Source organism: Talpa occidentalis, unplaced genomic scaffold (genome assembly GCF_014898055.3).
Source record: "Talpa occidentalis isolate TD23 unplaced genomic scaffold, MPIMG_talOcc4v2.1 talOcc4.10, whole genome shotgun sequence".
NCBI classification, from domain to species: Eukaryota; Metazoa; Chordata; class Mammalia; order Eulipotyphla; family Talpidae; genus Talpa; species Talpa occidentalis.
Window position 1 is genome coordinate 23,778,958 of NW_023600993.1, and position 271,920 is coordinate 24,050,877.

At 42.9% G+C, this 271,920-nt stretch overlaps 4 protein-coding genes across 6 annotated transcripts; 2 read left to right on the forward strand and 2 right to left on the reverse strand.

The window, feature by feature from the left end:
* Nucleotides 1-32,462: 32,462 nt before the first annotated feature.
* Nucleotides 32,463-114,856, forward strand: CMTM8 (CKLF like MARVEL transmembrane domain containing 8). 3 transcript variants are annotated; one of them, XM_054692936.1, is made up of 5 exons: nt 71,655-71,718; nt 72,152-72,216; nt 110,181-110,354; nt 112,800-112,916; nt 114,448-114,856. In XM_054692936.1, the coding sequence occupies exons 2-5, from the start codon at nt 72,166-72,168 to the stop codon at nt 114,529-114,531; spliced, it is 426 nt and encodes a 141-aa protein (XP_054548911.1). In that variant the 5' UTR covers nt 71,655-71,718; nt 72,152-72,165; the 3' UTR covers nt 114,532-114,856. The 3 variants fall into 3 exon arrangements, with proteins under 3 accessions (XP_037381588.1, XP_054548911.1, XP_054548907.1); XM_037525691.1 differs by lacking the exons at nt 71,655-71,718; nt 72,152-72,216 and adding an exon at nt 32,463-32,618; XM_054692932.1 differs by lacking the exon at nt 71,655-71,718 and having other exon boundaries at nt 72,124-72,216.
* A 12,873-nt stretch (nt 114,857-127,729) lies between these two features.
* CMTM7 (CKLF like MARVEL transmembrane domain containing 7) lies at nt 127,730-170,168 on the forward strand. The gene is made up of 5 exons (XM_037525698.2): nt 127,730-127,888; nt 161,177-161,356; nt 163,732-163,830; nt 166,364-166,445; nt 169,612-170,168. Exons 1-5 carry the CDS (start codon nt 127,730-127,732, stop codon nt 169,623-169,625), a joined length of 534 nt encoding a protein of 177 aa, XP_037381595.1. The 3' UTR covers nt 169,626-170,168.
* An 8,389-nt stretch (nt 170,169-178,557) lies between these two features.
* Nucleotides 178,558-194,908, reverse strand: CMTM6 (CKLF like MARVEL transmembrane domain containing 6). Its single transcript, XM_037525705.2, is given in 5 exon segments — nt 178,558-181,131; nt 184,765-184,863; nt 187,016-187,192; nt 194,708-194,793; nt 194,796-194,908. Coding segments are annotated over 5 exon segments (546 nt in total). The 5' UTR covers nt 194,845-194,908; the 3' UTR covers nt 178,558-180,996.
* Nucleotides 194,909-203,535: 8,627 nt separating this feature from the next.
* On the reverse strand, nt 203,536-233,024 carry DYNC1LI1 (dynein cytoplasmic 1 light intermediate chain 1). The gene is made up of 13 exons (XM_037525715.2): nt 232,781-233,024; nt 232,505-232,578; nt 216,511-216,627; nt 215,269-215,499; nt 212,582-212,751; nt 210,996-211,089; nt 210,383-210,518; nt 209,449-209,560; nt 207,552-207,611; nt 207,389-207,433; nt 206,520-206,640; nt 205,549-205,704; nt 203,536-204,453 (listed from the first exon to the last, which is right to left on the reverse strand). Exons 1-13 carry the CDS (start codon nt 232,924-232,926, stop codon nt 204,341-204,343), a joined length of 1,575 nt encoding a protein of 524 aa, XP_037381612.1. The 5' UTR covers nt 232,927-233,024; the 3' UTR covers nt 203,536-204,340.
* Between the last annotated feature and the right edge of the window lie 38,896 nt (nt 233,025-271,920).

Sequence of the window (271,920 nt, forward strand, 5' to 3'; positions counted from 1 at the left end):
TGTGGGGGGTGGAGGGTGAGAGGATTCACCAGAGACAGAGTGGGGAGAAGAACAGGCAGATTGACTGAAATACACTGCTGAGGGGAGCAGCAGGGGAGATAGGAGAGGTCTGCTGTGCCATGTGGGTAGCTCCCTGGCCGGCTGGCAATTAAACTCGGGTTGCAGAGGTTGCAAATAGCTTCAAAGAGCTGTTCTTAACACCTTGCACCACCAGGGAGGCCCTCTTTTTTTCATTTCTAACTACCACATCTACTTGCACACACCTTAGCTGACCTTAATACATAACATCATATAGAATTCCAAATTAATTGATCTTACTAAGTTTTAGTGTTTTCATTTATTAAATGGCAGCAGAATAGAATGATTTCTCTTTTCCTTAAAGAAAAGGGAAGGCTGGTAATTAAAATGCTCTCCCTTCTCAGTTTTTTAAAGCTCTATATATGGTTTTTGTTGTCAAAATTTTGATCACTGTATGGTCCCATTTTTTTTTTACTTTATGTTAAATCAAGAGCATTGCCCCAAAATATTAAATAGTATTAGAAAATGTATTTACCCTTGTGTAAAATGCAACTGGTGGCATTTTAGTATTTGTCTTTACAAGTTTAAGATATACAACATAATTATATTCACTAGAATTATAGGATTTGAAAGTTATGTTTTAAAGGCTCTCAGTAAATATAACCAAGTTGCCTACCAGTCATGTTGGTGGCCCCAACTTACTGCCCATCAAGCTGACACTGAGCATGATCATGGAAAAATTAAAATCCTGCACATTTAGCAGGTGATATGGAACTTGACATTTTAATTTGCATTTCATTAATTACCACTGAATTGAAACCTCAGCGATAATGATATCTAAAAAAGAAGTTTACTTGCAAGAAACACAAGACACTAGAAGGAGCTGCTCATATGAAAAACACAACAGATCATTAAAACCAAGCACTGCAAACTTACCAAGGTGAGGCATTTGTAGTTAGTATGTTCATGACAGAAACTACCAATTTTCTTACAGGGCTATCATTTCTGCAAGAGCTGAGGCCAGTCTTCAGACAGCAGCCTTTGCAAAAGTCAGGAATTAAGTAGTCAGCAGCTTAGGAAATGCTTGGGGTTCCATTATTGGAAGAGGAGTGCAGGGAGGGCTAGACTTACACAGAATTTAAAGTGTTTCTTTTCCCCTAACCATGGGACCAATGGAGGCAAAGTGCTGGTCTATGTGTCTATGCTCATACCAGTAGCACACTGTCTTGATTACTGTAGTTTTTTCTTTTTTGAGTTTTGAAATAGAAAGGTGAGTCCTTTAGCTTAGTTCTTCCTTTTAAAGATTATTTTGATTTTTCTGATTCCCTTCCATATGATTTTTAAGATAAGTTTGTTACTTTCTGTTAAAGGGTCAGCTGGGATTTTGATAGGGAGTGCACTGAATTCACAGATCAATTTGGAGAATGTTGTCATCATAGTGATATTAAATCTTTTAAGCCATAGATATGGGATAGCTTTCCATCTACTTAGATTGTCATTAAATTTTTCCAGCAATGTTTTAAGGTTGAGTGTACTAGACTTGCACTTCTTATGTTGAATTGATTCCTAAATAATTTTTTTGAGATTAAGAAAAAAATTCCACTTAAAATAATTTCATTTTCATATTGTTCATTGCTACTATATAGAAATAGAAGTGGTTTTTATATATTAATTTTCTATCTATAACTTGCTGAACTTATTAGTTCTAAAATTTTTAGTGTATCCTTTATGATCTTATATAAATAAGATCATGTTATTTTCAAATAGACTACATATAGTTTACTTTTTTCCAATCATTTTCTTTGGATTGCAGACTAACTGAATGTTGAATTTAAGTCATGAGGACAAATATTCTTATCTTGTTCCTGATCTTAGGAAAAACATATTCTGTATTCCACCATTAAGAACGAAGTTTGGCTAAGATTTGTTTTTATCAGGCTTTGAAGGGCCCCTTCTAGTTCTACTTTGTTGAGTGTGTTGTTTTTAATCATAAAAGAGTGTTCAGTGCTGTCAAATGTCTTTTCTATATCTGCTGAAATGACTGTTTTTTCCCCTTTATGCTACAAATATTAATTGATTTTTCTATATTGTCAAACCTGCCTTCTTGGGAAAAATCTGACTTGGTCGTGGTATATAATTCTTCTTACCCTTTGACAGATTATGCTTACTAATATTTTGTTGATGATTTTAAGCCCTATATTCATTAAGCCTATATTCATAAGATACTGGTCTATAGTTTTTTGTTATCTCTGGGTTTGGTATGAGGATAATATATGCATCACGGAGGCGTTAGGAAGTATTCCCACCTTGTGTATTTTTGGGAAACATTTGTGAAGAGTTGGTATTCATTCTTCTTCAAATGTTTGGTAGAATTAATCAGTGAAGCCCTCTGAGTCTGGGAATTTCTTATGGGTTTTGTTTATTACTATTAATTCAATCTCTTGTTACAGATCTCTTCATGAGCATTGTTTTTGAATGGTTACACAATACTGTATCAGACAGAGTGCCAGTTCTTTCATTTCTTTTGAGAAGACTGGGAACTTAGAAGAGGGAAAGGGGCTAGATTCACTCACTCAAGCAGGTGTTCTTTCAAAACACTCACTGAGCACCTCTGGTTATGTTCTGTGCTTGGCCCTGAGCTTACTAAGACAAACAGGACAACCACAGGAATGACCCTTAGGAACCTGGAATGGGCAATTTCAGGTCTGAGCCTGGGTTGTCGCCTCCTGGGTGCAAGAGGAGACCCAGCTGTGCTCACTTGGAGGAGCTCCAAATCTGACACACAGAGAGACAAGGAGTCAGAGAAATGTTACAGGTCCTGGTTGGGCATGTCTACAAGGTGACATGGGGGCAGAGTGGAGGGAGGCTCAGAAAATGTGACCCGTGCGCTGGGACTGGGAGCAACCTAGCCATTATACCAGGAAGTCACAAAAGCCCTTCAGAAAAAAGGTGACCACATGTCCTCACTTTCTCAGAATAGTCCCCTGTACTTCCATCATCCAAGTTTAAATGCCAAGGGCACCGCCTTACTCTCAAAACAGCTGTTTGATGTTTACATCATTTCAAAATGTCTCCCTGTAAAATTATTATAATCACAAAGGAAAAATAGTAATTTTACAGTGGAGAAATTCCAGGCATCCAGGCTCCCATCTTCACGAACAGGACGAATGAATGCCTGTGCCTCCTGCATGTGCTGGAAGGACATGCAGTTCTTCATGGCGTTCTTGCCAAAATACATGAACTAAATCTAATTATTCAGAAGCATCAGGCAATCCCAACATCAGGGAAATTCTACAAAATAACTAGTTATATTCTTGAAAAATGTCATGGTCACAAAAGACAAGAAGAGACCTTTTATGCTAGATTAAAGGAGACTAAAAAGAAATGACAACTAAATACAGCACCTGGCATGGGACAAGCTCTTGAGTGTAGGGAAAACACAAGTAGGTCACATGGTGAAATTCAATGAAGTCTACAGATTAGACCACAGCTATTGTTATCAATGTGGAATATCCTGGATATTCAAATGGATGATAAATGACATTGTCTCCTTCCCCAGAACTCAGGGAGAGCCCAGAACTCAGGGAGAGCCCAGCTCTCTCCATTGCCAGCCTGTGGACCTGTTACCATCAACCTTCCCAGCTGGCCACTTAACCTTCCACACTAAGGGGACGTCCAGAACAACAGGGTTGGTGGGCCCCTTGCTAGGACAGTGCCAACCTGGGCATCTCTATACCTATGAGCTGATATTCTGGTTAACTTCATTGCCAGCTGCTCAAGGGCTCAGCCAAGGACACCAAACTCTGTTTTGCCAACAGAGTAAGATTCTCAGGCAAATGAGGGGAAAGGGGAAGGAGAAAAGTCAGCCTTTTTGTGGTCATTGTCATTTCAGCTTCCCTGTTTGGTGGTCTGAGGGGTGCACAGACCCAAGTTTCTGACCAGGTCCTATGTGATATGCAGGCTCTGTGGTGATGGGAGAACATGCTTTTTTTTTTTCTTCCCAATATGTCCTGTTACCTACTTTACCAATCTCCTCTCAGGGCCAGAATAGATTATAGGAACATATTGGGCAAGCTAATAGTTTGGCATCCCCTCAAACTGATATTCTTTAAATATTTGCTTAGTAGGAGAGGGAGGAAATGATTTTTTAATCATACACAAGTACAAACAATTCAACTTACTGAATATATCTCTGCTGGCTGGAACCTTGGGCTGAAAAAATATGGGGGTAAAAAAGATTTCCCTGTATCAGAAGTGTCTCTTCAGTTTTCCTTTGGGATTTTCTAAACTAGACAAATATTTTCAATCTCAGTTACAGCTCAGTTACTCCTGTTACTCAGTTGCTCACTTATCACCACCTCTCCTCTAGGCATGCTTCACTCTTGTCCCATACTTCTCCCATGAACACACTATAATGTGCAGAATTTTCTTGGCCACAGTTTTCATGGCCTTAAAAAAATAGAGAATCATTTAATGGACATAGGCATGTGAAGTACATGTAATTGGCAACCCAACTTCATGTGCATCAGAATCACCTGGAAACATGATTCCAGGGTCCTGATCTGCAGGTCTGACCTGAGACCTACACATCTAACAGGGGCCCTGGGGATATTGAGCAGCTGACCCACGGATCACACTCCTGACAGAACTGTTTCCATCTCCCTGTGTTGTCTGAGCTGTTATTCATCGTAGCGCCAAGATCTTGTTGTTCCCAGGTAGGGTGCTTGCAATGAATGTGTGAATGTTCATACCCATTTGCCTTCAGGGCCTGAGAATGACTTTCTCTGGGGCTCAGACCCAGAAATAGGGAATGCTGGGGTATCAGTACATACCGCACAGCTGATTTCTAGATTTCTGGTATGCTTGCCCTCAAAGGGCATGAAGCCATACCTATCCTCATATACAGAAGTATGTAAGGATACCATAAACTTCTAGGGAGGCATGAAGCTTTTTTAGTTTAGATATTGATAATAAAAGAGACCTATAAATCCCACCAAAGGAGAAGGAGGCTGAAGAGCAAAGAGAGGAGGTGGCCCAAGAGGCTATGGTGGAGGATTATGGGTACTTTGGTGGTGGGGGACATGTGGTAATACACCTCTAAAGAGGTGTGAACCGGGCCTCTCTGGTGGCGTAAGGGGTTAAGCACTGCACTATGAAGCAAACTGCAGCCTCTGCAGGATGAGTTCAATCCCCGGCCAGCCAGGGAGATTCCCACATGGCGAAGCAGACCTCTCCTGTCTCACCTGCTGCTCCCCTCAGCAGTATACTTCACTCAGTCTGCCTGTTCTATTTCCCACTCTGTCTCTTATGAATACTCTCACCCCCGCATCTCTGGCCTGTACTCATTTGTATGCATAAATAAATAAATCTTTTAAAAAAGAGGTATGAACCTAAACTCCTAAATCATATACACTGCTGTAAACCAGTGTCACTTCAATTTAAAAACTAATTTTTAAAAAGGAAATCTGTCAGTTCCTCTAGTGGCAAGCTGAGGTGTAATATTTGGTTTCAGAATTCTACCTGATCAACACGGTATGCTCCAAGATTACTGGGTGGAAATAGATCTGTGAGCACACTTGTACACACACAGTGCCCCAGGGCACTGCCTGCATCAACGCAAACAGAAACTATTTTTATTTCTGCCCCCATCACTCATAAATCAGCTCCTGGCATAAATCAGAGGCTGGTGGAGTACACAGGCCCCTTGTTGTGGCTCTGATGTCTATTCTGTGAAGCACCTGGAACCAGAAGTTGCTCCGGTCTTGCAAGCAGACCCCTCACTCTCTGCAGTTCAGCCAGAAGCCTCAAGGGCAGACAACCATTGTCTGGGACAATCTGATTTCACTCAGTAGAATTGGCTTTCCTGTTGACACCTGATGCTCTCAACAATGAGCATAAAAATAGAATCTTCCTGACTAATCTGGGGCTTTAAAATTACCAACAAAATAGTTTAGCAGATGCCTTTGCTGCCCTTAGACAATTTTTTTTTTAGTTTTATTTTTTGCGCCACTTACAAATGAAGGTAAATGGGATGCTATAGGGTTAAATTTTCCATTCTAGAAGGGATGAGATGGGGGTTAGTGGAGGTGTGGTAATTTGGATAATCCTCCAAGCAGGTATTTGGGTTGATGTACATTCATTATTATAGTTCTTTGAATACATTTATGTCATTATCTTTGAGATGCTACAACCAGTATAGTTACATTGAAGTGCCAGGACCCAGTGGAAAAGGTAATCAACTGATTTAGAAAATAGAAAAATTAAGAGACTTCAGAAAAGTAGATACTTGAAAATGTCTAAAGTACATATTCATTCAATATCTTTTCATATTTTATTGACAGTCTTTAAATTAGTATGGTATTTTATAGCACACTATTGCTTTGTCCATCACATTTTTGCAAAATCAACTATTAATTTCAAAACAAAACCTTAAAAGCCATGCTCATCAGCTCTGTTGCTGACAAATACATGGCATTATCAATACTCAAATGACTTCAGGAGACCAGAATACTGTGCTATAACCCCCCAAAAATGAAAACTGTCACTGCATTTAAGTAAGATATAAATAAGCCCACACAGGTATAGGACAGGTGTCTGTCATACACCTGTCACAAGACAACAGGCTGTGTCCCAGTTGTACAAGCAGGCTGTGTCCCCTGTACAAGCAGGACAAGGGAGGCATGACCTGAAAATTAAAGCAGAACCCACTACTCTGCACGTCTGTCTCTTCTAGGGAAGCAGGGGTTGGGGCTCCATGCAGTGCTAGATCCCAGCGCCTGATGGTGCTGAGTGCTCAAAGTATAGTTGATGAAGGATTGAAGAATAACTGTATTCAATGCAGGTGCAGCCTGCCAGAGGAGCATTTAAAATGATGATCCATCTAGACAGGGTAACTTGAATGGTAGCTCCTGGATATAATTAACTTGGAGACAGAAAGTTTGGGCTAAGTGTGTGGGATGAACGTGATAGTGATCTTGAAATATCCAGAGGGCAGTCGTGGGAAGGAGGAAAATCGTGTGTGTTGGTCCACAGCCCAGAACTGCACTCGTGGGTAAGAAAGAGGCAGGTTCCAGTTTAACGTGACAATGTCTCAGTGATAACTGTATGGCAAAGGAGGACGGACAGCTTTGCAGAACAGCCTGTATTCTCCCACTGAAGAGTTTCAGCAGTGCTTGCCAGCTTTGAGAGGATCCCTCTATTGAGGAAAGAATTTTATTTCCCCCAAAACACCATTTATTATGTTCCCTCAAATACTGAAAAATATGGAGGAAAAAAAAAAAACAAAAACTAGGAAGCTGTCAAAGGTAAAAATTACCACCTTTAAAACTACTAGCACACTGAACCACACCTCCCAAAGTCGGATCCCCTTCCAAGTTTGGCCTTGCCTGGCTCATCAGTCCTAGGGGACAACATCCTTTTACCTTATAGTTACTCTTTTGTCATAGTTCATACTCCTTCATGCCCAACTTCTTTTGTTTAACCCATTGTGTGGTTCTGCCTCCAGACTGAACCCATCCCACTGCACACATGACATTGCAATTCATCCCTGCAATGGGAAAATAGCAAGAAAGAGCAGCTAGGGTATGGACATCTGGTGAAGGACAGAAAAAAGTAACTATCATTTTAAAATAGCTTGAAACGCTCTTGCCAGCCAGTTGTGCTAAGTGCTTGTAACAGCAAGCCATTATTTTTAAAGTAATCTCTTATAGCCTGGATTTAGCCTTAAAGTCATTGGTCTGAAAATGGACAAATCTAAATAACATAAGAAATAGAATGTATCAGGTAGGGATATGTGTGTTTCATATGACAAAATCAAAACCAAGAAAACCAACTTTCTCTCCCAATCCCCAAAACACTCAAACTACTTTAACAATAAATGGACTACATTGACTCATAAACAACACACATTATGAGGTTTTGAAGGAAAGGTCCTCCATCTGTCTTGGCACAGGTGTTGGCACCAATCACGGATTTGGAGTGGATGAGAAGTATTTGTTGACCAAACACAGAAGCTATTGCTGTAGGCAAACCTTATTTCACTGCAGCATTATGTAATCTTCCCTGCTAAAGAGAACGGTGCTCCCTTGGCACCTACATTCAGACGTAGGAAGCTAGGATGAAGGATCTCTTAATGGGCCAGAATATTCATTCTCATGAACAATGTCTATTGGACTAACGTCTTTTCAGGAGTATACCTGGAAAGCCAAGGGAGTTAAATTGTGTTCTGCTCACCTGGAAATGCAATTATTGCTCTGCAAAACACATGGTGGGAGAGTAAAGGGCATTTTATTTTACGTACCGAGGTCACACATTTTCCATTGAATATATTTCCCAAATTATACTAGATGGGCAACTGCATGTTTACAAACTACAAAAAGAGACAACTTTAATCTACGCTGATAGAGGTTTGGACAGTGCTGACCCAGGGGCAGGGGTGACTGGAGGGGGCTTCTGGAGTCCAGAAAGTGCTTTAGCCCTTGATTTTGGTGCTGCCACACAAATGTGTTTGATGTGAACATTCATCAGTGTAAGATGTGCATCTTCTGTGTGTATATTCTTAGCTCAAGAAAAAGTATTTCATTATATTAGAAATGGATGGGAAGGTGGGACAAATATATGCATATTTCATTCAATAGGTCCATTACTAAACTACCCTCAAGACAGAGTGACAGACATGATGGAAGTGAGAGGTGGACACCGGTCTAAAAGTCTCCTCACCCCGCTCCACGTTTAGACTCTACATGTTGCCATAGTGGAATGTGGGCTCCATGTGCCAGCCCTTCCAAATGACCAATGGAAGCAAGAAATCCACATCTTTATAAGGAGTCACCAAAATTTTAAAAAGCAGTAACTCATTTTTTTCAATGTTTAAAATCACCATCCAAATGAAACACATCTGGGAGCCAAAATCCTACCTCCTGACCACGTGTTTTATGCTTTTATGGTTAAACAGGTAAGGCAGCACATCATTTATTGTGAGTTCTGTTTCGCAGTAAACACTGTCATTTCCTCAAAACAGGCCTAATGACTAAATGCCACCTGCTCCCAGTATCCCACAGTGAAGTAGTTAGTCAGGAACAATGGCCATCACCTAACACGGTACGTTAGGACTCGTCCCTCTGATGATCTTCTCACTGTGCACAGCAAAGGTGCAGTGGACACTATTGCTGCCCTTGCCAGGTCTTCTTTACCTGGCTGATGGACCCATTCCCTTGCTGATATTAAATTTGGGAGGCTAAGGTGTACAGCCCCCCACCTTCTCCAGAGAACTGCCCTCAGAGCCACCTACCCCTAGATAGAGCCATTAACAGACTGATGTGGGCGTTTGCCAGTTCAACCTCCCAGCTCCAAACTGGACACTCCCTCTTCAGGAGTCCTGTGAGAGCAGGCTGAGGCTGGGCTTCCACTGACTTCACATCGTCCAAGAGCAACAATCCTTGGCTCTCCCACTTTCCTTCCTCTATGAGTGACATCAAGAATGTTATAATTGGGCCTCCCCTGTGGCACAGCAGTTGAGTGCTGGGTTGCGAAGCTGCCTGCAGCCTCTGCAGTGTGGGTTCGATCCCCGGCCACCGGCAAGGGTCCCACATGGCGCGCAGACCTCTCCTGCCGCCCGCTGCTCCCCTCAGCAGTGTACTTCGTCTGTCTGCCTGTTCTGCTCTCCACTCTGGCTCTGGTGAATTCTCTCACCCTCCCATGTTTCTGACTGTACCCAGTGCTTGTATAAATAAATAAATAAATCTTAAAAAAAAATGTTATAATTTCAGGGCCTGTCAAGATTGTGCTTCATTATTGTCTTCAGGATATTTTCCTCTGACACCTATCAAGTTTTGGCATTTCTAGATATTCCTGGACAGGTGAATGAAAGATTTTCAGAGAATCCGGACTCATACTCCTTCAATTGCTTTTTAAATGACTTTTAGTAAAACGTTGAAGGCTAGCAGTTAACCTGATTTAGCCAGGAATTATAGCTAAACTCACAAGTGTGCTGACCATGATATCTACATCAAATTGCCATATGGCCAACAGTAATTTTAAGACACCTCTAGCTGCCTCTCTATTTTCTGAAATATCAAACTTTAGAAAAAATTGTCTAGCCCAGCATCATATATGTAGTGCTCACATCTGTGGCCACTAGGTCAACTTCAGTATTTCTTGAATAGATTTTTTTATCATAAAGACTCCTTTGACCAGCTTTTTCACTCTGTGGTAGTTCCAGTCTATAAAAATACGTTGTTGTTATGTTTTCCAGACCCAAAACCACCTGCTTAATAGCAGTAAACCGCACTGTGGAAATACCAGCACTACTATATTATTTGTTTTCTTGGGTTTAACTAAATGTAACCTCAAGGGTGAAGAAAATGATGTATCAACTAAAAGTATTTCCAAAAGAAATTAAGACACAGTGCCTTTGAGGAACTAATGTGTGGCCTCGGGGGCAGGCTTTTATATTATAGCTAAAATATGGGGGACATAGGTTCTGTGATTGTTTACAGATGCTGCTAATTGCTGTTTAAGCAATACTCCAAAGTATATATGAGGCATTTAAATAGTGCTTTAAGAAAGAAATAGTTATTACCAGTCTCATTACTACTAAGTATAAATGTGTTTGGTCTAGCACTATCTGTTACTCTAATATCTACTTAAACTAGAACAGCAGAGAATTTAAACCATTACATGATATAGCAAAGACCATTATCTGTTCTGTTGGTCTTCAGATGTGGACATCTAACCAGGTCTGTTACTTGATGTCATGTTACATATAAAAATAAAATTTGTTAATAATGCCTTCTACTAGATAACTTGTAGAATAATTGTGTTTGGATATAAAGAATCCAAGGGTTTTTTTTGTCTACTTATAGCAAGATTTTCTCAAAATTCTTGGTGTTTCAGAAGAAATGACCTTGCCAATTTCCTGTCTTAGAAACTATACAGTATTTATGGCAGATGTTACCATTAGGAGAACTGGGGGAAGGGTACCTAGAAATTGTCTATACTATTTTTTCAATTTCTTTTGAGACTTGTCTTAGTTCAGACTGCTATAACAAAGTACCATCAATTGGGTGGCTTATAAACAACAGAAATTTATTTCACACAATTTAGGAGGCTGAAGTCCAAGATCAGGGTGCTGGCTTCACTGGGTGCTGGTGAGTGCACTCCTCTTGGTTGAATTCTCACATGGCAGACAGAGTGCAAGCTAGCTTTCAGGTCTCTTATGAGGTCACTTATCCCATTCAGGAGGGTTCCACCCTCATGACCTAAACTACCTCCAAATGTCATCATAGAGTATTAGGTTTTAACATGTGAACAAATATTCAGCCCACAGCAAGACTATAATCATTTCAAAACAACAATTAAGAAAGACAAATATGAAGAAAAAATGTAAAAAACACTTCAAGTATTATCTGACTCCATTAGAAAAGGCAATATAATAATAATGGGTATTCCAGAAGGGGAAGAGAGGAGGGACCAGAAATTATTCAAAGAAATAGTAGAGGAAAACTTCCCTTATGCGGAGAAGGAACTAATATACAAGCTCTTGAAGCTAAAAGAACACCTGGTTACTTAAATGTAATGAGACCTATGCCAAGATGCATGCTTCTAAGAGGTCAAGACACTGAAAAACTATTAAGGCTGCCGAAGGGGAAGAAGCAGATAACCTATAAAGATACCTTCATCAAGCTTACATCTGACTCTGAGGAAACCCTACAGGCAAGGAACAAATGGAATGGCATATTCAAAATACTTAGAGACAAAAACTGCCAGCCAAGAATCTGATATCCTTCAAGACTCCAGATTTCAGGCCTTCTCAGACAGACGGAAGCTGAAGGAGTTCACAAACTCTTGACCTCCCCTAAAAGAATGTTGTGAGGACCTCTCATATACAAATCAAAGAAAATAACATTTACGAAAACGGAACAAGGAATCAGGAAAAAAACAGAAACACAAGACAAAATGGCACTAGCAGACCCTCATATCGATAATGACTTTATATGTAAATAGATGGAACTCACTAATCAAAAGGCACAGAGTTACTGGTTGGATCAAAAAACAAAATTCAACTTCCTGTTGTCTTCAGGAAATGCACTGATCTCTGAAAGTAACCCAGGCTCAAAGGGTTGGAAAATAACCCTGCAAACAAACTGAACCCAATGAAAGGCAGGGACAGCCATATTTATATCACGTAAAATAGATGTTCAGCTACAGAAAGTTAATAAGAGACAGTGATGGACACTATGTAATGATTAAGGTACAAAACACTCATCAATATATATTCACTAAATGAAGGAGCATCAAAATATAAGGTAATTATCAAATTTGAAAGCAGATACTGGCAGTAACACAAGTCCTCACAGAGTAAATTTTTCTTGAACAGCTAGAAGACTCAAATCACCCAATGAAAATGTTCCTGAATGTTTTTCATTATCAGAAGAAAATTTATTCCATTTTCAGTGGTTCTGAGATTTATGTTTTGGGAATAACTCCAGCATGGGAATAAATTTATAAATCAAAACTATTCTTTCTATTACTCTGCTAGAAGTAAACTACATGATATTAAAACTGAATATTAGTATACATTTCCCCAAAGGTTCTGATCTTTTCATAAAGGATTAGTGATAATTTCATAAAGTATCATTTTTATGCTTTCAAGATCAAAATATATTATTCTTTAGCCACAGGCAAGTCATATCCTATAAATAATTTTATCTTTCCAACATGTGATATTACTGTAAATATTGAAAGACCTTAATATTTGACTGCAGGGTAAATTGCATGTTTTAAACTTGTTTTGCAGCAGCCCATTCTATTAAATCAAAAGATTCTGGGGTCATTCTCTTCCTCCTTTGTTTTCCCCTACCTAATATTGTTTATAACTCTTATTCACTTTTTCCTCTTCCCATCATATCAACGGCCAATTGCTGATTAATTAGTAAGCTCAAGAACAATTCAGTAAGTACAATGAAATCATTAAGGCTAGGCTTAATCAACATATTTAAATAGGAAATATCAGTGCTTTGATAACTGACTATTAATCCTTCAGTAAACACTCTGAGTATCTACTATATGCCATATGCTGTTCTGGGCATTGAACACAAGGATAAAAAGAAAAAAGGCAGGCCTCCCTTTTGTAGGAAACCCATGACATCTGTAGAGACACAACAGGACTTTGTGCAACCTGCACTTTAATTAGGGTGACAGGTAACTTACAGTTTTGAAAGTCAGAAGGGACACTACTAATATGACACCTTGATAAGACATATAAACCTAAGACTGTTCCTGGTTCTAATGAAAGTTTATACAATGTATTATTGGATCAAAAACATGCTGGGGAAAAAAAAAAGAACTACTGAAATAAAAATTACCTTTCATTTTAGATCCCCTAGCACTTTCAAGCTAAGTTCTAAAAAAGCTTTAGCAATTAAGTTATTTACCTATGAAGAACTTTTATTTAACAACCATTATACAAAAAGTCATCTTCAAAAGCAAGTTTGCCCAGCATAATTTTTGAAAGTTGTGTGGACATTTGGATACATGAAGAAGGTTATATAGATGATTTGTTCCTGAAACAAGTAAGCCATAGTATACTCAGTTAATAACAAAAGTTAATAAACCATCTCTAATGGAGTAATTATTTAAAAGCTCCCATCTAAATCTTTCCTTTTCACCCACTGCTATTCCCAGCACTCTTTAAAACTGCAGTCCCAAGTCTCCCCTCGTGGTGCAGGCAGTTGAGCACCGAGCTGTGAAGCTGTCTGCAGCCTCTGCAGCGCTGGTTCGATCCTGGCCAGCCGGCAAGGGTCCCACATGGCGCGGCAGACCTCTCCTGTACCTACTTGTTGAGATTATTGGGAAAAATTACAAATTCATATAAGTTGTTTAATGCAGTGTCTGACACATGGTATGAATTCATAACTTCTGTTTAGGGGAAAGGGGTCTCTCTGTCCCTTGAGCGCATTGATGAAATTACTCAGTGTCTCTGTAAGAGGAACACAAAGACCTCCCATTTTCTTCCATTAATTTGCAAAAAAGCTGATGTTCTCATACCTCCCCTGGTGGTGCAGCAGTTGAGCGCTCAGTTGCAAAGCTGCCCACAGCCTCTGTAGCACCAGTTCAATCCCCAGCCACCGGTGAGGGTCCCACATGGCACGCAGACTTCTCCTGCCGCCCGCTGCTCCCCCCAGCAGTCTATTTCGTCAATCTGCCTGTTCTGTTCCCCACTCTGTCTCTGGTGAATCCTCTCACCCTCCAGCGCATCTGGCCTATACCCCAGTTCTTGTATAAAATAGATAAATAAATCTTAAAAAAAAAAAACAAAACTGCAGTCCCAACACAGCAGATAATTATATATGCTTGCCTGGCTTAAGGAGTAAATTAATTTTGCATGTAATTCCCCCCCAAAAAATCTATATGATAGCAATTCTATTTTACACATTTTTCCAGAGTGTGAATTTATAGCACAAGATACTGGTATGAGACCACACCTTGCTATGGCTAAAATGTCAAACTATTTAAAACCTTCTTGCTTAGCTATTTCCAGTCCAAAAAGCAAAAGTTTTCCTAGGGGGACTTAGTTTGAACATTGTAAAATAAATATTCTGAACGTGTCTTTAAAGCTGTGCTTATTGACAAATATGTTTGTTTTCCCAAGTCAGCTGCAAGGTGGGCTGCACACACTGTATACAGAAGCATTCAGAGGGGGCAAAGTCTTGTTTGCCATCCAAATAGGCCACTCCATCAGGGCAGGCTGGAAATTATACTTGCATGTGCGTTGCAGATACCTGAGCACTAGGTGCATTGTGAAAAAAACACCTGGATACACATTACATAACATTTTCACAAATATGGATTGCCCTGGTTTGGATGCTAGATCCAGGCTGCCATAGGAAAGAGGACTGAGTTTAGGCCTTACCCTTGGGTGCCCAACCATCCATAGTGCTTTTATACCTGTGAGTTGAGAGTTTGAGGTTCCTTATTCTCTAAATCCCCTCCCACTAAGAGAATCCTAGCCCAGTTCACAGCCCTCAGAAAATGCATCATTGGGAGCAGCAGATACAAGTAATTTTCTTTTTAAATGACCTTTCAGGCTTAACTACGTGATGCAACATGCTAAAGGGGACAGAGGGAGGTAACAAAAGAGGAAATGCCATGTGTGCTATTTGGATACAGAAGGCTCTACCTGTGAGTCTGGGTCTGGCCTTCTCTGGAATACTTAAAAGCATAAAGATTCAGGGCCTCCTTGGTGTTGCAAGGGGTTAAGATGCAACCTATGAAGCGATTCCCAGCCAGGGAGTTACCCACAGGGGGCAGCAGACCTCTCCTGACTTGCCCGCTGTTCCCCTCAGCAGTGTATTTCAGTCAATCCACCTGTTCTGTTTCCCACTTTGTCTCTGGTGAATCCTCTCACCCGCCACAACTTTGGCCTGTATCCCAATTCTGGTATGTATAAATAAATATCTTTAAAAAATAAATAAATAAAACATTTTACTTTTAAAAAAAGTATAAAGATCCAGGGTAACAATCTAAGACCTCAAAGTCATCTACAGTACCACATTTCCCAACAAATAATAATGGTTGGGATAATTACTATCCCAAAGTATAATTATTATCACTAGTAATAAACTTTAAGAAGGCAGACCCAGCTTCTGTGGGGTCAGGAGCTTTTGTAGTTTTCAGGACCCTCTTTAAGAAGAATACACCATCATGAATATAAAATTAGATAATAAATGTAAAGCCACTAGCAGGGGAATTCAGAGCCCTTGAAAGGACCTGTGCCATTGTGGGCTTATAGTTTGAGTCTCTGTGCAATCCCTGATCAGTGCAGCCCTGATGCCCTGAAAAAAATGTTCAGTGTCTTTCCACTCAAAGGATGGTGATTCCAGGGATCAGGGGAAAATTCCTACTTACACTCACACTCCCCTCACTGCCATCACGCCCACCCCCAAGCTTAGTTCAGCCCCAGGCCCAGCTGCTAAGAAGCTACTTGACATAATGTAATTTAAAAGGAGATTTATACAGGGCCTCCCAGGTGGCGCAGCGGTTGAGCGCTGGGTTGAGAAGCTGCCCGCAGCCTCTGTGGCGCCGGTTCGATCCCCTGCTGCTCTCCGGCCACCGGAGGAGGGTCCCACATGGCGCGCAGACCTCTCCTGCCGCCCACTGCTCCCCTCAGCAGTGTACCTTGGTCCTTCTGCCTGCTCTGCTCCCCACTCTGGCTCTGGTGAATTCTCTCACCCTCCTGCGCTTCTGACTGTACCCAGTGCATGTATAAACAAAACAAACAAACAAATAAATAAATGAGTAAAACATACCTCTATTAAAAAAAAAAATTAAAAAAAAAAAGGAGATTTATACATACATATTTTGGTTACTTTGCCCTCCACCACCACAATCAGCCAGTAAATAAACAGATCTTGCTCTGATAATACCAAAGAACTTCATATTCACAATGAGAATTGTTATAGGGCAGAGAGAGGGGCACCCCAGACCCCACAAACCTGCCTGTTCTAAATAGGTTCTACCATTCGCCAAATCAACACAAAACATATGAGACTTTAATAGGAAGGAACTTTAATACAATTAGAAAACAATACAGGAAAGGCAAAGAATATAGTTTCTAAATCAAGTACCCAAAGTTACCATCCCCTTGTGGGTAAAATTCCACCCAAGCAGGATTGGCCCAGAGCAAGGCCCCAAAGCCTGCCACAAGTCTAAAGCATCTTCCAGTGGGGACCCACAGAAAAGGATCAGAAACAACCAGACAAGTCTGGAATTAAAAGAGCAAATCAAAATCAAGACAAAAACCGTCATTGTCACCTTCCCGCGGGTCTCTCACCCACATCTGTGTCACCCAGTCCACAACCAAAAGGCAAGTGTAGATTCTTCACGTGTCTCTCAGCTCCATGTGCCTCCTCCAGGTCTCCTCCTGGCTCGCATCCTGCTTCCCTCCTTCCTCAGTCTCCTCTGCAGCTTCTCCTCCCTGCTTAGCTCCACCCTCCTTTTGGGTGGGGCAGGAAACCTGGAACCTCCCCCTTTCCTGGGGACCACCCTGTTGCAGAATGACTGGGCCATTAATCCAGAGGGTGTAAAACATTTCCTCGCAGCCCCTGTATCCTTAGGAAAGCTACTTAGTCTCTCTTGAGCCTCTGCAGTTTTCCTACTGTCAGTTTCACCAGGATAACGATGCTGGACTTCCAGATTTGTGTTTGCCCCTCTAGGTGTCTCCATCTTGTCTCTTTCCGCTGTAACCTGGCTGCCCTGAGCGGACTGTCCACTAGGGCCCAAGGGGAACCTTAACAGGGGATGCAGGTGGAGGTGGGAATAAGGTCTGGGTATTTATTCTTCCAGCTTCCTCCTCACAATGTTGACTTGGGCTGGCTGCCTCAGCTTTTGTGAGCAAATAGCTCCTCTTACCCCTCCACACCCACACACAAATAGCCTCTCTTATCACCCTTCCTCCAGGTCTAGGAGCATTAACACCCCACTTGTATTAACCCTGAGGTCCATCCCCCTCCTGTGTAGTTTCCAACCCTTCACACAGCTCCCTAAAGTGTTCCTTTACTCAGCCTCTTAAGCGGACCCATGCTGGGAAAGCCATTTGTTTCCAGTGTGGTCCCTGATTAATGACATATCTTACTAACTAGATGAGAATTAGAAAGGGAATTTGGAAGACTTTTTTTCTCCTACTGGAAGCTAAAGTGAGCCAGCTGGGCCTTGGGTGAAGCGGGGAAAGTTGAGGAAGAGAACAGTTACCACAGGCCCCTGCACTTGTGGCGGGTGAAGAGCCAGGCCATTGAGGAATAGGTTTAGAACTAAAACTGCTAACAAGGACCCCAACTGGAAGACAATAATATTGATGATTAAACAACTCTGCAAATAACAATTGCATCATAAGTTGAGCGACCGGTTAATTTCCATTACCAATGGAAAAATTTATCTCCTTTATTAGATTAGCAGCCTATTACCTAAAATTAAAAATAACATTTTGAAGTAGGCATATAGTAGATGCTCAAGAAATACTTCACTGTAGTTCTAAACTACTATTTTATTATGTCAGGGATTCCAAGGATCAGGAATTCAGACAGGCCAACCCAGAGCTGACTTAGTGTCTATGAAGACTCGGTAGAATAATCTGATAGCTTTGTCACCTGACTGGCATTGGGACTGAGATGATTCAAAGACTAGGCTTACATAGACCAGTTGGCTTACATAGACCAGAGTATGCGCACATGGCCTCTTCATGTGTAGCTTGAGTTTCTTTACAGTATGGAGGCCTCAAGATAGTTGAGTCCTATCCTACATGACAGCTCAGGTCTTCAAAAGTGAATATTCAGAGGAATAAGGCACAAATTGCCTAGCCTTTTATGATCTAGCTTTAGAAATCATATACACCATTTCTACCTACACTCAAGGGTGGGACATAGATTAGGGGTTGCAGAACCCAGACTGATGGAAGAGTATTAAAGAATTTACAGTTTTAAAACCATCACCAGTGGAACAAAATTCCATTTTGCTGCAAATGGCAACATTTCATCATTCTTTTTAACTGAACTGTATTCTCTCGTGTATATTTACCATATCTTCTTTATCCAATCATCTATCAGTGGGCATTTTAGTTGCTCAGAGATCATAGCTATATATTGTGAAAATGCTGCCATAAACATGGAGGCAGATACAACTCTATGAGTTGATGATTTCCTATTCTTCAGACAGATACCCAAAGACATATTTTCATAGTTCCAGGTGGTTACTTGTTTGAGCCACATTTGGGGAAATGATCAAGGTCCTGGCTCATGTAGCCTTCTCTCTCTCTCTTTCATATATCACCAGTGACTGATTGATAAAGGCCACTGATTTTCAACAGATTTAAGTTCTCTGGTATTGCATTTCAACATCTGCCTCAACACATTTTAGGAAACATGATTCTTTCCCAAGAAAAAAGGAGGGAGTTGGGGAGATTGAAAGGTGACACTGAAAAGTCCAGGGCCAGGGTGATGATGGACATTAGGGGACAGCACAGGCCCTTTCCTGTGAGGCTAATTTTGAGGATAATAAAGCAAAGGGGCCCCTCCCCCAGCAAAGTTTGCCTTGTATAAAAGGACAATTGTTCCACAGTAGCTTTCAATTATTTCCCTCTGATGCTATCTGGCTGAAAGAAAACAAGCCTGCTCCCTGGGCTCGGGAGTGCTTTTCAGGTTAGCTGCTTAGAGGAGGGGCAAAGCATAAACTCAGCAACCCAGAAGGATGAGATCTTGAGCGTCCTGGTAAATTTCCCTAAGTTGAGACATCAAATCAAGAAGAAAATGGCATTTTACACTGTGGACACCAACATGAGGGATCGGGAAACCTAAACTCTACACCCCTCCCCCTTCCCCTGCCTTCAAAGTATGGCTTGGAGAGAGAACTTCTGATTGGCATCTAAGGGTGTGGTCTGGAATGGATTGAGAATTAGGCAAGTATACAGTTCGTGAATCAATTCATATGAAGACTCAAGTGAAATCTTTAGGGTTATGCTTTTTGCCTGGAGCTATCCATATTTACCATCTTCATTTTTTTTAAGATTTATTTATTTATGCATACAAGAGCTGCGGTACAGGCCAGAGACGTGGGGGTGAGAGGATTCACCAGAGACAGAGTGGGGAACAGAACAGGCAGATTGACCAAAGTACACTGCTGAGGGAAGCAGCAGGTGAGACAGGAGAGGTCTGCTGTGCCATGTGGGTTGCTCCCTGGCTGGCCGGGGATCGAATTTGTGCTGCAGAGGCTGCGAATTGCTTCATAGTGCGGTGCTTAACCCCTTGCGCCACAAGGGAGGTCCCATATTTACCATCTTTAAACCTAAGTCAAATAGCACAAATAGGATAACTGTTTTCTTGGAATTCATTTCCATTGAGGTGAGGTTTTTTGTTTTTTTTAAGATTTATTTATTTATACAAGCACTGGGTATAGTCAGAAGCGCGGGAGGGCGAGAGAATTCACCAGAGTCAGAACGGGGAGCAGAACAGGCAGACTGACGAAGAAGTACACTGCTGAGGGGAGCAGCGGGCGGCAAGAGAGGTCTGCACGCCATGTGGGACCCACACCCGGCGGCCAGGGATCGAACCGGCGCTGCAGAGGCTGTGGGCAGCTTCGCAACCCAGCGCTCAACCGCTGCGCCACTGGGGAGGCCCCCGAGGTGAGATTTTTATGCTCACTCCCTAGGTTTTTTTTGTTTTGGTGGTGAGAGGTGAACAGAGAGAGAAAGTGGAGAGTGTGTAAAGACCCTTAGGGTCATAGTTTCTATTTTTGTTGCCAAGTATTGTCATCTGGGGGGCTCTTTAAAATCCCAATACTCAGGCTATACTTTAGACCAATTAAATCAGAATCACTGGGGATGAGACCTGGTCTCAGTAGTTTTATAAACTCCCCCAGGTGATTCCAATGTGCAACCGAGTTTAAAAACCAAGGACTTCAGGCAGTGCTTCTCACATTCTACCCTACACATGAGGTACCTGGGGGAGCTTGTTAGTTTGCAAATTCTGGTTCAGTGGGTCTGGGGTGGAGACTGAAATTCTGCAATATTAATAAGCCAATATAATAATGCTGATGCTGCTGGTCTGTGGACCATTTTTCAAGTTCCAAGACTTTCAGATGTTACTTTAATGAGAAAAGAATAGAGCCATGGAGCTTTTCAGGACACACAGCTTCCTACCTAAACCTTTTCTAAAAGGGCTCCTCTGCTGTTAGGATACACTGCAAACACCTCACACATTGCAGACTCGTTGCTGTGGCCTAAAAAGAGAGGCCAGAAGAACTTTCCCCAAAACACTGACACTAGGATTTCATCCCATCCAGACCAATTAAATCATAGTCTCTGGGGTGGGGGTAGAGTTTAATCTTTGATATTTTTTCTTAAGCTCCCCAGGTAATACTAGGTTTCAGGACCCTGTACTATGATATCTGACCCCTACTATTACTTTGGCAATGACCCTCTCCCCAAATCCATATGGTTACAGTACACCAGCTATTGCTGACTGAATGAAGGAGCAAGTAGTGGACTTCAGCTACACTATTGAGTCCCTTCCCTGGGAATTTGGGTGGGAGTCACCAATTCTCGTTTGGTCTGACTGTCCTTATTAATCCAGAAAATATGTAGTGGGAAACTTGGCCACTTTTTTCTTCCAAAATAGACTAGAGACAGAGAAAGCTGGTCTCCTGTAAGAAATGAGAAACACCGTGGTACTTAAAACTTGGAGGGCTCCCAGTCTCCGATCTTGAGGTTATCTGTGAGCAGAGTAAGTAAAAATCTAGGTAACCACTGTCTTCATCTCCGAGAGGTCAGCTTCCACCTTTCGGAAATTTAGGCACCCTGGAAGTTCTCAATAATCAAACCGCTCAGGAAAAAACTCAATCAGGTTAAATGCAGCATTTCTGTGTTATCAGGATTGTACCTCCTCGCTTGTCTATCCTCCACCATTAAAATTCATGAAAAATGAGAAGACACTTTGTAATTTCAAGAATAGGAGTTCTGGGTTCTCACACTGGTTCTAATTGTAGAGGAATCATCAGCCTTGAGTTTCTGCAGCTGTGACTTCTAAATCTGTTGACTTTGGGGGTATAATTGCTTATCTTGTCTGTTTTCTCATCTACAAAATGGAACTAAGAGTACCAATCTGATCAGATTGCTTTGAAGAGTAACTAATAAAAGGGTTATGAATCATGATACAGATGCAGAAATGCCTTTTATGAATGAGTCACCTTCTCCCAAGAGACAGCACTGTAAAATGGTGAAAAAGAGGTCTTTGAAGATTTGTTGAAATAACTATCCCTCTGGCTACAAGATTTTAGGCAAGTTACTTAACCATTCTAGTCTCAGATTCTTCATTGCAGAGACTGGCTAGCAATGTCTATTTGCAGAACTTCTGTGGGAAGTGAATGAGATAATGTGACAAGATACCAGATATATAGTTTCCTTATCTTCCATGATCTCACTCTTTACCTAAGGTAGAGTATTTAGGATATATTCTTTGTTACAGTGTTACTAGAACAAAGACTGTTTTCCCTCCCCAAAGAACAACAATTAAAATCAGATTAAGATTTTCTTTTTTCCCTCAAGTAACAACCTGAGCCCCAGGTATCTAGGCTGATAGGATAATTCTATGGTGTTGGACAGCCAAGCTCTTTCTATCTCATTCTACCATCCTCAACATGTGGCTTCCACCTTTTAGTTTCAGATGATGGTTTCCAGAGAGCAAGAGAGGGGTAGAGGAGAAAGAGGCTCTCTTCTTGGAGAGGGGTAATGGAGAAAGAACCATCCCAGGCCAGGCAGATTCCCTGTTGACTCAGACAGACAAAAAGAATTTTGGAGACTTTAGTATCTCTAACATGCCTTTCACTCTGAATCAGAGGACTAGACTCTCAGGCAGACCAGCAGGCTGGGAGGCAGCAACTAAGCCCCCACTAATCTCCTCTTTCACCCCTCCCTTCTTGGCCCAGGTGTCTGTATTTACACATGCACACGCCCCATGCTTGCAGGCTTCTATGCCCAGGTGTCCACAATTATAGATGCATGTGCCCTGTGTTTGAGCTCCCAAGCACCCTCTGCAGCAACACGTTATCATGTGTGGGCAATAAAACCAAAGACCCAAGCACCCCATGTTTCTTACAGAGGGCGTGCCCTGAAAGTTCAACTCACATGCCTTGGGTTGTCTGTGAGCTAGAATTCAAACTCTGGGGTCCCACTCCATGGAATGAAATTCCAACTCTACCACTTATTATCTGAGTGGTCTTGGCCAAGCACATCTTTGCATGTCTGTTACTGAATACTCCGTGAAGTTACAGTGTAAATTAAATGAGTTAATATATCTAAAACAATTAGAATAGTTAACCTGGAACATTTAAGAGTGCAAGCTATTTTATTTATTTAGCTACATAACCACACCTAACTGCAAGAGAGGCAGGGAAATGTCCTTAAGTAGATAGCTGTGTCAGCTAAAACTTTAGAGTTCTGTTATTAAAGGGAGAAGAGGGGCTATTCAAAGGCAATTGGAGTCTCAGAGGAGTTGCTAAAAATAACTAAAAAGGCTGCTGATGGGAAGTGGCATCTCTAATTTGGGTTTTAAAATACCTATGTAAACTCCTCCTTGTGTAATGGGGTAAACGGGTTCTATTCCTAGAGATGGAGATAATAAAAAAATTTTTAAAAATAGTCTGTTGTAGCATAAGGAAAAATGTCAGGCTTTTCTGCCCTCCCGCCATCAGGATAGATGATGGATCCTCGTGGTCCTGAATGCATGCCTGATGGCGGGCACCTGGAGTAGGGTGTGGGCATAGGTAGATGGGATTCACCTGGGCTGAGACTGGGCTTTTATGGGTGGTGTCACGGGGACAACAGCAGAAGCCGAAAGAGAAGCCGAGAAAGAAGTAGCAGAAGCCGAGAGAGAAGCAGAGAAGGCCGGAGAGCCCAGATAGAGCAAAGACTTGCCGGGGGCTGGGAGGCCTGCCAGCTTCCCGGCCCCCCAGCACCCTTGCCTGCTGTGTACCGGGTAAATCCCACTAAAAGACCTGCAAAAACCACTGACGACTCTGACTTCTCCTTTACCCGGTCTGAATGGGATCAGAAAACCTGCTCAATGGTCATTCCTGACTTTACATCTGTACAGCTCTGTGCCAAGCTCTGTCTCAGTTGTCCACATGACCCTTTTTTGTGACCTTTTTTAAAGGTGTCACAATATTCTGGTTTTCTGAAAAGTAGCACATCTTTTACCCCATTCTCTCCCAATCTTTTTTGGGTGCTTATCTTCTACCCACTAGGCCAGGTGTTCATGGTGAATTCCATTCTCACTGACAGTGCTATAATTTTCTTAAATTTATGAAATGTATGAGGCTGTCATAGACAAGGCGGCAGGATCCCCTAGTTTGGAGAGCACAGGCTCCAGGAAAGCAGTCTGCCTGCTCCTTTTCCATGTGCCCCCACCTCTAAGCATGCCAAGAGATCTAACTGGCTTTTCTGGTTAGATTTGCCATACTAAGGCAGGGGAGCAACTGGAGTGCAGTTTGTCATCCAATAATTAGCCTGATGCTAACATGAGTTCAGCTTGTATAACCAAGGCTTTGGGGCAGTCTCCCCAACACTCAACACCAAGCACGTACTATGACCAAAGGAATACTTACGTGTGAGCAAAGCAGATTTGAACATTATAACAAACAAGGGGGGACTCTTGGCATCATAAACAGATAAGCAATAAAATTTCTAGAGTAATCTCCTAATGGAGTTTACCTTTTATTTGCCTGTAACTCTTTAAGAATGTATATTTAAGAATGTATATTTAAGAATATACATTTATATATTTAAGAATATATTAAGAATATATTTAATATATTTAAGAATATATTAAGAATGTATATTTAAGAATCGGTATTTGTTGGTGCTTCTTATGATGACTGATGAAAACCTCTACCACCTTTACATTCCTCAGCACCATCATCTCTCTTCAAATAGTTAATCATCTATAAACAAGGCCTCTAATTAATTCTTTCTAAAGCAGAAACACTTAGCAAGCAAATATCCACTCCCTAAATTGCTTGCTTAATATGCTCCTCTTGGCGAATCTTCTGATGAGACACATTACGGATATAATTACTCTGTTTTTCATCTCTGCTGTCCAATTTTTTGGTGTGCATCCATTTTCATTTTGGAAGATTCCTGGTGCTTCTTCAGGTGTCATTAGCTTTGGGAAGACAGGTATTTTCTCATCTGGAGGTGAGAAATTCACACATGGGCGCTTAATTAATGCTAATGAATAAAAGTTGTTGGCATTAGGGCCTTCAAGTTCACCTGTTTCAAATCATTATGCAAGCCTAGAAGTTCTTTTCAGTCCTACAAGTAAAGCCTGTATAGGTTTTGGCCCACAGATCGTGGAGGAGGTGGTATTAACAAGCACAAGATATTTTCAGCAGCTGCAGTCTTCCGACTTCCCACCACTTTATGGATCATCTAAGGCAGCTCATCCAAACTCAGCAGGAATCCTGTCTGAAACACCAGTGTCCATGTTACTTGGGCCTCATCCTTAGATACAGAGCATTATGGGTTTCCGTCTGCTTATGATTTATGCTGTCTGTTTCCTTGTTTGCATGTGAAATAGGTCCCTGCAACACATATTGCAGGAAAACTTGCCCTTCCCTTAACCTGTTATTTTCCATTCTGCAACCTGGCAGGGGTGTGGGGTGAGGGGTGCAGGGTGCAGTCAATTAAGCTGCTTTATGGGAGAAAATTCATTGGTGGCCCTCCCACTTCCCAGTCCTCTTACTGATCTTTGTTTTTGTGGAGACACCATGTTCACCATCAATTAATTTTTCTATTGGCTAGTAAAAAGAATTGCTGAAAAAAGTAAAGTCTGTAGACCAAGAGTCTCAAGTATCTGACACTAATTTGTTTATCCTTCTAAGAAGACTGTGTATACAGACATTAATACACACACACACACACACACACACACACACACACCTGTACCTCTCTGTCTCAAACAGAAGCTGATATGACTGAAACCATTATAAATACTCACTGATGGAATGTCTCTGTATCTTCCCCTTTGCCAAGCCCAGTTTATGAACTGTTTGCTAACCCAAAGGCGTTAAGAACACATCCATTGTTTCCTTCGCTGGAAGGCCAGGTGGGCTGAACTCCTTCTAGTCACATCTCTCAGCAAACACACTGGTCCAGGGCTTCCGGAGGGGAGGGGTTATGTCCCTCCTTCTCAGAATTTCCTCCTTTGTTCCCTTGTTCTTTGCTTAGTGATCTCTGAATGGTCCTTGACAGCTGTTTAAATGTTTACTTCTTGAGGAAACTGCCCTGGGCCCCAGGCCTTGCCACCCTCCCCTATGCAGGGCTGACCCTGGGCCCACCTCTGGCTGGGCAGGGATCTAACCATCATTGGTGTGCAGGTCTCTCTCCCACCCTCTTGATGACAAATTCATTAAGAGAAAGGAGAGTGTCTTTACAGCTGTGAAGTACAGCAGTGCATGGCACATCATAGGTATTAAATAAATGTTTCTTGGGCCACTGAATGCAGATAAGAAGTTTGGGGACTCCACCCTTCTCACTGTGATTAAGACTCCTAAGAAGACTTAAAAGATCAATAACTTAATGGAATTATTCAAAGGTCAGGCAGTGCTTGACACAAAAACTGACCAATAATACATTAGTTACTATTTACTCACTATCATTATTATTGTTGTTACATCTTCCAAGAACCCCTACTTCTAAATAAGCTGATTCTTATTAATGTCCCTCTATAATTTTGCAATCTTAAACTTCCTTGTTTTCAGAAAACTCTCTTGGACTCTCAACACATTCTGTTTATTTTACCTTTTTCTTTCCACACTCCTCTATATTCCTTCCAGCTACTTTGCTCTTAGTCAGCCTCTCTATCTAAACTCTGAGTCCTCCCAATCTCTAGGGGGCCTCCTAAGGGAAGTCGAGAGACTGAAGGGGCTGGTGAGGGAGAAGAGGGCGTTCTCCCTTTGCCTAAACCAGAGGGTACCAACTGATCATTTTCAGATATGTTTTGTTCAATCCACAAAGGTGACACAAAAATACTGGATTCTTGTTGCCAATACTGAAAAATCAGGATTTCTAGCAATATTAAACCCAAATTCTTACAAGGTAACAATCAGGTAGAACAGAAACTCAGTTGGGCCCTTTAGAGCTTTGTATTCTTTTTTATTTTATTTTTAAATAGAGGCATGTTTTTTATTTATTTATTTGTTTGTTTGTTTGTTTATACAAGCACTGGGTACAGTCAGAAGCGTGGGAGGGTGAAAGAATTCACCAGAGCCAGAGCGGGGAGCAGAGCAGGCAGAAGGACCGAAGTACACTGCTGAGGGGAGCAGCGGGCGGCAGGAGAGGTCTGCACGCCATGTGGGACCCTCCTCCGGTGGCCGGGGAGCAGCCGGGGATCGAACCGGCGCCGCAGAGGCCACGGGCAGCTTCGCAACCCAGCGCTCAACCGCTGCGCCACCGGGGAGGCCCTGTATTCTTATTTATCACAGATCTCACCATTCCCTACAGTCCTCCTCAGCTGAATTTGCATATAGAGTATAGTTTCATTGTATTCACAGATTCCCAAATATTGGGATCCCAGTGTCTCAAAGCAGAAAAAATGAAAATATAACCCAAGAGGTCATCTGTTTCAAGAAGTAATGGAATGAATGTGCTCCTTTGCATGAGTGACAAACTTTCTACAAAGTTAATATTTAGGCCCAACTGTGTATTGTTCAGTAGAATACAATTCAAGGATCGATTCTAAAACAAATCTGAACCAATTCACTAACTTGTCTTACCTTATCTGCCTAACCGCAGAGTACTTAGGACCTCTAGCCAAACTGAAAAGGAGCTTCTTGGAACCCAAATAAATCCCAGACCATGAGGGTCATTGATGAATGGATTTGGGCCCCATTTCTACCTGTTTTCAAATTGAGACAGACCAGACTGATAGCTTTCAGGACTGGAGTGGGAAGAATATTCTTTCTTCTCAGCAAAGCTCCCTTGTTTCCCTAGGAGACACAGTAAATATTAAGAGGAGAGAAGACAGGCAGTTCTGGAGTGGCTAAACTACAAAATCAAATGTGCTGGGAGAATATGAACTACATTTGGAATTATTTTCAATCAGCCACAAGTCATCATATCCATAACTTTTCTTTTTGAAATAATTTCAGATTAACAAAAATGTTGTGCAAAAATTTTCCTTTCAATTTTCACCTGATTCCCCCAATGTTAACATTCTACATAACAATAATACAAGAAACCATAGGACTAACATTGATACAATCTGTTATCTAATATGTAAAATGTATTTAGATCTCAATAAGTACCTCACTAATGTTCTTTGTCTGACCAGGATCCAATCTAGGATTTCACAATGAATTTAACCTTTGTCTCTTTTAATGAGCACAGTTCCTCAGAGTTTCTTTGTCTTTCATGTCCTTGGCACAATAAAATATCTGTCTATTATTTCCGCGCGATTAATTTTAGGTTATGCATTTTGGCATGAACACCACAAACATGAGATAGCAGTCTTCCAATACATCATATCCAGAAGTACATGCTGTTTGGAGATACTAACTTTGCTGTCTAGTGGTCTCAAACAGGGTTCTCTAGCACAGCGTTATCAATTACAAAGGGAAAATAGTATATTCTTGAGGAGATGCTTTGAAATAACATAAATATCCTTTTTCTTATATTTTCTCACCTACTAGCTCTAACATCCATTGGTGTATTTTTCCTGAAACATGATTAATTTTAAACTAGACTAATGAAGAAAAACATGCAGTAGTCATAGTAGTTGAATCTAAAGTGCTTCTTAATACAAATGAGAATGCTCCTCTATCCTCTTTCTCAGCTGGTGGAAGTCACACGTGTACATACACTGTTTCCTTGAATTATTGATGAACCGTGGGCCCCTAATGAATGGCCTAGACTCCATAGACCCTTGACAGCACTATGTCATAACTTTTGCTTATGGGTAACAAGGCCTGTGGAAACCAAATTTCACAGTCTATATAAACCCTCAACCCTACAATCAGTCCATCTCCCATATCCTATATTAACAGAGTTCCTGAGGTCCTTCTGTGTCTATCTGTATCTTGCCTACTTATCTTGCCTCTTGGGGTATCACTTGGGCAGCACCTGTAAGCAGAGGTGATGCCCCACCTATCCACCTTCTCTTCCATTTTTACAAATTATTTCCTCCCCACATGTCTTAGCTCAAACCTCTGTTTTATATGAAGTCTTTCACGGGAGGGTAGGACGTTCTTTTGATATTTTTCTGCACTTAAGAATAAAGTATGGGTCTCAGCATTCATGCAATACCTCCCGAGGCAGGGAGAGACAAAGAAGGGTAATTCTTAGTCTCAAGAAGTGGTAAAAGGAAGTGCATAAAATGTATTAATTCTAAAGCAAAGAACAAGTTTTGTGGAACTCCACAGGAAATCGCAGAAAAGGTGGCACTTGAAATGAGCTTTGAAGAATGTAGATTTTGAGCTGTGGGTGAAGGCAGGATTTCTAAGCTGAGACAAATTAAGGGCATAAAGTGTTCGTACCTACAGGGACACCGAAAAATATATTTGGGGATGGGATAGGAAGCATTCTAGAGCATTTAGGGACAAGAGAAGAAATAATTTTGCACTCCTGTAGAGAGGCTTTCACATTGTACACATGAGATATTAGCCCAGATTTGAGCCTGGGTTTCAGGACAGCAACTCTAGCAAGAAGCTGGCAGGTGGATTGGATAAGGACATCATTGATAACCACTCAGGAGGATTTCAGCAGAAGATGAGCACCTGAACTTAGGCAGCAGTTGGAATGGGGCAGCCAATCTGTCAGAAGCGTTGTTTGTTTTTTCCCTTCACAATTCTAAAATTGAAAAAGCTGAAAACCAAGAGTTTTTTCAAGTTTGCCAAAAAGTTACCCAATAGAAAACCTGATTTAAACAGACATGCTACTACTTATAATAGTTCTTTATCCTGCTCATGGATTAAAAGATGGCCATAGTTCTTTTCTGTTCTTCCCAGCCATGAACCTAGGCTGCCCTCATCCCTGGGCACTGTCGAATGTTCTTATACAGAAACACCTCTGTGTAGTATTCAAGACTAAGCCAAAAGAAACCTGCAGTTTCTGCTTTTGCACCTCCTGCCATGTTCCATCTTGGATGCCAGTTGCTATGGAGAAGCACAATTGAGCCCACCATCCTGTGAGGAAGCCTCAACTTCATGGAAAGAAAGCAGCTTGGTAAAATGGCAATAAAGTGCCAGATTATGAATAAAGTGATGTCCTAGGTCTGCCCAGCCACCACGTAAAAGAGGCTGAGTAAATGATTTCAGCCACATGGGGCAAAAGAACCTGCCAGCAATACCTAACTCAAATTTCTAACCCACAGATTCATTGATGTTAAACTACTAAATGTTTGGGAAGCATTTATTGCACGGCAGTAGGTAATCTAAAATAAACTTAGATCATTTATGTAATTTTATTGCAGAAAACTAGACCTCACTGAGGATGTATATGTATGATATATGTACATTTATTTTTCTGAATTAAAACAAAGTCTGAAGTTTAAAATCCATCTGGCCCCAAGGGGTTTTTGAGAAGGAACTGTCCTTTGTATTACAGAAATAGAGTTGTCTGGACTTCCTTCCTGTCTTCCTGCATTCATGTTATGCATGATACTACAGACTCCTCCAGCCATTCCATCTGTATAGCTCTTACTACCCCAACTGCCCTTGTAGTTCTCTTAACAGGTAGCTCTCAAACTTCAGCAAGTACCATCAGAGAGCTAGTTCAGTTTCCTGGGTTCTGCCCTCTGAGTTTCTGATTCATTGGGCTGGAATGGATCTTGAGAATTGCATTTCTTTCTGAATTTCCCAGGAGCAGCTGATGCCACTGGTGCCAGGACTACGAGTTGAGAACTACTGCTCTAGGGAAAAGTGCTGCCTGTTAATTTTTTGTTATATTTACCCACCACCCCAAGATGCTTAGCAGAGTCTCATGGATGACATTTTTCCAAATAGTCATCTTTAGAATGTGCTGGAAGCTTTGACTTTTACTACCTGAGTTCAGTCTTCCAGAGTAGTCCCTAGGCTGAAACTAATTGCTCTTTTTAGTTTGTTTTATTAGATTGTAGTTTTTGCTTTCTTCTGAGCTCAGTTAAGAAGACATTGGGGACAAAATGTCCCTTCTGATCTTTTCAAAACCAGTCTTGGAAGAGAGGGGCTGCCTTCGCATGACACCAAAGCAACTCTCTATTTATAACCATGAATTATTTTTTCCTTACTATGGTTTCCGAATGAAATAGGGTGTTATATGTCTCCCCATCTGTTATCCGACGCAACAAATGGTGAGAGCAAGATCCTGGCCGTTTTTATTGACAGAATAATCATAGAGCATCACCTATCCTTTCACAAAATTGAAGGAGGGACCATCCAGAAGATTCTTTTTGGTGAGAGGCCCATCGATCAAAGCCTGCATTTATTTTTAAAGATTTATTTATTCATGCATACAAGAGCTGGGGTACAGGCCAGAGATGTGGGGGGTGAGAGGATTCACCAGAGACAGAGTGGGGAACAGAACAGGCAGATCGACTGAAATACACTGCTGAGGGGAGAGCAGGCAAGACAGGAGAGGTCTGCCGCGCCATGTGGGTAGCTCCCTAGCTGGCCGGGGATCGAACTCGTGCTGCAGAGGCTGCAGACAGCTTCCTAGGTTGCGTCTTAACCCCTTGCGCCACCAGGGAGGCCCCAAAGCCTGCATTTTACAGATGACGCCGTTGAAACCCAAAGAGGTGGATCCACTCGCTCACGGTCAGACAATTTAGCCCTGCGAGCGCCCCAGCGGGAGCTTAGGTCCAACCTGACCCTGGAACTGGCTGCCTCACTAAATGGGGCGCCCTTATCCGCTCTCCCACCCGGGGTAAGCGCATGAATTTCACTCTGCACAACTCTCCCTTTTCAGGTTTCCCCCCAAACATTTCCTTCCACGGGTGACGGGACGGTCACCATGATTCATCTTGACCAGGGGCCCTAAGTCGCTCCCCGCGCCCCCATGTCCCGCCGGGCGTCGTCACCGAGGCTCCACAGGTCTCCACAGTGTCCCCGCGAGCGCCTGCAAGCGTCTCGCCCTCCAAGCCCAGCGATTAAGTTGGTTCCTCAAATTGTTCCCTGTAGGAGGGGCAGGAAATAGCGCCGGCCTTTGGTGGCGGCCGCGGCGGGAGGGGGGCCGCTCGCGCCAGCTCCTGGCAGTCCCCGCGGCCGCGTATCGATCTCGGGTCTAAGGTCCTGCAGGGTCATAATTCCAGCCGCTCTTTCTCCGCTCCAGGTCCCCACCCCGCCGCCCGCCACCCCCGCCCCGGCCAGAGGCGCCTCCCTGCAGCGGCGGGGCCCCTGCAGGCCGGAGCTCCCCAGGGGCCGGGCGCTCCCGGGGCCCGGCCGCCGCCAGGTGGAGGCGCAGGTCCGCGGGGGCCGCCCGCCCGCGGGAGGCGGAGCCTGGCGGAGGCCCGGGCGCGAGGGGGCGGCGGGCTCCCCGGCTTCCCGCGCCCGGTCCTCCGAGCGGCCTGCCCCGCGCCCCTCCCGGCCGCGCGCTCCCCGCAACAGGTGGGGAGACCGCGGGACCGCGGCGCCTCCGCAGGGCGGTCTCTCCGGCGCCCGCCCCTCTCCACAGCCCCTCCCCTGCGCCCGGCCTCCGCCGCCTACCTCGCCCGGCCGGCGGCCTCCCCTCGCCGGGTCTCCTCCTGCTGCGCCCCCGGAGCCCGCGCGCAGAGGCGAGGGGGGCGCTGCGCTCTCGCCGGACTCGCGCAGCGGCAGGTCGGGACCTGGCGGGCGCCCCCCACCCCCCGCCCGCCGCCCGCCCCGGCACTCGCTGTGTCCCCCGGGCGCCGCGCCTCGCGTCCAGCCCGGGGCGCGCTGGGGGGCCCCCCGGAGCCGCGACGATGGAGGAGACGCAGCGCACCCGCTCGCACACCGTCACCACCACCGCCAGCTCGTTCGCCGAGAACTTCTCCACCGGCAGCAGCAGCTTCGCCTACGACCGGGAGTTCCTGCGCACCCTGCCCGGGGTCCTCATCGTGGCTGAGATCGTGAGTGCCCAGCGGGTTGGGGGGTCGGGGAGGCGGTAGCGGGGGGAGGGAGAACTGGGGAGCCCAGCTCCCGCGCGCTGCTCTTGCTCCTGGGGATGGAGCCCGCTCAGATCTTCTGGCGCATTTGCTAGCCTAGCCTGCCTGAAGTGCAAAACGCGGAGAACCTGTCTCCAAACTAGGAGCAATTGCTGAGGGCTCTCTGGAGGGGGAGAGGTTCGTGATCCTTAAGATATCGATTGCCTGAAAAACTCAGCTTGTTCGGCACTTCATGCTGAGGGCCGGATGCTCGGGGCCTTGGAGTTTGTGTTACAGAGGGTCAGGAATACCTGGTGCTTCCCTTACCTGGTCTCCACATAGCCTTCCTAAAATCAAGGTTTCCAAAAATAGTCTTCCTTTTATAAATCATCTTCTTGGGTGTTAGCTTGAAGTGAGTCAGGAAAAGCTCACTGAATGAAATAAAAGGGTTTAGATCTCTTTGAGGACCAAAGGAGCTTTTGCCTGGTGCGGTGCACAAGCTGGTTTAGACTCAGGTATGTTCCTGGAGGAGGCGAGACATGTGCTTTCTTCTCTCATTCAGTACATGGAGGCTGAGAAGTCGAGTAATCGCCTCTAAAATCTCAGCCAACCCTTCTTGACTGAGAAGGGACTAGAGCTTTGCTGACAACTAATAGGAGTCATTGTTTATGGAGTCTTCTCTATGTGCCTGGGTCTGATCAAGCCCTTTAGATGCCCTGGTGCCCTCATATAAACCCCACCCTATGAAAGTGGCTTCAATTATTATGTTTTACATGTGAAGAAACTGAGGCATAGAGAAGGGAAGTAAGTCACACCTGTGAGTAATGGCACTGGAATTCAAACCCAAGCCTTTCTTGTCTGGGGCCTTGCTCTTTGCTACTAAGGGGCCTCCCTGCCAACTGCCTTGACAGTGCCCCTTATACCATATCTCACAAACTTCCCTTAAATACAGTGAAACTGAAATCCACCCTACATGAGGGTAGAGAATGGGAGTTGCATGGTGCAAAGGTGACAGAAGTTTTCCTTCCTCTGAGAATCTTCCGCAAAACCTGGGTACTTTTTTTTTTTTTATTAAGATTTTTTAATTTATTTATACAAGCACACTGGGTTCAGTCAGAAGCATGGGAGAGAATTCACCAGACCCAGAGCGGGGAACAGAACAGGCAGATGGACAGAAATACACTGCTGAGGGGAGCAGTGGGTGCGGCAGGTGAGGTCTGCGTGCCATGTGGGACCCTCGCCATGTGGGACCCTCGCCATGTGGGACCCTCGTCATGTGGGACCCTTGTCATGTGGGACCCTCACCAGTGGCCGGGGATCGAACTGGCACTGCAGAGGCTGCGGGCACCTTCGCAGCCCAGTGCTCAACCGCTGCACCACCAGGGGAGGCCCAAAACCTGGGTACTTTCTATAGCTTATTTTCTCCTCCAGAGTCTCAGACCCTATCCCAGACTTGCTGAATTAACCCTGTTTCCAGTGCACAGAAAGTTTGAGAAGCACTGGCTTAGCCGCCCCCGGCCCCCAGATAAGTCATTCAGCTGGTACTGAGAACTTTAGGTGACCCGATGAAAAGGTGAAGGTATTGGAATCACCTTGCAGGGCCTGGCTAATAGGAATTCACCAAATATTTGCTGTGTGAATGAAGGTGTTGGCAGGCTCACCTGCCCAGCAGAGCAAACAGAAGCTAAAGTGTCAGAGATGCATCTCAAGATAGATTTGATCAGGTATAAAGTAAACTAACTCTTGTTTTGTGATTTATGATCATATATGTTCCACACTTTTTCAGAACATAGAAAAGTACAGAAGAAAATATAAATGGCCTGCAGTTCCATCACTAGAAATAAGCAGTTATTTAATTCCATCATGAAATAACTACTGTTAACTAGTGATCGGAGCTATATGTGCACGTTTTAAAGAATCATAGATCTACTGGGAGAAATAAAAATATATCCCACCATCTCTCGAGGTACTCAGATTCCAGTCTCTTAGGGCTTTAAGAAACATAATACTGTTTCTTGATTTCTTTTCTCTCCAACTGTTGACATCATCCACTGACTTCCCACTCCAAAAGTTGAGATTTTAGCTGTCTTGGACTACCTCTTCACTATCCCCATTATATAATGTATATTTCCTGTCTCCCACTATATTTGAGGTTAGAACAATGACCAATATTGACCTTAGGCTACTGTAAACACTATTCACAGCTGAGCCAGAGTAGTCTATGAATGCTTTCCCTTTCCTGCCCAATTTCTTGTTTTGTTTTGTTTTTAAAGATTTATTTATTTATACCAGCACTGGGGTACAGGCCAGAGGTGCAGGAGGGTGAGGGAACTCACCAGAGACAGAGCAGGGAGCAGAACAGGCAGAAGGATCAAAACACACTGCTGAGGGGAGCAATGGGCGGGACAGGAGAGGTCCACCTTTCCATGTGGTAATCTCCCCGGCCGGCCAGGAATCAAACTGGCGCAGCTCAACCCGCTGTGCCATGGGGGAGGCCCCCAATTTCTTGTTTTCCCTGGAGTTAGTAGTTCTCCTTCCATTCCTTGGTGCTCTAGATAGTTACTAATTTTACCTTAGTTATCTAAATCTCTTCTCAGGAAACTGGGAGACATCAGATTTTCTGTGAAGGTCACCCAGGTCATCCTCATTGCAGCCCTATCTGGGAGCCTCTGACTTATTCCCACCTGACCTGCTCACCTGGGTACAGCTATACTGTGGTCTCCTGTATGCCACCCTGGAGAGTCTCTTCCCTTTATTCCTGGCTTGGATCCCCTGCTTCCCATGACCAGTTTCCTCTACCTTGCCTTAATCTCACTGGCGTAGCTCAAATTCTACTGGTTTCCTAAGAAAGGATACATGTGTAAATTGAGTTTTATATTTTTCAAAATGTCTTGATTCAATTGTTGCACATAATTAATAGTTTGACTAGGCAAAGAATGTTAGATTGAAAATTGTTTTTCTGCAAAGTTTGAAACATTTCCTCTGTTGTCCTCTAGCTGTTCAGACATTTAAGAAACATTTATTCTTGATCCTTTTTCCCCCTTCTATAAGCCTATGGAATTTTCTTTCTCCCCAGAGGTCTGTGATAGCACAGCTATGTGCCCTCATATGAGATGTTTTCTTCCCCCAGTTCTTCAGGGGAACTGGTATGTTCTCTCACTCAGGAAAATTCATGTATGTTTAAGATTTTTTAAAAATTTTTAATTTAAATTTTATCTTTCCATTTACTCAGATTTTTCCCTGAAACTCCTTTTATACTATTTGCCCCTATGCATTTGTGTTCTGATACTTTTTCTCATGGGTTTGTGACCTGCTGTGTTCACTCACTATAACGTGAGGATTTCTTAGGATCTACAGTCTCTTACATTGCTACAGTTTTCTGTTGTAATGAAATATCACATCTTATTTCTTTAGTTTCCAATTTTAACATTAAGGTGTTTCTAGCTTTAACTAATACAGCCAGTGCAATGGCAGTCTTCCTTTATCACATTTGCCCAGTGATTATCTTGAGGGAAAGTTTCTTAAAATGCAACTATTCCAGCAAAGGATACACAAATTTTGGGGGTTTGTTACATATTCTCAAGTAATCTTTTCTCTAAATTCTAGTTTAAATGGTCACATAGTGTGAAAAAATTTTTTTTCAAATTAGAAGAACCCTTAAAAATGTTAAGGATCAACTTAAATTATGTATTCTTTTTTCATGTTTTAATGTATGAAACAGGAGTCAGCTTACAATGGATGGTTTCTTGGATGCAATGAAAGATGCCAACACTAATTCATTAATGGGGGTGAGACAGTTCACAGTATGGCTGACCCAGCTCTGAATTAAGATAGATTCATCCCCAGGAAAAAAATGCTACTTTCTGCCTTGAAAAAACAAAATACTGAGACAAAGAATTACTAAGAACCTGGCTTCCTGCCTTGACCTGGGGAAAATGAAATAGTGGAGAACAAAACACATTGTTTCTCCAAATCAATTGTCAACATCCCTTGCCCTGGCTTTCTCTGTGGTGAATGGTAGTAGCTAAGTCTGTCAAACACTCCAGGCTGTGCCAGTATAACATCATGGTGAAACCAAATGTAGTTGTTTCCTTCCTTTTAAACTTTTATAGCAAGCTAGAAGTAATCCGGTACTTGACCTGTGATTTGTAGGATGCTGTGATCTTATAACCATTACAAGATCTTAAAGAATAAAAGCGATTTGTCAGAAGTAGAGTTAATTACACCCTTCCTGATTTTGGTGACTTCAGAATGAATTACAGCACCTATGTAATAATGTTAGGTCACCTTTCATTTACTTATTGTCATGAGCAAACTTGGTTAGGCAAAGATGAATAGGGTTGACTGAGAGCTAGAATCTATATCCTCTCCTGTGATTCTTTTTTATTTTATTTTATTTTTTTTAATTTTATTTTTTTAAAGAGGCATGTATTTTTATTTGTTTGTTTGTTTGTTTGTTTATACATGCACTGGGTACAGTCAGAAGCGCGGGAGGGTGAGAGAATTCACCAGAGCCAGAGCGGGGAGCAGAGCAGGCAGAAGGACCGAAGTACACTGCTGAGGGGAGCAGTGGGCGGCAGGGGAGGTCTGCGCGCCATGTGGGACCCTCCTCTGGTGGCCGAGGAGCAGCCGGGGATCGAACCGGCTCCGCAGAGGCCGCGGGCAGCTTCGCAACCCAGCACTCAACTGCTGTGCCACCGGGGAGGCCCTCCTGTGATTCTTTTTTAAAAATAGTAGTGAACATAGTTTCCATTCATTTCACAACACATTACCTAGTCTTGTAAAAAAGATAGAAAATGCAGGTAAATTGTAGTTGGATAGTGGTGATACTTGTGCAACATAGTGGATATACTATAAACCACTGAATTGTTAAAAAAAAAAAAAGAAGAAGAAAAGAAAGAAAATGCAGACAAGAAAAAGCTGTAATTCTAGATCCCACAGTGGTTCCTAACAGTCACGTGCCTGCCGTGTCTGGGAGTGAGCAGTGTCTTTTATAAAATTGGTTATTACTGTATAATGCCTGGGATTTCTATTGGTATTTAGTGCCCGGGGGTTGGGGGTGCTAAATTTCCTCAAGTGCATGGGCCTACACTCAACCATGAAGAATTGCTTCACCAATTGCCAACAGCACCATTGTTGAGGAGCTATGAATTTTGTTAACACCTTTGAGTAAATCATTCCAGAATTTCATAAGTGGTTATATGTTATTTATGCTTTTTTTAAAATGCAGTCACTTGTAAACAACATTTTGTTTATTTTCATGACCACTTGTGCTGGATCTTCTGTGTTTCCGTTGCACGTACTCTCTACCCATCTCCAGCCTGAACGGTGACTTCATGGATTCTCTCAAGGGCATCTGATGCCCCACTGGATTCATCCAGAGGTGGCACCTGTAAGAGACTGTAGAGTGAGAGGAGAGCAGGTTCTGGGCATGCATTACCTGGGATCCCTCCATGCAGGGTTCACTGTGTCTTCCCAGGGAAGGCAGGTTTCTGACAGTAGTGTCACACAGCTATTTTCTCTGCCTCTAATAACTTTACTGCTGCTTACTCTTGCCAGGTACTGCACTATATACTGCACCTGGTTTATTAAACTCTACTCAGATCACCCAATGTGAATGCTCCTGGTTTCCTTCATTTAATATTTTGAGGCACTACTGGACTATTTCTAAAATGACAGCACTGCTTCACAATTTCACCAGGTACAATGAGTTTCCAATTTTGGTTTGTATTTTCCTAATGACTAATGATGTTGAACATCTCTTTATGTGCTTATTGGTCATTTGTGTCATCTTTGGAGAAATTTCTATTTCTTTCTTTGCCTTTTAAAAAACTGCATTAATTTTCTTTATTGTTGTAAGAGTTCTTTACATATTCTGAATGCAAGTCTCTTATCCAATATATAGTTTGCAAGAATTTTTCTTCCATTCTTGTGGCCTCTCCACTCTTTATTGATGGTGTCCTTTGAAATACAAAGGTTCTTAATTTGTTAAAGTCCAATTTAAATTTTTTTCTTTTGTCACATGTGCTTTTTTTTTTAAAAGATTTCATTCATTCATTCATTCATTTATACATGCACTGGGTACAGTCAGAAGCGCGGGAGGGTGAGAAAATTCACCAGAGCCAGAGCAGGGGGCAGAGCAGGCAGAAGGACTGAAGTACACTGCTGAGGGGAGCAGCGGGCGGCAGGAGAGGTCTGCGCGCCATGTGGGACCCTCCTCCAGTGGCTGGGGAGCAGCTGGGGATCGAACCGGCGCCGCAGAGGCCGCGGGCAGCTTCGCAACCCAGCGCTCAACCACTGCGCCACTGGGGAGGCCCACATTGAGTTAATTTTTACTTGTAGTTTGAAGTAGGGGTGTAAGTTCATAATCTTCCGTATCAATACCTAATTGACCCAGCACCATTTGTTGAAAAGACTATTTTTCTCCCATTGAATTGTCTTGACACCCTTATCAAAATTAATGACCATAAATCTAAGTATTCGTTTCTGGATTCTCAGTTCTATTCCATTGATCAATGTCTTTTCTTAGGCCAATACCATACTATTGATTACTGTAGCTTTGCATAAGGTTTTGAACTTTGTTCTTTTTTTCAGATTGTTTTGGGCCTTTTGTAGGTCCATCTGAATTTTTATATTGACCTGTCAATTTCTGCAAAAAAAATTTTAAAAAATGGGAACTGAGATTTCACTGTCTTAAATCTGTAGATAAAATTGGGGAGTATTGCTAGTTGATGAACATGGAGTGTCTTTACATTTTTTAGATCATCTCTAATTTCTTTCAATAATATTTTGTCATTTCCAGTATATTTGTCTTGCACTGCCTTTGCTAAATATTACCTAAGTATTTTATTCTTTTTGATGTTATTGTTTCATCTTCGGATTGTTCATTGCTAGATCATAGAAATCAACTGAATTCTGTCCTTGACCTTGTAGCCTACAACTTCACAACCTTTATTATTTTCTAATACTATTTTTGTGGCTTGGCATAAGTGTTTTGAAGACTTAATATTACTACCAATTTGTACAGAAAGGTTTATATCATTTTGTATTCCCCCTAGTGGTGTTTCACTGTGTAACAGATTTTGTTTCTGCAAACACTGACACTTTCTTTTTAATATTTACCGATTTTATTGGGGTGGAGGATATTTTCTAACTAGCGGGTTTTTATTATTTTGAATAACAGCTATAAACGATACTTAGGGAATCTCTGGACATGTGAAAAAGGAAATTGTATTTGCGTTTCTGTGATCATTAAAGGTGAACATTTTAAATGTGTTTGTTAACTATTATTTTTGTAGCTGCCTATCCCACCACCCAGTCACTTAAAAATATGGGACTCTTGTTTTAAAGATAGAAAGGGAGCTGAGGTGAGAAAATGTACTCCTGGAACTAGCATAGTGTTGTAACTAATGTTGCCTCAAAAAGAAGAAAAATGAAAAGATAAAAAAGGGAGAGAAGAACCACTCACAGCAGGAATTTAGGAAACCTAAATAAGGAACCAGGAAAAGACTAATTATAATAAAGTAAAAATCAAAATCAACAAGCAACTATAAGCTGGGAGGAAGTGGGGAGTTGGGGGGAAGGGGGGAGTAGGATCAAAACAAGGGGGGTGGGAGTTGTATGGGGACTATAACCAAGATGAAAGTGCATACATTGTACAAAAATGATGTAAAAATACATTTAAAAAAAGAAAAAAAAAGAAAAAAGGAGAGAAGACTTTAATGAAAATTATCTCCAGGATAGAAATAAGCTTGGTTTGGGGAATGTGTTTGAATAAGGATGTTTGTTTTTTTAACTCCTTACTTTTTCATATGATTTAAAAATTTTTATGCATTGATGTAGTTAAAGAACCACACAGCAAAGTAATGATTTTATTGTAAAAGTTTTCAAATCATTTATGTAGAGAATAAAAAGTCTGCTAACCTGCCCTCTTTGCTCCATCCCTCATCTACCCACTTCCCTGACGTGCTCATCATTGGCATTTCTCCCAGACTGTTTTCTCTATATGTACAAATACATAAGATGCACACATATACGAATAAGTGTATAGTATTTATTCTACAACTTTTTCATTCAATAATACTTTAATATTTTTCCATATTCTTTTTTGTTGATTAATAAGTTTCCTCTATATTTTGGGTATTAGTTCTCTCATTTGTCTCTTGTTAATAACATCATTCATGCCATTTTCCATCAAAATAGTGTTCTGATTTGCATGAAATCTTAAATATTCATCTTGCCTTCTGGAGTTTGCTTTGTTTAAACATGACTTCTCTATCCTCAAGACTCTACAGCTATTTGGTGAAAATGTGAATTATTTTTGATGTTATGAATATTGGCATTTTAAGCTATAAGTTCATCTTGTGTATATAAGCTAACATAATTTCACTTTTTTCCCAAAACGGATATCAGGTTGTCTCACCATTAATCATTTTATATTCCCATATATATGAAACTATTTTTAACCCTATTCTGTTTTATTTCTGAGTCAACTCCAGGCCCTTTTGATTACTGTAGCTTTATCATGTATTGAAATATCCAACAGAGTAAGTCATGCAAATTTTTCTATTTCTCTGTTGTTCTTACACACTTATACTAACACAGGTGAATTTCAGAGTCTATTGTATTCCTTAAATCCCATTATAACTTTGAGATTACATTAAATTTATAAACTAATTTGGGAACCTATCATAATATTGACTACCACCTAGGAATATTTAGGTCACTTTATATTTTTGAAGTTCTAGATTTTTTCAAAATAAATCCTATGTGTTTTTTAAATCTAAATACTTGAAATATTTTCCATTTTTCATAAATAGCATTTGTCAAAAATGAACTGGATCTGTGACTTACAAGAAAGCTGTTAATTTTCTATTTGAGCTATCCTATTTGAATTATTCTAAAATTTTTATCAATTATTTTTAGAAATAATGAATAAAGATGGTTTTCCCTTTTTATATTTATATTTTTTAAAAAATGGTTGCCTATGTTTAATGTTTAATTGTTTGGATATCCTTGGCAAGCTTATAACTTAACTGGGATTTTCCAATATTTTAATGACAGTACAGGTTTACTTGTAGATTCTGGTAGATAGTCTTTATTGAGTAAAAAAGAAAAGTCCAACTGTATCCATTTTTTGATGAATGATTGTTGAATTCAGAAGATAGGGCTTGGAGGTAATGACGTTTTTATAGAGATGATCATATGATATATATATCTATTGTACAAAGATCTTTACACTAAGCATATTCTTGTATGAGAACATTTAAGATCTCTTGTCTTAGCAACTTTCAAATGTACATTACAATATTGCTAAATATAGTCACTATGCTGTGTGTTCCATCCCCAGAATTTATTAATCTTACAAAGAGAAGTGTTTACCTTTTGTCTACCATCACTCATTTCCTTTCACCCTCAGCCTCCACCTCTAGCAATCCCCAGTCTGTTCTCTCATAATTTCATGAGTTTAGGAAGTTTCTGGGTCAATCTTTCTGTTTTCTCCTTCAAAAACTACTTTAATCAACCCAGAAGTTTCACAAGACATTAAACTCTCTTCACTATGTTTTAACTCTCATGCTTACTTTTCCTTTTCTTTGTTCTTTTGCAGAATTCCAGGGAAATAACACATCCAGCCCAAATTCAGATTTTCTGTTGCATGTGTTCTGCTCTTTAGCCTTCTCTTGAATTTTCACTTTGGTTTTGATAGTTTAATTTCCCAACAGTGGGTCATTCTTTTACCTTTCTAGTCTGATCGCCTTTTTATTGAATCACTTTATGATCCTTGAATCACTTTATGAATCTTGAGAATAGTTAAGCTTTGTTTACAGAGAGGTCATTTTCTCTGCTTGTTGAGTTCTTTCCTTCTCTTATGGTTGTTTTCCTCAAGCATTTGATTGGGGTCATACGCGATTGTCCATTTGTAATTGTAGATGAGATGGCTGGCAAGTGTTTGCTCAGCTTAAGAAAGAGCTGCTGGCACTGAATACAGGTTTTCATCACATGACCTGCATAGTGGTTTTTTTTTTTTTCCAGGAGGAAAATATTAATGGGATGGGGTCAATGGGGGTAGTGTAATTGCATGCATTTCCTTATGAGGTGTGCAAATAGCTTGTTGACACATATGGCTGTCTTAAAGCTTTATGTTGGGCTCTGTTTACAGAAGTAGCTGCTGGCAGGAATAGGGAGCATATGATTGACTTGGTAGCTTCTAAACTTAAATTTACACAACTTAGCAGAATTCCCTAGGCCCCATCCTATTGCTGCTTTTATTGTTACCTGTAATCTTTGGATATTTCTGAAGATCTGCTCACCTTTATAGATCCTCCATTTTCCTTAGAATTGAAGACTGGAAACCCCATAGCATGCCTCTCGTTGCCCCCATGCTGCTGCTCCTGCTCCTTCCAGCTTGTAAATTATTTGTGGGTTTGTTTGTTTTTTTTTGTCATCAGTGAGATTTTGGGAGTATGAAGAGGTAAAATCAGGTCTAGTTAACTACCTGAAAAAGAAGCTCAGCCATTTTATTATTCATTTAAAGGTATTTTTAATGTCTATATAGACTATTCACCTTTCTGTGTTGCAACCATTTTTTCTAACTTATCGTGCCTTAATTTTATTTATGGTACATAAAGTCTAAAGTTTATCTTCAAATCTATGAGTCTTATTTTTTCCCCTGTGTTTGGTGCCATGCTTAGAAAGTTCTAGCTTACTAACAAAACTAAATTAATTACACATTAATACTTAACCTGTACTTTTAGCACTTTTTAATCTTTAACCTTAACATTGAAATTTATTCTTAGCATAAGGTATAAAGTTGGGTTTTGACTTTGTTTTCAGATGTCTACTTAGTTCTCTCAAGATGATACATTGATAAATCTACTTTTCGTTCCCTAATTGGCTTGTGTCTGTTTACTTAATTCTTGTATCTGCTTGGGTTTAACTCTACTTTCTATCCTGTACTAGTCACTGTTCCCGTGTTTTAGCTTGTATAGTTCTGGGGTACATTTTAACATCTATTAGGATAAGTCTTACTTTTTAGAAATGTTTTGAAGTCATTCACCATGTGTCCCTGTTCACTGTCAACTCTGTTGGGATTTGATTAGACTTTTATATAATACATAGATTAATTTTTAGGAAAGAAATGTTCAATTCTTTAGTTCTTAAGAGGAAAACTCTTCAACTGTTCTTTTGTTACTGTCATGTCTTAGTATTGACTTTCAAGCTCCTCAAGGTCTTTTTCAGTCTAAAATGCTATGCTGGGGCCTCCCCTGGTGGCGCAGCGGTTGAGCGCTGGGTTGCGAAGCTGCCCGCAGCCTCTGCAGCGCTGGTTCGATCCCCGGCTGCTCCCCGGCCACCAGAGGAGGGTCCCACATGGTGCGCAGACCTCTCCTGCTGCCCGCTGCTCCCCTCAGCAGTGTACTTCGGTCCTTCTGCCTGCTCTGCTCCCCGCTCTGGCTCTGGTGAATTCTCTCACCCTCCCGTGCTTCTGACTGTACACAGTGCATGTATAAACAAACAAACAAGCAAATAAATAAATAAATAAAATATGTGCCTCTTTAAAAAAAAAATCCTATGCTGTACAGTGTAAATTAATAATGCATGTCTTATTTATTCAGTTATCAAATATGTGTTGAATAGTTATTGTGTACTAGAATTTGTGTTTAGCATTTGGAATACAGTGATATAGCACCTTTCTGTTATCATTTAAATAAATCATCAGGGATAGGATGTAAAACATGACAAGAAAAATATGCTTAGGAAGGCATTAAAGGATAATTTTTAAAAATCTTAAGTTCTCAAATGAAAGCTGAAATTCGAGACATTTATTCCTTATAGCTTTGGGACTTTATTCAGCTGATTTAAATGTAAAATTTAATTTTACAAAATAATAAATTTGTTTCATATTTTGCCAAGATTTATGACTACAGCTAATCCCTGGAAAGTGGTATTACATGTCCTTAGATGAGCGTTTACCATTAATTTTCATTTTAAATTAAAAGATTTGTTCACACTTACTATCTTACTGATATTAAACCAGCTTCAGGTTGAGGGAATCCCTCCTTTTACTTCCATTTGTCCTGGAGCCATGCTGTGAGGAAACAGTTCCTAAATTATACACAGATGAGTCAACTACACCAGTATGGAGTGCCCTGTGAAACAACCCCATCTGATTGCTTCTCCCTCTTCCATATCCACCCATGAAATTCACAGTATGCAGCCCAGTAGGATCTCCCTTCTAGGGAAAACAGGATAGTCATTGTTTTGGTCAAGGTTCAGTTACAGGTGACAACATCCACACTAGCTAGTTGACGCAGCAGGAGATTTAACATACATCATTTGGTAGCTTCCAAAATTTTGGGTAAGGCTGGAGGAGCAAACTCTAGACTGAACTTCCAGCAGCACCTCCCAAAATCACACCATGCAGCTGAGCCAACAGAAGTAGGAAGACAAAAGAGCAGGAGTTGCTTTCACAACTGCTAGTCCTGGATCTCGGTAGCCTCTGTTGTGACACATGACCCCAAATAGCTGCCCCTACCTTTCCTCTCAACATTATAAAGCTTAGGATTCCAATTACAACTGAAGCCAGAAATCAAATGCTTTCTTAGTTTTGTCTGCTAGTGGGGATGCAGACACAGCCAAAGTATGTCTTCCACCCACGTGAGGTTGTCCTTCTAAGTCCTGGGTGGTGTGTCTGCTGAAGCTATGTCATCAGAAGAACCTGAACTGTGTACTCTGGGCTTTCAACCTTTAATGAGCAGTAGGGCCTACTGCACAGGGAACAGAGGTGAGTGAATCCACTGTAGTACTAGATATAGCTGCTTTTGTGACACTCGACCAGTCACACAGGGAAGCCCCCTGTGTCATACTTACAGACCATTCTAGGACTTGTCCTTTTTCAGTCAAGTTGTGCATTTGATTTCTAGCCTTGAACAGATGACCTAATATCTCCTGTACTTCCATCTATACTAATAAGAAGGGACATCACAGGTTAGCAGAAGATAAATTGAACTAAAATACATGTATATTCTGTCCTAGAGGTAAATATTTATTTCTTGAGCAAATGTAGGTTTATTTTTCTTCCTTGTTCCTCAGTAGCTCGAGACTTAGTAGATAATCCCACTGGATAGGACTGCATTTAGAATGGGTGGCCATATATTAGCTTTAATGACCTTTTCATGTACCCACTGATGAATCTGAACATAGAATTTACCTCTATTGTATGTATTAGGAGTAGGATTAGGATCTTTTAAAAGATTCCCTTGGTTTATGTACTGTGTATACTTCATTCAAAGGAGGCTTAAAAAGCCATAGGGTGCATCAGTTTTCCAGAGACCTGAGTAAATAGTTTATTTTGGCAAACATGCTAAGTTGTGACCTTGCCTGTTATCTTGCCTTGACTTGACTTCAAATCTCCAAAATTTATAAGAGGTTCCTCTTTCTGGGGGGAAAATAATTCAAGGACTAAGACATCGTCACTGTCAATTTATAACCTGCCTTGTTTCCAGAAAGGACTTGAGGCAGGAACAAAATCTTTAAATTGAAGGTTTAAGGGATGCAACAAAAATCTGTATCAATCAAGGATTGACAAGCATCAAAGATCACTTTAGAAAAAGAAAAAGAAATGGAAAGCAGTTGTCTTGCCTGACAGTGTGCATGGCCGTCAAGAGGAGAAAATACTGAGGATTTGTCAACTAATCTCCCTTCAGTTTTTGGCTTATAATTTGGATAGGATTGGCTTATACTTTGGAAGTACAGGAAAACTTAGATGTCTAAGGTTTCTCTAACTGGAACATGAGCTTTAACTTGAGCAGGCTTCCTTTTCATTTACATTTCAAATCATGCGCTTATATTTGCACTGCCCTGGGAACCTATTTGGAATGCTTTTACTTTCCTTTATGTGATTAGGTTGAGTTCGTGGAAGACCAGAGCCCAGTTAACTAGGGCCCTGGCTAACACCAGGCTGACTTGGCTGCTAGCCTGTGGAACAGGAGCACAGATTGGAGCTGATATTTCCTCTCTTTGAGAAACTTGAAAAGGTTGAACTCCCATTGGTCAGTTGCTAATTTGTGTCATCGAAAAGTAGGTCTTCTGCAGACTTGTATCCTGCCCTCAGAACTAAGATTACTTAAAACTCTACTGTGAAATATCATACAGTGCTAACACCTACGTATACTTGAAAGAATAATAAAACAAATAACCGTATACCAATCACTCAGTTTAAAAAATAGAACTCTGCCAGATCTCAGACGCCCAGTGTGTGCCCTGCCTGTGTCCCCAGTGGGAACCACTGTTCTGGCTTTGTATTTTATAAAGTTGAAAATGTTCCTGCCATTGTTTAGCCCTAGCTCATTTTGAACTCTGCAGATTATAGAATCAGTGGTGCTTTCTTCTTGACTTGCTACTTCCATTCGTCTTTGAATGTTTTCCATTGCAATACATGTAACTCTTGATTATTTTAAAGTTGTACTCCATTATAATTTGTGCTTCTCTGTTGATGGCTACCTGCTTGACCGGTTTAGACCGATGAAGTTTTCCATTTTGCATTTCTCATTCTTTTTTCTTCCCCATATTTGTCTGGAAATTATGCCCTGTCTATTCTATTAGTGGAGTCCCTATCTTAACATGCTTACTCTGTTGTGTACATAAAATTAAGCATTATTTTTACTCTGCTGCTAAACAGAAAAAAAACCCTCAGAACTCTTGAGTCTGATGACTTCCCTCACGATTTATAATATTTTCTAGTCACTTAAGTCTATCCTCTTTTCCACCCACAAGTTAGGAATTAGAGCTGTTATGTATAGTCAGCAATGTAGTTTAAACCACAGCCCACATAGTTGCTTGATATCTTTGTTCATTGTTCCTTCTTACATCTCAGACCTCCCATCTGTTTTTGTTTTCCTGAAAGTCTTTTTCGTCCTCATCTTGAAAGATAATTATACAGGTTATAGAATTCTACATTGACAGTTATTTTAGTCTCAGTTCATTGAAGGTATCATTCTTTTTGTCTTATTGGTTTCCATGGTTGCTGTCAAAGTTGACAGTCAAATTGCAAATTGCCGCTCCTTAATTGAGCTGCTTTTGCTTTTAAGATTGTCTTGTCTTTGTATATAGCAATCTTATTATGATCTGTCTACCTGAGGATTTCTTTTTATCCTTGGGTTTAGTTGAGATTCTTATATCCAGGTATTTATCTTTCAACAATATTAGAAACTTCTCAGTCATTATTTCCTGAAATGTTTGAAATATAATCTTTCTCATTTTATTTCTCAGACTCTTCTATGTAATTTAAATTGATAATTTCCAACTTCATGTGCCTGAACTAAACTGATGTCGTTATCATCATCATTATTATTGTTATATCTTCCATTTTCAAATTCTTTTGCTGGTTGTTTAACTCATATATTCAATTCTTAATTTTGATTCTCTTGGATTTCTAGAAATTCTTTCACTTTTTCAGATCTGCTGTGCTCTTTGTGGTCTACATAGACTCAGACCAAACCCAACTGAGAAACTGAATGTAGCTATAAGTTGAAAGACAAACTCTCTCCACTCTTCCTATTGCCAGGATTGAAATAGCTGTTGTCAGAACTATCAGGCAAACTATAAACTGGAGACATTCAGCAGGGGAGGGGGAGGGAGAGGGATCAAAACAGGGGAGGGAAGAGCACGAGAGACTATGGTGCCAGCACATTGGTGCCTTGGGGGTGGAAACTTTATGGGGATGACAGCTGAGAGGAGAAATCAAACACCGTACAAAAATGAAAAACAATATAAAATATATGTGTGTGTGTATATATATATATATATATGTAAGTATATAAATGAAAAAAAGAAATAGCTGTTATGTTGCTGTTCCCTCTGGACAGCAAGTTAGTTTCTTACCTACCCTCACATTAAAGAAATAGCCCCTTTAAGGACCCACTTTACCTGGGAGTTCCCCATTAGAATTTTTACCTTGGTGGGGTTTTTGGCTTTTAATTATCTCCTATCATCTAGCACCAAGATGGGCAGTTGGAAAAGGATCTGAATAGCAGTTTCTCAGAGAAGTTATGCAAATAACTTCAAGGCCAATAAGCACATGAAGAGATACTCTATATCATTAGTCTTTAGGGAAATGCAAATCAAAACCATAATGAGACACCAGTTCACACCCACCTGAGAGTCCATAATTAAAAAACACGACAATAACAAGTATTGGCAAAGATGTGGAGAATTGGAACTGTCGTGTATTGCTGTGAGGATTGTATAATAGTGTAAAATAGTGAGGATTGGAAAACAATTTGTCAGTTCCTCAAAAGAAAAAAGAGAGGTAGCATATGACCTGGCAATTACGCTCCTAGGTATATGCCCAAGAAAATTTAGTGAAACATATGTTCCTGACCAAAACCACCTGCATGGATGTTTATAGCACCATTATTCATATTAGCAAAAGTCAGAAACAATGCAAAGGTCCTTCAACTCATGAATGTGTAGACATACATGGTATGTCTATGCAATAAAATATTATTTAGTAATAATAAGGAATAAACTGCTGATCTATTCAAATAAAGTGTTATAGCACAATGACTGTTGAAAACATGTGCAGTGAAAGAAGCCAGTCATGAACGGCCGCTTATTGTAGGATTCCATTTATATGAAGTGTCTAGAATATAGGTAACTCCATAAAAACAAAGCAGATTAGTGCTAATCAGAGACTAGACTGAGAGAGAGGCATAGGAAGTGACTGCTAATGGGTGTGGGGTTTCTTTTGAGGGATGATGAAAATATTCTGAAATTATATAGTAGTGATGATTGCACAGCTCTGTGAATATACTATAAATCCCGGAACTGTAAACTTCTTGAAGGTGAATCTTAAGGTATTTGAGTTAGATCTCAAAAAAAAAGCTGTTTTGAGAAAAAGATGGAAGTTTCAGGTTCACAGAACTCCCAACATGGAAACTGACTTTGGTTTTCAGCTGCTCCCCAAAATTCCTATTTCATTTTGCTTTTGGTCTCTTAGGATTTCTTCTTTTCATGTCAACTCAGCAGCATGTTTAAAAATGTTTTATATGGGCCTCCCCTGGTGGCACAGCAGTTGAGCGCTGGGCTGCAAAGCTGCCCGCAGCTTCTGCAGCGCCAGTTCGATCCTCAGCCACCGGCGAGGGTCCCACATGGCGCGCAGACCTCTCCTGCCTCACCCGCTGCTCCCTTCAGCAGTGTACTTGTCAGTCTACCTGTTCTGTTCCTTGCTCTGGCTCTGGTAAATTCTCTCACCCTCCCGTGCTTCTGACTGTACCCAGTGCTTGTATAAATAAATAAATAAATCTTTAAAAATTGTTTTATATTTTACCCATACTTGTTTTATATTGGAGGATACCTCACTTGTCATAGCTGCAGAAATTAAAGACAGAATTCTATTAATTTTTCAATTTAAAAAAAGTTCAGGCTGCTAAGGAAAATTGTTAGGTTGGTATAATGAAATTCCTCATCCAGTCAATGTGATTTCTCAAATGTAAACATACTGTTTCATCATTACTTCCTGTCTGTCTACTTAATAGTTTTGTGGAGTCATTTAAGAATAGATCACAAGCATCATGATCCCCAAATATTTTAGAATGAATCTCCAAAGGACAAGAATTTTCTCCTCCATCACCATAGTACAGCTATCAAGTTCAGCAAATTTATTCTGGATACTAACATAGTCCATACTCAGATTTTATGGATTGTCCCAATAATGTCCTATTTGTGACTCTAACTTGAGTCCCTTGTCTGAAAACCGAATAGGTCATGTTTCTGAAGAGAAAAAACACAGAACTGGAACCAAATCTTGCTTTTAGTCTTGGCCCTGCTACTCTGAGCTCTATGATTATAAATGAAATATTTAACATTTTAAAGTCATCTGTGAAATATAACTAATAATACTTGTTGAGATTATTGGGAAAAATTACAAATTCATATAAGTTGTTTAATGCAGTGTCTGACACATGGTATGAATTCATAACTTCTGTTTAGGGGAAAGGGGTCTCTCTGTCCCTTGAGCGCATTGGTGAAATTACTCAGTGTCTCTGTAAGAGGAACACAAAGACCTCCCATTTTCTTCCATTAATTTGCAAAAAAAGCCAATATTCTCGGACCTCCCCTGGTGGTGCAGCGTTGAGCGCTGGGTTGCAAAGCTGGCTGCAGCCTCTGCAGCACCGATTCAATCCCTGGCCACTGGTGAGGGTCCCACATGGCACGCAGACCTCTCCTGCCGCCCGTTGCTCCCCTCAGCAGTGTATTTCGTCAGTCTGCCTGTTCTGCTCCCCGCTCTGGCTCTGGTGAATTCTCTCACCCTCCCGTGCTTCTGACTGTACCCAGTGCTTGTATAAATAAATAAATAAATAAATCTTTAAAAAAAAAAAAAAAAGCCAATGTTCTCATGGTCTTCTCTGCCTTCTCTCCCACCTCCTTTACCTTTCACCCATCTCCGATGTTCATAACCAGTCCACTTGGCCCAAAATTAACTTCCTTTTAGGTATTGGCCAGTAATTGGGGGGAAAAAAGGGAGCAGAGCTTCTAGGCAAATGCAAACTGACCTCCACTCCCTTCTCCTCCCCCTCTTGTTTGTTCTGTCCCCTTCCCTGGTGGAGTACACATCCTTCTCACCTTCAAATCCTTTTCCCTCTCTTATGCAGGGACTCTCCAGCTCCTATTTCCAAATTTGTGTATCTTAACCCAGAGAGAGTACCACAGAACAAAGACTTTGCACCGAACCAGGAACCAGTTCCCTGGAGGGCAGGTGGTGTTATAAATGGGAAATTCTTTTTCTAGAACATGATTGTTTTTATTCTGCTCATAGTGCTACTTGTGCAACAGAAATGCCATGGTATTTCCTTTATCTTTCTATCGGCTTACCAAGATAGCACGTGGTTTCAGCCTGTTTGGGCAATACCCTGATGAAGTCACTGCCCTGCTGGCAATTCAAGTAATTGCTGTGGCTAACCTTGGCCCTTTGCATGGGTGTTTCACCTGAATTCTGGGGAGAAAGACAAGCTCAGCTGAAGTTGTATCACACCAGATTATGCTTTTGAGCAGTGTTAGCTGGGGCCCTGCACAAAGCCAATTCCATGTGGCTTGTTCTCTGGTAACCTGTCTCATAGGTAGGTCCCACTATGTAACACTGGATCCTGCACCTTCAGTGTCTTATGCCGCCTCCGACTCCCCCAAGGGGTTGTTTGTCTGGGTAGACTTGCTTGGTGAGGCCAGCAGATCTTCCACGTGAAACTGAGGGATGCCTTTTGCCTTCAATTTCTTGCATAAATGGATGACATTTCTATGATACTGTTGTCTATCCCTGTGATAAAAATTCTTTCATCTTGAAAAGATGGGGAAGGGGGAGAAAGAGACAGTGTTCATCCTGGGGAAGGCTGCAGGCTGGTCTCTAGCGGTCCCCACACAGTGAGACTGCAGGCGAGTCAGACTTCATGGTGGAGGCTTGGGCAGTCAGGTCTCCAGGGGAACAGAGCTTCCTAGACACTATATTTGAGCGTGAGAGAGTTTTCAGGAAGTCTTGTGCTGTCCAGTCTTGCAGGACTCTGAATATCTTGTCACTGTGATGAGCCTAAATTATATTATTTTTTCTTTTTCTTTTTTTTTAAATATTTATTTATTTATTTATACATGCACTGGGTACAGTTAGAAGCGCGGGAGAGTGAGAGAATTCACCAGAGCCAGAGCGGGGAGCAGAGCAGGCAGAAGGACCGAAATACACTGCTGAGGGGAGCAACGGGCGGCAGGAGAGGTCTGCGCGCCATGTGGGACCCTCCTCCGGTGGCCGGGGAGCAGCCGGGGATCGAACCGGCGCTGCAGAGGCTGCGGGCAGCTTCGCAACCCAGCGCTCAACCGCTGTGCCACCAGGGAGGCCCCTATATTATTTTTTCTTATGGAAAGTCTTCTTTCAGAGAATCCTAAGGAGTAGAAATGCTGCTTCCAGATCAGTCTTGATGAACTATAGAGTATTGAAAATTGGGGAGGAAAGTGATTCTACAACTGTTTGTTTATAGCCATAGCTAAGTGCTGGATGTAGTCGCTCATTGGTCTGGCTTCGGACGTGTAGTCATTCCTGGTCCAGGCAGGGTGGCCAGGGAAATAGAATCCCAGAGCACACTTGGCCATCAGTCTACTCAACTCAAATTACACTGCAGAAAAGGTAGATCCAAGGAGACACTAAAATCAAAAGCTTGGGCTCATTACATTTAGAGCTACAATTGTCCCATTTTCTACATAAGGCAGCTAAAGCCGAAGGAGCCTTGGTTGGCCTGAGATCACCACAGAAGTGGCAGAAGTGGGATTCAAATCTGGTCTTGGTGACTCCAGTGGTAGGCTCTGATTTCACTGCACTCAGCTGTTTCTGGTGTGAATGATACTGGAAAGCCCTTTGTCTGTCTGGAGAACCGCTGGGTATGGTGATTAGAATGCGAACTAGCTCACCACCCACCATGGCAGGACTTTGTTTAGAAATACCAATTTCATTTCAAGTTCTGTTTTCCCTGGAACACCTCTAATGTCTGTCTATACCTGAAAACATGTCCCTTAGCCATCTCATTTCACACTAAAGAGTGTAGGAGGAGTCAGGGGAAGCCAGATTCTTTTCTCTTGGGACATTATATTACTTTACCTCGCAAATTCTCACTAGAGGCAAATATGCCCACAAGGGACCAAAAACTGGTTCTTGAGGGAAGGGTGAAAAAAATACGAGAATATGATATGGTGGATTCCCTCTTGGGAACCATGACAAATTTCCCCTCAAGGTCACATACGCCTCATTTATCATTTATCACCTTCTCTTGAGTCCCCTGTGCAGCAAAACTTCTTAAAAGTCTTCTATTTCCTGATTAAATAAATAAAACATGCCTCTATTAAAAAAAAAGTCTTCTATTTCCTGATTAACAATTCTTATCCCATTCTCCCTTAAATCCACTCTAATCTGTCTATCAATACCCAACCCAGCCAGCTGTGGTCACCAGTGGCATCCACTTTGCCAAACCCAGGGTTCAACTTTCAGTCCTCATCTTACTCAAGGTGGGGACAGCATTGACATGTTGACCCACCTTCCTTTAAATACCTTCTTGTCTGGGGGTTGTGGCTACTATCCTAAATTTGTTCTCCTTACCTTGCTGGATGTGCCCTTCATCTCTTCCTGGTACCTCCTCGTCTCCCAAGCTCTAGACAAGGGATTGTCAGGGTTCATGCCTCAGAATTTCGCTCATCTGTCCACTCTCTTCCCTTCAGTGATGTCCAGAACCATGATTTAAAACTCTAATGAATTTAGGCCTCCCTGGTGGCGCAAGGGGTTGAGACACAACCTAAGAAGCTATCCGCAGCTACTGCAGCACAAGTTCAAACCCTAGCCAGGGAGCTACCCACATGTTGCAGCAGACTTCTCCTGACTCGCCCACTGGTCCCCTCAGCAGTGTATTTCAGTCAATCCGTCTGTTCTATTCCCCACTCTGTCTCTGGTGAATCCTCTCACCCCCCCCCCACACCTCTGGCTTGTACCCCAGCTCTTGTATGCATAAGTAAATACATCTTTAAAAAAAAAAAATCTATGAATTTCACTTTCTGTCTGTAGCCTAGACCTTTCTTCTGAACCTGAGACTATGATGCCAACTCACCTCTCTTATATGTTCCACAGTAACTCAATGCTTACTACCAGTTTTCAGGAAATACTGGGGATAAAGAACCCATGAGAATGTACTCAGCAAAATAAAGACTGTATTGATAGAACAAATAACCCAGTTTCTAAAAAAAAATTTTAGAGAATAGAAGGGGAATAATGGAGGAAAAACCTATGGATTGAGACTTAAGATGTAAGTGTCAGTTGTAATATGGTAATTTTATAGATACCAATATGCAACTTGGTAACCTTACTTATATACTGATTTAAACAAATTAAAGGCAAATTATGAGACAGGAATATTTGAACATTGGCTAAGTATTGATATTAGATAATTATTAATTTTTTTCTAGCTGTAATAATGGTGATTTGCTATGAGGAGATTAGGAGGGGAAAGTTTAAAAAGACTAACCAGAATGGGGCCTCCTTGGTGGCCTTGGGGTTAAGCCTCAGCGCTATCACCCCTATGGCCTGAGTTCAATCCCCGGCCAGGGAGCTGACCCACATATGGTGCAGCAGACCTCTCCTCTCTTAACTGCTGCTCCCCTCAGCAGTGTATTTCAGTAAATCCACCTGTTCTGCTCCCCACTCTGTCACCAGGGAATCCTTTTACTCCCACTCGAACCTCTGACCTAAACCCCAGTTCTTCTATGGAAAAAAAAAAACACAAAAACTGCCCAGAATGTTATCAGTTCTCACCACCTCCAGTATTACCACTCTCAGCCAATATCCTCTCATTTTATTTTGCCTTTTATACACACACACACACACACACACACACACATACATATATATTTTAAAGATTTTATTTATACACAAACTGGGGTACAGGTCAGAGGCCTGGGGTGGGGGGTGAGAGAATTCACTAGAGACAGAGCGGGGAGCAGAACAGGCAGACGGACCAGTGCTGAGGGGAGCAGCAGGTGAGACAGGAGAGGTCTGCCGTGCCATGTGGGTTTCTCCCTGGCCAGCTGGGAATCAAACCCGCACTGCAGAGGCTGCGGACAGCTTCACAGCGTGACACTCAACCCGCTGCGCCACGGGGGAGGCCCACCATTGCCTCTTAACTGATCTTCATGCTTCTACACTGCCAACCGCTGCCCCCAACCCACCCCGCCGCAACCCTTTAGTTGGTTCTCAACACAGCAGTCAGAGAGCTGCTGCTAATGTGTGTCATTACACTACTTCCCATCTTGTTTGGATTAGGAGGTAGACCCCACTTTTACTCCCCTTCTGGGTCAGCCACTGTGGCTTCCTTACCACGGTTAGCCTCCAACTTCAGGCTTTCGCATTCTCTCTCCCCACTGCCTAGACCTCACTTTCCCTAGATAACTGCTGTCTCATTTCATCACCTCCTTAGGGTCTCTGAGGCTTTCCCTGACCACTTTTTGTAATTAGTAAAACCTCACTCTCACCCTGACACTCTTTGTCCCCCTTAGTCGGCCCTATTTTTCTATATAGCGTTTGTCACCGTCTGATAATCTGACATTTGTATTGTTTTGGGTTTTTTTGGCCTGATACTGCCATTAGAATGTGAACTATATCTGTATTGTTCATTACCATATAACCCCCACACAAATATACACTTACATTCAACACAATAGAAATAAGGAAAAAATCTAGCCTGAGAGAGCAGGAGGAAGTAGGTAAGTGAGCCCAAGGGCTGCAGTGGAGGATCATGTGCAGCCCAAGGCTTCCTGCCACCAGGTGCCCAGGGAAATGAGGGGGCAGGTTCTGTCCCTTCATGACTACTGAACCTTACGTAATCAGCCGTAAAATTTTTCCCTTTAGTCATCACATTGTGGTTCTTACTGAAAAATCTAAGTAGCTGATTCTGTCATATCATTTAAAAAGTGGATAGAGGGTTTTAGTAGACATTCTAGATGGTTCGTGTTTGCCGCTGCCTCCAGCCCTTGATCACAGTTCATCGAGGCCATGAGCCATGTCTATTCATCTTTGTGCTCCAGTACCTGGAAGACAGGAGGAACTCAATGAATATTTTATTGAATAACTAAATGGTGTTACAGTTCTCCTTTCTGGAAAAGAAGTCATCAGCACTTGTTTGAGAGAGAACTGTTTTTTCCCCTGGCTCTGTTTTGAGAGTTCTCTCAGGTGGGCAGTTACATCAGGAATGGTGAATGGCGTCCTGAATCTTATTCTCAGGACCCCTGGGGAGAAACTTCAGCGGCAGGATTTATGTAGCTTTGCCTTTTAAAGGGGAACGTTGAAGACCTGACACTGAAGCAGATTCACAGAGGAGGGTCTCAGGGCACAGCTGACACATTGGAGGCAGGTACTTTCAGGTCGTCTGGCCTGATCCAATCATGCAACGGAGAGCCCTCAGGAAAGTGGAGAACAGTCCCTAAATATTAATATTATTGCTTCTGGCAGCAGTGGGCACATGCTGCAGGTGTTTCGGTTTGAGATTATGTAACATAGTAATAAAAAAGCATAAAATTATACACAAATACCCAAAAAAAAAGAAGAGTATTTGCAAAAATGGGTAAGACCCTCATAAGCTCTGCAAACAGTGAATAGACCCATATCAGTACCCTCATTGACTGTGCCTGTATCAGTGTCATGGTTTTAACAAGTGCTGTAATCTTGTAAGATGCCACTGTTGGAAGAAGCTGAGTGATGGGTACAGGAGACCTTTGTATACTATTTTTGCAACTTCTTACAGATCTATGATTAATTCAAAATAAAAAGTTTTGTAAGAAAAGCAGGAACACTGAGCACAGAGCCAGGTTCAGTCCCACACGGTCATTGCTGAGTGGGGACTGTTTTCTCAGAGCTGATCACAATCGGTAATGTTGACCTCCAACAAAAGCAATCAGTTATTCCAACAACAGAATGAGTTTATGTGGAAACAACAGAAAAAAGGCAGATTGGAAAGTGTCCCTGGTGAGACCCACGTGCACTTCTCTGAATCAGAGGCTAACAACTTACCCTTCTGTAACCTCTGCAAGACGTCAGTTTCGTAGGAGGGGGAGACAACATCACTTCAAATAAGAGATGCAAGGCCTGTGGGTCCTGCAGTTTGTGGTTACACATGTGTGGGCGCTCTCTGGCCTCCTGACTTTATTTAAACAGGGTTTTTGTATATTAATATTCATATTTCCCCCTTTTGGTCTAGATCTTTCTCTGAAAGCATTGCTGATCAATGCTCAGGTATATTCTGAGGTATATTCTGCAATAGTGTCTTGTCCTTTGGTGCCAGGAAGGACTTTTCCTGAGTGTCACCGTTCACGTTGGAGGGAGGGTGTGCAGATCAGAGACTCATTGGAGTCCCACTAGAGAAACAAAGAGGGTAGAAGTGAGAGTTCAGATACTGCTTAACTAAAGTCTATCTTAATTGAAGTTGTAGGCTGTGAGTTCCTCTAGAATTGCTGATCCAGCATCATCCCATTAGGCAGTTTCTACAAAGTTATGTAGACAAGTATAGAGCTTAGTAAGTATAGAACAAACAAGATAGAATTGAAACAGTGTTGTAAGTCCAGTTCCAGTGGTGCTAAACTAGAAACCAAAACTGCCAAGGAAATTGGCCAAATGCTCAAAAGACCAAGGACCATTTGGTGTGACTTGCTGTAGCTGATGCACTTGTTTCTGAAGGTTGCTGAGATGAACTGTTTGTGGAGTCTGGTTGCTCTCCTACCATTAAAAATTCAAAGAGTTCCCTCTTTTATAATAGATTGGGAGACGTAGACAAGAGCATTGTCCATCCATGGAAAGGAATGAGAAACTGAGGCAGGAAACAATAGCAGTCAGAGAGAGATACATTTTGGGGAAAGTTATATGTTGCTTACGTTCTTCTCTCCATGCAGTGTTCTGTGAAAGGATTACTCAACCAGAACATGGTTATTTTTAATCAAAGCCACTAGGCCCTTTACTGTATTGAATTATATTTCCTTTAATCAACTGCAGCTCGAAAGAGGCACTGACTGTCCTGTGATTATCTCACATGGTTTTGTGAGTTCCAAAAGACTGGATTCAAGAACTGGAAGGACCAGGGCCTCTCTGGTGGAGCAGCGGTTGAGCTCTGGGTTGCGAGGCTGCCCGCGGCCTCTGCAGTGCCGGTTCAATCCCCGGCTGCTCCCCGGCCACCGGAGGAGGGTCCCACATGGCGCGCAGACCTCTCCTGCCGCCCGCTGCTCCCCTCAGCAGTGTACTTGGGTCCTTCTGCCTGTTCTGCTTCCCGCTCTGGCTCTGGTGGATTCTCTCAGCCTCCGGCGCTTCTGACTGTACCCGGTGCTTGTATAAATAAATTAAATAAATAAATCTTTAAAAAAATATATATATAAAGTATAATAGAACAAAACAATAAAAAGAAGCATTTAAAAAAGAACTAGAAGGACCAAAAGCAATACTGTTAGCCAAGGCATTTGGAGAGTCCCTACAAACTTTGCCAGTTAAGGGTCAACAGTACTACAAATGCATTTAACTAAACCAGGTAACTAAGGTCGGTAGGCATAGTGAAATGGTTGCAAAACTGACAAACAGCATAAACTTGTTGGTGCACCTAGCCAGTAAAATGAGTTTCTCAATCATCATGAAGTTTAAGAGGAATATCCCAGGTAATATTTTCCAAATATTTTCTAATATTTTCCAAAATAATTTTTGCTATTGAAGAGTCAATACCATTTTCACAAAGAAAAAGCTTAGCCTGGTTTTGAAAACATACAGACCATAACTAAAACATGTGTCTATCCATGAGATGGGTGTAACTGGGTGAAATCCAACTGCCAAACTCAGAATGGTCATTAGGAAGTTGAATCACCAGAGCACAAAGCAGTCATACACAATATGTAAGTGAATGAAGGTGATTTGTTCCAATGACATCTTATTGGCAAACGCTGAAACCTGAATTTCATGTAGTTTTTCACAGTACAAAGTCTTTTTCTTTATATTTTTTTCCCAGCAATTAAAAAAATATAAAACTGTCATGGGCAACGGCCAGCTCACTGCAGTAGACACTGCCATTTTTGGCAAGCTCATTTTCCATATTGCTGGCCCTGGTCTTTCAAAGAAGTGGTGAAACTGGATTGGCAAAAATTTAATGTCCCCTCTAAATGGGATCTGTATGATGGTTCTTCTTTGGCCCCGGAGGAAGGCTGCTCCTGTGGCCAAAGCTCACTTGCCTTCAGGACGCTTGGTGGGACTGCCTCCATTTCCCAGTAAAGATTTAACCAGAATACTCTCAGCTCCAAGCCCCTTGCTGCGAGTGTCCTCAAGGTGAAAATGTGTGCAGGAAAAGTTAGATTTATACTCAGACCCTGCCTGAATGGCCCTTCTAGCTCAGATCTTGGGCAGGTCACTCAACCCCTCTAAACTCAATTGGCTCCACTTTAAAATTGGAAAGTAAAGTCATATTTGTGTCTGTGCCACACCTAATTTTGAGCTAGCTAATATAGCCATTAAATGACCCTTTCTGCCTAAAGTAGTTAAACTCACCCACTATATTAACAGGTTGCTCTGAGAACTAATACAAAACAATGTATTAAGATACCTGATACTTAACCACTATTACCTTCTATAATATTTAAGCCTAGATGAGGTAAGAAGGTTCTTGCTGGAATAGAATATGGTTCTAGACACACAAACATAATCAAGTCTGTCAATTTGAATTTTTCTTCTTTTTTTTTGTCTTTAACCGGATTAGCATTACAGTCAAACATTTTTTTCAACATTTCATTTAAACCCCCCAAATATTCTGTTCCTAAATATATGGGGACCAATGTGATATTGTTTCTGCTCGCAAAATAATGAAATACTTCAGCTGTTAACACCATTCAACTATTACAGGGGGAATTATTAGTGTTCAAGATTTAGTGAAAATTAATTGGGTGAAGTCCTTTAGGAAATTTTTATATTTTGTCTTTGTGTATGATAGGAACTGCAGGGAGGTGCCATAATGAGGTTATATTACAATTTTAACTTTAAAGAGATAAAGCTTTAGTGGAATATATAAGTGCCTTTTGGGAGTCTTTTAAAGGTTGATTAGAAATCAGAATAAATATCTTAGAAAATTATTCTTTGAATAAAAGCCACATTACTTCATGTGTTCCTCCGAACTTAATGGAAATGGCCAAATTAGAAAGGATGGCAGAAGAGATGTTAGTTTAGACTATGGTTGTGAGTGAAGGAGCTATGAAATGTATCTAGAGTCTATTGCTAGGATTCTAGAGAAAACCATCGGAGAATCTGGAACCTGGAGAAAAAAAAAACACTCATTCCTACTGACCCTCATAAAGATGTAATATTCTGTGCTTAAAATTGGAAGGGGGTGCTCTACCATGACTTTTGAAGAAAAAAAATTATGAAATATTAACTCACATGGTATATGTTATTTAATTGACATATTTTATTGCCAGTCATAAAACCAAGGTTCCAGAAGACGATTAAGTCACCTGCCAAATATCACATAGCTTGGATCTGAGCCCAACTCTACAACCTAGCTCCTTTTACAATATCAGTTTGTTTCTCTGAGTCCAGGACTCTGCAAACACAGGGCTGCAAATCATGTATCCTTACCCCCAGGGAACTTAGAATTTAATTGAAATGATTTTCATATATGAGGCTAAATAGAAAATATAGTCATCATTTCTAACTCATATTTTGGGTTTCCAATGGGCTATCTCATTTGAATTTCCTGTACCTGTACAGTAGCTGAGCCTTACCTCATTTTCCTAATGAAGAAAACAGAGAGGGAAAATTAGTTTACCTACTGTTATATTAGCAAGTTATAAAGCCAGAGTCCTGATCTTTTGTCTTGCAGTTTCTTTCACACCAGACATCACAAAATCAACAGAGAGGGTCCAGACGGTAGCATATATGAACAAAACAGGTTGCTTGTAAGAGAGCATAGAGCAGTAGGTTTGTGGTGAACCAGAAGTTGCAACTTTCTTCTAAAAGGTACATTGCTATTTTGTTACAGCTGTTTGTTACCATGGAGGAAGACATGATAGCAGTCTTCTGATTTTTTCAAAGAAGTCATAAATCTGAATTTTAATATAAAATTCCTAATTGCCTCTTAAAAGTTTCTTAAAGCACTATATTTGTTGGTGGGAATGTAAAATGGTACAGCCACTGTGGAAAACAGCATGGCAATTCTTCAAAAAAATGAAAATAGAATTACCATATGATACAGCATCTTCACTTCTGGGTGTATACCCCAAAGAATTGAAAGCAGAGTCTTGATATCTGTAAACCCATCTCATAGTAGTGTTAAACATAGTAGCTAAAATGAGGAACCTAAGTGTCCATTGGCAGATGAATAGATAAGCAAATGTGGCATATATGTACAATGGAATATTGTATAATATAAAGAAAGAATATTATATAACATAAAAAAGGAAGGAAAGGCTGCGACATAATACAACATGAGTGAACCTTGAAGACATTATGCTAAATGAAATAATCCAGTCACAAAAAGACAAATACTATATGATTCCACTTATATGAGGTAACTGGAGAGGTCACATTCATAGAGACAAAGTAAAATGGTTGCCAGGAGCTATGGAGTGGGGCACAGGGGGAGTTTTGTATATAGAGTTTCAGTTTTACAAGATGAATGGTGGTCATGGTTGCACAGCAGCTGAATGTATTTTAATACCTAAAGTGCACACTTAGAAGTGGGTAAGATGGTGATTTTCATGTTATGTGTGTTTAGCCACTATAAAAAATGTTGGGAAAACATTATAATGGCTAATATTATGTATGCTAAGCAGAGTTGGCCACAAGTTTAAGAATGAACTCTATTGTACGGTCAGTGGCCTCTAAGACAAACTCTGATGCCTTTCCCCAAATGAGTAGGAAATCAGAAAGCTTTGGAGAACAGTGCAGAGAAGGCTTCCTGGTGAAGGAGGTTTTAGGATGGAGAATAGAAAAGAGGGAAGAAGTCCTTTCAGGCCAGGAGGGGTTATACAAGAGGACAGCAAATGTACAATAAATGCTCAGTGCCGGGCCTCCCCCGTGGCGCAGTGGTTGAGCGCTGGGTTGCGCAGCTGCCTGCTGCCTCTGCGGCACTGGTTCGAGCCCCGGCTGCTCCCCGGCCACCAGAGGAGGGTCCCACATGGCGCGCAGACCTCTCCTGCCGCCCACTGCTCCCCTCAGCAGTGTACTTCGGTCCTTCTGCCTGCTCTGCTCCCCGCTCTGGCTCTGGTGAATTCTCTCACCCTCCCGCGCTTCTGACTGTACCCAGTGCTTGTATAAACAAAACAAACAAACAAACAAATAAATAAAAATGCTCAGTGCCATGACACAAGACATTAGCCAAAGTAGTAGCATCAACACTGATACCAATATTAATAGTGGTATAAGAATAAGGAAGCCAGTCTGAATGCAAAAAATACATAGAGAACCAAACACAAAAATACTCTAGTAAACATTACAAGTAATAATGAAACTTTAGAAGCGTATCTCCTGTAATTATTGCAGCACTATTTACAATAGCTAAGATGTGGAAACAACCTAAATGCTCCAAAACAGAAGACTGTATAAAAAAGATGTAGTATATATACAAGATGGAATACTATTCAGCAGTCAGAAAGATAAACTCATGCCATTTGCAGCAGCATCGATGGAGCTGGAAGGGATTATGCTCAGTGAAATAAGCCAGAAAGAAAAAGAAAAACATTGGAGAACCAAACAAGGGATCAGGTAAGAAACAAAACTAGCAGGCAAAAGATAAATCAGAGACATTCAGCAGGTGAGAGAAGAGAACAAGAGACTATGGTGATGGTTCATAGGTGACATAGTGGGAATTCTATGCGGATTTCACCTGAGAGGAACAACAATGTTAAAAAAATACATATATAAATTTAAAAAAATAAAATAAAGAAGGTGCATAGGATGGTCACTATCACCATTTATATTCATCATAGTACAGGGTGCTGTATAGTAAAAAAAGGAAAAATGCAAAATTTAAGGAATGTAAAGAAAGAAATCACTGTCATTCTTAGTCAATATTATAAGTCTTTGTGAACAACAAAGGAAATTCAAGAAAATCTACAAATGATATGTTCAGCAAGGTTGCCTTGATATGAGATCATAATACAAAATTCAGTTCCATTTCTGCACACGAACAACAGCTTGCAAATGTAATTTTTTAAACTTACAATACATGTAACCTTTATGGAGCAAAAGTATGAAACTTCATGAAAACATAAAAATCTAAATAAATAGAAAGCTATCCCGTGTTTATCAGTGGGAAGCATCAATAATGTAAAGATGTTGGTTCTCTTTCAAATACATTCAATATAATTAAACTACGAATCACAACAGCCTTGTGTGGGTAAGTGTAAAGTGTGTGTAACTTAAGCTGCTACTAAAATGTGAAACAGATAATCTGAGACCAAATCTGGATGATTTTGGTGCCAAAGTACCGAATTTAGACCTGATCTGATATGCTCGTATTTCCTAGGCTGGGGTCCGTGATTTTGCTTTTAGAGATTAAAAAACAATTTGTATGTATGTGTTATTTTAATGTTTAAGCAAATTTTGGACATTCTAACTTTGCCCGAGGGCTGCCAGGTGACTTCAGGGTACACCTTGTGTTTACAATCACCATGGTGCTGGGTTGTAGCGATTCATCATGGGCTAATCACAAAAGAACAGGCAAACTGATTGTATAAGTATCTGGTTAGACCAATGGTAGTCCGAGGAAGTCCAGGAGGAGGCTGGCAGCAGCTAGAGGAGTGGTTGAAGAATTGTATTGTCACAGAGAGTGTTGGGTGACATGAGCATGGAAAACTCAGAAAGTCTGACATGACTGCTGTCAGAACCAGATTTGACTTGCAAATAGTGGTCTAGTTCCTTCCAATCTTGCTCCCTAAGCACAGTGGGCTATGATGTAGGACTGTTGGTGTTTTGTTGGTAGGTGTGGTGTGGTAACAACACCTGAATGGGGAAAGCCTATATAAAACCCAGTGAAGTAGACCAATGTTACCTCAATCATAAAGAAAAAAATTCTTGCGCCCTAGTAATAACTAATGTTGCATTTCATTGGATTTTGGGTTTGGCGTTCCACTTACTTTACAAATTTGGTTTGGCTTTATTAGTGTGGAGGAGCTGTAAGCACATTTAGTTCTAGTTCATACTGATATTACATGACTTAGCCTTCACTGAGGGTTGTTACCAAATTATTCTCACTTTCAAGAGGCCCATATGCTCTTCAGACTGAAATGGGATGAGCAGGACTAGAAAATGATGTAGATTTTATTTTTGAGGTTTCTTTTCCTCACAGTTTGCAGGACTTATGGGAGGCGGAAGATCAAGATGAGTTTAGGAAAAGAATATCGGCAACGATCATCTGTGGACAAGTTTTTAGGCATTTCACTTCATCTCCTCCTAAAGACTTCATGAGCTGATTTATTCATTTAGTGAGGCTGAGAAAGGTTAAGTGACTTGTCCAAAGCCACATTACAAAGTGAAATGGGTAGGATGTCAGTTCAGACTGCATCCCATCCTACCAAACTGTAACTTGAGGGTGGTCAGCTGCATCCTAAGAAAGGAATGAATCCCAAAACCTTCTTTCTTACCTTGTCCTTTTCCCACCTGAGAATTTGAGGTACCCAACACCTGCCTCATGTTAAAGTGAGTCAAACCCATTAGCTCAGCACCGTAAGGCCTGGGTCCCAAACCTTGCCTCCTTAAGAGGAGGAAGGCTTTGTGACACTCTGTGTATGGTAGTAGAGTTAGTTTCCTAGCAATTTATTTTGTATTACATGGTGATTGAACTTAGTTGAAAAAATAGGTTAGGTGAGATTCAGTCTACTCTCTAACAATGTATAGCTCTCGCTAGCTTCTGTCCAGATTTACCTCTATCCAGGTTTTGATTTTTAACTCAATGGTCTGGGATGTTTCATTTCTTTCAAAGGACTAATTGGAGGGGGGGAAATGTGAACATTTTTGAGCTTGAGTTTTCATGTGCTAGGAATTCCTGGCTTCCACCTTCAGCTCCTGTCACCTCGTGGTTGGAGGCAACTAGAAATTAGAGATTTCAAAGAGACCTTGATCTCTTCTTGTGAACATGCCTCATTCTATGGAAGAAAAGACTGAGACTTAGTGACAGGAACATGTTGCAAGTGTCTGGCAGAGTTGAGTGAGTCCAAAACCCAGGCTTCTGAATTGCAGTCTAGAGCCCTTTCTGTTCCCTATGCATCACAACATAGGCTTTCTCTTTGCTTCATTAATTTCCAAACAGGCACACACCAGGCAATATATCTACATGGTTAAAAAGGTAAAATTATAAAAAGGTGCACACAGAAACTTGCCACTCCCCCTCTCTGCCTTATTTCTTATGCAGGACACCTTTGAGCGTCTTGTTACCCTTCTGCACTTTCCTTAGTCCAGTATTTGCCAACTGCAGCACTGTTGGCCTTTGGGTCTGGCTAATCCTTTGCCCTGGGGGCTCTGCATTGTTGTGTGCTTAGAAGCATCCCAGACTTCTGTCCCACCAAATCCAGTGGCATGCTCCCCTGTTAGGACAGACAAAAATGTCTTCAAATATTGCAAGAGGTTCCCAGGGGGGCAAATTTGGCCTTGGTGGAAAACTACTGCTTTTGAGAAATAGAAGCAAACTTGAACATAAATCTTTATTTCCTACCTCTTTTTTACTTCAATTGCAATTTATATATACAACTCCCCTCACTGCTGTGTGTGTGTGTATGTGTGTAAAACTAAATCTGTATGATTTTCATTTTTTTCTTCATGTACGGAGCCCTACAGCCCTCTGGATCATGTATGATACTGTCTGCACTTTGGGAGCTGCCTGGTGCTCCTGGGTCGGGGAGGTGTCCTCACTGACTCAGCCAGGCCCCCCTTGCTGGGCATGTGCTTCCTGTCTGCTGCTGTTAAATCATGCCCTACGGGTCAGCTTATTCATGTGGCCACTTCCTTGTGCAGGTGTATCTGTGGGCTAGAGCCCCACGGGCCGTGGGGTTGCTAGGTCAGGGGAAACACATCTCATTTTGGTGGCTGTGGCCAGGCTTCCCTCCACAAGGACGGTGCCCTTGGCCACTCCCTGCAGCAGTGATTGAGAGGCCTGTTTCCCCACTGCTTTGCTAAGCGTCTTTTGAAGCCTTTGGAGTCTTGCCAGTCCTGTAGGTGAGAAATACCTCGTTTCCTAATTGACCAGCATAGCATTTATTTTAATAGTCTCATTCATCTTGAGCAAGCAGCCTCCTCAGCTCTTCCCTGAGTGGCAAGTGTCCCAGGCTGCTCTGTTTCCCAGTCTTGCCATTGCTGGCATGCTCGTCCTCCTCACTTTCAAAATTTTCACTGTAATTTCTGTCTTCCAAATGTCCTCTCCTCTGAGGAACATTTCCTGATTCCACTGTACCCTCCCACCGTCCAATCCCTCTCCCTTTCCTGTATTCCCATGGACTGACCACAGCCGCTCCCTGCTGCCTGCAGTCACATAGTTGTCATGTGGCCAGAGACTGGTAGGAATTCTTGCTTTTCCACTTACCATCTGCAGGTCATTGGTCAAACTTCTGACCCTATCTAAACCTCAGTTTCCTCACCTAAAATGGTGACAGTACTTCCCTCAAAGCACAGGAGAAAAGAGCAAATGTGATAAACCACACAAAGGATTCTAGAACAGCTAGGCATTCGCAAGCACCAGCTTCCTGAGGACATATCTAGCCATTTGCTTTCTGCGGTGTCTCCCCTATATCCTGACCCATGGTAAATAGACATTGCGTCTATTCCTTAAAAAACAAAATTTCTATCTGGCTTCCATGTCTGAACAGGAATAAATATTTGGTTTAAAAACAAAACAAAACTTTCTATAAAGTGAATGGTAAATTTATTCAACAAATATCCAAATAGCTATTCTGTTCTAGGCATTGAAATTATGATTTAACAGTGAAAAGAGACAAAATTCCTAACTTTTTAGCCTGCAGTCAATTGTGGTGACACACAATGAGCAGAATGAGTGAGCAGAGACAGCGAGTCCTCACTCCACCCATAGGCTCTTGTTGCGAGTTTCAGTGAAAAGACATTTAATTTAATGACAGCAGGTCCTTAAATAACCTTGTTTGTTCGATGTAGGCTGAAATTATGGTTTTTTCATCAATATTTTAACACAACTATTTTAAAAGAGATGGTATTCCTGTTATACATCCACTTTACATGATCTATGAACTCTTATAGCACCATTTCTTTATTTTTAATTCATTGCTTTAAAAAAATTGTTTTCCCCTTGTACGTTGTAAGTTCTTTGGAGGCAGGAGTAGTGACTACTCTTTGTAGAACCTCCTAGGAGCCTAGTATGATAGAGGAAACCCAAACACAAATCTAATAATGCTGCATCTCATGAATGCCATTGTCAGGGTGTGGTCCACACTCCTTCCTTAGCCTGCAAGGTCCTATGTGGCCTGGGGCCCGGCCCCCGGTGCAGCCTCATCTGTCACCTGGTGACTTATCTGTGAACTCTATACCCAGTTCCAAGTTCTAGAATGCACTGAGTTCTCTTGACTTTTTTGCACATGTTGTTTCATCTTCCTGGAATAGTTTACCTGCCTGCCTCACCTGACCAGTATTCTTTTGGTCTCCCTTAGATGTCTCTTCTTTCAGGAAGCCATCCTTGATATCCCCGCTCCTTTCTCTGGGTCACGAACGCCTGCTTTGTTCCTTAGCAATATCAGAACTCCCTTTTCTTCAGACTTCCACAACCTTATATTGTCACTTTCTTGTTGAAATCTCCCTAAGTGTCAAGCCCCTACAAGGAGGGACACCTCTCCTACCTGATAGCATATCTACAGTGTGGGGTGTCAAGCACAAGGAGGGACACCTCTCCTACCTGATAGCATATCTACAGTGTGGGCATGACACAATGAGCGACGAAGGGACAGCTGAAGAGACGAGCATAGAAGGGCCATGGAGACATGTTCTGACTTGCCTTCATTTGTGTGAGTCCATTTGGAGCCTGTTTTCCTTTGTAGGAATCTGGTTTCCTTCGCCACTCCCTCAATATGAGCTGCGTGGTCTGCTTCTGGCCCAGTGACCCTGGAGAGATCACTTACTCTTCTGAGCATTTATTAAGTAACCTACTTGGGCTGCAGGGTTGCTTAACTCTGAGCACTGTCTGGCATTGTCTTCCATGGGAAAGGTGTCCCTAATGTTGCATAATGTGCAGTGTTGCTTCAGAAGTTCCTGTTGGATTTGTGATTCAGTGGGTGGAGCCACCTGCCTTTCTTAAGTTTTCTCAGTAAGAGCAGCACCAGTTCAATCTTAAGGGGCAGGAGGGACCTAAGTACCTGAGGATGCTCAGCCAGTAGAGGACAGCAGAGCAGCCCCCCAGAATGCCCACATTTTCATTTCTTTCACAAGCCATCATGGGGTTACCTTTTCTTTTTTTTTTTTTTTTTTGTGGGACCCTCGCCGGTGGCCGGGGATCAAACTGGTGCTGCAGAGGCTGCGGGCAGCCTCGAAACCCAGCGCTCAACCGCTGCGCCACCAAGGAAGGCCCTGGGGATACCTTTTCAACCACACCCCATGTGTTTGCTCCCAAAAGATAGGGGTTTCCTGGAAGGTTGTGTTCTAGGCACTAAAGAAAGAGAACAAATCCCCCTGTAATGTGATAGTGTTTGAAGATGATTTCAGGAGAGTTGCCATCTACTTTTGAAGAGGGATCTCACCATTATTTTACCTCAAATGGACACAATCTGCACAAAAAAAAAGTTATGTAGACCAGTCCCTTCTTTTTTTTTTCCTTTCCCCTATATCAGTCTCTTCTATGAACCAACTTTTGTGACTAAAACTCACCCTGTGGATTAAATGATGGCCTCACTCAGAGAAAGCCATAGCTGATGTCGGCTCCGTTGACTTCTGGGGTGGATGTTCTGAGCTGCTTGTCTGTCTGAAATCCTGGTGGGGTCCTCACGGCATCTTGTGCAAAAAGATGGTGGTGAAAGATAACAATTTCTTCTATTGTTCACCAACATTATCTGGAGGAACATTTAATTACCACCTTGTGGTAGTTAAGGAAAAATAAAGTTCTTAAATTCAGGGGGATTTGGCAGTTTGAAATAAAGGCCTGCATGCAGCAAAATAAGATCTGTGTGTGGGAAGGATTGGGGGAAAATAGTCTGGATACTAATTTAAGGACTTGAAGTGTTTTTTATGAGGGAGCTCTGAATAGGAATAATATTTAAAGTCTAAGATGATGAGAAACTCAGGTTTGGTTTGTGATCTCCCCTGGATTTCACTGTCATTAGCAATATCCATAACTCCAACAAAATCTCTGCAATCACCTAATCAAACTTTTCTGTGAATATTGGAAGATCTGAAATACAGAAATGTCGTATATGACTTTTTGCTTCTTGAAATCTTTCTCAAGTTTCAGAATAAGAATTCTCAGTCTATTTCCAAGGAGACTTTAGCTAGGATTTCTCCTTACATCCAACTCTGCTTTTTAAAACAATCCTGATCTCATATTTCATTTGCTCATCTATCATTGCATCCTTCATCAAATTGCTAGTTTTTTTTTATATTCAAAATGGCAGATTTATTATGAAAAAGAAAGGGAAGAAGAGGATGCTTGCACAGACAAATGGACAGAAAGAGCTGCCCTGAAAGGGACAGCTTTGTTAAAAGAGACACCTGCATGGTCACAGGCGCGTAGTCTTGGGAGGAGAACCTCCTCTGCTGCTTTGCAAAGGGGGAAGGTTGGTGAACAGAAACACCTGCATGGTCACAGGCAGACAGGAGAGCTGCCCAGAGTGCTAGTTTAAATCCCTCTTGAGTTCATACTTCAGAGTCCTGATATATTTCCACTGAGAACATTTTGGTGTAGCTGATGGATCTGGTGTGAGGTAAGAAAATGTCAGGGCACCATTTTAAAATGTAAATGTGTCTTCCATCTACCACTCCTCTTTGGAGAAGACTTCAAAAGAGAGCATTGGTTTATATCAATGAAAATATTGGCTTAGGATCCCCTATATTTTGCAAACACTGTGATCGGTTTCCCTTACTATGTGAGTCATTGACTCAGTATAATTCTGTGTAAAAGCATAGTAAACTGGAGGAAAGGCATTTTTAAGAAAAATTTATCCAAAACTTAGAAATAAGGCAAACAAATAAGACCCTTTAGATACACTACAAGAACATTGCCTAACTAGCCCAGCAAAGATCATCTGATGGTCTAGGGTAGAAGTCAGCAATTTTTTTTTTTTGAAAAAGGCCTAATAGTAAATATTTTAGGCTTTACAGGCCACATGAGCTCTGTGATAACTTATCAACTCCTCTGCTGTATTCTGAAATCAACCATAGGTAATACATAAGTAAATGCATACAACAGAATTCTAATAAAATTTTATGTATGAGCATTGACATTTGAATTCTGTATGCTTTTCATGTGCCATGAAATTTTATATTCTTCTTATTTCTTTTCAACCATTTAAAAATATAAAAATCATTCTCCACTCTTGGGTCCTATAAAAACAGATGGCTGATACCAGTAAGTTTCAAATGATTTTTGTCCCGTTAAGATGCAAATGATTTCTCCCAGGTAGAAAAGGACCATCAAAGTTACTGCTTCATGTATGAGGGACATTAATTTATCTTGTATCTAAGTTTCCAATCTATTTCAGCATTTCTTTCTCTGTAGATTTTCCCCTCTTTGGTTCTTGTACCGTTCTCTGAGCTTTGTCCCCCTGCTGATTGCCTCAAAAAGTTAAATAAATCTTTGGCATGTGTTTCTGTATATTTATGTGAGAGTTAGGTGTTTAGATTTTCAAAAATTATGCTTTAACAGTCTCAAAAATAACACGGGACATTTTAAATAACAGTCAATTTTATTCACATTTTTTTAGATCTTAGAACGTGGTAATCCAATAAATCATTCAATATAAGAGCAAAAGGTTTACACTTTGTCTTCTGTCCTGCCAGGTGAGAGTAGGAAATGGTCAAGGGAGAGTTAAGGGTGAAGTGGGTGAAGAGGTCTGAGGGGGAGACCTGGGCTCTGTCGTGTTGCTATACCAGGCTAAGTGATGTTATTGCACTGGGGATTCTTGACACCAAATACAGTTTTCCCAGAATGTGCTTTTGATAGTATTTTTTTTAATTTATTCATTTATGCATACAAGAGCTGGGGCACAGGCCAGAGGTGTAGGGGGTGAGAGAATTCACCAGAGATGGAGTGGGGAACAGAACAGGCAGATTGACTGAAGTACATTGCAGAGGGGAGCAGCGGGGTGAGACAGGAGAGGTCTGCTGCACCATGTGGCTTGCTCCCTGGCTAGCCAGGGATCAAACTCAGGCTGCAGAGGCTGCGAATTGCTTCATAGTGCGGTGCTTAACCCCTTGTGCCAACAGGGAAGCCCTGCTTTTGATACTATTTAAAAGAAAAGGATTTTTTCCCCTTTCTTTCTAGCATATCAGAGAATGATGTCCTGAGTGTCAAGAGGTGCATCTGGTTTTGAGTCTGTGATGAAGTAGCTCTGGCATCAGGTAAATAGCTACTTTGGGTTTTGCACGTGTAAAATCAAAAGCTTGGACTCTAAAGTCATTAATATTAACACTCCTTCTGGTGCTGAAAATTTTGTAACAAAAATAGACTCATTCATTCTGGTAGAGTTAAGAATGATCACTGATTCCTACTTTTTCCCCCTAAATAAGAACAACCTTAAAATTTGTGTTAAGAATCTAGATTTCCAGATTTGACTTCTTTATAAGAGATAAACTAATCCTATAATAAAATAATATATAAAAGATAAAAATTAGCACTTTCAAGTTAATTCTCTACATGGTGTAAATGGTAGAAAACTACAAAGTGCAATCATCTCCCTTTGTTTGCACTTCACTTTATGGTGCTAAGTCCTCTAACAGGATCTCTCTGTTCCATGTGCCTTAGAGTCACTTGCCTGTTCTATGTTGGTTTTAGGTCTGAGAGCAAGGATGTCTATAGTTAAGGGAGAGAAAGATGAAACAGAGCTCCAAAAAAGGCAGGTTGGTACCCTCACAAGCCAGAACATTGGTGAGAGAGATGAAAATAGAAGATAAGGAATCACAGCCCTTTTGAATTTAAAAGTATACTTGTGGGTACTTGAAATTCTCTGGGTATTTCAATCCAGAGAAAAGATTATAGCAAATCTCAAATGCCCTTAATCTTCTGGGGGCACTCAAGGATCTGGTGAGAACCAAGGAAAGCTAAGGGCCCTTGCCTCATAAATACATGTGTGAGCGCGCGTGCGCGCGCGCGCACACACACACACACACACACACACGTTTGCTGTAATTTCAGAATCTTGGGTGCCCACAGACAGATTAATTTGCAAAGTTTAAATGAAGGAACAAGGGCATTTGGTGTAGAAATGTGTTGTCTTTAAAGAAGGATCTAGTCTTGGGCCTCCCTGGTGGTGTAGGGGTTGTCTCCATCCAGCCTGATTTCAACCCCGGGCCAGGGAGCTAACTCACCTATGATGCAACAGACCTCTCCTGCCTTGCCCACTGCTCCCCACAGCAGTGTATTTCAGTAAATCCACCTGCTCTGCTGCCCACTCTGTCTCTGGTGAATCCTCTCATCTCCCCCACTGCCCTGGCCTGCTGACCTACATCCCAGCTCTTCTATGCATAAATAAATAAATCTTTTTAAATGAAAAAGGATCTAGTCTCAAGTTGTAACATCCAAGTCATCCCACTAAACTATTAAGCTAATTTTGCCCTTTTAAACTGTTATCTTCCAAACAACCACATGCCAATTGTGCAGCTTTCTCCTTTTTTTTTTTTCCTAGCAAAGTGTTCCTGATTGCTATTAGGTGATCTCAAAGCCAAATGTCCAAATGGCACATGTCCAGAATCCAAAGTAAATAAACTTAGATTGTATATAAGTCAGGTTTTCTAAAGAAAATCTTCTTCTTTTTCTAAATTATTTGTGGACAGCACTTGCTAGGAAGTGGAAGCTTTTCCTGGCAAGATTTCTCTATATTCTCTTGAGAGTAGTTGTGTTAACAACTTACAAAGATTATTTTAATGTTGTGCTTGGAATTCATTTAGTTATGCATAAATCTTTGAGCCCACTATCATATCAATGAGAAATTAACAGGATTTTTGAGGACTCTGATGTATCAAATCTTCTGATTTCTGCTTATTACTGTAATGACAGAGTCAAAACTTGTTGGACTGGAGTCGGATTTATTTTCTCTTGTGCTCCCTAACACTTGCAGTAGTGATTTAGGTGCCTTCTCTTCAGATTTGAGGGAGAAATAATTCAGTTCTTAATTCTTTCTGTGTGATGGATTTCTGAAGCATCTGCCTTAGTTATTTATTGATAGCACGAGATCTCCACCTAGCTTTCTTTTTCCCCCGAATTTAATTTTGAAAAATTTCAAATCCCTAGGAAAGCTAAAAGAATGATTCAGATTCCTTCACTTAAATTTTGCACTTTTTCACTCAAATTTGCCAGTTAACATTTTGTCACATTTACTTTATTTTCCTGTGTGTACATGTGTTAATGTGGCTTATTTTTATTTTTTTTGTTCAGTCTCTAGAGTTGCAGACAAATCCCTCCTTCCCTAATTCAGTATGTATCTACCAAGAACAAAGATACAGTACTGTTACATATTTGCAATCCCTTCATCACCCTGAAGGAATTTAGCATTGATGCAGTATTTTATAATAGAGTCCGAATTCAAATTTCCCAAATGTTCCGTGGTGTCCATTACTTTTGTTTAAGGTTTCAGTTAGGCAGAATCAACAAAGTACATTAGTTGCCTTTCATCTAAAAAGTCCCCAGCCTTTTCTTATCTTACAACATTCACATTTTAGAAGAACCCAGGCTATTCTCTTCTAGAATATTCAGCAGTCTGGTTTGTCTGTTTCCTTAGAATGAAGTTCAGGTTAAGAAGTTTGGGCAAAAATACACTCCAGATGGCCTCAATATTTTGGTCTTATCACATCAGGAGGCAAAGGACATGGGCTTGTTCACATATTGGTGTTGCTAAGTTTGGTCATTTAGTCAGAGAGGTATCTCCTAGATCTTCTGAAAAGAGATTCTTTTCTCTTGCATAAGTCTGTGGGCCTATTTTGGGACCATGCTAATGTACTTTTCCCCAACAGCTGTTCACCCACTAATTGTAGCATCCACAGATGTTCTTTTTAGCATTATTTTGATTTTTTTGTTAGAGATGGTATAGGGGAAGGGAAAAGATAAAGGGTCTCCAGCTGGATCTTGGTAGAACCACTGCTATTTCGCCTTTATTTGTATGACTGGAAGAGATAAATGTTTTGAGTGTTCTGTCTTTCCCAAATTGTTACACCCGATCTCTATGAACAAAAGAAGCTCCGTTTGCATCTGTCTCACCACAGAGAGACCTCCAGGGCAAATATTTATCTGGAGTCAGTAGCCTCCAATGATTACTGTGGATCTCAGCGAGGTTATTAAAATGCCTGATGTTTGCCCTGGTGGCACACACAAGACAAATGAGGCAGAATTCTTTTAGCTTGGTTACACATTGGTTTTTCATGTTTTAGTTAATAGTATAGAGCAGGAACGTCTGTTTCAACAGTCCCAGCCAGATAAACAACTTCTGCAGTGTAATAGAGAAAAATCAGCAGCTTGTACTGTTTACTTAAAGAGACAGATTTAAACTTTGTAAATATAAGGTTTGACTGCAGCTTATGAGGAGAAATATTTCTGCATGGACGTGAAAACTCAAGTGAATTTTGTATTCCATCATTCCAATGGGGTAATGAACTAAACCATTATTCTTGGGCTAGTGGGTAAGAACCATCTACGAAGGAAAAATGTTAGCAATCTAAATCCTCCTTGAGAAGTATTATATAGAGAATGATATGACTTAGTAATCTCAACTATTATTTGTTTCAAACATGTTAAATGTTTCTACAGTAACTTCTTAAAATTAGAGCTGTGTGTAGTCCAATACTTGACAGAAATGGTTTTCAAACAGGGAGTGATTGTGGCCCATGGAAAACACAAGGTAGTTTTGATGCACAGCTGGGAGGGTGCTGTTGGCATCCACTGAGTCCCGACCAGACCAGGCATGCTACCACCCTACAGTGCACAGGGCAGCACATATATGTACACACATGCATGTATACAAAAACACATGCAGACGCATGCATGCATGTACACACACACACACACCACACAACCAACAACAAATACCAGGTCCAAAATGTCAGTACTATCTAGTTTGAAGAGCTCTCTTTTAAGGAATGGTAGAGTTCTATTATTGACAAATGTTTGCAGTATATGAGGCAGTGGGTGTTCCAAGAAAATTCACATTCTCTACTCACAGCACATCTCACTAGGAAAACAGGCTGGCAGGCAATTGCAAAACTGTGGTAAATGCCCTTTCTTATTTTACAATCCACCTTACCTGTCTGAGAGAAGATGGGGCAGCTCACAGGGCTGGAGTTTATGTGATGAGTCGACTTTACTAAGCATTGGATGGGAGAAGTCACACTCTGCCTTCAGAAAGTTTTATCCTTGACCATTATGATGTCTTTCATGATGTCCCATATGCCTCTTTCACTCTCTATCTTTGACAACCGTGTTTATTGGTTAAATTTATGGGTAAAACCTTGATTTCTCACATTTTTAAAATAAAATGTGTGTTATCTGCTTGTGGCTATCTGAACACAGTTGCATGTGTGATAGTCATAAGCACTATTGCTTATCTCTACACAGATACCTTTACCCCACCACTAGCTAACAGAAATGCCCTGCAAAGCATAGTGTTGCCATCCCTGGCTTCTGGTGCCACAGCAGGCCCCACCAACTTGAGTTTACACTTAGAAGTGCTCAGACATGGCTGAGCTGAAATCCAGGACCTAACTCCTCCATGCTGGACTCAGATGCCCACAAAGTATTCCAAAATTAAGGCAACTTGCCATCTCTCTTTTCCTCAAAGGCCAGCCAGCAAGAGCTCTGTCACGTTTGCAGTCACTCAGCTGTTCTGTCTGAGCCCTTGGTCATCAGAAATGCCAGGGTGGTTGTTCAAAACCTACTCCAGCTTTGTCTGAGTTCTCTGGGCTTTGTGATTCCCCAAGTCACTGCCGGGAGCCTTGGTTGGCGGCACCCACACACTCCGGCCTCTTTGTGTTTGTTCATTCTCTGGGGTATTTGATGGCCGTGTTCAGTCACCCTTGACCACACTCGGGACAGGATCATTTGAGAGTCTCATAGCCAGCCTTTATTTTCCTAGCCCAGTCTTTAGAAAAGAGGAAGCAAGCTAAGGACATTTCAATGTAGCAAAGACAGTAGAAATTTTTACCACTCTAATTTTTGCCATGGTAGTTACATGTGTAGAAAGGAGATATGAATGAGTCTCAAAATTTTATGAGTCTTTTTTCAGTAACTCAAATATCACAATGCTAATACCTGGCTTTGAAGGAGTCCTGTCTGGGCTCATCTGTGAGGGGAAAGTTTGGGAGATGACTTCCTTGGAAGAAAGGCACCTTCAGAACTCCATCCTGGCAGTGGTAAAGCAAAGGCATTTTGCTGGCATTTCAGGCTGCTGCTTGAATTTATAATACAGCTTTGTTTTTACTCCAAGATAAACTGTTCCTGAGCTCTGGACATGCTATCTGGAGGCACTTTCAAATTCTCCTACCTATTAAATAATGTCTTAATAATAAGAGGCCTCGGCCTCCCCGGTGGTACAGCGGGTTGAGCGCAGCGCTGTGAAGCTGCCCACAACCTCTGCAGCGTGGCAGACCAAAGCGTGGCAGACCTCTCCTGCCTTGCCCACTGCTCCGCTCAGCAGTGTCCTCAGTACGTCTGCTTGTTTTGCTCCCCACTCTGTCACTGGTGAATTCTCTCACCCTCCTGCACCTCTGACCTGTACCCCAGTTCTTGTTTAAATAAATAAATCTTAAATAAAAAATAATAGGAGATCTCATCCTTGCCCATCTCAGGTGCCAAGGAAGAATTGAGTTCCATGTAAACAGGCTTGTTACAAGTAGCCCTTCACCGCTTCCTTCTATGGTAGGGTTATTTCCATGCAATGTGAGGAGGAAATCATACTGCTGGTGGTGCAGCAGTGCAAAGTGTGTGTGTGTGTGTGTGTGTGTGTGCATGCATGCACATGTGCTCTCCTAGGGCTGAGAGTATCACCACCAAGATTATTATTATAAAGTTAGTAATTTTTATTTTTGTTTGATCCACAGCATCACCTGTGGGCACAGGCTGCCAGTGATGCCAGGTCCCAGGTGTCCTTCTCAACAAACTATTTAGGAAATACTCTGACTTGTTTCATAGGGTTGCCTTGCATTTTTATGTTATGCAAGTATAAAGAATCACAGAAAGTTAGAAAAAATTATAAACATTTAGAAATTTAAAAAAGAGAAAAAAATTGAAATTCCTTTGCTAAAATAACTATGATTGCTGCTTTGCATTCTGGACATTTTTTAGTGCATATACTTAATATTTGAACAATGAATAAGTTTGTGATAAAATGTAAACGGTTGAGCCTGCTGATCAACAGGTGAACAAAATAACCTGCTGTGCCATAGCCATGCGGTGGGTTGCTGCCCCTCAATATAACTTACTGATAGGCACAGCAGGGTGGAGGAGCTCAACATTCTGTTGAATAACAGAAGCCAGACACAAAAGAATATGTTCTGTGTCAGGGGTCAGCAGCCACCCTGTGAGCCCAGCCTGGTTCACTGCCTGTTTTTGGTTGACCCACAGCTAAGAATGACTTCTACATTTTGTAACGGTTGGAGGAAAATTAACCTACGAAAGCTATTTTGGTGCTATACAAAAGCTACCTGGAAATTCAGAGGTCAGTGTCCATGAAGAGAGATTTATAAGAATGCAGCCAATCATCCATGGCTGCTTTTGTGTTCCTTGAGCAGAACTGAGCAGCTGTGAAAGAGTCCATTTCACCTGCCAAAGACTAAAAGAGTTACCCACTGGCCCCTTAGAGCAAAAGTGTGCTGAACATGAGTGGACTTTGGGGGTGATGGAAACATGCTATTTACATGGGTGGGTACATGTGGCAGGACTCGTACTATTCTCTAAATGCCTGCAACTTATTCCATGTTTATTATACTTCAATGAAGTTGTAAAAAAAAAAAAAAAAGTCCTTCGTCATTCATTCAGTGGGTATTCTCACACTGTGGGGACAAATAAAAGTAGCTGAGCCACTATCCTTATTTTTAAAACTTTACCATTCAGGGAAGACAAGGTGAACTTTGATCCTGAAACCATACAAGGTGAAGAAAGTGCCAGAATAGAGATATCATTGGCCATTATTTGCAGAGGCTGCCCCCCTGTGGAGCCCTGCAAGCTTATGTTTATTTTTTTTAAGATTTATTTATGCATACAAGAGCTGGGGTATAGGCCAGAGGTGGGGGTGGGGGTGAAAGGATTCACCAGAGACAGAGTGAGGAACAGAACAGGCAGATTGACTGAACTACACTGCTGAGGGGAGCACCGGGCGAATCAGGAGAGGTCTGCTGCGAGGTTATGTTTAAAATAAAAGGGGACCTGTGGCAGAATGTCTTTGGAAAAAGTTGGGACAAGCTTCATTTTATTACTGTGAGACCCTTTAGAGACTTTATTGTGCTACATTCCAAGAGAATCTAGCCTTTCCCAGACTAATTAGGCCATAAACACTATTTTTATGGAGTGCTTCTGTGAACATACTTTGAAAAATGTGACTTATGGAGCAGGGCACATTTTTGGTGGGTTATGGTGTCAAAGACTCATTTGTAAACGCTCTGGAGATGACCACCTGTGCATTATTCCTTTTAAGAAAACCAAATGAATTACTTCTATTTTGAGAAACAGTTGGCATCCCTTGAAATAAGTAGATGTCCTCTGGGAATGTTGCAAAGGGAAATCACTGAAAGCTAAATTTTTACTTGATAATTTCTGTGACTCCGCCTTTTTTCTTGCTTGGGTCCATCCACTGGGTTAGCAGATTTGATGAGGTTTCAGCCATTGTATTTCTTTAAAAAATTCCTCCGAGATTAACTCAGACATTTCCAGATGCCCAGTGTTTACACACTGGGTCTCGAGCCTTGACAGATGGGCACCTCTTTCAGAGCTGCTTATGAGAATGTTGACAGGAGGAATGCCAAGAATGAGACCTTTATTGTTAGAGGCGTGTGGCTGAACATGCAGGGCCTTCTGGAGATGCCGAATCATGTGCTGCATGTTACGCCATCTCAGTGAGAAACGAAGGCTGATAAGAGTGCCTGTTTGCTAGTTTGGGGATTGTTTGTTTCCAAGACTGCAGTGATTTTAACTCAGACTCAAATTTTATTTGAGGGGAATGTTTAGGGATGTTCAGTTGAGTTGTTAGCTAAATTTTTCAGTGAAGTTTTTCAAGATCACTTGTTTCTAGGACAAGAGAATGCCTCAGGCCTCAGTTTAAATTCTTTTTTTCTAAGTCATAGAACATATGAACTGTTGTGATCTTTTTAATGTGAAACATTTTCCACTTATAAATATCAGGGTTCCACACGCAGATCAAATCCCTGACCATGAACCTAGATGTGAAAGTCCACTAATATCATAGCTAAGAGAAGTAGCTCTGATAAGAAAATGCTTTTGTGTACAGTTCAGTCCTAAAAATGCAAGAAAAGCCGGTGCTTGAAACACATATTACTACAAGGGAAGTGAATATCAGGAAGTGATGTGGGATCTAAATTTATAGGTTTTCTAACTCTGGAGGGCTATGCACAAGTCTGCACTAGGGGAAGAGGGTAGGGCACCTCCTACATCAGGGGGTCACTCATCAACTGTGACTGGGGTCTGGGCTGCTTTTCTCATACTGAATCAAGATCAATAATAGAATTGACCTCAAAGCCGCCAAGGATTAAATGCATCAAAATACAGAAAGGGCTCACAGCAGCCTTTAGGGGCTGCTCAATAAAATCTTCCCATATTTTCTTAGATAAATGCTTAAAACACAGATTAAACAGTAAACATAGACAATTGTGATTGCTTGTCCCAAGTAAATTCTTCCCATCTGACTTGGCCCATCTTGCTTCAAATGGCATTTAGCAGGAAAAGAAATGTTAATGTGGGAAGAAAGATTTATTGCTAAAGGAAGGAGTTAAGACATGGTCATAATTCTGGGTTTCATTTTAAAATTCAAGTATTGTTGGTGGGAAAGTGAATGCAAAACTAACATTTTTGAAGGGCCGTGTAATAATTGCTACCATAATGACAAATGCAGGTGTTCTCTGACTCAGCAGTTACACTTCTGTATAAATGTGCCCTAAGGCAAACCTGGAGCAAGTACAAAAGTGATTCTTTGCATCATGGTTTACATTACCAGGAGACTGGAAATGAACAAAATTGTCCAGCAAAGAGAGCTAACAACAAACACACTCTATACTCTGGCATTTAAAGAAAAATAAGGATGCTTTCCAAGTTCTTAGAGAAGATCTCCAACATGTGTTAAGTAAGGACAGCAGTCTGTGGGGGAGTTCATAATAATTTGGAAAGATGCATGAGGAACTAATAGCAGTGTTTACTTCTAGGGGGTAGGGAGAGAAAGCTCTTGCAAGGGACCACCCGTAAGGGGGTTCTGATGAGGAAATTTCTCACTGTCCATATTTTTTTGATTTCTGAATCATGTCTCAATATATCACCTATTTGAAGAATTTAAATAATCAGAGGAATTTCAACCCAGCCTTCCTCCTTTGATAAAGATGTCTACAGCAAATGGACACTCTGTTAACAGTGTTGAGACTCTGGGAAATTCTCTCTGCCTTTATTTCTCAAGAATGTGTGATTTTAGTTTTCTTTTGTTATGAAAAATTTCAAACTGTGCAGAATTAAACTCTTGTCGACCCACTGCCTATCCAATTTCAGTAATAATTTCTGGTTCATATTGTTTCATTGGAATTTTTATCCATTCTTCCTTTCTGTGGAATTTGAAAGTATTTGAAACATTAAGATAGATAATCATGCATGTTGTATGATTCCACTTTATGAAATGTCTACCCTATTCAAGGAGAGCATTTTAAGATCCTGTTAGAAAATGTGTCACTGACCATTTGACAGAATCACTAACCATTCAATTTTGAGTTTCTAGCCTAATGGTCTACTTTATAGATCCAGCACACACCTGTATTCCCAGCCTCCAGCCAGCCCTTTGCGCTGGAGACTGGCCAGTCCCCACCATCCAAAATGGCTTTAGCCAAAACTTCATAATTGATTCTTAATTTGGAGGTTTTTCTTCCAGTTTGTGTTTAATATAAATTTATATTAAGTCCCATTGCAGGTACTTATCTCCCTAAATGTAACAGTCCAGAAACAATTATACCACCACCTGGATTCTGCTTAGTATATTCTATAATGTCTACTAGCTCGTGTCAATTTATATTTGTTTCAAAAGTTTGAGTGTATGACCAGCCTGTATTTATTTAATGGTAAAATTATGTAATGGTGCTTAATGGTTAATTTAATGGTATTTAATGATAAAATAGAATATCAAGGAAGATAAAACATGAAACCGAATATTATCTTCTGTCTCCAAGCCAAGTATCTAGAATAGTCAAATCTGTAGGGACAGTAGATTAGTTTTTGCTTTAAGGCTGGGAGGGACAGTGGGGGAGGCAGTAGGGAATGCCTGTGGTAAGATGTTTCTCTAAGGGTCATGAAAACGTTCTAAAATTGATGGTGGTGATGGTTGTGCAATTCCAAAGGCACTAAAATCCGTTGAATTCTATGTTTTAAATGAGTGGATTTTATGGTGTGTAAATTATATCTCAAAAGCTGTTCTTTTTAAAAAGTAGTATTTGATTAACTTAAGATGCCCCAAGCTATAGCTGAATCTCTTTCCTTGGCCTTGGTGGGTTTTTCCCCTGGGAAAGGGTGCAGTACAATTCTGGGGCTGGGGGTGGGGGAAAAGGTAAGATGAGGGAGGATGGAGAGGTGGCTTCCTTACACCTTTGAGTCTCTGTAAACTTGGTTTCTCTCGCCAAATCACCTGGGAAACAGTAGGAACTTTATTTGATCCTATGATGTTATTTTATGCCCAGTTCTTCATTTGGGTTATGACAGTCATTCCTTTTGTAGATAATCGCTTCCTTCCTTCCTTTACCACCCTACCCCCTAAACTTGCAACCATCTGCTTTGCAAACCTAAAATACTTACTATCTGGCCCTTTACAGATAAAGTTTGCTTACTTCAATGCTAAATGAGGACATTCCCTGCCTGTGGGAGCCCTGGGAGAGGTTTTTAACTTAACTCGTGGTCTTGGGAGCTTGAGTCTAATATGTGTTTGGGAGGAAGAACCTCAGGTCACAGCTGTGCAGCCAGGGGCTCTGGACCCCAAGGCAGCACGCGGTCCAGTTCAGATCACTGTGACGTGGCACACTGGCTCTGTATTAATCAGATGGTTTGTTTTTGTTTTCTCCTTGGAACAGTAGAAAGACAATGATTTGGTCATCTTTGAAACATTCTTTAGTGGTAGGTTTGTCACTTAGGCGCATTTGGAGTCAATGAAGAGCTGGCATGAAACTAATTTACATTTTGCTTCTAAAGTAAGTTGCATGATGCCAAGTTTAACATTTTTCCCCATGAGGGCGTTAGCCTTCTCAAGAATAAGTAACCCAAACAGTTTCCAGTCTGGGTCACCTTTCATACTGCCCTGGTGGTGGACAACTGTTGAATTCTTTGCTCATAGAGGTGTCTAGGAATTGTCCTCCTTCTATATCTAGTGCCAGTAGGATCAGCCACATTCATTTAATGTGCTGTTTCTTTGCCCCAAGCCTCCTGTCACAGCCATGGCCACAGTTTGGTGTTCAGGAGTGGGCTTCTGACCAAAGCCAATCAGACTGCTCCCCAAAAATGTAGACTTGAGACCTGGTTGCTGTAGTCTCTTCCCTAAGTAGAGTTCGAAAATTGGCAGTATAGGTGGCCTTTTTTCTTTTTTAAGATTTTGTTTATGCATACAAGAGCTGGGGTACAGGTCAGAGATGCGGGGGGTAAGAGGATTCACCAGAGACAGTGTGGGGAGCAGAACAGGCAGACCAACCGAAATACACTGCTGAAGGGAGCAGCGAGTGAGACAGGAGAGGTCTGCTGTGTCATGTAGGTCACCTCTCTGGCCAGGGATCGAACTTGTGCTGCGGTAGCTGCAGATAGCTTCATAGTGCTATATCTTAACCCATTGCGCCACCAGGGAGGGCCCCTGGGTGGCTGTTTTCTTCCATGTGACTTGGCTACCGAGAAATCCAGAGGCAGAGATAGCAGTGGTGACTTCCTGTGTCCCCCACAGAATCTTGATAAGGATACACTTAGCGCACACACTGTCCATCACTCACTGCACTAAGTCCACTTTGGCTTTCATGGAGAAGTTGATAAAGTTGGCATCAGCCCAGATATGAAAAGTTGGGCCTAGTTATATGTTCTCTTGGAAGAATAAGCATTAAGGGTGTTCGGTGACTTCTGTTTGCTTGAATGTACTGGGATCTTTCTTTTGGGGTTTTAATCTATCCTTTCCTTTAAACCTCTAGCCTCTAAGACTAACCATTTGCTCCATGGTCACATGCCTCCTTTTCTCCTTTTGCTCCCCATGTTCACGCTGCACTCCTGTGAAAGCATTTCCCACCTTCTTGGAAGGTGAAAGCACTTTTCCAGTCTGGAAGGAAGTCAGATCTAGTGCGCTCTGAGAACTTGCTCACATCTAAAAATGCTTATAACTTATCCTCTGCAAAAAATGTTCCGTGGGCCTCTCCTTCCCAAAGAGAATTTGGATTTGTTATCAATATTAGAAAATGATACTGATTAAAACTTTCTGTCTCTGGCCACTTAGATGCCAATTTAGTGGATTCATCTCAGGTTTATGGGCTTATGATTTGCCTTCTCTTATAGGAGACTACACCTGGCCTCTCTGAGAGGAGGGAGGAAGGTAACAGATGGCCTCATTTGGGGAACTATTACCTTTAAACTCATCTAAGGGGAAAAGAGGCTGGGGTGTCTTGGTACCCTCTTGCTCAGGAAGGAACTCAGTGAATTATTTCAAATATTAGCTCAATTGGAAGCACCATCTTATTCGTTTTAATGGGAGCGCTGATTTAAGACCATTCTCCGGGTCATTACATGCCTATTTAAATTGTGAAAAAGACCAAGGGGTGCTTAGGTGTGACTCAGTTGCAGGAGGGAAAGTGCCAATAATAGAGAGGCATTGTTACTGGCAGACTTACAAAAAGCTTCCTGTGGTCTCAACTGTTGTTCAGAAAAATGCCATGCTGAGCCCTGAATATTGACTTGTTCCTGGAGTAGGGGAGGAGGCTTGTCTTTTTTTTGTTGTTTGTTTAACACGTAAATGGAAGGGAAATGTCACAGTAGGTATCTAAATTAATGAATCTTGTTTCTATAAGCCTGGCCTTATGTTTTTTTTCTTCCAAACAAAATATCTCAAACCTCTGAATGTGAACTTGCTGTCTCAGAATCTGAGAATGAGGTCTAAAGCTGGGGTTTGGGAGGCCCCGGAGGGTACAGAGAATGATGTTGTAGTTTTATGTTTGTTTTTAAAATACCTGTGAGTTGTCTTTCCTCTATAGTATTTTGGGTTTGATTTTTAGTGAAAGGTTTTATCTTAGTTCATTGGGGCTGCTATAACAATACTATAGATAGATTGGGTTATAAGCAACAGAAACTTATCTTTCACACTTCTGGAGGCTGAAAGTGCAAGATCAAGGCCCCAGCAAATTCCATGTCTAGCTGAGTCTGCTTTCTGGTTCATAGGTGATCTACATTTTGCTTTGTCCTCATAGGGTAGAAGTGGGGAGGGAGCTTCCTTGGGTCTCTCTAATAAGGGCACTAATTGTCTTTATGAGGGCTTCATCCTCATAACCTAATCACCCCTGAAAATATCCTTCCAAATATCACATTGAGTATTAGGTTTCAACTAATGAATTTTGGAGGAACAGAAATATCCAGTCCATAGCAGGTACTTATTTATCTGTGCTGATACTTCTTGTCTCCAAATGTCATCTCCAATTTTTTGAATGAAATTGACAAGATAATGTGGTTTTCCAGACTCCAGCAAACCACCAGGTCCCTCTCCCGATGTTAGGGGGAAAAGGATGTCCTGAGCTAATTCCATACAGGCTTTGTGGACTCCACCCCCACTCCAGACCAAAGCCATCAGGACATTGGGAAAGACAAATCCCATCACCACCAAAGGGAAGGTGGCTGGGACCTGAGGGTGGAGTTAAGCAGCCAGGTTTGGTATAAAACCAGACACGTGGGCTTTCAGGGGGCCCTTTTGGTTCTCCGCCAGCTCTCAGCTCTCGGCCAGCTTTCAGAGTGCCATTAGGTTTCTGTTGTGCCCAACGTCGACCAGTGCAGCCCCCAAGGACACACAGCCGATGCAAGAACACAAAGGAGTTTATCACGGGCTCAAGTCCGGGCTCACAATGCGCACCAATGCAAGGGCAGAGGTCGAGAACCCCAAACAGAGGAAGCAGGGGTCTTTTATAGGGTCACAAGCAGGTGCGAGTTTTGAAACAAGCTGGCAATTACTCATTGGCTACTACAAAAGGCATTTTGGCACGCATGGTTATAGTTTCAAACTGATTGGGCGGTTAGAGTCGCTGTCCCATTTATGGATAGGACTGCCCTCATTGGCGGCTGGGGTGGTCTGCTTTTTCGTCACCAAGTGGAGTGAGGGTTGTGACTGTTGAAACTATCTCCGGAATGCGGCTGGACAAGGACTAACATATCAAGGTGGAGGATGTACAAAATGGCGAAACCTCGGCTAAGCTTGGTTCCACAGCTTCCAGGTCGGTGGATCGGGTAGGACGCATTTAAGACTTTATTTCCCTATTTTCTCCCTGAGTTGTACATTTCCTCATTTCCCCTTCCCTTGTAGATAAACCTTTTATTAACCTTTTGTGTGTGCCTGCAGCGGAGTATTAATAAGTCCCTTTTAAGCACACGGGTAGGGACCCAGAGTCAGGTAACCCATTTTATATTGGGGCTGCCCTGTAACACCGATACTATATACTGTGCCTTCTCATCACTCAGCAGTCACAACATAACCCCCAAGTGGCTGATGTTTAAATGCTGGACTGAGCACTTGACTCACCAGGTAGAGTTGCTCTCCCAGAAGCACAGCATCAACCAGGATGGAGGCACTTAGTGAGACCCTGGAAATTAGCCAACTCAGGACTGAAAGGTCCATGCAGCAGATCTGAATGCAAAAACCCACCAGGAAGCCCACCTGGGAACAGGAATGCGGAAGCCTGCCTAGAGGATTCAGACAATGAACCTTCCCCTCCCTACAAATCCTTTCTCAGACAAAGAAACTCCCCCTGCCCTACAAACTTTTTCCTACTGCCGTAGGAACCCAGCATCCCACCTGACCTCTCCTCACCCTATAAAAAGCCTGCCTCCCCCTGACAATGTGCGCGGCTTCACTGACCCTCACCTTAGGTCCGTGAGGTCTGCCCAGGGCGCAATAAATTTTCCCTTCCTTTGAGAAATTTAGCCTGGCTCTCCTTTTCTTTACCGCGCGGAACCTTTCAAGGACATATAGCTGAAAACCTTCTCTCAGGAATGCAGGTCCGCACCCTAGATGAGAGGCAGCCAAGGGAGGTATCAGGGCCAGCCTGGCAGCTCCCTGTCTGCCAGCTTTCTGGAAACAGATCCTCCCACTGACTGGCCCATACTCAATCCACATGACTGGGTCCCCCATACAACCATTGCCAAAGGAGGTTTTGAAGATGAACCAACTCTGATACACTGATGCCAAGATACCTGCTTCAAAAAATGCCTCTGTTTCCATCACACCCGCCTGGTGGATAAAATATGGGCTCCTTAACCTGCCATTCCTGCTCTCCATAATGTGGCCCCAACTACCTTCTCTCTCCACATCTCTCTCTACCATCCCAAGTGTTGCTGACTCTCTGGCCTTTTGCCCATACCCTTTAAGCAGGTAGGTGCCAACTCCTGGCTCCAGGCCCTGCCTAGAGTGTAGCTACTCACATTGAGGTCCTTTCTCAGTCCTCTCTGAGCACCCAGAGTCATTTATTGTTCCCCCTGAATGAATTGCTCAGCATTTCTTGACATGACCCCTCTTACTTGTCCTTGCCATTGGCTGGGTTACAGGGTTATTTTTTGTTTGTTTTAAGTCCCTGGCCACCACTGAGCATTCTCCGAGGGGAAAAATGTGTTGTCTGTCTTGTTGCATGCATTGGCCTTACTCTCTGGTTGTCCTGGTGTCAGGTAACCTTGGTGACCCTCATTTGGCTGCTGTAAAATAAAATAAAAAAAAGAAAAATGGAGTTTACAGATACGCTATAAATATATACAATCCAGGAAAACTTAAGTTTACATGGAAACTAAATTAATGCATGATTATTTTCCCAAGCTGGATTTTATGCATCCTCTTGTGAATAGCACTTCCTGTGGCTTTTTAAATAAATTTTGATTTACAGCAACTTGCTAACATCTTTTTAAAAAAAAAACAGCTCTTAAAATTTGGGGGCTCACTTATATTTAAAACATAGTTGTGGATATGTTTTTTAAAGTTAGGCAGTGGAGGAATATTAATGACTGCTACATTTCAAAAGAAACTCTTACAATTTCATAATGAAAAGGCATCCCAGGGCCTCCCCTGGTGGCGCAGGCGGTTGAGCACAGCACTGTGAAGCCGTCTGCAACCTCTGCAGCCCTGGTTCAATCCCGGCCGGCCGGCGAGGGTCCCACATGGCACAGCAGTCCTTTCCTGTCCTGCCCGCTGCTCCCCTCAGCAGTATATTTCGTCAGTCTACCTGTTCTGTTCCCTGCTCTGTCTCTGGGGAATCCTCTCACCCTCCCATGAATCTGGCCTATACCCCGGTTCTTATATAAATAAATAAATAAATCTTTAAAAAAAAAAGAAAGAGGGCCTCCCCGGTGGCGCAGCGGTTGAGCGCTGGGTTGCGAAGCTGCCCGCGGCCTCTGCGGTGCCGGTTCGATCCCCGGCTGCTCCCCGGCCACCGGAGGAGGGTCCCACATGGCGTGCAGACCTCTCCTGCCGCCCGCTGCTCCCCTCAGCAGTGTACTTTGGTCCTTCTGCCTGCTCTGCTCCCCACTCTGGCTCTGGTGAATTCTCTCACCCTCCCGTGCTTCTGACTGTACCCAGTGCATGTATAAACAAAACAAACAAACAAACCAGCAAACAAATAAATAAAGCATGCCTCTATAAAAAAAAAAAAAAAAAAAAAGAAAGAAAAGAAAAGACATTCAATAAAAAATGGGAAAAAGATCTGAGTAAACATTTCTTCAAAGATAAATAAATCACCAGTAAACATACAAGAGGCTCTACATATTTAGCCATCAAAGAAACAGATCAAAACCACAGTGAGCCAGAACTTCATACCTACTAAGATGGCTAGAATCCAAAAGACAGATGTAGAGAAGCTGGAACCTCATATATTGTTGTTAGGAATGTAAAATGGTATAGTGGGAGAGGGAGGGAATAGTGTTTAGGTGAACCATTTCTGTGAATCTGAAGGAAAAAAAACCAAACCTGTTGGTTCTAGAAATCATTATCTGCCATAGGGAAATTTACTTTTAAGGAACTTTCTTACTTTGATTGATTGCTTGAAGGTTTTGATTTTTCATTGCTGGGATGAAGTTTGAACTTGAGACTCCCAGGCAAAATTGCTAAAATTATCTCATTGCATTTTTCTTCAATTTGACATATGAGAAGGTTTTGGAGGACAGCTATGGAGGGTTCCATTCCAAACTGCCAAGTTGTAGAAGCTGTGCTGCAGCCTCTCCTAAGTCTTTAATGTCAGTAGAAATTTTGCTATTTAATATGGCAGATCAAAGAGTCTGAAATGTGAAATATATGAGAAACTACCTGAACTCTCTTAGTAACATGGCAAATGGGCCTCTCATGGGGATCATGTTCATTCTCAGTAATAGGTGAACTTTTAATCAGTGAATATTAGAACCCATGAATACATAAAAATAATTTGTGTGCTATAAAAATATGTGACCCTTTACACAGAGCAAGAAAACATAAGCATAAGTTAAATATAAGCTAAAAAGACATCCTATAGAGTGAGAGAAAATATTTGTAACAAGTAGCTGACAAGGAGTTAATAGCCATAGGATGTATGAAGAACTCCTACAATTCACATTTATAACAACAAAAAAATCCAGTAAAAAAATGGGCAAGACTTGAATATACATTTCTCCAAAGAAGATATATAGGGGGCCAACAAGCATATAAGAAGATGCTCAACATTTCTAATCATCAGGGAAGAGCAAATGAAAACCACAGTGAGACATCACCTGACACTCATTATAATAGCCACTATCAAAACCAGAAAATAACTAGTGTTGGTGAGGATATGAGAAAATTGGATTGCAATTTTGCATTGTTGGTGATAGTCTAAAATGGTGCAGCCACTATGGAGAACAATAATAATAAAAGATTAAAAATAGAATTAGTATAAGACCCAACAGTTCCACTTCTGGGTATATATCCAAAGGAAATGAAAATGGGATGTTATGGGACATTTTGTTCTGCCATATTCACCGCCACATTATTCACAGCAGCCAAGAGATGGAAGCAACCTAAATGTCCATCAACTGAAGATAAATAAAATGTGATGTATTCATACAATGGAAAATTTATTAAGCTTTTTTAAAAATATTTATTTATATATTTATACATGCACTGGGTACAGTCAGAAGCGCGGGAGGATGAGAGAGAATTCACCAGAGCCAGAGCGGGGAGCAGAACAGGCAGAAGGACCGAAGTACACTGCTGAGGGGAGCAGCGGGCGGCAGGAGAGGTCTGCGCGCCATGTGGGACCCTCCTCCGGTGGCTGGGGAGCAGCTGGGAATCGAACCAGTGCTGCAGAGGCTGCGGGCAGCTTCACAACCCAGCGCTCAACTGCTGCGCCACCGGGGAGGCCCTTATTAAGCTTTTTGAATGGAAATCTGTCATGTGCTGCAACATGCATGACTCTTCAGAACATTATGCCAAGTGAAGTAAATCATGCACAAGTGCTGCATGATTGCAAGTACATGAGGAATCCTAAAATAGTCAAACCCTTGGTAAATTAACTCATGGTTGCTGAAGATTGGGGGTAGGTAGAAAGGGGAAATGAGTGTGACTGTTTCAACAAAACTATGCACACTGAAATTTAAATGTGATCTAATTTTTGCATGTCACAAAATATTTTTGTGATTTCTTTCCCACTATTTGAAAATATAAAACCATTTGTAATTTGTGGACCAGACAAAAAGAGATAGGGGCCAGCTTGGACCCATCAGTTGCAATTGACTCTTCCCTGGTCACACTCCTTGCTACTCAGCATAGTCTGTGGACCTGCGGCATCAGCAACACCAGGGAATGTGTGAGAACTTGTGAGAAATGCAAACTCAGCCCCCATGGATGGATAGATACCTGCATTTAACAAGACCCTTTGGTGATTTGTGTGCATGTTGATATTTGGAAAGCACTGGGCTGCGTCTCATTTTCTCCTTTCTCGTTTAGTGCTATTTTAAAGACCTGACCATGTTGCTAGATGATCCATAACTCATTGCTTCTAACCACCGTGTAGCATCCCAGCTTCCCTTTTCCACCAAGAAAATGATGAGGAGAAGGCAAAACTGTGGAGTCAAGGAAAAGATCAGTGGTGCCAGGATTGTCAAGGAAGGGAGGGAGGGGTAAATAGGTGAAGTTCAGGATTTTCGGTGTGGCGGACTATTCCGTGTGATACTGTAACAGAGAAGCAATGCTGCCCTCATACGTTTATCCAAACCCATAAAATACACAGCACCAAGAGTAACGACGGACTTTAGTCAATAATACGGTATCTCATAGGGTTGTCGGTCGAGACAAATGGGCCATGCTAACCCAGGTTAGTGGGTCGAGAGGTGAATTTAATAGGGGAGTTAATAGGGAAACTGGGGCAGGGAGAGGGAAGGGGGATATGTGGGAACTCTGAACCTTCCAGTCAATTTTTCCACAAACCTTAACACTGCCCTAAAAATAGTCTTCTTTTTTAAAACAAGAGCAAAGGAACATGGTCCAGAGATCCCCTACTCAGCGCAATTGAAAATAGCTTGTGTTTTTTAAAATATGTCCAAATTCGTATTCACCATGTGAATTGGCTTTAATGTCAGAATCAGATTTTAAATTCCTTCTCACTTAAAGTTCATGTCCCTGTCCCTGATTTTTTTTTTTTTTTAAAAAAAAGGGAGAAATTTGTGTTTTAAAAAAAAAGGAGGAAATGTGTGTAAAGTGGATGCTGCAGAAAGAGATGTGGTTGCTAGTCTGTGCCCCGGCCCCCCAAGCACTGTCCTAAGCTGACTTGCACCTGACGAACTGAAGGGTCCCTCGGGCTCTTGCTCCCCCAGTTCCTGTCCATCTTGGGAAGGGACATTTAGGGACTGTGTCCCTCCTTACATGCCTGTCCACCCCTGAATAAAGGCACACCTCTGCCATGCTCTGCCAGCCAGGGCATGATGCCTGTCCTCCCAGGGCTTTCCCATGTGAGAGGGAGAGGAGCGAAGGACTGACGTGGTCTGCAGGGACACCATGGCTCTGCCCAGCAGGTGCTGCCTGTGCCCTTGTTCCGCTGCTTTTCTGAGAGAGTCGGGTGGGGCAATGCCCTGTAAATGCCACTCTTTCTGCCTGGAGTGTGCTTGTGCTTCCCTCCTGACAGGTGTAGGCAGAGAAGGACTGTTCAGCGTTTTGGCATCAGGTGCACAAGCTGGCAGGTGGACGGCAGTGTGCTCCGTGAGGTATCCTTTTAGCAGCAGTCAGCTTTTGGGTAAAGGGTGCATGAAAATATGGAGGTCCGGCCCACCTTGATACAGGCTTGCCATTTCTTTCTTTCTTTTTTTTTTATAGAGGCATGTTTTATTTATTTATTTGTTTGTTTGTTTTGTTTATACATGCACTGGGTACAGTCAGAAGCGCGGGAGGGTGAGAGAATTCACCAGAGCCAGAGCGGGGAGCAGAGCAGGCAGAAGGACCGAAGTACAGTGCTGAGGGGAGCAGCGGGCGGCAGGAGAGGTCTGCGCGCCATGTGGGACCCTCCTCCGGTGGCCAGGGAGCAGCCGGGGATCGAACTGGCACTGCAGAGGCTGCGGGCAGCTTCGCAACCCAGCGCTCAACCGCTGCGCCACCAGGGAGGCCCCAGGCTTGCCATTTCTAAAGCTGCTTCTCAGGGTGGTCCCTTCCTCCATATCTGCACCTGTCACATCACTGACCACAGCTCCTGAGCCTGGACCAGCTGCTGCCGCTGGGACAGAGGCTAATGGGGTGAGACAGAGGTCCTGAGGTTGAGCTGTTGCCTGTCCCCGTGGGTTTCTTGTACTGACTCTGCTACTTAAAAATTTCTGATAACCCAGGAGCCACAGAATAAGGATTAAGGATAGGTGCAAACAGGTTAGGGCCCTTTTTGCACCATGGAAGCAGAGAGTCCTGCAGGCTGAGAGATGAGAGCTCTCACTCAGAGAAGAGTGGTCGATTTCCTGCATTTGGAGGCAGTTCATTGTCCAGAGGACAAGCAGACCCGGGGGAGGACAGGCTCCATAAAACAGCATCTCAGGCAGAGCTAGAGAGCCTCCCGCCCCGGAGGGCAGTGATCCTTTCACACCCGGCAGCTGTGGGGCAAGGGCTAGCCATCTTTGTCTTTATTTCAGTTCTTTTGAGAGTGACATTAAACAGTGGTGGTGCAACTCTCCTGACCTCCACTGCTGGCCGCAGTGCCTGGCCCTTTTTGTCTGTTCTCCTCCCTCCTTGGTGCATAAAGGTAGGAGGACAGAGGTGGAGCTTTCCCAGGCAGGCAAGGTTCACCCTGTGAGCAAGCCCTGCAGGGGACCCGTGATAAAATGGAAGTGGCCACAAATCACAGCTTGTACGTGTAAGATTATTCCTAGACCACAACAGAGCGGTGGCCCTGCAGACAGAGCTGGGAGGGTCGGGAGCAAAAAAAGGAGTCCTTGGACCTGATTTTGAGCTATGGCTTCCCCAGAAGGTGATTGGGGACATGGCCTTTTGCTGCTCATTGTCTAAATGGAGATTATGGTATCTGCATTTATGGCTCTTGTGTGGCTAAGATGAACAGTGTTACTGGTGAGACCTGATATAAATACCCGTGTAGTGGTCAGAGAGAAGACATTTGTTATGAGAGCCTGTCCCTCCCACGTCAAGGTGGAAGATGTCTTTTTATATTGACTTGCCTTCCCCTAGTTTCTTCTCGTCCCCTTCCTATTGTTTCTTTCCTGTAACATCTTTAATCTCTATTCTGATCCTGAAAAAGTGTTGTTCCTTCCCTTCTTGCTTTTTATATCCCCATGCGTCCCCAAAAAGAAGGAAACCAGCATTTAAAAACATTTGCTGGAGGGAGAGTGGGTGCCTGTCGGTGCACTTATTGGGGGCATCAGGATCCATCAATAGTACGTGAATGGTAAGCAACGAATAATGTCATCTGAAATGTTGCCAGCATTTAGAAGACTTGTAATGTTGAAAGACAGCCAGACTTGGTTTACTTCCAGGCTTATTAATACTGAAGGGAGAACGCTTTCATTCCTGCAATGGCTGAACTGATCCAGAAGAAGCTACAGGGAGAAGTGGAGAAATATCAACAGCTACAGAAGGATTTGAACAAATCCATGTCAGGGCGGCAGAAGCTCAAGGCAGAAAATAGTAACGTGGAGGAGGACCTGGCCCTGCTGGGTACATCCCACGTGGCCTCTGAACTTCTGGGTCCCGTGCTGGTCAGACAGGAGCTGTGTGAGGCCCAGGCCGCGGTGGGGAAGAGGCTGGACTTTATCACAGGCTGAAATTAAACATTATCTTAAAAAGCTGTTGAAGGATCAACTTTGGCTTTACCTAAACTTAGAAACAGTTCTTTGCAGCTATCCTTTCCTTCCATATACACTTTTTAAAATAAAATATATGTTGGCTCTTACAATGAATAATGTTAACTTTGTATGTACAGAAAGGAAATGGCTGAAAGAAGCAAGCTGGCCCAGAGCCAGCCAGGCTGGCATCTCACCACAAAGAGCCCCTTTCAGGTCTGTGAGGACAGAAGCGCCCTGGGGCATTGCTCTAGGGGTGTTGTTTGTTCATTTTCCTGAAGACTCTGAGCTATTTGGCCAGGACTGGCTGCTGCTTTCCTTATTGGTGAGCCAGGACTGTGAGTCTGATGTTCTGCCCTGATTATGAAGAATTTTGAGATGATGTGTGTCCTTTGTGAGGCCTGAGACGCTCTCTGATCAGGTGATTGTCATCCAAGATCCTTCTTAAATTCCTTGAGCATGGGGGTCTGGGCAGAATGGGGGCAAAGAAAGTGGGAGCTGCAGGGAAGCTTAAAAAAGCCCAATATGGGTCTCCCTGGTGGCACAAGGGGTTAAGACGCAACCTATGAAGCTGTCCACAGGAGTTCAATCCCCGGCCAGGGAGCTACCCACATGGCGCAGCAGACCTCTCCTGACTCGCCCACTGCTCCCCTCAGCAGTGAATTTCAGTCAATCTGCCTGTTCTGTTTCCCACTCTGTCTCTGGTGAATCCTCTCACCCCCTCCACCTCTGGCCTGTATCCCAGTTCCTGTATGCATAAATAAATAAATAAATCTTTTAAAAAAAAAAAAAAAAAAAAGCCCAATGTGCAGCTCCTTCCCCCGGGAAGCTGATTCAGCAGTGCTAGGTGGACCCAAGAACCTGCAAATCTCACAAGTTCCTGGCAGCTGCTGACCCTGGTGCTCTGGAACCACACACGTGGAGTAGGTAGGCTCCCAGACAGGGATTGGCAAATGATGGCCCTCCAGCCAACTCCAGCCTGCACCTGTTCTTACAGATAAGGTTTTAGTGCGACAGTCTCTCAGGTCTATTTGCATGTTGTCTATGGCCGCTTTCATGCTACAGTGGCAGGATTGAGTAGTTGTGACAGAGACCATTTGGCCCACAAGCTGAAAAGATTTGCTATTTGGCCCTTTACAGAAAAAGTCTGCCAGCGCCTGCTCTAGCAGTTCCTCAGCACCCAGGCCCATTGGTTCTAATTATGGGTACAGACTCCACTTTCTTTCACTGGCTAAATACTCTAGGACCCTTCCTGCCAAGATGCTAGCTAGGCTAAGCATTAAATCATGTTTTCTAGAAGAAAAATGGGCTTAGTAGTCACTGCCATCTACCTCAACTTTTGCAGATCACAGAGCATCTTCAAGGCACACAGCAATCTGAATGGTGCTGTACCCAGCTTGTGGGGGTACAAACTGAGGCTCAGAGTAGGAACAGCTTATCTGTGATCACACAGCAAGTTAGTGACAAACCCAGACTGTATGTCCTCTCTACTCACTACACTGCCTCTTGTACACCAGCCAAAACTCAGTGGAACTGGGTATATTGTCATCTATAATTGTGTAGCAAATTATCCCCAAACCTAGCAGATTAAAACTGCAGTAAACATTTATTACTGCTCACCATTTCTGTAGCATAAGAATTCAGGGTCAGCTTGCCCTGGCATTTTGGCTCAGATGTATTCCTGAGGCTTGCTTAGATGTCATCTGGGGCTGCAGGGTCCATTTCCAAGGTGGTCACTTGGCTGGAAAATTGGAGCTGCCCAAAGGCAAGGCAGCCAGAAGGGAGCTGTATCCTTTTTATGACAAAGCCTCCTAGTCACCACTTCATTTCTGCCACACTGTTCATAGAGGGATTCATTACCTTCAAGAGGAGTATCAGAGGCTACATAGACATTTAAAAGCCATCCCAGGGGCCTCCCTAGTGGCACAAAGGGTTAATCACAGCACTCTGAGGCTATCCGCAGCCACTGCCGCACGAGTTCTATCTCCGGCCAGCCAGGGAGCTACCCACATGGCACAGTAGACCTCTCCTGTCTCACCCGCTGCTCCCCTCAGCAATCTACTTCAGTCAATCTGCCTGTTCTGTTCCCCACTCTGTCTCTAATGAATCTTTTCACCCCCCACATCTCTGGCCTGTACCCTAGTTCTTGTATGCATAAATAAATAAATCTTTTTTCAAAAAAAAATCTTGTTTAAAATAAATAAATAACTGGTCCAACCACTGTGGAAAGCTGTGTGGAGATTTCTGGACCTACTAAACATAGAGCTTCCATATGATCCAGCAATTCCACTCCTAGGTATTTACCCAAAGGACACAGAAACATCAATTCCAAAGAACACCTGCACCCCTATGTTTATAGCAGCACTGTTTACAATAGCTAAGCTTTGGAAACAACCCAAATGCCCAAAAATAGATGACTGGATCAAGAAGATGTGGCACATATATACCATGGAATATTACTCAGCATTCAAAAAAGATAAACACATGCAATTTGCAGCAACATGGATGGCGCTGGAAGGGATCATGCTCAGCGAAATAAGCCAAAAAGAAAAAGAAAAATACCGGATGGTCTCACTCATAGCAGGAATCTAGAAAACTTAAATAAGGGACCAGGAAAATGAATAACTATAAGAAAGTGAAAATCAAAATCAACAAAAAACTATGAACCAGAGACACTTTTAGGGGGGCGGGGGCGGGAGGGGAGGGATTGGGGTCAGAATAGGGGGGCTGCAATTGTATGGGGAATATAACAATAAAAAAAAAAAAAAAGAAAGAAAGAAAAAATAAATAAATAAATAAATAAATAAAGCCATCCAGATTCCAGATTTCCATTTCCTTGCCTGCAGGGAGTATTGGTGTTCTATGGTTTGCCTCAGTGCAGGCCTTCGACTGACTGGCATGCCCTAAGAAGGTTAAGTCACACACTACTAGCAATACCTAGACCTCAAATTCTGTTTTGCTCCGGAACATCTAGGGGGCTTTTATAGTGGGAGTTGAGACAAGAAGGGCTGGAGGGAGACACCCACCATCATGCCGTGCCTGAGCCTGGGAGGAGCAGCAAGTGTGTGAAACCCCGGGATAACTCAGATCTGCTTCCCCTGTGTGCTGGTCCCCATTCCCACTTGAGAACTTTTCCAACTCCATCTTCCCAATTTCCCAGCCTGGCCCAAAAAGGCAAAATTCCTTGTTGGAGAAAGCCCCAGCACCCAAGGCCCTTCGGTTGCTCTGCTCTACACTCCCATCTCTCCTGAAGAGTATAGCAGCACTATTTACAATAGCTAAGCTATGGAAACAACCCAAATGCCCAAAAATAGATGACTGGATCAAGAAGATGTGGTACATATACACCATGGAATATTACTCAGCATTCAAAAAAGGTAAACACATGCAATTTGCAGCAACATGGATGCAGCTAGAAGGGATCATGCTCAGCGAAATAAGCAAGAAAGAAAAAGAAAAATACCGGATGGTCTCACTCATAGCAGGAATCTAGAAAACCTAAATAAGGGACCAGGAAAAAGAATATAAGAAAGAAAAATTCAAAGTCAACAAACAACTATGAGCCAGAGACACGCTATGGGGAGGCGGGAGGGATTGGGGTCAAAATAAGGGGGTTGCAATTGTATGGGGAATATAAAAATAAAATTTAAAAATATATATTTATTTTTAAAAAAGTTTGCAGGGGCACATGGAGGAGACTATGAATTTATGGATTAAATTTGCCCTTTTGGTGTCTTTGTGTTAATTCATCTTCATCTCAGTCAGCTGACTGTTTCTTCTCAGATCTATTTCTAGACAATGTCTGGTTCTAATGGTCTTAATGGGAAGTTTACTCGTCCACGGCCTGCCACCTGTGTGGAATGTGCTTCAAGCATAGGAACTCATCCAGAAAGATAGTAAACTCAGATTTCTCACCATGGAGCAGGGACTAGGCGGGGAACCACCATTATCTTTCATGCAAAGTGCTTGGCCGCCCTCTAGTGGAGAAACGAGGAGGCTGCCTGCACACCGAATGATGGAGCCACTAATCTGGAAGGGGTGTGGGGAGCCCCCTGACTTCTGTACATACTCAGCAGGTATAGGGGGGGATACACTCTTCTGTCTGCATTATCTTCTCTGGCTCAGTCAATGTGTCCATTGCCTGCTTTATTTGAAACAATATAGGTAGCAAAAATGAAAGTACATGTGTATATGTGCATGAGTGTCTTTCCTGGTGCACAGAGTATCTGCGGTGGTCAACAGGAATAGCTGCTTTTTTTTCCATAAAGGTTAGATAGTAAATAGGGCTTTGTAGCTAAGAGGCCAAGTATTCTGCTGTTGTAGCATGAAAACAGCCATAGATGATACATAAATGAAGGAGCATGGCTGTGTGGGTGGACTGTATTGGCCACAGATCAGAGTGGTCAACCCCCACGGTGAAGAGGAAGGAACTGGATTGCATTTGTCTCTCCCACTAGGTGGTAGTTTGCCCAGGGGCAGGACTCCATGCTCTGCTTACCCTTTGGGTCTGGTGGGAAGCAGGTGCTTAGTGTGCTTGCTGACCCCAAATGGCTCAATGTCAACCTCTTTAATATTTCAATCTTCTTTCCAGGGGTTCTTGGCATTCTCTGTGTTTAAAGCAGCACACACTCTGATTTGGATGTTTAATAAACCATTAGAGCTCATGGGACCAGCTGCCATCCCTAATTTTCATGTGTTTCTATGGAAAACAAACCAAGTTGGCACATGAGAAAAGTCCCATTATGACCAGTTTTGACCTCGTTTCTGTACATAGAACTTACCCCAGTTTATAGTTAAAGAACCGTCACCAGGCATGGAGACCATGCCTGCCTTCCCGCATCCTCGTTCCACCAGGGAGAATTAAATGACGTTTTTGAATGAGTGAGTGTCGCCATTATGTGCCATAATAAGCATATGTCAGAAGAGCAGTCGGGCATCTTCTGCATCTCACAGCAGGACACATGAGTATATCTGCCACAGTTGATTTCCTGTGTCACTCATTGCAAGGAATTAAGATGGTAAATGACTTAAAGTTGGGTAGGATATTTCAGAGGTGTACTGAGCTCACACCTCAAACCATGCAGCTCTGCTGGGCAAAGCCACCTGGGAACAGCTGGTCCATTCTCCTAGGATGGCATAGTAAATCATCGAAAGTTGCCTATCTGTCTTCAAGGCTGAAGTGCAGATGCAGCGTGGTGCTCGTGCCACTCAAGCCTGAAGTCAGAAATAGTCAGCCTGTGTGCTGTGTAGCAGGGCAGCCTTTCCTGCCCTCTGAACAGTGCCTTAAGAGACCCTGGCTCATAATAAATGCTCAGTAGGTATTTGGGTAAATGGAACCCATTAACGCCACCACCAGAGCTAATGTGTGACCTGCAGAACAGCTGTAACAAAATAGTCTTCATAGACTTCGTGGAGTCTGTTTTCCTCGGAGTCTAGGCTAAAGAAGTGTATGGGTGAGTATACACACAGAGGGCATAGGAGGACTGTTGAAATCATCTGAGAGCTTCAAGAGATGATGGCAGATCATTTTCACTGTAAAAAAAAAATTCTGTTTTCTTCATAGAAAAACACCATTCAGAGTTGGCACCAGAATGATATCATTCAGAGTTGGGGCAAGTTATCTCATTCCCCAACACAAGGCAGTACTTGAACTATTCTGTTCATGATGACCCTGGTTGATCAAAAGTTATAGCTCTATTAGGAATACTGTGCTTAATTTTTAAAAGGAGATACAGGAAATGCATTCAACTGAGCTCCTTATCTGAGTTCACTAAAAAATAGAAATCTTTAGCTTGATAAAGGCTATCTCCATCAGCTCCCAACAAGAGATAGCATACTAATGTAAAACATCAAAGTGAACAGTGAAGTAGAATCTAAGAAGGATGGTCACTGTCACATCCCGGAAGATGCTCCTGGAGATTCTAGTTAACGTAGTAATACCAGAAAAAGAAGCAAATGTTATAAATACTGAAAGTATTGCAGCTACTATTATTGCAGGTGCCTTAGCCAGAAAATTATCAACTGAGGGAATCAACTGAGTGATCTGTAGGGCGGTCAGATACCTGCAGAACCCAAAGGCTTACATCTAACACTTCTTGCTGTTCTGCTTACTCCAGAGGTCTTCCTCCCCGATGCAGCCACCTGAGACTCCTCTGCCTTTACCCATGTCCACAATTACAAATATTTTGTGAGCTGCCATCTTATTCAATTTCACATGCTAAATGCTAACTTCCTGTTACCACCTGTCTTAGCTTGGGCTACCATAATAAAATTAGTTGGTTTAAACAACAGGAATTTATCTCATAGTTCTAACTCATAGAACTAAGATCAAGGTGCCAGCAGAGTTGGTGTTTGGTGAGGCCCTTCTGGGGTTACCTTTTTACTGTCCTCACATGACTTCCTCCATGCATGTGGCGGGGTGGGGGGGGCGGGCAGAAGGTGGGGCAGCAATGGATATTGGGAGAAAGGAGGTTCTCTGGTGTCTTTTTTTTTTTTTTTTTTACAATGAATAAAGCACTTTAATATAATTAACTCCTTTGATTTGATCATCACAATCATGCCTGAGGCTGATGGTTACAAACCTCATTACTGATGAAGCTAAAATTCTTTTTTTTTTTTTTTTTTTCCAATCCTTCCCCTCCCGCCCCCCACCCCCTGTTCTCTGGTGTCTTATGAGGACACTAATCCCATCATGAACACTCCACCATCTTGACTTCATCTAAACTTAATTACCCCCCCCCCAAAGTTCCATCTCCAAATGCCATCACATTGGAGGTTAGGACATCAACGTGGATTTTGAGAGACACACCACAGTCCCATAGCACCCATAGCCCCTACTGCCTCCTTCCTCACGATAAATCATTCTTCAGTGTTTTTTATGATCTTTATGCAAATATTGGAGTGTTGGAGTGAATACAACTAAAAACAACTATTGTTTTTTTTTACTAGGTTTTTACTGGTCAGTAATATATATAATTCTTTTCTTTGCTCAGTTTTCTCTGTAGCTAATTTGTCTCATTCTTCCAGTGACCTCTCAGTAAAATTTCCCACAAAACCAAATCACATTAGAGAATCAGACTTTGAATTTTTGTCTTGGATGGATTTCTCCTCGCTGCCTCACTTCACTCTGGAATTCCCTCTGTCTTTCTGTTGGACTAGATTTCTGGTTGTCTGGATCCTTTCTTTTCTTCTTTCTTAGTTTCCTTCCTCATTTTCATGGAACAAGTTCCCTGATAGCTTCTGCAGGTTAAAAAGAAAGTACAGTGCCTGTCTTGTGAGTCACTCTGCTCCCGTCTGGCCTGGCTGGCTCTGTGCCTGGGGCTCTCGTGCTTGGATTTCCCTTCCCCGGCACTCTCCCCTTTGTGGTTCTCTTGGTTCATTCCATGTTTCCTTTTTTAGAGTTTCTGTCCTCATTTTGGTGGGTCACATCCTCTTGAAAAAGAATGTGTGGAAGGTTAAAGTTTTAGACATTGTGTTCCTGGGGGGGAAAAAAGAATATATTCTCTTGTTCTTCGCTGATAATTGTGTTGGGTAATTTCTAGGTTAGAAATTTTCTGATTTGAAACCTCTGCCTTTTGCTTCTAAAAGCCCATTTGCTTTTACGAAAGGTTAAAAGGCATCCGTGTTTCTGAACCTTTGTGGGTATTTAAAGAAACTTCTAAATGCTTGCTGTACCTTCTAAATGCATTTTTCTGGGTACATGGGGAGGGGGTGGGGGTAGAGGGAGCCCATTTATGTGGAAATTCATGTTCTTAAATTATGAGATTTCTCAAGCCATTGTGTGGATTTCTTTCCCTCCATTTCCCCCCATCTCTATTGCTGGGACTTCATTACCAGATGTTTCACCTCCTGCTTCACCTAATTTTCTTACCTTAGCTCTCCTGTTGTTTCATCTTTTTGTTATCTTTTCTAGGCAATTGCTCGGTTTTATCACATAACAATCCTATTGGGTTTTTCCTTCTGCTCTCATATTTTTAATTTTAAAAGCTAATTTTGATTTTGAGAGATTACTTTTGTCCCAGTAACCTCCTTTTTGTTTCATTATTGTAATGTCTTTTCTCTCTGAGGAGAATGATTTTTCTTTTTTGTTTTCTTTTCCCTCTTCAAAGTTACTTTCTGCCAGTTTTGTTTGTTTTGTTTTGTTTTGTTTTGTTTGGACTCAGCTCTCTGCCCCATTGCACAGGGTTTATTTTTACTGTAGACCTGGTAACCTGGGTTGTCTGCCTGTTTTACAAGTGAAAAACTGTTCAGATGCTCTGAGCACATAGGTCTGGCTTCTCAGCTTTGAACTTCATTGCAGGCTGGACTGGTGGGACTGCGTCTTGGGAAATCCCCAGTCAGTATGTGGGTCTTCTCTTGTGCAGGTTGAAGACCTGGCTGCCAGCTTTCTAAGAACCCAGTAGAGAGGAAATGTTGGGGGCCAACAGGGTGGCAAAGTCTCCTTCAAACACTTAGTCATTTAAGCCTCTTGTTTTCAGTATGATACTCAAAACTTCACCCAGAGCCCCACTATTTTGATTCATCTTCTCTAGAGTGGTCTTGCTCCCAGGAGACATTTGGTAGTTTCTGGAGACATTTTTGATTGGCACTAAAGTGGGGAGGATGAGGCTTACTGCTGGCATCTAGCAGGTGGAGGCCAAGATGCTGCACAGGACAGCCCTCTGCAACCAAGTACTGTTAGCTCAAATGTCAATATGGCTGAGGCTGAGGAATCCTCATCTAGGGAATAAACTTCAGACTATGACCCAGCAGCTTGGAATAGAGTAGAGAGTAAGGACCTGGCTGCTTTCAGCTTCTATGTCTCTATACTTCCAACATTATTCCTCTCCCGGCCCTAGAGCTGCCTGAATCTTTTCAGATTTTGCAGGAGACTTATTTCAGATATTTACTTTACTTCTTTACCAGCTTGGAATTCAGCGTTCTCATATTAACTAAATTGGTTATCCCTCATCCATGTGAGTCCTAAGCTTCAAGAAATCACTTTTATCTCCTTACTTATTCATCCAATCCTCATGATTTTAGAAGGATTTTAAGAAGAAACAAACTCAGATTCATGTTCAGTTTGACATCTTCATGCAGAAGTCTAAGATAGTTGCTAAAGCTACAAGAGTTGGTACTGACACACTAGTCACCTCAGCTGAGTAGAATAAGGATTCCAGAAACTGGCCCAATATATGAAAAGTCACCCATAAGTGATAAATTGATCAATTGACCATCTGCTAGAAGAAAATCAAACCTTTAGTCTTTCTTCAGCCCATAATCTAGTTGAATTAAAGATCCAATCATATATATAGAACTATGAGAAATGATAGAATATTTTATAATCTTGTATTGAGGAAGACCTTCCTAAACAAACAGGAGCAAAAGACTTAATGACCAGTTATGTATATGAAAATTTAAAACTTTCACATGAGAAAAGACTATGAAATTAAAACCAAATGGGGAAAATATTGCCACATCTTAGTTGGTTATTATTCCTCTTGTGCAAAGAGCTCTACAAATTAGTAAGAAAGTATTTTTTTTTGCTTGTCAGTAAGAAAGAGTGCTAGGTCCTCCCCGGTGGCGCAACAGTTGAGCGCTGGGTTGCAAAGCTGCCCGCAGCCTCTGCGGCGCCGGTTTGATCCCCGGCTGCTCCCCGGCCACCAGAGGAGGGTCCCACATGGCGCGCAGACCTCTCCTGCCGCCCGCTGCTCCCCTCAGCAGTGTACTTCGGTCCTTCTGCCTGCTCTGCTCCCCGCTCTGGCTCTGGTGAATTCTCTCACCCTCCCAGTGCTTGTATGTATGTATGTATCAATCAATCAATCAATAAATCCTTAAAAAAAAAAAAAGAAAGGGCTAAATTTTGAATAAGCATTTGAAAGATGCTCTACCATTACCAATAATCAGCAAAATGCAAGCTAAAGTAGGAATACCATACTCCTGTGATTCTTAATGGGTAGTCCACAGACCAACAGCATCTGTATAATCTGGGAACCTCTTAAAAATGCCAAACCAAAGCCATAATAAACCCTTGAAATCTGACTGCAAAACTGAGACAACCAGGGGAGAGGAAGTGGGGGAGGAGAAGGCCCAGTGGAAATGTGGTGAGACACTTGTGGTGGGTGGGACGTGAAAGCATACATTTGTAGAGGTTTGAACCCATGTGTCACAAGCCCTTCAGGTGATGCTGGGTCCTGTTTGCGGAAACATGTAGCCAGGAGAATGGGTGAACTACATTTAATGTTATGGATGAATCTCAGTGTTGAGGGAAAGAAGCTGAATAGAAGAGGATATACCATAGGATTCTGTTTTATGAAGTTTGAAAACAAACAACTAATTAAGGGTGATGGGAAAAGAGAGCTATTACCCCTGGAGAGGGAAAAGTAACTGGAAGCAAGGATGGCACTTATGGGTACTGGTTATGTTCTGTTTGTTGATGTGAGTGCTGATTACACTGGTTTGCTCAGTGTCAGAAAACTCATCGAGATGTCACTTAGGATTCGTCCGCTTTTCTGTGTGCTTTGTTTCAATAAAGCAATGAAAGGCAAAATAGGAGGTCTGGTTTTTCTGATTAGATTTTTATCATTTAAATATGTGAATTAAGTCTGGTGAGGTTGAAAAGGAAGAACATATATACACTAAAGTCAGGGTCGGTGATTTTTTTTTTAAGATTTATTTATTTATGCATGCAAGAACTGGGGTAGAGGCCAGAGGTAGGGGGGGGGGGTTGGGGGCGTGGGGGCAGGGAATGAGAGGACTAGCCAGAGACAGAGTGGGGAGCAGAACAGGCAGACTGACTGAGCAGGCAGGCAGACTGAGGGGCTCAGCAGGCAGGACAGGAGAGTTCTGCTGCGCCATGTGTGTCAGCTCCCTGGCTGAGGATTGAACTCATGCTGCAGTGGCTGCCGATAGTTTCATAGTGCTGAGACTTTAACCCCTGCACCACCAGGGAGGCCCAAGGGTAAGTGATTTTTTTTTGATGGGTTTTAATTAGCCACATGACAGTACCTTGAAAACTAAAAATATCCCATCTGTTTTAGGAATCTATCCAGGAATTCAGATATGCAAAGGGATGTTTGTGTGTGTGAGTGTGTATAAATTAGTAATGTTCTCAATGTAATTTGCATAAATGAAAAGGAAACAAAACTAGTTATTCAGTAAAGGACTGGTTACATGAACTATGGAAACTGGGCTTAAAGATTGGCCAGACCTACAGTGGTATAGAAGGAGGTCCTCCATGGTGTTGGTGACTGAACAAAGCAAATTGTGGGCACTGTGAAGAGTCAGTCATGTTTGTTAGAGAGAAGGAAAAAGGCCTATGGGTAATAGTTTTAAATACAAGGGAAAGAAGTTATAGGGTAGATATAAAATGGATACATGTTGGTTTCTCTTGAGAATATACAGATGTTGGATGGGGAGTGTCATTTCTTTGAATATCTTATATGTACTCTATAGTCTCCTGGTGTTTTTTTTTTTTTTAATATACCTGCATTTATCACTCTCAAAAAATTTTAAAGTCTAGGAGTTATCATTCAAAAAACTCAACCTAAAAAAAAAAAACAAAAAACCTGCTTATCAGTGAAAACACAAACAGTATTTTTGTAGCCATTTACAGTCTAAGCAAATAAAGATCTAGAGTTGGTCTTAAACAATGTACAGAGGGGGGCAACAAGGGAGGGAAAACAGCAGTTGAATGCCATTTTTCTAGATTGATTTTCATCAGTATCAGTTACAGTGAGAGACAAAGGGTTTGCTTCACTTTCCTAGGAAATTCACTTACGAAGAAAGATGCTTTTCTTGATAGGGACATTTTTTGGGCTGTGTTAGCTGGTGAGGTCATGGGTCAAGTATTTGAGCTCTGAGAGATGGCTCAGTTAGCAGCATTGCCCCGGTGTGCAAAGATAACAACTGCAGGCATACTAGACAAAGTGCCTCAGACAGGGGCCCCTGTTTGCATTCATCACAAAAACCATTTTCTCATTCAGAGCCAAGAGCTGTTAACTGAGCCTTTTTATATGAACACAAGCTGGTGCTGGAGGCTCTTAAATCCTTGCACCCCCTGGAGAGACACCCTAACCCCATTAGCCAAGTCTCTTCAGTGTGTGCCATGTGGACACAAAGGGCTGTTCTGATGCTTTCCGTTTGAACCAAGATGTCCAAGATTTTGTATGAGACCCTGTCGTGCTAGATTATGTCTGTTACCAGTATGACTGAGCCAATGGAATGCACACTGCACCTGCATAGATTACCTGTCACCTGTGATGAATTTGCATCCCAAAAACCCATTAATGTGAGGCTTGGTGCTTTCTGGAATTTTACCACTGTTTGTACATCTTCACTTTTGATCAGTTCTGTTACATGCCACACATGTAGACACAAAAATACATCTCCATTCAGCATTTCTTTGGAATTCATTCACATTAGCGAACAGATAAATGAATGTCAACGACCAGCTGTAAAGAGGGCAAAAAACAACATTTCAGGGCCTCCCCGGTGGCACAGCGGTTGAGCGCTGGGTTGCAATGGTGCCCGCGGCCTCTACTGCACCGGTTCGATCCCCGGCTGCTCCCCGGCCACCAGAGGAGGGTCCCACATGGCGCGCAGACCTCTCCTGCCGCCCGCTGCTCCCCTCAGCAGTGTACTTCGGTCCTTCTGCCTGCTCTGCTCCCTGCTCTGGCTCTGGTGAATTCTCTCACCCTCCCCCGCTTCTGACTGTACCCAGTGCATGTATAAACAAAACAAACAAACAAATAAATAAATAAAACATGCCTCTATTAAAAAAAAGAAAAAAAAAACAAACCAACATTTCAAGTCTGTCCGCTGCTCCCAGCACCGGCATCCAAACTGCAGAGGTGGGCTTGTCTCCGCCGTTCACACTGTCCCTTGGAGTGTGGAAGGACATCGTGTCAAGAAGAATAACTACTACGACTTCCAGGGCTTTGTCAAAACCTGAGATGTGAGGCCTTCTGGCCAGATAGCTGCGATTCCATCTTTTTGGAATATTCATTGGCTCCGGGGGTTGCAGCTTCTGTAAATGTGCTGTGGCTGAACCAAGACAGAAAGCACACACAGATTTCTACAGAAATGTCTCATTCCGTGAAGGATTTCGAGGAGATGAGGAAGGCTGGTACCTTATAGAGTGCAAAGTGATCATGAAACAAAGGATCTCTTTGCCATGTCTCCCATGGAAGTTTCTCACTGACCTGAGTTCCAGAACTAGGAAACATGAATTCTTGGGCTAAAGAATAGTTTCTCTTGGTAAATGAACAAATAGTGTAGAACAGTGGGGGAAAAATGTACCTTGGACACCAGTTCAACCCTGAGGGCTGAAAGCGCTCCAGTAAGTCTCTCTTCTTAAGGAGCGCCCCTCTCCTGCAGCCTCCGCTTCCAGGCCCTGCCTGGGAGTTGCCAGCTGCCTCGCACGGGCAGGCTGAAAACTGAGCTCATGGACTTTTGTTCAGTCAACCTGTGCCTATTCCATCTGAAAAAAACATACCCTGATCTACTTCTTAAATCTTTTCTAAGACCTGGGGAGTGGGGGGGCCATTTCACTTGATCCTTTTCCTCCTCCCCTGTATCTAATCTGTTAAAGTCCCGTCAGCCACTCACTTCGTAATATTCACTGCCACCGTATTGGTCTTTGAATGCATCATCTTCTCCGCTTGGAATATGGCAGCGGTCTCCGAATGTGTCTCCTCATACCCAGCCTTCCCCCTCCACGTGTCATTCACCCCATGTCCATTCCCTCTCTGCAGCCCAAGTGCTCTTGGGAAGAGCACTTCCACACTCCAAGGGACAGTGTGAACGGCGGAGACAAGCCCACCTCTGTCACAGTTTGGATGCCGGTGCTGGGAGCAGCGGACAGATTTGAAATGTTGTTTTTTACCCTCTTTACAGCTGGTCGTTGACATTCATCTATCTATTTGCTAATGTGAATGAATTCCAAAGAAATGCTGAATGGAGATGTATTTTTGTGTTTACATGTGTGGCATGTAACAGAATTGATAAAAGCGAAGATGTACAGGGCCTCCCTGGTGGCGCAGGGGGTTAAGCACAGCACTGTGAGGCAGTCCTCAGCCTCTGCAGCACGAGTTCTATCCCTGGCTGGCCAGAGAGCAACCCACATGGCAAGGCAGGCCCCTACTGCTTCACCCACTGCTTCCCTCAGCAGTGTGTTTCAGTCAGTCTGTCTGTTCTGTCTGTTCCCCACTCTGTCTCTGGAGGGTCCTCTCACCCCCAGCTTCTCTGGCCTGTGCCCCAGCTCTTGTATGCATAAATAAATAAATCTTTAAAAAAAAAAAAAAGTGAAGATGTACAAACAAAAATTCCAGAAAGCACCAAGCCTCACATTAAGCTCTTGCTTAAAGTCTTGCTTAAAACCTTCCCACCACCCATAGGATAAAGTGCACAATCCTTAGACCTCCTGATCTCTCCGAATCTGACCCTCCCCAACTTTCACATCAATGTCCTAACTTACTTCACTTTCTTGCTGGTTTTAGAAGGCAAAAAGCCCATTCCTGTCCGCCCCCTATTGCCCATGCTGTACTCTGTGGGGAATCTTGCTTTCCACTCTGAAGCGTTAGTTCTTACTCAGTCTTCAGGCTGCTCTTCAGCATCACCTGCCTTCCCTGATACTTCCCAGTATCAGGTTACCTCTCCCCATTATGGACTCTTTCACACCTTTTATTTTCCTTCACAGCATTTTTCACAATTGTGATTATTCAAATATGCATAACCCCCATACCCATAAAAAAATCTTTTTTTTTTAAATATTTATTTATTTATTTATACAAGCACGGGAACCGTCAGAAGCATGGGAGGGTGAGAGAATTCACCAGAGCCAGAGAGGGGAGCAGAACAGGCAGACTAACAAAGCACACTGCTGAGGGGAGCAGCAGATGCGGCAGGAGAGGTCTACGCAGCAGGAGAGGTCTGCGCGCCATGTGGGGCCCTCGCTGGTGGCTGGGGATCGAACCAGTGCTGCAGAGGCTGCAGGCAGCTTCGCAGCCCAGCACTCAACCGCTGCACCACCGGGGAGGCCCACCCATAGACTTTTAAGTTGTATATGAGCAGGGTCTCAGAGTCTGGATAACAGCACCCTGTTATAGGTGCTCAAGTGTTAAACAAATGAGTGATCTTAGCTTTGTCGTTAGAATTATTTTAGCATTTTGTGCCATTATACCACAAAGAAACTAAAACAGAAATGAAATTTGTCCGAGTCTTGCAGCCAGAACTGGCTCCAGACTCCTGATGCTGTCTCCTGGGGTTATGATTTTAGATACTTTCTCATGGTTTAGGAATAAACTCCTCCTGATCCCTGGAATGTGCTAGAATGTGTGATGCATACTTTGTTCCTGTCTTTTTTTGTTCAGGACTAAAGATGTCCACAAGTTAGATGTTCCTTGTTTCCTAATGAAGTTTCTCCTTCAGTTAGTGGATGACAATGATTTGACTTTGGGTTTGGTTTTGCTCACCAGTAGGGGCAAAGACTTGGATGACTGTTGCTGGAATAAATGCACGACTTGTGTTAAAGCACCAAGCGCCCATACCTGGACTGCCTCCTGTGCTTCTCCCTTCTGAAAGCTCTCTCAAGCCACTAGATAGTTGCCTTCTGCAAGGAGGGCGGCTGTGGTGGGGGCAGGGGGAATCCCCACAGGTTTAGCCCTTGAGAGCTAAACTCTCAGGACCACACTGAATGGACACACAGTCTTCTTCCCTTGACAAGTGTCAACCTAGGAGCAAAATCCAGCCATGCACATGTGCGGTTTTAACCCTTGTGGTATATTAAACTCCTAACAATACTAACATTTAAATATCAAGGTTATCATATCCGAACTTGAATTTCTGTGTTCTCCTGGGGGAGAAAAAAAAAAGGAAGATCTGGCAAAACCAACCCCTGACAACTGGCTGGACCTGGGCAGAGACGATTCTCCTTAAAACAAGGCATAGTTTTTCCTTGTTTGCCATGATCTCTACCTGGCCTGCTGTGTTCATTTATTTTATCTTTCTGGGATTTTTATGCATGGAGTTTGCAATCCTTATTATATTTGTAAGTTGCGGAAGGGTATATATTCATGAAAGATGTAATTGACACATTTATTCTCTGTCCCCACTTCCTTCTTTATTTTTCTTCTTTCCCTTTCCTTTCCCATCCCTCTGCCTCTACCTTTTTCAGGTGCTGGGACTGCTGGTATGGACACTTATCGCTGGAACTGAGTACTTCCGGGTCCCTGCATTTGGCTGGGTCATGTTTGTAGCTGTGTTTTACTGGGTCCTCACTGTCTTCTTTCTCATCATCTACATAACAATGACCTACACCAGGATTCCCCAGGTGCCCTGGACAACGGTGGTAAGGAAACCAGGGTGTTCTTTTTATCTGTTGCCCACTGGTGGGGTGGAAGTCAGTCCTCTTCTAGTCAATTCAAGATTGTCTTTCTGCCAACAAGGCAGGAGACAAAGCCTTGGAGAAACCAACACAGTAGATAATCTAACATTATACAATTGCCTCGCAGGTGTCTTACACCTGAGTATGACACTGGGCATGTTGGAAGATCCAGAAATTCCTTATAGGCAAAATAGCAAACCAATTCTCAGAAGACACTGAATTCTTAGCTCACTTTTTTAATTATATAGACTCTTATTTTATTAGTTCCCTGTAAACAGTGTCACCCGGAAACAGGTACATCAGGGCCCCGGCCTCTGCAGATCTAAAACACTGCTGGGACCATGACCTTAACCGTCTCTACACACCAGAGTTCTTTGATGCTGAGATGCACAGTGTGTGCAAAGAGAATGAAAAATGAAAACTCCTGTTGGGATGAATCAGTGTCCTCACCTGCGGAAGCAAGAGCCTTCAGGGCGTCTTGCTCATGTCCTCTCTGGCTTCTTCATCTACACGCTGCGTAGATGAGTCCCGGGGCCTGTGTCGGGGCCACCGTGGCCAGATGCAGCTCTCTTTGAATTCACTCTCATTCATCCAGATCCCCTTGAATAGGGATGTGGACACATATGGGTGCCCCAAAAAGCATGTTCAAGATGTTTATTACAGCAGCGTTTGTAATGTTGGAAAAACAAGGGACATCAAAATGCCATCAACCAAAGGTACTAGTGACAAGCAATAAGGTCAGTCAACTTGGACTGACCCATAGAGATACCCTGGGTGTATTTTAAATGAAAAAAAAAAAATCAAGTTACACAACTATATAGCTCCATTTCTATAAAAGTGAGTGTTTGCTTGTACTCTAAGAGAAAGGGGTCCAGGTAGAAAGGGAGATACTGACTTTTTATTCCAGATTGTTCTGTTCAGAGTGGATATTGCTAGGTTATCTTGAACACACATTTTTTTTTTAGCATTTTAATGTTTCAAAAGTAGTATGTAGCCAGTTTATTAAAGGCAAGTTTAATCCCCATCTGTATAAAAGAAAAATAAGTTTAACCCCCACCCGTAAAATTATACATAATGAAAACTAAAGTCTCCCACTCCCTAGAAGTAACTGCATGTAACTAACTGCTCCTGCAGTTTAAAAAATGGTGGGAGATCCTTAACTTTGCAGATAGAAAATGTACAAAATTCTAAGGAAATGTGCAATTTTTTTAAAAGTAAGGCTTTAAGAACTGTCCCGCTGTATTCCTGGACAAAAAGCCAACAGATCAATTTAAAACTACAGCCAACAAGCAAAAGGAATCATCTGAAAACCATGACTGCTTGGAGACGCATTTCTCAAGCAGATGAGCAGCCCAGGCAGCCTGAAACCGGGGGCCTGCCCTTATCTTAAAGCGTCATTGTTATAACCCGGGAACCGTGGGAGCAGAGTGGTGGAGGTGGTAGCAAGGATACACAGCCCAGCTCAGAATGCTGGGACCTGCATCCAGAAAGCTCTGTATGCCATTTTTCTTTCTCTCAGAGGAAAGAAAGCTTCCTCCCCTCTGCTCTCTGACTTACTGAGGGAGAGATGTTAGGCCTCAGGAGGCCCACTTACCACCACTCCTGCCCACTTCAGCCTCACCCCACCTCACCCCTCACTCTAGTTCAAGTCAAACTGAGCTTTGTGTGTCTTCAGAGTACGGCTTTCTAAACTGTATTTTTTCCCCTTTTGTTTGCTTGTCTCCATAAAGACAAGGGTGGGTGATAGCTAAAGAGAAACTCTCACAGAGGGGAAAAAAAAACAACCTAAGAGTTTAAATGTAATGGAAAACCAAATACCTATTTAGATTTGTATATCTCTCTTCTCCAAGAATAGGAAAAAATAAGGTGAGGTCAAGGATGAGATTAGTTTCCAGAGAGCTCTATTAATAGGGATAATCTTTTGATTTTTAAGATCTTGTTGCCAGGACTGAGGAGCTCATTTAAACACTGCCCTGCTTGGCGCCGGGGGTTGGAACATCAGAGGGGCCTGCTTGGGGACCAGCTCTCCCAGCTCTGAGCCTGGGACTCGCTGGTGTTCCTGCTGCGGGGGTTTGGGCAGGGCAGCTTCTGCTGCCTACCTCCTCAGCCAGCAGGTCAGCAGGCTGAAATCTGGATGACTGAAGGATCAAGAGCAAACTGAGGAACAAAGTGGCTAAAGGGGAAGCCTGCAGCCTGAGGGTCTTGGGGGTTCAGAAGAAGGGTGTCTGTGTCTGACCTGGCTTACAACCTTCCCTCCCTGAGGCACTAAAGAGCTGCTGGCTCATCCTCCCTCCCCCAAGTGTCCACATGGGCCCCTTACCACTCCCAGGTGCAGTTTTGGCCCCTTCTGAGCCCTTGGGTCCCTGATTTTCCTGTGCCCTCTAAACACTCCACCCCTCTGTGTCCCAGGGCCTGTGCTTTAATGGCAGTGCTTTCGCCTTATACCTCTCAGCCGCTGTCGTGGATGCATCTTCCGTCTCCCTAGAGGGTGACAGCCACAACTTCAATAGCTGGGCAGCCTCATCAGTAAGTAAGCCCCCTCATCCCTCCCTGGTGCCCCCTCATCCCTCCCTCAGGAAGGGGGCAAAGTTGCCTGCAGGAGAAAAGCACCACCTGCAGTAGTGACGCATCAGCAATTAACTTCTTGGTTTGAAAGTATCAAAAATTGGTGGGGCCTCCTGGTGGCCTGAAGTGCAGAGAGGTTGAAAGACTCTCAATGAAAGCCAAGTGATTGGAACAGAGTGAATATTTGAGGGAGAATAAATGTTTCGAGGCTTTCTAAGAATAATTCTGCAGCCTACAGCTTAAGTGGGGAGAGAATTGCAGAAAGTGACCACATCAGGATTCTATTTGGTTTTCACAAAGCAGAAACGAGAATGCTGGAAGAATTTATATATACCAACAGCGGTCCTTTCCAGGGACTGTGACTGGATGATGTTGCTTTTGTACTGTTTGCATTTTTTAACTGTAACTTCGTATCGTTTCTCTGAAAATTTTTTTAAAGATTTATTTATTTATGCGTACAAGAACTGGGGTGCATGCCAGAGGTAGGGGAGTGAGAGGATTCACCAGAGACACAGTGGGGAACAGAACAGGCAGACTGTCTGAAATACACTGCTGAGGGGAGCAGCGGGTGAGACAGGAGAGGTCTGCTGCACCTTGTGGGTCACCTCCTTGGCTGGGGATCGAACTCATGGTGTAGTGGCTGCGGATAGCTTCATAGTGCTGAGACTTAACCCCTTGTGCCACCAGGGAGGCCCCTGTTTCTCTGATTTTTTTAAAGTCTCTCCAAGATTAGCCTTATATTTCATCCACAGCAGAAAAGGTGATTGATAATATGTGGACGTTGGCTATATACTTTTTTTTTTTTTAAAGAAAACAATGTGTTTTTTTTTTGCTTTTCTTTTTAAAGAAAACAATGTTTTTGTTTTTGTTTTTGTTTTTTGCTTTTCTTTTTTTTTTAAAGAAAACAATTTTTTTTTTTTTTTGGGCTATATACTTTTACTTAATATTTGAAAATATCTGAAGGTAGAAGGCCTAAGTACACACAAGGTGGAAAAACACAAGCTTTGGCAGCACTGGGCTCCAGTTCACACAAGAATCCAGGGAGACTGGGTGGCAGCTGCCCCTAAAGTGAGACCTGCATATTCCTACACACCACACAACATGTGGTTTGATAGCTTCCTCCCGCCCACTCAACTCTTAACATTAGCTGAGCCTGTGGCATGTTCTTGTTCTTGACTATACTATACTTGTTCTTGACATACTGAATTGGAAAAAAGAACACATGCTTTTCTCAGGGGTACCACCATATTCATTCTTACTGAATGCCTTGAACAAAAACTACAGGCTTTCCAATTACACACACACACACACACACACAACATGGCCAGAAGTTATTTCAGGAGAAAGGTAATTGAACCAATAAAGCATTTTAGATGAAAAAGCCTGCAGTCTAGGGATGCCGGGAATGCATGATCAGTGGAGGTGAAATGATAACTTTTGCTAATTAGAATGTACCCTAAACCCTGTTTCTTTTATGCTTTATTTTCTCCAGTTCTTCGCCTTCTTGGTCACCATCTGCTACGCTGGAAACACATATTTCAGTTTTATAGCTTGGAGATCCAGGACCATACAGTGACTTGCCATTTTGAGAGTTAAAAGGAGGAGAAAAAACAGGACAAATACTACTGTAAAGACAGTTGTAGGTATAATGTATATTTCTAGAAAATTGTATTTAACTAATGCTTTATATACTTAGTTAAATTCGCTCAGTGGTTTGTTACAATTAAAATGGATACTCATTTGCAAAGTGCAGTAGCTTATGAACTCTTAAATATCTTGTTGATGTCTTATTTTCTTAGACCATGTATACATAGGTGAATTGCTAATATTAAGAATGTGTCAAGTTTGTAAACCTAACTTTTACAATGCCAGATTCTTTTTTGATTAAATGTTTCAAAATCTCAGGGTAGCATGGTGTCTGATTTAAAAAGGAGACCTGCTAATCCCCAGGCCGGGTATGGTGGAGAGATGGCCATCCTCAGGGCTGCCCAGGCACAGGATTGCCAGGAGACACGGTCCACAGCCAGCAGGCCAGTGTGGTAGGAGAGACCCAGCTCTCCCAGTCTGGGACCATCTTGGCCCAGAAGGAACCTCATGAGCCACTGGCCCTGGAGCAGGGGATGAGCCCACCCTAGTGGTGCTGCTGAGTGCAGTAACTGCACTTAAGTAGTAAGTACATAACCGCTAAGAGGACCAGTACTTGCATGCACTTTCAGATCACCTTGCTGCCCAGATGGTACGTGCATTGTGCTTTGGGGAGAAGACTAGATGAAAAGGCCTCAAATCTTTGCAGGAAAAAAGAAGAAAAATTCCTTCTACCCTTGTAGGTGCTTTGGCTACTCTAAAAATTGAAACAGCATCAGAAAGAACACACACAAGAGGGAAACACATTTAAGCTTCATAGGTGCAGGAGCCCCATAATGACGTAAGGGCTCCCTGAGAGTCAGGCTTCCTGAGTTAGGGACAAGAGGACCTCAAAAAGGCAGATGATCACTTACAGGCACATGTCTAGTGGACAAATGTCGGCCATTGTGCCATGCAGAGGCAAAAGGACAGAGAGAGGAATTGAACAAACAGGCCTGGCTCAGTCCCCTCAGGCTACCACGTTTAGCTCATCCTTTGTATCACCAGTTAATTCTGGTGATAGAGGGCCTGAGGCGGATGAGAGGAAGGTGAAGAACAGCATTCCTGCCTCTGCTGGGTCCTGATTGCCTCCAGCTCCAGGCAATCCATATACCAAAGTGGCATATTTGGAGGGCAATCTGTTCTACACCCCCCCCCCACATCACCAATGTCCACCACTGGTATTATTAGATATTATCAGGTGCTGAGGAGAACCCCAGGCCGCAAAGCACATGTGCACCAAGAGGAAGTGTGTCAAGGCTGGACAATCTAGCTGGATCACTAGTGTATCTTGGGTGATTTTTCAACACGAGCTGCTTTTGAAAAACAAAAAACCACAGAAACATTTGTGTAGTTGATCACCATGAGGAGTTTCAGCTGTCACTCTGGGCTGAGACCCCCGGGACCTCTGCCTTGTGGTCTTGCTGAGTGGAACTCTTTCTTTCAGTCATTGTTGGTTTATGTGGGTCTCCCTGTTGGTCTAACCCTAATTACTTATCTGAGTACTTTTTGCTCCTATGTAGGAGAGTCGGGAATTCTTCAGTGTCTGACCACCTCCACTGACTTCTTCAGTGTCTGACCACCACAGACCTTTGAAAGAAACCATGAGCAATTATTCTTGGGTTGTAGAATAAGTCCAAAGAGGTAGCAGGGAGGAGGCACCAAAAATGAGAGGGGGTATAGGGCAGGTGTGTTTGGGGTGGGGGGGTCATCGGGGCACAGTAGGCCTGAATGTTGAGCTTTAGCGACGCAGACCTGCAGGCGATGAGGCTGAAATCTTGGAGCTGCATCCCCCAGTATCACCGGAATAGCCTCCGACTCCCTGATTCTGCAAGAAGGAACTAGTCAGAGTTCCTGTGCTCTGCTTCTCTGTCCATCTCTCCCTCTCCCACTCACAGAAACATACTCATCCTCTGTGTGGTCTGTGGGTTTTTCAATTACTTTGCATTGCACTCAAGTCTCCATAAAAGGAAAAATAACCCCAATAACCTGTAGAGGTCTGTTTCTAGAAAGTCATAAAGAAAGAAGCTTGCTTGTGTTTTTCTGCTCCATCTCTTGAATTCATTCTCTCTCTCTCCCTCTCTCTCCCTCCTCCTCCCTCCCCCCCTCGCTGTTTTTGTGTAATTTCTGTAATAATGGGTACATTTATAAAAACTAATTTCTGGAGTAAAAAGTTCCATGAACCATGTTGAAAGTCTCCAAACAGAATACAGTCTTTCTGGACCTGCGACCACCATGAGCTCGGCTTCCAGAGAACAGTGACGTGTTTGTGTCCCTGCATGGATGGACACTTTCTGTCTGTATTTGTGGTTTTTCAGGAGCATGACCCTTGTGTTGCCCTGAGAGTTCACACCCCCCTCCCCCGAAAGAAAAGCATTTATTTTTAACTGAAAGGAAAATATTTCCTCTTTTGAATACTGAGAGACTTTGTTCATGAATGATTTTTAAGTGTGGGCCTTTAGACAACAAAATGATTATTCCAAGGAAGCTGTAAGTTTTGAACTGGCTTTGCTTTAATTTTTCTAAGAAGAAAAAATGAAACGCCACATGCTATACAGTCAGTATCACAAGGAGAATAGAATTCTGGGGTTTGGAAAATATTATTCCAGAGATAGTATACAGTGTGTTTGCCTTCTTCTCTGCCATCTGTGCCCACCATCTGCCTTCACCTCTCAGCCATTCCAAAGCCACCCCATCCTTTTTAATGAGCTGGGTGGGTTTTTAATTTGAGGTATTTACCACTCATGGCAAATCAAATGCTTTAGGCTGTCTCACCATTACTATTTCCAGTGCTCAGCCCCCAAAGATAAATATTTAGCCAATATTTGAAAACTGCGAGAAAATCTAGAGAAATGGATGTTTAATATCATTTATTTTTATACACTTTTAAAATTGTTGCCTTCCTAAGAAAACGCCTCCAGGCTATCAACACACAAAAGATTTTAAGTATATAAAATATCTCTTTGTAGAGCAGAGATCATTTAAAATGCTAACTGAAGATGCAGCCCTGGGTCGAAAATCAATTTAAAGTTTGCATTTTCATCCCCTAGAAAATTATTATTTTAATTGAAAATACAAATTTTCACAGAAAAAATCATCTGGGCTTACGAGACTAGAGGAGGGCACACACATGCACTGAAAAAATGGCAATCTCAGAAGCACTTAACTCCACCTTGGAGACATGTTCTGGCAAAGTTCTGCTGCCAACTTGAATTGTAAGCAGCAGTGAAGGAAGCTGAGGTAACCTCCAGCTGACCTAGACTAGTAGGAACGATGAGCATACAGCTTGTGTTAGGGAGTAAGTTCCTGTAGGTGTTGTGGGGGGAAGGGGAGAAAGGTTTGGAGGAAAGAGCTCAGCAAAATAGAGATGAAGACTTTTCAGAAATTAGGAAGGTGAGTAGCAAGAAAGTTGTTGACTGAGGAGATACTCCATCTGGAAGGTATGTTTTGAGAAAACTTTGTTGTAAATGGCAGATTTTTTTCCCCCAGAATATGCAAAACAATCCAGTATATAGCAGACCTTGTCACTGCCTCCCCAACATCCCTTCTCCCTCCTCTTGCTTATATAACTACCATCATTTTTACTCAGTGTGCACATCATCCACCTACAGCCCAGCTACTTCTGGAGCAGCCGACGCTAGGTGTGCGACTCCAGGTGTGGAGCAGGTGACTGGGCCTAAACTAAACATCCTCCGCTGCCGCCCAGGTCACAGTGATGGGTTCAGAAACCAGCATGTGCTGCAGGGCTCGCTGGGAGTTCTGGGACAGGAGCTCTCAGGAAATACGTAGGCAGGAAGTCGTTAAATATTTTGCGACCCCCAGGGGTAGCGAGGCTAGGATAGAGGAAACTCTGGAAGCGCAAAGAAAGAAATTTCGTTGTGATTACATCACTGAGCAACTGAATCAATTCAACCCTGAATGCTATCAAATCTGGACATTGCTATTAAATGAGCAGTTATACCAACTTCACTTAAACTAATTTCTGTTGGTTGCAGCAGTACATGTCCTAACTAGTGCATGGCCATCCTGCAAATGGCTTTCAAGCAAAAGTATAAAATCTCCGTTCTGATTTACTTTCAAATAGCAAGGGCCATAAAGGCTGTAAGAGAATGGCAGTAATGTGCTCGCTTCGGCAGCACATATACTAAAATTGGAGAATGGCAGTAATGATGGGTTACATCAACTTTAGCACCAGGGCTATTTAGCAGTAGAAGGTTAGAAAAAGGAAACTTTAAGGGTACTCAAGCAAGTGGCTCAGTCCTTCCAGAGGCTTTTGTTTAAGGATTGATGATAGCATGGGAAGATCTTAGAGAAACTGCAGAGAGGATGGTACTCAAAGGCATTTCCATGACCTGTTTTCATTACAATAGAAAAGTCGTATAGAAAGGAGGGAACTCATACAATTTGGCCTCCAACAATTTTAACTTATGAGAGCTCTATCTGATCTCTCAAATAGTCACTCTTAAGAAGTGGCTTCCGGGCCTCCCTGGTGGTGCAAGGAGTAAGACATAATCTACAAAGCTATCCACAGTCATTGCATGAGTTCAGTCCCCCGACTAGGGAGCTACCCACATGGCGCAGCAGACCTCTCCTGACTTGCCAGCTGCTCCCCTCAGCCATGTATTTCAGTCAATCTGCCTGTTCTGTTCCCCACTCTGTCTCTGGTGAATCCTCTCAGCCCGCACACCTCTGGCCTGTACCCCAGTTCTTACATGAATAAATAAATAAATCTTAAGAAAAAAAAAAGTAGCTTCCCTCTCTGGAAGTTGGTTATTAGTGCCAAAGAACATTGACCATATAAATGTGAAGATCAGGGCCTCCCTGGTGGCGCAAGGATTAGAAGACAAAGATGAGGCAAACCAATAAAACCCAATGAAAAAACTGGATCTGCCTAAATTCCTAAATGTAGGAGAAAAGCTAAATAATTAAATCAATTGAATGAGTCGTTAGAAAGTAACCAACCCGCCCCCTCCCAATTTTGTTCAGATTCTGAATTGGTTAGCACCATCATGAATGGCTTAACTTTGTGTTTTTAACAGACACATTTCTCAAGCTGTGCTAACCTGTAGGTGCTAGATTAGTTATTAAATTGAAGATCAATTGTTAAAGAGCTGTCTTTCTAAAAATATATGATGGAGGGCCTCCCCTGGTGGCGCAGCGGTTGAGGGCTGGGTTGCGAGGCTGCCGCAGCCTCTGCAGCACCGGTTCGATCCCCGGCCACCGGCAAGGAACCCACAAAAAAAAAAAAAAGATGGAGAAAAATAAGCCGTGCATACACACAAAAATCAATGCTACCACTAAAATCTGTTTGAGGAAATTATAATAAGAAATGTTTATGATATTTCTTGGAATTTACAAAAGGCAGAGCAAGGTAAGTTGTAAAAAAAAAAAGTGGGATTTTTGTTTTTCTGAATTTCCTCCCAAATTTCTATAATAAACAGGAAATAACAAATATTTTTAAATGAAAGCTAAGAAGGCAATGAAACATGAAAACCACAAAAAGTAGGGGGTCAGAAAAAAACTCACTATTAGTGGAAAAATTAAGATCTTCAAGTCCCCTTATAAAGATAGACTAGTCGCCAGAACAGTTGCCAGAAAACCGTTAAGGATTATACCCACTGGTGTTGTCGTGCTTTGAAAGAAAGTTTAGCCATCTTTGGCCATCATTTATCTCATTATGAAAGATTTCATGGATAAAGTAGGAGAATGTGCCTCCGTCCCTCTGCTGTCCTCCCTGTCTCTCCCTTGATAACTTCCCAGAAGTGTTATAGGGCGGGGAGAGGGGCACCCCAGACCCTGCAAACCTGCCTGCTCTAAATAGTTTCTGCCATTATTAGAATTAGGAAACAATACAGGAAAGGCAAAGAATATAGTTTCTAAATCAAGCACCCAAAGTTACCCGTCCCCTTGTGGGTAAAAGTCCACCCAGACGGGCTTGACCCAGAGCAAGGCCCCAAAGCCTGCCGCAAGTCTAAAGCATCTTCCAGTGGGGACCCACAGAAAAGGATCAGAAACAAGATAAGTCTGGGAGGAAAAGAGCAAAATCAAAATCAAGACAAAAACAGCCATGTCACCTCCCCACGGGTCTCACCCACATCTGTGTCACCCAGCCCACGACCAAAAGGCAAGCGCAGCTTCTTCACGTGTCTCTTGGCTCCATGCGCCTCCTCCAGGTCTCCTGGCTCCATCCTGCTTCCTTCCTTCCTCAGTCTCCTCTGCAGCCTCTTCTCCCTGCTCAGCTCCACCCTCCTTTTGTGTGGGGCAGGAAACCTGGAACCTCCCCCTTTCCTGGGGACCACCCTGTTACAGAAGGAAGACTGATTCATAAAACAGCACGAACATTAGCACAAAAAGTTAATTGTTCTTACAATTGTGTGGTGCTTTGTTACCTTAACATTTTCAAATATTTTTTTTTAGACAAAGCAAAGACAAATGGTATGAGTTCACCAATGGGAACTGGGATCCAGATAAGCTCATGCTGGCAGAATTGAGCAGAAATCCCACCTCCATGTCCAATCACCTTCATCCCAGGCTACTTCAGATGCCACCTGCGAGTACCAAGTACTAACTCCCTGAACAACTGCATCCCACTGGTCCTCGCCACAGCCCTTTCCTGGGAGCCTCGTCACCCTGCTTTGCAATACTGAGGTCCATGCACAGAGCCACCCTGAGGCAACTGGGCCTGGAAGTCTGATCTTTGATCTCTGAATCCAACACTCTTTCCCCTCCACTTTTTTCTTGAGTCTCCAGATGCACTGCCTCGACTTTCACCCCATTTCCAAGTACAGAATTATTCCTTCCCCCATTTCCAAGTAGAAGATTATACTTCCCCCCCATTTCCAAGTAGAGGATTATTCTGTGTACACACCAAGCAGTGCACACTGATCATTTGCACTCAGACTAAGTTAATTTACTAGAACAGTGAAATTTGATTGGAATTGCTTAAGAGAGTCATCAATATTTGGGGGTTATGTGGCAACTGAGGGTATGTAAATGGTAAACAATTCTACCACTATCTAATTTAAAGATGATAAAGATGCACTCTGTGCACCAGGCATGGTGACTGGTGCTGTGGATGTCAGGGCAAAAATCAAGAAGAGCCTGCATGCTTTTGAGGGTTTGCTATGTGCCAGGCACAAGGCAGAGGGTTCTTGTGCCTTATTTTAGTGAATCTCATAGAAGGACAACTAATTACTCCCTCCTATGGGCCTCCCCTGCTCTATCTTAGTCCTACAGATTGGTATAGCGAACCATTTTGGACCTGGCTCTCAGCTCCACAATGGACACAGTGGGGACCTCTAGCCTAGTCTTAGCCTCTGCCCCATGGCAGATGATTTCACTGCCCCCTCTCTTCCCTGACTCCTTCCCCCCATGTTGTGTTGGCTACAAACTCCCTGGGGGCTTTGGGGGGAGTTCTTTTCTGTGAGTTATTCTACCTGCCATGTGACAGGGTCCAGCAAGGTTTGCTGAATGAGTGTATGAGTCACAAGTAACAAGGTGAATCCTCCTCCCTGCGCGCTCCCTACAAAATTTTCCCCAGAAGATCTCTCCATAACTGAGATTGCCTGAAATTCTAGTACAGATCCCAAAAGTATTTTATTTCATGCTTAGAGATCGTCTCTGATGGCTTATGGTTATAGAAATAGCAACACACTGGGGATCCCTGAGCCTCCAGGTAGTGGGGGTGTTCTTGTTGAAATATATAAAGATGTTCAGAATAGAGATGAAAAGGGTAACATTTATTACATGAACCACTATTCTATTCAAGGCACTGCCCTGTGTATTATCCTAGTCTTATATTTGCCCTGAGAGGTCAGTTCTGTTGTTGCTCTTTTTATCAGCCCAGGAAATGGAGACTCAGAGAGGGATCACAACTTGCCCACGGTCTCACATTTAGCAAGTAATGGAACCAGGAGCCACACCAGGTGGTGTGGTTCCAGAGCCCTGCCAGGAAACCAAGACGAAGGCTTCAGGGTCCCACGCAGAACCAAGCAGCAGGTTCCTCGTTGGCCTCAGGGCTGAGCGCAGCCTCCCCGCTGGCCACCCCAGGCCGCTCGCTCCACTCCGCTCCCCCAGCTTCCTCCCAGGGCCCATCCAGGCCTCTCTGGGTGTCCTTGGGCTTCAGCTGCTTGTGTGTGCCCATTGGGTGTGCCAGCAGGTAAGGAACTCCACAGTGTTCCTCAGAGGGGTCCCTGACTGGTTCTCAGAGCCAAATAAACTGAAAAATTCACTGGAAAATGTACTAGAAGAGTATCCTGACGTGAATGCTTTTGCCTTCCTATCCTACTCAGCCACGGCTCCCATAACACGGGACCATAAACTGTCTGCCTTAAACAACAGAAATTAATTTTCTCAAGCTCCCAGTGGCTTGCGTAATCCGTGGTGAAGGTGGCAGACAATTCAATTTCTGGCAAGAGCGTACTTCCTAGCTTGTAGGTAGCTACTATTTTGCTGTGAGAAAAGGAAAGAGACAGAGAAGAGGACACTCTGGTGTGTCTCTTGTAACGGCACATGCCTTCATGAGGGCCACTCTCATGACCTCATCTAACCTTATTGCCCCCCAAAGACCCTAGCTCCAAATACTATCACATTGGAGGTGAGGGCTTCAGGATCTGAATTTGGGAGGAATAAAAACATTCAAGCCATAGCACTGCCTCAGAGCCATCCCTCCCTCTGGGACCTGCATGTGGATTTTCCTTTTGGGATCCACAACTCCCCCCACTCAGTTCCTGGGATTCCCACTCCTAGCTCCCTGGGTAGGAAGAACTTCGCCTATCCAATAAAAATGTTCCCACCTCCTGGACATAGTCATGGTTGAAACACAGTGCCATGGCCCATGTTTGGGCAATGAGAGCCTGTTTTGGACTGAATTATGCCCTTCCTCCCTCCTCCATATTCTTATGTTGAAACCCTATACCCAAGATGACTGTATGGAGATGGGGCCTTTAGAGAGATAGTTAAGATTAGATGAGATTATAAGGGTGAGACCCCAATCTGATAGGATGGACATCCCTTTAAGAAGAGATACGACAGTGCTCTCACCCCGTACACACAGGAAAGACCGTGGTTTTCTGCGAGTCAGGAAGAAAAGCCTCACCAGAAACAGCCTGAGTGCACCTAGATCTTGAACTTCCAGCCCCCAGAACTGTGAGGAGATCAATTTTCTTGGTTAAGACAATCAATCTCGGGCCCCCTGGTGGGGCAAGGGGTTAAGAAGCAGTACTATGAAGCTATCCCCAGCCACTGCAGCATGGGCCGAGTTCGATCCCCAATTCCCAGCCAGCCAGGGAGCTGACACACATGGCACAGCAGACCTCTCCTGTCTCACCCACTGCTCCCCTCAGCAGTGGATTTTCGTTGATCCGTCTGTTCTGCTCCCAACTCTGTCCCTGGTGAATCCTCTCCCCACCCCCCACCGCATAACCCTGGCCTATACCCCAGCTCTTGTATTCATAAATAAATAAATATTAACAAAAAAAAAAGACAACCCATCTCCTTATTTTGTTACAGTATCTCAAGTAGAAAACTCTGGGCCAGAGCCGTTGGGAAAAAGTGGGGTTATTAACTGGGAGGAAATGTCAGCTTGTGCTGCCAGAGGTCCTGAGAGCAGCTAGCCTTCAATTAAGCCAACACAGAGGAGAATGAAGCCAAGAGACAGAGGTCCTCACTGTGCCTGATTTGAGCACCTGGATCCAACCACGCCTGAAATGATTTCACCTCTGCATACCGCAGCTACACAAATCAATGAATTCTTTTTACTTGTGTTTAGTTTCTGTCACATACAACCAAATGCACTCTAATACAGCATCAACTCCTATTTTATTCTTTTCTTCATTATATCATATTATCCAGTTACATCATCATCACCCTCACACTGATGTAAATGAGTTGTGGTCAGTGACACCTTAATTGAAGTCTCAGTACTACCAAGGCTAATCGAAGCATTGGAATCCACAGCCTCTGGGTAGGTGGAATGGAGAAGAACTTGGAAATTCTTTAAATTCTCACCAGTTATTCAGAGATCACCCATCTGACTGACTCCATGTGAAATCTTGAAAGAAAACCAAGAAGTCCTTTGCCTAAGTGCTTGCTCCCCTAAGGGAGCAAAGGGCACCCCAAGGGCCACCCAGAAGGCATCATGCCACTGTAGACACCGTAGTGTCCTGGGCAGCAGGGCCAAAATGCACACAAGCCAGCACTTAGCCCCTGCACTGCCTAGCATGTTGCTTACGCTCTTATGTGGTCGTGACAAAGTGATCAACAGGGGAGCCACCCTCAAGGTTATTTCCTCTGTGCCAGATGGAACATTGGCCAACACCAGTCAAAAAAAAAAAAAAAACCAAAAAACCCAGACAAGTCTCAACTGTAGTGAACTCAACAAAAGACAGTTGTTCTCAAACTCTAGTCACATCTGTATCACAGGGGAGGCGAGGGACAATTTTCTAAAACACAGAGAGCTGAGTCTAACCCCCAGAGTTTCTGACTCAGCAGTTCTGGGTGGGGCCCAAGACTTGACACAGATTTCCTGGTGCTGCAGGCCTGGGGACCATCCATTGATTTAGAAGATTGCTGGAGAACTGAAGAGGGCCCCTCGGAGGACAGGAAATTGTTCAGCATGTGGCTTTTCTGCTCCACCAAAGCCTTCACTTCAACAAAGACTCGTCATCTTCTTTGTGAAATCTTGAAGAATTTTATGCAATACCAATTTTCTGCCTTCAGGAATAAAGCTGGAAATGTCACAGCAGGTCCTTAGGATAATTATCTTTGTTTTCCAGAGAAAGAAGTAGTGACACCAGACATTATGGTTGTGGTCTAAAGAGAAGACAGGCATGGGAGGCAAATTTTTGTGTGTCATGAACATGATCAGATGTACACAAAGAGGAAAATAGTACAATAAACCCTCAAATGTCTCCACTTTGGCAATGACTGGTTCTCAAACTGGAGTGTTCATCAGAACAGGAGGCTTGTCAAAACAGAGATGACATGACTGTCTCCACATTCTAGAATTATCATTTACCACCTATGAGTGTCGTATGACCCAACAGTACTGACGTTCAATAATCCCAGAGGTCGAGTTGTAAAGATTATCTCCAAATGCAGGTATAAGCACCACACCAGCATACTCCGCTCAGAGGGTACATGGATAACATGGATAACAGGGCTCACTTGGGAGCCCTGTTTGGCTTGCCTTCATTTTTAAAGTAACCCCAAAAAAGTAGAATAGTGTCGTCTGGCAAACTGTTTGCAACTTCTAACAGAAGTAAATGTGGGCGCCTCCCTGGTGGTGCAAGGGGTTAAGCACAGCACTATGGAGTGATCCACAACCACTGCAGCACGAGTTCGATCCCCGGCCAGGGAGCAACCAACATGGCACAGCAGACCTCTCCTGACTCACCCACTGCTCCCCTCAGCAGTGTATTTCAGTCAATCTGCCTGTTCTGTTCCCCACTCTGTCTCTGGTGAATCCTCTCAGCCCCCACACCTCTGGCTTACACCCCAGCTCTTTTATGCATAAGTAAATAAATCTTAAAAAAAAGAAGTAAATGTGTGTTCACCTTGTGATCCAGTAAATCCACTCATAACTATTTACCCCCAGAGAAATGATAGCTTATGTACACACACATACATTCGCACGCACACACACACACTCCCCACCCTGTAACAGAATGTTCACAGCTTTACTCACAATAGCTAAAAACAAAAAAAGAAACCAGCTAGGTTCCATTGAGTGGTGAACAAATTAAAAATCATGATGCTTTCACACAGTGCAATACTACTCAGCAATAGAAAAGAAGGAATTATTGCTGTGGACTACTACTATGCACAACAGGGATAATTTCAAATGTATTGTGTTGAGTTAAAAAAAAACAAAAACAAAAAAACAAGGGCCTCCCTGGTGATGCAGGGGTTAAGCACCACATTATGAAGCAATTGAAGGCTCTGCAGCACCAAGTTCAATTCCGGGATGGCCGGGGAGCTACCCACATGGCTAACCACATGGTGCAACAGACTTCCCCTGTCTCTCTAGCTGCTCCCCTCAGCAGTGTATTTCAGTCAGTCTGCCTGTTCTGTTCCCCACTCTGTCTCTGGTGAATCCTCTCTCTCACACACACACACACACATGCATCTCTGGCCTGTACCCCAGCTCTTGTATGCATAAATAAATAAATAAATCTTTAAAAAAAATACAACAGAAAGGCAGGTTCTGGGGGAAGCGATGGCAGGCAGGGTGTCCACCACAAAGGTGATAAGCCCCTGGAGCAGTCCAAGAAAAGGCCCAAGGAGATGGAGGGAGATAAGGCATTCCAGCAGAAACTGAAAGAGGAGAGCAAAAGAAACTTGAGGAGCTAAAAACAAAGGCTGTGGGGGAAAGGCCCTCTGGCCACGGAGGGAAATCCGGCAAGAATTCAGCTGCTCCTTATGCCTGAGGCAATGGTGATCCTTAGTCCCATTCTTGCTTAGACCTCTGGCTCCCCTGCCATTGCTGCCCATCGCTAGGATGAAGTGTCTTGGAACCAGTCGTACATTTAAGTTATTATAAAGCAAATAATTGAACCACAATAACTCGACAATAAAACCCCAGATGCACACGGAGAACATTCTGTATTACTCTAAACCTGTCAAGTCCACAAAAGGGAGGAAAGATAAATTGGGAAGGAGCAGGAGGGAACTTTTGGGGGCGGGTGGGGACAGTGGTGGTTACACAGGTGTACACATACACGCAAATTAATGGACCCGATCATGGAAGGTTTGCACACTGTCCCGTGCACGAGTTCTCCCGCTATAAAGCACTCCTGGCACACATCCGCAGCCGCGCCCACGCACCATCCCAGGAGGCTCAGACCAGCTGCGGCCCCGGCCCTGCCCACCCCGGAGAGGTTACGGCCCACGGCGTCCTGCTTCCCCCTCCTCCAGCCCAACTTCCGCGCCCCTCGTCGGGCAGGGACCGCCACCCCGTCCCGGGCAGGGCGGCGCCCCAGCTGGCTCGGTGCCCCGCGGGGCTGCAGACGTGCGCGCCCAGCTCTCCCGTGCGCCCTGCAGACCGCACGCCCGGGGCCCGGCCCCGCCCCCAGCCCGCCCCCGGCCCGCCCCCCCTTATCTGGCCCCTCCGCCGCGGCCGGGGGAGGTGGCCGGCGGGCAGGAGCCGCGCGATGTCCCACGGACCCGGGCTCGTCCGCACCACGTGCAGCACTGGCGCCCCGCTCGGACCCGGGGCCGGCGCGGGGCTGGCGGGGACGAGCCCCTCGGAGGCGCTGCTGGACCGCGTCTATCCGCGCACCTACTCGGCCCTGCTGAAAGTGGCGCAGATGGTGAGCGAGAGCCGGGCCGCGGGCGGGGGTCTCCGGAGGGGCCGCGGGGCGCGATCCCGGGGGCGAGGCGCCGCCCGCCGGGGCCGGGTGGAGCCGCCGGAGCATCGCGCGCGGGCGGGGCGCGGGCCGGGCGCCCCGGGAAAGGTCGTGCAGGCGCCGCGGGGGACGTAGCCCGTACCCCGGTCCTGGCTCGCTCGGGCTGGGATCTCCAGGGACCCAAGTTTTTCCAGACACCCCTCTGGGGCCTAACGCGCCTTCTGATCGCAGCCGAGCGCACAAGTTTCTTTCGGTCTTCCTTCCTCTTCTCTGGCCCGCGCTGCTTCGACCCCGAGCCGGGGGTGGGAAGAGTCAACCCGGCGGCGGCGCTGAGGCGGCGAAACTCGACCTCCTGCCTGCCCCGGGCCTCCGCTTTCCTCCCAACCCAGCGCCCCAGGCGCCCCCGCTCCGTGCGCGGCGACCCGGCGAGGTGGGAAGAAGTGGGACCTTTGGGGCTGCAGACCCGGACCCCTGCGCTCCGGGGCTTCAGCGGAGAGGCCAGGTCTCCGGGGGCCCCTGGAAAGCAGAGGATCCAAGGGGATGGCCTGTTTTGGGGGAACCAAAACTTACTTGGGGGCGCTGGAGTGCTGTGGGGCGACTGTGGGGTGGGGGTCAGCTGTGGAAACGGGCAGGATAAAGGGCTGGCCTCGGCGTGACCCACAGGGTCTTGCACCGTAAACACTGGCTATGGCGACCTCTCTTCTCACTCTTTTTCCCTTCCCTTTTTTGTTTTTTTTTTTTTTCCTCATCCTTAAAAGTGGCTTCATCTTAAGCACTTTTTCCATTTGTTGAATGTGTTTTGAAACCGGGTCCGGCTGCTGGTGACTCTCCATTTGCTGTAAGGTTTGCAAGACGAAGGGTGGAGGAGGGCCTTAGAAGAGGGCTCCGGAGGAAGGAGCGTGGGCCTAGCAGCAAGGCCAGGCCCCTGCAGCCGGGACCTGCCAAAATGGACCCGCACCAGGGTCTCCCGGACACAGGGCAAGAGCTGCGGGCAGCAGTGGTACTCTGGGTGCCAGTGTGTGTGGAGGGGGCTCTTGTTTCCTACTTGACCCAGAGCTGGGCGAATGGGGCCTGAGTTCCCTCTGGTCTTAAAAAGTTATGTAGATGAATTAAAAATTAGGAACTTAGAGGCTCTTAGCTACTAACAAAAAACTGTTGTTCTGAGCAATGTTGGTTTTGAGCAAGGTGTTTTTTGGCTCAGGCTAAAAGCGCTGATCAAGTCCATGCTTCAAAGGTGAGCAGAGGGGAGACAGGTCCTACCTGAGCGTTGGAAGTTATATCATCAGTGCATTGATGAATTTGGTGGGCAAAGATCTGATCAGAAGCCTCCATCTTGGTCCATTAATTTGATGGGCCACGATGGTAGAGAAGAGAAACTTCCATATCACTTTAAACTCCTCCAGTAGCCTCTTGCCTGCAGCCCTTGTGCTGGGTTCAGGCAACATGGCAGGGTCTGTTCTAAAGAGGGCACCATAGACTTGAAGGATTTGTTCTCTGTGTGCCCTTCTTAAAACCATGCCCACAAAATTCTTACACCATCCTTCTTCCCTGGGGAGGCCCTTGTGACTGCAGGCTGCTTTGAGCAGACCCTCTGAGAATAAAGTTGCCTTGGAGGGGGGTCATATTACAACAGAGAGGCTCTTTAGGACCGTCTTCTTGGGCCTTTTGCCTAACTCCTTCCCATTCTGTCCCTCCTCTCTCCTGGGGCGCGTGCTTGGACATTTGATTTTTACTTGTCTTTGCTGGAAAATACTTGTGTAGAAGTTGCCACCTTTGAGTACTCTTTGAGTCTCTAATTTTGACCACTGATGTCTCACTTGCATTCTGAACATATCCCCTAAAGCCCAGCTCTTCTCACCATGGCCTGCTCCACACACCTGTCGACGTCTTACCCTAAAAAAGCACTGACTGGCTGTCCCCCTTGGAGAACAACTTCCTTTCTTTGCTTTGGGTCTCTCATGGGTCCACTACTGCCACAAAAAGGGGAGGTGAGAAAATAGAAAGAAAATGAATTCGTACGCGAATGTTGCCACTTGGCATGCCATTTTAATGCATCCTATGACCCTGTGGCCATGAGGCTTTCATGTCTTTGGTCTTCCTCTCTGGACTACAGACACAGTTACTGCATCTCAGGAACTAGGTTTTTTGTTGTTGCTGCTGTGATGTGTCGAGTCCTACTATTGTTCTCTATGGGAATGACATACTATATATTGTGCGTGTCCTTAGATGTTTTTAATAATCCAGTGAAGTTGGGCCTCCCTGGTGGCGCAAGGGGTTATGTCTCAGCACTACGAAATTATCTACAGCCACTGTAGCACGAGTTTGATCCCCGGCCAGGGAGGTGACCCACGTGGTGCAGCAGACCTCTCCTGTCTCGCCCACTGCTCCCCTCAGCAGTGTATTTCAGTAGATCTACCTGTTCTGCTCCCCACTCTGTCACTGGTGAATCTGCTCACCCCCTGCACCTTTGGCCTGCACCCCAGTTCTTGTATGCATAAATAAATAAATCCTTAAAAAAATCCAGTGAAGTAATGTGTTTGACAGATGAGGAAACTAGCTAAAAGGTTGAGCTGTCAGCTGCAGGGTTGGGCCAACCCAGGGTTCATCCCCAGGGACCCGCTTGTTAATAGATCTGGAGAAGTCAGTGCCTTAGTGAGGTGCCTGTTCACACTGAGGTAATACTTTGTTTGTTTGTTTGTTTGTTTTTTTAATAGAGGCATGTTTATTTATTTGTTTGTTTGTTTGTTCTGTTTACACGTGCACTGGCTATAGTCAGAAGCGCGGGAGGGTGAGAGAATTCACCAGAGCCAGAGCAGGGAGCAGAGCAGGCAGAAGGACCGAAATACACTGCTGAGGGGAGCAGCGGGCAGCAGGAGAGGTCTGCGCGCCATGTGGGACCCTCCTCCGGTGGCCGGGGAGCAGCCGGGGATCGAACCGGCGCCGCAGAGGCCGCGGGCAGCTTTGCAACCCAGCGCTCAACGGCTGCACCACCGGGGAGGCCCACACTGAGGTAATACTAACAATGAAGTAGACATAATAGCAAATGGCTAAGATGTGAGGGATAGGAAGAAATCAGAACCCTCATACGTGCCCCATGGGAATGTAAAATGATGCAGCCATACGGGAAAACATATGCCCACACACAAATTTGTGCATGTCTATGTGAAGGGTCACAGCAGCATTATTCGTCATCACCAAAGAGTGGGAACAACCCACATGTCCACTACCTAGTGAATGGATAAATAAATATGGTATAACCACACAGTGGAATGTTATTCTGCAAAAAAAAAAAAAAAAAAAAGAATGAAATTCTGATATATGCTACAATTTGAAAAACTTTGAAAGCATGTGAAAAGTGTCTCCCCTTGTATTAAATGCCTAGCATTGGCGCATAATTTATAGAGACAGCAAGTAGATTAGTGTTTGCTTAGGAGTGGGGGATTTGGGAGCAATGAGGAATGGCTGCTACTGGATAGAGGATTTCTTTTTGTGGGTGATGAAAATATTCTAACATGGGTCACCAACTGATGAAACCGTTGAATTGTATGCTTAAATGTGTAAGCTGTGTCTCAATAAATCTGTTAAAAAGAAATAGATGTAGGGACCAGTGGGGGGAGTACTCTGAACGAGACCCCCTCGGTGGGGAGGGCACAGCTGTGCCTCCGGAAACTCCCTGGTATCCTCCTGCATCCACTACTGGAAGGAGGAAGGTGCACCCATAAAACTCAAAGTCTGAGCTAAAGAACCAGGTCTCAGGCCTCCCCGGTGGTGCAGCGGTTGAGCACTGGGCTGCGAAGCTGCCCATGGCCTCTGCAGCACCTGTTTGATCCCTGGCCCCCGGCAAGGGTGCCACATGGCACACAGACCTCTCCTGTCGTGCCACTGCTCCCCTCAGCAGTGTACTTCAGTCCTTCTGCCTGCTGTGCTCCCTGCTCTGGCTCTGGTGAATTCTCTCACCCTCCCGTGCTTCTGACTGTACCCAGTGCTTGTATAAATAAATAAATAAATCTTAAAAAAAAAATAAAAAAAGAACCAGGTCTCCTGGCATCACCAGGGTACCCGAGGACCTGAGCTGGGAGGGATGTCCGGGGGTCGGAGGCGTCCAGATGCCCAGCATCGTGGCCTCACCAACACTCCTCATCACTTACATTGTTCAGCGGGCACTTAAGAGTGCCACATCGAACTCCATTTCTGCAGAAACAGAAGCTGTGATTCTGCTCTGGAGACAGGCAAGTCCCAAAGCCATCTGGTCAGGGAGATAACAGCTCCGATGGTTGCCCACATCAAGGAGGAAGGCTAGGGAAATGAAGGTGACGTCTGAGCTGAATCTTGAGCCACAAAAGTGCGTTTGTAGGCTTTGGAGTTTCCCATTTGTTTGGTATGTGTAAGTTGGAGATAAGTGCTATGTTGGTGGGGTAGTGGTGATAAGGAGACATATAGCTGTACATGAGCCAGTATGTATTCTTACCTTCCCACCTCCAACATTTAGAAAGGATGTCATCTCATTTATTGAGCAGCTGCTATGTTCTTAACTCTGTGTGAGGCATGTAAAATACAGCCACTAACAAGATAGACCCTTTCTGCCATGGCAGAAAAAGAGAGACTGTGATATTTGCAGAACTGTAATATGGAAGGAGAATCAGAATGTAGTTTCACAAGCAGCAAAGGTGGAAACCTAAACGTCTTCCAGAAGGTTTGTTTATTTATTCAGCAAATATTTGAGCCCTTACCATATGCTAGGGCACTGTGGAAAGAAGTGTAAACAAGACAGATCAGCCTCTGTCCCCCTGACATGCTAATAGGGAAAATAAACATTAATCAAATGATTATAAATATAGAATATAAACTGGGGCAAAAACTGTGAAAGAAAGGTATTCAGTACCATAAGAATTAACCAGGAGATCTGCTCTGTCTGGGAGGTAAGCCAGGGCTTCTCTGAAGAAGGGGCATTTAAAGGATGAGGGAACAGCATTATCAGTAAAAGGAAAAGCACAGACAGTGGCTCTTAAGCCTGGAGGCAGGAGTATTGTCATGGTTGGAGGGGAGAAAACAAAGGTGAGAGTGGCATGGAGGAGACTGGAGAAATATGCAGGGACCAGACCTCCCCGAGGCCCTCTGGATCATGCTGATCATGCTATTCAAAGAATATCAGGGACACATGCATGTCTCAATCAACCCACCAAGGATGTAGTGCTTCTCACCCCCAGGGCTGTAGTGCCCCCTGCTGGTCATTTTGGAACCTTGTGAAAACTTTCTTTGATTGTCACAGGGATTTGGATCGAATTAGGTAGGTATCCATTTTATTTGTTACAGGATTAACAGTGAGGGCATTGCCAATTCTTAATACCCTAAAGAGATGGTTTGTCTTTGGTGAGATTGAGTTGCCGACCCAGGCTGGGTGGAACCTGAATGGGTGTGTGTTTGGGAGAATATATGTTTTCTGACTCCCTGAAAGACCTTCCAGGAGGCCAAGGCAATTACAGGCCTCACTTTGGGAATTCACAGCCCAGTTCCCAAATGGAACTAGACTATGGGGATCTCAGCTTCTGGTTAGCTGTGAATAGGCTATGAGTGAAGAATAATCAGCATAAGCCTGCAGGGCCCACCCCTTGTGTTTGGTTCACATCTGTACAGCAGGGCAGCACCAGTTTGGTTCCCAAATGTGCTCTGCACACCCATTATCCTATTTTCTGGAAGCTGGAGAGTAGAAGGCAGCAAAGAACCACACTGCCAAGATCCTTTGGTCTCCTTTACCCCACCAAACCCAACACTGGTCCAAGAACGAGAAACTACTTTCCATCGAGGGTCAGACAAATAAAAACAATAAGACAAATTGTGGGCTTTCTTCCCAATAATAGAAAAAAATGCTCATTGTAGAAACTTGGCGAAACACAGATAAAATGGACTCTCCCAGCCCCTCTCCCTCGAGGTTAACATGTAAAATACAATTTCATACTACTTCATAGTATAAAATAATATATAATTTGCAGTTATGTGGCTTGTTTTTACAAAAGTATGATCTCTGCACATTTTGCAAAATGCTTTCTCATGGAATGTGATGACTGTTTCCCCTATTGCTTAATGTCCACCTGCAATGTAGTCTTTAACAGCATTGTAGCCAGTCTTGGGTGACCCAAGCCTGTGTGACCCGGCCTCTTTCCCCTGGTAGCACAAGGAGCTTCCTGTCAGCCTGTGTACTAAGGCAACCTTGGTGAACATCCTTGCAGGGAAGTCTTTGTGTACAAGTCCATAGATGCTTCCTCAGGGCCCATGGCAGTGACCTTGTACAGAGAGAAATGCAGAACTTCTTGCCCTTCTGAGCATGATGGCTTTAAAATATTACCTACCTAAAAATTTGATTCCTCCCAATCAAATACTGTCCAAAAATGAACAACGATGTAAGAAAATAAATGTAATTTTTTTTAATTGTCTAGACTTCCTTATCCAGAAATTGCCTGGAACCAGATGTGATAGTAGTAATTATTTTAAGTTGTAGCGGTGCTCTTAGTATCAGTGTTTGCAAAAGGAATAATGACCTTAATGTTGTAGCAGTGCTTTGGGTGTCAGATGGTTTGAAAACGGAACCATGACCTGTGATGTCCTATAGTGCATTCACATCACCTGCATGTCAGGACTGTGTGTTCACGTACACTGAAGAATGCTAGGAACACACAGGTCCCAGGCCTTATTTTTTCAGGTATGGAGCAGGTGATTTTTTTAACTACTGGAAAGAATTCCCCGTCAGGGTTCCCTAAATAACCCCCTGCCCCCAGGTTGGGAATGTCTGCCCAGAGGAGGTAGTGCTGTTGAGAACACCAGCTGCAGGGCCCAGAATGCTGCAGAGACGGGAGGGCATGAGTGCATGGTCCTGTGTGAAAATGGAGAGATTCCAGGGTGCTCTGACCTCCCAGAACATCCACTAGACCCAGCAAGGCAATCACTCTAGGGCCTCTCCATGTGGAATGTATTAATTTAAATTACCATTTCAGAGAAGGCCTCCTCTGCTCCCTTCCTCCCAGCCCATGGTCCCCCTCTCCGGGCCAGTGCATCCTGCTCAGTGTTGCTGGACGTCCATCTGTTTCCTCCTCTCTGCCATCTGCCTGCCGTGTGGCCCAGGCGTGCTGCCCATGGAGGCCTCCCTCTGACCGGCCGCCGGCCACATGCTCGCTTTGTCACCAGTTGGGCAACTTGGCTCCCTGGCCCGCTGCTGCTCACCCCCCTGCATTCCTCACTGGGGTCCTTAGTAACTCCTGGCACTGGCTGGCTCTGGCTCTGAGCCCAGTGCTGACAGCTGGGTCCTGGTGCCCGAGTCTTCCTGAGCAAAAGGGTGAGATCTCTCCCCACCACAGCCTCATCCTACGCTCCAGGCGGAAATCATTCATGAAGTTTCTCTGCCCCCTGCAGAGAAATTACTTCCCTGGTTTGTGTTTTACTCAGCAAAGGCTGGGATATGGCTCTTAGTTTCCAGGGAAAACTGCACTTTTCTCCCCTTTACTTTAGCTAAAATTTAAAATTGATTGATAAAGAGAGAAACTGTTAAGGGTTTCCAAATATTAACCATAGAAAGGATTGCTGTGAAACTTATGAGAAAAGAGGTACCATCCTCTTTTTCAAAGACAGAAAATCAAGTTCCTTCAGAAGGGAATGGGAGGCTGAGGGGGGGGAAGGAGAAATTAATTAAATGTTCTCAGATGCAGAGTAATTGGAACCTTCTGAAAAGCAGAGAAAATTACTAAGTTTAGTATGGCCTCAATATATTTTTACTTACCTCTTTCTCTTAGATTTTCCTTATTCTCCCAAGAAGGCAGCAGTAGCTCTAATGAAAAGTCTTTTTTTGAACTCACCCAGGCAAATGGTAATATTAGTACTTAACTAAGAACAGTAACAGCATCTATCACTCATTGAGGCCCCTTAGGTGACAGCCACTTGTCCAGGTGTTTCAGTTGTGTTACCTCACGGAGGCCTCATGACAGGTCGGTGCCACTTCTCAGTGTCCCACTCTCTTTCATGGTTCTTCCCAAAGCCATACTAAAGCATTAAAAATCTTTTCCAAACAATATTCATGGTTGTATAGAATTGTTAATACTGCATTTACTTAAAAAAAAAGTTAGCATCCATGTGATCAAGATTTTTATAAGTACAAAAAGTCCCCCAACTCCTAGTTTCCCTCCTTGGAAGCTACCATTTTCTAGTAACTTCTGTGTGTGTGTGTGTGTGTGTGTGTGTGTGTGTGTGTACTTTTCTACCCCAGATGGGAGCACACTTACACTCACTACCTTCCATCTTGGAGGTAATTCCACATCTGTTAAGTGTTCTCTTTCTTCTCATTCTCTTTACCATCTGCCTAAGTAACAGAGCATGGATTTAGCATAATTTATCTAGCCAGGCCCTATTGACAGGCATTTAAGCTAATTCTCATCTTTTGTTACCTCCAGTACTGCAGTAGATACTCTAGTATATATCATAGTTTTCTGTGTACAAGAATATCAGAGAGAAAAGTTCTAAAATTAGAATTCCTGGATCACATGTTGCCTGCTCTTGGAATTGTTCTCATCTGTTCCATAACTCAGATTCTCAAATATCACCTTCTGGTCTTCCCGAGGGCTTCAGGGGCTTCCGTGTCCATTGCCATTGAGAAAGACCCCACTTGGTGTTCAGTGAATAGTCCCACTATTCTAGTGATCAATTTAAACTTTAAGATATTAAGAACCTGTAACATCTAGACAACAAAAAGACCTGTGTGACCAGCATTCATCTTAGAATTTCCCAAAATCTATCACAGGAAATGTTGCCATTAACTTCCTTGAAGCAGAGCTAGAAATGGGAATTCTCATTCTCATGCAGCTGGTTTCTAGAGTAGAAGTAGGAAGAGGAGCCAGACGGAGATGGATTTCAGAGGGATAGCCTCAGCCTGGCATTACAGGGGCTCTAGGAAGAAGGTGCACCACACAGAGTCTCCTGTTTTGAGCTGACTTGGGCTTTCGTTTCCTTTCTTGACTCCATCCTGGGAGAGAAGTAGATAAACTCCCAGAGTCACCTCTGAGCCAGACTGTTCCCGCCACAGAAGGAAATTATTAGCAGAAAGTTTCAGATGGGGAAATTAGCAGCAGCGCCCCCTGCAGTATCTAGGGAGTAGTAACTTGGTTAAAGGGAGCCCAGCTGAGCACCAGTGGAGTGCCTGCTTGTGTCCGGTAGGAGCCACTGAAGCACTTCCTGTCTATCTGGCTTCTGCTCAGGCCAAGCTGGTGTACTTTGGGAACATAAAAACCAGACTGCAGCTTCCACCTGTAAAGTGGTTTATCAGTATTCTTGTCCAGGTACCCCTGGATCTGTAATGCCCAACAAACTGCATTAAGACTTTGATCTTGCATTTTTTTTTAAAGATTTATTTATTATTTATGCATACAAGAGCTGACGTACAGGCCAGAGGTGTGGGGGTTGAGAGGAACCACCAGAGACAGAGTGGGGAACAGAACAGGCAGATTGACCAAAGTACACTGCTGAGGGGAACAGCTGGCGAGTCAAGAGATGTATGCTGTGCCATGTGGGTTGCTCCCTGGCCAGCCGGCTATCAAACTCGTGCTGCAGAGGCTGTGGATTGCTTCATAGGTCACGTCTTAACCTCTTGTGCCACCAGGAAGGCCCTGATCTTGCTTTTTGCTGTCCACCCAAAAACCACTGTTATTTTTTTTTCAACTCCTAAATGAAGCAGAGCTGGGAGGAATGAAAAATAAAATCAATAGGGAACTAAATTATTTCTGTGATATTTTTATGGAAGAATCACAGATGTCATTATGGAAGTATAAATAACCTGACGGTATCTGTTTTAACTCCTAAGAACACAAGCCTAGCCACAGGAAAAGATCCCTGGTGTTGGATTTCAGAGATGGGGCACCCTCTGATTCTCAGCATTTTGTTGCTATGATGGAGGCAAAAGAACATGTGTTTGGACCAATGTGTACCTTTATCTCAATTTTAGTGCTCTTGTTTTCACAAAAGTCCCTTTTGCAAAAAGTCATAGCTCAAATGTCACCTCCGTGGCTAAAGTTCATTGAGAACTCATCACCAACCTAGTCCTGTGTTATGAACTTGACACAAATAATCTCATTTCATCCACCAAAGAGCCCTACCATTTAGATACTACTGTTTTTCATATTTTATGTCCAGCATCTGAATTCACAGTGATTATGCAGATACTGCCACAGGGCTCAGCTCAGTGGCAGGAATGTGTAGGTGTTCACCAAAAGCACATGTTCCCTGTTTCATAGCGTTGGGTTGTTTCAGGTTGACAGCTGTGCAGACACAGACGTTTCCTGTAGTCTTTGTATATGAATTCGGCCATGCAGCTAGTTCTCAGCAATGGAATGAGAGTAGAAGTGCTGTCTGTCACTTCCTGTCTGAGCTTTTAAGAAAGAAGCAGGGGCCTCCCTGGTGGCGCAGCCGTTGAGTGCTGGGTTGTGAAGCTGCCCGCAGCCTTGGCAGCACCGGTTTGATCCCCGGCTGCGCCCCGGCTGCTACCCCCCCTCCCCGCTGTTCTCCCCTCCCCCTCCCTGCTCCCCTGCTGTTCCCCGGCTGCTCCCCACCAGAGGAGGGCGCGCAGACCTCTCCTGCCGCCTGCTGCTCCCCTCAGCAGTGCAGTTCCGTCCTTCTGCCTGCTCTGCTCCCCACTCTGGCTCTGGTGAATTCTCTCACCCTCCCGCGCTTCTGACTGTACCCAGTGCTTGTATAAATAAATAAATAAATCTTTAAAAAAAAAGAAAGAAAAAAAGAAGCAGGATCCTCTACTCTTTTCTATCTGTCCTCAGAGAGAGGAAACACCCCAGGTCTAAAGATTGTCTGCTTCCCCTCTGGACTGTTCCCTGTTCTGCTACTGAAGACTCTTCCCGATATACTCCACCCCCACCCCCACCTATTTAAGACTGTTCCATAATTCCACCTACCTCTGCCACCACCACCACCACCAGCACCAGCACCTGCACTGTATCCTGTTGTCCTGCTCTGATTTCTTCACCGCACTAGCTATGAGGGATTCTAGCTGAATCCCCTTGTTCACATCCTTACTTGTAACTTGTTTCTGGAAGTCTCCCCCAGGAACCGAACTGCACAGGGACTGGGACCTTTCTGTCTGGGTTGCCACATTCTGTCTGGGTACCTCATTCCCAAAATGTTGCATGTTTTTGAACCAGTGAATGAATGAATGCAAGCATATTTCCTTGCCAACGCCTCTGCTGATAGTATTTCTTTCAAAAAAGCCAGCCTGGATAAAGTGCTTGCATAGTGCTGTGTCAGGAAGTGGGGGGCAGGGGTCAGCCTACTGGAGGATGGGTCCCCCTGATAGTTAGGACATGTCATGGGACCTGGGGCTCACAGCTTAGACCTGCAGGCCAGGAAGCGGGGAGTCTCTGGGCAGAGGAAGGAAAGGCTGAGAAGATACAGGTGGGGACCCCAGTAAGCAGAGGCTGGAATGCCCACGCAGACTTTCTGATAAAGATAGTTTCTGCACTGACTGCCAGTTTGAGAGCCCTTTCTGTTTTGTTTAGTTTAGCTGACAGTTTTCCACTGACTCAAACAGTCAAAACAGCGGGTGTCTACGCTAAAGCAAACAGAAACTAAAGCAAACAGCAGCCAGCAAGCGAGGAGCGAGGAGCGAGGAGCGAGGGAAGTGCCTGTCAGTTTATTAACAGGGCTGCTAATTTAAGGCACCACCAAGAAGGGCTGAACTGTGGCATCACTGTTGGATTAAAGGCTGAAAGAATCAAGTGCCAGATGTGGCGATGCTCGCTCTCAGATCTTGAATTCTGGTTCAGCTGCTCACCCTTTGGTATGGTCCCAGTCACAGCACTTTACCTGCTTCCAGTTGCTTTGTCAGGTATTTATTTAGTACCTACTCTGTGCCAGGTCTATGCCAGCTGCCAGGTGCTGGGGATATAGTAGAGAACCAGGAAGATCCAGCCCCTCCCCGTGGGCTAATAATTTAGACACCAATTTAATGTTTCATTGCCTGTTTAGTATCCATTGTTTTAGGCACTGCTGAGAGAGAGGAGAGAGAATGTTAATTATATGATACAAATCTCTCATTTAGAATTTTTATTTTATACTTAATGAAAAAGTTTGTTTAGACTTGATTAGACGTAGATTAATATTTCTTCTGAATATTTAAGAAGGAATACTGATGAAGGAAAATTAATGGGTTAAGGTTTTCCTAACACTTTATAGTCAGAGTCCTCCTCTTCTAAATTTTTTTTTTTTAAGTGTTTTGACTATTGTGGTCTGTGCCAAGACTGAAGATTGCAGCATCCGCAGAAGAAGCTGCGGAAGAGCTCGCGCCGTGGGCCTGGGCTGCTCGCCTGGTTTGTCTCCCTTTTTGGGAATGATGTCAGAGTCACCAGCCCGGTTGTCTCCAACCAGGTCTGCAGACTTGAAGAAGTGGTCCTTTTTTTTTTAAGATTTATTTTTATTTATTTATGCATACAAGAACTGGGGTGTAGGCCAGAGGTACAGGGGGTAAGAGAATTCACCAGAGACAGAGTGGGGAGCAGAACAGGCAGATCGACTGACATACACTGCTGAGGGGAGCAGCAAGTGAGACAGGAGAGGTCTGCTGCACCATGCGGGTCAGCTCCCTGGCTGGGGATCGAACTCATGCCACAATGGCTGGCGATAGCTTGATAGCACTGAGACTTTTATCTCTGCGCCACCAGGGAGGTCCAGGAGTGGTCTGTTCTTGCTCCGAGATTTTCTTCCATGCTGCTGTCCCCCAGAAAGCGAGTGTCTATGCTGGCCTATTGGGCATGGGCACGTGGCAGGTAATGGTAACTGCTCTACGACTACTGTCTGGCTGGTGGGCAGCCATTGTGAGATATACCCCGGACTTGAAGGAAGTAAAAATGTGAAAGAATGAGGGTCTTTGAATCAGTAAGTGTGGTTAGTGCAGTGGTGCTGTGCATCATGAAGGGGAAGTACAGGGCCCCGTAGCACCACTGGATGGGGCTTCCCCAGGTTGCTATTAGACCGTCCCATGGACTTGACCAGGGGAAGGAGCAAGGCAGAGGTAAAGGCAGGGAGAGTGTACTGGGGGAGGCAACAGCCTGTGCAGAGGGCCAGTGTTGAGAGAGGAGCTGGAGGGTCTGGAAATTTTTTGGGCAATGCATAAAATGAACTTCTGGTGGTGGCGAAGCATAGAAGAGGCGTGAACCACAAAAATAAGTTAGTGGCAGTTCTATTAGGCTTTGGTATTTCTCCATTCTCCATTTCTCCAGTCTTCCAGAAACTGCCGGAGGAATTAATCATGCTGTGAGCATGTCAACTGAGCTGTTTTATCTAGAGCTTCCACTGAAAGTATTTGAGATTTGATGTTATTACACAAATATGATCAGAGCAGCATATATATATGTATATTATATATATATAAACTTTACATGGTTGTAATTTACTGATTTCATAAGTTCATATGAATTGCCCAGCCCCATCTCTGCCCTTGGATGAAAGTTTATCTGTTTGGCATTTATGGGAGCCAATTGTTCCCCATTTGCAGGTGTATGAGAGGAGGCTTTGTTTAGGATGAGTCTTTTGTTCATGTCTCTTTCCTGTTCCCTCTTCTCTGCCCTCTTCCAAAGGCACCCAGACCAGAGCAGAAGCAGATATGCTTGTTGGGGGACTAAATGGCCCTCTTTGTCTCACCACCAGGCAGCTGTTGCAGCAGCAAGGAGGTGAGGGGAAAGGCAAGGCGTAGCCAGGTTCCAGCCTCACCAGGTTATTTTTAATAAGTGAAGGCCAAGGGTGTGGGGAGCTTTCTGAATCGAGGTCTTTGTTTTCATCTGGCACTCAGATGACTCAAAAGGAAGAGGGCAAAGGAGGTAAGCAATTGAGAGGCTGCCTGAGTGTGTCTGACTTCTGGAATGATGTCACTGAACTTGGGGACACAGGTCACAATAATACCTTTGAACTTGGGACATGGTAGAAAGGGCTGGAGCAGGAGGAAGGCGGGGTCCTTGTCCACACTGTAGCCCCATGAACTTGCCTGTCTGAAGGGAGCGGGTCACCATGGCAAACTTTTCTGCCCCCTAAAATTACAGGCAGCCAGAAGGCAGGTGGGAGATGGGCTTCCTGGGGAGTTGTTAACTAGAACTGGGTCAAAGAACAAGACGGGGATAGCTCGTAGCTTGCTTAGAAGGGGTGAGGATGGGCACATTTTCTCATATGTGGATATGTTTGGACAACCAGAATTGTCAACATATTCTGAACATGTCAGGAATCCGAGGCGGCTACCTCCTTATTGAGTTAGCAAAGGGAGTTTCCTTTTGGCCCCAGACAGCAGTATGGTCTCTGAAATGGGGATGGTGGAGGGGTAGAGGGGGTGTCGCCCCACACCACCCAGCGTCCCCTGGGATCTCAGTGCCACCTGCCATCTCCTCTCCCAGCTCATTTCTCTGGCTGGCTCTCTGATTCCAGTCCTCACTGTCCTGCTGGATTGACAACCTCCTGCTATTGACTTCTGTGTGTCTTCTCCCCCATCTCCAGGCCCCCTGCCGCTCCCCTAGTTACCCAAAGTACAGTTCTGCCTCCGGCTCTTCTGTGCTCAGTAACCTTCGCTGGCTCCCTATGACCCCCCACGCCCCTGCCCATGTAACATCTACTCTCTCTGCCTAGAGTTTGCCACCTCCTCCCTGCCAGCTCTGTCCCCATCATGTCCCTTCACAAGGGTGTGGGATTTGGACAGCTCATTTGCTGCCAAATATGCCCTGTGCCTTTACACCCCTCTGCCCTCCCTGCTGTGTTCTTTCTGTGGCAAGCCTCCGGTGCCCCTCCTCTGCATATTGCAGTCCAACCTCCTATGAAGTCCACATGAGGCCATATCTGCGCCTCACAGAGGACATGCTCGGCCTCCCTCCTCCAGCCCTGCTTTCCTCATGCCCTATCCCTCCCTCACAGCATCTGTCCCTGTTTTCTTATAAGACACTGGTGTCTGGGTCTGAAGCCCCTTAGGACAGAACCTGTGCCTAAGCTGTCCTTATGTCATGCTTATCTCCTGGTGACAGCTCACTGGACTTAGGAGAATCGCCACTAAAGTGCTACTCTGTGCTAATCACGCTCAAACATCCCATTTACTCTTCCCAACAAACCTCAAGGAGTTTTAATGCCTAAAATCTATGGCATGTGCGTGAGTACAGGAGCAGGCTGCTTTAAATGTTGGGCCCGAACCAGCTCATTTAATCCTCATATCAATTCTAGGTGGTAGGTTTCGTTATTATACCTATTTTAAAGGTGAGGAAACTGAGGCCTGGGAAGGATAAAGGTTAACTGGCACTAGTGATTGTGTTTGTGTTTGTTGATCTAGGGGGTGCTAGCCATGATTTCCTTACTCTGATTGGAGGCCAGCCTTTGACCCTGCCCAGCCTTCCTCCTCCACTCCTCACTGGCAGCACAGGTGGCCTTCACAACTGTGGTTTCCATCAGTGACGCATGCTTACAATCCTTTCATGGTGCTCATGTACTTGCTGTGTCATTTTTTTATCCCAGACTAATTTCTTCTTCCCAGGCTGTCACTAATTTGGCATTCTGCTGCCTGGGTTTTCACTCAAGCTGTCCCATACCCACATTCTGAAATTCAACAGGCATTTTACTTTTGGCATGTGCCCCCGGCAGGATGCCAGGCTTCCTGCTGGGGCTGGCCCCACAACTTCTCCAAATACTTATTTCCCAGACAGTGGTCAAAGAATTGAGCAGTGTAACTAGTCCTCTGCATCAGAGCATCCATAGGATTCTTTTTTGGCAAAGTGGAAGTCAGGGCCCCCCGGTGGCCTAGGGGTTAAGTCTCAGTGCTAGCAGGCTATCACCACTAAGGCCTGAGTTCAATCCCCGGCCAGGGAGCTGACCCACATGGTACAGCAGACTTCTCCTGGCTTTACTGCGTGTATTTCAGTAGATCCACCTGTTCTGCTCCCCACTCTGTCGCTGGTGAATCCTCTCACCACCCCCGCACCTCTGGCCTATATCCCAATTCTTCTACATGAAAAAAAAAAGTGGAAATCAGTGTAATCTAATGTGCTAAGTGCAGGGCTGTGACATGGTTAATATTCAATAAATAATCACTTTAGTAAATAACTTCATTCTTTGCATTTAAAAAACTTGGGTTCTGTTAGCTTTGACTGCATGACATTCAAAACCAGGCAGCCTGTAACACGAAGTGTGGGTTTCTCATGTGACTGAGGTCAGCTGGACTGGCTTGGCTCATCTTGAACAAGACTGGCTTCCACATCTCGGCGCCAGCTTCTGTCATATGATCTGGGCTGGGTTCAGCTAGGGTACCTGCACTGACTCAGCACTGTCCCTGTGTGTTTCCCATTGTCTGGGGACTGGCAGGCTAGCAGCTTGGGAAAAGTGGCAGGAGGTTGCAGTGTCACAAAGCGCACTGAAGCTGGAGAAGCATCACCGTGGCCCTTGGAGAGAGTGGCCATGTTGCACTTTAGGAAAACCAGTATGGGGCCTCCCTGGTGGCGCAGTGGTTGAACGCTGGGTTGCGAAGCTGCCCGCAGCCTCTGCAGCGCCAGTTCGATCCCCGGCCACCGGGTAAGGGTCCCACATGGCGCTCAGACCTCTCCTGCCGCCCGCTGCTCCCCTCAGCAGTGTACTTCGGTCCTTCTGCCTGCTCTGCTCTCCATTCTGACTCTGGTGAATTCTCTCCCATGTTTCTGACTATACCCAGTGCTTGTATAAATAAATAAAATAAATCTTTAAAAAAAAAAGGAAAACCAGTATGTAAATACTGGGATCTGCCTTTCATATGAAATCTTACCAGGAAGCAGATGACGATGATTGTGACACGCTGAGCTGCCCAGGGATGGGTGGGACCCTCAGCATGTGGAGGTGGCAGTTCTTTGTGCTCTTGTTTCTCCTTCTTGAATCCCAGGGCTGTAGGGAAGTTCAAACCAAGGACTCCCAAAAGTCACTTCTGCCCGCCACTGGCATTTTTTTTTTTTTTTATTTTAAATGTGTGTGGAGCCTCCTAGCCCAACAATTTTAGCAGAGCCTCCAGTCTGGATGATTCAGGGAAAGCATCCTGTCAGTGATGCAGGAGTAGGTGGGATCTATGGCACCAGGTGCAAGTGGTCCCCACCACAGGCGTCCTTGTAGAACATTTAGCAACAGCTGTCTTCCAGTTGAGCCTGTTCCAAGAGCATCTCTGCTGGGGGCGCCCCTCAGCCAGAGTCCCAGGTGTAGGTGGCACATATTTTCTCTCTCATCTGGACCCATCACTGTCCTCTGGACAGAGCTTAACTTCCTTATGCAAAGAACCAAAACACAAAACCCAGAACAATTCATATTCTACTTTCAAAACAGACCAAGCGGGACCTTTTTTTGGTTCCACTACCTACTCCAGCTTACTGTGGTTGCATATTAAATGACCCCAAAAGGTAGCGATGCAAAACAACCACTTTGCTCACAAATTCTGTGGGTCAGGAAGGCAGGACTGAGTGAAGGGGGCTTGTCTTTGCTCCACAGTGAGTGAGCTAAGGCTGGGAAGACTGAAAAACTGGGACTGGATGACTGGAAGGCTCGCTCATGTGTCACAGATGATGCTGACTGGCCAGACAACCACACATGGCATCTCCCAGTGGACTGTTTCCTGCTGACATCATGGGAAGGCCACAGGGTCTTCAGAGTTTCTCCTACCAGATTATCCAGAGACTGAGGGCCAGAAGGAGGTTATCGAGACCCAGGGCCTCAGAGTTGCTCCTACCAAACCCAAGGCCTCCCTGAAGCTGCCAGAATCAAGGGGGGGAAAACAGATTCTGCTTCTTGGTGGGCAGCAGCCAGGTTCTAGGTGTACGTGATATGGGGAACGTTGCTGTGGCCATTTTGGGGAAACATGATTAGTCACATCATACTGGAAATGGTTTCATATACCTCATTACCAAGTCAAGGCAATCAGAATATCCTTGGCGGGGGTGGGGGGGGTGGTTTGCTAGGGAGCTTGTTTAAGCCTCTAGTCCCATCCCCATTCCCACCCACCCCTACTTACCACCCCCACTGAGTCCTCAGGGAGAGCTTTGCAAATGAGTTCATCTGCCCAGCTCACAACTTGGGAAAAAACATTCAAGAGGCAGGAAAGAGTATACTCTGGTTAAGAATCACATTTTAGAGCCAGGTAGGAAAAAATGAAGCCTTTCTCTATGCATAATGTGCGGGCAGGTACCTGTCTGTGTTTCAGTTTCTTTATCTGTAGAAGGGGGGTAACATTAGTATGTACCTCTCTAGGCTTCTTGTCATATTTCAGCAACTCTATGCCTGGCACGTGGTTAGTCCCTCATGAATATTAGCCATTCGTGACACTAATCGTCATTATTATTTCAGCACCTTGTAAAAAAGTTCAGGTCCCAGCAAGGGCTGTAGGCTCTGCCTGGTTCTGGAGAAGATTCCTAGGCAGTCAATTATTTTATTTTGTTCATCACTTCATCAGGGAATCTCTGGGAAACACCACTTCCTTCCCCAGCTGCTTGTAGGGGTCTGACTCACCGATTTTATCCAATTATCTAGGTCTTAGAGTCTTAAACAAGAGCATTGAATATAGTTCCAGTGTTTTCCCCATCCCTAAATTAATGTGCTGTGTTTGCCCAATTCTAAGATCTTACTGATTCTAAGACTCACCCCGATTTCATAACCTGGGGGGAGGCATGGAGGCAAGCAAAGAGCACTAATCTGATGTAATTTACATTCCAGTGTCAACAACATTAAAATGTGGGAGAGGTTAGAAGACAACACATGTTCATTAAAATTTAGAAATATAGAAAAACAAAAGTGGGAAAGTTATAACCTCTTAATTAGATCAAGTGTATAATTTAGCAGGACACTTTAGAGAGCAGGGAAATGCCAGTTGGCCACCTGGCCTGAGCTTAAACTGGGATTACCCCTGACAAGCTAGCTCATCTGCTTCCCTAAACTAAGCCCAGGGTTAGAACCAGCATGAACACTGTTAGCAGAACTATGGACTTGGCTTCTGGTTTTTCCTCTCGACTTCCACATTTCACTCAATCATATTACCTAGCTTTTTTGGGAAATGTTCTTTATACTTATTGCGATACTGTAAATGTCTTCCCTTGTTATTAAAGTAAGATCGTTCAGGGCCTCCCCGGTGGCGCAGCGGTTGAGCGCTGGGCTGCGAAGCTGCCCGCGGCCTCTGCGGCGCCGGTTCGATCCCCGGCTGCTCCCCGGCCACCGGAGGAGGGTCCCACATGGCGCGCAGACCTCTCCTGCCGCCCGCTGCTCCCCTCAGCAGTGTACTTCGGTCCTTCTGCCTGCTCTGCTCCCCGCTCTGGCTCTGGTGAATTCTCTCACCCTCCCGCGCTTCTGACTGTACCCAGTGCATGTATAAACAAAAACAAATAAACCAGCAAAACAAATAAACAAAGCATGCCTCTATAAAAAAAATAAATAAATAAAGTAAGTAAGATCGTTCAAAGGTATGTCTGGCATAATCACACGACTAGTAATATTTTCAATATAAATGTTCTAAAAATATGATAAAAGCACAAAGGGAAAAGGATACCTACAATGCTATCACCCCAAAATATTCACTCTTAACATTGTATCTATGGTAGTTTCCTTTAAATGTATTGGATATACTTTTATTAGGGTGTTGGTAATAATGGGAGTATTAATTTTGGTTTTTGTTTTTTTTTTAAGATTTATTTATTTATTTATACAAGAACTGGGGTACAGGCCAGATTTGCAGGAGGGTGAGAGATTCACCAGAGACAAAGTGGGGAACAGAACAGGCAGACTGAAGAAATACATTGCTGAGGGGAGCAGCGAGCACGATAGGAGAGGTCTGCCGCTCTCTGCGCTGCAGAGTCTGTGGACAGCTTCACAGCGCGGCCTTCAACTGCCTGTGCCACCAGGGGAGGCCCATTAATTTTGTTTCTGATTTTTTTCTCTGTAGAGAAAATATTTTTTAATGGTTAATTATATTTTGTCCTGATGATAAGCCATAATTTTATTTAACCAATGTGTGCTATTGGATATTTATCTTTTTCTAATTTTTCTACTTTTATAACAATCTGTAAAGAATATTCTTTTTTTTTTTTTAATTTATTTATACATATAAGAGCTGGGGCAGACCAAGAGGTCTGCTGCTCTCCAGCCCAACATGCCGGGGGGAGAGAGGATCCACCAGAGACAGAGTAGGGGAAAAGAACAGGCCAACTGACTTAAATACACTGCTGAGGGAGCAGCAGGTGAGACAGGAGAGGTCTGCCTCGCCATGTGTGTTTCTCCCTGGCCGGCCGGGAATCGAACTCGTGCTACAGAGACTGTGGATTGCTTCATAGTGCGGTGCTTAACCCCTTGCGCCACCAGGGAGGCCCTGTAAAGAATATTCTTATAAATAAATCTTTGGTCTGTTTCCTGAGTGGATATGCTAGGGTACTTTACTAGAGATGACATTATTGGGGTCAAAGGATATACATATTTGATAATTTGGTGTTAAGTCCAGAGGTGCCTTCCAGACCCAGGCTGAACCATCAACTTTATGTGTTAATTTTCCATTGATATTTTTTCACTGATTATTGCTGGCTTCTTTGGGGTCAAGCTCTTTACATGTTAACTGATTTTATCATCATAATGTCCTGTAGTGTGTATACCATCTCTTTTATCTCTAAATAAAGAAAGTGAGGCATGGAAAAACAGGACTTGCATCAAGTAAATCTACCTGTTGGAAATAAAATGGGATTGCCACAGAAAAAGAAGGGATGGCTGGTGCAGTCAATATCTGTGGATGGTCACATACCTCTCTGGTCTATAAACAGTCGTTTCGAGACGGCCAATACTTGACCCCAGCAGGGACTGAGGTCTGGTCCAACTGAATAGGACATGCACTTGGTGAGGTCACTCCTCGAGTGGCTGTTTTAGAGACCCAAAGAGGCCCAGACTCTACCTGGATCTAACGGAAGTTCCATCTCATGAGAAACTTGAGACTTGCAAGGATCTGGCAGATGCCAGAAGTGGGTTGGAATGAATGCCAAAGAAGGAAGGACAGGTTCCCTTCAATCTGGGCAACAGAACAAAGAATGCTTTGTGGGGGGTCTAAACTGTGGAACACAATAACCTCCAGCTACATGTGGCCAGTTTAAATTTAATTAAAATTAAAAATTTCATTTCTCAGCCTCATATAGCCATTTCAAGTGCTGGGTTGCATTTGGCTGTTGTCAAGGAAACTTTGTTGCCCCTTTGCTACTGGAATGTGATGAGGGACACAGCAGTCATGGAGCCCGTTTGCAAGGCAAGACTCTGCTACTTGAGCAGTTCTTTTGCCATTTATTGAAATCATACAGGATCGTAAAATCGGATCATGCGACATTGGTATGAGGAATAGGGTCCGGAGGGTAGGATAGGAATGGGAGAGAAAGTTTTATAAGGGAGAGGGACAGGGACATCGTGACCATGTGTCAAGAGACATTTGCATCAGCAAAGTATGATGTTATCACAGGCAGAGTTATCCTGAGACCGCCATGGAGATAGTCACGTAATCAGGTCAACAGCGGCCTACGAGTCCCCCGGCCTGCCTCGCAATACGAACTATACCCAGTAAGTAGTCAAGGAATGTTCTGCTGTGATTTGTAGATAGCATATAGGTCACAATTGCCCATGAGTGGCCAGCTCATAGGAACCCACAGTTGGCTGCCATGTTGGGCAACATGACGCATAGAGAACATTTCCATCATCACAGAAAGTTCTACTAGGTGACGCTGGTCCAGAAGCATGAGTTTGGCAAGGGAAATGGAAGTAAAGGATGGAGAATGGCCAGAAGTCACCTTCCACTTGGACATGGGATGTGCATGGGATAGTAAAAGTAAATACTGGAAGGGAAGCTTGTAGCAATTCCTTGCTGTGAACTGCAAGTGTTTTTGTGAGTCTGGACTTTATATCAGACCTCTATAGTGTTTAAAGTGGATAAGTGATGGTATGAAGGAGTCCTCATCAGGTCTTGCGTCTCTTTTTTTTTTCCAAAGGTTTATTTATTTATGCATACAAAAACTGGGGTACAGGCCAGAGGTGTGGGGGGATGAGAGGGTTCACCAGAGACAGAGTAGGAAACAGAACAGGCAGGTTGACCGAAATACACTGCTGAGGGGAGCAGTGGGCGAGTCAGGAGAGGTCTGCTGGGCCGTGTGGGTAGCTCCTTGACTGGAGATCAAATTCATGCTGCAGTGGCTGCAGATAGCTTCATCGTGCTGATGCTTAACCCCTTGAGCGACCAGGGAGGTCCCAGATCTTGCATCTCTTAACTGTCATGCACAGCCTTGTCTTCTGATGAGGGGGCTGCATGTGTGTGGCATCTCCTGAGCCTGGATGCAATTGGCTGGGACAGAGATGGTATTGTCACCAGGTTGGACATCAGGGAGGTTCTGTGAGGTGGCCCTGGTAAATAGGGGTGCTCTTGTGGATAGTGTGATGAGGGGGTCTCAGTCCCCGATCAGGTGGCAGGGGCTGGAGAGGATGTCTACTCACCAGTACCCTGAGTGCTAAGAGATGCCCAGCAGCTCTCCTACCTGCCTGAGAGCTGAAAGGTGCCCATGCCCTCACCACAAACCCTGTCACCAGAGGACCCTAGCGGGGGGCCTGCTCCCTGCTGCCCTGGAAAACCTTCCTTGCCCTGAGCTGTCCCTTCATGACCTCACCTCAGTACCAACCAAGCAGAGGTGCCTCACAGAGGAACATAAGTGAATAAATAAAAAAGTTCAGATGGACTGTCAATTAGAAAAGGGCTTATTTAAAGTGGCTGCTTAACCTCTAAAAAGCAGGAAATCAGAGGTGTCTAAGATTTGGGCCAAGGAAAGGTTTAAAAAGGAATTAAGGGCCTCCCCTGGTGGCGCAGGCAGTTGAACACAGCGCTGTGACACTGTCCGCAGCCTCTGCAGCACCGGTTCCATCCAGGCCAGCCAGCGAAGGGCCCACATGGTACGGCAGACCTCTCCTGTCGCGCCTGCTGCTCCCCTCAGCAGTGTATTTCTTCAGTCTGCCTGTTCTGTTCCCCACTCTCTCTCTGGTGAATCCTCTCACCCTCCTGCGCATCTGGCCTGTACCCTGGTTCTTTTATAAATAAATAAATAAATCTTAAAAAAAAAAAAGAAAGGAATTAAGCCGAGGTGTCGGGCAGCTAGTCTGCCTGCTGGCTGGCATTGGGCTAGAAGGAATCAGTCTCATCTTAGTGTAAGGCTTTTTATTCCTGTTCCTGCTCACACCGGGTCTTTGTTGGGCTGTAAAGTTGTACCATGAATTTCCATATAGCTCAGGGTCTTAGAAATGGTCTTCATACCCCCTGCCAAGTTTATCAAAGCAGCTGGGGTGTTTTTCCAGTCAGTCATAGGAAAACATTACTCCAGAATGTCCCTCTTACTCTTTCCAGAGAGTCAGACATGTTATGTTCAGCCCACCTTGCTTCAGGAATTGGGAAGAGCTGCAGGCAGCTGTCCACCTGGCCCACCTGTGGCTGCATTCAGACACTGGGTGTTCTTGACTGCAGACAAGTGTCTGGCTGGTGTTTGCACTGGCGGCTTTTGTGAATGTCGAATCTAATCGCTTGGTCTGTCTATGTTTGGAAAGTTAACTGTTGCACTTTCATTCATTTTATCGGAAGGCACCAAATATCGCCATCTACTCTCAGGTGGAGTCCCATGACAGCACCCTGCCTGAATTGCTCTCTAAATGAAACTGATGATGTAATGATGGCTTTGAAAATAAAAATGATTTTTTAATTTCTACATGTGCCTTTTTGGTAAGAGGGATGGCTGCAAATCCCCATCCATGAGTCCCTCCCACCCCTCCGTCCTCTTGTGGTAGTTATTTCTTAGAGCTTATCGGATATTATGTCTTCAGCTTTTTTAATATGAAAATGTTCAAACATATACAGAAACACAAAGAAACCCTTGTGTACCCCTAAAGCAGCTGCAATAATCACCAATGCTTGGCCAGTCCTTATGAGCTCTATCCCCATCCATTTAATCCGTCATATTGTTGTTAGCTTTATTGAGCATAAAAGCTACTAGTTTTTTGGGTTTTTATTTTTTTTTTTTTTTTAAAGATTTATTTATTTCTTTTATTTATTTATACAAGCACTGGGTACAGTCAGAAGCGCGGGAGGGTGAGAGAATTCACCAGAGCCAGAGCGGGGAGCAGAGCAGGCAGAAGGACCGAGGTACACTGCTGAGGGGAGCAGCGGGTGGCAGGAGAGGTCTGCGCGCCATGTGGGACCCTCCTCCGGTGGCCGGGGAGCAGCCGGGGATCGAGCCGGCGCTGCAGAGGCTGCAGGCAGCTTCACAACCCAGCGCTCAACCGCTGCGCCACCGGGGAGGCCCCGTTTTTTGGGTTTTTAAAAAAGATTTATTTATTTATGCATACAAGAGCTGGGGTACAGGCCAGAGGTGTGGAGGATGAGAGGGTTCACCAGAGACAGAGTGGGGAAGAGAACAAGCTGATTGACTGAAATACACTGCTGAGGGGAGCAGCGGGCGAGTCGGGAGAGGTCTGCTGTGCCGTGTGGCCGGGGATCAAACACGTGCTGCAATGGCTGTGGATCTTAACTTCGTAGGTTGCATCTTAACCCCTTGCGCCACCAGCAAGGCCCCAGAAGTTACTAGTTTTAAATTCATTGCTTTTTAGCAAATAGCAGTTGTGCAGCCACCACCATAATCTAAGTTTAAAAGCATTCCCATCACTCCATGTTGTTGTGAAGCAAATCTGGTCCTGTGTTTTATCTCATCCATAAATATTTCAGTAGGTATCTGAACTGCTGGGCATTCTGTTTGCTTGTCATGGCAGCACCCAGGCTGCCCCCTCTTCTGCTGAGGGCTAAAAGCAAACCTCTGGGTTCAGCACTGCCTCCTGAGATTAACTGTGGAGAGCCTGAGGGGAAGCGATTACAGATGAAAGGCTGCATGGCCCGCCATGTTTACACTGTGAGAATCCAGTTTAACCCCAAATTCAGTTCTGCATATTTTATTGAAGGCCTACTCTGCATTTGGCAGCAATTAGTAGTCATGGCCCCTACCAGTGTGCATTCCCCACCCCCCACGCCCACCTCGCACCTCCCATAAACTGTGGACACAATTAGGTAGAGGTAGGCAGAGGTGGCCTCAAATGCCTGCTCACCTGGAGCTCGGGCATCCCTCTGACCTATATCTATAGCTAAACTTGTGCGTGTGTGTTTACACCACTGTGCCTGCAAGCCCTTACTTCTGGGTTTAAAGCCCTTATTTGTTTCGGGTGGTCAGAAGAGCAAAGATACTGGTCTCATCCCGTGTGTTACGGGGAGGACCTCCCCAGGGTGATGGCCTCACCTTCCTTCCTCACCTGTCTCTCTCTCTGCCCTGTAGACACAGGACAGGAAGGTGGCCCAGTGCAGTGCCTGGAATATAGGAGGGCCTTGGGAAAGGGACATACAAATTGCATTTACTCAATTGTTTACTCATTTACTCAACAAATTTCCATTTAGAGTTTCTGGTGCTCAGGAAACAAGATTTCCCTGGCCACAGTGGAGCTGTTTGGAAGCTGCACTGAGCTGGTCACCATACCTGGTACCTGTAGGCATTCAGTGGAGACTGTCCTGCCGCTTCTCTCGATGCGGGGAGCTGGAAGCCCTTCTTCCATCACCCCTCACCCTGACACCTGAACTGGAGAGTCTGCAGGCCACACCTCCTAGGGCAATTGATAGGAGCCTTCAGCCAATTTCTAACGGTGTTCAGAGGATAGCTGCCAAGTCATTCATCTCTGGATGCCACACAAATAGGAACCTAAGTGATGTCCAGAGATAAAACCCATCCTCTTCGCAAAGGACTTGAGGTCCATAAGGGAAGGAGATGGACATGGTTTTTTGAAGTGTAACAGTGTCATGCAGCTGTCAGAGGAGGCAGGACAACCCTAGACCACTCATCCACTCAGTGGTGAACTGAGGGCCTGTGTGCAGGGCACTCTGCTGAGAGCAGCGAGTAAGAGTGGAACCTACAAGGTTCCTATAGTGGCAAGCAGGCAGGCAGGGTGGGCAGCCAGCAACTGAGCCTCCCAATGCCCTCCCCCGCAAGAATCTCCATGCATTCTCTCTCTCCCTGTCTCTCTCATCTCAGTCTTGACCCATCTCTGTAATGATCTCTCTCAGGCTTTGGCACTTATCGGTACACGCACCTCACGCTCTCTGGCTTCTTGGCCCAGGTATCCACAATTACAGGAGCCCCATGCTCACACTCCTCAGCCCAGGGTGTTCATGCGTGCTCCGTGCTCATGCTCCCAAGCACTGCATTAACACGCTATCAGGTGCGGGTAACACAACCAGGGAGAAAAGCGAGGCCGCAGGTGGCAGCTGTAGAGGCTGGAGACAGGAAGGCAGGGAAAACCCCACCTAACGCCACTTTCCCTACAGTCCATATACTCCCGGACCTTAAATTCCAATTGAGGAGAAGGGTAGTAAATGTTTGACCAACAAATACATAGATATGGTCCCTTTGCAATCAGTGCCATGAGAGAGAATTCTGTCTCCCCCGACCCTCGCTGCCCAACCAGTGCAGCAAGGAGCTCTGGAGCCCAGTGTGCCCAGAGAAGCCCACTGTGCCCAGAGAAGTCGAGGCAGTGAGGATCACACTTGCAGCCCCTTTGGGCCTCATTAAAGGATTTTTACCTGATTCAAGAGTTTGGAAAACTATTGAAGGGATTTAAGTTTTAAGGCTTTCAGAATTTTAAAGCTCTGATTCCTCTGTGGACAATGGATTGGATTTGATATGGTTGAAAGTCGTGTAAAAGGCAGTATTTCAAGCCAGCAGGAAAAGATGCTCTATTCAGTAAATAATGTTAGTACAGTTGATTGACTGTTTTGTAAAGGTCAAACCCTACGGTGTGCCCTAGTTGGTGCCATCTGAAAAAAATTAATCCCTGATGCTTAACAAGACACAAAACCAAGACTTTTAAAAATGCTGTATAGATCTAACTGTATAAAAAATGTTAACTTTGGTAAAAATAAAGGCAAATGAGAGAGTAGGGGAATATACTTGCAATATTTATAGCAGACAGTAGGTTAATATTTAGAGTATAAAGAGTTATTCAAATCCACAATAAAAATACAAGCAATAGAAAAATAGGCCAAGAATAGGAACAGGCAGTAAACATATGAAGACAATCAACGCACTAGTATTCAAGTAAATGAAGATTAAAACAAGATCTGATTTCCATTTGTATGGGCAGGAATGGACCACAGTGCAGATTTTCTGATCCAGTAGACCGGGTAAAGGAGGAATCAGAGTCCTTAGTGGCTTTTGCAGGTCTTTTATTGGGATTTACCCAGTACACAGCAGGCAGGGGTGCTGGGGGGCCGGGAGGCTGGCAGGCCTCCCAGCCCCCAGCCAGTCTTCACTCTATCCGGGCTCTCTGGCCTTCTCTCGGCTTCTGCTTCTCTAGCTTCTCTCTCAGCTTCTCTTTTGGCTTCTCCTGCTTCTTTCTCGGCTTCTACTGGCTTCTACAGTCTCAGCCCAGGTGAATCCCATCTACCTATGCCCACACCCTACTCCAGGTGCCCGCCATCAGGCATGCGTTCAGGACCCCAAGGATCCATGATCTATCCTGATGGCAGGAGGGCAGAAAAGCCTGACATTTTTTTTCCTTACCCTACATCATTCTTTAACAATATTGTTAATAATCTGTGTTGGTGGGCCTCCCTAGTGGCGCAAGGGCTTAAAACGCAACCTATGAAGCTGTCCGCAGCCTCTGCAGCACAAGTTTGATCCCCAGCCAGGGAGCCATCCACATGGCGCAGCAGACCTCTACTGTCTCGCCTGCTGCTCCCCTCAGCAGTATATTTCAGTTGATCTGCCTGTTCTGCTCCCCACTCTGTCTCTGGTGAATCCTCTCACCCCCACACCTCTGGCCTGTACTCCAGTTCTTGTATGCATAAATAAATAAATCTTTTTTTAAAAAATCTGTGTTGGCAATATTCCCTATGCAGGGGAACATCTTTATGGTGTAGCATTTTAGCAGCAAACATCAAAATTGTAAATGTGAATATGCTTTCACCCATAATTTTGTAACCGGTAGTGCCCCTTGCTGCCCTGTATCAATTTCACTCCTAGGAATCTTTTGGAAATATGCATGCAAAGAAGTTTTTCCAAGAAGATTCTTTGGAGGATTGTTTATATTTAAAAAAAAAAATACTGAAGATGTGATAAATGCCTACTGTTGGGACACAGGGAAAAATTCCCCCACTCCTGCTGGCTTCTTCTGAGGTTATTTGTGAAACCAGAGACTCCTCACACACACACACACACCTTACGGCCTCTGGCTCTGGGCCCCAGAGCACTGCTTGTGGGCAAGCAGCAGCGCGTAGTGGGCATTTTACCTCCACCACCAGTGGCCCCACTGGGGCTTGGGCTGCAGGCAGAGGCCAGCAGTGATGGTAGACGGCAGTGGTTCTCCTAAAACGCCACCCCACAGCACACAGCCCCTGGTTCAGGGCTGCAGGGAGGAGCAGGGGGGCCCCTGGGCCAGCTCCAGAGCTGTGGCTCCTCCAGCTGCAGGCAGTAGAGAGGCCCATGGGTTTGCGGCCTGGGTTGTGGAATGGACAGATCAGGTGGGAGCGATGAGCTGATTGGTAAACAGTCCAATCAGATTTGTAGGTGGGGAACCCTGAAAGAGGATATAAGGCGGGGGCAGCAGCCACTTTAGGATTCTCTCGATCAGACTTTGAGGCTCTTAGGCTGTCTCACAGACTCTATTCCTGGCATCCAAAGACATTGAAAGTTTCGCAGATAAAGCCAAAGTTTCTTAGAGGCCTGACCAGCCGGGCCTGCCTCTATCACTGCCTGAAAGAAGCACCTAAAGGCCTTGGGCCTGGTGTCTCAATTTGCTGTTTGTTATTGTGGGCCAACAGTTCAAAGAACAGCAACGTTGCTGTTTTTTTGGGGTTTTTTTTTTAAGATTTATTTTTATGCATACAAAAGCTGGGGTGTAGGCCAGAGGTGTGGGGTGGGGGAATGTAAAGATTCACCTGAGACAGTGGGGAGCAGAACAGGCAGACAACCAAAAATACTGCTGAGGGATGCAGCAAGCAAGACAGGAGAGGTCTGCTGCACCATGTGGGTCATCTCCCTGGCCGGGGGTCAAACTCACACTGTAATGGCTGCCAATAGCTTTATAGTGCTGAGACTTATGTGCCACTAAGGAGGCCCCGCTGGTGTTTCTGACATCACTGTGTAAAGGCAAGAATGACCACAGTGCAGGTTCTCTGATCCCATGCAGACCAGGTAAAGGAGGAGTCAGAGTCCTCAGTGGTTTTTGCAGGTCTTTTATTGGGGTTCAGCGGGTACGTGGCAGGCAGGGGTGCTGGGAGGCTGGCAGTCCTCCCAGCCCCCAGCAAATCTTCACTCTATCTGGGCTCTCTGGCGTTCTCTGCTTCTGCTTCAGGCTTCTTCGGCTTCTGCTGCTTCTCCTGGCATCCCCGTGACGCCGCCCTTAAAAAGCACAGTCTTAGCGCAGGTGTACCCACTGCAGGTGCCCGCCATCAGGCATGCATTCAGGATCACAGGGTTCCCTCATCTATCCTGATGGCAGGAGGGCAGAAAAGCCTGATTTTTTATCTTATCCTACACACTGCCTCCTGGTGATGACCAGCATTACTGGACAATGCTGCCCCCCTACCCCACCTACAAGTCTGATTGGACCATTTTCAATCGGTTCATGGCTCATACTTTGATCGGTCCAAACCCATGGGCTTCTACTGCCTGCAGCTGAAGCCTCAATGTGGGGGTGGGGGTGGTTCTCCGGTTTCAGATGAACAAATTACATAGGAGAAATGCATAGGAGACAAATGCATAGGAGAAAAGCACCACTAGGGAACTTAAATAACTGAATTCTAAAATAAATGGGAGCAAACCAAGGCTTTAAATTCTGTGCTAAGGGACCTGGGGCATCAAAGGAAGGGGAGGGGTGCTCTCGGGATGAGGAGGAAGGAAATTCCTCTTCCTGCCTCCCCACTGCTAAACAAACTTACTTAGGGGCCAGCCTGCCTCCACAGATAGTTTCCAGTCCCTGAGCCTTCTCTCCCTGTCTGATTGTTGGGACAAGCTGGCTTTCATCTGGACACTTGCAGAAAAGCCTCTTTGAGTTGGGTCTGGGACCTTCTGATGTTTACTTTCATCAGTTACTTCCTCTCCTCCTACCTGTCTCTCTGAAACATGCTCTCAAGGTCAGAATAAAAACTCCTGGGAGAGGGGGTTGGGATTGGGTGACTTGCCGGCATCCAGCCTGGTGCTCTGGTGACACAAGAAGTCTGGTGTCATCTTTAGCCAGACACAGGCGTGCTCAACAGCCAGACCTGGCAGGAACATGGAGGTGAGGGGTCAGGCCTTCTGAGGAAATGTTCCCGAGCACAGGCTGCAAGCAGTGGCTGACCGCCAGCCACCCCCAGAGGTTCTGCTGCTCAGCTTAGGAAAAAACCTCTCCTGAGCATTGCCTCTTGAGGCTGCTCCATCTTAGACTTCAAAGTCCCATTTCTTCCTTGAGGGACATTCACCCAAGCTGAGAGTGCTCTGGCGCCTGGCTGGGGAGCTGGGACCAGACTGTTTTAGTTCACAAGTTCTCAGGCAACTGTTTCCCTTAGGGGATGTCAGTTTGCTTCACCCGCTGTGACACTGAACTCCTGCTTGCACAAAAATCTCATCTCTCTAATGCAAATTTGGATAGAACAGAGTCAAAAAGACCAGTTTGGGGTAGGGGAGGCTTCTACTTTTGAGGGGATTCCAAGTGACTAAACTGGCTCTCACAGATGGTCTGTGAGAGCCTCCCTTCGAGTTAAGGTTTCTTGCAATTTTACTCTGAAGTCCCTGGACATTTATCGCCAATGTGTTTTCAACATTCATGGCAGTTTGATGTCAAAGAACAGACCTTTACGAGAGAAGCCGACGGCACCCTAAGAAGCAAGCTAGTCCTTTGCACGGTGTCTCATTTCAGTTCTCTAAACAGCCATACCTATCTTCCAGAAGCTTCTCAGCCTTCACACAGTCCTGAAATCAATGTCTACTTCGGTCATCTGAATTCAATGTCTGTTGACTTGCTTTTCCAGTGGGAGGGAAGGAGCGATCCTGTGAGGGCCAAGTCGGGGAGGGAACACGGTCCGCACCACAGGGCCTTTTCCCCACCTGTGTCTTGTTCTGCTTGCCTTCTGCTTCACCTCTCTGGCTGCCCCCTGAATTTTGATCTAAATGATGCTAGGGGCTGGGGAGACGGTCTCCAGCAGCTCCAGGTGTTACCTACTGATTTCAGAAGCGTTCCTAAAACGTTTGGTATGAAATCTTTAGCGCACTAGATAAAATGCTGGCTACCTAAAGTAGGAATAAGTGAAATCTTGGGCAAAAAGGAAGCTTTTAGTAAATGGGTATTACAAACCAGCTCCTGTCTACATTTACTTTCCAAATTTGGGCTTTCCTAAAGAAGAGCGCATGGTAGGGGGCCTTCGGCCAAGGGGGCAGATTCGGGAAGTCTCACTTCATGAGCGGGTTTCCCAGGCAGGTCTGAGATGGTGTGTGCTAGAGCAATGAAGTACTTCCAGCTATGCATGACTCCGCCTGGGAGCTCCGAGGGGAAGACCTGCCCTGGCCACTTCGGTTTGTTGGGAAACTCCCATGTCTGTCACCACCAGAACTTCCTGACTGTCACAGATGGAGAGTAGTAAAAATTGTTCTAATTTCTGCATTAAATTAGGTGCATAATTGCTTTTCCACCTGAGAATCATACGGCATAACTGACTTATCTGCAGTTTAAGGCAGGCTTTAAATAAAAATACCCCAGCACATGAAGAGGGTCCTGTAAAGACTGGGGAGATGTAGATGAGGTCTGGAGCTGGGGACTGATGAGGCAATAAAGCCCCAACAATCATGCACACCCCTGAGCGAAGCAAGACCCCCCTCAGAGCTTTAAAACCACCTCAAGGTGTGAGTCATATCACCACGCCCGGTTGCCTTGAGGAACTGAAAAAATGAAAATATTCACGTTGCTCATTAGCAAAGGGAAATACGCAAATGCTGAGGGTGGCTTTGTGTCCGAGCCCCAGCCCTCTGTTTTGATCTGTTCAGCAGAACATTCAAGCCCGCCTTTAGCTTCAAGCCCAGAGTTCTTTTCTTGCTGCAGTACCTGTTACTGGATAGTGTGCTAGGGATGAGGGGGGCTTTAAAAATAGAGCGGCTTGGGCACTACCCACCGTAACCAGTGTTAGAGCCACCATGTGACTTTATTGTCAAGTCACTGTCTGCAGAACCTGTCTCAGAGTTCACATTTGAGACCAGATAGCTTTGTTACAACACTGACCTGTGCATTGGTGGGGTATTTAGCAGCACCCCTGGCCCCTGCCCGTTTAATGCCAATACTCCACCCCATAGTATCCAGACATTGTCAAGTGGCCCGTAGGACACAAATCACACACACCCTTTGGGAATCACTGTTCTACTGGAAAGAGGCAGTCCAAATTCTTTGTCCCAAATTCCTTGTGTTTTTAAAGATTCTAATTTTATATGCATTTAACACCTGGGTGTCATTAGTTTATTCCCTATGTGGTATGAACAAGATTTGATTCTCCTTAGCCATCACAAAAAGCACAGAATCTTCTCTTCCAGTGTAGTCTGCTATTCATGGGTTGCTAATCATTTACTTGACCTGCTAATTCAACAACATGTCACGCTAGTCATTAATTCATCATTGCTATTCATTCACACATCACTTATTGTGCTCACTGATGCCCTATGGAGAGCAGGCACTGCCTAACCAGGATTGTCCATGCAGTGGACGATACACCCACCTTCTTCAGGGCATTTGTGATGAGGGCTGACATTTTTCAAAGGCAAAACTTCTTCTGTCACTGGTAGGTTGTAACATATGAATCACCATCTTGAGTCAAAAGTAGGCAGGTATTGGCAACCTCCCCCAGTAGAACCTAGTATGTAAATCATGGGTCCAGCATCATATTCCACTCTGCTCTGAGGAGGCCGAGCAAATAAACGGGATGATTCTTTTTCTACATTCCTGCCCCTTCTGAGGAGGCACGACACATCAGGCTTCAGAGGACACGAAGCTCTTGCTGCTCAGCGCTCACAGCCAGCATGTACTCCTGTGAGCCAGTGAGTTTCTGTCCTTCTAGCCAGCTTGGAAGGCAGTAACCTGAATTGCTTCCGCGGCACAGTTTTCTGTTTGTTCCCCGGGTGCCATCTGATGCCTCTACTTGTGTCTCAGGTTGTTCTGCTGCTCGCCTTCATCTGTGTGAGGAGCTCTCTGCTTCAGTGGATCAGCTACAGTGCCTACAGCTACTTTGAAGTGGTGACCATTTGCAACTTGATAATGATCCTCGCCTTTTACCTGGTCCACCTCTTCCGCCTCGACGGTGTGTTCACCTGTATCAGCTGGCCCCTGTCGGTAAGGGAGTAGCCTGACCCTGGCCTCTGTGCCGGAAGCACTCATCATCCTCCAGCCGTTGTGCTGTACCCTCAGCCTCTGGAAGCCTCAGATCTATGCTCAGCTTTCAAGGATTGTTTTTTTTTTTTAAAGATTTATATAAGAACTGGGGTACAGGCCAGAGGTATGGGGGGTGAGGATTCACCAGAGACAGAGTGGGGAACAGAACAGGCAGACTGAAATACACTGCTGAGGGGAGCAGCGGGTGAGACAGGAGAGGTCTACCATGCCATGTGGGTAGCTCCCAGGCCGGGGATCGAACTTTTGCTGCAGTATCTGTGGATAGCTTCACAGATTGCATCTTATAACCCCCTGTGCCACCAGGGAGGCCGCTTAAGGATTGGTTTTAAAATTTGACCCTTAATTCGGTTTCTCTATGTTCCACATATAAGCGACACCATCTAGTATTTCTCTTTCTGGCTTACCACTGAACACAATCCCTTCCTGCTCCACTCATGTTGCCACAAGTGACATATCTTTTTTGATCACTGAGTAGTATTCCACTGTGTATATATACACCACATCTTTTTCCACTCAGCTGTTTTGGGGGTAAAATCTATTACACTGGATTCTAGCATAGCCATTCCAGCTTTCTCTTGGTTACTGTTTACATGACATGTTTTCCATTTTAATCTATATGTGTCACTGGACAACAGGGATATGTTCCGATTAATGCACCATTCAATGTTTTTCTGTGAGTGTCATAATGTAATTATGCAAACCTAGATGGTATAACCCACTACACACATGGACTATGTGCTATAGCCTATAGGGACTAACATCCCCATAGGACAGACTGGTTGACTAAAACATGATAAAGGATCCATGACACAGTACTTCTTTGGATATAAAGTGTGTCTCTGGACAGTACGTAGGTGGGTCTGACAACCTCTGCTTACTAGATTGTTCGATCATTTACATTCAACAGTATCACACATTATTTTGAGAACTTTCTTTTGTATTCCTAAATTCTAAGGCCCCTTTCAAAGTTACAGCATCTTTCTACTTTCAAGGACAAGCTCCTGCAGCTTCTCCAGTCCTGATAGTGAACAAAGGAGAAAATAAAAGCTGGGGGGCAAAGAGGGCAGACTGAAGGGATGTGACAGTTGGGAGGCTAGGCTCAGCCACCCTTTTTGGCTGTGCCATCCACTTGGGTTTCCCTGTCACCCAGCTTTCTCGCTGGGTGGAGAACTTCCAGCTATTGATCGGCTCTTTAGTCAGATCCCTGTGATCTGCCTTGTGATAGTCTTTCTAGTCACTAAGGGAGCAATCAGCATCTTTGATTTTTGCACAGCCTTGAGAGGCGCTGCAGCTTGAAAGTGGAATGCTTTTCTAAACTGGAACAGCTGCCTGCCCTAATGGGCAGAACTTCAAGAAGGCGTAATTTCTAAAGTCTCTTGAAAACAGCTAAAGTCTCTTGAAAACAGCTAAAAATAGATCCACTCAGGCTACCGAGAGGACTCACTCTGAATCCAAAAAACCACCTTCCTCCTCTGATCTGGTATTAAGTGAGGAGGAGAAAAGATGAGATCAGAAGCAAGACTGTGCTGCTGAGTGACAGGCCATCCTCACCCGGGCCTGCCACGATGCTTTAATGGCAGAGTGAACGGGGCAGAAATGGCCGGCCTTGTGTGCCCGGGGAGAAGCAAAGACTGAGTCGGTCCTGCCTGGAGACTCAGCCACAGAGGTGGGCCTGACGACATGCTTCCAGAGAGAAGCAAAGTGGGAAGACAAAACGAGGTTTAAATGTCCTTGGGGTGAGAACCAGCACCCACACACACCCATGGCACTTTACGGATGGGTTGTGACCTCATCCTAGGCTCTGATCCTGAATCTCCACTTAGGAATGTTCACAGAGTGGGTGAATACTCCACACGGCCACCAGAGCCACCGCATTTTTCACCCAGAACTTTTCCTGAAGCAGAAGCCACAATGGTCTTTGCTCCTCAGTGCCTGAAGCTTCACCTAAACTCTCCAGCCTAGGAGCTGTGAGAAACTGGTTTGCTTTTTGGGTAGCTTTGGCTAGAGATTAAAGTCCTGTCTGCAAACCCCTCCCGGGAGTGGGGCAGTTCTTGCCAGGGCTCTCTGCTCACACAGGACCGTCCTATCTTGTCCCTCTCCTGCCTGCCCTGCGTCTTCTCTCTCACTGAACCTCCCAGGCCTGGCCTTGCACATTTGTTGGCTGTGAGCTGCACTGCTCCTGTCGGGGTGTTTCAGGGGGAAGAAAGGTGTCCCGCCCTCTCTCCCTCCTCTTCATCGCTTCAGACGCCTGGTTGTCTCCAGGAATCAAGAATGGACCTCCTCAGCCTCTGCTCTGCTTTGTGTTTTGCCCACAGGAATTTCTGCACTATTTAATCGGTACCCTGCTCCTCCTAATCGCCTCCATTGTGGCCGCCTCCAAGAGTTCCAACGAGAGCGGACTGGTAGCCGGAGCGGTGAGGACATTTTCAGGAGTGAATTCATGTTTCAAATGCTCGCTATGTGGCAGCAAAGGGATTGCTTTCTATGGCTTCTGTCAGTCAGCACCCATCTTGACCAGCCAGCAACAGTCTCCAGAGATCTGCGTCGTGGGCCCACAGCGAGGGTCAGGAGGGTCGCCATGGCTGGTGGCAATTTGAGTGGTCCCAGACCCCCCTCTCACAGCCACTGCTTAAGTTGGGGCGAGCAGGTTTTCATCCACATGCCCATTCTGATCATTTGTTCCTCAAGGCTGCCTCGGCAGTATGCAGAGAAAGGTTCTGAGGCCCCTTTTTAGGGGCGGGGAGGGGGGTGGGTAGCTGGTGCTATCTCTGCCAAGAGGCTGTCTTGGTCATTTCTGATTTATTTTTTAACAGTGTTCAGGCCAGGAAATAAAACTTTGAAAGGTGGGACTTGTCCCATCCGAAAGCCTGAGTAGAAACAGCATGGAAATATATAAAAATACAGTGCTGTGGGAATGATATGTATTTAAGACACATACATATGTGTCCATCTACTATTTTAAAAAGATTTCGAGATTCCTGTCAGCTAATTCCTGATTTAGCTAGTGGTGTACAGTGTGGAGGCCTGTGGGCTAATACTGATCACCTCACTGAGTGGGCAAGATTTTGAAAATGAGTTTTAAGACAAAACTCTGTAGGTGATGCGCAGTGTCTTTCACTCACACAAGTTACAAAATTGGTCAGACTTTGGACCAAAGGTGGGCTAGAACCTAGAATTCCACTCAGGGTGGAGTTCATCCTCCAAAGGGCAGCGGGCAGAGGTGGCTGCAGGGATCAGCCAAGTCCCTTAAGTGCCTCTCCCACAATGGGGCGGCTGTCTACTGCTGGCCGCCACCTGCCCCACCCAGGCACCGAGGGAATCCTGCCCACCGTGTCTTCAGGACCACACAGGGAACTTCCCACTGGGTTTTATGACTCAGGTGGCACATAACCATGTTAGCCCTGGAACCCCAATAAGCCCCATTTAGCCTACACCATCTTTGTGCCTAGGACCAAGCCTACACCAGGAGGGAGCCCGAAGAAGAAAGCTAGGGTCCCTGCTTATGAGAAAGTGGTAATCTAGCTTAGGATTCCAGCCCAAGGCACATGAAACAATTAGCAAACAAGGCACTGTCGTCCAGAATAGCATCATGTAGGGCTATAATAAACTGTTCAATTATGCAGTACAGACAGTTGGAGACCGGGATGTGGATAATGCGCTAATTGTGCAGAACAGACAATGAGCGGCCAGGGCAGGCTCTAATAGGCTAATTATGTGGTGCAGACAATCGGTACAAAAGGAGCCAGGGAAAGGGGACGGGGGGTGGTGGCGGGGTGGTGTGGTTTGCTGGGGGCAGCGCTGTGTAAACCAGCAGCCAGACTTGACAAAAATTAAACCTTAAATCCTGCCCATCGTCTGGCTTCGTGGGCATGAGTCAGGGTTGGGGGGGGGTGGGGCTTCAGCCTGGCACCAGTGATTCCATAGTGAACCCCAGGCCTTTTATGTGTCTGACAGAGTCCAGCGTGGTCTCTCAGCCGGATCCCTCCTGGGCCCTTGGTGGCTGTGTGGCTCTAGGCAGGACAGTTGATCTCCTGTGCCTCTATTTCGTTAGCTATAAAATGAGGGGAGATTCACACCAGCACCCACCTGGCAGCGTTGTGGTGAAGGGGTGGCAGCTAAGGAATCAATACAGCTGCAGGGCTTAGAACACTGGTGGGTACATAGTAAGTGCTCGTTAATTTTGGCTGCTGCAGCTGCCAGTGTTGCTCACGAGTAAGCAAAAGGTTTCAGGCTTGGATGTTCCAAAAACACTTAAGTGTGCTGCTTCCAGCTCAAACATTTGATGCATGTCCCCCCGCCCCGACCCCCAAGCGCTCTCTTGGACTCTGGGCACCCTGTTCTGGTCCACAAGTGAGGAGGTCAGACCAGGCTCAGTCAGCTTTTCTCACACTTGGGCACTGGGTAGACGCTCAGAGAGGACATGCTCACAGCCTGACCGTCTCTCGGTGTAATACTGGTTACGTTCCTGTCAGTGTAAGGCCGATAACAAAGCTGTTTACGCAGCTATAAAGCCAGCAGGACACAAAGCTATTATAAATGCAGTGCAAACAAGGCTACCCCCAATAAAATCCACCTGAACATTAAAATTTTTAAAACCCAAACTAAAATTTACAGTTCCCCCTTTTTCTCTTTTCACCCAGAGTAATTAAAGTAGAATGGTTTGGCCCCAGGTCAGTTGTAACCATAAATCTGAACGTGGGCACTGAAGTTGCCCAATGTGAAGAGCTGAGAGGTGGACACCAGAGGCCTGGCCTGGGCGCTGGCAACAGGGACAGGGTCTGGTCTGTGCACCTGAGTGAGGATGAGGTGGCTGGGTCAGGTGATTTCCCCAGCTCCCTCCTAGCCATAGTTGGTGCGGGAACCAGCACAGAGATGAGGAACAGAGAAGACTGTGCCAGTAATTGACCACTGATCTGGAAACCTCCTTCCCTCTCTCTCTCCTGTCAGGTCTTTGGGTTCATGGCCACCTTCCTGTGCATGGCGAGCATATGGCTGTCCTACAAGTTCTCGTGTGTCACCCAGTCCACAGGTGAGTTCCCGTTGTCAGAAAAGGTGATCTCTGAAAAGTCCCTCACTCGGGAAGAAGAGGAACAGGAGGGTGGCCTTTTCTGGAATTCAGCAACAGGGAACAAATCCTGTGTGGAGGAGGCCCTGAGGGACCGGTGGGGGTTAGAGGGAGAGAAAAGATAGGACCTAAGAATCTCCTGCCTCTACCATGCCCAGGGACACCTGATATTCCAGCCTCTGATGCGAAGCATTTTCTTTGTTTCCTAATGACAAAAGTAACATGTAGAGCATTTAGAAAAAATTTAATGAAAGTGCTCTATCACTTTCCCCAGAAACAGCACCTGTGGGGTATCTATTCTACCAGTATTTCCTCTGAATGTTTCTATAACCTCTATAGACGCACACATTGCTTTTATTAAGAGGATCAGACTTGATGTGTTATTTTTTTAACCTGTTCCCCCCAGCCATCTATTAGATTGCCCCACATGGTTCTTCTCCATCATTCCTAAGGGCTCTGTGCTGTTGGAATGGCCCCATTGTGTGACTCTGCCAAAGTGTACTTAATTCTTCATTACTCAATCACACTGTAATGTACATTCTTGTAAATGTGTCCCTGTCGACATCTCTAATTTGCATCTTTGGAGTGAATTCCTAGATACTGTACCGCTGTTTCAAAAGATGGAATAAGTAAGTGACTTTGGGGACAAAATAGATCTCGAGGTGATTATGTTAAGTGAATCAAGTCAGGAAGTGAAAGACAGTTACTGGATGGTCTCCTTTGCAGACTATAAATAACCAAGGAGAACTGGTAAAACAACAAGAATATTTCTTATGCTCTGTGTCTTAATGTTCTGGTTACCAGATGGAATGGGAGGAGGGATTGGGGAGAGAAGATGATACGGGGTAATGGCACTGGAGCTTTGGTGGAAAGTGAGTGAGACATGTAGACCCTATAGAGCTGTGAGGTTGGAACCCCCCCATTACAGTTATGTAAACTAGTGGAAAATAAAACTAAAAAGGAATACGAAAAAGAAAATTCCTAGAAGTACAATTGATGAAAGCTTGAATCAGCTGTTTGGGCTAATCTACTTCTTTCTCTCATCTGACACTTTTTCTTTTTAAAAAATACATCAGAAATATCAAAGCATGTGCATAGTGTTGGCTGAGCTGCCCTGCAGAAAGACCGTCACATCAGAGCTTCGGCTTCCTTCCAGCCGCCACCTAAGTAAAAGGCACCAGTCACAAAGCATCCGTATTGCGGGATTCTATTCATAGGAAATATTCACCACAGACACACTGTAGAGACAAAGTAGAATAGTGGTTAGGGGGAAAGTGGGGTGACTTCCAGATGACTTAGTGGGGGTCAAGTTTCTTTATGAAGATGTTCTCACTATGATGGTTGCACTATTGAAAACTATGACCTGGGCCTCCCCGGTGGCGCAGCGGTTGAGCGCTGGGTTGCGAAGCTGCCGGCGACCTCTGCGGCGCCGGTTCGATCCCCGGCTGCTCCCCGGCCACCAGAGGAGGGTCCCACATGGCGCGCAGACCTCTCCTGCCGCCCGCTGCTCCCCTCAGCAGTGTCCTTTGGTTCTTCTGCCTGCTCTGCTCCCTGCTCTGGCTCTGGTGAATTCTCTCACCCTCCCGCGCTTCTGACTGTACCCAGTGCATGTATAAACAAAGAAACAAACAAATAAATAAATAAATAAATAAACATGCCTCTATTAAAAAAAAAATTAAAAAAATAAAAAAAAAAAAAAGAAAACTATGACCTAAAAAGCATGCTTTAAGTGGGTGAATTGTGTCGTAAGGAAGAATTGGGGTGTAGGCCAGAGGTGCAGGGGTGCAAGAATTCAGCAGAGGCAGAGTGGAGAACGGAAAAGGTGGATTTGTTGAAATAAACTGCTAAAAGAAGCAGCAGGTGAGACCAGAGAGGTTTGCTGGAAGGATGGGGCTCCGTTTTATAACCGGTTTTTGTGGGCTTTTCATGACTGCGGAGTTGGTTTGGGCTGGTGAGTGCTGGGATGTATGGTCTTGGGCATTGACCTTTGTTTTTTTTGTTTGTTTGTTTTTTTAATAGAGGCATGTTTTTATTTATTTGTTTGTTTTTGTTCATACATGCACTGGGTATAGTCAGAAGTGCGGGAGGGTGAGAGAATTCACCAGAGCCAGAGCGGGGAGCAGAGCAGGCAGAAGGACCGAAGTACACTGCTGAGGGGAGCAGCGGGCGGCAGGAGAGGTCTGCGCGCCATGTGGGACCCTCCTCCGGTGGCCGGGGAGCAGCCGGGGATCGAACCGGCGCCGCAGAGGCCGAAGGCAGCTTCGCAATCCAGCGCTCAACCGCTGCGCCACCGGGGAGGCCCTTGGGCATTGACCTTTGACACAGATTGTCCTGGCCCTGCTTCTGCATTCTGGTCAAAGTGATCAGTCTTGGCCTTGGCAACCTTAACAATTCCCTATATTCAAGCCTCCCAAACCTTCCTACTGCGCAAGTTTTAACCTTATTTAATGACACCCCAACAAATTGCATGATAGGCGAATCATTGCTCAAAAAAGCTGGTGAAGGGCAATAACAAAAAATGGTGGAAAAAAAAGTAAAGAAAGTAGGGCTTCCCTGGTGGCGCAGGGGGTTAAGCACCGCACTATGAAGCAATCCCTGGCCGGCCAGGGAGCAACCCCCATAGGAGGCAGACCTCTCCTGACTGCCTGCTGCTCCCCTGAGCAGTGTATTTCAGTCAGTCTGCCTGTTCTGTTCCCCACTCTCTCTGGTGGACCCTGTCAACCCCCGCACCTCTGGTCTGTACCCCAGCTCTTGTATGCATAAATAAATCTTTTAAAAAAATGTAAAGAAAGTAAACAAAGTTAATGGGTAATGTCTAAGGTTGGTAAATCTTTAAAGATTGGTATTAATGTATTACTTAAAATGATGGTGGAATCAGCAAAAAAAACCCACTAAAGTTAAAAGTACCTCTGAGGAGGGAACTTGAGGTGGGAGGAGCAGGGGTAAGAATCACCACTACAGTATTTTTCACTCTTTTAGAAAGATATTTAAAAATACTAATACTAAAAAGACAAGTTAGTGCTGCAGGGAAAAAGAGCACCAGGTGGAACTCGGGGCAGCCTTCTCATGCATGGCTTCTGGGGGCACCCTGTCCTGCAGGCCGTCCTGACTTTGCCTTTTCCTTCCCAAGACGCAGCTGTCTGACTGCCACAGGCTCCGCCATTGGAAGGCTCTGCGGAACACTCGGCCCAACTGACCTGCTCCCGGGGCCAGGGACCCCAGAAAGACTTCTGAGCCTGTGCTCCTGCTTGGTGCCAAAGTCCCGCCCCGGTGGGCAAGAAGGGAGCCTTCGTCTTGCTCTGGGACCCCTGAATATTTCTTCAGTCCTCCTTGGAAAACATTCCTTCCCTCTGGGAAAGAAATGCAGCATCCAGGGAAGTCTGGCCTCTCCCTCCTGCTTGTAGAAGTGCCTCAGGGACGATGACTCACTTACCACCAGGGGGGGCTTTCTGAATTCCCCCCCAATGGTTTGCTACTTCACATTTCTCAGGAGAGAGAAGCCACTTCCTCAGATTTCTCTAAATTGGATACTGGGCCGGGAAGCTCCCCTCTTTCAGAGGTGAGGCACTGGAAGAAGCACCGTGTGGTCAGCCCATTCCCAAATCTCCCTCTCTCTGTCTTGTTATTGTGTGTGTGTGTATTTTTAAATAAAATATTGACTTGGCTAATTGCTGAGGACTGTCTTATAAAACCTGAAGGCTGTCAGTGAAGCCGGGAGTGCAGGGAAGGGACCAAGGAGCCCTGTGGGGGAGCACTCCCTGCTACCTGGGTGCCCCCCATTTGTGTGTCCCACTGGAGATGAGTAGACACAGAAGAGATTGACTTTTTTAGATTTGCGTATTTGCAAAGTAAAACGTGGAGGATGGAGACAAGAGTGCTCACGGGAGACCTAAAGCAGGACTCGGTGCTGACACGCTAATGCATGGATGAACCTTGTAGACGACGTGAAATTGAATAGGCCAGTCACTTCCGGACGAACGTGGCTATGATTCCACTTGTTCGAGGTGCCTAGAATAGGAACATTGTGTGGCGTATGATGGGGCTGTGGGGGCGGGGGTGGAGAGCAAGTGTTTCGTGGTTACACTGATAATTGGGAAAATGAAAGCTCGAGATGGATGGGGGTGATGTTTGCACAACCACGTGAATGTGATTAGTGAATGTGATTAATGCCGCTACATTGTCCCTGTGCAAATGATTAGAATGTTCATTTATCACAGTAAGAAAAATTAAACGGGACCTTCTGTCTAGGAACTGCAGTGTTAAAATAGCTGTTTGGATAGCCAGGGAAGACGAAGACCCAGTCACACACCACCAGAAGCTGGCACCAGAGCCCAGTGAGGTCAAAGCCATTTCCTAACAGCTAAGCAGTCCCAGTCCTGGAGAATACAAGGCTGGGCTATATCTTCTCTAAGCCATGGCCTCTCTGGAAGCTGCTTGAGCTGGGGTAACCCAGGTCCATGTGTAACCCAATCTGTATTCGCCACCCCAGCTCCCAGCACAGGGAGGTGATCCACTGAGCAGTCAGACAGGCAGGATCAAGCAAAGATGTGAGAGCTGGGAATGTTGGGCCCCAGGTGAGGACAGGGAGTCAAAGATCTGCCTCAAGGACAAAGTCACCCTGGCCCATTGTAACCCGAGGCCTCCAGGAGAGGATGTTAGCACATGGTGGCTACAAGGGGCACTGGGAGATGCCCAAGCTGATCTTCCCATATCTGCCAGCTCCTTGGCCAGCAAAGCCTCCCTTGGCCTGGTTTGGTATGGTTCTCTCAGCCAGGGTGGTGTGCTGCGACAGAACTGCCATCTTGAAGGGCCTGAGCAAGCACACCTGCTTGGAACATAACTGGCAGTCCCGCAGAGGGGCCAAGGAGAAAGTCAAGGAAGTGTGGGGTTAGTGGTAGAGCTGGGGTTTGAGCCCTGGTCAGGCTGGTTCCTGAGCCTGGCCCTTGACCCTCTGCCCCAGGCCCTCAAGGATGGCAAGGTGGGGACAGAACTCGCCTGAGCTACCTGTCTTCCTCCACTGGCATTTGGCCCTGATATCTGCAGACAGGCCCAGAGCAAAAACAGGCAAGTGTCTGACGGAGGCCCTTGTGCTGCAGCCGTTGGTTAGAGGCTTCTCTTCCAGACACATTTGTCTGCTCAGCCCTCAGGGTGGATCTCCAGTGAGGATGCTAAAATGGTCCAAGGCTGGGAAGGCTTGTTAACATTTGGGAACACAGTCTTTTTTTTTATTTTAAATAAATTTTATTTTTATATTCCCCAAACAATTGCAATCCCCTTATTTTGACCCCAATCCCTCCCCTCCCCACCTCCCACCCCACATAGAGTGTCCCTTGTTCATAGTTGTTTGTTGATTTTGATATTTTCTTTCTTATAGTTATTCTTTTTCCTGGTCCCTTATTTAAGTTTTCTAGATTCCTGCTATGAGTGAGACCATCCGGTATTTTTTTTCTTTCTGGCTTATTTCACTGAGCATGATCCCTTCCAGAGCCATCCATGTTGCTGCAAATTGCATGTGTTTATCTTTTTTGATTGCTGAGTAATATTCCATGGTGTATATGCACCACATCTTCTTGCTCCAGTCATCTATTTTTGGGCATTTGGGTTGTTTCCAAAGCTTAGCTATTGTAAACAGTGCTGCTATAAACATAGGGGTGCAGGTGCTCTTTGGAATTGATGTTTCTGTGTCCTTTGGGTAAATACCTAGGAGTGGAATTGCTGGATCATATGGAAGCTCTATGTTTAGTAGGTCCAGAAATCTCCACAAGCTCTCCATAGTGGTTGGACCAGTTTGCACTCCCACCAACAGTGCAGGAGAGTTCCTTTTTCTCCACACCCTCACCAACATTTGTTGTTGTTAGTTTTTTTTAATATGTGCCATTCTCACTGGTGTAAGATGGTATCTCATGGTAGTTTTGATTTGCATTTCCCTGATTACAGGTGATGAACATTTTTTCATATGCATGTTGGCCATTTGCATTTCCTCTTCAGAGAAGTTTCTTTTTAGCTCTTCTCTGCCCATTTTTGACAGGATTATTTTCTTTGTGCTGAGTCTCATCAGTTCTTTGCAGATTTTTGTGATCAGTCCTTTATCATTGGTGTTGGGTGCAAAAATGTTCTCCCAGTTGGTGGGGTTTCTCTTTGTTTTTGTTATTGTCTCTTTTGCTGTGCAGAAGCTCTTTAATTTGATGTAGTCCCAGCTGTTTATCTTTGCCTTCACTATCACTGCTTTGGGAGATGTGTCTGTAAAGATGTCTTTGATGTGCAAATCACGTAGTGTTTCGCCTATATTTCCTTCTATGTATTTTATGGTTTCAGGTCTTATGTCTAGTTCTTTAATCCATTTTGAGTTGGTTTTTGTGTATGGTGTGAGGTAGTGGTCAAGCTTCATTCTTTTGCATGTAGCGACCCAGTTTTCCCAGCACCATTTACTGAACAAACTTTATTTGCGCTAATTCATAATCTTTGCTCCTTTGTCCAAGTTTAGTTGACCATAAATCTGTGGGTTTATTTCTGGATTTTCTATTCAATTCCATCGGTCTGTGTGTCTGTTCTGGTTGGGAACACAGTCTCTTAACACCAAACACTGACATGGAACCCCTTGACAGCCTCCCATGCTGCCTTGCTGCCTCCTCTAGTTGAAGATGCCCAGAGTGTGAGGCGAACTGTTAAAAAGAAAAAACACAACCCTGCCACTATCTCCCAGGTGAGCCAGGATCCTCCATCCTGATGACCAAGACAAAGCAGAAGAATGCAAAGATGAGGTTACAGCCCCTAAAATGTCCCTGCTCTAAATACAGGTTTCACCAAGGAGTATCATTCTTAGCACTACCTTTATAATCAGCAAATGTTATCAATGTAAATTGATCATTTATTTGAATATCGTATTTCCTGTTTTATACAATGGGGTTTCTTGTGTGATTTAGATTGAAAAGGGGGGATTTCTCTACTTTTTGAGAGGAAGTTTGAGAGGAAGGAAGCTACAGCAGGCCGCTGGGCAGGGAAGTCTGGGGACAGGGACTTCGTGAAGACCACCCGGTGCCTCTACCTTGTAAGGAGATTGTGGTGACTGGTGACTGTTAGGGTTTTATGGTAATTTTCTGTGTGCACAGAAAACTATGGGGGTGGAGGAGCCACAATTAACTATAATCAGTTGTGCAAAAAAGAAATTTTATTCTAAACATCCCCTGGCAGAAAGGGGGTGCATGTGGAGGGTGCAGTCAGCTATCCCAAGTGACAGGGGAAAAGTGAAAATATGGATGTTTAGGCTAAACATTTCTCGATTTTTTTTTTTTTTAAATATTGCCAAATTAACCTTAAAGATACCCCTCCAAGCCAAACAAAACCTCAGTTTGCGACCTTCCCGGGCCTGGGGGAAGGTGGGGTGTCGTGTAGCAGGAAGTCAAGCAGAGGCCAGCGGGGTGCCCAGGTCGTACTGTGCCGGCAGCTGCTTCCTCCCGAAACCCCGGGGCAGCGCGCAGGGCGGAGGCCCTCCCGGGGGAGGCCGGGGGCAGGGGTGGGGGGTGGGGGGAGCGGGGGGTGTCCCTTGCCAGCAGCCGCGCCTACTTGCGCCCCGCCTCTCCTCTCCTCCCAGCTGGGCACTGCCTTCCTTTTGCGAAAACAAACCCAGAAGGAGCGCGCGGCGAGCCCTGGCCTAGCAGCGCACGCCCTCCAGTGGCCAGCGGGGAGCCCCGCCGCCGGGACCCCGGCGCAGGGGAAGCCCTCAGAAAACCACCTGAATGCAGGGATCCGATTAAAGCACTGCTTTGTACGTTTCGTTTGGACCTCAAGTACAGAGATTCGCCATAAACCTCGGTTCGTGACATTCTCACATGCTCACATTCTCATTGGCGCAGGCATGGCTGCCTCCTTCCCGGACTTCCTTATTAATTTTTTTATAATGCAGTTGGCATGAAGCTGACTCATGACAATAAAGTACATTTAACTCGAGCCATATGCTTCCCCATTTCTCCTCTACCCGACAACCGGAATCTCCTAGAGCTCTCTATGTATGGCTTTAAAAGTGCATCTAGGGCCTCCCTGGTAGCGCCAGGGGTTAAGCACCGCACAATGAAGCAATCCGCAGTGTCTGCAGCACCAGTTCCATCCCAGGCCTGCCAGGGAGCAACCCACATGGGGCGGCAGACCTCTCCTGCCTCACCCACTGCTCCCCTCAGCACTGTATTTCAGTCGATCTGCCTGTTCTGCTCCCCACTCTGTCTCTGGTGAATCCTCACCCTGTACCCCAGCTCTTGTATGCATATTTTTTGGCCTGTACCCCAGCTCGTGTATTCATAAATTTTTTTTAAGTGCATGTAACTTTGGTAGTTGTTTATAATTGAATGAAAGGGATGGCACATAGTGAGTCATCTTTGACTTGATTCACGTATTATCTTGTAACAGGCACCACCCCCCTTACGCAATACTTCATACCTTCTTGGCCTCTCCAGTTTCTTAATCCAGCCATCCCTGCAGTGCCAGTCCCACAAGGTATGACCTGTAACCACACAGCTGTGCTTCAGGCCTCCATTCACACCATGGACTGTCATCTTGGATGTTTCCTGGGGTGCTGCCAGGGGACTCGTTTAGCACCCACACAAGACAACCTGCAAGTGCAGGGGAGGTCCTGGTCTGTGGAGTCCAACTGGCCAACAGGAACAGGAGTCCGAGGATCCATTCTGTTCTTCCTCCTCTTGGGAAAACACCGTCCCAAGGCAGGTTTTATACAGCTGCCCCGAGATCCCATGGGATGTAGCCGACAATCACACAATAGTGGCCAACTCAGCAGCACATCCGTTATTGGCTCTCTCCTTCCCAGCTTCCCTCCTGATGCGGAAATCGGCTGGGCATGTGGGTACCAGCTTAAAATATGTGGTAGTTACATTAACAGCCTTACACAAGGATGGAAGAGAATGGTCAGGGAAAAACTGAGCAGTGCATTGGGGCATTCACTGGTGGAAGTGGCACAAAGAAAAACAATGTACAGCCTCTAGAAGGAGGGCCCGGGGCCCTCAGCAGTTGGGTGAGGCAGAAAGCCACTAAAGCTCTCTTCCCAGCATGTCTTTTGAACAAGAGGTGGATTTCCTACAAAATAATTCTGGGCAATGAGGTGACTGAACGTCAGGAAAAAAAGGTAGCCCAGAAAAAACCCTGCACAGACAGATATATGACGGACTGGCAGAATGAAAAGGCCAGCCAGTAACTAGCTACGGGTTGTGAGGAGCTCAGAACAGCAAAAAACCTAGAGTGGATTTCACCACCTCAGTGAAGACTCAGATTGGGACAAATGACTAGAGTGGGACAAACAGGGACAACAATCAGGTATGGGATTGGGTATCCGGACTCCCTCCCACCGAGGAGGAAACCCCCAATATTCCTGAGCTTATTAGATACTGGCTGTAGTTTTGTGGGATTTGTTTGGTCTGCTCTTTCACGGGAAGTTGCTCATTGGACACATTCATTGGACCTTGAACAAAGGTTGAGGTGTCTGCTAACAATTTGTGCCTTTCCTGTTGAGCAGTAAATATGAGTGGTTCATTTCAACCACCTGAAGTTCACGTCCTTGAGCCATGACATTGAAGCCACCATGTGATGTGTCTCCAATGAGAACTGACATGCAGATGAGTTTGACTTCCTGGGCAAACAGGTGCCCAAACTGGGAGTGTCTACTTTCCACTGTGCCCTAGTCAGTCCACCTTTGCCCGAATGCCCGATATCTTTTCAGCTTAGTGGATTCAGCACCAAAAACAAGTCACAACTGTGAGCTCTTTGAGTTCTAATTTACCAAGAATAGTATCAGTATTGAGGGGAAATGTTCATTTTTATGGACCTTCGAAATCCCTGGCTCCTTGAATTTGACTATCCTGGACTACATTAACAATATAATATATACCCAGAAATATCAAAGGAACATAGCATGTCCCAAATTACATTTTGGAACTTGGAATACACTTCCCTATTGTAAAAAATGTACTGTGTTTTTTAAGGGCATGACTAAATGAGGAAATAAATGGATAATTAAGTTTCCAGGTTAGCACACAAAACCAAAAAGGGAGAGACCTAACACTGAAGACTTGGGGAGGGGAGGGGAGAAACTTAACACTGATTAGCTCATTCTGTCTTTAGGACAGCCTTTTGAGGAAAGCATTAAGGAAATTTAGTAGAAAATGGTTAATAATATTTAGTGTGCACTGATAATATGCCAAGGTGGGGTGTCCATACAGTTACTCAGTGGCAGACCAGAGTTTAAACCCAGGTTTATCTCAGCATGCTCTCTAAGTATTCTAGATTTCCAACCCAAATACTCTGAACTGAGAACAACTTGTCCTGAGATGGGTGAAGTAAGAGGTGAGATGAACAGAGGCTGGAACCTTGGTCTACAAAAGCGAATCTCAAACTTGACCATGGACGAGATCACCTAGATTCTTATTGACCCTTGTTACTGGGCTCTACCTACTGCGTTTCTAATTAGGTAGGCCTGAGTAGGGCCTGGGAATTTGCACTTCTGACAGGTGATGCTCCGCTCCTGGCATTGCCTTGATCTAGAGCTCAGCTTCCCTCAAATTCAGCAGAATACCTCTGTTGCTGCTGGTTAGCTGTCGGCCGAGTGTGAGACTCCATATTCTGTCTGTGGTTGTGGCTTAAGCCCCAGTGCCGTGTGGACATTTCATTGCCAGTTGAGGACAAAGATGGAGAGGGAAGGGTTCTCCATGTGTTGTCACTAATGAACCTGAGAATTTTATTTCTCCTGGTTTAGGCACAATCTTTAACATGCTTATGGCATACTGTACCCCCCAACTCAAAGGCCCTTTCCTTCACTAATAGACCCAAAAGGTTTTGTGCTTTAAAGGAGTATTCACAACCTAAGGGGAAGAATCCTGATTACATTAAATCCGTTACAGTAATTCCATTCCCCATGCCAATAAGTGACTTAGAAATGGGCACTTAATGTTTTCTAGTTAAGACAAGTAGTGAAGTGTACCACAGGGTTTCTGTGAAAAAGTAACACCTCAGAGACAGAAAAATAAACAATCGCCTCCTTTCTGACATTTAGACACTGTTGTGTAAGTGGGTGATGCCGCTGCCGTCTTGCTACCCCATTCACAGCACAAGATGGGTGGGCAGAAAAACATGGGAAGAAACTGAGTCCCTGGTGATAACCAAGTTACTGATTTGCCAGTCATGGACCTGCCCTACCCAGGTTTCTTGTGAAATAAATTTTCCTTACTATTTAAGATCCACTTAATTAGGATTTTGCTCCTTGCAGCTTATTGTATATTGATGGAATGTTGATCAAAACACAACACAAAACTCTGAAGAATGTACAAATTCCAGTGACAAAAAGATCTTGTTGTTCTCATCAAGCTGGAGGCAGGAGTTTTGCAAACTGTACAAATAGTTGTAACTTTAACAGAACCACCCTAATTTTACTTCATACTTTCTCAATCATTGAACAATCTGAAAAGGAATGTAGCTATTTTATTTTTAGCAATGTCACATCTAGAGATGTGATGGAGAGTCCAAATATGCATCTTTGGAAGTATTTAGATTCATTTAAATGGTAACACTCCTTTGTCAATCTTCATATGAGACTCTCTAAAAGTGTTGTTTGACTGTGTGTTCTAATTTTGCAATGAAAAAGATAGCCCAGGGCCTCCCCGGTGGCGCAGCGGTTGAGCGCTGGGTTGCGAAGCTGCCCGCAGCCTCTGCAGCGCCGGTTCGATCCCCGGCTGCTCCCTGGCCACCTGAGGAGGGTCCCACATGGCGCGCAGACCTCTCCTGCCGCCCGCTGCTCCCCTCAGCAGTGTACTTCGGTCCTTCTGCCTGCTCTGCTCCCCGCTCTGGCTCTGGTGAATTCTCTCACCCTCCCGCGCTTCTGACTGTACCCAGTGCATGTATAAACAAAACAAACAAACAAACAAACAAATAAATAAATAAACATGCCTCTATAAAAAAAAAAAAGAAAAAGATAGCCCATGGGTAGAAACTGGATTTCATTCTTTTCTCCCATGCCCACACCAGGTAGGATCCACAGTCCAGCCTCTAGAAAGGTACTCACCAAGGCTATAGAGCCAACTCCCAGAACTCAGAAAAAGCATTTGCTAAACATGGACATTTTAATAAAATTGATTTACTTAAAAAGACTACAAAATTAGACACTCAGATTTTTTAATAAAAAACCTGACCCCCACAGAATTTAAATTGATAAATACAAAAATGATTGGCTATAAACAGTGTAAAAATAATGTCCCAATCTCCAGGCACATAATTTAAGCATAGCAATTACAAAATGTTTGCATAAGTACATAATTTTTAGAACCATTCTAAATAGTTTATTTGTATGAAATGTAACAAATTAAATTTGCCCTCGTTGTTAGTAAAAAATTTTTAATTTGCGCTTACTGATTGACATTTTCTGTACATAGCAGTGGTTTTGGTCCCAAGTTCTCAAAGTTATTTACCCAATGTTTATTTTTCAATAAGGCCTTCCCACAGAAGAGGGAGACTAAAAACCACATGTAGAAAGGTCTAGTGAGCAAAAGTAACAGTGTACATATTGAAAAGGAAAAGATTATGAGGTCAGCTATGAGGTTCACGTCTGCATCAATGAAATCAAATGGAAGCAAGACCTCAACACGAAGAGATCAAGTTCAATGCCAACATGCTGTATGTGGACGTCACCTGAGGACATATGTCAAATTCAATTAAGCCCAATGCACTGGGGCAGGGGCGAGGGGAAGGAGGAACCGGAGGTAGCCCAGATGTTTTGCTGTGCCTCTCAGCAAAGTCAAGATGATATTTAAAATGGCAGTGGTACTGGATCGTATGAAACTCCAGGGCTTGCCTACCATAAACCAGGTATATTTGAACCAATCTATTGGATACAAGACCCAGGCTATTTCTCCTCTCTTAGATGGTACATCCAGTAAAAACAGTATCTGATTGGTGTCATTATCTCCCAAGCAGGTAGTGGTGACACCCACCAGCACTAGTATACAAATTCTGACACAAGTGGGATAAGGTCCTGAGTCAGTAATACAGAGAAGTTGGGTCTGGTCATGATGACAATTTTTGAGAACCACATTAGCCACACTCATACAGCTGAAACCCATCTAAAACACAGAAACAGCAGACGAGAAATTTAAAAAGGATGGTCATTAAACTGTCTCATTAGAAACATGATTTCAGACAGAAAACCTAGCCTGGGAGACCTCCACCAAAGCACTGCAGGACCTGAGCACGGGTTCACGGTCTTAATAGCCTTGAGTCAAAAATCTAGGAGATGACAAAGTCTGTGAACCACCTGCTAGGGCCTCGGGGAAGATTCTAACCCACGTGTCCTGTCTGGATGGCTCAAAGAGAATATGCGAGCAAAAACAATTCTCCCAAATTACCAGAACTGTTTATGAAATGTCTCTGGAGGATGACGTGACTGCCTCCACACAGACATCAGAATTAACCTGGGCAAGATTCTCCAGCAAATTCCTTTAAAAAGGTCTCCTCCAAAGAAAAACTAAAGCAATACGAAAAAACAAAACCTGAAAGGTCCTGGCTATGCCCTAGATGATCCCGGAGCACTTGAAGACAAGTGCCAACAAATAGTCGGAGCCAGAGGCCCACCCCGGCCAGACAAGGAAGCAGGATACAGACCATTATGACGAGGACAGGAAGTCAAAAGCGGGGGTTTCAAAAGAATACTGGCTTCAAAGATGTATTAATTTCAGTAGAAATAATCCTAAGTCAAATGGGGAACTGATATTTTCTAATTCATAGTGTGAACTTTTCCAGACATTTGATAAGTGGCCGAAGCCTGCTTGTGTAATTATTCTCTCTATTGTGCAAAAACTCTTATCTTTGGTCCTTAGTGATGCAGTTTCTTCCATTTTTCTATGTATCATATAAAAATCTGGTTTTTTTTCTTAATATCAACAACCAAAATGCAGCATAAACATGAGGGTACTGATGTTGCTGTTTATATATATATATATATATATAAAATACCAACCTCTCCCAGAGATCTTAAGAATGTATCAAAAAAGTTAGTGATAATTATCCTAAAATGTTACAGTATAATTTTAAGGCTGAGATACAGTAAATGGGGGGGAAAAAGGGAAATTTTAAATATTGATCTCTTAAATACATTAAATCACAAAAAACTCTTAACTAAGCAAATTAATTTTAAAATGAAACCATTTCTAAACGAATTAAATCATGCTGTTGTTGTATAGCTACAAAGCATAATAAAAATTTAGTAAAAATGACAAAATAATTTATCGCCATTTGAGCTGTGTGATTTAAAGAAACAACTGCCCTTTCCTCTTAAAAAAAAAAAAAAAAAAAACCATTCCAAAAAAACCATTCCAATTTGATGTTTGATGTCTACTTTGTGGTGATGATAAAAAGTCTAATATTGATAAAACTGCCTTCTTGCCCTTCCCACAGTTTTCCAAAAGCGCTCTGCCAGGGCTGGGGTAACCCACAGTTAACTGCCTTATGTAAAAGCTGCACCCTAGAGTCTTTAGGCATTAAGTGGCTGTTGGAGGGTGTCCCCAGGGGTGGTCTCAGGTTTTCTCTGCTGGGATGACTGACGTTTTTCATAGAATGCACTGCCAAAGTCAGCCAGGAACATAAAACTTGCCAAAAATCCAAATACCTGAGAAAGAAAATGGAGTAAAGTTACAGGAGGAATTTTAGAACATCACCTTACATTTCCAATTTGGATTTCAAAGTGTTTCATGCAAGCAAGATAATTCATCAATTCATCTTTCTTATTCTTGTAGACCTTATTTGTAACTTTAGTGGTAGAAAGTTTTTAAAGTCACCAAAATATGAAAGGAAAAAATTCCTGAATAATGGCTATTAGTCAAAATCACAAAATACAAATGTCCCATCTTATATATGTGCATGTGTACATGTGGGGTGTCAATCAATGAAAATAAGGTTCATGGATGAAAAAACAAAATCCTGTAAAATGACACAAAACAGGATTATTAGCAATGATGAGATTAACCTTCAGACAAGGAAAGCATGTGAGAAGGTAACTGAGCCTATGTGAAAATGGAAAACGCTATTAATAGCAAAACAAATTCTAATTTGAAGATACTTTTAGGAAAAAATACTTTTAGGAAAAAAAATATTTTCCAGTTAACTGTCACACTGTAATGACACAGCAACACGATGCCACCACCTACTTCCCCCTTCCTTAAATCACTTCCTCATTGTAATCTATATGATCAAACATTCTGAGAACTCCGTCAAGAGACAGGAGACCATGGTTCAAATTAAGCTTTTTCACTAGCAAAACCCTTATGGAAATGGGAACTAAAGCCGTGTTCTGTGAAAAGAGAAAATTGATAGAGGTAAAGGATAAAATTTACCCTTCCAACTCTTAACACTCCAGCTCTGTGATTTTTAACATTTTGTTGTAGTCTGCTGCAGTCTCTTGACCCTTCACATACAGTTCCTTAACTCTGAAGAACAGGTATTCTGCCTCATTTCACTGTACAGCAACCTGAGTTCCAAATTCATTCATTACCTGGTGTCACTAACACATTCAACTTAAATTTAATTACCAGTGCCACTCCACCCCACCCCAAGTCACTTCTCCTTGCTGGACTCATTATTTTGGCTTAATGGCATCGATCCCCGTTGCTGATTGGTAAATTTACTGACCAGATGTTGCCTGGTTTGTGAAGACACCTCTGACCACCTTAAGAACTCCAGTCCATGCAGGACCCTCTATAACGTATAAGCCAGACAAATGATTTTCCAGCTCTTTTGCTTACACACCTGTTAATGTTTTCTTAAATGTACTCCCTCATTCATTTAAGTCTATAAAATTTTTCATAAGTAGCTGCAAAAGGTAAGTTCCAGCATATTACAGTCACTTAAATATATCCAGTGAAATCTAAGTACTATAATAATTTAACATTTCTTCTAATTGAAGCACAATTAAGTTTTTTTAAATAGCTGGAGGTTTTATCCCATGCTTTCCTTCTCCCTTGAACTCAACTTTTCCTCAACTTCCTTTCACTTCCACGGAATTTTGGTTTTATACTTGTATTTTATCACCCTATTACATACCTCCGCAACAAAAATATGTAAATAAACTAACATTAATCATAAGACTACTCAAACTCTGATTTTTCTCTTCAACTGGTTCATGTAGCCATAAATATTACCACTAGAATGAGTCAGGGTTCAGCATTATTTTATTTCTGTGTTTTGTTTTTACATATATAAGTGCTAAGAAATTATGCTCACCTGTATAGGTAGCTATCACAGCCAAGCAATTCTCTGAACTCCTTTTGAGTTGTTTTATCATAAAAGTAGTTTTAGGGCCTCCCTGGTGGTGCAAGGGGTTAAGAAGCAACCTATGAAGCTATTTGCAGCCGCTGCAGCACAAGTTCGATCCCCAGACAGGAAGCTACCCACATGGCGCAGCAGACCTCTCCTGTCTTGCCCGCTGCTCCCCTCAGCAGTGTATTTCAGTCAATCTGCCTATTCTGTTCCCCACTCTGTCTCTGGTGAATCCTCTCACCCCACCCCCGCACCTCTGGCCTGTACCCCAGCTCTTACATGCATAAATAAATCTTAAAAAAAAATCATAGCTTTAATTACCTGTCAGCTAACAACTCAATTACAATTTCATTTTTATTATGAACAAATCCCTAACTGGAAACCAGTTGATTTGCAAAGTGATTTGTTAGCCAGTTCTTAGCTGTTTACATTCACAACACTGGTACCAATTCAGATCCAAGATCCTTGATTTATAATTCTGAAATCCAAAAGGCTAAGAACATCTCAGGTTTCATGATTTCATTTCGTTCAAAATTGACACAAGGTAAAACTATTTACAGCCTTTAGCTGTTCTATTTACTGTGATTATCTCTGGTTTGCTTCAGGAATATTAATATGTTGGATTACAGGGTGCTACTGCAGGCCCTCAGTAGAATATATATAATTTTCTAAAGTCCAGAATAGGGCCTGCCTGGTGGCGCAGCAGGTTGAGCGCCAAGCTGTGAAGCTGTCTGCAGCCTCTACAGCACAGGTTCGATTCCCAACTGGCCAGGGAGATTCCCACATGGCGTGGCAGACTTCTCCTGCCTCGCCCACTACTCCACTCAATAGTGTCTTTGGTCTGTCTGCCTGTTCCGCTCCCCGCTCTGTCTTTGGTGAATTCTCTCACCCTCTTGCACCTCTGGTCTGTACCCCAGTTCTTGTATAAATCTTTTAAAAAATAAAATCCAGAATAATCTGATTTCCCCCCAAAAAATTTGCCCCTGACCTCCAGGATTTCAAATAGAAATGTTCAACTTCTCTTTATTAGGCTGACCCTTTGGATCATATTTCCTTTGCATCATATTCTCTACACCTAGAACAGTACCAGCATATAGGTATGTTTTTGTTGAAACTGAAAACAACAGCAACGTAAGGTAATGAAGTCAATTCTTCTACTTCCATTTGTAATATCATGCTCATATGTGTCATGAATGAGTTTTTTTTTTTTTTTTTTTTTTTTTTTTATAGAGGCATGTTTTATTTATTTATTTTGTTTGTTTGTTTGTTTTGTTTATACATGCACTGGGTACAGTCAGAAGCACGGGAGGGTGAGAGAATTCACCAGAGCCAGAGCGGGGAGCAGAGCAGGCAGAAGGACCGAAGTACACTGCTGAGGGGAGCAGCGGGTGGCAGGAGAGGTCTGCGCACCATGTGGGATCCTCCGCCGGTGGCCGGGGAGCAGCCGGGGATCGAACCGGCGCCGCAGAGGCCGCGGGCAGCTTCGCAACCCAGCGCTCAACCGCTGCGCCACCGGGGAGGCCCATGAATGAGTTTTTAACAAAACTCAAATTCCAAAGACAGATTCTAGGTTCTTAAGGCTATCTTACATATTTGTTCTCAGGTCTTCTATTCAGATTTACACTAAATTAAGGTAAGGGCCTCCCTGGTGGCGCAAGGGGTTGAGAGGCAGCCGATGAGACTTCTGCAGCCGCTGCAGCACCAGTTCCATCTCACACGGCTGCTAGCCACATGGCGCAGCAGACCTCTCCTGACTTGCCCGCTGCTCCCCTCAGCAGTGTGTTTCAGTCAATCTACCTGTTTTGTTCCCCACTCTCTCTGGTGAATCCCCACACCCCCCTCACCTCTGGCCTGTACCACAGTTCTTGTATGCATAAATAAATAAATCTTTAAAAAAAAAAGACTACTCTCCCACCTTGTGTAACTTTCCAAATTCCTATTTCTAGCAAAGCAAAAATAAGCAAAGATAAAAATGTAAGTCACTTACAATTGCAGCATATTCAGCTGAGGTCTTGTCATGCGTGGAAACAAAAATGATGGACGCCAACAAAAACACACATCCTGTTACCACAGTAATATAAAAATCCTATACATACATATAAAACAGATAAGGAATATAGCCTGGTTAGTTGGATGGAAAATGTTCTTTTTTTCCATTTAAAACACTTTACTTTTTTCTTTTTCCCTGACACAGTCCAAACTTACCTACTTCAATTTCTATCTGTTCATTAAGTGTGGCATACAGAGACCATTCAGCAAAGGAGCACTATGCACACTTTGTGGATACTGGGCATATTTACAGAGTATATCACAAGATAATATATTTCAATAAAAGCAGCTCCCCAAAAAGGCTGGGTGTACCTCTTCTCATCTGGGGTGTACTAAAATTATCAAAAAGGCCCAGGATTTATTAAATTCCAGCTTACTTTCAGGAAAAAAAGGTATTTTTCTTCCCTTTCAAATTATTCTGTTTTAAGATGGCCTCTCTGAGAGTACGCCAGTGGCTTCAAAGCACTTTGGAAAAGACACTCAAAAGAACCACCCATCATTAAATAAAATTATGCCAACAGTATGTTTCTTAGACACTTAAGCTTTCTGGAACAACACATAGCTTTCAATTGTTCCAAGTGGGTAATCCAAAATGAGCTTATCTACTACATAAAAGCTTCCATATCTCATAATGCAGCTTACAACAATGAAGTTCTTCATGGGTTTCCAAGTGCTCTCTCAGGCATTACTTAATAAGGGTCTCTCTCATATGCTAACTGAAAACAGTGCTTGACATACAAACTCGATTCAGAGGAGAAACTACTAAAATGATAGCCACTCCCAAGTGTTTTAAGTTTGATACTTTCTGAGTTTTCTGTAAAGCAATCTCCACTAAACCAAGTATCAACAGAATGGCCCAAACAGAATTCCTATACTGTCAGTTATTCACTAACATTTATAAAACATTTAAAAAGCTTTCTCTAGCCTTTAAAAGAGGTGTCTTTCTTACTGTAATTTGTTTTTTTCTATTCCTTTGAATACTTTGAAGCTATATACAAATATAAAATTCTATTTATTACTATTTGGAATACAATCAAGGAGATATCTAAACAAGATAAATCTGAGACAGAATAGTTCTAGAACCTGAAACACAGATTGTAGAGACAGACTACTAATTCTAGTTACACTACTTCCCACTATCTGGCTAGTCCATTTTTAAAATGTTTGGAATCAATGCTTCATTTTTTTAACTTTTAAACTTAAAAAAATTCTTTTAAAGAAGGTAATGGATTCCAACAGCACAAAACGCAAGATATACAAAAGGGTATACAGAAAAAAGTAAATATCTTAGCTATATAAGCAATATGTAATCCAGTGCTTGCTTCTCAATTTAAAATAACAGAATCTTATTGCTTGGTGTTTAATCATTTATCACTTGTTCCTCATAGTTAAAAATGTACCCTATGTTTTCTCTTTTTCTTCAGAGATGTGAATTCTTTCAAATGTTAACTCTAACATGCAAAATTCTTTACAAACCAGTACTGATAACTCAAATGCCATTCAAGAAGTAAACTGCTCAAAAAAAAAGTAAATTGGTAAATTGCTCAATTCTTGCTTCCTTAAATGCAGTACGTATGTGAATTACCTCATTTGTCATCTCACAAATCCATACTATATTCAAATAACTCAGCAGACTGTTTTCAGAAGGTTAAACATCTCTAATTTTGTGAAAATAAAATTCTCATACACAGTTTTATTAAAATAATGAATTTAACAAATGCCTTCTTCATTTACAGGCAACTTTTTCTTAATAAAGTCAAAATAGGTAGAATTACATGCTTTTCTTTTTAAAAGCTCCAGAAATGTATCACTTTAATTTATCACTCTACGTCCAGTGTATATAATGCCTTGTAGTTAACAGGTACACAATAAACAATTGGAGAGCCAATAAATGGCACTCTAAAATGTAAGAAATCAAAAGTGACAAAACCCTAGTTTAAAAAAATCAGATTAGATTAAAAGACCAGTAATTATAAACTATTGACATTTTTTGTCACTCATTCTAATAACCCCCTCTATGACCCCATTTGGCAGGAAAAACAGTTGTTTACAGGCAGAGTTGGCATAATGAAGAATGTCTTCTCATGTTACTGAGTTCTGAAAGCATTATTACCGTGAACAATAAAACTACACAAGATTCCAAAATAGCTACTTTCTTAGTATAGGGATTATATTATTTTCATGCTTACCGATGACTTGACTTTATCCTTATCAACTCTTTCATAAACTGGAGTGCAGTACACAATCAGCACCAGGAGACTCAGGAGAAAGGCACTGCAGCTTACAAATTCAAAAAAGTAAAGTCCTCCACACAAGGTACACTGTGATACCACTTCTTCACAGATAAAGGCCAGCAGAGATAGCAACTAGAAAAATACAAAACATTTTACTTAAATGCTTTTCAGATATATTCAGAAAACACCATCTGTTCACTCAATTATAAAGTGGAGACTCCGGCAAACAAGATTACTGAACAAACAACACTTACAAAGAACTTCTAGCTTGGTTGTTTTGAAGGGAACTTAGGAACACAAATACCGTGTGACATGTCAGAATATGACAAACACAGGGTGGTGGTGGTGTTTTGTTTTGCTTTTTAAATATCCATATGAGAGCTGGGGTGCGGGACAGAGCTGCAGGGGGTGAGAGGATTCACCAAAGACAGGGGGGAACAGAACAGGCAGACTGAAATACACTGCTGAGGGGGGCAGTGGCCATACAGGAGAGGTCTGCTGCACCATGTGGGTCAGCTCCCTGGCAGGGGATCTAACTCCAAGCAGCAGTGGCTGCAGATAGCTTCACAGTGCTGAGACTTAACCTCTTGCGCCACCAGGGAGGTCCAGGGTGCTGTTTTAAAAGCCTACGGAAGATGCAATCAACTTGGGAATCATGAAAGGCTTCTTGAAGGAAAGTTGAGACCTAAAAAGACAGTAAGGTCAATTTGGGGATGGGGTGGGGGGGTAAAAGATAGGAAAAGAAGTTCCAGATAGAGGAGTAGTACACAGAAAGACCTAGAGGTGAAAAAGCATGGCATTCCCCATCCCAATGCACACAGATATATCCTACCACCCGCACATGAACTGTGAAAGTCAACACCGGTAAGGTGTCACATATGAGGAAAGGGGATGGCAACACAATAAAAATTATTAAATGAGACTAGAGAGGTTAAGTCCAGGCCATGTCTAAGTACTGTCACTATTTTAAGGAATTTGGTTTTAAGGGTTATAAAGCAAACGTGACATGATCAGACTTATGTTTTCAGTAGATCTTGCTACAATACGGAGATGTAACTAGAAGTAGGGCAAAAAGTTGAGCAGACATCTTGTTAGGAAACTGATCTAGGATATCAGGGGAAAGACAGTGACTAGGAAAGTAGTAAAGGAGAAAGAGTAAAGTGGATACTCACTGAAAGATGCAGCTGAAAAATCCTTCTAGACCTGTACTAGTTTTACTAGTCTTTCACAGTTGCCTTGCTCTTTAATTTCACAGGAACTATTTTCCGTCTTCCCAAATCATTCAATTTAGTTTTCAGAGAAACAATTCCTTTCCACGTTCAGTTTCAGTCTGTGTAATACTGGCTTAATTGTCTGACCATTAAAAGTATAATTAGTATAAAGTAATTAGTATAAACAGGTATGGGAACAGTACAATTCAACTAATGACAGGTACAAGGGCAGAAGTGCTCAAGGGAGGCCTGCCTATAGGCTGTGGCTATCGATGATAAGCAGGCAGGGGTCAGAATGCTTAGCACAGAGAAGGAAGACTGATTTTGGGTTAACTTAGCAACGTAATGCAAGTGAGTTTTGATAGTGGCGCCCACTGTTGTATAAGTGGTATTAACACACTAGTGCCTCACTGCAAAAAGGGAGGCTTTTTTTTTTTTTTTTCTTTTTAAGAGGTAAGGATTCTGGAAAGAAAATAAATTCAATTTTAGATATGCTGTAATCTGAGGGCTCTGGAAGAGGTAGGTGGGGGTATGTTTAGGATGTAATTGGATATGTAGGTCCAGAACTTAGGAGAGAGATCTGAAGAAGTTATCAAGATGTAGGAACGGGCCAATGAGAGGCAGAGGTCACCTAGAATAAGCAATTGGCCTTGTATAGAACTCTGAGGAATCCCAAGATTAAGGGCTATGCAAAGCTGGAGACACCAAACCAACAAAGACAGTTTGGAACAAGAGTCCAAGGAATAGTAGACCAGAAAAAAGTAGTTCTACAAAGAGAAAGTAATCAATTGTGTTGAACGCTACACACAGAGGTCAAGTGAGAACACTAAAACACATTAGACTGGGTACAGGAAAGCTGCTGGTGCTATCAGCTAGACAATTTCAGTGCAGTCAGTCAGGGAAAGTTAAAGAACTGTAAATTGGGAATTGAGGGGAAGACAAGGCAGTGAGACAGAAACAGCAGATACAAGAAGTGTGGTTTCCAAAGTGCAGGAATGGATGAGGTCAAGGGGAAGGGAATTTCAAGACAGGAGAGAAATGAGAATGTTTAAATGCTTAGGCAGAAACCAGTAAGATGGGTGGGTATAAAGACATAGGAAGAAAAGAGGCTCTTCTAAAGGTAGAGCCTTTAAAACAGAACAAGTTTGGGGTTAACTCCTTTAGCTAGATAGAGGAGGGAAGACTGAGAAGAGAGGTTCACTTGGGCAGTTTGTGTGGGGTTTGTGTAGAGCTAAGGGAGTTTCCTTCTAAGCATTAAAACCATCAAAATGATTGGCTGACCCAAGTCAAAGTCTATCGGGAAATCCCTTATCTCACCCAGTCAGACCATCAGAAGCAACCAGGTACTTTAATGGCGACCAGACTGCTACCAAAACAACAGGTACATTTCATAGTATAATAAAAATGTTGGGGCCTCCCTGGTGTCGCAAAGGGTTACGTCTCAGCACTGTGAAGCTATCCCGCAGCCACTGCAGCATGAGTTCCATCCCTGGCCAGGGAGCTGCCCGCATGGCCCGCCGCTCCCCTCAGCAGTGTATTTCAGTAGATCGCCTGTTCTCATCACTCTCTGGTGAATCCTCTCACTCCCTACACCTCTGGCCTGTACCCCAGTTCTTGTATGCATAAATAAATAAAATAAATATTTGAAAAAATTTTTAAAAAGTCAATAAATTGGTATTTAAGCCTCCAGGGGATTTCTCCCCCTGGTATTGGCAATGCAGAATTCACATGTCCCCACAAGTGAAAAGAAATCTACAAGGACAAAAAAGAGATCCTATCAGTATGATATCCTATAAGTTAGTAAGACATAAAATAGTCCAGTACATCGCAAACAACTTCAAAGAGATGTTAGGTGAGGTGTTACCCAGCGTTCGATCACAGGATATAATGAGACACACGCCAAGACAAATTCCAGAAGGTCACTGTGTGAGAGTACTTTCTTAGTCTCCTATAATTAAAGATGAGTTTTTACATGATTGTGATATAATAAAATATTAAATACCTAATATTCCATTTTGCTTTATTCTTGCCTCTATGTTAAATCACCTCCAAGTTTTAAGAGTGTCTCTGAGAAACTTGCAAAACAATACTTTGGGTGTATGAAAGTCAATCAACTGTGAGATGGTATCAGCCTAAAGCTCTAACTTAAGTTTGAGAACAGCTGCTCTTGAACCATCCTTACTACAATATTTAGATTAGGAATAGTCACCTGTGTAAACTACATGGTGATAAATCTATCTAGTGGAGATACTGAAGAAGTAGATATTACTACTTTCCTTTGCTTGGAAAGAAAGGGGCAGTATTTAGCCTGGCCAGAAGCAGTCAATACCAAGTCATAACAAGTGCTGTTCCAAACTTACTAACAGGAATCATTCTTACTGCCCATAAACCTCAGAGCAATATTAACAGGTGGATCCAGAACGGAAACCCTAAGAGACTGAAGAGGTTCAATGTCAAGTTTGGCCATTTACTAGTTAGTACCCTCAGTTAAAGACAAATTAGCACAACAAGCCATAGTCGGTGTATAATTTTCTCTTGACTCCCTGTGTCTTGATACTACTTTTATAATCTCCCAAAGCACTACGCAGTCTCTAGCACAAAGCAAAGTGTATTTGAAAATTATGTATAGCAACATGTAACGACAACAACAGCATGAAACAAGAAGCCAACATATTTTGTACCTCACAATTAAGCATTTATTACATGTAAATTCAGAAAAATCTCAGGAAGATGTTCAGATTCATTTGGACTAAGAGCAGTTTGAAGGCAGATGAGTGGGAAAGATTCAAATCAGGGCCAAGAGAAACAGAGGATCTGGATAGGCAGAGGTCTTTGGACGGGGAGAGAGGTGGAACAGATTCAGAACGCAAGCATTTGTACGTTCAGCCCGAAAGACAACTGACTTAACTGGATGGGGAGTGATGAGAAAAATGGTGAAAGTGTTGGGTGTGGCTATGTGATCATCATGCCAGAGTATGGACTTCCAGATAAAGGCAACAGATTGTCTGCCTGGTTTAGTTGGTTAGAAGACAGGAGCAGCAGAGGGCTAGGTGGGGCCTGAAGAACACCACATGCAGGAATAGGAGGGAAAAGAACAACCAGAAACCAGCACCAGACAAGCAAGCCTTAGGAAGTGAATACTTCTTGGGGAAACTCCTTAAAAAGCAAGTAAACGTATTCCAAATGGTTAATCAATCGATAATCATGAGGAGTATGAGGGGGGATAGCACACAGCTTATTTTAATCGTATTTTTCACATGACTTTCTTTGGTAAGCAGACACTTTTTGTTATTAATGAAAGAAAAAACGTGAAAGTTAGTGGATGGAAGATTATCAAAAATGAGTAGTCACCAGCGTTAAATAACAAAGTGATCAAGGAGAGGAAAGTGGAAGGTCACTGAACTAGGTAAGAAGATAAAATGGTGAATGTCACCATAAATGAAAAGATTTTATTATTAATTTCCAGTAAATAATTTTGCTTTCATGAAGTCATCACACTCAAATATTGCTTACTGATTTTTAAGTACCTAACTACTCTGCACCCAGTACAGTGCCTTCTAATGACATAAAATTTTACCCAAATATAACTAAGGGAATTACCCAGCTTTCACAGTTAGGAGGGCCCTTGGAGAGTGTATGGCCTCCCACCCTCATGTTCACAGACCATGCACTTCATCTCTGACCAGGGAAATCCCAAGTAAGCCAGACACAGACAAAACCCCACATCTCCTGCCTCCCCTATACATGTTTCCCCCCACAAAACACTGTTTATGAAGATTATTTTACAGCTCTGTTTGTGCAGGTTTTCCCTGTAAGAACCAGTTTTTGAGGTTACCACCCTAATTTTGTGCATTTCCCTTTCTGCTGTTAAATCACACATTAAAACCAATTTGCTGGGGTTAACATATTTGGGAAATGCTAGGGACTAAAAGATGGTCTTACTCACAGTTCTGGTGACTTGGTGATTTAAACATTCAGATAATGACTACCCTGTGTCTCTCCATTTCAGTTTCACTACCTTTTCTGAAACTTCAGTTTGCCTTAAAATTAACAGTCACTGTATTAAAACTATTTTGCCATAATTTGTCTTTAACAGTCTACTAAAAGAACCTTTATAAAAAGAACTTTCTTGTGTTTGTCATTAATTATAAGGCTACAGATACAAAACATAATGATTTATGAATTTATTAACTTGCTATTAAAAGCTATGGGTAAGGCTCAAGTAAACAAAGCTGTCAGCCTGAAAGTTAGGCTAGGTGTCCCTTACCTTAGGCAAACATTTACTCTCACAAAGGTTCAGCAATATAATTTGCTGACAGTATGCAGCTTCCTCAAGGGAAAAACAGAACAGTTCACTTAGCACACACATACAAATTTTCACATTTAAATAATGAAAAGAGCACCAATAAACATTGTTTCTAAGTGATTTGTTTCTTGGCACTTAAAAAAGCAACATTATTTATAATTTAATAAATTTAAATCACTGGTCAATTCTAAATCAAGCAGTCTTGAAGAGTCATTATAATCACAATAATACGCAGCCATCAGGACATTCAACAGGGACCATAAACACAATGTGCATTTGCTGGTGGGGTGAGAACATCATTTACCATTTCTGAGTAGGAAGGAAAAATAAAGGCAACTGAAAACAGGAGATTTAATGGGCAGCAGGCCAATCCTGACATCTTTTGAACAGCAAGAACACTTTAGATGAGTATTAATTCCTTTGTTATAAACTTTTCTATTCATTACTCTAAATACAGCTGATATCTAGAAGTCCTGAGCCCATAAAAGGAAACATTCTAGATAGAAGGAAGAGTTTATGCAAAGGAACAATGACAGGAGGGAGTCACTGATCCCTGGTGAAAACCTCAAGGTTGTGAATGTGGAATTACCCACAAGAAGGCTGGAGAGATGGACAGAGCCAGACCCTCATGAGCCACCCTGTCCTCTGCCTCCAAGTGATTTCTCATTTATTCTCTGATAGGATCACTTTGGTCACTAAAGGTAGTGCCAGTTTTCTGACTGCTATTTTTCTATTTAATAAAAGTAGGTCATCTGAATTCTAAGAATATAAATTCTGGTTTTCTGAGTTCTAAGAATATAAGTTCTTCTCAAGGAAACCAATTAGCTATTTTTACTTGGGATGGTGAAGGAAAAAAAATGAATCAATACATAAACATGATTGCTCCTTTTGCAGAAAATGTTCATCGTTGGTTAAGACGACATAGGAGCTCGATGTGTGTGTAAATTGAAGTAACATTTAAATTCAAGGATATTTCAATATTTTCATTGTCAGTTCACTTAACTGCCTAAGGTAAACTGAAACTCAATGAGATGGAAGAGATGCATGAGTTGGTTCTGCTACCTGCACATAAACCAAAAAGCTGTCCTTTTGATTTTTACTTCGTACAAATACATACTGCACATCCAGACACCATTTTCTTCCAGTCAATATAAAACTTTGGGGAGACAATGCATTGAACACACACACATCAGTGTTGTGTGTGGCAGAAGACTGCCGATTAAAATTAAAGTGCTTCCAGGCATCATGCTCAGCGAAATAAGCCCGAAAGAAAAAGAAAAATACCAGATGGTATCACTCATAGCAGGAATTTAGAAAACCTAAATAAGGGACCAGGAAAAAGGCTAATTATAATAAAGTAAAAATCAAAATCAACAAGCAACTATAAACCAGAGACACACAACAGGGCGGGGAGGAGGGAGTAGGATCAAAACAAGGGGGTTGGGGTGGGAATTGTATGGGGACTATAACCAAGATGAAAATGCATACATTGTGCAAAAATGAAAAATAATGTAAAAAATATATAAAATTGCTCAAAAAAAAATAAATTGAATAATGGAGGCATTACAACTAGCATTAAAGACAAGAGTTATGCAATTATTAAATTGGGTTAATATAGTTCAGTTACTTTAAAAAAAATTAAAGTGCTTCCATATGAGTTTGCACCAGGAAAACCGCAAGAACTAGAGAGATAAAAAGCATTTCATAGTCTAAATACAGGCACTTTGGGAGATAATGCGGAGAGACATCGGGGAGCAGAGAGGCCTGTGGCTGCAGAGGATGGGGAAAGAAACCTAAGCGGCACACTTGGGTTTGCTGCGACGCACTTCCTGAGCCCGCCTAAGGCGCGGGGTGCCTCGGGGTCGCCATCTGGGGGCTCCCGGGGCGGCGAGGGGCATGTGGGTGAGGCATCCGCCCCACGGAAAGGGGGTGGGGTGGGGCGAGGAGAGGAACGCCCACCTCTCCAGTCGCAAGAGAAGTAACCCGGGGTGTGGAAAGAGCAGCTTCCTCAACAACTAAGTGGAGGAGGAGCGTCCCGGCAGCCCCCAAGCCCGCAGGCAGGCCTCCCCATCAGCGCCCCCATCTCCGACCCCCCATCACCGACCCCGCTTCCAACCCCAGCGGACTCACCAGCTGTAAGGGTTTGAACACTCGCTGAAACAGACTCAGCCGGCCCAGATAAAAGAACCTGGCGAGGCTCCTTCGGGGCCCCTGTCGGGGTTCGGATCCGCCTCTGTGGTGTCACCGTACACCCGCCCGTTCTCCATCGCGCAGGGCCCGGGCAGGCGGCGGCCGATGAAGTGTCTGCGCCGATCTCACCGGCCCCGGAAGTCCCCCGCGCCCGGCACTTCCGGCCTCGCCCCCGCTTCCGCTGGACTCCGCCCCGCCCCCGGTCGCCCCGCCCCCCGGTCGCCCCGCCTCCCGATCGCCCCGCCCCCTCCTGCCCTAAGCCTTCCCCTTCTGAAACCGCCCGAGAAAACCTGGGGAGAGGCTTTCGTCAAAGGGGAGCAATAAATTCAAATGTCATGAGAAGGATCGAAGCTCATTCTGAAACCAAGGGCTTCAGCCTGAACAAATAAGGGAGGAGAAGAGATGAAGTTGGAGATGGAGACAGAGATTAAATAGTGTAGGGGTTTTGCAGGCCAAGGAAATAAATTGTATTTAGTTCTAAGTGTCATGGGCTGTCAAGAAAGACTCTCTTCTGCATCTCTCTAAATTCCTTTTCTGCTTGTTAAAATCATTTAATTCACTCGTCTCTTTCTTGCTCACCAGCTGCTGTAGTCCCATGTTAATTTTGTGGGGACTTAAGGAAACTCTTAGATGCGTGTAATTTTATTTTGGCAATTGAGTTACAAGTCGGGCACACATATTTTCACAGTATGCTGTAGGTGCTATCATTACATTTGTTAACTAAAATCCAGCCAAGTTAATTTTAAAGATCTAAGTGGCTTTATTAAATGAAATGATTCGTGAATTGGACAGCATTCATCTAATAAGTAGAAAGAGACTGCAAAGAAGTTAATCAAAATGAAAGGTTTTAAAAGTCTGAAAGAGGGTGGCACAAGGTCATTAGCAAAAGAAAAGGATTCAGGCAAAGCTACCTTCTTTTAGGAAAAGGCAGAGGGGGTCTCGTGCAGATTCCTGCACAATTACTGACCTGGAAACTCATCCCAGATTGATTGATTTAAATTTTCACTTTTGGGAGAGGCCAAAACTGTCATGAGGTTAGGTTTTAAGTTTTGTTGGTCTCAGCAAAACCATTTCATTTTTGGACCTGTTGTTTTCTTTTTTATAATTCCATTTTGCAGATGAAGAAACTCAGGTCAAAAAATTGAATATTGGGCCTCCTGGTGCCTCAAGGGGTTACACACAGCACTGTGAGGCTATCCGCAGCCTCTGCAGCACGAGTTCCATCACTGGCCAAGGAGCTACCCACATGGTGCAGCAGACCTCTCCTGACTCGCCCATTACTCCCCTCAGCAGTGTTTTTCAGTCTGCCTATTCTGTTCCCCACTCTGCCTCTGGTGAATCCTCTCACACATCCTCCCCCTACCTCTGGCCTGTACCCCAGTTCTTGTATGCATTAAAAAAAAAAATCTTTAAAAAAAACAAACTGAATATCACATCCAAGGTCAAACAGTGAGGGGCAACAGAAACTCAGGGCTAGGCAATCTGATGCAACCTTGCAGCTAACCACTCACCCCACAAAATTTAGCATCAAAACCCATGGAGGTAGGGAGGGATCACTGCCGCCATCCTCTTGTACTCTTCTCTTCTTGTACACTAGCTTCTGGCTGCTGCATGGCCCCAGACCTCCCTTTCTTCTTCTAGTAACAAAACAATAGCTCCCCTTCAAATGAATAGAGACAAATAGATAACCACTGTGTAGGGGCTGTCTACCTCCAGTCAAAACTATCCTTCAGTCTTTGATTAAATGTATCTAAATGCCTTGCAGAGACCAAGCAACCACCAATGCCACACAGGAAAATGAAGTCACTTGTTTTCGCCAGGACTACAAAGATTTATTGCCCTGTTATTCTTCAGTCACTGATATTGCAAAGCAGACACTATTGATGTTTGAAAGTCATCAAAAATATAAAATGGACTAATGAATACAGAGATAAAAGACTTGTGAATAAACAACTGCAGTAGCAAGTTAATGGTGTAGTATTTATATGTCTACTGTACAATTAGTTCAACTTTTCTGTATGTAATCTCCAGGTTATACTGGTGAGAAATCCATCCATATAGATGAACACTTTTTTATAATGTCATGGGCGTGAAAGTCATTAGCTAGGAGACAACATGACTTGTCTCCTAGGTGTCATAACTTCCTTTGTTTTCTGATTGGTTTGGGATATCTTAGGATTTAAATACTAATATAACTCTTGGTTAAAGAAACGTGTGTGTTGCTTATGTTTCTTAATAAACTAAAAGACCAGGGGCCTCCCTGGTGGCACAAGGGGTTAAGACACAACCTATGTAGCTATCAGCAGCTACTGCAGCATGAGTTTGATCCCTGGCCGAGGAACAACCCATATGGCGCAGCAGACCTCTCCTATGTCGCTCACTGTTCCCCTCAGCGGTGTATTGCAGTAGATCCTCCTGTTCTGCTCCCCACTTTGTCTCTATCTGTCACCCACCCTCCACTTCTGGACTACACCCCAGCTTTTGTATGCATAAATAAAATAAATATTAAAAAAAATTCTTAGATTTGGATATGCAAAAGAGGACAGAGGGACACAAGAAAGGCAGAGGCGCCCAGGAAGGAAGGCAAATGGAATGGAGGAAAAGGAAACTTGGTCAAATTGTAGAGAACAGACTAAGGAAGGTGGGTTGGGAACAATGGGTAAAGGTGATCCAAAGATAACGTCTTCCGGGTATAAGATTAATAAATACTAGGGGGTAAATGTTTAGCATTTAATGTATAGACTGTATTTCATACCACTGTTCTGCATATTTGAAAGTTGCTAAGAGAGTCCATCTTAAATTTATTGTGGTGATCATGTCACAATATATACATATGTCATATATTATGCTGTGCACCTAAATTAAAATGGAGGTGGGTGCGGAATGGCTAAAGAACTAGAACTTCCCCATTACTATTAAGCAATAAGGAACTGCCAGAGGGTTTTTAGCAGAGGCGTGAAATAACAAGAACTCTTCCTTGGGGATTTTTACTGCTGCCTCATAGACTAGACTGATTATAAAGAATCTCATAGACGTTTTGTAAAAGTACAGAAAAGGGAATAGGGGCTTAAACTCTGGAATTCATCATGGGAAAAGAATACAGAGTAAGGTTCTGAGAATTTCTGAAAGGTGAAACCATTGAGATTTGGAGACTGATTTGTTTGAAGAGTAAGGAAGGAATTGGGATAGGTGCTGGGGTTCAAACCCATGTAACAAGGAAATTGAAGGAGATTTATGACAGAGACAGGGAATATAAGAGGAATTTGCTTTTGTTGGTATCAAAATACACATTTCAAAAAATTAAAAAGATGACACTTAGACAAGTCATCAATCTTCCATTATTAACAGCCAATTTTACAGACTCTGGGCCCAACTTCATAATAAATAATAAGTCACCTTCCTGTGACAACTGATCACCCTCAGGAGGGTTTGGTAGAGGGTGTTCCATTCCAATGGTTGGCAAACTTTTTCTGTGAAGACCAGATAGTAAATATTTAGGCAATGAGGTCCCTACAATTTCTGTCATAACTACCCAGTTCACTTTTGTTGTTGTAGAGCGAAAGCAGTGATAAATGATAAGTAAATGAATGCCATAATGCAGCCATGTTCCAGTAAAACCTTGTAAAAATAGGCATTTGGACCTCCCTGGTGGCACAAAGGGTTAAGTCTCATCACTATGAAGCTATCTGCAGCCACTGCAGCAAAAGTTCAATCCCCTGCCAGGGAGTTACCCACATGGCACAGCAGACCTCTCCTCTCTTCCCCCGCTGCTCTCCTCAGCAGTACATTTTGGTCAATCTGCCTGTTCTGCTCCCCACTCTGTCTCTGGTGAATGCCTTCACCCTCCTGCACCGCTGGCCTACACCCCAGCTCTTGTACGCATAAATAAAATAAATCTTTAAAAAAAATAAAAACAGGCATTTGACCGGAATTGACCTGTAGACCCTAGATTGCCCATCTCTAGTTCAGTAATTCTCAGATTTGAGTGATCATCAGAATCACCAGAGGGCTTGTTAAACCACAGATTTCTGGGTCTCACCCCCACAGTTCCTGACTTAGTAGATATTGGATAGAACCAGAGGATTTGCATTTTGAACAAGTTCCCAAGCAATGCTGATGCTGCCTGGTCGGGGACCACATTTGAAGAACCAATGCTCTAGTGTGAGATATAGCAGAAAGGACACTCAGTGAATCTTTGGCCTTATTTCCAAGTTTTTGGATTTGTCTTAACAAATGGAAAATGAAGAATACAGGTTAGGACATAATGAGTTTGCAGTGCCAGAAGAAATTGAGTGGAGTTCTTGGTAAATAATTTCAAATGTAGATCTGGAGCACTGGAGATGAAGTGTTTGGGAGATTCTCAATGCACTGATAAAAGCTATACAGATATTAAAGGGATAAACTTATAGAAAGAAGAGGGTTTAGGCTAGAACTTTGGAGGGCCTGGGAGAGAACCTGAAGAGCAGCCAGAGAAATAAAGGAGTATATAGAGCAAGAAGAGAACACAGCAAGTAGTCTAATGAAAACCAAAGAAAAAGTCTTTAGTTTTCCTTTCCAACATTTCCGGACACCTCAGTGTGGACAGAGGTGACAGATGAGCAAGGAAAGTTTGGATCAGAGATCTTTAGTGATGACAGCTTATCAAATTTCCTCTCCCAGCATAAACAGAGGATAAGCAAATAGCACAATCGCCATATTTCTTTTACACCAGCAGGGGGCTGCAATGGCAAAGAAATGCTAATAATGTCTTTTGTTCTAGGGTTTCTGTACTTGGAGACAGGAGTTCATTCCTCTGATAATTTGGGAAGAGCTGGGTTCCTTAACTTTCTTGCTCTCCTAGGCAATCCTTTTTCATTTAGGACAGTTTGATTACTTGGTGAGAGAAGTGAGGGAAAAGGTGGAAACTTCTAGGTGCTTTGGGAAGAGAGGGTGGAGGCCAGTTTGGGATTTGGAATATAGGTAGTCACTGTCTCACCGGGCAAGCCTTAATACAAAGAGTTGGATCATATTGATTGACACTAAAGATTACAGAAAACAATCTTAAAGTTTTTCCTCATTGTTGATTAAATATTATTTCTTGAAAATATGGAATATTAACAAAGGTTCTAGAAGTAAAAATACATAAAAAGATACAGTTAGAAAAGTGTCACTTAGTCTTTAACCCTTCCATCTCATTACCACCCAGGCACCCTCTGTGGGTAGCAAATTTTGTTCCATGCATTTCTGATTCTCTTTCCTGTGTTTCTTCAGTGGAAAGAGTCAGATACCATCCTAGAAGTTGCTCCATAACAGTTCACAGTAATCAGCTGCCTCTGTTGTTTAAAAAATAATTGCATTGTGTGATTTTTATATAGTTGAATTTAAAATTTTCTTTTATTGCATATAGATCAAATTAAAGTTAGAAAGCCTTTCCCCATTCAGGGTCTCCCTAGAGATGCAGGGGTTTAAGTCTCAGTGTTATCAAGCTATTGCCAGCCACTGTGGCATGAGCTTAATCCCTGGCCAGGCAGCTAACCCACATTGCCTGGCAGACTGCTTCTCTCTTGCCTGCTGCTCCCCTCAGCATTGTATTTCAGTAGATTTGCCCCCACTTTGTCTCTGGTGAATCCTCTCATCGCTGGCCTACACCCCAGTTCTTATATACATAAATAAAAATAATTTTTTTTTTAAAAAAGCCTTTCCCCATTCAGATACAAAGGAATTTGACCCATGTAAATGGATACTCTTAGTACTTCTGTAGACTTTCATATTTAACATTTGGGTGAGATACATTTGGGATTTTCTTAGGACAGACATCAAATGTGGACCCAATTTTATCTTTACAGGTAAACAGCAATTGATTTAATACATGTATTTTTTCTCAATCAAATGTTTATAAATAAGTAAATGATGATTGGAGGACAAGAATAGAAAAACTGGAAATCCCCATCAATAATGAGCAGCACAATAGAATTCATTTTAATACTTGTAACTCATGGTTTGCTAGCTTTTGTGACAAATAATAAAATTAATAGGAATATAACCTTTGAGAATGTAATATTTTTCAGTTATTTAAATTCTATATCCCTAAATCTTTTAGGAAAAAATTTTATTTGGACGTGTTCAGAAAATGCATGAGATTTGGAGACTATGACGAACTCATGATATCCTTTTTTTTTTTTTTTTTTTTTTTTAACTTTTTTTTTTTTTTAATAGAGGCATGTTTTATTTATTTATTTATTTGTTTGTTTGTTTTGTTTATACATGCACTGGGTACAGTCAGAAGCGCGGGAGGGTGAGAGAATTCACCAGAGCCAGAGAAGGGAGCAGAACAGGCAGAAGGACCGAAGTACACTGCTGAGGGGAGCAGCGGGCGGCAGGAGAGGTCTGCGCACCATGCGGGATCCTCCTCCGGTGGCTGGGGAGCAGCCGGGGATCGAACCGGCACCGCAGAGGCCGCGGGCAGCTTCGCAACCCAGCGCTCAACCGCTGCGCCACTGGGGAGGCCCTCATGATATCCTTTTAACCTTGCCAATCAGACTTCAGAATAGTGGCTATCACAAGAGACCTTTCAGTGTACACTTTGCTACATTTCCCGTCTTCAGGCTATAATGCTATGTACAGCGATGTGCTGCAGTTATTGCTATTGGTGTAACCAAACTTCAGGAACTGAAAAGGAGTATTTATATTTTCACAAATCATGAATCCTGGGTAAAAGTGCAACCTGAACTATGTGCTACTGAAAAGCGTGGCCAAAATTTTCCGGCTCTGGACTCATGGTCAGTGATCTCCTTCAATGTGCCCGCTGAGAGGGACCATCCCTTAGGTATGTCCCAGAAGGGGCCCCAGGGCAGCCAACATGAAAGAATTACTGATCTATCCAGTGAGCGGACACTTTAAAATTTACTACTATTCATAGTAGTAGTAAAATGTACTGAAAAATCCTATCAATTTAAAATTTGCATTTCTCCTTCCCTTTTCTTCCATGTTCATGATGGTGATAGCCAGCGTCAGTGTCCAGAAAATAGTGTTTTAGCATTTAACCAAAATTTACAATGTGAGGGTTGAGGGGGGAGGACTTAGCTAGTCAGATAAACAAGGCTGAAACGAGGGACAGGGCAGAATGGTAGGTGAGGACTTGATACACAGAGGGTGGTAAGAGGAGCTGGGTTGGAGCAGCAGGTAGGGATGGCACACGGAGGGTGGACAAGTTGGGGACTGACAGTTTGAAACAGAGCAAAAAGGGTGAGTAGCACTGGGGGATAGCACAAAGTGGGGGTGAGGGAGGTGCTACAGAGTGGAGAGAGTTGGATGAGGGGGATGGAGGTGATGAAGGGGATGGAGCTCATGGGACAAAAGAACTGGGTTCAGAGAATCAAGTTGGAGAGGGGCTGGATAAAGGCCAAAGACAAGCAGTTGGAGCACCTGGTGATTATCATTCTGGAGGATAGCAGGTATAAAGATATATGTGGGTCTGGAACCAGATGAGGATCATGGGGTACAGGATGGGGTCACACAATGAGGGACTGAGAGACATGGGATTTAATGAGGGTGAATGGTGTATGGGGAAAGGACTATGCAAAGGGTGAGAGATGGAAAAGGCCCCTTTTGAAGGGGGTGAGGGCAGAAAGGGAATAAAATCATGAGAATGCTAGAAAGTAGGAAAATAAAACTGAGAAAGGGAAGTCAGAGAGATTAGTAGGTATGTGTTCAGTGAGACGTTCAAATCAAAGGAGACTGGGAGAGAAGATGCAGATGTAAAGGTGCAGGGGAAAATTTCTTGACCCTTCTGGGTTCTTCTGAGGCTGTTAGACAAATTAACATCACACAGGTTAGTAGAAAAAGACCCAATTTAATAATGTGTATGGAGAATTTACATAGCTGTAAATCCTAAAGGAAACCAAGGGTTTAAACTCTGTGCCGAGGGGCCTTGGATGTTAGGGACAGAGGGTGTTTCTTATAAGGGAAATGACTTCATACGACAAAACCTTGCCTTTGGATGGTTGCCTTTTTTGTTTATTGTGGTAAGATTGGCTTACAACACAATGTTTTAGGGTATAGGTCCACACCTCCGCAAATGTATCATCATGCCATGCCCACCACCAAAATTTTAATAATCCTCTCCCACCCTCCTCGTTGCTCCCTCTCCCACTTTCTGATAGCCTTAGCTCTGCAGATTTCATGGGTTTGTTCTTTGTTTGCCCTGTCCTGAGAGTTTTCTGTGATAAAAAGTTTGTTTCTGGAGACATCCCTAAATCCAGGTAATCGGCATTCTTTAAATAATACTGTTTCTCAACCTCAAAGGACCTTCGTTCCACATAACAAGGTTATATGTATTGGAAGAGGCCTCCTTTGCACACCTTGGAAAAAGCCTATCTGACCTTTATCGGGAGACCAATCCTACATAGACACAAAGAAAACGAGTGAGATGGGAGGACAGAAAGGGGCTGAAATAGATATCAGGACATTAGCCACTCCCAGAGGAAAGCCAAGAAGTTGAACTTCAATAGAAAAGATCCAATTATTATAGTAGCTATGAGTTAGTGCATGTGCCAAGTTTTTAAATTTGCTTCTTTCCATTAAATTATGATAAACGGTTGTATTTTTATCTACTAGGAATGCTGACATAAATTCCACAATTTGAGACATGTTTTCCAATTTAAGGAAACTTGCAGCGAACCTACTGTTGTTGTCTCTAAGAACAGAATGCTTAATAATCCCAGTAAGTCAAAATAAGTTATATTCACTATTTGATAAATACAAATTTAAAAATAGAATGCAACAAGTTATTTGAACCTGAATGCAGAGAATAAATACTTTATTAACTGATTACAGTTGAAAGTCACGAACAAAAAAGGGGTATATTAAGGCAGAGCCATATATATATATATAGACATAGATATATATATATATAGACAAATCCAAAGACTGGTACCTTTTTACATTTTAATAACCTCTGCATTTTTCTTTTACACATTTAGGCAGTGTGCTTTCTTCTCATTTAAAGAAACAAATCTTGGTCAATATTCAAAATCATATTTTGATGACAATGGGATCATGGATTGAGACAGCTGACTAGTATATCAAATACTATCTGACAGTGTTCTCAGCATATTCAATGTACGGTGGTATATTTATGTTGGTATGGAAAATCGGACGATCATTTTTTTCCTTTTCCAGCAAAACTAACATGCGATTTTTTAAATGATTGTATAATCTTAAATAAGTCTGGACTTCAAGTCAATCAAATGCCCAAAGCACATTATTGTCTGCCCTTCCCCAAACCTTTCAACATGTTTTAAATTGCCTTTAGAATATGATTACATGGATGCATTTCAGATCTATAAATTACGTGATTTTCAAAATCCAAAATTACTCCTTATGCAAAGTGGCAATGCAAATAGCAACCCTACATGGTGTAGAATTTTCTTCTGTATTGCTCTCTTTTATAAAAATGGGCAACCACACACACAAGACATAAATTTAGTCCATCTGAAAAAAGCACTCCAGCTCCCTATTCCACTTTTGAAGGAAAAAGCAGAGGCAAGTTTACATTATCCCAGAAAACTGAATAAATGGCTTTATTTGGTATCTTCAAGAAGCTTCTCCTTCCGTAGGAGATGTAGGTGTGGTAGGAGAAACTGTAACTGGTTTTCGTGCAATTCTGTCTAGTTCTGCATGAACATCTGATAGGACAGGCTTCTGGCCTAGATTAAAGGAAAACAAACAAGATACAGATATAAGTCAAAGTGTTTTTTTCACCATTCTCATTTAAAACTGCAAACAGTTTCATTAACTTTACATAGCATACTAAATTTTATAGCATACTAAGTTATATGACCATCATCATCGATTTTAAGTCTGTTGAAAAAGCAGTTATATAAGCAAGAAAAAAAAACAGACTTTATCAAGAAAGTGAAAAGACAACACAAAACAGAATATGTAAAGAAAACTTTAAAACTCAAGAATAAAAAGACAATTCAATTTAAAAATGGACAAGTGATTTGATAGACATTTCTCCAAAGAGATATACAAGTGGTCAAAAATCATGAAAAGATTCTCAACAACATCAGCTATTAGGGATATACCAAATCAAAACCACAACAAGGTAACACTTCACAGCCACTAGGATGGCTCTAATCAAAATGCTGGAAAGAATGTGAAGAAATTGGGACCCTTATACTCTGTTGTTGGGAATGTAAAATAGTGCAGCATTCTGAAAACACTAGCATTCTTCAAAAACTTAAATACAGAGTTAGCATATGACTTACCAATTCCTCTTCTAGTATGTACCCAAGAGAATTGAAAATGTATGTCCCCATAAAAACAAATGTTCATAGCAAATGTTCATAATAGCCAAAAAGATGAAATAATCTAAATGTCTATCTATAGAAAAATAAAGAAAATATGGCATATCCATGCAATGGCATTTTACTCAGCAACAAGGGAAAATGAAGTGTTGACAGATGCTACAATGTGAATAAACCTTGAAAACACTGTTAAAAAAAGATATACATTTTATGATTCCATTTATATGAACTCTGCAGAAAGGCAAATCGAGAGACAGAAGCAAGTCAATGGTTGCCTGGGATTAGGGGTTGTGGGAGAAGAAAGAAGTAGGTTCAAGGTTTTTTGGGAAGGAGACAAAAATGTCTTAAAATTAGATTACATGATGGTTTGCACAACTCTGTAAATATACTAAAACTATTGAATTGTACATTTTAAGTGAGTGAACTTCATGGTATGTAAATTATCTCTCAATAAAACTGTTTAAAAAAAAAAAAAGCTTCAAGTAACTATACCTGACTTTTTGGCAGACGGTGGTAAACCACTGCTTCCACTTGCAGCGCCAGCTCCAGGGCTGCCACTACCAACACCAGGGCCTCCTGGAGAGCCAGTCTTTTTACTCAGCAAACTATTGAAGAAATTTGCCAGGACACCTTCACTTGTAGCTCCAGCTATTCAACAAAAAACATAAAACTTTCACTCAAAACATTAATTTTTTCATAAATTATTACTGTAGTAATCACACAGGAAGAATGAACAATAGACTTAAAATTTAAGAGCTGTATGTTGCAAACTCAAGTCTAGTTTGTTCTTCTGAGGTGGGGTAACATCTGTAATTTACTTATATATAAAACAAAATGAGTAACCTTTAAGGATGTAAGATAATTACTTATTTTTTTTAAAGATTTAGTTTATTTATGCATTTAAAAAAAAAAAAGAACTAAGGTGTAGGCCAGAGGTGCAGAGGGTGAGAGAATTCACCAGAGAGAGTTGGGAGTAGAACAGGCAGATGTACTGAAATACACTGATGAGGAGAGCAGTGGGCGAAACAGGAGAGGTCCATGTGGGTCAGATCCCTGGCCAGGGATTGAACTCATTCCTCAGTGACTGGTGATAGCTTGACAGCAGTGAGACTTAACCCCTGTGCCACCAGGAAGCCTTGCATAGTTATTTTTAAAGTTAACTGCAGATAACCTGAAAAAATGTAAATATCTTCAATTATCTACATAGGAGAATTATTAAATATGACAAACTTTCATAAACCTTACATGAACTGTAATGATATATCAAGACTATACAGTAAAATGGTTGATAGTCTGATTATGAGACTGTATCTACAAAGAAGCTATTCTATAAAGAATAGCTATCTATAAGAAGCTATTCTATAAAAATGAAAATAACTATGGTAAAAGATGAAATTCTAGGGTATATTTCTTCTATCACAGTATGTACTGTGTTGCTTTTTCCAAGAAAGAGAGGAAAATACCTTTCATGTTTGGATCAATTTTTTTTGACCCAGCAGGGATGGGTGAGACACTGGCAACATTGGATGACACAGATCTGTTTGGTGTACGAGGGGAACCTCCTGGGACTCTTGGTGAGGCATCCTATGTAAAAATGGGAAAGGCATAATTACAAAAACCTGAAACCTTCACAAAAATTATAAAAAGAAAATTACTTTGCAACTATTCCCCATCTGTTCCACTGGTACTTTGATACTACAAGCCATTAATAACAAATATTTAGCAATCGTATCCCCATTATTATAAAATACCAGCGGTCCATCATGTTTCAGGGCACTAAATTTCCCTTCAATGGAAAAAGAACATGTTGAATAATGAAGCGTGGTTAAGAGTATAAGCCTACTAATGGGCTATGGTGGAGGACTATGGGGTGCTTCGATGGTTGGAATGTTACGGTGACCACACTTGAGGGGGTAAATCCTACACTGTCAAAATACTAACAAGAATGCAAAACAATGGTACTTCAATCAAAAGAGTATAAGCATGTATCCTACTATCTGTATAATCTTAGGTAAAACTCATTACTCTCTAAGGCCTCCATGTCCCCACTTGCAAAATAAGGCCAATAAAAGTACCTGTTTCATAGGACTGTTGTAAGGATTTATAAAGTAATATATAAAAAATGGTTCAGTTGTGTTTTGACAAACAACAAAACAGGTCTTTAGGATTTAAAATATTATATAAAGGGAGTATTTCCTATAAAATCTCACAAATTTCAGAAGAATTCTGAATTCAAGTTTTACCAAGGACACCCATATGAGACATGCATATGATTAAGAAAAAACAATATGCACAGCATTCTAATAATTTTGTCAAAACCTGTAATACTGACCACAGGCCTTCCAGCTGCAGTTGGTGGTTGCTTAGATAAAAGGGTCTAGAAAAATACAAAAGAATCCTAGGTTAGAGACTCATAGCATGTTTATATTTTTGAAGAATATATATAAACAGTTTATCTATTAACCATACTAACTCAGCTTGATATAATGTCATACCTGTAGCTTCATAAGAAACACTTGGTCATCTTCTGCCACAATTTCCTTCTCATGTACAAACTGAAATGAGCAATGCATAAATGAGCAGGTTTAATATACTAAAACCATTAAAAACATATTCTCTGGACAAGGTTAATTTTTTTAACCATTCAGGAATCTGAACAATATCTATGCTATATTTACACAGGTGAGCTACCCAATAACTACTTTCATTAATATAAATGTTCTATCTCTGGGCTGTCCAATGTGGCAGTTACTATCCATCTGTGGGTACTGAGCTCTTGAAATATGGCTAGTGTAACTGAGGAACTGAATTTTTAATTGATTTAGTTTTACTTAATTTACTTCTAAAAGTCTATGTAACCAGCAGCTACTACTTTAGACATCACAACCCTAGGGCCACAGGCACAATAATATGCTTATAAATCTGAGTTAAGGTGTTTCAAAAGGATAACATCCCAATTGAGTGCAAAGCAACTTGGCCCTGGTTTCCCTGAAATAAAAACACAATGGCTCTTTTATCAGTTAGGAAAAAGGAGGTGTAAACTCCTGCAAATTCCTGCTTCCTATATTTTTATACAAAGCATGCCCCTAGTCTGTTTTCCACCCAGGAACTATGTTTTTAAAAGATTAAGTCAGTCACGAAACTCCTCTGCTCAAACTCTCCCTCCAATCTTTTCCCAACTCACTCAGAATGAAATCCAAAGTTCTGACTACAGACCCGACTGATGAGGCCCCATAAGAGATCTTAATGCGGTGTTTCCCCTCTTCCCATTCCAGCCCTCCTCAGGACTCTTTTCCAGCCATGCTGGTAGCCTCACCCATTTCAGTCTCAGGGTATGCAAGTTTCCGTTCACTCTGCCTTCTATCTTCTCCCCTCTTAGCAGAGACATACCCTAGGCATTCCTAAAACAATACCCCTTCACAGGCCCAGTCCTCTCATCAACCCTCACCCTGCTTTATTTCCTTAGCACTTATCACCACATGTATTGATTTACTATTGCATCACACTATTTAACACCTAAACAATCCCTGATTCGGTGCTCACTAAATATTACTGAATGAGTAAAAGACAACTTAAAGCACAATTCTATTGGTAAAAGAATGAATAGGGGAAAACTGTTGGTTTCTTTCTTTGATGTTTGCATTTTACAAATCCAAACCAAATACCACGCCAAATGATTTCTCATTGGACATTACTTTCTGTTTGTGGGAAATTTCCAATTACCCACAAACAGAAGACAGATGCTCAGTGTAAATTTTTGGATTCTTAAGTAGGAATGTTATTATATATTAAATCAAAATCAATTTTTCCTTGAACATGTCCTAATTAAAAGGTAATTGAGAAGTACCATGTGAAAACATTAATTATTACAAACCTGCAGAAACATCTATAATATCTAACTACAGAAGATAATATACTGCTTAAATCTGAAAGAAGACCACCTTCTAGAACATGATTTTATAGTCATGAGAATAACATGTTATAGTTAAGATTAAAACAATAAAGGAAACTGGACGCTCCTGTATAGCTGGGGACTAGAGGGGAAAACTACGGAGGAGATACAAGATCTGCCTCAGGTCTTATGCTCTAGATTGAAAAGTTCACTTTACCTACTAAAACTATTCAAGATCCATATTCACTCATGCCAATCTACAATTTGCATTAAAGAGATCCGCACTAAAATTTGCTAATGTAAATATGCCAAAGGCTAAGTAATGATTCAGTAACTAAATAGCTACTTTATAGTTGACAAAACAGCTCTTTATTTTGAACTTACAAACCCTTTGACAGAAAAGGACCTCCTTATCTTTTTGCCCACAAACTCAAAATTATGTACTCAACCCTCTCCTTTAAAAGCCTAACACTGAGATGACATACTAATAAAACTGTTACCTTTCGGACAGGTGGCTTAGTTATAATGTCTTCAAAATTATCGTCTGCTTTTAATGATTGAAAATTTTCATGTAATATTCCTATTTTCTTATCATTATCCCACCCTGCTGGACTGGAAAGAAACACACATAATAAATTCTGAAGCATTTATATAGTCATTCATTCAATCCATAATCACATTACAGGGAACATTTTTATGAGGAGTTAAATGTGACCAAATGTGGAAAACTAATCAGCTTTTTTACTATAATTTTCAAATTATGGCTTACTAATTTCTGCTTAAAATGATTATCAGTCTTCTTCTGATTTACAAAATGGGGGGAAGGAGGATGGGTAATTATTCCCAATTTTATTTATTTATTTAATTTTTTATTTTATTTATTTATTTATACAAGCACTGGGTATAGTCAGAAGCGCGGGTGGGTGAGAGAATTCACCAGAGCCAGAGCGGGGAGCAGAGCAGGCAGAAGGACCGAAGCACACTGCTGAGGGGAGCAGCGGGCGGCAGGAGAGGTCTGCGCACCATGTGGGACCCTCCCTCAGGTGGCCGGGGAGCAGCCAGGGATCAAACTGGCGCTGCAGAGGCTGCAGGCAGCTTCATAGCCCGGCGCTCAACCGCTGCACCACCAGGGGAGGCCCTATTCCCAATTTTATTAAGATAACTTTTGGAAAGCATATCTAGATTACACATTGGGTTCTTATTTATTGTAGATGAACTGATATATACATTGCACTGATAGGTTAGCTATAAAAGCAAGGCCACTTGGTCAATTTAAAAGGCAACGATAAATAGAACAAGATAGGTTATAAATTAAAAAAATCTAAGAACAGATTCCTACCTCCTCATCATGGAAAGATCACGTTAAAACCAAAAATGTCCATCAAACAACAGCAACAATACATCATAAAATAATATATTTAAGAGTATACTTACATAAATACTGCATCTTTTTCTACAACAACAGCAGGAATTTTATAGGGAAATCCATATAGTTTTTGAACGATGTATTTATATACCAAATCTATATTTTTGTTCTCTTTTACTGATGTGTAAATAAGTGCTGCACCATCTAAATAATACCATTAAAGAAATTTTTGGACAAATTCCAAGAACAGGTAGCATAAAATCCTCTACTCTGTTTAACATTTATATCAGCTTGCATATTATTTTCAAATAATTTCTAAAGATATATCATACAGTAATCAAAAATTTCAAAAGTATAAAATGCTAAAAGGCTAAATGCAAATATAATTTTACATAATTTATTTAACAAAGGCAGACAAATCTCATCAAGCCAAGAAGGTAAATTTCATAATGCCAACACTATTACCACTTCTATATTGAAAGTACATAAAGAAGCAATTGTTGACTTTACCTTCTCAAACCCAAGATATAAATGATTTGGGAATGAAATGAAATTTCCAACCAGAGACAGGAGGAAAAAAGTTTTTGGAATTTCTAAAGTCCACCAATTTAATTCTTTTACTTTAAAAAGAAATATAAATACATAAGGTGTGTTGCACCAATCAATGTATTAAAAGGATACACTGTAAACAAAACTTGCGGATATGTGACTGAATAAAATCAAAATGTTCATCTCTGTAGTCATGTTCTTTCTCCAAAACACTAATCGCATCACACTGTTGAATTAAAATAAATTTAAAAACAATACAACATTAATAAACAATGAAATATAATGACCTAAACAGTTCAATTTTGGGTGGGGGAACAATGCAAAACTACCATTCTGAATAGTGACTGGACATCAGGATCAAGAACATCAATTACTCCTGTTTAGAGAGCTAATGTTAAGACTCCAGACTTTCAGTTGGAAGTCTTAAGACTAATGAATAATTTTATTTCTTTAAAGGCTCTTATTTCTGTCATACTGAATATAGTAAGACCACCACCACAGAGAAATTTTAGTAAATAAAGGGACATAGAATAACAGGTCAGTCTTACAATGAGTGGTTATAGAACAAAGCTTTTAAGACGTAAAATCTAGTCTACTTTAAACATTCTTTATATACAGGAGACTCCCTTCATTTCTGGTGTGGTACTATGACTCTATGGACTCATTTGATACTCATTTGGGTCCCACTAGTTTACAAGGGACAAATTACAAATTTAACTTTTTCCTTTGGAAAATAGCAGTTTTTAATGAAGAAAGTTGTGTAAAACAGAATTATCTGCCAATAAACAGTTTTTTGCTAGATGGAACAAATCAAAAACAAAGTACACATGAAAGGATTCTATCGTGGAGTTTACAAGGAGTTTTACAAAAAAGTTATAAGAACAAAACACAATCACCATCTGAGAAGCAAACAACTGACTAACTTAATCATTTAAATGCTATCCTTATTTTGTTAATGATAATTTTTGGTTAAAGTAAAACTTAAGCTAGATTTAAAATTTATCATTTTCATTCCAAAGATATATAAATTCCATACCTTCCTTCAACTATATATGCAAATTTTATGTTACAAAAAATATCAAAAGCATTATTACATATGTTCTCATTTTCTTAACTAGTCCATGACTTAACAATAGCGAAGACATAACTTCTTCATTCCAAATGGGGAGATGATTTCTTAATACTGTAAATTATTTTTAAAGGAAGTATGATTTTATTATAAAGTATATATAGTGAGAGAACTAAATTAACAGAATTTCCATAATTCTATCAGAACCTCTTTGATAAATAAAAAGCCTTTGATAACTGCGTATCAACTGTATACAAGGAGTACTGATAGGTGTTTAAAAGTCTGTTTTATTTACATAATATTCTCATATTAGGCAATTAGGACATCAGATTTAAATGTGGAAAAATATTAAAATTATTATCTTACCTATAATTATTTCTACTAAACTGACTGAACAATGAAGTCTAACTAAAATTAGAAAAATGAAACCCAATCACGAATAGAATGTTTGAAATATTTTTTCAAAGAAACCATGACTTAGACGACAAAACCAACATGTGAATATCTTTCAGTATTTTAAACTATTATTTGTTTTTAAGAAAGATTATCTAAGGAAACTAATATGTCAACTCCAAAAGGAGCCTGGAAAACAAAACAATTGTTCATACTCATTAACATTAGTAGTGGACTCTCTAGGAAGCAAACTAACCTTTGTGCAAACTACTAGTACTGGAATGCCCAAGTTATGTGTAAGTGTATCCGCACCCAAAGGTAAAACCACACTGTCCTCTTTGTCTTCCTGAGACACTGTATTTCTTCTTTGAGGAGAAGCTGGGAAATCTTCTCCCGGTTCTACATATTCTTGGAAGTCTCTAATCACTGGAAATCAAAGGTAAATTAATACATAGCTTAGAAATTGCTTCATTTCAGTAGGTAGCCTTTTCTGCTATGATCTATTTTACTTAAGTTTCTATTTCGTCTTGTTTAAGAAACAAAAAGGGTTTGAGAAATCTCTGGAACCACGCTAGTTATTAGGAGGCAGAGTATAGCAATAAACTGTTCCAAAGTGGGGTTCATTATAGGCCTGGTTCAATTTTGTGCAAATTACTTTGGGCAAGACACAATACAGTTCTGTATCTCTATCTTCACTAATTTACAGAAAGCACTGAAATAACAACAGAAAAAAATACATGTATGTGGGAAGGGATTCCTCTATTTAAAAGACAGTAGGCAGTTCCTAGATGACTTTCTAATATTAACTTCCTTTTTAAAAAAAGATTTATTTATGCATACAAGAAGTAGGGTATAGGCCAGAGGTGGGGGTAAGGGGAGAGGATTCATCAGAGACAGAGTGGGGAGTAGAACAGGCTGATCTACTGAAATACACTACTGAGGGGAACAGCAGGTGAGACAGAAGTGTGCTGCACTGCCTGGACCAGCTCCCTGGCCTGGGATCTGAACTCATGCTGCACTGTCTGGTTATAGCTTTAGAGTGCTGAGACTTTAATCCCTGCGCCACCAGGGAGGCCCTAACTTTCTTTCTTTAAACTTTTTAATTAAGTCTTCTTTTTCATCTAGGGGCAACACTGATAAATTTTCTTTAAAGATTTATTTTTTATTTATATAATAGCTGGGGTACAGGCCAGAGGTGCGGGAAGGTGAGAGGATTCACCAGAGACAGAGCGGGGAGCAGAACAGGCATACAGAAGCACTGCTGAGGGGAGCAGCGGGCGCGACAGGAGAGGTCTGCTGTGCCATGTGGGATTCTCCCTCTGGCCAGGAATCCAACCAGCACTGCAGAGGCTGCAGACAGCTTCACAGCGCTATGCTCAACCCACTGCACCACCGGGGAGGCCCAACACTGATAAATTTTTGAACTCATTTACAAGATTGTCAAATACTTAAAAAAGTTAAAGGGAATGTATCAAGAGCTTTAACTATGTATATACTGACTCTGGAATCACCCTTCCAGGAATGTTCCAGGTAACAATCAGGGATGCACACACAGTGACTTCCATATGAGCGTGCTTTTCATGTTTAAAAGCAGAACATATCTGGAAGCAAATTATCTACAGTATAGGATTAAAATATCATATGAGGGAATACTATACTGATCCATAAAATGTTTTCAAAGAATGTTGTAGGAAAATAATATTAAAAGAAAAAAAGAGGAAAAGCCTAGAAATATAAAAGAATTGGGGAAAATAACATTAAGAAATCTTTTCAATTTTTAAAAATAAAGAATGTATACTATTCATAAAACTAGAAAATGTTAGTTTTTAAGCAAAGGAATTATGAGCTAGACCCTCTTTGGGATAGGACTCATTTGCCGCAAAACTGTCCTAAAATTACATGGAGTCCAGAAAGAGAGAATCTTTAACAGATGAATGTGGTTCCTCCAGGAACACAGGGGCATGCAAATACCCTTAGCAGCTTGGTAGCTAAAACTCTTCAGATCTGAAGCTGAAATCTAACAGATTTTTTGATTTTAGCATGCATCAGGTTTTCTGATTCAGTAGTCTGGGGTAGGGCCTAAGATGTGTATTTCCGGCAAGCTGCCAACTGTATTGAGACTGATGTTGTGGTCCTGGGAACCACACATTGAGGATCACCTTTCTAGTATAAATTTAGAGGGGGCAGGGGAAGGCCCATAGGCAATGGCCAAAGGGGAAAGAAAGGTACATAATAAAAGCACTTAAATATCTCTTTATTTCAATGATTTAGGACATACTTTCTCTTACATTTTATTATTTCCTTGTACATAAATGCAGTATGCTGTTCATTTCCCCCTAAAAGTTATTATCAGCCAACAATAACTAAGAAAAACAGCATTACATCACTATATTTCCTTAAGCAAGGTATAACACTGGCAGATGAAGAGTGCTCCGTGAAATCAAGAACTGTGGCAACTGGCTTACGACCTGTTGAAAATTACCCATATCGTTTTCATAATCTCCATGAAAATTTCCAATATACATGAGCATGTGAAAAAATCATCAAATAAGTTTAACATCTTTATATTTGTATTATTATCTTTTTTGGACATAATTGATTTTGATGAGGTTAATAAGATCGCTCCACTTATCAAGAAATACAACTGCTGAAAATGAGCAGCTGAATAAAGATTCAATTTTTTTTTTGCCCTGAAAAATTACTATCCACAAGGAACACATACACTCTTTTGGCAAAGAAAAAAAAAAAAGCACCTCTAGTAAAGATTCTGCCATATTCTAAATGTTTCCAATTAAAAACTACATTAAAACTTAGCACCACATTCAAGTTGAATTTCACCAATTTCTTTAAAGCTTACACACAGTCAGAAATTCCTAACAATTATGATAGTCAGCTAAGAAATTTTGTATCTGAAATCTATACCAGTATTTCTAGATTACTCACACTTTTGTTCCATTTCCTTCATTTCTTCAGGAGGGATTTTCAATTTGTCAATATGTTCTCTAACAACACTTGCCCATTTCTGTAAAGAATCCAAAGCAGTCCAAGGCTTTGACATGTCAACAACCAGCATAACCAGAGTGTCCTTCAGAGAAATGGCATCCAGTGAAAACTTAAGGAGGCCTTTGTGATACAGGTCTCCATCTAGGATCCATACATTACATCTTGTTTGATCTACAACAGACAAGGGAAGGTTTATCAAGGCAACAGAATTAAGTTATTTTACCATCCCACTAACAACACTGTGGTAATTTAGACCATCTCCATAGGAGATCTCTCTCAGCTTTGACAAAATGGAACCATTTGGGTTGCATTTACCAATTTAGTAAAGGTCTAATGAATATTTCTGAAAATGACTTAGCTGCCAACACAAAACACCAATATCCTTTACTTAACATCTTTCAATTTCAACAACAGACTGAATAACATGTTCTATTCTTACATCACCAGATAGAATCATGAATATGTCAAGATATTATATATGAAAATGAGAAACAAGTGATCTATGGAAGGAAAAAAATGGCTAATCAACTGAGAAAAACTGGAAGGTAAATGATATTTTTATCCCCAACATGAGGTAAAAAGGGAGTCAGCAAAATAATCATAAGATACTATGATCCTACTATCTGAGTGAAAATGAAATTGAAATTCAGATTCTTCAAGGATGGGAAGAAAATTAAAGTCTGCAAATCAGAATACCCTAATATGTCAAAAGTGTACCTAGACATAACTACTTACTAACTGGCATGACAGAGTAGAAGCCCTAATTTAAAAAAAGACACACTGGGCCTCCCCGGTGGCGCAGTGGTTGAGCGCTGGGTTGCGAAGCTGCCCACAGCCTCTGCAGCGCCAGTTCGATCCCCGGCTGCTCCCCGGCCACCAGAGGAGGGTCCCACATGGCGCGCAGACCTCTCCTGCCGCCCGCTGCTCCCCTCAGCAGTGTACTTCGGTCCTTCTGCCTGCTCTGCTCCCCACTCTGGCTCTGGTGGATTCTCTCACCCTCCTGCGCTTCTGACTGTACCCAGTGCTTGTATGTATAAATAAATAAATAAATAAATAAATAAATAAATCTTTAAAAAATAATAATAATAAAAAATAATAAAAAAAGACACACTAAGAAAAGTCAAAGGCTAATAAGCGCAGCAGTTACATTTCAGAAAATTTGTTAAAATAAATGACACTCACCATCCCTGTCTTCATCATGAACATTTAAGTACAAGTATTCCAATCCTCTTCCTTTCTTGTACTCCTCTATTCCCTGAATTTTTCTTATTAAGCTTGTTTTTCCAGCTCCATCTTCACCTGTTAAAAAGGACAAATTTTTTAAATTTTAACATGCTCATTATTTAAGGATGCTTTTCAGTGGTAACTGAAAAACCCAATCAGAAATAGCTTCAATCAAAAAGGTAATCTGAGAGGAGAAATCTAGGTAACTATACAGCTTAACCTCCTATATTCCCTCTTCGAGTGTCTTTGCTCCTCCTGTTAAATTTCCTGTTAGGCTATTTCAAATGGCTTCTTCTGGATCTATTTTTCAGAATATCTACTATCTTGTCACCCCAGTATAATAAGCAAGAAATAACTCTGTTGGCTTTCAGTATGAAGGTGAAGACTCTTAACTGGTCCTCTCTGAGTCATGTGCCCACCCACAAGTCACTCAATGGAAGACAGATCTAAACTGATCCAAACAGCAAATTACAACTACAGCCCCACCCAAACCATGAAGTCCTAAGACCTATGTAGTAAGAGAGGGGGTAGGAGTTGAGGGTAGTGAGTTGGGCAAGAACGAGCGTACAAGGAACATAAAGATGACAAAAAATAAAACACAGACTTGAAAAAATATTTACAGCAAGAAATCATGTGATTCAAACTTGGTACAAGCTTTTAAAAAGTTTAAAACTAGGCTAGCTGGTTGATATTTTGGTGAGGTTTTTTTTGTTGTGAATTTAAATACCACATGATATCTGTTTCATGGACTTTAGAAATGTCATGTAAATTAATATTTATGAAGATTTCTTGGCTCCACGGACTGACTCCAGGAAATTCAGGAGCTCTCTGAAATTTTAAAATTTGTTTTCATTTTCACGTTAAGCTTTAAAAAAACTATATACAAATAGATCTTCTGAATGACAATCTTTATAGCTGAGTGATGCTATACGATTAAGTGATAAGGGGACTCCCTGGTGGCACAGGGGGTTAAAATACAACCTATGAGGCTATCTGTGGCCTCTGCATCAGGAGTTAGATCCCTGGCCGGCTGGGGAGCTGCCCACATGGTACGGCGGGCCTCTCCTGACTCATCCGCTGCTCTCTTCAGCAGTGTATTTCAGTCAATTCACTTGTCCTGTTACCCACTCTGTCTCTGGTGAATCCTCAAACCACCCCCCCACATACCTCTGGCCTGTGCCCCAGTTCTTGTATGCATAATAAAAGAAATCTTTAAAAGAAAAAAATAAGATTAAGTGATAAGTTTATTTCAACTTATTTTTTAATGTTTCAAAATGACTTAAAAGTTTCTGAATAAAATATAGATAATTTCAAGCATAAACAAAAGAATAAAAACCATGGTATCACTTAGAAATAATCACTGATAATTTGGTTATCTCTGGTGGTGATATGAGTAATTTTTTAAAATAGCAAGTATGTGTCTTCCTTTTAGTTTAATTCTAATTTTAAAGGGTTGAGTTAGTAAGATCAGAACAGATTTTGAGGCCAAATTCATAACATCAAAAATATTGTGAATCTTAACTACATATATTCATAATTTTAAGTTCTTGCAACCATCACTAGAGCACTGCAATTTCATTTTTCTAAGGACTAACACAGGTGGACAGGATCTCCTCCACTTATGAGACCAGCGCTTACTCCTCCGCAATGAATGTTATCCATCATTCATTTCACTAGACCAATGGTTCTCAAACATGTATCAGACTTACCTGGAAAGTTGGCTAAAACACATATTGCTGGGTCTCACCGCCTGAGTTTCTGATTCAGTAAGTCTGGGTGGAGTCCAAGAATCTGCATTTCTACCAAGTTCCCAGTATCTTGACTTGCTGATTTAGTGACAATACTGAGAACCACTGCATTCACTACACTATACCAACAGAAATACAAAGATCCCTATGTCAGAGTTGCTGTGCTCTATGAGCTCATAAGTTGGAGAGGGAAAACAAACAGGAGACAATTTCAAGGTACCATCATTAGGACTACTCTAGGGATCTGCAGCAAACTAGGAAGTCAGTCCTCAGAGAACATTCAGGTTTTGGCAGGAAGTCAGAGGGCTTTGCAGAGAAGGTAACACTTTAACCAAATCTTGTAGCATTAATGAATTATGGAGAGTTTAGTCATTCCAGGAAGTAAAGGTAGCATGTACAGAGAGGCCTAGAAGCAAACAAGTGTCCTTCTAAAGGACAAATAACTTGAATGCATGAGATTTAGGATGTCAGGGTGTTAAGGAGAAAGAAGTCAGGAGATGAGAACAAACAGGGGTGACAGATCATGAAGGGCATCTTTTTGCCAGGTTGAGATGGTTAGACTTTATCCTGAAGTATTGTAATAGGAAGACAATGGCAGCTAAGGTATTTTAGAACACCTAAACACTTTGGCAAATGTGTGAAGATGACTAATAAGGGCTGAGTTTAGGAGTAAGAAAACAAGATAAAAGCCTACTGAAGAACTAGCAAAAACTGAAGTAGGCCCAAACTAAAGTAATGATGTGAATGGGGACTGTGCCCAAAGGCTAGCTTGGGTGGGAGCTGGCAGAGATGAGCAGACATGGAAGTCAGACAAGATTATCTCCCCTGCCATTGCTTCAGCAGCACCACCCTTTCCTACAATGTCACTTACCTTTGAAGTGTTTGATCCGAAGTCTCTCTTAAGGCTTCTCTTCCATCCCACCCAAACTTCCATCCCACCCAAACTTTGTGTTCCCCAGCATTCTACTCTTCTCTACATGTAATTCCAGGAGAATGTCCAGACATGACTTCAATAATAATTATCACCTATAGTGTGTGCGTGTACGCACACCCACCAACAGATTTCCTTCCAGCCTCACCTCTCCTGCCTATAGGTAATCACTGCAATAATGTTCCACAATTATTCATCTCTCAAAACACACAAAAGCAGTATCATTATCTTGCCGCCCCTCCCCCTAAAACTCAAATTACTTATCATTAGTTAACATAAGATTCCAACCTCAGCCCTTTTGTATCTGCTGTTCCTGCGACTCTCTTAAGAAATGTGTAAGTAGCCTAAGCTTCTTCCCATTTTCCTTAAATATTACCTCCTCAGACTGTCCCTGACCACCTCATTTAAAATCTCTACCTTCAGGGTCTCCCTGGTGGCGCAAGGGGTTAAGACGCAACCTATGAAGCTATCCGCAGCCTCTGCAGCCCAAGTTCGATCCCCCAGCCAAGGAGCTACCCACATGGCACAGCAGACCTCTCCTGACTTGCCTGCTGCTCCCCTCAGCAGTGTATTTCAATAGACCTGCCTGTTCCCCACTCTGTCTCTGGTGGATTCTCTCCCCCCCCCATACCTCTGGCCTGTACCCCAGCTCTTGTGTGCATAAATAATCTTTAAAAAAAATAATAATAAAATAAAATCTCTACCTACAACACTTATTATTGTTTTACTTTTCTCCATTGTATTTACATATATAATATGTATTTTATTTAGCTCTCCCTACCCCCCAAAAATGTCTCTGTGGCTCACTACTGTATCCCCAGTACCTATAAAGTGTCTGTGGACTAAAGTGTCTGTTAACCCTGCCCCTTTCATAACAAGACATATATTCCCAGGCCTCCTACATAACAGCCACTGACAGATGTTATCTCAAACAACAAGAAGTAAGTGCCAAAACATTAGTATGAATTTCACAAATGCCTGAATGGGTACAAATTTTGCCCCTTTACTCACTTTGGGAATATTTTAAAAACCAGTTGTATATTAAGGGGTTTAAAATGCAAAAGCCTAAGAAGTCAGTACAGAAAAAAGATGAAATTTTAACTTGTGGCTTCCCTGGTGTCCTAGGGGTTAAGTCTCAGCACTACCACCCCTATCATCTAAGTTCAATCCCCTGCAAGGGAGCTGACCCACATATGGTGCAGCAGACCTCTCCTGCCTGCCCACTGTTTCCCTTAGCAGTGTATTTCAGTAGATCTGCCTGTTCTGCTCCCCACTATCTCTAGTGAGTCCTCTCACCTCCCACACCACTGGCCTACACTCCAGTTCTTCTACACAAAAATTAATAAAACCTTAAAAACAAAAAATTCAAATTGTTTACCCATGGTAAAAATTAAAGGACTGTAATTCACCCTCCTTTGCTCATATCCTAGTCAAACAGAACCATCAGTGGCCTCCACCTCCATCTCTAGAAGCAGCAGTAGCAGCAAAGGTTTACGGAGTGCCTACTGGGTACGTTTAACCAACACTAATTCCTTACACAACCAAATCTGTAAGGGCAGAAGATGATTATCTCCTGTTTGGCAGATGAGGATAGTGGGGCTTAGAATTGCTCAAGTATCTTATCCAAAGTCTCATAGGCAGGGGCCTCCCCGGTGGCGCAGCGGTTGAGCGCTGGGTTGCGAAGCTGCCCGCGGCTTCTGCAGCGCCGGTTCGATCCCCGGCTGCTCCCCGGCCACCGGAGGAGGGTCCCACATGGCGCGCAGACCTCTCCTGCCGCCCGCTGCTCCCCTCAGCAGTGTACTTCGGTCCTTCTGCCTGCTCTGCTCCCCGCTCTGGCTCTGGTGAATTCTCTCACCCTCCCGTGCTTCTGACTGTACCCAGTGCATGTGTAAACAGAACAAACAAACAAATAAATAAATAAATAAACATGCCTCTATTTAAAAAAAAAAAAAAAAAAGTACAAAGTCTCATAGGCAGGAAATGACAGAGCCCAGATGTGAATTCATATGGCTTTAACTTCAGAGCATACTCTTTCCAATATTCATCAGTGCTGCTATCTTCAGAGGCCAAAAAATTCTCTTTATTATTTTGTTAATATGACTCACAAAAGAAAAAGGTATTTCTATTTCCAGGCGTCATGGCTATTTTCAGAAGAAGAAAAATAATGTAGTGCATTCTTCTCCTAGGAAACCCACAGAGAATGGGTGGTTATGGCCCCATTTTATAGCTGTAAGGACTGGGAAAAAGTTTGTTTACTCTCCTGGTAATTCTTCTCTCCTGGAATTTTATTTTTTTAAAGATTTATTTATTTATGCATACAAGAGCTGGGGTACAGGCCAGAGGCGGGGAGGGGGGGGGCGCTGAGAGGATTCACCAGAGACAGTGGGGAACAGAACAGGCAGATTGACTGAAATACACTGCTGAGGGGAGCAGCGGGCGAGACAGGAGAGGTCTGCTGTGCCATGTGGGTTGCTCCCTGGCTGGCCGGGAATAGAACTCGTGCTGCAGTGGCTGCAGATAGCTTCATAGGTGGTATCTTAACCCTTGCGCCGCCAGGGAGGCCCTCTCCTGGAATTGTAAACGATGATAGCTTTGCCTTTTAACGTTGAGCAAATTGTGAATCCATTTTAAGATAAGAGTATATTGTTAAATGAATGTACTAAGTATGGAAGATTCAGATTCTTTTCCTATTCTGACTTTTGATAACAAATTAGCAGTTTTCACAATGAGAGCACAGAACATTTCATAAACACATCACAGGCTATAAAATAAAATCCTCTCTGCTTATAGATGAGGAAACTGAGAACAGGTCATAGTTACAGGTTGCTGGGGGTATGGCAACAGTTAAGCTTCCTGGGACCATCCAAGCCAAACCAGCTCAAGGGTACAACACCACTGCTCTCAAGAGAAAAATGGAAGCAAGAAAAAGTATCTCTTACTCCCAATGATACTTTAACACCTAACAGTGCTTGTTTCGCTCAGAGACAATTCTCAAGATGTTTGAAAGAGCACTTTCCTTATTAAAACCAATCTTCCTGGAAACAAAATATCAACAACTCTAATCTCTTCTACTTTAAAGAACATTTGGAAGTTAGTTAGTTGAAGATTGAACTTTTTTTTTTTAAAGGTAGCCTCTACTCAAATTTATTTATTTTTAAATTTATTTATTTATGCAAGCACTGGTATACAGTCAGAAGCGCGGGAGGGTGAGAGAATTCACCAGAGCCAGAGCAGGAACAGAACAGACAGACTGACGAAATACACTGCTGAGGGGAGCAGCGGGCGAGACAGGAGGGGTCTGTTGTGCCATGTGGAGCCCTCACCGGTGGCCAGGGATTGAACTGGCACTGCAGAGGCTGTGAGCAGCTTCAGAGCCCAGTGCTCAACCGCTTTTCCACCAGGGGAGGCCCAGAACATTCATATTTTACTCATATTTGTAAACCTATTTCTTAAGTTTTTTTTTTTTTTAAAGATTTATTTATTTATTTATACAAGCACTGGGTACAGTCAGAAGCGCGGGAGGGTGAGAGAATTCACCAGAGCCAGAGCAGGGAGCAGAGCAGGCAGAAGGACCGAAGTACACTGCTGAGGGGAGCAACGGGCGGCAGGAGAGGTCTGTGCGCCATGTGGGACCCTCCTCCAGTGGCCGGGGAGCAGCCGGGGATCGAACCGGCGCTGCAGAGGCTGCGGGCAGCTTCGCAACCCAATGCTCAACCGCTGCGCCACTGGGGAGGCCCCTATTTCTTCTTAAGTTTTAAGCCTCAATTATAATCACCATTTTCTACAGTTTTCAGTTTCCCTACACTCAAAAAGAATGCTATCGTTCGCCTTGCTGTGAAATGTGGATCTTTGAAAATAGATCTAAAATGGTAATGGTTAATGAAGAAACACATTCTATACACAAAATCTTATTTGTTACCTGCTAGTAACAGGAATCTTATCTGAGATATTTGCAAAGAAGCAAGCTTGTCTTAGGGTTATACACATCTTCCAATCACACTCTTGTTAGACTCCCCGCCTCCCCCTTACGTCTTGAGGTGTGGCTTCTCCCAGTTTCTTCTCACTATAAAAACACACCACTCAGGGCCTCCCCGGTGGCGCAGCGGTTGAGCGCTGGGTTGTGAGGCTGCCCGCGGCCTCTGCAGCGCCGGTTCAATCCCCGGCTGCTCCCCGGCCACCGGAGGAGGGTCCCGCATGGCGCGCAGACCTCTCCTGCCGCCCGCTGCTCCCCTCAGCAGTGTACTTTGGTCCTTCTGCCTGCTCTGCTCCCCGCTCTGGCTCTGGTGAATTCTCTCACCCTCCCACGCTTCTGACTGTACCCAGTGCTTGTATAAATAAATAAATAAATCTTAAAAAAAAAGAAAAAGAAAAAGAAAAGCAGAAAGATAAAAAAAAAAACAAAAACACACCACTCAAAAGTGAACATTTACTAAATTCATCCCCCCCCCACTCCACTTCATTCCTCATCCTACAGCTGAGTGATCTATCTGAAACAATCTCATTGTGCCATTCTACCCCTTAAGATCTTTCTGAGGATTCTAGTTCATGATATGCACACTGAAGTACATGGAGGGAATTATATCTGTATCTACAAATTACTCTGAAATGCATCAATAACCAAGAGTCGCACAGTGAGACACTCATGTGATACAGTAAATACAGTGAAATCTTAATAGTAGAATTTAGGTCTGGGTATGTGAGCATCAACTGTAAAATTCCTTTAACTTTTACTTGTTTGGGATTTTCATAAGATATCAGAAAAAAAACCTTCAGTGTCTCCTTGCTGATCTTGCATATAAAAGCAAAGTGCAAAGGCCAAAATTCCCTACAAAGCCCTCATCGCTTTCTGGCCCATTTCTCCTCTCCCCAAGTTCCACCACCTATAAGCCAGTCTCCAGTCACTCACAACTTCTTCCAGTGCAGCACAGAAGCCTTGAGCCCAACTCTAAATGTTCATACATGCAAATAAGTTCTTTCTGAGATACAGTATTCTCCCCATTCCCTCACCAGACCAGGGAGAATCATTTTCTTCTGGTTTCAATTTAGTTTCTGCTAGGAAGCTTTCTTTGACTCCAGACTGGTTAAACATCCTTTGTACTCCCAATAGCACCTTACTGCAGTATACCAGCTTATCTGTGTTTCCTTCAGCACATTCTAAGTGTGTCAAGTCTGTCCTCTACAGTCAACATTAATTAGACAGGTTCTCTTAACAGCAAGCAGGATCTAAAGTTCTTGCTTTTAAGATGTATACAAACAAGATATTAACCTTTTTTATAAAATATTTATTTATTATGCAACAAGAACTGGGGTACAGGCCAGAGGTATGGATGGTGAGAGGATTCATTAGAGACAGAGTGGGGAACAGAACAGGCAGATTGACTGAAATACACTGCTGAGGGGAGCAGCAGGCGAGTCAGGAGAGATCTGCTGCGCCATGTGGGTAGCTCCCTGGCCAGCCGGGGGATCGAACTCATGCTGCAGTGGCTGTGGATTGCTTCATAGGTTGCATCTTAACTCCTTGTGCCACCAGAGAGGCCCCGAAATTAACCTATTCTTAACATTGTACCTGCTTGCTCACCAAACCTGAAACCATAGAGTTTTAGTCTCTTCAGGCTGTTTTAACAAAAATATAGGCTAAGAGGCTTATAAACATTTATTTCTCATAGTTCTGAAGGCTGAAAGTCCGAGATCAAGACATCAGCAGACTAGGTGTCTAGTGAGTTCTTGCTTCCTGTTTCATAGATAGCCATTTTCCTGCATGGCAGAAAGGGTGAAAGAGGTCCCTTTTATTAAGGTCCTAGCCCCGTTTATGAGGGCCTCACCCTCATGATCTATTCACCTACCAAAGACCCCACCACCTAATGCCATCACATTAGGGGTTGGGATTTCAAAATACAAATTTGGGGGTTACATAGCCAGTCTATAGTCCCTCTGCTATAAACAGAAGATGCTTTACTAACAATCTATCAATCACAACCACAATCTCTATTTTCATAACTATGCCTAATCTGTAATTGCTTCTACTAGGCCAGTACCAATCTATTAAAATAATTGATTACTCATCTCCACAAAACTCAAGAGGCTACCTCTCATCAATAATAAATCAATTAATAGCGTAAAGTCACGACATCTATTTCCTTCACAAAACTTAGGAACACTTTCTACTCATTGAACTGAGTTGTCAGTTGTTAGCTGCTTTGGCATAGCCAAGATGAATTTTATTTGAAAATAATAAGTCCATTACAAACCTTTTCTCTTTATTGTGCCATTAGAAGGATTTAAAAAAAAAAATCAGGATGCCTGATTTTATAAGACATTTAAAATCATCTTTAATGACAAAGCCATTCAAGAAACAAGTTACTAGGACCTGTGTGGGTTCAACCAATGCTGAACTAATTCATCTACCAGCCATCTATCAACTGTTAAGAAAACCTTATCCTCAGTTCCCCGACCTTCAGCTGGTAGCGAAACAGACACACCAGCTGTATCGGTGCCAACCAAATAGATAATGATTTGTAAACACACACTTAACACAGGTAGCAAGATCCTGTTTAAACAGATGAAAGCCCTTCTATAAATGACCCTGTAAAGTGATGATAAAATTATTCTCTAAATATTTTATCTAAATTTGCATATTTATATTGGATTTTCTTATAAAGGCATTTTTTAAAAGATATTTATGCATACAAGAGATGGAGTGCAGGCCACATGCACGGGGTGACTGGGTGGCTGTAGTGAGGATTCACCAGAAACAAAGTGGGGAGCAGAACAGGCAGATCTACTGAAATACACCGAAAGGGCATATTTTAAAGGTATTTTTAAAACAATCCAAACATTTCAATAGACTGTTACCATTCATTACTTCTTGATTAGTGACCCACTAGAAATCAAATTCCTTTATAAGATACTAGACAAATTAGTAGTGTCTTCAAAATAAAACAAAAAGATGAGTCATGCAAATGGGAGTCAAAGCAAAACACTTAAGTACACATAACACATTAATAACTATCTAGAATACCTCTAATGTCTGCCACTACCTGAAATGTTTTACAAACATTACTGAGATAATCCTCACAATAATCCTAAAATGTAAACAGTATAAAAAGATTATAGAGAAGCAACTTGCTAAAAAAAGTCAGGATTTGAATCTAGAAGTACTTTCAATAACTACAGACATTGCCACTGTTTCTGAAGCAGTTTCTAGTCCTTCCACCCAGCTCAAGGTAAAGAGGATGATTATAGGTAAAATTAAGCAGTAAGTACCCTGCCTCTCTCTTCTCTTCTGTTGTGGTAGAAGGTTGAAGTACTGTATTCTTCTGACTTTGTATATATCAGTGCAGAGCTTTGATTCACATTTCCACTCCTCTGTTGAAATATTAAGGTCTACAGCATGATAATCAGCATAAAGAATGCCAGCCAGCTATATTCCTTCTCTATCCAAATGAGATGTCAACATTGCAAAGCTGACCTTTTTACTTGGCTTTATATGATGTAAAATGAATCATCTATTCTATTTTATCTGAAAACTCTAATGACAAGAGCCATAAGGGGTCTTCATTGGAACTACTCTGGGCTCAGACCTTCTGCATGTCTTTCCAGAGGTTTTCTGAATGACCCAAGTTGGGTGGGGACTTTCGGACTGAGTAACCCTTCCCTTGATTCAAGGGGCAAGAGATGGGAGTAGCACCTGGTTTTAAGTAAAATTTATACATGGGTGTTTAAGACTACATTCTGTAGAGTGGAATGCTAGACTAACCCAGTTTTAAGTTCAAGCTCAGCTGTGTAACTAAGGGTTCAAAACCCCCTTCTGGGGTCTCCCTGGTGGCGCAAGGGGTTAAGCACCATACTTTGAAGCAATCTGCAGCCTCTGCAGCACGAGTTTGATCCCCAGCCGGCCAGGGAGCAACCCACATGGCACAGCAGACCTCTCCTGACTCGCCTGCTGCTCCCCTGAGCTGTGTACTTCGGTTAATCTGCCTGTTCTGTTCCCCACTCTGTCTCTGGTGAATCCTCTCACCCCCTACATCTCTGGCCTGTACCCCAGTTCTTGTATGCATAAATAAATCTTAAAAAAAAAACAACCCTCCTCTGCAAAACAGTAAACATGCTATGTAATAAAGCACTTAGCACAATACCTAAGTAACAGGCATAATGCATTGAGTTCCCATCCCAGTGGTTAACCAAAGTCCTACCTTTGGATATCATCTAGCAGTCTGCATTACAATAAAATGTAGAACTTATTCTTGACCATTTCCCTGACTCTCATAGACTGACCAGACATGAACTTAACCACTGAGTTTAATTCAATAAACATTTACCAAGGCCAATAAATGCTAATCCCAATGGTTATTAACAGTTCCTATGCTCAAAAAGGTCAAAGTCCACTAAAGCAATAGTTCTTAATCAAGAACTATGGTATATATTCCACAATTAAATTGTCTAAGTTAAGATGCCAATTTTTAACCTACCTATCTACCAGACTGGCACTAACTAAAATGAATAATCTTTAGGGTGGCGATGGTGCTAGGTAAACAGGCATTCTTAAATACTGATGGTGGGAATGTAAAATGGTATAGTTTTCTTAGAAAACTGTTAGGCAATATATACAAAAATTTGAAAGATATAATCTTCTGACCCAGCAATTCAATTTATAGGAATTTTATCTCAAAGATAATACTGGTCAAGTGGAAAATGAGGTATAGAAATAATAATCTGGCTACCAATCAATCCATGGTCTCCCTTAGTAATAAAGTCCTATGCTGACCTTGGGTTTTCCTGACTCAAAGCTCCCTTCTGTTTCACATTTTCATAGTGCTTTTGCTGACATTATTAAGTGGGTTTCACACCAGTTGAATTACCAACCTACTGGCCTACATCTGTTTTTTTTCCTCCCAGCTGTTTTCTGCTTTGACTTTAGCATAGAGGGAAATACATGAACTTCTTTTAATACGTCTTAAACCTATATTCAGACTATACCTCTACCTGGAGTAACGATACTTTTAAATAAAAGTCATTATTCATCCAGCATTTATTTACTAACACCTATTATGTGCCAAACATCATATTTTATTAACCAGAAACCTCTATTAACTGGCACTGCTACTTACTGATAAAACCAATGCCCATAGTAACATAAAGCTAGCTTCAGCCTACAGGCCAAATCTGATCTGCTGTGTGTTTTGTAAATTGGTTTTTAAACACTTTCATACCCATTCATTTATGTATTGTATATGGTGTTTTGAGACTACAGGACAGAGTAGAGTATTACAACAAAAAGCAAAAAAGTTCACAAAACCTGAATTATTAACTATCTATCCCTTTTTATTATAACATCAAATACCAAAATGCCATTTGATTCTCAAAACATACCAAATGGTACATTCTTAGTGGCAGTAACATATAATATGCAATAAATGAGTTAAGTTAATCCTTTGAAAATTACCAATCAAATATCACACATGTGGTTAACATTTTATTCCTTGCACCACATTCCCATAAACCAATCAACCCAGAAAACAGCATCCACATAACTTCAACTGATAAAATCTTTCTCCCAAAAGAGATAGTACCTTGATATTCTTTAATCCCAGCTTCTCATGATTAACAGTTTGACTTAAAAATCATGTTATTTTCAAAATGAGCTCTCATATAGAAAACCATCTCATATAGAACAAAGTTCTCTGAACTTTATATCTTTAACTTTCTTACTTGTAATAATCCAACATAATAAAAGCTAGTTTCCTTCCTGAATAAGAATGAAGACTGCTTCACATAAACTTCCTGATGATGCTCTGCATTTTGCAGGACTTTTTTGGCTGCACATTATCCTGAACCAGTACCTTCAAGGCAAAAACAATGCAGAGACTCCAGATGCGCTGAGGGACAGGACTATATATATACATCTTAGTAGAAAGTGAATTCAATTAATCTAAATCAATGAAATTTTTTTGCAATTAACAAATACATAGAGAACCAGACAAAGTCCTTAATAACTTTAAACATCTTACTTTTCCTACAAAGAAAGCTCTTTTCCATTAGGGAGGCAGTCCAGTACATAGGTTAAGAACACTGGCTTCTGAGTCTAGAAGCGCTTTAGAATCCTGTGTAAAACCCTATGGCAAGTTACTTTGCTCTCTGTCTCCAGATCTTGTAGGGATAATCAAAGTATGTAAACAATCCTTAGATGGCAGATACATGTAACTTGCCCTATAAACGTAAGTTACTGTTGCTATTTTCTTTAGGGAATTTTCTTATCAAAACATAAGAAATCAAGATCCAGAGAAAGTGCACTTAAAAGCAGCTGTTAAAGTATAATTTTCGGTAAAAACTGATTAAATATAAAGGATAAAGAGGAAAAAACCTCTTTAAAAGCACAATTTACATGTTAAACCCCACATAAATACATGTATAAGAAGCTTTGCTTTTAATATTCAAAACAAACTTTACTGAAGCTTTTTCTCAAAATCTTTCAAAAAAGATAATGGTTAAATACCAATACCATAGTGCTTCTGGATTTCACCAGGGATCAGCCTAGATAGATTGACTGCTTCAACACAAATGCCATGGCCACAGTGTCCCTCTATAAGCTTCATCCTAGAAGCCAACAAAGATATCCTAGAATCCACCAAGTAATTAGTAGTACTTCCACTCAAATATAGCCCTTTTATAAGTTATGCTGTCAGAATATCTGGCACTCTCTTCCTTGAAGGGAAAGTTGGAAAGCCATGCCAGTCAGAACAAGGGGTGTTTATAGCTGAATGACCTTGGAAAATTCTTTTACAGGTCTCTAAAACTCATTATCTCATCTATAAATTAGTGCTAATACCTATCTCCCAGATTTTTTAGGGGGATAGGGGAGGCAAGCAGAGGAGGTAAACTAAGGTTTCTATGAAAATGTGTTGAGAATGGCTCATACAAATGCATGCATTGCTAGTTCTGACGCTTTTCTGCCACAGGCCTGGGAAGAGAGACCATGTACCAAGTCAAGGTTAAACGGTAGATTGTGTCCCAGAATAAGCTTTAGTCTAGGTTGTTTCTGGAAATGTTAAACCTTGCTATAGTCTCTGATGCTTTTTTAAAATATGGAATTCCAGAGATGATCATAATTCATGAAAGACATTAGGATCAGGGCCTCCCCTGGTGGCGCAGCGGTTGAGCGCTGGGCTATGAAGCTGCCCGCAGCCTTTGCAGCGCCGGTTCGATCCCCGGCTGCCGGTGAGGGTCCCACATGGCGTGCAGACCTCTCCTGCCGCCAGCTGCTCCCCTCAACAGTGTACATCGTCAGTCTGCCTGTTCTGTTCCCCACTCTGGCTCTGGTGAATTCTCTCACCCTCTCGCGCTTCTGACTGTACCCAGTGCTTGTATAAATAAATAAATCTTTAAAAAAAAAAAAAAAAAGACTTATTAGGATCAACCCTCCCCCTGCCTTCTACTTCAAACTTAGAACAAAGAAAAACCACAATCCCTACCTATATATTTCTTCCTTCTACCAACACAGACTAAACACTGACATATGTGATGACAAAATTTCTTCAATGTTTAGAGAGGTATTTTACAAAATTAATCCTATTTATGTAATCAATAAAAATCTGTATTTAGCTTCTTCCAAGGCTGAAAAGGACTCTGATGACAATTTCATAGTACTCAAAGAAAAACTTTAAATTTTAAGCTCAAATAACTTAAGTATGGATGGGGTGGAAAAGTCTGGGATTCTTATCTTTACAATGGCAGTATTTGAAAAGAAGTCCTATTTCAATAAATCAAAATATAATGCACTTCAATAACATCATATTATATCTTATGTCCATTTTAGTTTAGTAATTATTAGTAATTTAGTAATAGTAATTTGTTTGAATTAGTAAATTAAAAACATTTTCTGGAACTTTGTTTTTCAATTCTAATCTACAGCTGCCCTTTATGCAGACACTAATTCAATTTTTAAAATAAGAGTTGTGATCTTAAAAAATAATTCTAATCCAGTTAAGAGAAATTATTCATCACAAAAGTCACTGAGCAAAACATCACTTTACAAACTTTCTCATTCCGCTTTTCCATAATCCTAGGAGGTAGGCATTATTTCTATAGCATCCATTTTAAAGATTAAGAAATGAAGGTTTGTCAATATCAATTTGTTTAAGATCATAGGGCTAATGCGTGTTAGGCCGTGATGGGATGAATGTTAATACGTAGAGGGTACTTTTAATCACATTTAAAAACTAGTTAAAATCTAAATTTTCAACTAGATCCATATAACTTTAAAGAAAGTAAAGAATTACACATTCTGGATTGGCAGCAGTTGATAAAAAAAATCAGTAATTTGTTTCTGTCTATGCATTCCTAGATCCTGTCAAGCTGCATCTGACTTCTTTGTTTCCTTTCTGTTGTTAGGTGAATGTAACCAAAAATGGTCTGAGGATGCCAATACCAACATTTTAAACTTGAATCATCTTTCTAGCCAAACGTCAGTATCTCACATTTAAAGAATATGGAAGAAATTGCTCTTTGTAAATGACTCAGAGGCAAGCCTGCAAAAATGTGAACCTATAAATTGTTCTTCCTCACTATCCTCTATGCCCACCCCCAGCATCAGTAAAGAGACAAAATAACTTCCAGAGAACAGAGGAGATACAAAACAATTAAGAAAACTAAGAAATGTGACCACTTCTCTTTGTTACATCCATCTGGCTGAAGGGATTGAACAACCAAGGTGTTCTAGTCTATTCTTACCCTCTACAAATTTCAGCTTTCTAAGTGACAGCTCAAAGCTGCAAACACGAACCCATGGTATCAGAAAAAGCTGAATTAAATAAGAACATTCATCGTGACTCCTAGATCTCAATTCTCTCTTCTCTGTCAATTACACAGAGTCAGCTATTAAATATTAATGGCATGCCATTTGCACTGGAGCTCTTTCGAAGAGCCTCCTGCTACCTCTTCTTGTTATGAAAGAAAACCCGTCCTTATTTTCCAGGGAAACCTTAAGTCAGTGAAGCGCCTCCCAAGGGTGATCGCATTCCGTCCTTCCCAGGGGAAGGTTGACAGGGCCCCCCCACACCCCACGACCAGCAGAGAAGGGGTTCGGGGGTGCCTGCAGGTCGGGGGGCAGGGCCCCCCCGCACCTCCTCCCCAGCTGTCAGCTGCAGGTCCGGCGGCGGGGCGGGGCGGGGCCGGGCGGGTCAGCCCGCACAAAGCGCACCGGCGGGCGGGTCGGGCCCCGAGCCGGGCCGGGCCGGGGCGGGGCCGGGCGGACCGCAGCGAGGCAGGGGACACTCACCCAGCAGCAGCACGTTCTTCCCCGCGGGCAGCTTGGAGCGCGAGCGGGTGGACACCTCGCTGAGGATGCAGGACCTAACGGGGAGCAAGGCGCACGCTGAGGCGGGGGCCGGGGCGGGGGCCGGGGCGGGGGGGCGGGCCAGCGCTCTCGCGCCCGGCGGGGGCTGCCAAGAACGCGGCGGCCTGGGCCCGGCGCCGAGCCCCGGCGGACCTGGGATCCCGGGGCGTCCGCAGGGCCGAGCGCCCGCGGGGGTCCGGGGAGGGGTGGGGTCGTTACCAGAGGTTCTGCCCGTCCTCGTCGTCGCCCGCGGGGGCGCCGCCGTTGCCCGATGCGAGCTCGTTGGCCAAAGGGCCGCCCGCGTAAGTCGAGGCTAAGCCCGGCGGAGAGGACCCGAAGGAGCCGACTCGCCCCACGGCCGCCATCTTGGACGGGAATCACGCCACTCCCGGCAAAGCTGAATGAGCGAGGAGCGCCGGCGGCTGCAGCGGCGGCGGGAACCCGGATATGGGGCGCTCGGCGCACGGGAGCAGGGCGGGGCCTGCGGGGGCGGAGCCCCGGGCCCTGTGCGTACCGACGGAGGGAACGAGGACCGACTGCGCGTGCGCCACGGGCCGGCGGGCGCGGAGGGCATGCGCATGCGCGGGCCCCAGTGCCACAGAGCTCCGCTGCATCCCCAGTTCCTCCGAGCTCGCGGTGCTGAGGCGCTGCCCGCCGCCACACCCGTAGCCCTGGGCTGCTGCCGAGCGGGTTGGGGTGTGTCAGATGAACAGTGCTCCCTCCCTCTCTTCTGTTGGGTCTACCGATTCCGCAGCTGGCGCGGAATTCCTGCACTGTCATTGCCGACGCACCCACCATTCAGGCTGAGTTCGGGGGGGCCCTCGTCTACACCCGCGCTTCACGGGCGCCGACATAGACGGGGATCACCCTGACGCAGGAGAGGCAGTTGTGCAGCGGGGTCTGGAGTGTTATGTGGCCTGGGATTTCTGGACTATCTTTTTTTTTTTTTTTTTAAATTACGCATGCAAGAGCTGGGGTACAGGCCAGAGATGTGGGGGGTGAGAGAATCCACCAGAGACAGAGCGGGGAGCAGAACAGGCAGATTGACTGAAATACACTGCCGAGTGGAGCAGTGGGCGAGACAGGAGAGGTCTGCTGCACCATGAGGTTTCTCCCTGGCCGGGGATCGAACTTGTGCTGCAGAGGCTGCGGATTGCTTCATAGTGCGGTGCTTAACCCCTTGCGCCACCAGGGAGGCCCCGATTTCTGGACTTTCTTTGCTTTTTCAGGTGGCGGCGTGTCCCCCCAACTTTAGTCCACCTCAGAAGCGTGTCAAGCTGCAGCAGCAGCGTGACAAAGTGATGACTGAACCGGCTGTAAAAGCCTCGATGTCTTGTAAGAGATGCTCCGCGGGAGATTTGAAAAGACTCACTACATAAGTCAGCCATCCTTTCAGTCAGCACTTACTGGGAATACACAGATGGAAAAGAAATAACCCAAAGTAGCCCCCAAACAACTCTCCTTTTGTCAGAGCTTTCCTGCTTAAATATATTAAAATGTCTTAGCTCCAGATCCAAGAGCTGATGGTTTTAAGGCGCTAGCCTTGGTACACCTTGTAAGCGCAGTTGCTTTAAATAGTCTGGCCTTTGTACACTATTGCTGTCATTTCATATTTGAAGATCACTTGCTAATATATGATTTGATCAGTGCTGTCAGGCTAGGGAGAAAATCCACAGCTAAAGACAGCTAAAGACAGCTGAAGACTGTATGTGCTATACGTAAGTACTGCAGTTTTGGAGGCTGGCAAATCTGAATTCTGACCCAGCTTTATCAGCTTTCTGGCTGTGTAACCTTAGGCAATTTCTTTAACCTCTGAGTGTGTTTCCTGTGTAAAATAGAGATAAACGCACCTAGAGTTGTTATGAAGATAACATGGGATGATTCATGTAAAATGTCTTAGAACAGTCACTAACAAGTGCTCAACACACATTTATTATTGATGATTGCTTTTTTCCCTTTACCTTTCAAACCACTTATACCTGACCAATCCCTGGAATTGATGGGCCTAATAAACCCCTGCAACTAAAACTCATCTTTTGTTTCTTCCTTTGTGTGGTTCAGGAAGGAACTTATTTTGGGGTTCCAGGCTTTCAGTGGTGCCAAGCAGGATGGGAACTTCAGGGGAACCTGGGTCTTTAAGTTGCTGCTTTGAAGGAGCACTGTAAACTGCCCTTGGTTCCTCTGAGAGTTAATTCACTGTCTGTATGTCACTCCCTCAATCCTCTTCTCCTCAGAACAGTTTTTCTTCAATTTTGTTTATATACAGAGTTGTCGGTTCCAAATCACACTTATTTAGTCTGGGAAGTATTAATTTCAAAATAGTGTCAGACTTATAATGCCCTGTGACTTCTAGATGCTCAACTACCTACTTATATTGAGATGACAGTTATATTTCTTGTTTTATAATATACCTACCCAGTATTGTTCCAAGAGTGACATTTATGAATGTTGAGAGTGGTCATTTATGAATGCCTACTATGTGCCAAGCATTCTGTGTTTTGATTTCTACTCCTCACATTTTGTAAGGAAATAGCGAAATTATTAAGTAACTTACCCTAGGTCACATAGGTCAGAAGTGGATGAACCAAGATTTTGTTTTTCCACACTGCCAAATGGCCTAGGTCAAATCATGTTACAGTAAATGTCCTGGCAACTTCGGTTTCTGTTATGTTAAATACCTTCTGTGGAAATTACTCTATAGCAAAAATAGAGAACCTATACATTTTATAGGAAGTCTATAAAAGAAAAGAATTCAGCAGTCCCTTGGAATTTTTGTTACATAAATGCTGTTCATGGTTGAACCATTTCCTATATATGATTACTTTTCTTTCTTGGCCAACTTTTTGTTACATCTATAATTAACAACAGTCTTGGTTTTTTCTTTAGTTTTCTAATTCCTTAATTCCAATTCAGTCTCAAATTCTTTTTTAAAAAAAAATATTTATTTATGCATACAAGAGCTGGGGTATTTATGCATACAAGAGCCGGGGGTGAGACGATCCACCAGAGACAGAGTGGGGAACAGAACAGGCAGACTGACCGAAATACACTGCTGAGGGGAGCAGCGGATGAGACAGGATAGGTCTGCTGCGCCATGTGGGTTGCTCCCTGGCTGGTCTGGGATCGAACTCGTGCTACAGAGGCTGTGGATTTCTTCATAGTGCGGTACTTAAACCCTTGTGCCACCAGGGAGACCTCAGTCTCAAATTCTTTACCCAGTTGTATAAAACTCCTCTTGGGTAGTCTAACAGTTTCATCTTGAATACTTCTTTAAGAATTTTCTAATCTACTCCAACTTGAATTGGTTGTTCTCTGTACATAGCTAATACATAGCAGTCATCCTGGTGTCTCCTTTTACTATTGTTCTGGGGATTCCCTTTGTCTCATTCCTGTGTCATCTTTCACTTTTTATTTTAGTGAAGAACTTCCTCCAATAGTTTTATGAAAAAAGTTGTATGAATACATTTTTGGAGCCCCATGTTTCCAATCTACGTCTGGCTAAGAAAAAAGCAGCATTATTAAGGAGATGCTAGGTAAAAACTTAATGAAGAAACTATTTACAAAGTTGTGAACAGTATTAAGAGATTGAGCTAGCAAGAGCAGGAGGCTTTAGCCCTAAAAGAAAAAGAGGAAGACATGTTTACTAGAATCCAGAGAGAGCTATAGCTATAGGAAAGGGGTGCCCAAAGAGATCTGTGACTTTCTTTTTCTACCCTCTGGTATCCACCCACTGTCTCACATTGACCAAAACCAACCAGAAGCCAAATGGAAAGGAGAATTCAAGTGAAGCAATCAGCAGGTCTACCTCCCTCACACAGAGAAGGGTAGCAAAGGGTGGAGATTGGATCTGGAGGAATAGAAGATAACCAGCACACCTTATCCATTTGAAAATGCATCCTCAAGTTAATGATAATTTGGCTGGATATAGAATTTGTAAGTTACAAATTATTTCTCTTAGGTTTTAAATGGCCTTGACCCCTTGTCTTCTAGCTTCTAGTGTTGCCATTGAGAAATCTGCAGCCATTCTGGTTCCTAATCCTTTGTTATATGTTTGTTTGTTTTCCGCCTTGCAGGCCTTTATAAATCTCACAGATTTTCACTAACACATCTACCCCCATTCCAGATTCTGCACCAATTATGATAGAAGAATACTCTTACACTGAAGTTATGCACTAGATTCCATCTCCTCAACTCAAGGATATTGCTCCAAAAAGCCACACACACACCCGCCCCCTTTGTCTACATAATAATTTCTCAACCACCACTGGATCAGTTTCAAAATTTAGCATGCAAAATACCACTAATTCTCTCTTAAGAAAGAAAGACAAATTTCTCTGTTCCTTCACCAGTTTCTGTTACATCTCTTTCTTCCCTATAATAGCCAACTCTTTTAAAGTTGTCTTTATTTGCTGTCTTCAAACCTCTTCCCACTTGCTTTATAACCCACCTCAATCAGGCTTTTTACCCTATAACTCCAAAGAAACTGCTCTTCTTGTTGTCAGTGACCTCCTTCTTGCTAAATCCAGTAGTAAATTCACCATTCATTTCTTTCTTGACCTATCAGCAGCACCTAAGACAGTTGATCTCTCCTGGATATCCTTCTTCACATGGTTTCCAAGTCACCATATTCCCTCTCTCTCTTTTTTTTCCTCCCAGCCTCACTAGCTACTCCTTCTCAGGCTCTTTCCACATTTCCTCATTTTTCTGACCACTTACTGTTAGGGGACTCCTGAGCTCAGTCTTTCTTCCTCTTCTCTATTTATGTTTGCTCCCTTGTGATCTCATCCAATCTCATAACTTTAAATTGCATCTGGAACCTCCCTGCTGGCGCAAGGGGTTAAGCACCACACTACGAAGCGATCTGCAGCCTCTGAAGCACGAGTTCTATCCCCGGCCAGCCAGGGAACAACCCACATGGTGCAGCAGATGTCCCCTGAGTCGCCCGCTGCTCCCCTCAGCAGTGTATTTCAGTTGATCTGCCTGTTCTGTTCCCCATTCTGTCTTTGGTGAATCCTCTTACCCCGGCATCTCTGGCCTGTACCCCAGCACTTGTATGCATAAATAAATAAATCTTCTAAAAAAATAATTAGCAGGGCCTCCACCGGTGGCGCAGCGGTTGAGCGCTGGGTTGGGAAGCTGCCCGCAGCCTCTGCAGCGCCGGTTCGATCCCCAGCTGCTCCCTGGCCACCAGAGGAGGGTCCAGCATGGCGTGCAGACCTCTCCTGCCACCGACTGTTTGGTCCTTCTGCCTGCTCTGCTCCCCGCTCTGGCTCTGGTGAATTCTCTCACCCTCCCGCGCTTCTGACTACCCAGTGCTTATATAAATAAATAAATCTTAAAAAAAAAAAAAAAAGTTAAATAAATAAATAAGTTGCGGGCCTCCCCGGTGGCGCAGCAGTTGAGCACTGGGTTGCGAAGCTGCCCGCGGCCTCTGTGGCGCCGGTTCGATCCCCGGCTGCTCCCCAGCCACTGGAGGAGGATCCCATATGGCGCGCAGACCTCTCCTGCCGCCCGCTGCTCCCCTCAGCAGTGTACTTTGGTCCTTCTGCCTGCTCTGCTCCCCGCTCTGGCTCTGGTGAATTCTCTCACCCTCCCGCGCTTCTGACTGTACCCAGTGCATGTATAAACAAACAAACAAACAAATAAATAAATAAAAAAACATGCCTCTATAAAAAAAAAAAAAAATTTATAAAAAAAAAAAAATAAATAAATAAATAAGTTGCATCTGTATGATAAAGACTCCAAAATTTATGTCTCCAGACCGGATCTCTACCTGGAACACCACATTAATACATCCAACTGCCTCTTTCACATCTCCACTTTGGATGTTTAATGGCCTGTCACATGCTGCAAACTTCTGACCTTACCCCGCGAAAGCTTTCTATGCACCACTTTTCCTACTTCAGCCTGACTTTAGCCAAAAACCAGATTCATTCCTGACTTCTCTTTCCTATCTGGAATCAAATCCATTAGGAATCCTGTTATCTCTACCTTCAAAATAAGCCACAATCCAACTTTTTTCATTGGTCTACTGATAGCAATTTGGTGTAGGCTATTATCTCTTGCCTGAATTACTGTAAAAGGCACGTCAACATGGCAACTAGAGGAATCCCTTTTTTTTTTTTTAAAGATTTATTTATGCATGCAAAAACTGGGGTGTAGGCCAGAGGTGGGGTGGAGGTTAGAGGATTCACCAGAGACAGAGAGGGGAGCAGAGCAGGAAGATCCACTGAAATACACTGCTGATGGGGAGCGGTGGGCGAGAGAGGAGAAGTCTCCTGCACCACATGGGTTGCTCCCTGGACGGCCAGGGATCCAACTCGTGCTGCAGTGGCTAGCGATAGCTTGATAGCACTGTGTCTTAGCCCCTGCCCCACCAGGGAGGCCCCAGACCACTTCTTTCTCCTGGATGCCTCCTACTGTGTTTGAAAACCAGGACATGACAGCACCGCTCAAACTACTTCCCGTTATACCAATGCCTAAGGCTGCTACTGATAAATGTCAGATAAGTCTTGCTTTACCCTCTGGGTCAAATGCTTGAAATCACAGTTAATATAAATACCAGCTGACCAAAAGAAACAAGGAAAGGAACAAAGAGATGACTAGACCCTTAAAATTTGATTCTAAGGAACTCAAATAATAAAATTGTGTTGGAAAGGACTTCAGAGTTTAAGTAGTCCTCTCCCCTACAGAATAGATGGATTTTTTTTTTTTCCTATAACGCCCCTGACATTTGAGACAAAGGGTTATGTTAGAACTGGCACAGTCCTTACTTGCAACTATTCCCAACAAGAGATCCAGGGACCCAATTAGAGGGAAAACAGACAGCCAATATGGCTTATTTTTGCTTTCCTTTAAGTTCTGTTTATCTCATTCAAAGTATCACCATAGAATGAATGAAATGATGAATATTTAATTCATTTTCCGTTCATTAATCCCTCTAATTACAGACCTAACCTCTCTTCTACTACCCACTTAGGATTTGTACCATGTGATCCTCCACAGAATTTTATATCTCACACAAAGGAAGAGGTGGGGAAATACCTGACAGGAGAAGGTAGAAGTAGACTTTCTCAATTTTTTTTTCCTTCATAGAAAACACTAGAAAGAGTGTTTTATTTATAGGTCTAAAGTAAAATCTCTCCCCCACCCCTCCTTTCTGAAAAAGAGATACTTGTGTGTGCATTTATGTGTATTTTGGACTGGGAGTGTTATTCTTCATCTAGGTGTTTTCTCTACTTACACATTTTTTTTTTTTTTAAAGATTTATTTATTTATTTATACAAGCACTGGGTACAGTCAGAAGCACAGGAGGGTGAGAGAATTCACCAGAGTCAGAGCGGGGAGCAGAGCAGGCAGAATGACGAAGTACACTGCTGAGGGGAGCAGTGGGCAGCAGGAGAGGTCTGTGCACAATGTGGGACCCTCCTCCAGTGGCCGGGGAGCAGCCGGGGAGCAGCCGGGGAGCAGCCGGGGAGCAGGGGATCGAACTGGCGCTGCAGAGGCTGCAGGCAGCTTCGCAACCCAGCGCTCAACCGCTGCACCACCAGGGAGGCCCTGTCATTGTTGTTTTAATCTGTTCTTTACCTCTGACAAAAGAAAAAGGTTCACTGAATAATGTATTGTTAGCTGGATATTACATCTATTTTTGAAAAGATCTTATTTCCTTGTAATCAAATACTCTGAAGTTCAAGTCAATTACCTTTTTAAAAAAAAAAAAAATGGTGATTTTATTGCCATTGGCTTCTTAGATTTCCAGTGTTACAATCTGCCACCCTCTTTACTTTGTAAAGGAGAAAACATCTAGTAACTGATTTATAGATTGAGATCTGCCAACACTAGGCCATAAAGGTCCCTAGTTTTTCTGCTTTGTAGTATCCACATGGAAAAAAATATGAAATTCCCTGATATTTTTAGAAACAAGCTGTCTTTGGTAGCTGCAGGTGATATTATATTCATAACAATTTAGTCTACTTTAGTTTAGAGCTAATTATGGTTTCTTATTGCTTTTACTAAAAGCCTAGAATTATAACCTGTTATATTCTGCACCAACAAAAACATTATGTATGTTTCTTTATCCCCGAATGGGAATGAGGAGGAAAGAATTACCCAGTGGAATTGGAAAATTTCTTATGAGCAAAATGAATCAGTTATTTTATACCATATCGGATAAAGATTTGTTTATTTGAAGATATTTAAGGAGTGTCATAAACTCCTAACATTTTTACTATTAGGAAACAGAGTTGCCTAGTAAGGCAAAAGTGAAAATTGAGAAGCAGAATGTCCTTTCTGATCCTTCCTCAGTGAATCTCAGGATGGTTTTTGAAGAGTCAGCCTCATCTTGTATTTCAGTTCACCTTTGTAACTGAGGAATAGCCAGATAGCCTGCTAAAATTTTTCCTCTGGTATATTTCTATTTGGCTACACTGGCTATAGTGTAAGAATAATATTGGCCGTATGCTCTTAGATCATTCATTTTAATTACTGTAAAGAATTTTATGTGAATAAGCCAGTTTTTTTAATCCCTTCTCAGAGGAACACTTAAGTTGTTCTATTAGATAAGTTTTGTTAAACTTATCACTGTACCCTATAGTTTTTTAAAATAGACTAAATGGCACCTTTGTAAATAGATATTGATTTATTATTTGCTTATCTATTATGTTATTGCTAGTTATTAATGTAATAATAATGAAAATTAAGTGATGTGATTGTTGGTTGTTAGTATGCGATTGATGTTTGTATATTGATCTGTGTATACCAATTTTAACTATTTTATTTATTCCAATAACTTATCTATAAGTAGATTTTCTTGTGGGATAATGGTAATCCGGTTATTGTAGATCAAATGCTCCTTAAGATTTTTTACTGTAGGGGACCTCCCTTGTGGTGCTAGGGGTTAAGACTTAGCACTATGAAGCAATCTGCCACCACTGCAGCAAGAGTTCAATTCCCAGGCAGGGAACTAACCCACATGGCGCAGCAGACCTCTCCTGCCTCACCCACTGCTCCCCTCAGCAGTGTATTTCAGTGGATCTGCCTGTTCTGCTCCCCACTCTGTATCTGGTGAGTCCTCTCACCACCCCCATCTCTGGCCTGCATCCCAGTTCTTGCATGCATAAATAAATAAATCTTTAAAAAAACATTTTTTTACTGTAGAAGATAAATTTGGATTTACTAGAACTATAGGGAAAGCTGTAGCTGAAAGCTGGAGAAACAGATGGTTTGGTGGGACTACTCTTAAGAGAAACAACCAGACCTAGAGGACTGTCCAGCATGGGCCCTGTGAATACAGGGTGTAAATGTTTTTGAAAGAGCTATGACATGAATTGGTTGGGGCCTCAGGAGATGGCGGGTGGCTGCATAACCTAAGATATGACCCCCTCCTATGTATCTTCACATGTCTTTAGTACAAACAGGATGCTTGGTCTCATTGATATTTTTGTAGGAATCACTAAGGAGGTGGAGTTTTATATCCAGACAAGATGTAGAAACTGTAGAACTGAAACTGTTTTATAACTGCTGGAGCCAAAAAGCATGAGGAAGCGGAATCCGAAATCCTGGAGAGGTACTGGAGCTGCCCAGCTTTGGGAAGGAGAATTTAAGCTAAGTTTTCTAAGCTTTTAAGGGTAGAAAAGCCCCTAAGTGATATTTGGGTTTTCTTTGATAGCCTTCTGATTTGTAGTTTCCATATGGTAGTGCATGCTGTCAAAAGACAGAATTTATTGATTTTGTTCCCAAAATATCTCCTTTCAAAATTTGGGTTTGCTTATTCTTTGGGCTTCCTTGAAATTAGAGTGTTTGAGACCTTTAAATTATCTTTCAGTGACTAGTCATAAGGACAAGATTCCATAATTGAATTCATTTCCTCAGGGCCCTCTACACATATAATGAATTAGGGCCTTATGCTATCTGAGGGACTACTAAACTAATAATGGATAACAGTTTAATGTCAGTGTAGATTAGTTGATCCATTTAGTCCTCTGTCTAGGATAATACAGTGGGGGCAGAACTTAGAGTTAAGGTCAGACTCCCTGGGTTGATTCCTCACTCTGCCACTTACTAAGTCTATGGTATTACTTCTTCATCTATAAGGTGGTGTTAGTAATAGTGCTTTCTTAGAACAGTTCCTGCCTCATAGAAAGTGCTATTTGTTGTTATCATTAATTTTTATTATCATCAGAGAAAAAGAAATAAAGGGAATGACCAAAAGGACTGTTCATTTTTTAAAAAAGATTTATTTATACAAGAACCGGGGTACAGGCCAGATATGTGGGAGGGTGAGAGGATTCACCAGAGACAGAGTGGGGAGCAGAACAGGCAGATGTACTGAAATACACTGCTGAGGGGAGCAGCGGGTGAGACAGGAGAGGTCTGCTGCGCCATGTGGGTTTCTCCCCGGCCAGGAATCGAACCAGCGCTGTAGAGTCTGTGGACAGCTTCAGAGGGCTGCACTCAACCCGCTGTGCCATGGGGGAGGCCCAAGGACTGCTCATTTAAAGGGAAAAATGAAATGGAGAAAATCTACCCTCCGTGTATACCTGAAACCAATCAGGGGCAGTGGTGGAGGGAAGGAACATCTAGAGTGATAACGGGGACTTTAAAGGAGAGGTGCTTAATAGAAATGCTTAATCTTTTGCAGTTTTATATGGAATAATGTCTTGCTGCCAGTGTTAACCTGCACAGTGGAACTGTGGCACATATAAATATGCAAATTTTACAGTGTGAGTGAAGAGGATGCCACTTCCCTAGTATATCCTCACCACAAATCCTCTGAACCCCTGCATAGTTTTTGAAGAAGTATGGCAGGGCAGCAGGAAGTGGAAAAACCTTACCACTTCCCAGCTGTGTGTCTTTAGGCACATTACTTAACCTCCCTGAACCTCAGTTTCATCATCTCTAGATGGATGGATTGAATTCCTTCTCTACAAAATGCAATGAATATAGGTCATAAAGACTGAGGTCAGAAAACTAAATTTGATGCCAGATTATGAAGGGAAAACCAGTAGCCCTCTTTGCTCTCTGTGACAGACCCCGGGAGACTTTGGGACTTGACGCCTATGCTCTCTCCCCATTCGCACAGTGCTGAGGGCTCCATGGCATGAACTGCTAGCTGTCTATCCAATAACCGCTCTTCTCTTCTTCCTCAGCAACAAGACTGCAACTTTGGGGCCTCCCCGGTGGCGCAGCGGTTGAGCGCTGGGTTGCGAAGCTGCCTGCAGCCTCTGCAGCCGGTTCGATCCCCGGCTGCTCCCCGGCCACCAGAGGAGGGTCCCACATGGCGCGCAGACCTCTCCTGCCGTCCGCTGCTCCCCTCAGCAGTGTACTTCGGTCCTTCTGCCTGCTCTGCTCCCCGCTCTGGCTCTGGTGAATTCTCTCACCCTCCCACGCTTCTGACTGTACCCAGTGCATGTATCAAACAAACAAACAAACAATAAATAAATAAATAAGACATGCCTCTAGAAAATTAAAAAAAAAAAAAAAAAAGACTGCAACTTTGACTCAGGGTCAATGTGTCAGTTAAAATATGTAATCTCTCGATCTCCCTTACAATTTGGGACAGGTCATGTGACCTATTTCTGACCAATGGAATTTGGACAGACGTCTACTGAGGGGAGTTTCAACAATATTATTATTTTTTAAAAGATTATTTATACAAGAACTGGTATACAGGTCAGAGGTGGGGGAGGGTGAGAGAATTCACCAGAGACATAGTGGGGAGCAGAACAGGCAGAAGGACCAAAGGCATTGCTGAGGGGAGCAGCGGGCCAGACAGGAGAGGTCTCTGATCCAGGAATCCTGTTTCCTCCATCAGGATCCATAAAGCAGTAACAGTGGTTATCTATGTCAATGGTTGACTCTAGTAGGTGTATGGTTAACTCTAGGTCTGTGATCAATTCTAGGTGAGTGGTCAGTTCCTAGTTATATTGGGAAAAGACAGTCAAGGTAAACAAGGTAGAGAAGATGTGAGTCTTCCAGAGTACAGGAGGCTCATCAAATAAGCAGGAAGGAAGGAAGGCTCTGCGTGTGATCCAGATTTTCTAACCCTTTCTTAATGTTTCCCACTCTGTACCTCTTTCTTTCCCTTCTTGCAGAAATCCTCAAATGTCCTAGCACATTACCTTGAAAGCCATCACAAAATAGCAATTTGCTTTGCCATGTCAAAGGCAGTACCAAGTCATTGCATAATCCCCACTAACATTCAAAGTTCCTGAGCAGCTGCTCTGGAGGTGGATGAAAATAACCCACCATTTCAGTTTTTATAACCCGTTGAGGAGTGAGAATGTTATTTTTAGGGCACTATAATTTTAAAAGCTCTTGGTGGCCTGTGGGGAAATGCCTTTAATGTTTTAGTGAAATAAAGTATGTTCTGTCTTTTCTTTTGCAGTCAGTGTCCAGAATGAGTTATGACTTTGTAGGGACAGAATGAAATTCACTGTTTATTGGCACTGAAGGTTTTAAAAAGTGCTATACATGTCCAACTTAGAGTTTCAAACCATGTTTTATGGCCTATGCAGTAGATAAAACATATTATTGTATTCAGTAAATGAATTTAATATCCCATCTCAGCTTTGGAGGGATCAAGGTGATGTCCTTTGTTCCAAATGCCCCAGAAGATTGTCAGGTAAACAAAGACTGAGGTTATCTTAGTTTGGATTCCCCAAAAGCCAACCCCAAAGCAAGGATTTTGATGCAAGTATCTTATTCAGGACATCGGCGGTAGGTACGAGAGAAGGGAAGGGTGGAAAGCCGGTGGAGCAGGTGCTAATCAGTAGGTTTCTGTTGTGGGCAACTGGGGCTTACTCCTGCTGAGTACTCCCTGAGAGTCTGCTGGAACACACCTCAAAACTGTCCCACTAAGGGGTGAGAGAGTTGGGGTATGTATATACCAATTCCCACCTCTCAATGATGGAGGGTTGTTTGTGGAGAACTGTCTCATTTGTCTGACCTGCTGTCAAGTAGATCCAGCAACCTCCAGCCTCAAGGTCAGAGAATGTCCTGAAACACAGAGGCATAGAAAGTCTTCCAGGTAGATAAAGTGCATATAAATGAGGTCACTGACAGCATCTATTACAAGTGTCAAAGTCAGAATAAATGCTCAAGTGTTCCTCATTAAAATATACAGTACAGTCCACTGAAAGACCATTTTTGTCTAACAAGATCTGTTTGCCTTTAAGAAACAGAAAATGCATCTGTGGCTATTGACTGTGGAGCAAAAGCAAATTGCAATTGAAAGCTTCCCCATTTGCAATTCCCTCCCCCTTCTCCAACTGTTCCCAGAGCAAATGAGGTCATCCTTAGCACAAGTCTGGGCAGAAGCTGATACTGGTTGACTTGCAGTTGAAAACTGAGACAGCAGCATTTGCAAGACACTAGCAAGAACAGGGCTCAGACCCCATCATCATTGTCTAGACAATGCAGACAACAATGTTAAGTACCTGTGATGGGGTCCTCCCCAGTGGCGCGGCGGTTGAGCGCTGGGTTGCGAAGCTGCCCGCAGTCTCTGCAGCACCAGTTCAATCCCTGGCCACCAAGTGAGGGTCCCACACGACACGCAGACCTCTCCTGCCACCCGCTGCTCCCCTCAGCATTGTACTTCGTCAGTCTGCCTACTCTGCTCTCTGCTCTGACTCTGGTGAATTCTCTCGCCCTCCCGCGCTTCTGACTGTACCCAGTGCTTGTATAAATAAATAAATCTTTAAAAAAAAGAAAAAAGTACCTGTGATGGCCATGACCATTAAATCCAATGAGTAAAGGATGTCCAGCAGGGTGCCTGCTAATCCCATTTTAGAGCTCAGTGCAGACAAACAGGAAGGCCCAAGTATGTATTCTTCTACTTCTATAAAGTACAAAAGCCTCCTTTTGTTTATTTAAAAAAACACAAAGTTCTGGTAGTTGTAGAAAGCCAGAAAATAGAATGGAGAAAAATAAGCTGTAGTTCCATTTTCTGACCTTTGATAAATATATAAACAAAATAGATAAATTTATAAATGTATGAGTAAATGTCTGATCTTTCATAATATAATCATACATTAGAACCAGTTGGGAAGCCTTCTGCCATATGGTTTGTATCTTGTATTTCACATAGCATTTTATGGCTATGTGATTCTGTGTATCATTGAAAATTCTTCAAAATATTCTGTCATCTGAATCATGACTAACCTGCCATTAGTCGTTTGTCCATTCTCCTATGAATTTGTGGTGAGCACCTTTGTCCTGACCACTTGACCTCCAGGTATTTCATCATTATGTGGGATACCAGACGTTTGGGATTACAGAGTCAAAAGAGAATGGAGGCCAAAGGTGTAGGGAGAAAACTAAGAGGCCGCATCCTATCAGCAGTCCCTGTAGACATCTGAGACATACAGAGATGATTCTCCTTGGCGGTGGAGTTGTAGGTCAGGCCTGGTGGCATACACGATCAGAGTCTTCGAACGGATCTCCTCCCACATTCTCTGTTTTTCTTCAGATAAGGAAACTGAGTCTCAAGGAGATTAAGCCAACTTGCAATTTCTGGCAATTATCTACTATTTCTCCTGGCAGACATGTATAAGCTGTTGATGAACCTTTCTGAAAGCTGCATAAAATGACCAGACTTGGCCAGGCCATCAGGCTCCAGACTTGGGCTTATTTTAGAAATTAAATTACATCATGACACAGAAGACAGAATGGCCAACGACTGGCTACCCAGCCAAAAGGGAGGCTTTGTTTTTCTGGCACTCAGGAGGCTAAAAGGGCACCTCCTTCCTCATCAGCTGACTCCACATATTAAGCTACAGTGTCTCCACCTACATTTGGAAGAAACACAAGTTTTGGTGGAGTGCAAAGTTAAGCCAGAAGAAAACACAGTCCATTGAGTCAGGTTGAATCAGTGAAAACTACACTGGGAAGAGCAAAGCACTTTTGTGAAGCCAGTGGGCAGCCGATTCTATACTCATTTGCTGAACGGAAACTAGGAGTCTAAGTATGATGTATTTGCAGACATTGTCCGGGTGCTGCGCACATTCCCTCAGCACACACCATTCCCAAATATGCCAACCGCTTGCTACTGTAAGCACCTGAGGCCTTTCTTTAGCAGCAGACGTCTTGCTCAGACCATTCTGGACAGGCAGGTTCGAAGTACAGAAAGAGATCTAGGCAACCCTCAGCCAATGACCAAAGGTAGCTAGTACTTAAATGTCCCTGTTTCCTTGCCTCTTGGATAGGACATCTTTTTTTTTTTTTCCCATTTTATCTTTTTATTTTTTTTAAATAATAAATTTTATTTTTATATTCCCCCATACAATTGCAAACCCCCCATTCTGACCCCAATCCCTCCCCTCCTGCCCCCACCCCCCAAAAAGTGTCTCTGGTTCATAGTTTTTTGTTGATTTTGATTTTCACTTTCTTATAGTTATTCATTTTCCTGGTCCCTTATTTAAGTTTTCTAGATTCCTGCTATGAGTGAGACCATCCGGTATTTTTCTTTTTCTTTTTGGCTTATTTCGCTGAGCATGATCCCTTCCAGAGCCATCCATGTTGCTGCAAATTGCATGTGTTTATCTTTTTTGAATGCTGAGTAATATTCCATGGTATATATGTACCAAATCTTCTTGATCCAGTCATCTGTTTTTGGGCATTTGGGCTGTTTCCAAAGCTTAGCTATTGTAAATAGTGCTGCTATACACATAGGGGTGCAGGTGTTCTTTGGAATTGATGTTTCTGTGTCCTTTGGGTAAATACCTAGGAGTGGAATTGCTGGATCATATGGAAGCTCTATGTTTAGTAGGTCCAGAAATCTCCACACAGCTCTCCACAGTGGTTGGACCAGTTTGCACTCCCACCAACAGTGCAGAAGAGTTCCTTTTTCTCCACAACCTCTCCAACATTTGCTGTTGCTAGTTTTTTTAATATGTGCCATTCTCACTGGTGTAAGATGGTATCTCATGGTAGTTTTGATTTGCATTTCCCTGATGACAAGAGATGTTGAACATTTTTTCATATGCCTGTTGGCCATTTGCATTTCCTCTTCAGAGAAGTTTCTTTTTAGCTCTTCTGCCCATTTTTTGACTGGATTATTTTCTTTGTTGTTGCTGAGTCTCATCAGCTCTTTGCAGATTTTTGTGATCAGTCCTTTATCATTAGTGTTGGGTGCAAAAATGTTCTCCCAGTTGGTGGGGTTTCTCTTTGTTTTTGTTATTGTCTCTTTTGCTGTGCAGAAGCTCTTTAATTTGATGTAGTCCCAGCTGTTTATCTTTGCCTTCACTATCACTGCTTTGGGAGATGTGTCTGTAAAGATGTCTTTGATATGCAAATCACGTAGTGTTTCGCCTATATTTCCTTCTATGTATTTTATGGTTTCAGGTCTTATGTCTAGTTCTTTAATCCATTTTGAGTTGATTTTTGTGTATGGTGTGAGGTAGTGATCAAGCTTCATTCTTTTGCATGTAGCAACCCAGTTTTCCCAGCACCATTTATTGAACAAACTTTCTTTGCTCCATTGCATAGTCTTTGCTCCTTTATCTGTGGGTTTATTTCTGGATTTTCTATTCGATTCCATTGGTCTATATGTTTGTTGTTGTTCCAATACCATGCAGTTTTGATGATTATGGCTTTGTAGTATATTTTGAAGTCTGGGAGTGTGATGCCTCCATTTCCTTCTTTTTTTTTCAGTAGAGCTTTGGCTATTCAGGGTTTTTTGTGATTCCATATGAATTTCATCAATAATTGTTCTATTTCTTTGAAGAATGACATTGAAATTTTGATTGGAATAGCATTGAATCTGTATATTGCTTTTGGTAGGATGGCCATTTTAATAATGTTTATTCTTCCAATCCATGAGCAGGGGATGTCTTTCCATTTCTTTGTGTCTTCTATTTCTTTTAACAGTGTTTTATAGTTTTCTTTGTATAGGTCCTTTACCTCTTTTGTTAGATTTATTCCCAAATATTTGATTTTTTTTGTTTCGATAATAAAAGGGATGTTTTTTTGATTTCTTCTTCTTCAGATTTATTGTTTGTATATAGGAAGGCTACTGACTTTTGCGTGTTGATTTTGTAGCCTGCCACTTTACTGAATTGATTTATGAGTTGAATTAGTTTTTCTGTGGAGTTTTTGGGGTTCTCTATGTATATTATCATATCATCTGCAAATAGTGATAGTTTGACTTCTTCTTTTCCTATTTGGATTCCTTGGATGTCTTTCTCTTGTCTTATTGCTCTGGCTAGGACTTCCAGTATTATATTGAAAAGCAGTGGTGAGAGTGGACATCCTTGTCTTGTTCCAGATCTTAATGGAATTGCTTTCAGCTTTTCACCATTGAGAATGATACTGGTTGTTGGCTTGTCATAGATGGCCTTTATGATGTTGAGGTACGTTCCTTGTATCCCAAGAATTTCAAGGGCTTTTATCATGAATGGGTGTTGCACTTTGTCGAAAGCTTTCTCAGCATCTATCGATATTATCATATGGTTTTTATATTTCTTTTTGTTGATGTGTTGGATAACGTTGATTGATTTTCGGATGTTAAACCATCCTTGTGTTTGGATAGGACATCTTTGATCTAGATCTCTCTTAGAAGTTTCCAGCAGGAATGGGTCCCAGATGCTCACAGCAGTAATCTACTCATTTATACATTCTGTGTTGGCTCACTTTCTTCCCTGTCTTACTTTCCATCTCCTGGCATCAACCCCAACTCAAATCTTTGTGTCGACTCTGCTTTTGGGGGAACCTAACATAAACCTAACCTAAGGCAATGTACCCCTTCCTACAATGTAGGAAACACTGATATGAGAAACTTCAGTTAGTGCAGTAGGCACAAATTGATGCAGATGTTAGAATCAGCATGCAAGGTCATAAAAAACTGTAACCCGTTTTTAAGTATGAGAAGGGAAGATTGAACATATTAAGAGACATGAAAGAGGGAGCCTCCCTGGTGGCGCACTGCAGCACTAGTTCGATCCCCAGCCAGGAAGTCACCCACATGGCACAGCAGACCTCTCCATACTCGCCTGTTGCTCCCCTCAGCAGTGTATTTCAGTCAATCCGCCTGTTCTGTTCCCCACTCTGTCTCTGGTGAATCCTCTCACCCCCCCCCACACCTCTGGCCTGTACCCCAGTTCTTGTATGCATAAATAAACAAAATCTTAAAAAAAAAGACATGAACAATAATTTAAACTCCTAGGTATTATGCTCAGTGATCTATGTCAGATGGAAGATCAAGAATGTATGACTTCTCTCATATATTATACATATATAAAGAAACGAAATGATTTACTTAAATAAAACATAAACAAACTTGTAGACTATAAGAACAAAATAGTCATTGACAGAGGGGAAGGGGGAGAAATAGGGAAATGAGAAGACATGGTTTACTGTATTTTGATCAATGGAAACTTGAATTCAGGTGGTAAACATAAGGTAGCATATGAAGAAGTAGATTTTAAAGACTGTACTACTAAAACAAATGATATTATTAACCAAAATTCAGTAAAATAAAGCTCCTCTCAAAAAAAAAAAGGAAGAAAAGAAAGATAATTTAAACTTCTAGAGGAACTTCAGAGAGGCAACAGAGGGATGCAACCCAACATAAATACAAGTGATAGCTGTAGTGGAGGAGACTCCTGAACTGATAGAAGCCAAATTATAATAGTTAGCATTAGGTTCAGATATGTTCAACAGGGGAAACTTAGCAGTAGCTTAAACAAAAAGCACTTCTCTCATATAGAAGAGATCTGGAGGTAGTATAAAGCTGAAAGGGGACTCGCGATTCGGTCTCCTCTTGCAACCCTACTAACCTTTTGTAGAGCTTTCCTCTTCAAAGTCATCTTGTGTTCCAAGGTGGTAACTAGAGCGCCAGGCGTTGCATCCACATTCCAGACAATAGGAGGAAGGAAGAGCAGAATAAAAAGAAGGGGCCCTTCCTGAGTAGATCAATTCTGTTTAAGCAGTTTATCTGAAATCTCACAAAACTCTTCTGCTTCGATCCCACTGTCTAGGACTTCATGTTGTGGCCCCTAGCTGCTTGGGAGGCCCAGACATTTGCTGCCTTAGATGAATGCCTTGCATGTTTCATGCATTCTTTCCCCATCTCTCTTTCCCTATTGTTCAGAGACTTCATGAGCCCGTGACTATCTCTTTCTCCTCAACCACAGGTCAGCCCTGTGTACCTATTGCTATATAACAAACTACACACAATTTAGCGACTTAAAGCAATTTTGATCATTTTTCACAATTCTGTGGGTCAGGAAATTGAATAGGACACAGCCCCATCTTCTCTGTTCCACATATTGTCCACTGAGGCATAAAATCAATCCTGTCTGATGCTTCCTCTAGGATCACTCAAAAGACAGGGATGGTTATACCAGGATCATGTGTCAGAGTCCCAACTTACTTTGGCAGCTGGGTGCCTGCCTTCTCCATGAGGTCTCAAGCCTTTCCTTTTCCATGTGGTCTCTCCAGTGGGGTAGCCAGCCTTCTTGCATGGTAGCTCAGAGCTCTCAGCATCTTGGGCCTGGAACTTTTGGTGGCATTCTGTAGGCTAATGTAAGTCAAGAAGGGAACACACAGGACGAGTAAACCAGAAGGTGTGAGTTAAGAGGACAATAGACTACCACCTTGTCACATGAATATGAATGCAAATCCTGACTCTTCGACTTGTCAGCTATATTGCTTTGGCCTAATTTTTTTAACTTGTCTGAGTCACCATTTTCTTATCTATAAAGTAATTAGGATTTAGGGCCTCCCTGGTGGTGCAGATGGTTGAGCACAGCACTATGAAGCTCTCTGAAGCCTCTGCAGTTCAGGTTTGATCCTGGCCAGCTGGGGAGATACCCAAATGGCATGGCAGACCTCTCCTGTCTCGCCCACTGCTCCCCTCAGGAGTGTATTTCAGTTAATCTGCCTGTTCTATTCCCCGCTCTGCCTCTGGCGAATCCTCTTACCCTCCCACATATCTGGCCTGTACCCCGGTTCTTGAATGCATAAATAAAATAAATAAATTAAAAAAAAAAAGAAAGAAATTGAACATTCATTCATTCTAATTGGAAAACAAAAAATCACAATAAAATATTTTTTTAAAAAAGTAATTTTCCTCCCAGGCAGAATCACTCTGGCCATTAATAAGGTAAACAAGTATCACGCTGCCCACAGTCACTGTCTGGGGTTTCAGAGGAGGGACTTGAGCATTAGAAGGATGTGCAAACTGTAATCCTGATAGAACCCTGAGAACATGAACTCCTGGCAACCGTAGAAATCTTTGGGAAAATTCAGGCTTCCGAAGAACCAGAAGTTGGTTCTGGTGTTTTATTTTATATTATTTTATTTGTTTTATTTTACTTTATCTTATTTTTAAAGATTTGTTTATTTATGCATACAGGAACTGGGGTACAGGCCAGAGGTGCAGGGGGTGAGAGGATTCACCAGAGACAGAATGGGGAACAGAATAGGCAGTTTGGCTGAAATACACTGCTGAGGGAGCAGCAGGCAAGTCAGCAGAGGTCTGCTGCGCCATGTGGGTGGCTCCCTGGCTGGGGCTCGAACTGGTGCTGCAGTGGCTGTGGATTGCTTCATAGGTTGCATCTTAACCCCTTGTGCCACCAGGGAGGCCCCCGGTTCTGGTATTTCAAATTTCAAAAGCAGGTGATGCCAATGAAAAAATAGATATTATCGTATGGTTTCAGAGTGACGACTTTCTTTTCTATTTTTTCATCATGAATTTCTTCTATTTACCTATCTCTTGGCTCTATTTCGAGTTTACTTTTTCTCTTCTTATCTCTTGTACTGACTGATTTCCTTTGCCTGGTAACCTTGTTCTAGCCAAAAACCTGAGCCTCTTCCCATGGTCATCCACCTTTCCCGCTAGAAGTGAAATCCCTCAACCCCAAACCCCATAAGTGGTCACCACCCTACTGTAGAAACAAAGCTGACACCCTTCTGGAGGCCTCTAGAACAATGCCCTTTCTCCCACCTAGTCAGTTGCGTTACTAGGCCCCTCCCCAAGAACCCTGTGAGTCTCCCTTGAATTGAAGGAATTTGTAAGTAAATGGTTTTCAACCCTATAAGAATCTTCTTCCTACAATTGCCTGGTAATCTTCTTAGGTGTCAATATTTAGAGTTATGTTGTACTACCCAGGTGCCTGTGAATGCAGCTATTCACAGCCTCATCAGCAAACCCTTTTGAAATGCTTTCTTTGCTTCCGCCCCCTGCTTGTTTGACGGAGATTTCCATTCTGGCAAGAGGTCTGTAGGAGTGACTCTGTTTCTCAGAGCTGCTCTCTGCCCCAGGATAACTAGCACTGATTAAAGGCCTATAATAAGGGTACCAGTGAGGATGGTGATCAGTTTTCCTTAAACATTAGAGGGCAGTTCTGGTTCGGTGGGTCTAGGGTGGAACCTGAATTTCTGCACATCTAAGATACAGGAGATGCTGCTGCCACCTCTGATCCGAGGACCACACTTTAAGCAGTAAGGAAGGTGAGACACAGACTATGCATCTCTGACACATAGCACACAACTCGTTTTCCAGACATCTCCTACAGCAAAGAGCCTAGTGCTTGGGTTCAGACAGAGCCTGTTCTAATCTTTGCCCTCTACCCACTGGCTGGGCTTGGGCAAGTCCTTTAACTTCCCTGGGCTCAGTTTCCTCATTTATAAAACAGGGATAAGGGATAATATCTGCTTTACTGAATTGTTCGAAAGATTTTCTGACACAGTGTATATGACGGCCTGGCAGAGTGCCAGGCACCTTTAACCCTCAAAGATTGGTATCATGTCCACTATTGTAAGGATGAAATCAAGAGAACTAGGAGTCTCCCTGGTGGTGCAAGGGGTTAAGCATCAATACATCAATACCATAAAGCTATGGGCAGCCACTACAACACGAGTTCAATCCCCAGCCAAGGAGCTGAACCACATGGCGCAGCAGACCTCTCCTGTCTCGCCTGCTGCTCCCCTCTGCAGTGTATTTCTTTTTCTTTTTTTTACTACAGAGGTATTTGGCATTTATTATCTGATTTTATTCTTTTTTTATTTATTTAAATTTTATTTTTATATTCCCCATACAATTACAACCCCCTTATTTTGACCCCAACCCCTCCTTTCCACCCCCCACCCCCCATAGAGTGTCTCTGGTTCATAGCTGTTTGTTGATTTTGATATTTTCTTTCTTATAGTTATTCTTTTTCTTGGTCCCTTATTTAAGTTTTCTAGATTCCTGCTATGAGTGAGACCATCCGGTATTTTTCTTTTTCTTTCTGGCTTATTTTGCTGAGCATGATCCCTTCCAGTGCCATCCATGTTGCTGCAAATTGCATGTGTTTATCTTTTTTGAATGCTGAGTAATATTCCATGGTGTATATGTACCACATCTTCTTGATCCAGTCATCTATTTTTGGGCATTTGGGTTGTTTCCAAAGCTTAGCTATTGTAAATAGTGCTGCTATAAACATAGGGGTGCAGGTGTTCTTTGGAATTGATGTTTCTGTGTCTTTTGGGTAAATATCTAGGAGTGGAATTGCTGGATCATATGGAAGCTCTATCTTTAGTAGGTCAAGAAATCTCCACACAGCTCTCCATAGTGGTTGGACCAGTTTGCACTCCCACCAACAGTGCAGGAGAGTTCCTTTTTTCCACAACCTCGCCAACATTTGTTGTTGCTATTTTTTTTAATATGTGCCATTCTCACTGGTGTAAGATTTGATTTGCATTTCCCTGATGACAAGTGATGTTGAACATTTTTTCATATGCCTGTTGGCCATTTGCATTTCCTCTTCAGAGAAGTTTCTTCTTAGCTCTTCTGCCCATTTTTTGACTGGATTATTTTCTTTGTTTTTGTTGAGTCTCATCAGCTCTTTGTAGATTTTTGTAATCAGTCCTTTATCATTAGTGTTGTGTGCAAAAATGTTCTCCCAGTTGGTGGGGTTTCTCTTTGTTTTTGTTATTGTCTCTTTTGCTGTGCAGAAGCTCTTTAATTTGATGTAGTCCCAGCTGTTTATCTTCGCCTTCACTATCACTTCAGCAGTGTATTTCATTAGTTCTGCCTGTTCTGCTCCCCACTCTGTCTCTGGTGAATCCTCTCACCGCCCCCGCCCCGTACCTCTGGCCTACACTCCAGCTCTTGTATGCATTAATAAATAAAATAAATCTTTTTAAAAAAAAAAGAAAAAAATCAAGAGAACTAAGCAAGAAGCCATTGTCCTCAGCTTTTACATACTGAAAGTTTTGTTTTCACAGGTTCAGAGTAGTAAGCACTGTTAATGGGTGTTTCTCTGCTTTGATGGGTACACTTGAGACACCTTAGGGCAAAATGAGGTAATGAGTTGGAATCTTGAAGAGGCCTCTTTCTCATTAGCTGTCACACCCTCAGATATTAAGGTGTCTTTCATAGACTGTTTCTATTATTAAGGTCATGTGCTACCTTTGTCATGGATCCTTCTCAAATCATAGAAAATGAAAACATTCCACAGTTATGGGGTGTTCAAGTCTACTTTCTTTAGACCCAGGTACCCCATTCCTAAGCCTCTTGCTTTCCCAGACTTCCCAGTTAAGCATGAATACCTGCAATCCTTTAAGGGATTTATTCCATTGCTTGAACTTTCAAATTATATAAAATTAACTATAGAACCCTCTGCTGACAAGCAGGAGAGAGAACTCTTTTTCCTCCAGGATTTCTACCTGTTTTGACTGTTGCAATTTACACCCACGTGTTGTCTAAATTTTACTGATGATTCAACAGAAACCACCACCAGCAAAACCAGTTGTTTAGTCTCTGAGAACACCCTTCTGCTGGTCTGATTTTCCATAATGATGACAACAACCTTATTTCTGGAATTGAAATCTGGCTTTCTCTTTCAAGGTGCTTGAAAGAAGAATTGTAGCAACAGCATCTAGGGTTCATTAACTTATACCCCCACATTTATGTCTCCTTCCTGGAAGTTTGGTTCATTTTAGCAGCACAAAAGGAGTAGATCTTAATCAGTTCATTCATTTTCTCTTCATTTAGGCAAAATTTCTAAACTGCAATTACTACAGTTTTTCATTTAAGAGATCAACATTGGGTAGTGGGGAGGTAGAGACAAGAGTTGTTAAGAAGGAAATGCAGTAAATGGGCTAAGGCTGAATTGTGACTTGGGGAAATCAGGGATGATGCCCAAATGGTTTACTTCACTAACTGTGAATGTGTTCACCAATCTAACATGTATTTCAGAGCCTTTCTAAATTCAAGGTATGATTTTTTTTTTTTTACCTTGAAGCTATTTAGCACTAATTAGTATATTAAATGTTTTACATTTAGAAAACAAAGATACACCATGAGATAATTTGTTGGGAGGAATTTAATTACTTGGGAGGAAAATTAGATGAAGAAAAAATATGAACAAAAGGAAGAGTTGTTTAAATTTGTTTTTCCTCAGAGACCACACATACTGAAGCAATGTTGATAAAAATTGAAACAGGGAAAGAAAAGGGAAAACAGTTTTACTGGCTCTTGGAGTCCCTTTATCTCATTTGTGTGCTCCCAGAGGGTCCTCCAACTTCTAATTTTTTATAAACATTCAGTATTAAACTTGGTAAAGAGTTTAAGTGCTAATTGTTAATGCCAATTAATGTTTGGCTTGTTTTCTTTAAGCTGTACGTGTTTATACTGGCACTAGAGGAGCATCTAGTTGGCATGTAATGGAAGAAGCTTCTGAATTGGGACAGAGTTTGCACTGGAGTAATGACCCCCAAGTTTCCTTCCAACATCTACATTCAATAACAGCATAGGCTCTAGAATGCCCTGGATTTTTTTTCCCTTCTTCAATCACTTTTTTTTTTAATTGAAGTACCATTGTGTTACAATGTTACATAAATTTCAGGAGTGCATCATTAAAAATGAACATCTGTATATACTATATTAAGTTCACCACTAAAAGTGTAATTCATATAATTTGGTCTTGGTTGCCTTTTTTTTTAATCCCATAGCCCTTGGCATTCCAGTTCAGAGTGTAGCCTTAGGTATTGTGGAATCTTCTTGGGTCCTTTATTTTGGGACCTCTAACTTTAATATTAATAATACCTTTTCATGAAAGAAAGTGGCCAAATGTCTATTGTATTATTGAGTACAAGCTCTAAGTCTTTACCTAGTGTTCCCTGGAATTGTGATTTAATGTGACTGGTCGGCCCAGAACTCAGTGAAGCATGTGCTTCTACTAGTAAGAATGCCAAGTAAATTAAGCAGTTTGCTATTGTCACCCTAATCCATCCTTCGTTCACTAATTTCTGTGTGGATTGTTTTCAATAGAGAAAGAGTTCATAGACAACAATGTTAGAATAGGTATTAACTCTCTTACTTTTATTATTTTTAGTGTGTATTTATGATACAGCAATTACAAAATATATAATAAAGAGAAAAATAATGTTAGCACTTAACATAGAAGATTATTTTTTTAAAAGATTTATTTATTTATGTATGCGAGAACTGGGGTACAGGCCAGGAGTGCAGGGGGTGAGAGGATTCACCAGAGACAGAGTGGGGAACAGAACAGGCAGATTGACTGAAATACACTGCTGAGGGGAGCAGTGGGTGAGACAGGAGAGGTCTGCTGCGCCATGTAGGTCAGCTCCCTGGCCAGCAGGGATCCAACTTGTGCTGCAGTGGCTGCAGGTTGCTTTATGGTGCTGACACTTAATCCCTTGTGCCACCTGAGGGAGGTTCTCAGGAGCCAGTTATTAATGAAATGATTAGACAATCAATTATAACATTGAGTTGTGACAAGTGCCTACCAAGGAAAACTATAAAGTGCTATGAGATCCTGTAACAGTGTATCTGACCAGGAGGTGAGGAGGCCAATGTTTTCCAAATGAAATTTTTTTTTAAAGATTTTTTTTAAAAAGATTTGTTTATTTATTTATACAAGCACTGGGTACAGTCAGAAGCGCAGGAGGGTGAGAGAATTCACCAGAGCCAGAACAGGGAGCAGAACCGAGGTACACTGCTGAGGGCAGCAGCAGGTCCTGCAGGAGAGGTCTGCGCACCATGCGGGACCCTCGCCTGGCAGCCAGGGATCGAACAGGGCTGAACCGCTGCGCCACCAGGGAGGACCCCAAATAAAATTTTGAGCTGAAAGTCAAAGGAAACTCAGGAATGAAGTAATCAAGAGGAGCAAGAGGAAGTAAAGCATATTTCAGGAAGAAAAACAGGATGTACAAAGGTCCTGTGATTAAGAAAATTACACCTGTAAGAGAGACTGAAGGGCAGAGTTGATAAGAGCCAGAGCAGCATAGGGAAAGACAGGCCAAGAGATAGAGGCCAAACCATGAAAAGTCTTACAAAATATAGCAAATATTTTTGTGTCTGTCTGAAGAGCAATAGTGTGACATATTGGTGCTCAGCATCCATTGCACCAACCAGTGTGCCTTTCCAAAATTTCTAAGAGTTAAAAACTGTATCTTCCAAAAACCTCTGTAAATGGGGTGATAGTTGCTATCTAGGTTCAGCCAATCATATTCACATATTCACTTCCAATCAGATTTGGAAGGTGGAGATGAGGTAAAGTCACTCTTCAACTGTTTCTGCAGTTTATGGTAAGGAGCATGATCAGGTTAGGAGGTGTTCTGGTTGTCTAGAAGATCAATATTCTAAGAGACTTGGGGCTTTTGCCTGTGTGTGTTGCAGCGGAGGGAGGATTGTCTTTGTCTTTGCAGATCTAGGAGGTGCAGTGTTACTCTGGAACCTGTAAGCATAGCAGTGACAATGTCCTCATCCCTGGATCACATCTAAGGTATTAAGTTATGTGTCCCTCAGTTGCAGTAGCAGCTCCCTCTTTCCCCACTTTGTGGAGAATTAATAACTCTCAATCTGCAATAATACCCCAGGTGTTTTTTTTAAATTTTTCATGACCAAAGGGTTTTAGAAAACACAGACTAGTTGTCTTATTTATTATTGAATGAAAGACAACCTAATTCAAGTTTATGGCCTTAATTTTCCCACTTCTCAATCTGTCTTTGCACCTACATCATAGGTGCAAGATGCTCTTCTGGTAATCAAAAAGATGTTTATTGGGGCAGCAAATATTTATTGAGTGCCTAATCCATGCTGGATAATATTAAGGTATTGGGGGCTGTGAACAAGACAAATAGTGCTCATTCTAGATGTTAATGTAGGATATTAGTGAGAATCTTTTGGTTACAAGAAACAGATAAATACTCTTGCAAATATAATCACAAATGAGTATTTACTGGAAAACTACTACTAGGAGTATTAAATATCCAAGCACTAGAAATGGCAGGTATTCTGAACCAGGTATTTATAGACCTTCCCTTTAGGGTGATGATGCCATTATGGAGACTCAGCCCCAACAAGTCCCAACTGCTATGTCCCTCAGTTTAAGTTTCAAGTTTTGAGGGAGAGAATCTGATTGGCCTAGCTTAGACTGAATGACATCTGGCATTAAAGCTGGCTTGAAGGTCATTTCTAACAGGAACAGTGGCTTGTTGACTATACTCTTCTGGTGTGTAGACACTACTGGGGTTCCCAAAGCACAGCCTCTTGGAGCCCATTAGGCTGTACCTTTTTCATGCCTGGTCACGCAGACTTAATTCCCCTGACGTGTTTCTCCTACATTCCCTTTCTGTTTAGTTAATTTCCACTGTTTGCAGCCAAGAACCCAAACTGCTAAAATATGACAAGCTCACACTATAAATCATGTATTTTTAATGTCAAAAAACCTTAGATAGTGGACCACTTATAATGGCAGACAGTAGATCCTATTTTCACTCCTGTATCATTGGACATGTTAACATGTCTCCATCTCTGGAGGGTAAATACCTTGAAGGGTGGGGCCATGACATGTCCACTAGCATAGTCTCATGTCTGGCAGAGGCTCTTGTAGAAATTAGGCTGTCCACATCATATAGACAAAAAGAAAATGAGCACGCATTTTTTCCTAAAACTGTATTCTGAGATTTTATAATACTAAATAGATAACAGTATTAGTAGGAGGATTTTTTTCCCCAAATACTGATGAAAACACTCTTCCATGTTCATGTTTCTTTGTACAGGTCTTTGTTCAATAATAGTTTCTTTGCCTGTGTGCAGTGACCTCATTTCTAGGCATAAGGCTGAGATCCCCATGACTGTTATTTTAGGTAATGTTTATGTGCAACTTCTCCTTTTGTTTCTTGTGGATGAAATATCTTAATAACTACAGGATCAGAAACTGAAGGAGCTAACAATCAACACCTCGGTCTTTTATGCATCCCACTCTCAGCAGGATTTAACAAAATAGTCCAAACAGATGCAACCTATTTGCTTTGAAGACACATAAGAGAGGCAATGTGAAAGAAAAAACCGTGAAACATGTGCGCCAAGTAAGAGACAGGTTTCTGCTTACACTTTTAAAAAACCATAAAAGATGAAATCCTTTTTATCCTTGAATCTCTTTTTTTTTTTTTAAAGATTTATTTATTTATGCATACAAGAGCTGGGGCACAGGTCAGAGATGACTGAAATACACTGCCGAGGGGAGCATCGGGCAAGACAGGAGAGGTCTGCTACACCATGTGGTTTGCTCCCTGGCCGGCCGGGGATCGAACTGGGGCTGCAGAGGCTGCGGATTGCTTCATAATGCGATGCTTAACCCCTTGAGCCACCAGGGAGGCCCCTATCCTTGGATCTCTTGAATGAGAAATTCAGGTGAACTTATTATCTTATGAAATCAAAATGCTAGCATCCTTGGAGAGACAGACAGTTGCCTGGTAACTCAAGCCAAAGGGCTGTCTTTAGATTCCTCTGGAATCGTGTGTCTATTTTGGTTTTTCTATTGAGCTTATTTCCTTCCTAACAATCAAAAAACTGAACAATTTGGGAAGAGAAATTCCACATATAAGAAAAATGCTTTTCCTCTGGAAGATATTTTTATTAGGAAGTACAGGTATCTTTATGCAGTTGAGTTGCTCTATTTTCAGGATTGTTGTATGAACATGTAAGAAGAGGAAAAAAATGCACCAACACATAGAAAAAGAAAGAGCCATCTAAGAGGTTTTAGGTTGAGATGTATGTTTTGAGGCTAAAAGCCAGACAGCAGCTTTCTAAGAGAAGAAACTAATTCGGCATCCACATAAGATCAAAGTTTAATTAGTCCAGCTGAGAGATGCTTTGTAAACTCCTACCTGCTCTTCATGGAAACAAGGAGAGCTGTCCGGGCAAGCTCGTTGTCACAGTCACAAGCCAGGCGTTTGCCCTCTGAATTAACAATCTCATCCTCCTATCTTTTTTAATTCTGCACTTAGAGAAAAGAAAAATAACATCAATTTTTTTTTTTTTTTTTTTTTTTGGTTATTAAGAATCTAGGGCCTTGGGCTTCCCCGGTGGCGCAGCGGTTGAGCGCTGGGTTGCGAAGCTTCCCGCAGCCTCTGCAGCGCCAGTTCGATCCCGGCTGCTCCCCGGCCACCCGAGGAGGGTCCCACATGGCGCGCAGACCTCTCCTGCCGCCCGCTGCTCCCCTCAGCAGTGTACTTTGGTCCTTCTGCCTGCTCTGCTCCCCGCTCTGGCTCTGGTGAATTCTCTCACCCTCCCGCGCTTCTGACTGTACCCAGTGCTTGTATGAATAAATAAATAAATCTTTAAAAAAAAAAAAAGAATCTAGGGCCTCCCTGGTGGCACATTGGTTGAGCGCCGGGCTGCGAAGCTGCTCGCAGCCTCTTCACCAGTTCAATCCCTGGCCGCCGGGCGAGGGTCCCACATGGCGTGCAGACCTCTCCTGCCGCCCGCTGCTCCCCTCAGCAGTGTATTTCATCAGTCTGCCTGTTCTGTTCCCTGCTCTGACTCTGGTGAATTCTCTCACCCTCCGGTGCTTCTGACTGTACCCAGTGCTTGTATAAAAAAAAAAAAAAACACAGAGAAATTACTGAAAGAATTTACAGTATTCATGAAAGTCAAGCCAAGTGGTTTAGACATAGGAAAGAGCCATGCTTTGGAAGCTAAGAGACAGAAACCACAGGAAGGTCAAAAAGGGGAAAAGGTGAGCAGGAGCCCATCATGAGGCAAATGAACTTCAACGTCATTTTGTCTTTGTATTACTCATTCAAGATTCATAATCCCAGAAGAGAACATCAAATTGCCTGAGTTTAGGTCACATGCCTGGTCCTGCAGCACCAAAGCAGTCAGAAGAATGTCTAATGATAGGAGCTTCCAGAAACCCTTTCTGCTTCAATGATGCAAGAGTCAGATATCCAGAATTATAGTCATATCAGTACTGTCCACTATGATGTGGGGGTAGAGAGGAGATTATTTCCCAAACGAATTTGGGTGCTGCTAAGAAGCCAAAAAATGTGCAATTTCCACTATTCTCTCAGGTCGGGTTCCCAGAAACAGAGACTGAAACAGAATCATTCCAATACAAGAGACATATTGAAGGTTGTACTTTCAGAAGAAACCTGTGAAAAAGTAAGGGCAGCAGGACAGAGCAGAGGAAGAAGCTAGACAAAGGTGGTTTCATTTGAAGCCTAATTTCATCTTGATCCCATAGAGAGTTCTGGGGTATGAATGACACCATGAAGTTGTTCCCTCTGAGGTGAGGGAGCTCATCTTTTGTATTTTCAAATCAGTCATTGATTCCATGATGTCCTGAAGGAAAATATGGCCTCCCTGGCATTTTTTGGTAAGGTGGAGCCCATTGGCCAAAAACAATTCTCCAGAGAAGAGAATAAGTCTGAGCCGTTAGCAGCAATATTTAGAATAAATGGAAATAGGAGCAATGGCAAAGGGCATCAGGACATTGCACCTGATCTCCTGCAGCCACAATGACAAAGGCAAGGTAGTGAATATGATTTACTAAATGCAGGACTTCCCATCGGTACCCTGGCACAAGCATCCTGGGAGTACAACTAATTCTGTGCCAGAAAAATGAAAGGGATTGGTAACTTACTGTGTGGCTGTCTCACTGCAGAAAAGACTATAATTAATAGAAAGATACCAGGGCCTCCCCAGTGGCACAGCTGGTTAAGCCCCATACTGTGAAGCTGTCCACAGCCTCTGCAGTGTGGTGTTCGATTCCGGGCTGGCCAAGGAGAAACCCACATGGCGTGGCAGACTCCTCCTGCCTCACCCACTACTCCCCTCATCAGTGTCCTCAGTCAGGCTGCCTGTTGTGCTCCCTGCTCTGTCTCTGGTGAATTCTTTCAGCCTCCCGCACCTTTGACTTGTACCCCAGTTCTTGTATAAATAAATAAATCTTTCAAAAAAAAAGAAACATACCAACAAACAGTAAGAAGAGGTAAAATTTCTTGAAAAGAAAAAGATACAGAACCATATGGATATATTCAAAGGAGAGAAGATTAGAGGAAGAGGAATTTGGGAATAATTAGTGATGTATGCATTGAAAATTAAGCAAATAAAAAAGAGGCTATTATTAACGCCAAGAAAAACAAAATGTTGTACAAAAGAGGAAATGGAACTATAACATTTACAACATGAATAAACATTATTTATTACATTATTAACAGCATTAATATAAGAAAATAGTGATTCTACTTTCTCAATGATCTAAATATGAATTTAAATAAAATATGTGATGTATTGGTAAAGAAAGAGAAAGATTGTAGGACCTTAAGGGAACAGGCTATTAAATAGAATTTCCTTCTCGTCTTCCATAAATGGGAAGATGTGCTGGGTATTTGCCTGTTTGTTGTTAAATTCATTTCCTACTTTCCCCTCTTCAACTTGTACTGCACAGGGCTACTTCTGTACACTTTGCTTCCCAGGCCTTGATGATTGACTTCGGGCTAATTCAGTCAATGGAAGTGCCAGGAGACTGGAGGGTGGGAGTGGAGGAGAAGCCAGACACCCATATTCTCTGCCTTAGTGGACAACTCTGGGGGGTAGCTGCTTCTCTTTGGCTTCAAGTCCTCTGAACATTCCCTGCTTCTGCAAAGCCATCCCATCCGGGTTATTGCTTTCTCTGATGATCCCTCTTAAGGGTGTCTTCTCCTCTGACCCTCAGGTTCTGAAGGTGATAGTGGCTTCCTATAGCTGTTAATTGATTCATGGCAATATCCTTCCCTTCACCAATTATATTGTAACAGTTTTGCTGAGATAGAAAACACACATCATACATACAGGGGCAGATTCTCTCCACCAGATATCAGCAGCCTCTACCCTGTTATGTCAATGAAATGTCTCCAGACTTTATCAGACCTTTGCCAAATGTTTCCTGGAGGACAAAACCACTCCTAATTGAGAACTACTGTTCCATTCCCTTTATGACTTGTGTGACTGTCTCATTGGAGAAAATAATGTAATTATTCTGTTTCCAGGTAGAAAGTTCCAGAAGAGAGGCTCGAAAGAGAGGCTTAGCTGATCTTTTGTTTCTAATCCCATCTAAACCATTTCCTCTTATATTTTACCCAAAGGCAAGTATGGCAGTCATCTAGCTTAAATCATGTATTTATTTCTTTTCTAAGATAATTCCAGGCCTCCTCCGCCCTGAATGGTTCTGGTTGGAGAACTGACTTATCTGGTTATAATTACTCAGTAATAGAGAAGACAGGAAAAAAACACTGTGGTAAAAATTATATGAACATTGAAATAATATTAGAATCCCTGGGTCTGCATGGGTTGTCTCCCTCCAAAAAAGGGAGGAAGGATTTCAGATCTTTATTGCTATGTATCAGTCACCTTATTTTAGTTAGACTGTTTGTTCTTATATTGAAGAGTTGTAGAGATTCTTTATATATTCTAGATATTAATCTCTTACCATATGTAGCATTTGAAAATATTTTTTCCCATTCTATGGGCTGCCTTTTTATTCTGTTGATAGTATCCTTTGATGCATGAAAGTTTTAAATTTTGATGAAGTCCAATTTTTCTATTTTTTTCTTTTGTTGCTTTTTTGGTGTCATAACCAAGAAATCATCACCAAGTCATGAAGCGTTGCCCCTATGTTTTCTTCTAAGAGCTTTATACTTTTAACTCTTTTATTTTGGCCTTTGGTCCTGTTTGAATTAATTTTTATGTATAGTATAAAGTAAGTATCCAACCTAATTCCTTTGCATGTTAATAGCCAGTTCTCCCATTTTTTGTTTAACTATTTCATACTTAACCCTGGTTATTTGGAAATGATATTGAAGCTTAATATTGATAAAGATATAAACAGATTTTATTTTTCAGTTGCTAACCCATTTCCAAAGCAATATCCTTCCCTTCACCAATTATATTGTAACAGTTTTGCTGAGATAGAAAACACACATCATACATACAATTCACACACTTAAGATATATAATTTAGTGTGTTTTAGTATATTCAAAGTTTTACAGCCATTACCTCAATCAGTTTCAGAACATTTCAAAACATTTTCCTCATTCCCCAAAGAAATCCATGTATTCTTTTGCAATCATTTCTATTTCCTCTTATCCTCCACCTTAGCCTTAGGCAAGCACTAATCTTTTTGTCTTTGTAAATTTGCCTATTCTGGATATTTCATGTAATAAGACCCATATAATGTATGATTTTTCTTAAAAGATTTATTTATTTATGCATACAAGAACTGGGGTACAAGCCAGAGGTGCGGGAGGTGAGAGGATTCACCAGAGACAGAGTGGAGAGCGAAACAGGCGGATCTACTGAAATACACTGCTAAGGGGAGCAGCAGGCAAGACAGAAGAGGTCTGCTGCGCCATGTGGATTAGCTCTAGCGGGGAATCGATCTCGTGCTACAGAGGCTGCGGACAGCTTCACAGTGCTATGCTTAACCCCTTATGCCACCAGGGAGGCTCCTGTATGATTTTTTGTAACTAATTTCTTCCACTTAGCATATTCATCAATGATTCATCAATGTAGCATGTATCAGTACTTCATTCCATTTTATGTCAAATAACATTCTATTGTATAGATGTGTCACTTTACCTGTTCATCAGTTGATGAATATATGAGTTCTTCCAACTTTTGGGTTATTATGAATGATACCTCTAGGAACACTTATGTACAAGTTTCTGTGTGGGCATATGCTTTCAGTTCTCTTTTGAGTATAAACCCAGGAACAAAATTGCTGGGTCAAATATTTTGAAGAATTATTAGACATTTTTCTAAAGAGGCTGTACCATTTACATTTCCACCAACAGAGTTGATTTTCCGCACCCTTGCCAACACTTACTACCTGTTTAATTGTAGACATTCTAGTAAGAGTGGTTTTGATTTCCCTGATAGCCAATAATATTAATCTTTTCAAGTGCTTAATGAGCTTCTTTCATCCAATTATCTTTTACGTCATTTTATTTATTTTTTAAAAAGATTTATTTATATATGCATACAAGAGCTGGGGTACAGGTTGGGGAGCAGTAAGAGGATCCACGAGAGACAGAGTGGGGAACAGAATAGGCAGACTGACTGAAATACACTGCTGAGGGGAGCAGCAGGCACGACAGGAGATGTCTGCTGTGCCATGTGGGTTGCTCCCTGGCCGGCTAGGGATCGAACTCGTGCTGCAGAGGCTACGGATTGCTTCATAGTGCTGTGCTTAAGCCCTTAGCGCCACCTGTGAGGCCCCCTTTACATCATTTTAATCATACCCTACCTGTTCTTTCCATTTGACGTCCCTCACAATCACATGTTTCTGTTTTTATCTATTATGCTTTGGTATCTGATAGGATTACACTCTGATCTCTACCCTCCTTTAATTTCCTTTGCTTTTTGTGGATTGTCCTGGATATTTTCACTTGTTAATTTATAGGGAAGAACTTTAGAAATTGACACATGCTTCCAAAATAGAGACATCCATTTTCACAACCATTTCTTTTATATTCCTTACAGTATTCTGATGTAGTTCAGATGCACTATGAACACCCAATGGTGATTTATGCTGGAAATGGTGTTCATGTCATTTGTGATTGTAATTACGATAGCTTTAGTAAAACAGTTGCCAAACATGAAAGGGTTAACTTCAGTCAATTGATGCCAGGGGATAACACTTGATTTGTGATAAGAGGTCTCTCTGAATATTTCTCCTGGCTGTCTCTTAGCAAACAAATTGCTTACTAAGCTAGGCTCTTTGCATAAATTTCAGTTTTCCAGTATTTGATTAATCTTGACAATTGGGATTCTCCATGGAAACAGTGAAGCAAGATGAGACACCTTCCAAAAAACACAAAAATAATCTCTTATGTGTTGCCTAGCAACAGTGCTCTGTTTTTATTGGCAGAGAAATTTATTTTTGCTGATCAGCCTGATTTTGGCAGGAAAGGAGAAAATAGTTCTCTCAACGTTCAAAATTGAAAGGGTAGTCAATCCTTTCCTTTTTTTTTTTTTTTAGCAATTATTTATTTTTATTTTTTATTATTATTTAAATTTTATTTTTATATTCCCCATACAATTACTACCCCCTTATTTTGACCCCAAGCCCTCCTTTCCCCGCTCCCACCCCCCAATCCTTTCCTTTTTTTTTTTTTTTTTTAAAGATTTATTTTTTTATTTATTTATACAAGCACTGGGTACAGTCAGAAGCGCGGGAGGGCGAGAGAATTCACCAGAGCCAGAGCGGGGAGCAGAGCAGGCAGAAGGACCGAAGTACACTGCTGAGGGGAGCAGCGGGCGGCAGGAGAGGTCTGCGTGCCATGTGGGACCCTTGACCAGCAGGCAGGGATTGAACCGGCGCTGCAGAGGCTGCAGGCAGCTTCGCAGCCCAGCGCTCAACCGCTGCGCCACCGGGGAGGCCCTCAATCCTTTCCTTTTTTAAAGACCCAAGCGAGGTCTTAATAACCCCAAAGAGCATAAAATATATAAAATATAAAGGCAGCATGAATACAATCAAAGAGACACCTTCACTAAGGGTCTTTTGTGAGAAAGAGCTGAAGCTGATACGGTTCTTAAGCAGTGTGGATTCAAACTGTATTTATAAAACTTAATGGTAGGTCTTAGTCTGAATTTCATTTTACCTTCCATCCTGTTGGTCCTTGTGTCAGATTATTGTTGTTTTTGTTCATTAAGCTTTCCCCTTCCCTGCTATTGGCCATGGTGTACCATGCATAGAATAGACTTCTCCACTTCATTCACAATTAAGCAGATCAATTAAGAGGTAATCTATTTCTTTGACAAAAATTTCATCTTGCTAAATGGCTTACTAAATGATTTCTCAGGTATAATTAAAATATAATCAAATACAGTAAAACATTATTACTCATAGCTCACCGGGAACACAGGATGATGCAAACTGAAGAATATTTATCATTGAACACATCCAGGCACTGTCCTGCTTTTTTTTTTTTTTTAAAGATTTATGTATTTATGCACACAAGAACTGGGTACAGGCCAGAGGGGGGGTGGGGCGGAGTGAGAGAGGATTCACCAGAGACAGAGTGGGGAACAGAACAGGTGGATTGGCTGAAATACACTGCTGAGGGGAGTAGTAGGCAAGGCAGGAGAGGTCTGCGCGCCATGTGGGACCCTCCTCCGGTGGCCGGGGAGCAGCCGGGGATCGAACTGGTGCCGCAGAGGCCGCAGGCAGCTTCGCAACCCAGCGCTCAACCGCTGCGCCACCGGGGAGGCCCTCGGCACTGTCTTGCTTTAAAGTCTTATTCATTTAATCCTCACTATTATCCTCTGAATTAGGTACTTTTATTATCCTGATTTTATCAAGTGAGGAAACTGAAGTCCAAGAGATTGTGTAACTTGTACAAAGTCACACAGCTAATTAGTGGTGAAACTGGAATTCAGATCCAGGCAGCCTTACTCAAGAATGTGTGCTTTTAAAATAATTATACTAGGGCCTCCCTGGTGGCACAAGTGGTTAAGATGCAACCTATGAAGCTCGCCACAGCCACCACAGCACAAGTTCAATCCCCGGCCAGGGAGGTACCCACATGGCACAGGAGACCTCTCCTGACTCGCCTGCTGCTCCCCTCAGCAGTGTATTTCAGTACATATGCCTGTTCTGTTCCCCACTCTGTCTCTGGTGAATCCTCTCACCCCTCACAACTCTGGCCTGTACCCAGTTCTTGTATGTATGAATAAATCTTTAAAATATAAAAATAATTACACTAACCTGAAATTACGTTCTTCCCCTAAATCCTCAGCAGAATGGAAAGCAGATTCCAATTTTGTTGTTGTTTTTTTAAGATTTATTTATTTATACATACAAGAACTGGGGTACAGGCCAGCGGCGTGGGGGTAAGAAGATTCACCAGAGACAGAGTGGGGAACAGAACAGGCAGACTGTCTGAAATACACTGCTGAGAGGAGCAGCGGGCAAGACAGGAGAGGTCTGCTGCACCATATGTGGGTCAGCTCCCTGGCCGGGGATCGAAGTCAGGCTGTTGTGGTCATAGTGCTGAGACTTCAGGGAGGCATTCCTCTTCTCTTTTAAACCTGCTTTAGGTAGATTTTTGTTCCCACCACTCCTCAGAAACTGCCTTTGTCAATTATGCTCAACTGTGACCTCCACATTGTCGATTCCAATGGTCGGTTCTAAGTCTTTGCCTTTCTTGACCTATTGGCAATGTTAGATCCAACTGATTGCACCTATCTCCAGGAAACACTGGTTACAGTTGACTTCGATGACTCCATAGTGCCCAGGTTTTCCTTCTGCCTCCCCTGATTCTCTCCCTGTTCCTTTGTTAGTTCTTCCTCGTCTCCCAAACATTATAGTAATAATGGATTCCAGAGCTTGGACATTGAATTGCTCCTCTTTTCTACACTCACTCTCATGGCAAACTCATCCAATCTCATGGTTTTCGCTATCACTATTGTACCCAACTACTCAGTGGATATGTTCATTTGAAACTTATAGGACATGTTAGTCTTTCCAAGTTCTAACTGAGTTCCTGATCTTGTACCCCCAACCTACTCAGCCCACCATCTTTCACATCTTGGTTCTCAGTTTGGCATCTTCCTCGACTCTTTTCTTTCTGTATTACTGCCTTCACCCCCATTCTGTCTTTTAGCAACTTCTGCTGGCTTTATGTTCAGAATATATTCAATTATTACCTTTCTACTATTTATGCCACTATCAAACCACCATAGTCTCTCACATGAATTATGTAATTAGTTTCCTTTCTAGCCTCACTAATTTCATCCTTACCTTTTAAAATCTGTTCTCAATATGGTAGCCAGAGTGATCATGTTAAGTTCACCCGGCTGCCCAGATCCTTCCCATGGCTCCCCATCTTTCAGAGCAAAAACTAAAGTGCTTACAATGCATAAGAGACTATGTATAATCCAGGGCCTCCCCGGTGGTGCAGCGGTTGAGCACTGGGTTGCGAAGCTGCCCGCGGCCTCTGCGGCGCCAGTTTGATCCCCAGCTGCTCCCCAGACACCGGAGGAGGGTCCCGCATGGCGCGCAGACCTCTCCTGCCGCCTGCTGCTCCCCTCAGCAGTGTGCTTTGGTCCTTCTGCCTGCTCTACTCCCTGCTCTGGCTCTGGTGAATTCTCTCACCCTCCCGCGCTTCTGACTGTACCCAGTGCATGTATAAACAAACAAATACATAAATAAATAAATGAAAATACATGCCTCTTTAAAAAAAAAAAAAAGAGACTATGTATAATCTGGACCCCTTTCACCTCTCTAACTCATCTCCTAATACTCTTTCTTGTAAAATTTCTCACCAGATGTTGTCTTTGCTATTCTGTGTGGCTATAGCTTATGCCCTCTACTTGAAGTGATTTCCCCTAGCTATCCATATGACTCACTCCTTTTTCTTCTTTAAGTTTTGGTGATTCAACTAGACAAGTGATTCAGCTTCCACCTTCACAAAGACACCTAACCTGCACAGCCCATTGAAATTGCAGTCCCTCTCCCTCGGACACTTTCATCTTGTTCTAATTTCCCTACAACACAGTAACATTTTCCTCTACCACACCATATAATCAACATGTTTTTTATGTCTATTGTTTATTGTCCATCTCCTCCGAGCTAGGATGCAAACTCTATGAAGGAAGCTCTATCCTATTCTCTGATGTAGCCCCACCTTGCAGAATAATGCTTTCATAGTTGGAAGGACCTACATTAGGACTTTTGACAATATCTATAATAAATTACAGTTATATTGTTTGGATTTTGCATTAAAGTTATTTAATTTGTTCAATATAAAAAATATTAGGGCCTCCCTGTGGCTCAGGGGGTTAAGTATCAGCACTATGAAGCTATCCACAGCAACTGCAGCAGGAGTTTGATCCCTGGCCAGAGAAGTGACCCACATGATGCAGCAGACCTCTCCTGACTTGCCCTGCTACTCCCCTCAGCAGTGTATTTCAGCAGATTTCCCTGCTCTGTTCCCCACTCTGTCTCTGGTGAATCCTCTCACCTCTGGCCTGTACCCCAGCTCTTGTATGAATAAATAAATAAATCTTTTAAAAAAGTAAAAACATATTATAAAATATATCAAATACTATTTGTAACCTGTTCGGCACATGCACTTG

What these genes read in the sequence shown, in the direction of transcription:
- CMTM8 (XM_037525691.1), top strand. Translation starts at nt 32,472, where the DNA reads ATGGAGGAGACGCAGCGCACCCGCTCGCACACCGTCACCACCACCGCC. An exon ending in AGGTGCCCTGGACAACGGTG is followed by an intron (nt 110,355 to 112,799) that starts GTAAGGAAACCA and finishes TCTGTGTCCCAG; the next exon opens with GGCCTGTGCTTTAATGGCAG. An exon ending in ATAGCTGGGCAGCCTCATCA is followed by an intron (nt 112,917 to 114,447) that starts GTAAGTAAGCCC and finishes TATTTTCTCCAG; the next exon opens with TTCTTCGCCTTCTTGGTCAC.
- CMTM7 (XM_037525698.2), top strand. Translation starts at nt 127,730, where the DNA reads ATGTCCCACGGACCCGGGCTCGTCCGCACCACGTGCAGCACTGGCGCC. An exon ending in TGCTGAAAGTGGCGCAGATG is followed by an intron (nt 127,889 to 161,176) that starts GTGAGCGAGAGC and finishes CTTGTGTCTCAG; the next exon opens with GTTGTTCTGCTGCTCGCCTT. An exon ending in GCGGACTGGTAGCCGGAGCG is followed by an intron (nt 163,831 to 166,363) that starts GTGAGGACATTT and finishes CTCTCCTGTCAG; the next exon opens with GTCTTTGGGTTCATGGCCAC.
- DYNC1LI1 (XM_037525715.2), bottom strand. Translation starts at nt 232,926, where the DNA reads ATGGCGGCCGTGGGGCGAGTCGGCTCCTTCGGGTCCTCTCCGCCGGGC. An exon ending in TACTAGTAGTTTGCACAAAG is followed by an intron (nt 211,090 to 212,581) that starts GTTAGTTTGCTT and finishes TTAATTCAACAG; the next exon opens with TGTGATGCGATTAGTGTTTT. An exon ending in ACCGTCTGCCAAAAAGTCAG is followed by an intron (nt 204,454 to 205,548) that starts GTATAGTTACTT and finishes CCTTTAATCTAG; the next exon opens with GCCAGAAGCCTGTCCTATCA.